Source organism: Gavia stellata, chromosome 8 (assembly GCF_030936135.1).
Source record: "Gavia stellata isolate bGavSte3 chromosome 8, bGavSte3.hap2, whole genome shotgun sequence".
Classification (NCBI taxonomy): Eukaryota; Metazoa; Chordata; class Aves; order Gaviiformes; family Gaviidae; genus Gavia; species Gavia stellata.
The window spans coordinates 28,113,994-28,342,591 of NC_082601.1; the positions used below are offsets into that span (position 1 = coordinate 28,113,994).

General features: G+C 37.4%; 1 protein-coding gene across 2 annotated transcripts; it reads right to left on the reverse strand.

The window, feature by feature from the left end:
• Positions 1 to 1,737: 1,737 nt before the first annotated feature.
• PDE1A (phosphodiesterase 1A) lies at positions 1,738 to 165,425 on the reverse strand. Of its 2 annotated transcripts, XM_059820139.1 has the most exons (19): positions 123,246 to 123,465; positions 115,968 to 115,981; positions 113,595 to 113,625; positions 109,219 to 109,280; positions 108,405 to 108,418; positions 61,219 to 61,332; positions 47,456 to 47,638; positions 46,929 to 46,995; positions 45,875 to 45,991; positions 44,383 to 44,523; positions 39,558 to 39,658; positions 36,235 to 36,360; positions 28,189 to 28,290; positions 27,950 to 28,070; positions 24,035 to 24,116; positions 22,328 to 22,448; positions 19,959 to 20,143; positions 8,883 to 9,158; positions 1,738 to 1,814 (listed from the first exon to the last, which is right to left on the reverse strand). In XM_059820139.1, exons 1-19 carry the CDS (start codon positions 123,463 to 123,465, stop codon positions 1,738 to 1,740), a joined length of 2,154 nt encoding a protein of 717 aa, XP_059676122.1. The 2 variants fall into 2 exon arrangements, with proteins under 2 accessions (XP_059676122.1, XP_059676121.1); XM_059820138.1 differs by lacking the exons at positions 108,405 to 108,418; positions 109,219 to 109,280; positions 113,595 to 113,625; positions 115,968 to 115,981; positions 123,246 to 123,465 and adding an exon at positions 165,312 to 165,425.
• Between the last annotated feature and the right edge of the window lie 63,173 nt (positions 165,426 to 228,598).

Below are 228,598 nucleotides of genomic sequence, written 5' to 3' on the forward strand. Positions count from 1 at the left end.
TGGTTAGATCCCTGAAGCAGCACATGAATAGCACACAGGTCTCAAAAATCTATCGGCCTCTGCATAGAGGGGAGTGCCACCACCCCCACGAGTCCTCTTCAGAGCGGACCATGGCTGATTGTAAAGACTTTTTGGTCAGTGAGGTAATAACCACAGGGTCCGAAAAGGAGAACTGGGAGTGCAGTGACCCAAGCCACCCGAGCGCCTACAACGCGGAGGGGAGCGTGGAAGTTTCCTGGCAGGTTCCAGCAGAGGGAAATGAGGTTGGCTGCAGCTGCGTGGGATGCCTGGGCAAGCCAGGAGGGGTCACGTGCAGCTCAAGGGAAGCGGAGATGAAAATGGAATCTCTTTCTGGGCACAGTTTGGGCTGGAGGGCTCATTTTGAGGCTTCTTGCAGAGGTAACTGCCTGCGTGCTCTGTTTTCACTGCCTCTCAGAGAAAGATGGTCTGGTGTTTTCTTTTAATGAAACAAACACTAGCAAGGATTTGCTGGATCCATGTTGTCACCTTTGCATTTGAGACAAACCGCGATATAAGGCCTCAGTGTCACCTTCCAGTGCTGTCTGAGAGGCAACACACTATTTTGCTGGAGTGAAGCAATTTTCATGTATTCCTGCAGCTGTCTCTTCCACCCTGCAAAACAATAAGCGCCAGCTTCATGGTAGTGCTGACACCATTGTTGATGTCTTCCAAAATACTATAGGACTGAGAATGTTTCAATCTTTAATACTGGATGCTATTTAATTAATTTTAAAGAGATATTTCGAATACTGATTTGTTAAACACCAGTTCTCTCCATACGGCAGCCACCGCAGTGGGGAAGAATCATCATCCACGCAGGCTGGTCAGTGTAACTCTACAACTTCCCTGTACAGTCTACATAATTTTATTTCCAGATATTTTAAGGAAGCTAACAAGTAGGACTTTAATGTTGCATGCAGCATGGTTGCATGAACAAGTATCTATAACAACATTTCATTTGACTTTCCATTTCCATTGGATGGCAGCAGCAGTGACACGTTAACAGCAATCCTGGGCAGATGACAAATGCTGTGTTTTCACATGTCTCATGGTTAACTGGAAAAGTCTGGTGTCAGTGATGCAATAAAGCGAGGTCCAACTTTGGCTGAAAAAAGTATTTTGGCTAGTTTAAGAAAGCGGAATAGAAGAGGAAATAGCAACAACAAATACAACTGAAATCTTGTGAGTTGTTAAGTGCCTTGAGTTACCAGCTCAGGGTTTTACGTTTTACACTTTTGATCATTTTGTCCAATCACTCTCCACGGAAAAAGGATGATCCAAGAACAAGTTGACAGGTAACAGCCTCTGAGAGCACTGGGTAGGAACAGCTAGAGTTCTTCTATTCTCCTGCAACAGAGGCCAAATGAAAACTCATAAGCAATAGATTTTTAATACTATTACTTCCAGTATTTAATACACATGAATTGAGGATATTTTATTGCATGGCCATTTAGTCTGACATTAAGGATTCAGAGATGTAAAAGTATTGGTTTTCCCTTCTTTATATTGAATGGCTTTTAAGGAGACGTAGGAAGTGGGGTGCACCGTGTCCCCACTTCAAAATTTTGTAATAAACCCACAACTGGAATAGAACAAAGAAGATAATAATAGCAATAAGTGAGTCTTTATGGTATAAAACTCTCCCCGTTATAAGAAAGAAATGAAAAAATTACCTGTCCTGCCTGAAATGTCAGAAGCCTTTAAGAAATAGCAAATCTAGTTCTGTATCAGTGCTTCTTTCTGCTCAGTGGCTTTTACTATATCTTCTGACTTCTTACAGTGTTTAGGCTCACCTGGAAGATAAACAAGTGTGATTGGGAACCTGAGTGATGAAGTTACCCAAGTGAAGAGCAGCACTAGACGGAGAGGAACTTTTTTCCCCTGACTTTATAAGGTTAAAATGAGGTTTCAGTCATTGCTTTCTCACCAGAATAAGCATAGGATTGAATTGACTAATCATTATGGTTTATCCATAAAGCAAAAGATAGAATGAAAGCAACAGATCACAGCATGAAACAAAAGTAGGAAGACATTTACATGAGTAAGTGTTAATAAAGTGGGTTTGGTTTTGGTTTATTTTGTCTTCCAACTACTGAAAGTCAAAATTCACCCTCTGCAGAGAAGCACTGTTTAAATCCTCTTTAATGTAGGCTCTCAAATTGGGAGTAAGCTTCTCTCAGATAGATAATGAAAGATGCCACTGTCAAGTTCTAAGAATTCAATTAATTCGATCACACAGGAGAAATGACACCAAGTGACACAAGTAGCTTTCAAACTAAGTAATACAACATGAATTTCAAACCTCCAATCATAACATTAAGCTGTTGCTTAAACTATTCCTTCAGTAACTTTGTATGAGTACAGCTGAGGAAATTATCAACTGAGACAGCAGGCATGGGGAGAATGTAGAAAACTTACAGTGTTATTTAGTAACCATATAGTAACTTTTCAGATTTAACCAGTTGAGTGATCCCACCAGTGTTTAATAATCCTGAACTGAAAATATGAAAAAGGAAAAGCACAGAAGTCTCAAAGGCAGAGAAGATGAGCTGGGAGAAGCATAAAAGTTATAAAAATAAAAATACAGGCAGGGGAAGATTTTTCAAAGACAGAAAACAAAGGTACAAGCAGCTGAAAGGGAAAGTGGATGATGTGTGATCTGAAAGGAAAACTGAAAGACAGCGAGTTGAAGAAGAGGCTCTCAGTTTAGAAAAGAGAAGGGGAGAGGAAAGGGAGCTCATGAGAATGAGAATGAGGAAAGAAGAAAATTAATACCTATTAATTCACCATGGCATCACTGTAAACAAGTGAGAATTGCTACTGATGTTACCCTTGTTTCATTGCCATGAATGGTGGCAGAGTGGGTGCTGCCCACTCGGTGATGCGGCCACCAGCAGATGGGCCATATTCCCCCAAGCAGCACTCTTCCCTGTCCCCCTTATTTTACATAAATTTAGTGTGGGTGGAATATAGACAACCAGTTATCCAAAGGTTTTTAAAGTCTTGAAATTGGACTAACATGAATTAGAAAAAGAATTTCTCCAAATCTTTCAGCCTGCAGTTGGTTTTGGAGGGATTTAGCAAAACATTTACTGTGATCCATAAAAACAAAAAAGGGCGTGGGGAGGGGTATAGAAGTAAAATCTGTTGATGTAAATATTTAAATTTTACACTTGACTTAGAGTGGCTAGCAGGGTTTTAGGAGTGGCTTGTGAAGGCCTTGTAAAACAAAAACTTTGTATGTTTAATTTTCATAAAAACTAAACATTGACTTCTAAACAATACATAACTTTCTTCCTGCCTGCATCATTTTTTGTATGTGATAAACTCTGCCCTCTGAATGGTTGCTAATGGCTGTTTTCTTGTAATCCCTATCCTTTTTGTAAACACATCGTTTGCTCTTTTAATGTAACCTTCCCTCCATCCTCATCCCATGCACGAACACAGATGCCTACCCTTAGTACCAGGATCCTGATTTACTGTTGCTCTGTCTAGCCACACAGCGTGCACAAGGAACGCTAACGAACCAGGCACCACAGCGATCTGCGCCCGCTTTGTGTGGATGCAAAGGGTTCCATACTCGGCTGAGCACCACAGGGCCACGGCGGCACTGAATATTCACTAGCATTTGCACGGCACGGATGATTCTTTGATGCCCCTTGCATTACCATAAATCAAACTGGCATGCTGTTGATGTGGATCTGTCCACTGCTATTTAACCTGGTTATCCTCCAGAGACTTTCAGTTACTGACTGCTGATAACATTGAATGCTTCGTATAACTCGATGTGACTGGGTAGTCCTCTACTGTCATATAAAGTGAAGTTACTGATAATCTGTTTTATCACAGATTTATTATCTCCTTTACATTTTGATATTAAGGATTAATGTGGCTATCATAAGTGAAAAGTTAAAAGTGTGCCAATTAGCATTTATAAATCATTGAAACATAGAGTTGTTTAATTAAATGTAAGCAGTTTTTAAAATTAATGTTCTAATTAATAAATCACTCAGGAGAAAAGGAAAATCATCACTTAAAAAAAATTCACCTTATAATAGTTCCATTTAATCTTGTAACATTCAATTAAATGAAAGTGAGATGATGGAAAGGTCAAAGGCATTGTGGAGAAAAACGACATTCAGTCACAACTGGAGTTCTTGTAATAGTGACCCTCCGGTTCTCCCTCTGCACTGACCAGGACACAGGGCAGAGGTACTCCTGTTAATAAAACACGATAGTCTACAAGAGCTACACCTAGAAAGAGATGTGATACAAGGAGAGGAAAACAGTCCCTTTTTTCTTTTTTTAATGGGGAACCCCCTCACCATAGTACATCCAAACATTCAGTGACAGTTCCCAAGAATGCAGATAGATCATCCTCCCCTGTGTTCCCCATCTCTTTTACAATTCAATTGCATACTCACAGAAAACCGAACTGAGTTTTCTGCATTTTATAAAGACAGAACAATGACAGCTAACATAAGAAATTTCAATCTGAATAACTACGTTGCATTTCTTCTTACTTTCTATCTCATTCTCCCAGCCCCAGCGCCCGCAGGTGCTTACTTCTCTGCCCCAGGAGTCAGCAAGCACTCTGGACATTGCTTTAGCCTTCTAACCTCCATCCTCAATATGGAAAGTACAGAGGTAGAAAAATCTAGCATGGAGAGTGCTAATAATGTCCTGAGAGATGTATAGTGCTTCTTAGAATACTCAAATAACTCTGATTTGGGAAGCAGGGAAAAAATGTAACGTCATGTGTACACTACCTTCCGCTTGCTTGAAGTGACATTCCTTTGAAAATATCTGACCTTGGTTAACAGAGTCCTGTCTGGATCTGCTGGCCATCAACAGAGGTGCAAAAGTGAAAAGTGGGGATGCTACCCATGCTATATCTCCCTCTGTGCCAAGTGCTACTGCATCATACACAACACAGTCACTCTTGACCATCTCAAACATTGCTTATACAGAGAAAAAGGAGGGGGGAGTGAGAAGAGAAAACAGAGACTGCTGTGCTATTTGTAGTTATGAGACTTCTACACACTGCAGCAGTGAAAACTCTTGCAAAAACACTAGTATTAAGTATCTACATTTGGAGAACAACAATGACAGTTTAATGCAATTCCCTCCATTTAGAATGATATTAAATCATTTCACCACTGTGAAAGAGAAATGTGAAACACTGTAGTCAGAGTTTTCCCTTTGGTATTGAATATTGCAGACTATTCCAGTACTAAATGACTGCATTGCCTTTCTTTTCAGTTATCATCTCTAACATGGTGGCATGATCTCTGCAGAGGTACTTCAAGCTGCTGCTGAAACCCAACATTAATTCATTTTGCCTCAAAGAGCCAGGACCTGAGTCTCACCATGTGTTTGTAGAAAGTCTGCTGCCCTGGCCCCTGTGCATTACAGTGATGTAAATATCTGCAGTATACTTTTTTCATTGGCAGGCACAGAAAAAGCCCACCATATATGTAATTTATTTATATCATCTATGACATAGTTAAGAAATTAATATTAGGTCTCCTCTGCAGTTTATTAGAAGCATAAAGTTCTGTGAAAGGGTCAGTGCTGACTTAAAAGATTATAGTATTTAAATAATATACAGACAGATTTCTCACTATATAGTAACATTTTCTTAGGAAAGAAAGTTTTATGAATATAATGGCATAGTCCCTCTGTAAATCAGTCCAAAAGACCATAAAATATTGAAAATACTTTTCTATGATATTGAAATATTGGGAAAATGGGGAGAATGCAAGAATGAAATGTTATTAAAGTATAAATCAAACTATTTAATGACATAAAATCAGAATGTAAATGATATCATGACTGACCAATAAACCCCTACAAAGGAAGAAGGCTCAATGGAGATGGGCAAGGGGGATGTGTCCATCAAGGTCAGGAGATAATGCAAGGGCTGATTGACTGGAGCTGTTGCAAAAAAAGCTGACAACCTCAAGACAAAGGGGAGCGGAGGGTGGCCTTTGGTTTAGATAAGCACTTATGTCAGTTGAGTGGATCCACTGACAGTTGAGGGGATCAATTAGTGGTGTAGATGTTTCTCCCTGAGTTCATTAGAAGAGCGTGACTGTCTCCCTGAATTAGCCAGGCCAGCATGGATGGAGCGAATATGTGGCTCAGCCCAATATAGAGTATAAAAACTAAACAGCTAGCAAGAGAATTTTGAAGACAGCAACAGGCTTGAGCTGGCTTCAACCCGTGTATGCCTTACTGGTGACTGGGGACACCCAGCATCGTGACGGTGAGCATATTGTAGAGACTGGTAATGGGACTCACATCGGCATTGTCATTGAGCTGCTTATTGCAATTGCTCTATTTTGCTAAGTGTAACTTACATTTGTAATGTGCTTTCAGTATATTTTTTATCACTCTGCTAAATCAGAAATTCCACATAGCATCAACTATCTTCAAATAGGTAAATTTTATATTAAACATTACATCCTTCACATGTGGAATATCTAAAAGAACCTGGTCAGAGAGTATTGGACTCTTACATTAATATGCTACAGAAACCAGGCTCTCCTTTCAGCCAGAATCAAGCTCTCCATTTACCTGGGTATTTATCTATGCTGGAAAATGAACACAAATAATCACTGAAGGAGATGGATGAGAGTAAATTCAACATACCACAGTGAACAGAAGTGTCACATAAAATGAAAAGTAAAAATGGCTTTAAATATCAGATGCTTTTAAAAATAACACCTAACGAATATCCTTATTCTATGCATAGTAGCACTCTACTAAAAATTTGTGATAGTGTAAATCAGAAATCCAGATTCATCTTGTGGTTTTCCGACTTGAGGGACTATGAATTACTTATAAGGGGATCCACGAAAGGTTCATGAGACTAATCACTTGATGCAGTTAAGTCTTCTGCTATATCTCCCCTTTTTCCATGACTTGTTATTAGGCCATGGTTTAAGTACAACTGCCTCTTTAGTGATGCAAGAGCTGAGCAATGGCCTCATATGAGCTCTGGCTTTTAGTTCAGGACCTTACCAATACTATTTATTTCCACAAAGTAATTAAATCAAACTCTTATTTCTATTTCATTATTTACCTGAACTCTTTTTTGAATATTGCCACCTCTAGTGAAGGAAAATCCTTGGACTGGTGGAATTCATGTTATTAAACCTTTTTTACCATCTTCAAGAAAAAAATAGCTTCCAGATCATGTTTGCCTTTGGAAATACACTATTCCAAACTCAACCACTTCTCACCCTGTTCATAAATTTTGCAGTTTGAAGTGTTGAAATACAAGGCATTCTGTAGAAAATTCCCCGCCTTAGAAAATGAATGAGATTAGCTTTTCCTAAAATCAGAAATCTCTGTTCTCATAGGAAAGGTGGAATGTAAAGATTGACAAGGCAACAGAGTGCACTCACTGCATGCTGAGTTGTATCTGACCTCTCAAACAGCATTTTTGTTGGTCAGCTATCTAAAGACCCCCAAGGACAGCTACACCACAACTGCTTTCTGCAGAGTTTGAAAGATAAAAGATACAGCTTTTCATACTGTGTTCCTCATCCAGGAGAAGGGAAACTTTTCTGAAGCACTTAAATTTCAAGCAGGGCTTTAATACAAAAATTGGTACAGAAAATACAATTCAAAAGACAAAAATGTCAATTATTAGACAACTTCAAATGCTGTGAAGTTAATTTTAGTGTAAATATTTTGATTTAGGACCCTAAACTAACCATCTGTTATTTCTGATGAAAAAAAACCTCTCAACAACAAAAGCATGGAGTGCTGGAATGCGGAACTCTGGAATAAGTGGGAGTTCTCCATAAAAAGCATTTTTGAGAAATATGCCAAGTCATATACTTATGTCTAAGCTAAGCTTTATAAACACTTCAATGTTGCGGCTCAAACAATGCCATAATTCTGGCACAATATTGCAAGGGTCACTGTCATAAAAGCATTAATGAGTTTAGCATTTCAATTAGAAATGAGGAAAAGAAGTGTCATTATGTGCCTTGATTATTCTTATTACCCTAATACCACAAAGCTTATTCTAACAATAAGCAAATTCAGAAAATAAAATGAAAATGCAGAGTGTCTTTCTCTTACTTTGATAACATCCATTCCTATTGTTTGGGCATCTTGCCCTTGATACTGTCTTACAATCATCAGATACTAAATCATAGTCAGCTTGTGAAAAAATACTTATATTCTAAAAAAATATTCTGACATTATAGGGATTTTCTGGCTGCTCCGCTTGACCTGCAAACTACAGTCAGGAGACTGGTGTTTCTGATTAAGAGAATGACACAGTCCCATGCCAACTATACTTAGTGAATTCCATCTACTTAAGCTAACTCTAAAATTCACATTACATTTAATACAAGGGATGTGGTTTACAAAATAATAATCATATTAGGTGCCTAAACTAAGGGGGGTGCATTTTAATAGCATAAGAATAATTACCTTTTTGAAAAGAAAATGTTAGATAGTTCTGTTTTGAAAGTTTACCTCATTCTCCAAGAACAAACTATTTAATTGCAAATATGCATATTTAAATTAGTTTAAAATCATTCTTCCAGTTCAACTAAAGGTCTTGGTATTTTATGTAAAAAAATTTCTACTAGATACCAAATAGTTAATATCAAGAAGATGATATTTGTGTATCTCAAACAGCCTTTATTTGATGTTTTTAGGACACTACTATTTCTACACATGCCTGAAGAAACTGTCTTACGCTGGTGGTTTCTGCAACACCTTATTTTGGTATTTTACATTACTGTCGATGTTTGACAGGGAGATACCAGATACTGCTGCAGCTTCGCCCTGGACAGCTTCATTAGATTGACTGGTGCTCTGTGATGAAGCATTACCATTCAGTGGGTCTGTATTCTGTGTTTCTTGCTGGGCATCGGTGAGATCTTTCTGGTTCGGATCAGACTTAGTGCATTTTTCTGAGCTGGATTCATCACTCAGAGGAGTGTCGAAAGAGACTACTTGTAGGACGATGGATCTGGGAGGACAGGTTGTACCACTGCTCCCCTGACTACTCTCATTTTGTATCCTTGTTGTCTCTTCCTGTAACTGTGCATCTGTGGAATTTCTGCTTTGGTCTTTTTCCTGTTCACCAACATTTTTCACAAGTTCTTCTACAAAGAGGGAACAAAATATGTGAATTAGATAAGAAGGATATGCCACAATTGTTTTGACTTCAGAGTAGTGACTGATAGAGTTGCACATGGGAACATTGTGAACATCAACTTTCTGCATGAGCACATGTGCACTGGTGTGTTTAATATGGGTCAGATTCTGCTCCTGATTACGCTATTGCAACTGAACTGTAGTGATCCACTTTCTCATTTGATCTCTAAATTGTACCTCTTTTTTTGGGCCATAGTACAGAGCAAGGAGCATCATCAGACACACTGTGAGCTGAAGGATGGGAGCAGGAGCACCCCATGCTGCAGGCACATCCCCCAGCAGTGGTGTTTACCACCACAGGACTAGGAAGAGAGAGCTCATCAGTTCTGCAAAGAGAAAGGGCATGGAGGGAAGCACCTTGCTGGGGATGGAGGAGGCATCAGAACTGAAGGGAAGCCCTGAAGGAAGTTGGCCTATCAGCCTGGAAAAGTCCAAAATGTCAGCTAATACAGAGCTTCAGCTGGAACAAGTTATGGAGGGTTACACACATGCAATCCAGTACTGCTGTCATTACGGCTTGTGGCACATCCAGGATGGGAAGGAAGAAATAAGGAGGAAATTGTGTTTCAGGGGACAGCAGCTACAGAAGAAAACAATGTTTGTGGAAGGCTCTATTCCTTGCTCTATTGCAGAGACTTGGACAACAGTACAAACGAAATGGCCCAGAGTAAGAGAAGACAGCACAGAGAGATTGTACCAGGAGGAACTAGAAGATGAAGAAAACAGAGAATGTGAAACTGTGATGGAGGGTGAAAAGTCTGATAAAAAACTGTACCATTTTCATGGAGGGCCTATTAGAATCTCTGTTTCATAAATTCAGATTTTAGAATCTGTGTACTACTATAGAAGATACAAACCACTATCAATTTAAGACGTGAAAGCATTGCAGTTTGAACAACACCTCCATAAAAAAGCTGAGTGATATTGCATAAAATTTCTAACTTGGCTGTGCACAGTGTATTAAGGAAGGAAACCAAGCACTGAGACATTTATTGAGTTCAACTGGCAGCTCCCAGAAACTCTGGTTGTGAGTGACCAGTCCAAATCCAGACCAAAAGTAATTGTATATGACAACTGAAAGACAGCCCAGTCTGTAATCACATTTCTACCACAGTCAGCATTTGGCATCTTCATCACCTCACTTTTCTGAGTCCAAAGAAAGTTCCTCCTGAAGTACAATTTGGCCTGTGAAATGGGATGGAAAGGAACAATCCAAACCTGAACTGATGTGCAGAAGCATGGAATAGTTAAATAATTTCCTTCTTTTCTCAGTTCTTATACTTCCTGTGATACTTTTAAAAAAATCAAGAACTTTCAAATTTGAGCAATTTCTAAATCGTTAAGCCTGGTTTTTTACAAACTTTAGAAACCTGCTTGGTTTGGACTCCAAATCTTCTGAAACTTCGACAGGTACTCTTTTTCTACAGACTTCAATGCAGCTCTTACAAAGAAGTGGTTGGGCTAAAGACATTAAGAAATACGTATATGCAACTTGAAGCAAATCTAATGTTCAATCCAGATATGTTAGTTAAAGCATCTGTCACTCATGGTATAATCTACCTACCTAAGACTTTTGTCCCAAGAAACTGATTTATGTGCCATATGTGCCTCCATATGGCAGAGCTACAAGCATTTTTCCTTAACTTTATAAAAACGCCAAGGAAATTCCAAGATAAAATATTTCAGATGCTGTTCAGATCCATCCGTAAGTTGAGGAAAGCAAAGCTGAACTATAATCGCACATAACACTGTAATATTAACTTAGCTCACACTACAAAAGGTGGCTTTTTTAACCTGAAAGCTGGTAAGAACAGACAGTATTTTTCTCACAGAATGGTGTTTTAGGACAATGCTAACCAGAACTCAGATTTGTCTTGGCGTAACTGGGTGGCTGACCACTTTATTGTCATATTAGAAGTGTTAGAATATTCATATAGGCAAAACCAACTATTACTTTTCAGTTCATAAAGCTGAATATCTAAACTTAAAATTGCTTTCCTTCACTCCCCACCAGACTTAAACTGGCAAATGAAGACTAACAGTTTAATCAGAACAATGCTGATGGCCTGTTCTTAACTTCTGTCATGCTGATCTCTTATTTCTATGGCTGCCCTTGAGATGATCTCAAGCATGTCTTTTTAAGGATATCTAAACCACAGCCAAACTCTGACTCAGGTCTGATGGATACAGCTTTGAAATGGAGTATCTCTGCCCCAAGTTGCACCTGATAACATACTAGTTAAATGTCGTACCTATTGCATTTAAGCTGGTGCAATACTATTTATTCCAGAAGTCAGTAGAAAAGAATATGTGAGAAAAATAGGTTCTTTTCTAAGTATGAAAAATACTGTGCAATTTAAAAATCTGTGGAGTTAAAACTATTGCTAAACATTAGTCTTTTCATGCTGATAATCATAGCTGTGATTACTATTCCACGGTGATAAAATTTCAAAGCCACTCTCAGTTAAATAAGCTTGAAGAAAAGTATCTTGTCCACTTGGGAGAAATGTGTTCAGGGCAACCAGGAGGACTGGCTGGTAGTTGTGACTGAGACTGAGAAGCCTCAAGTACAAAATCCTCTATGATGATATCACGACTTTCATTAAGACCCCCAATCCTTTCTCTTGGCATTAAGTCTCTCATCTGCTGGACATCTGAGTCTATGTTCTGACATGCTTTGCTCCACTCAGCTTCAATCCCTATGAAATCCACTGCCAAAAAGATGAAAAATACTGGATTCTTATGGTACGTCAGCCACTTGTGGAATATACTATATGTGCTGGACAAATACAGATTTCTCCTTCCCATAACAGCTAATAATTTTACTCTGTATTATATAAGACCTTTATATTGTATATCGTAACTGGCATTTTCTATCATTTCTGCTGTCCTATCACTCTGATGAAACAGAAATATCTAGCAGTCTTTAAAAAAGTCTGAGGCTGGGACAGAATAACTAAAATTCAAGCAAGGCACTGCTAAGTTAATACCACTAGTGTCAGAGAAGCAGAGCTAGCATGATGTTTGATTCCCAGTGCCGGACAGTAAAAATTGTAATAAATACTGCAGCAGAGCCACTGCCTCCATCCAGCCACGAACTGCCAGGACCCTCCGAGAACAGCAGGCAAGGCTGCTGCCCCTCACCCTGCACTGGGCTGCTGGGAAGAGCAAGTTCCTCCTCCCCTGTGGGCACACATTGCCATGGCCAGATGGAGATGGGAATGGGGTATGTTAAACAAAAAATGTAACTTGGCATTTGCAACATTGACAACATTTAATACAAGTAAATAGATGAATAAGAGTAATAAGATTAAACAACCTTCTTGGCCCTTTAGAAACCTCCCCTCTTTTTTTTGGGCAGGTCAGTTAGGCACTGAACACTTTAAGGCTTATCATATCCATTCAGATAAAGGCAGACAGAAGTGTGTTGTGCGGTGCAGGGAACTCAGGGTATGTGTTATTGTTGCTACTGGTTTTGCTCTCTCTGTTTTAACTTGGTAAAAGTGCCTGGAGCCAGGCCTGTTTACATATTTTCTACTGTTTGGTATTGTTTTCTTTACAAGAACCCAACTGTTATTCAGCAAAATTTGTGGAAGTTCATCTGTAAAACAAATGGCTTCTCCTAACCGGTCTGTTAGGAGTGACTCAATCTTATCCCTTACTTCTGTGCCATTTCCGAACTCATGCCTTAAATCACTGTCCTTCATGAGAAGCAACAATGGCATTTGATACATAAACACAGTAGAAGTGGTGTCTTTCTTCCCTTGTGTTTAGGCTGGGCTGTTTGCAAAATAATTGTAATGCATTGTTTTGTTTGGAAAACTGGCAGGACTCCTAAGGCAACAGCCAAATTTCAGAGTAGTTGAGAAATTCTGGTACTTAGTAATTTTGCATCTACAGAAAACATGTTAATTAGTGAAGGTGACTTCCTTTCTCTCCCTTTTCACCAGCTAATACTCTTCTTTCATTGTCACCTTTTTTTTTTTGGCTTAATAAGTCTCTGAAAATTGAAGTGCGTTCTTTAAGTTCTTTTTTTTTATTGTTTGCTGGAGTGAATGGGAGCACTGAATTCCTGTCAGCCCAACAAAGGACTAAACTGTCCATGAAACACTAAAACTGCCCCATGGCTCAATCTCTAGCACCGTGCTGTAGGATTCTGTGATCTCCAAAGTATTGCTGCTCTGCTGCTGCAGAAGCTCTGGTGAGTCTGCATTACCAACTACAACATTGATTTCCACCAGCTCAGCTACGTTACTGCCTATGTATGCAGCAACACTTTCAGGACATGGTCTACTAAGTGGTAAGAAAGCTTTTCTACATTTTGGTACTTTCTCTTCTGTATATGTCCATCTACTTTCTTTTCCTGGCCTTTCTGTAATAAGAAACAGAGCATTGAACTACTGTAATCTGTACAGTACAGGGCTTATAAGATACCGTTCTGTCTCCAGCAACTGCACCACTTGAGCATGTACTGACTGAACAAGAGTGGAGAGGAAAAACACCAAAGCCATGTGTAAGCAGAACATCTCGAATAGCTAATGGCAGTGACTGCCACAGCACTAAACCCCACTAAAGTAAACGTCTGCTGAATCACATGGCTATTTTCATTGGTTGTGTTGAAAATAAGCTACAATAACTTACCCTTACAGAAAGACATAATGTCATTGAAGTATTAAGAATTAGCAAACTACTGAATTAGAGAGGAAAGCTGTTCATCTTCACTAAGAATTAAATTATTTGAGGAATCTGTAATGAACAATGCTGCTGGATGTGATGGTCTCTCTGTGTGTATTACCACAAACTTTGATTTCTAGGCTTGTCTGCCTTCTTTTTTACTGAAAACGGAATTCCACAAATCAGTGGCAAAGACTAAAACCAGGACAACATGGGAAGGAACTGCACCTTTCTAATAGACATGTTCTCACATCAGCCATTTTAAATAGAAGAGGAAGAGACCAGCAATAAGCATCAAAACTGTGCAGAAAAAGAGGACTGAATCTGGTGCCTCTGGGACTCCCGAGTAAGTTTAAAGACATATCCAAGAATTCTCTAACAACCACGATTTTTCCCAACCAACCTGCCATTTTTAAACCCAAGAATATATTGCAGTAACCCACAGAGCTATTAAGACACTGACTCCTTCCACTTTCAACTCCTCACAAAAATTTCATCACAGATATAGGAGTACATAAAACCACTGCAAACCATGTAACCCAGTGGCACTTGATGTCACAGCATTACGTCATATAGAGAAAGTAGCAAAGGCTTAATTAGCTATCAAAACTTTTTACTAAAACATTTGTTTAAAAATAATTTGTGAGTTTATGGTTTCCTGGGGTGGCTACCTCCACCTTTTACTTCTCTTTTGCTGTTTAGCTGTAAGCACAGGGGCTTGAATGCTGGGACTTTTGGGATCCGGGGAAGGCAAGGACATGCTGCTCTGAGCCTACTAGAGGGAAAAGGTGTTTGTTATGTTCGTCATGTGCAGAGGCAGGCCAGCTCTCTGGTGTATATTCCAGGGGGATATATAACAGGTTCTACTATCAGGTTCAGTTATCATTATTTAGTCTGTCATTTACCAGGTACTGCCAATACAAAACGTTTCTTACTACTCTTAGCTCGACCCATTCATTGCGCTTCCTCAGACCACGGTGAAAAATTCTCCTTTTCTTACTGCTCTTAACACTGTTCCAGATTAGCTCAAAAACTGCTTATGACCTAAATGCTTCAGCACTGCAATTAAAATCACTGTCACTGGTCCTAGATGGGACTCCTTTAGCCCCCTGAATTTATTTTTCTCCAGCAGATTAAAACAGTCCATTAGGGTAGATTTCATGTGCCAAACTGTCAGTCGGTTTCCGTGACTGTCACACACGTCCTCCCACCGCCTGCCCTTCCTAGCGGCTGCTAAATTACATTAACATGCTATCAGATCATCACTCTCAGATTTTCGCATTTCAGCAGCTGTTACTCTCTTCTTATTAGTGAGTCTGCAGAGAAAATCTTTCAGACAAAATGGAACCAAACCCTCTGCTTATTGTGACTGGAAGTATGCAGGGCTGAAAGTGCCCGAGGGGGGCCTGCAGGTACCATGCAGAGGTCTTTCAGAAGAGACATTTGTTATTCAAAGTTGCTGCCCACGGGGGGGGGGGGGGGGGGGGGGGGGGGAAGCTGATCTCTACTCCAAAGATGCAATAGTCGTAATTTTTACTATCAAAATTAAGCATAGGACAGTGCGAGAGTCTCGTTCAGCCTCACATATTTTTCATCCCATCCCAATGTGGTCAGTCATCCCAGACATACACCTTCGAGCCGTGCAGCACAGTGCACTGCCAAAAGGTGTTGAGGACAAGGTTTGTCACTGATCACTTTCCATACGAATAATGCAACCTTTGGTCAGGTCCTGTAACAGTTAATTCTTCAGAAGAGTTACATAAGCATAAAATGGGAACAACAAGTAACACTGCTGTTGTATTATCCTGCAGATGAACAACATTAGCATGCTTCAGTGATGGGCCCATTGGACTGGCAGCTGGACCCTTGGTTTGTATGCTGCATTCCCTCATGTTATTATATGATGTGAGGGGAGTGTCCTAAGCTGCCTATACCTCTTTTTGCTCAACTGTAAAGTGAAAATAATGATACTTATTTATCCCTGTAACTTTATTTACAATGACATCTACTGAACAGATGGTAAGCATAGTCCATACCCTTTTACTCTGTTAAGAGTACCTGAGCTTGCCAACCACTGACCAACTTGATTAGTAAATCTTTAGAACATTTTTATAGAACAAAATAAGCATGAAGGAATAAACGTTGTAGGCATAAGGAATAAACATTGTATTTTTAAAATATTAAATCACTGTGTTACAATTTCTCTGTGTTCTAAGAAGAACTGCATCATGAAGGATCTTACATGATATTTAAATCTTTCACAACTTGTGTGTTTCTTACAGCTTTCTCAGTAGGTCAATAACTTCCAGACCTTAAAATTCATTTAGCAAACATTTTCTCTAATGAAACAACCTCTCAGACTCATCTGAGCATCTTTACTGTCTATTTGCTACAACTACCGCAATTGCAAATAGCAGCAGCCATCACCTAAATGTGTTGAAGAAAGCACAGGATGGAATGGTGTCTTTATCACTGTGTTGAGTTGAACAAAGACAGATTATCTAGTGATTAGGGGTTTGGAATATTAATTAAACATCAAGGCTTTCAAATTAGCATCCCAGATGTTTGATCATTATGGTAATTCCCTGTTAACAGCATTCCCTGAAAGGCCTGAGAAACATTCCTCTAATTCTCCAGTGGCGAAAGGTTGAGGACCCTTAGGCTATTGAGCACTGAGCTCCTCTGCATCAATTATACAAGACATGGCCTTTTTAGCAAAATGGAGCCATCTTATTTAGTGAGCCTTCCATTAAGGAAGCTCTCAAACAGCTGCCTAGGTAGACAAACGCTTTCCTTACTAACACAGGCCTTTCCAAAACAAAGCACTCTGTTCCTTGCTGAATCAAGTCTCAGCAGCAACTACCTTTTCAGGGAGGGGTAGCACCAGCAGCTGGACCTGCTACATCTCCAGGGAAGCTGCCCTGTCAACCGCACTGTCAGCGTGTCTTCCTCTCCTGCCCTGGCCTGTCTAGGCATAGGAGTCAGACCATCTTCCTCAGCCCTTGCTCACCTCTGGTTGAACTGCCTTCCAACCAGTGCTACCTGTGTAGCCTTATCCTGAAAAGGTGAGAAGCTGGAACAAGTTCAAGTCATGCTCAGGAAATTATATGGATTGTCACTAGTTTCCTCTCTATATTACTTGTGCATCTGTATTACTACATTTTACAGAAACAACTTCTCCTGAGCCTGTGAGCTAATCTGGGAACAATGTCTAGTGTTTGCAGAGCACACTGACAAGAATGCAGATGGTTCTTTTAACAGCACAAGTACTGTTTGTCATAGTCAGCTCAGGAAGTGTGTTTGGAGAGCTATGCTAACAGCCAACCTGCTTACTACGATGGCATACTGCCCTCATACATGTGACCTTCTCAGTGCACTCAGGTCTTTGCGGTTTGTCATAAATTACCCAGCCAGGAATAATGGTAGCAATAACAAAACTCCTTTCACCTGGCAGTGATTTACCCCTGGTATTTCTTCCCTCAGTTCATGCTCCTGCTAACATATGAATAAAACACAACTTCATACATATGCCCAGAGCAACCTAAAGACTTTTCATCAAGCAATAGAGTCAGAGAAGGTAACAGGAGATCCAGACAGGATAGAACAAATTACCTGAGGTTCAAGGTCTCAGGTTATTCTCTTACAAGCTTAGTCAAACTTGAGTGCAATCTGAAAGGAATTTCAAGTGGAAAGGGGATGTACTTCAGTATTTTTCATTCTTTATTAGATCTTAATTCTGCACAGTCTGATTAAGGATTTTCAGCCTTTGCCGGGTGCAGCTTCAGAGTAGATATACTGCTGATCTGGACCAGTTGGGGTAGATTCCTTCTCCCGTTACGTGACAAGGAACTTATGTGCTATCTCAGATAGTGCTCTATAGAGGGCTACATTCACTTAGGGAAAACCTCTTTTCCAGCAGCCCTTAGTGCCCAAATACAAAGTAAGTGCCCACACATTGCTTGCAAAAAATGAATGGAAAATACCTTAACGTTCACAAAACCTATATAATCCTGCTACAGCTTTTATTAAAAAACTTACTATCTGTGTACTAACAAAATATAAATCTGTACTCAAAAGTATTTCCACTATTCACAACGTTCCTCTGGATTCTAACCAGGCACCCTGAAGGTCTCCATGCTGTGTTCCAGTCAACTGCAGATGTTGCTGCAAGTAGTCTATTTATTGGTGAAGTTTTCTATAAATCTCTTCCTTGCTCTCACAGAGGTTTTGCAAAACAGATTCAACCACAATCACACAGAGCAGGTATTGTTCATCAAGCTCTGGCCTCAACACTAGCTATTTCCACTTACCCGTCAGTTTTCCTAATGCACATTCTACTGTAATTCCATAACCCTGTTCAGGAAATACTTAGACATACTTTATTGGTCAAGTTTATGGAAGAAAAGAAGGGCATCCTAGAATATGGGCAACTACAGTCTCAAAAAGTCCACAGAGTCTTGAACATTAACAAACAGCTCTGTTTTTCACAGTAAAAAGCATGCCTAGAGTTTCCTGGATCTTGCTGGGCCTCACATTTATATTGACTGTATAGAGAAACAATTCTTAAATCTCTTGATGTGAGCAGCTTTGTGTTTTCAATGGCTGTCAACAGTCCATTAAAACTGGGCTAAATCTATCAGTAATTTATAGAGTGCTACAAAGCACTGGAAATTAAGGGGAAATTATCTTTTTCATAGCACTGTACACCTCCAAAACAATATACCACCAAGCTGATGTACCAAAATCAAACTGTTTAGTTAAATGTAACTGGAAATGGCAAATTTCCAGATAGCACGTTCTCCATTCTTCTACATTAAAGGACCTTGCATGTAGGGCTGCTTGATTTCTGCAGGCTGTAGCTAAGTGGTCTTGGGCACCCTGACGGTCTGCTATTACTACTGATCATTGAAATTAGCAGCTTTGTCCTTTTGACCAGTCAGTATTAGTTGGACAATACCAAAAGAGGCAATTGATCACATGAAGCTGCTCATGAAGAAGAGACAATATTAGTTAAATCTCCTCCTCAGCTGCCCCTTCTACCTCACTCTCAAGTCATTGTCACAATAGATTATGGAAGCTTAATGAGAATATTCATTCACAATTTAGCACTAAATGAGATTTTAGCACTAAATGAGATTTTAGCACTGCCTAGCAGTATTTTTCTTTCTTGTCTGACACCTATTTGAAAAAAAAGATGCTGCTTTGGATGGTGGGATGAAAGACAAGGTTGGCACTGGGTTCCAGGATACCATTCACTGCAGTCAGTATCAGGTCATGTACAGCAAGACCAGTCCCAGCAGTGAAACGCTATACTGAAATATTCCAAGTGCTTACTCAGAAACAACACAGACTGTGGTCAAAATATTCCCAAATGTCATTCACTTAACCTGGACCAAAGTTATAAACTGTGTTCAACAATTATCAGATATCATTTCACTCAGACAATTGTAACCCCAGACAATTTTCAGGTATGGCTTATGAACTAAGATGCTTGATGCAGGTTTGGCTTTATTAATTATCAACTGGCAAATGAAGAGTCACTTTTTGCCTTGTTTAGGTCTAATGCATGCTGTGATTGCCCAAATCTTTAGATCCACTGAGTCATTTAAATAATTGCCTCCGGCATAGTCCCAAGAAGCCTGCAATACAGAATTTTGTTCCATACAGTGGGGAACAAATAGCATTTCTATCAGCAAAGTACAACTTTTACATTAAGAAATGTCTCAGCACATACTACTTTGAATTGTTGATTTTGACATTTAAAGCAGATGTCAGTATCAGTTATGATTAAATGTGCAAGAACGCACATTTCTAAACCAGACCTCTAAAGATAACCTGAGCAGCACAGAGCCTTATTGTACAGGCTATAAGGTTTCCTCTCATCCCCTGACCACCTACATCTCTTTATACCTCCTGGGAGAGCAAAACAGGACCATCTAAACAAACATTAAGACATAAAATATATGAATACAAGACAACTACGTATTTTTATAGGTTGAAGGAAATTAAAAAACTAAAGTAGGGGAGATCTTGGGGAGTAACCTATAAAAACATTCCACCTTAGTATGTCATACCTTCTACTGCTAATTCTTTCCATCTTTCTTTGTTTGCTTGAATGATCTTCATCAAGTTGTCCTTAAAGCTCGTTAGGTCTACAGTTGCTAGAGAATTTTCTGTGTGAGTCCCTCCATCACTTGTACTTTTAAAACTGGGCCGTCTTTGTGCTTCAGCATTGCTTACTGCTCCCAAACTATTTTGGCTGCAGAAGGGAAAAACCCCTAAATTATGAACACATTCAGGCAATTTTAATAATACACAAGCTGTTAATTTGAATCAAATTCCTTAGGACCTACATGCAATCACTAACTCGAAACAATAGTTTTCACCAAGGAGTGCCTAAGATACAAGACATTTCTTCAACTAATGAAGCTGTAACCTGGGACCAATTCTTACCGACCTTTTTCCAGGGAATTCTTGAAAAAAAGGTGACAACTGAAAATATATTACTTGTAAGTTGTTTCTTGAAAGAATGTTTATGTAGCCATTTCGGAGCAGCTTATTAACTGTGTTTTTGAACAGTGAAGGGTATCTTTGGGGCTCACAGGAAAGATGTCTGATTGTTATTTGTCGGCCCATTTGAAAAACGCAAGACACAAAAGTATATGCCAGGTAAGTAAGTCCAGCTTCAGCTGAAAATTCTCTTCAAGGTACATGTGTTCAAGTGTAGTCAAAGCAGGATTTAGCACAGTGCCTTTAAAATCCACTTAAGAGCCACTGTAGCTACCTTACACGTAAGGTAAGGTAGAAGTCAAATTGATTATTTGTATGTGAATATGCAGATACATGTAAAGGTGGGAAAAAAAAGAATGAACTATCTTTTTTTCTTAGCATTAAAAAAATCAGACCTATTTCTGGCCTTGTACAGGTAATCATGTCATACCAAGTTTTATTTACTCAATTATGCTGTATAGTTTGTCTCATTGGAACCAAAGATATATGTTAATATGCATACGAATTGATTGCCATTAATCAGAAAATATAGTTGCAGTGAACGTAAAAGCGAGAACTGTGCAAGAAGAGTTAACTGTAATTTCCGTGTGCTCCAGAGATGTTGAATGGGATAGAATGGAAAGAGTAAGCTATAATTCTAATGTTTTCCAGGCACACAGTGAATGTCACACCATATACTCATGGCATCCGCCCAGTAGTGTTTGTGCAACTCTGCTGGCTCAGGTATTTCCGTATCATGCTATAGGCTCTCCACTCTCTTCGTAAGTGTAGCTCTTGATTCCTTACCAAGAAAAATTCCCTTTATCCTCCACCTTACACGAGGAAACTTTGCTGATCATAAGCCTTTGTTCATCTACCACTCAGTCATGAACATCAACCGAAAATGAAACCTGGAGCTACTAATCATTTGCAGCTGCTAATCACTCATTTGTGAAGAAATGAGTAGGTAAACAAGTTTGTTATCAATAATGCCTTAGTTCAGCACTGTTTCCCAAAACACTAAGAACACTGCCATGAATACCTACTGCTAGTAACTTCTACTTGATTCTAGTAACTGAAGTACCTGTAGAGTAAACTCATGATCAGAGAACAGCTAGGTTCATAATTTTGTTATTACAATCTAACTAATGGACAGCAAATGAAGAATTGCCCTGCAGTTATCATATTAGTAGCCTCAATGAAAGCTCAAATTACAGTTTTAAAATGAAAAAAATGTGGTAACAGAGGCAACATTTGTAAAAGCAGCATCTGGTTATTGAACGATGCTTTCAGCGTGGAGTCACTCAGGTAACATTGTCTGTCATAGCCAGTTTGTTTTGTAGACAACTTCTGTCATGATGCAAAAATCAGGAGCTTGATGGGCAAACCCCCCTGCATCTCACTTATGCTGTATTTAGATCTCTCAAGTGGAATATAAGTGGAATCAGTTGTGTCTCAAGTGTATATATCAAATAATACTAAAATGGAAAGGTGAAGAAGGAAAAGTGACCTACAGTGTAATAAAAACCAGAAAAAAACCTGAAACCACCTTCACCACCTCCACTTCCAACTGTGTCCCAGAAAGCAAAGAATGACTTTTGGTACTGCCTATTAAAATTATACTGAAAATGGCTCACGATAAGACAACTAGGAACTTCAATAATCTATTGCAAAGATTATAGTCAAAGGAAAAAAATTGTTGTTAGATATGCTGTAGAAAATCAACTTCATATTTTGTACGTGTGTATTCTGCTTGTTATTGTGTTTTTGTGTTTTTATATGCACGACCGTCCACAGTAATAGCATATTGCAATACAACATAGCACCACATGGTGGCAATACTGTACAGCTCTTTATGTTACTTTTCCAACTGTTAAAATAATTGTGCTAATTCTGAGAACGACATTATTATGTTAGTTTATGTTAGTTCAATAACTAAGCAGTGCATTCATACCTGGGTGTCCCAAATGCAGGACTTTCAGATTTTGACGCTTCCTCTATAAGAGGCATAACAATTTTCTCCATTGAGTCCGTAAGAAGAGAAAATGTTGGTTCTACTATGAAATCAATGAAACCTAAAGAAGAAAAAGAGAGAAAATCAGATTTTATGTTTTCACAGCTCTCAAATCTAAAAAGAAATACTTTATATCAGGCTGATTTTCTGACTGTAGTCCCGATTCAACATACTACATACCACTAGTATAATCTTGAGGAAAAAAGCACAACTAAAACCAGAAACACCTGAAGCTGTACAGATATAACTAGATATTAATAATTATAGCTTTTCATTCCTTTGTCTTGTAAATTTTATGCACTGCAGAACACACAACCTTTTGAAATAAATATTAATTATTGAATGAAGGGAAGCTACAGTTAAGCCAAGGGGCTAGAAGTCATATTGTCTCTTTTACCATTCAGATCTTCTTGCCAAGAAGTTAGTATTTCAAACTGCTGTTTATTATTCTGTGGAGGTAAAGTGTTATTTCACAGTGTGTAGGAGTGTTCTGTCAAATCAGTGAAGAGAACAAGTAATATCCTTAGGAGACAGCATTCATCCCACAGTTCTGAGATGTCAGCTCTGAACAATGTCTTTTACATTTTAAAGTGCTCATCAAGGTATGTAATGACACAGTGAGAGAATGAAGCATTATTCTCTGCTGAGCACTTAACAGGGAAAAAAAAAAAAAGCTAAAACATGAGCTAGCAATGGATTTCCACATGTCTTCATACTCTAACCGTGCAACGCAGCACAGTGCTTCAGCCTAAGATACAGCTTCCCTCCTGCAGTAGGTATGATGCTCAAGTACGTTGCCTTTCAAGTCCCAGTGAAATGGAATGAAAGGTCATTTTGAGGGACAACGTCAGACAGGATGACATGCTTCAGTTCAAGGATAAGACACTGTCACCTACAGAATCTCGCCCTGGCTACTGTGTTCACTCACATAAAAGGTACAGCTGTTGGTAGGACATACTGCTTTACTCAGTATGCTTCTAGGGTATCTCCTTGTAACTAGCCCCAGTGAGCTTTACCAATGTTTATCTCCTTATTATTGCTGATGGAAACAGGGATAAAGAGAGCTAAGACCTGCATTTCTGAAAATAGGAAGCTGAAGTTTGGCCACTGTTGACCAAAATGCAATTAGGATTGATGGGAACAGAATGCAGTGGTCCTTGTGAACCCAAGGAGGTTTGACCCTTTGTAGTTTGACCCTGCCACACTGACAGTCTTAACTGCAGTCCAGAGATCTGATGTATGAATTAGCTTTAAGTTGAGATGCATCTACAAAATGGTACCAGGCTTTCAGATTGTAGTAGAGACAGACCTGTGAGCTCTTGAGCAAGGGTCATTCTGTCTGAGGACATGATCTACCAAACTCTAAAGCATGTACAGTAAAAGTTGGGCTCATGTCCAGTACTTTGGTTAATCCCTCTCCTAACCCTCCGTGGCATCACATGTGCTGAAATAACTTCATGTTGTTTTGAGACCAGCGCATTTCTGCTGTAAGAGCATATGAGTTTGGTGAACAGATAGGTGCAAAGAAATACCTTCTATATGATAGCATTTGGAACATTTAAAATTCAAAATGCATATAAGAAATGTTCACATGATTTTACATGCTCCTAAACATACAAGAAAAAGAAAAACACAACTTGCCATTACCTATTTGGGACTGAGCTACCAAAGTAGACTTGCGGTCACAGAGTGGGGAAAACTGAAGACCTAAAGCAGCCTCCTTGTCTCCCTGCCAACAACAACGTTTCATATTATAAGCACATATTTGATAGAAGGACACAGAGACAAAGGAATCTGAACATTTTTAGTATTTATTCAACAGATTACTTTGTTCACTTATAAAAAAAAACAAGCCACAGGCAAAAAACCCCTCATTATTTATCTTTAAGTTTTCAGGAACAGTAAAAGTCAAAATTCTAACTTACATTTGACAATTTTTATATAAAGGAACTTATTGCAAGCAAGTTCTCCTCAAGAGCAAGGCATCTGCCAATGAGATTTAATATATATGAAGTCCTTCAATATTCAGTTTACTCCTGATGATCCCAGATGTAATGGATTGGAGATATTTAGACTTGTTTGTAATAGTATGCCAAACGCCAAGTGTTTCCTTCTATTACATTGGTTTATTCAACATGTAAAATTTCTTCAATGGATTTACACAGGTCAAGGGCATAATCTGACTAGAACTCATTGTCACTAGCAGGCATGTCTCTCTGCTGCTGAAGCCATAAAAAAGCACAAGCTCAATTTCATTACTGAGATGACTTGTACAAACCTAGTTCTGAAAATATTTCAACACCTAACACATTAAAAGAGTTTTTTTGTCATAACAGTCTTAACAGACATGGGGGTGTCATCTCCATGTTCAGCATGGTAGACCAACTGACTTGCAAAAGCTCAAAAAGAAAGTCTAGTGGTGCCAAAAAAAACCCTGAAGAGACATCTTTCAAAGGAAGCTATAATTTGTGTTGCTGGACAAATTTGTGTTGCTGGCCCTCAGAAGCACTGACATTGTACATATAGGAAAACTTAGTCTTTCGAGGAAAATGCTTCTACATATTACATTAGCCATGGAGAGTGCTGTTTCATGATCATCAGTGGGGAGCAGTACATAAATGTTTTCCCAAAAATCTCATCAGAAGCTGATGGATGAGGGGGGCAGTATCAACCTTGCTTAGTCTTTTTATCATACATCATTGAACTAGGTTTGGGAAAAGTTTAGAACTATAATACCAATAAAACCACTTCAGCCACAGGAACAGATGTAGCTCACAGATTGTGTTTCATGTGGAAGTGGAGAGTTTTATCACTATGGCCTTTAAATTTTATGCCCAAGTGTTCATAATTTGACTTCAGAGTGCAGAAGAATACATGAACGCTTACTACTAGGAACAGTGCTAGTGGTGTCTCCCTGTAAATGCAGGAGCCAGATTGTGATATAATATAAACTGGAGTGGTTCTAACAATTTCAGCCATCGCTGAATACCGGATTTCTAAAGCAATATTAGTTTTGTAATCTTCCCTTAACTGGGTATTAAAAAAGAGAAAATTCCACACTAGCAAAGAATCAGTTTGAATTTTTTAATGTGTTCAAGTAGCTCTTTATCCTAATTATGAATTAATTTGCAATTAATATAATACATAATTAATAAATGTCATACAAGTCTAAGTCTATTGTAAATTGTAATAATGGAGACAACATTGATATTTAAATTGATCATTAGAATTTCGTGAGATTTAAAAGAAAAAAATAAAAAACCTCACTGGACAAATTATCTTTTTGTGCTTTTGGATCTATTCAGACTGAGAGCCAAATGCTATAGAAGCTGTGATACTTCTTTGAGTGACTTGAACTATGTATTTCTTTATTTTTAAAGTTTTGTAATGGGTGGGTGTACTTCTATTTTAAACAAGTAGCTCAGATTTTCCTTGGCATTATGACACACTTTCTGTAGTTGTTGCTTTTAAACTTAAAGCGCTGTTTGGCTTTTTCCCTGAAGTTAACAGTGGCACGTATTTTAACTGTTAGCTGCAGTTAACAAAGTTTTTGTCTACTTGAATGTTCATTTTTTGCTGGTGCTTACTACTTTGAAAGCTGACTGTTAAAGCATTGGTTTTGCATCAGCAGTTTCAGGCTCTGCTGCTTTTTCCTGTAAGGCAGTAGAGTAGTTGAATTACTATTTTTAAAGAAAAGAAGAGGAGGAATTAGTGGGTTTTGTACACATTTGGCCTACTTCACCTTGGCTGACAGAGATTTGGAAATTGCAGCAATTTCCATCACACACACTCAGATCAACAGACCAGAGGATGCACAACCAAGCCAGTGCATCTAGGAAGCAGGAAACCTACTGTGTCTGCACTGCTCAGTGCACTTATTTATGTACAGTTACTTCATCACACGTTAAATGTGTTGGAACTACTCCACATATGCTGTTCTTAGTAGTATGTATAAAGAGGGATTCAGTTCCTTGCACACTCCTCTACAGCCTGACAGACTTTCACAATTCATACTGCTCAGTTGCAGAAATACATATATGGTGATTTGATTCTATTGCTAAATGCCTTCTCAAGTCTTTGAGGAGCTTATTTGGGGTCCAGTTACTTCTTCTAATGAAAGGCTAAAGGAATAACTAAAACATTAGCTGATCCTATGCACTCAACGACCAGTGTGGTACTGTTTATTGCTAATGCTACATTCACTTGACTGGACACATTGCCTCACTGTCCCATGGGCTCTGTCTAGTCTGCCTCTCCGTGTCTAAGATGTTTTTACAGTTGGTCATTTCTGACCTTTTCAAGTAATATATATCAGGGGTAATCTGTTCCTCCTTTTTCCTCTCAAGTTCAAAATCCTCATCATTTCCATTTACAGAAGCAGACACAAACTCATGACTCTACTCAGTATTTCCACAAAACTTAGTCTGTTCATTATTTAGATTAAGGCACCAACTCTCCAATCTGTCTCCCCAGTGCAAAGCCCAAAGTCAAGGATGTCCCAATGCTCCCTCTGGAGAATTTGTATAAAGAACCTCTAGGAATGGAGCAAGAACCTTCTAGGGCAGATGGGCCTAACCACCTCATGGTTTATCATAATGACTTTTTTATTCTCTGATCCCTTTTTCCAGTGTGACCCATCTGATTTGAAAATGTCAGCGTATAGCAAAATAACAACAATCAAGATAAGCAAGACATACATTGTTCTGTTATCTGTATTAACCATTTTTAAAACCTGTGTGTAACTGTAGAAACTGTGTAATACCTAAGCTGTATTTTGGTTATCAATTGTACTTCAGTAACTGTTATGTTTAAAATGTGCATGGTCACAAATATTCATTACAGGGACAGTATTCCCTGATTGGAGAAATGTTTTTTTTCACCTGCTGTGAGTAAAAAAATGGCAGCAGTGACATCAACAACTACTGGGCTTTCTCTTTGAATTCAGTATCTCATAGAAATGAAAAGACTTTCATAAAGGTATGTCTTCATTTTTGTGTTAGGATATATGCCCACAGCGTTAACAGGATGGTACTGTCTAAACCTCTGGCTTTGGATCAGGCTGTTATGAAAGCAAAACCTTCAGATCTATGTGGCATATGCATGGCAAGCACTGGCACAGAAAAGAAATGGGAAGGCTATCTGAAATGTGAAATGGAGAAAACTTTTTGCCTTCTTTGCTGAACATGAATTCTGCCTATTTTCAAGTCCCTCATCCTACCCTGCTGGTGCTTCGTTTTAAACTCAAAGCATATATAAATCTCTGTCTACAGAATGAAAACAGCTTGACAAGTTATATTATTATTGAAAGAAAAAAAATGCTGCAACACTCAGAATCCTGGTATCAGCTGAAATAGATATAGAGCTATAACAATTTCGTCTTATTCACGCACAGATAAGTTGAATTAATGTCAGTGGTATGTATGAAGAGTAAGGAATATATACTACTGACTATGCTTGTCAATCACAACCAACACCATCCTTGCTGGCAGACTTATGAAAAGATTTAATTGTGTAACCATTGCTTCTTGAACTAGATTTATTAAAAGATTTTAAAAATGGCACCTGTCGAAAAAATTCTTCCATCAGGGCCATGGTCCACCGGTAGTGCAGTTCCCAGGATTTTGCTGGATGGCTTATGTCTGCTGCATGTAGAATCAAAGACATGGCTTTGGCTTTGTCTACCCTGTCAATTCAAGGACATGCTCCAATTATCTCAAAACAAAAGCAACTATTTAAATTCTTTCTTGTACATGAGCTCATTGAAAGACTATAGATAATGAACAGAATGGAAAATAACTTACCCCTCTGTCTGCTGTAGAGTATGTCGCATCGTTTTAATTTGTTGAAAATGACCTGACATATCTGTAGACAAGACCATCTCAATGACCAAGCTACGCAACTCCCTAAGAATAATTAAAAGTAAAATGACTGATTACAATTCATTTATTCTATGTATGGTACATTTGTTTAAGCAGTACTTGTTAATTTATAACTTTCTAACCAACATCACGGGTTTTATTATGGTTTAAAAAACATTTAAATAAATTATTAACAACCTGAACGTTGTATCCTAAAGGGATTCTGTGAAAGCAATGTACTTCAGAAAATGCACTCTGCAATCTTTATTTCAGAGTCACACTGTTTTGTAATTCCTCTTTTCTAGTGTATAAACTAAAATTACATGCAGTTCTGTTACCCATTATAAGTCTTTCCTTATTTTTCCAACCGTAGAGTATTCAAAAAACCAGTTGGTCTCTGGGCTTACCACCACACAACAGGGTACATATATATATATGTGTCTTTTATTACTGTCCTCATATTAGTGCAGAGCAGGCGTAACACTAAACCTAGGAAGAAGGCTGTGGAAACACCCAGAAGAGCAAGAGGTATTACATGTGAAACACTATCAACATTATACCAATATATGAACATAATGACAAACTACCCTTCATCTCAAAAATACCTTAATGCCTATTTCATGAATCAGAACAAGTTCAGGATTTATAGTTTAACGATCTCCTGGTATTATGGTCAGAGATGTTGGCTTGTTCATCAGCTTTCTATGAAACGGATATGAAAATAGTAAAACATAATTCATGTAAGAAAGTGTATTAATTATCATTGTATATGAAAATACATTAATTTTGTCAAAAATAATTAGTGATTTGGAAAATTCTGTTTCCTCAATGTAGAAGGAGTGTATATAGACCATGTAGGAGTCTACTGGGTCTTTATTTACATGCTTTTTAAATGGCCGAGGAGGATTTATGTGCAAGAGTGTTGCTTAGATGTATATCGAGGACAGTTCACCACATTAAATCTTTGATTATGTAGCATACATCTTCATGAGCACACTCCGAATCTTCAGGATGTCCAAGTATCAATTACAACAGTAGAATCCTACTTTAGTCATTCTCACTGATCTTTCATATTGTATTCATATCTTTGATTTATTTAACAATGCATTTTTTTCAAAGGACTATGTTTTAAAGAGGTAAATTGCAGTTTTCTTTAGGGCTGCTAGAATAGTTTGTTATAAAAACTATCAAGACTACTTTTGAGCCAAACTAATTGCATATTTAAGCTGACACTCCTCATTGATTTTTGTGTATTTATTCCTGATTTGCTTTGATGTAACTGGATACAGACTCAGTCCTCTCACTTCCTCTCAATAATATGTGACATAGCTACTTGTGTTTAGAAAATGTCTTACCTTATCTGACCTCATAATAAGATATTAATTAATTTGCATCCCAACTGTTCCTCCTCCACATTGCTTTGAAACTGTACCCTTCAAACACAGCCAAACCATTAAAAAAAAAAAAAAGGGAAGAAAAAAAAGAACAGCTAACACTGCATGAAAACTGAGGGCTCTGCATTGTTCAACCCTGTTGTTTGTAAGACTGAAATAGTTATCACTTCCCCTTTCTATGGGAGATTTTCCTAGGAACTTTCCGTGTCTGAACTTTTAAGAGTAATCAGAAATAAGCCCACCCTTACTACACAAGACAGACAGAAAGCAAAACACTGCTTCCAGTAGATTCACACAGCGATGGCAGGAGACAAACCCTAATTCTTACCTCCACCACCTGAGTAAGGATCAAACAATGTAGCACTGTCCTCCTCACACATTTGTGAAGATTTCAGGCCACTAAAAAGCTGCTTAACAGCAAAGGAGAGGCTCTCCACCTACAGCCTGTGGTTGTTTCTTGCCTGCGCTGCCATCCATCATCAACAGAGAGATGGAAAATTCAGAAGTGACAGGGAAACGTTAAATAAAGCTTTACGAGAGCTATGAATGCTACTACCATTGCACAGAAGATTACTCTTGGACTTAAACCATTCCCAAAACATTTCCCAGAGAAAAAAGACCCTCTCAACTTCCATACTGAAGGAAACGTCAGCTGGTCTCATAGGTAACTCCTAGACAGAAATCTCTGCCCACTTCATCAGGCAGTCCACAGCTACAGGCTTTGGCATAATACAGTTAGCGTTGCTCATGCTACCAAGGCAAAAAGATATGCAGGTGTTGCCATCTTCAGTTCTATGATGGGAAGTGATAACCATATTCACGTACAGCACATAGCGGTTTTTTGGGGCTCACAATTCGAAGATTACTGGGTTGGAGTATACAATCTCCACCTTTCTTAAGTAAACTGTCATGTCCTGTGCTGCCATCCTTTCTTAACCCTCCTATATCCATATGTCCTATGGATAGGATACTGTAAAAAAAATAGATGCAAGATGATGTGAAAAAATTACATGAATAATGCTGTAATAAACAAGAGCCAAGGTGTGGCACATGAATTTCTTGGAAAAGTAGTTAACCAATAAACAGAAACCAGCTTTACCTAGCTTTGTCCATGACAAAGACATTTAGTCAGCAGGAAACTAATGAGAAAATGCAGGAATAGGCTAAGATGAGCAAAAGCAAATTGGGAACTGAAGACATAAGGTTCATGTTGCAAGTTACAGCAATCCTGCTTTCCTCAGACAGAAGATTCCCAAGGGAAGTTGTGAAAGAAAAGCTGTTCATTACACATTGTATATAATGCATATTGGTTTTTAGTCTTTTTTATATAATCAGGCAATATATCAACATATGCCTTATGACAGGAATGGTTTGAGACATTAATACCACCTGACCACCTATAACTGTTGACATAAAACATGGGGTGCTAGAACACCAGAAGCCTGGTAAATCAAAGGAGAAAGGGGACAAAAAGAGATCCTTCTTTAGTTATTTAGGGGTGCTAAGTGAGAGAAACAAGACAGTATGGAAGCCTGGAATGTATTTTCAGAGTTGAGAAAAGGGTGAGAAAAGACTATGAATCCATAGACTATTATCCACAAAGGACATCCTCATCAGAATGCTGGCAGTGTTTCCCTGCTCAGACCCAAACCCTATATTTTAAACTTAATTGAAAGTGACAGTTTATTAGTGCATTTATCATCTTAATGTTAACGTGCAGAAAAGAAACTGTATTACTATAAAGTCATTCTCAGTCATTTTACTTCATCTTGCTGAAATAATTAGCGGAACCACAGTTTAAATAGGCAGGGGTATTAAATTTTTAAAAAATGAAATTGCTGCAACTCAAGAAAACAGATCTGACAGTAGTCAAGAAATTAATCAGGGCCAGGAAGTATATTAAAAAGTTGAACAAATTATAATTTCAATTTGCTGCCAATTGGATTCAGTGCAAACTTCAAAACTGTTAGTCTAGCAGCATGAATTTCAGTATAGAACCAAGAAGTTCACTCTAGTAATAATTAGAAAATTGAAGAGCTTCTTTTAAGTGGCTAACAGATCTATCATTGCACCAATGAACAACTGTATCTGATGACAGGGTAACAGGTATTTTTGGATATTAGAAATGAATACCAGGAAACCATAATTTCCATGACTGACCCTCTAAATTAAGTATCAGACTTCAACAGATTGTGCAGGTTCTCAGACTGGCACTTTGGAAGTTAGCAGTTTGTTTGAAAGTACAGACTGTAATTGCCTAGCTAAGTGACATAACATGGAAGTGAGTGTCCTCGTTTAGTTGCTTGAGCTAATTAGTCAGTTCACACATCTCTTCTAAGTTGTACTGAATAGCCCCAACAAGAGACCACGAATTCTACTTTCTCTGATTGCCAAATATCACCAACTTCAAACTGGCTGCATATAATAGTGGACTGGATCGTGCAGGCACTGTATACAAACAAAATTCGCAAAACCAAAATAAAATCCTCCAGGAAATCCAAACTGGGTTACAGTGAGAGCAGATTGAAAAGCAAGTGCAAACACACCTAGTCTGTGATTGAGCAGCTTCTGAAGGAACGTGGTAGTTTATCACAGGTTCAAAAACCACGGAGAAATGAAATGCAACAGAAGTTAGAGAAAAGGGTCCATAATACAAAGAAAAAGAACTGTGGGAAGACCAGACCAAGCAATCTATACAGAGAAGATTGTGCTTCAGAAATGTGAAGACTATCACCTTCCTCCCTCTCACAGAATCACAGAATCACTAAGGTTGGAAAAGACCTGTAAGATCATCGAGTCCAACCATCAACCCAACACCACCATGCCCATTAAACCATGTCCCGCAATGCCACGTCCACATGTTCCTTGAACACCTCCAGCGATGGTGACTTCACCACCTCCCCGGGCAGCCTGTTCCAATGTTTCACCACTCTCTCAGTAAAGAAATTTTTCCTAATATCCAGCCTAAACCTCCCCTGGCACAACTTGAGGCCATTCCTCTTGTCCTGTTGCTAGTCATTTGGGAGAAGAGACCAACACCCACCTCTCTGCAACTCCCTTTCACGTAGTTGTAGAGAGCGATGAGGTCTCCCCTCAGCCTCCTCTTCTGCAGACTGAACAACCCCAGTTCCCTCAGCTGCTCCTCATAAGACTGGAGCTCCAGACCCCTCACCAGCTTCATCGCCCTTCTCTGGACACGCTCCAGCACCTCAGTGTCCTTCTTGTAGGGAGGGGCCCAAAACTGAACACAGTAGTCGAGGTGCAGCCTCACCAGCACCGAGTACAAAGGGACAATCACTTCCCTACTCCTGCTGGCCACACTATTTCTGATACAGGCCAGGATGCTGTTGGCCTTCTTGGCCACCTGAGCACACTGCTGGCTCATATTCAGCTGGCTGTTAACCAGTACCCCCAGGTCCTTTTCCGTGGGGGAGCTTTCCAGCCACTTGTCCCCAGGCCTGTAGTGATGCATGGGGTTGTTGTGACCCAAGTGCAGGACCCGGCACTTGGCCTTGTTGAACCTCATACAGTTGGCCTTGGCCCATCGATCCAGCCTGTCCAGATCCCTCTGAAGAGCCTTCCCACCCTCCAGCAGATCAACACTCCCACCCAACTTGGTGTCATCTGCAAACTTGCTGAGGGAGCACTCTATCCCCTCATCCAGATCCTCAATAAAGATATTAAACAAGACCAGTCCCAAAACTGAGCCCTGGGGGACTCCGCTTGTGACCGGCCGCCAACTGGATTTCACTCCATTCACCACGACTCTCTGCGCTCGGCTGTCCAGCCAGTTTTTTACTCAGCAAAGAGTGCACCTGTCTAAGCCATGAGCCACCAGTTTCTCCAGAAGAATACTGTGGGAGACAGTGTCAAAGGCTTTACTAAAGTCCAGGTAGACAAAATCCACAGCCTTTCCCTCATCCACTAGAGGGGTCACCTGGTCATAGAAGGAGATCAGGTTGGTCATAGAAGGAGATCAGGTTGGTCAAGCAGGACCTGCCTTTCATGAACCTGTGCTGGCTAGGCCTGATCCCTTGGTTGTCCTGCACATGCCCTGTGAGCGCCCTCAAGATGAACCTCTCCATAATCTTCCCCGACACCAAGGTCAGGCTGACAGGCCTGTAGTTCCCTGGATCTTCCTTCTGGCCCTTCTTGTAGATGGGCGTCATGTTGGCAAGCCTCCAGTTGTCCAGGACCTCCCCTGTTAACCAGGACTGTTGATAAATGATGGAGAGCGGCTTGGCAAGCTCCTCCGCCAGCTCCCTCAGCACCCTTGGGTGGATGTCATCAGGCCCCATAGACTTGTGAGTGTCCAGGTGGCATAGCAGGTCATTAACCGCTTCCTCCTGGATCACGGGGATTTTATTTTGCTCTCCATCCTTGTCTTCCAGCTCCTTCTTGAATAACATCCAGCCTTCCTGGACCCCTTTGCCCTTCAGGACCGTCTCCCAAGGGACCCTCTCAACTAGTGTCCTGAACAGGCCGAAGTCTGCCCTGCGGAAGTCCATCATAGTGGTTTTGCTGAACCCCCTCCTTACCTGCCCAAGAACTGAGAATCCTATCATTTCATGGTCACTAAGCCCAAGACGGCCTCCGACCATCACTTCTCCAACCAGTCCCTCTCTGTTCATAAACAGCAGGTCAAGCAGGGCACCTCCCCTTTTTTCTGTTGCAGTTCACTGGAGCAATATGTATAAACATCACACACCTGGAAACCATACGCTCCTCTTTCCTTTGGGAAATACTTTCTTTCACAGGAGTTTCTATCCTATCACTCTTTTCCCCAGTGGCATAACAAAAGGGGACAACTGTGATGCATTGTACTAGCTGGATGCCAGATTTCTGTCAGCTGGAGCAACTGCATGTTGCTGCAGGGATTCCCAAACTATATTCATTTATGGTGGTCTCCAGTGATACAGGAGCCAGGACTGGGGAAGCACTTAAGTGTCTTCAAGCCATCCTTAGTCCAGCCCTGAGCTGAAATTCAACTGAAGAAGATTTGCCCCTTTCTACCTGGAAGCATTCTCTGGTAGGACACAACATGAAACAACACCACTTCAAAAAAAATATACTCAAGGCAACATGTCTGAAGATTTGAAAATCATTACCTCTCTACACTGGTGGTTTTAAAAGACAGAATACCAGCCTCTGACGGCTGTCTACTGGCATAATCATGTTCTCCATACTCAATAGCTAGGACAAACAAAAATAGGGTCACGGAGACCTATCAGCCCCAAAACTACCAGGCCCAAAATAGTTCCAAGCAGAGCCAGGCTGACTCATGTTGGCAATGAAAATCTAGGTGTATATGACAATTATTGCTGAAGTTTACAATTTACTTCCAGAGATCCTTCTCCAGAACTAAATTTACAACACAAACTTTATAATAACTAAATCCAAATGAGTCGCCTCTGAGAAGAAATCTTTTATGAGAATGAAAAAGTGTACCCTTCCTCTCTCACTTTCTATTAAATAAAAAATTAATAATAATTTAATATGAAGTGGTTTGGAATAGCTACAGAAAAATAATGAGGTGAAAACCAAAAGGGTCAGCTGCCTTATATTCAACAAATGCTTTATTTAGGGGTGTTCTGATCATGTAGATAAGTAAAACCATGTAAATCTACCATGTAAAACAGTCCTTCATCTATAAATATACACCACACCAAAATTTGATCTGACATTCACATATCCCTTCATAAATGTACAGTTTTGTGAAAATATAAATAAAGCAGAGTATAGCTTTGTTATTCATGGCGGCACCATTCACAGTGGGAGAATTTCCTGAAAGCAGAACATCTCTCTGACTTCACAGTCCACCTGTTTAAAACTTATTTTTAGGATCTCTGAATAATACCTGTGTTTACAGAAACATACTGAAGACTCATATTTTAAGTGCTAAATGTAGCAATCAAAGATATACAGAGGTAACATGTCCTTTATAATAATGGAGAAAGTCTTATCTCTAACACTTGTTCATTTTGGTCTTACAGGTCTTCGTATTTGTGACATATCAATTATGATCCTGGTGCTTGCAGCTGGTCAAATTTTCTTCAGGAATTACAGTAAATTTAAGAAGAAAAAAAAGAGATTTCTGTAGTGCTTCTAGACCTTTACTTTATATTTTTGGATTCTCCAGATGATTAATTTTTTAATGCTTAACCAAGATGTGACAATGCTGTGCTATGTTACACAGCAGAAATCCCAGAGGCAGTAGTGCTCAAGCTGGCAGCAGAGTGTAACTCTGCACTGAGGTTTTAACACACTGTTAGACAAAGGTAACCTAGCTCAAGAGGGGCAGCACTGTGGTTTTCCTGAAGAGCTGTCTCACCTGAGACATGGTCCACACAGTCCAACACTGTGCCTCATAAATGCACAACCTCACTTGGAAAATTATATGGAGTCTCCCAAACAGTACTTCTTTACACCACAGCAAGCTTTCCTAAGCTCTAAATATCCATTACTCCTTCCAGTGCAAAAGTTTCTTCCTGCAATTTGAACTCCTAAAATAGATTCCACAGGGAAGGCCTGGTGATTTTTATTATTTTTAAATACTGGAATTAAGTTTGAATGTCACTGTCACTGTAGGTCTTACCTCCAGTCATCTTTGGTTAAATTTGCCAGGATGTTCATCTCTTCTTCTTGCATGAGTCTATAAGCAGCACTTACATGATGATTTTCAAGAACAGAACGATCATTGTACAATATTGCAACATCTGACCTAGTGTTAAAAAAAAAAAAAAAGGCAGAATTTGCAATAGCATTCCGGTGATAGCACTGGGGAAGGTAGGACTGTGCATTCTTTATGAGAACTATTGACTAGGTATATATCAAACTATGCTTATTTGTTCCTAATGTATCAAATACTAATAAAGTTTCCATCCTAAATGCATAAAATATTATTATTACACCATTGTATATACTGTTTGTGGGAAGTCATACTTTTAAACATGTAATGTTTTATTTATATAACTGTAACAAAAATTTGTGAGATCTTTGAGCTTCTTCACTGTAGATAGGATCGTAGAGCAACATAAATGCTCTAATTAGGCTACTCAAGAGTACTTTTTGGTGACAGAACCTTTTAAAATGCATTGCATTCACCAACAGAGGGGGCTCCACACACAGCATGGCTATTAAGAAGTTACTACGCCTGTTCTGAGAGGGATGTGCTTTGGCCCATGTCACTCATAATCAGAAGGAGCTGTAAATAATAAAATATTTAAAAAGTTCAATTTCATATGTTTTAAACGGCTGTCATCTTTTGTAAGAAAAACAGCCAAACCATGAGACTTATAACAAAGGAATGGAAGAGATGCTAAGCTGAAATGTAACTGCACTCAAGTGCTTCCTAAAGCCAGATGCTTACCACAATGTTAGCACCCTCGACAGTATCTTTTCCCTCTTAATTAAAGACTAACCTACGATACCAAAATTACATACAGATTTTCACAAATTTTGATGTGGTATGGATTTATCATACTGATACCAAAGACTTAAACAATTTAGTTAGCATACAAAGAAAAGACCCCTTTGTGCAAACTTTGTACAGATAAGAAGATACTGCATCAGATGAACTGGGCTGGCTGTGGTGACTGGTTGTTTTGGGTTATGTTGATGTTGTTTACCTTGAGATAAACAGTATACTGAGATATAGCACCCTGGAGGAGTTTCTAGGTCTCCTGATAACAGCTGATATACAACCTTGAGACTTGGTATTGTCTACATACCTAACAACAAAGTCAGTGAAATGCCCCAAATGGGTGTCCTAAGGCTGACCTACCTCATTATAATGTTAGAAACCACACCTCCGAGCTAGAAAAGCCCCCAACTCAAATATGCCACCTACTGTCTGGGCATGTGTAGTGAATTAAAAGAGAACTGTATCTTTAAGATGAAGTAAGAAAGGTACTAACCAATAGTTAGTTAAGGGGTGGGACCAGTAGGCCTAACTAACTTCATTAACTGTTTAAATACTTGTCATGATTTCAACCAGGTGTGCATGCTAGGAAGAAAAATCCCCCATGCCCCCAGTGCTGCAATAAACCAATGTCAGCTTTCTAAACTATCATTTGGTTTGGAGAATTTTCTTGGTTACAATTTTTGGTAACAATACTTAGCTTCAAACTTCATTAATTCTTGGGGAATTTGTTTTCCCAAGACCTGATCTGACCAAGCAACCTTAGATCTCCCCTCTCTGCTACACTTCTGTTCTGATAAAACTATTCCTGAGTATTTCAATTTGGTCAACTGAGAAGTCTGTACTAGAAGGAAGGTGTGATGATTTAGCAGCGCAGCTTACTATAATATTAATAAGGTATACTCAACCTCTTGTTCTGTTGAGCAATAGTATATATTCAGTGTAACCACCCACGTGTATGGTATGGTACCAAAGAATCTAAAAAATTAAAATATGATTGGAAACTCTATTTAGAGGGAATAAACCATAATCTACCTTAATAATTAATATGTTTACATCTATAATCCTACTAAAATCATGGGAAAATCTGTGATTTGCCAATCACATATGTTTATGAAGCACAATTTGACCCACATAGCTACTTATGGCTAGTTTTAAACAGTGCTAAGATTTGCTATGACAGCCATTTCATCAGCTTTTCTCAGGCAAAAGAAGCCTGGAATCATGGCCCTGGGATGCCACACCAGGGCCAAGTTCCACTAGGAGGGAACAATAAGCTTCATCACAAAACAAATACCTGTTTGCAAGTACGCCCAAGTAAAATTCAAAGGCTAACAACTTAATTAATTTTCCACTTTTGCAATACTTCAGAGCAAAATATTAAGGACAAAAATAGAAAAGTAATATAAACTTGGAATAAAAAAAAAAAAGTTTATTTTTAGCCAGACTATGTTGAGGGAGAAAAGAATTATGTCTTTATTTCAGCTCTAGATCTGGAATTTGTTCATTATTGAAGGGCACATCTCAGGGCACAAGTATGTTATGGATTTCATTTAAACGTAACCATGGGGCACTTTACCTGTATAGGTGAGTCCAAGGATGCTTCTGTTCAAAGTAGCAGCATTTTTAACACAGAGCTGTTTTGTTAGAATATGCCAGAGCTTTGTTGGATTTTTTTTTTAAAGAGCAGGTAAAGCAGACTCCTCAGCTGAGGATACTAAAAACGAAGTATAGCCTAGTGTGAGAGAACAATAAGATGCTTTGTACTAGGCTAAGTATCAGGTGTACCATTTATCACCCAATAATTGATTGGTCAGTGATTTTCCTTTGATAAGCAGAAAATATTTTAAGGGAGAGAGGTATATGCTGTTGTTGTGGACCAAAGGCTAGGATGACATGCTGCGCCTGCATGAGAATACAGCTAGCCTGACTTTCAAACTGGATTTCTTTCTAGACTTGTTTTGCGTAACTACCGCAGATGCTGTCAAAACATACTAGGAGAGGACTCGTGGTAAGTATTTCTAAAGCTGTGCTTGAAGGTTTCTCCCTCTGTACTAGGACCCTGTAAGTTTAATACACAATTTGAAACAACATGTAGCAACTGAAGCAAGTGCAGACACATTGCTGGAAGTGAAGTGGTATTTTTCTGGGGACACTGTGGAAGAATTTTTTGCGTTGAAAGTATCAGAATTTAAGTGAGCAAATAGAGGGGTGAGGGGTTTTCAAGTCCGTGTTCTGAATCTTTTTGAAATCTCTCTTGACATATCAACTCCAAAATATAATGATTTCAAACACTATGGAACTAACTCCTTACTTTTCCGCGCTGTCTTTGTTCACGTGAGCAGTCCCATTAACTGTACGGAGGTCAAGGAAGCAACTTGTAAAATCAGGAATGACCTGGCTACTTCTTGGCTTTATCAGTAAGAGGTATGAAACAGTTCAGACCAATGAACAGCAAACTCCAGATATCACACTTCTTACGAGACCACTTCGCTTACCTTGTCTGAATATGAAAATTGTTTGTGGTCCCAGTATGTTCATAATCATGGACGGCAGCTGCAAAGATCATTGCTAGAATTTCCAGTTCTGTGAGCCAGTGCTGGTAAAAGAAAAACAAATCTTAGCCATATCTTCTATAATAGCCTAATTCAGATTAAACACTACAGTACTGGAAATGTTTTGCATTACCTTCAACTTAAGTAAACTTTATTCTTGTCTTATTCCAGGTAACTATATATCCGTAACACATCAGTATTATACAGTAAAAGAACTCTTTGTACTTATTATGATTACTCTAAGACCAAGTTAATGTCCTTATGGTCACTAGCAAAGTAAATATTGGCAGCCAAAAATATAAGAAGATATTAAGATAATTACATGGTATACTTTGTAGGTGTTTTGAGTAGGAAGTATCTAATCTGCTAGCCCATACATGGCACTTGCCAAATTATGGTACATTCATCTAAAAACTTTATATGAAGTTAAGGTTATAATTTGTCTCTTAGTGAACAATATATAGAGTTCATAATAAATTCTAGGTACAACATCAGCATTAACTGTATTTTACCAGTATACATAGCACTAAAATTAGGCCCATGGGAGATTTTTCTGTTCTAAATTTTATCATACTTTGTACTAATGCATAAAAAGGGTGTATAAGGCCAGTATACAGTTACACAGAACAAAAGGTAATACAGGTCATGTATACAAAATAATGCAGACCCTAGAATTTTGTGTACTTTTATACCTCTTGCTAACTGAGGCCGTTCTGTATTGCTCGGTTTGTAAAATAACCGCTGTTATTTTATCTTTCAAGTTCTATTTCTTGAATGATAGATCATACTTGAGGAGAAAATTTACTCCATCTAAAAATGGGGGCAGAAAAATCATAAGATAATTAACCCCCGCAGTCATAGGACTGATTAAGTCAAATGCCAGTCAAGCATCTCCACACATATTTCAGATTTTTTTAGTGTAGAAGTAAGCTTCTGTATTAAAGGATCGAAGATTTATCTCATCCTTATGCACCCATATATGCACATACATGTGTATGAATGGGTATAAAATGTCTAAGCTGCCAGAAGTAGTATAAGCTGCCAATACTAGTACTTCTTTCAAAGAAGAAAGGAAACAGTCCAGATTCATAAGTAATGCGAGAATAATGAAATAGGTCACGCAGCAGCAAAATAAGACTGCTGAGGAACAACAAGTACCGACTGTTGGTGAAGCAGTATAGATTAAAAAAGGTCACAACAGAGGAATGAGAATGTACTGTAAGCAGTTCTAAAAATGGAAACCATGACCTTCATAGTACTGTGTGTCACAAGAAACCAGGCCATGACCAGTCCTGACTTTCACAATGTTTTCAACATACCAAATAGAATAGAAACCCAGAAATTATTAGTAACTAAAACTAAACATAAACCTTTTCTTTGAGATGCCTTTTCAAAGATCAGGGTTTTTAGTAACCAAAATAGTGGCTAGACAATGCATTTATAAGTAGGAAAGCATTCCTTACAAACAATATCTATGTGTTAAACAGAAACTTCATATGGTAGTATATGAAAGCAAGTATTCTAGAGACTGTAGCTGTACAGTCAAAATTCAGATCAGTATTGAAATCAGGGAATCAAAGAACTACTTTACCTAAAGGATTTCTAAGGAAGCAGGAGAAAGCTCTTAGACAGTTAACAAGGGTTTTTCTCAAATGGAGAGGGAAAAGCAGGTATCTGGAGGTCTGCAAGACTGCAAAGAGCTGGAATGTGCTTCCCTCCTGGAAGATACTATACCATGCAAGGTGTAACACCTATTGGGTAGGATCTCTTCTATTGAGAGTTTTCCAGAACTACAAATTGCTTATAAGTATACATATACATTCCAACTTTTCATGAGCTCTGGTTCAAACTATTTTCTTAAACAATGATGGATTACAAAATGAGTAAGAAAGGGAGTCTCACAACGCACTTATTGGCAGTAAAGACATTTTTTCCTTTAGTTTGAGCAATACAGGTACGTGGGAGGAGAAAAGGGATAGTGGGAAGATGATCGATGACTCAAAAGTTCTTTACAAAATGTATTCCCTGGGACTTGGATTCTTAAATCTTTATAAAGATGAACACTTTATAAATGCAAGCCTGAGTTATATATTTCAGTCGTATCATCTGGGATTTAATCTCTTGGGAAAGTTGTGTGCCATCTGTGATACCTAACTTTCTAGCACATCGATCTGAGGTGGCTGGATCTTGTTTCTTAAGATAGACAGTAACTTTTGGAAAATAGAACGATCATTTTATTTCTTTAAATGTGACTCTGAATATGTGTTATTCTTCACTGGAATCTCTCTAAAGGCTTGTGGAGAAGCATAAACTCTGACCAGTCAAATTTTTTTGGCAAATGCTGAAATATGGCTGTTTTCCAGGTGCTTATCAAAGATACCAAATATATGACCTTAGCAACAGGAATCATGAAAAGGATTTTCTAAACCCCAGCTTTTTGAAGCATTTGCTTCAGTATGTCTTTCAGAAGTGAACAGGGAAGACAGCAATTCTTTGCAAGATTTGGCAGTCAGTATCAGTTCCTTAAGATACAATGAAAGCACAAGAACTTCAAATCGCATGCCAATCTGCGAAAAACACACAGGAATTTGATACAGAATTGCATCAAATTGACTCCAATCCAGGTATTTGTTAGAAGAGACAGCAGAGTTAAAAGAGGCATTACAATGGACATACTCTTGAAAACTATTCGCTTGAGAAGCAAACTTGAAATTATTATTGAGTAAGGTTCTGTAGGGTTAACCGGGCAACAGGAAAAAAACACAACAAGTTAAATAGAACATTTACATGATACTGATGCATTCTCAAACTGCAAATGACATTTGGGACAGAAATACTTTGCAAGCTGCAGAATCACTAGGCTTTCTTTCAAACACTGATTTTATAAACGTTCCTTCTGCCTGGCAAGCTACATCTGTTTGAAGGCACTCTTGACTAAGTGTTGTCCTAGTTAGACATCTTTCCAAGAACCTTCCAATATCATCATTCAACAACTCAAATGTGAATATTTAAAACCTGGCCTAATTTTATAGGAATATTTTGTAGCAGCATTGCAACATTAATGAGGTTTTACAGCAAAGTAACAGAAATAAAGTCTAAGCTTTTCTGAAAATAGTTGTCCAAATCACATCAAAGTGCAGTTACAAGGTTAAGATGCTAATAATGTAAAAGGTGAGTTGGAGAGGCCTTTCTCATTCTCATGTGCACCCGGTGGAATAGCAGATATTCAAATACGAAACAGGTTCCTTCATTCAGTGTTCAGAGATATCCGAAGTGCGTTGCAAAGTTGTTTAGTCAACAGCTAAACATCCCAAATTGACTAGGATAGCTCTGGAAGTTGGAACTTTGTCCTGGTATCCCAAAGAAAATATGGATGCTACTGTCTTTTTTTGAAGGGTGGAGGGGCACAGTTACAACAGGCCTGTTGTTACAGGGATGTTTATAATGTTTAATACAACAGAGGGATTTTCCTCCCTGTTAAGTTGCTGATCCAGTTGTATACTTGCAACAAAGACATGTCTCAGATCATTTGATGCGAGCAGTTGATCTTACAGTAGAAGACAAGGCTAGGACAGGAACCATGATCTAATCTCTCCAAGCTTTTTCTTTTATTAAAATATTCTTTGGGTAGGTGAACATCTTATACAACAACTTTGGTTTGGAGTGATCTTGGTAAAAGCTGTCTAGCCTATTCTTCAGTCTATTATGGAAGTCCTTTCTCAAGAAAACATCTCAATGAGAAAAGGAATCTTGGCTGCTGAAGAATGCAGGCTTCACTCTGCAAGTAGTTCTTGTGTTAAAATGTAGCTTTAAAAACTTGATGCTTAGAAGCTAAACACTTCTTTCAAACAGAAGAATTAAACCCTGCAATGCCTAGGTACTTGTTCTTTCCTCACCTGACGCCAAAAGGGAGAAAGCCTCCCAGTAAGAAAAAACTTAACATAAGTCAACGACTGTCATTTAGTACGTATATAGTGGAGCACAAACATTTAGAGTCAGCCCTGAAACCAGAAATCAGACACTATCAGACACTATTTTTTTTTTAAAGAAGTGCATTCATAGTGAAGACAAATCATCAAAAGGCCATTGACAGAAATGTCCATTTTCTTTCAGTCAGTATTTACTTTTGCCTAGCAAACTGATTGTGAGGAAATTCCTAGTATTACATCAAAGGTAAGTGTTTAGAGTAAAAATGCTTGCACAGACTCACTTCAGTTCCCAAAGCAAATATTAGAAACTATTGGGATACTGCAATAATGCAAGGCAAATGCAATCTCCTGCCTACTATAGGCACATACAGTATGCAAGAGGAATCCTAAATACGGTTATAAACTAAAAGACAAAGCAGCTGCAGCGTATTTGAGTAAGCCTGCACTGATTCAGTATATCTTTCAATGGCCAGGACCTCAGCAGATACTAAAGCTTCCTTGCCTGATCACACCTCCCAGGCTCTGATGTGGAAGCAAAAAATTCTCACCTACCCACTCCTGGCAGCAGGAGTATGATATATAACGCCCAAGCCCAGGCAATGAAAAGCAAAAAGGATTTAAGGAGGATTTTTTTCTATTTTTTCCTCCACATCAGGAGAGTTCTAGCCTGGAAGAACTGTTAAAATGACAGAAAGTTCACAGCCTGAATGGTAGTTTTGAATTTATCGCTGCACAATTTTCAGGGGAGCTTTTTCCTTAAAAACAGACAAACACACACATGTATACAAAACAGCAGAGGCTGAGAAAAGAAGTAAATTTAACTTTGCAGTATTTCTTACCATGATACCAGTGTGAATCATTATGTAATGCACAGTTTGAGTAACATCAGCTGCATGGATCAAATTGTGATACGGATTTTTGTATTTGCTGTAACCAACCTCAAGAGCTTCAGCAAATGAAATAAGATTGGGAACAGGGATCTGGGGGGAAGCAAAAATCAAAATAAATGTTTTTTTCCTGCAAAAGCTGCAAAGTTAATCCCACAATAAAAAAACCACAAATAAATATACCATAGACTTTAGTTAACAAACAACAAAAGTAAAATTTAAAATGTAAAGATCTAATATCTTACATGCATCAGGAAGTCTTCACCCAATTCTTGTAGATGTTATATCCCTCTACATACACCACGCACAGCATGTGGTTAGTGTACAAGAGACTCCAGAGCTATCAACCAAGTAGTTTTCAAGACATGTCTGTCTGTCTGTACCAGGAATGCATAGATTGCTCATATAATAAAGGCATGACAGATAGGAGTCTAACAACAGGATTCTCTCTTTTTCTTCACCGGTTTTACCTTGCCTGAGACAAGGTTTCCTTGAATCTGATGGTCTGGCTTCCCTTCCTTCTCTTCCTTCAGGCAATGTGTGAAGTACAGGTAGTATCTAGACCCATTTTTTTCCCTTAAGATTTCCCTTAAGATTTTTTTCTTCATTTAAAAGTTCTGCAAGGTAAACAGTGGGACTGAGAATGGGCTTAAGCCCACTGAGCTAGTAACATTGTGTTGCTAATGGTAGCCCTGGTGTGGTTCTGACTTTAAGCACCCAGAGCTTGAAGGGAAAAGCTGGATGGGAAAAGCTGAGTCTGGGTTATCAGTTAAAATAAAAATACTCAAACCAACTTCAGGGTGAGGCAGCCTCTTCAAATGGAGCATGTTGTTTTGCAGTGGAGAGATTTTGAAACTGTAATGAAACTTTCATTCAGTACTATTATAATGATGAATTTGGCACTTTGATCCATTTCTTTATCTAGGCCTTTCAAAGTTGGTTATAAGTACTCCATATTGTATTGCAACACCCTGCAAACACCATGGAAAAGTAGCCTTCTCTTTATATACCCCCCAAGTTGGTTAGGAGAGGAAGGTTCAGCTGAAACACCTGCACAGTGTTAGGCAACAAACTATGATCTAGACCATGAAAAAGTACTTAGGACTACCTAAGTTTTGTGCCTTATTAGGAATTTTTGTTCCATGAAGCTGGGACACTGATTCAGTACTGCTGAGTAAATAGGCTGTATACATAATCTGTCTGTTTATTGCTTACAGCATTTAGCCTCTCACTAGCAACACCCCATCCCAAACTAACATGACATGGGTGTACATAGCTTTCCATTTTTTGGGTTGCAGAAAAATTTGCGTGCTCTGGGTGAAGTTCCATTTGGTAGAACCACTGGCATATTACAATGTTCAATTTGCCATCTTCTTTGAAATTCTGCACGGCATTGTATAATAAAATTTTACATACATATTTTTATTTGTGGCTAGTTTCTGACCTTGAAACGGCTCAATAGGTCATATCGGGTAAACAGCTCATACATCATGAATTTCAGACTGTGTTCTCCACTTGCTTCATTTAGGGCAAATACATCAAAAGACCATTTATCAACATCCTGTAGATGAGGGGAAAAGAAAAAGAACATAAAGTTTCCATCTGTTTAAGTATGTTTCCAGTTAATCACTGGAAAAGATATTTTGGGTTTTTATGGAGGGAAGGGGAGAGTTTGGTGTTTTTTTCCTACTGTAGATAACACATTAATGACTATTTCAACATTAATGATGAAAATAGTTGTGCCAGTTATGAATAAAATACTTGTAACATGACCTATGCAGCTTTGCATGCTTTGAATCAAAGGCCTTAATCTTTCAAATTTAACTTTCTGCTTACAAATTGTCAATAGAACCCATGGAGCTAATGTGAATACTCATCCTTTAAATAGGCTATTAGGCAATGTCATTAACACTATAGCCATATATCAGTTTGAGAATAATATAACAGTGTGTGATTTTCAGGGGAAAAGGTGAGGCACTACATTCTCAAGAAATACCATTTTTTAATTGCATACATAGCCATAGGAACTTTGCCACCATAAAAGATTGCCTTTTGGGTGAACAACAGTAATGCCTTAAGTTCACAGCGAATACTGTACTTGTTCCATAAGCTGCAGCTTCTTTTGTTAGCTCTATCCCAATACTACTTCTCCTTTTTCTTTCCTAAAAAGGAAACAAATTCTGCTGTCTGAGACACTGATTAACATACCACTGGGAGCTGGTAAAACCATGTCTCACATTTCTATAAAAATTTCTATACTAATTTCATCCTATTGCTCTAACAACATCTAAATGAAATCACAACTAATCAGTGAAAGAATAAACAGAATCTTACGCTATTTGTGAATTTTTATCTGTTAACTGTTCTGTGTTCTCAGTTCCGCAGTACTAAATAGGGCTAGGGTATGTTCAGTAGAAAAATATATTCCTTTCACTCTAAAAGTCACTAAACATAAGTACAAATACATTCGAATTCCACAACGATTAAACTTATTTCACCTTAAATGTTACTATCACTTCTGCTGGGTAAGCCAAACCAACCATGCTAGAAGTTCTTCGGTACATCCTAAAAGAACAAATAAAATATTAAGTAATAGTATTCCTTTAAAAAGTGATGGAACAAGTTATCTTTTTTTAATTCATCTTTCACAGTTTGTGAAATAATACTAAGCTATTCAAGGGTCTGATCCCAAAGATGACATACGACTTTTTATGAACTTATGAGAAAAGCTCCCTGCTGGTATATCAGCCTCTTATGTTAATGCAGTCTTTGGTATATTGTCGTGTAGAAGTTTCCAAGCTATAAAGTTCATTCCCAGAATTTTCCAAAGTCCAGAAAATTTCAATATAAATTTAGAGGTTTCATCGGGATTTCTGTAAGGAAAAATACAGCAATTGCAGAAATTGAAACCTAAATCCTGGCTCAAAGATTTGCTTCAGGTTCATCGCACCACTTAAGGGATCTTCAACAACAGATGCTGTGGCTAAATGCAGTACTTGCTATAATAAGAAAACAAAGCTCTCACCTTTCTACAAAAATCCCAGCCTGTACAGCGTGCACAATGCTTCGGAATTTGGGCTTTTCTTCAGGTCTCCTCTTCACTATTCCCATTTCCCTCGTGAATGTAGAAGCTAACCAGTCCCGCACTTCCAGCGGGACCGAATCTGACTGGATGTCAGAGAGCTCATCCTCAGTATCCAAAAGCTTCCTACAAAAAAATTAATAACAGGTAACTGAGAAGATGCCAGACTGATGCAAAAGGAGTATGGGCAGGTGAAAAGCTAACATAACTTCATTTAACAGGAGCAGAGGTTGTCTGTGGAATTGACTCAGCACATCACTAAATGTCTTCTCTGTTTCTCTCCTTCAACATTTTCAAAACCTTGCCTAATACAGGTCTTCTCTGGCATATAAAGGAATGGAGCCGCAACATGAATGATGAAGAAAAGCCTGAATACAGTATAGTTCAAAGGAATCCCCCATAAATCTAATACTATCTGAGGGATTATAGGACGATGCCTAGTAGGAAGCATGATGCCAGAAGTGTCATATAAATTACTTGTGAGCAGTGAGCGTAGTATATTTGTGCTCATCTGCCCTGTTCTCAGTTTCAGCAGCTCATATGGCTGGCAGCTTATTTTGTGAGAATTTTCAACTGGGGTTTAAAAAAAAAGTCCATAAAATGCCCCCAACAACAACACTGTTTACTGAAAGAACAGCAGGAATATTCTTGGGTTTTAGGGACATAGAATTATCAGACTAGGAAGGCTCTTCAAGACAGAGTGCAAGAGGAGCAGAATGGACAAGAATGATGAGATTTTCTGACAGTGGACATAAGCCTAAAGTCAGTAATTTATTTTGGAGGAGTAGGACTTATGCAGAGGAAAGGATTTGGGCAAATTATCTTGCAAAACTGAACCAAGGCTGACACTGGCCATAGGTCAAAGGCTATAAATTGATTTAATTCCCTAAATTAAAAACTATGTTATAGTCCACTTAAACCCCTACTAGTCTAACACTGTAATTAAATATCCCTGGAGAGATCAGGGGACTATGTCTCCTGCAGTATTCTCCTGGAGAAACTGGTGGCTTGTGGCTTAGACAGGTGCACTCTTTGCTGGGTAAAAAACTGGCTGGACGGCCGAGCCCAGAGAGTCGTGGTGAATGGAGTGAAATCCAGTTGGCGGCCGGTCACAAGCGGAGTCCCCCAGGGCTCAGTTTTGGGACTGGTCTTGTTTAATATCTTTATTGAGGATCTGGATGAGGGGATAGAGTGCTCCCTCAGCAAGTTTGCAGATGACACCAAGTTGGGCGGGAGTGTTGATCTGCTGGAGGGTGGGAAGGCTCTTCAGAGGGATCTGGACAGGCTGGATCGATGGGCCGAGGCCAATTGGATGAGGTTCAACAAGACCAAGTGCTGAGTCCTGCACTTGGGTCACAACAACCCCATGCAACTCTGCAGGCTTGGGGAAGAGTGGCTGGAAAGCTGCCCCGCAGAAAAGGACCTGGGAGTGTTGATTGACAGCAGTGTGCCCAGGTGGCCAAGACGGCCAATGGCATCCTGGCCTGTATCAGAAATAGTGTGGCCAGCAGGAGTAGGGAGGTGATCACGCCTCTGTACTCGGCGGTGGTGAGGCTGCACCTCACATACTGCATTCAGTTTTGGGCCCCTCACTCCAAGAAGGACATTGAGGTGCTGGAACGTGTCCAGAGAAGGGCGATGAAGCTGGTGAGGGGTCTGGAGCACAAGTCTGATGAGGAGTGGCTGAGGGAACTGGGGTTGTTCAGTCTGCAGAAGAGGAGGCTGAGGGGAGACCTTATTGCTCTCTACAATTACCTGAAAGGGGGTTGCAGAGAGGTGGGTGTTGGTCTCTTCTCCCAAATGACTAGCAACAGGACAAGAGGAAATGGCCTCAAATTGCGCCAGGGGAGGTTTAGGCTGGATATTAGGAAAAATTTCTTTACTGAGAGAGTGGTGAGACACTGGAATAAACTGCCCAGGGAGGTGGTGGAGGCACCATCGCTGGAGGTGTTCAAGGAGCGTGTGAACGTGGCATTGCGGGACATGGTTTAGTGGGCATGGTGGTGTTGGGTTGATGGTTGGACTTGATGATCTTACAGGTCTTTTCCAACCGTAGTGATTCTGTGATCAGTACATTTATATTTCTGAGGAATACTTGACATTTGATGTATTTGCAGTATAACCAGGAATAAACCTTATAATCCCTAAACCATATTTTTGTAACTATTCCAACTGTTACTCAAATGAGATTAAATGATTCCAGTGTTAAAAGGACCGTAGGCATTAGGCTGCCTCAGAGTATGCAGCAGGGATATTCCACATCACCTGTGCAGCATGAAGCAGGGCTCTACATCAGTTTGCTATAGTCTGATGCAGATCTGAATTTGAGATCAAGTCCCAAGCTCTGAAGATATGAGCTGCTGGAATATAAATTAATGCTAGCAAGACACACTGCAGTTTCTCTAATCTTTTTAACCATTCATGTGTAAAATAGGATGACTATTCAGTCTGTAAATGATAGTAATAGGAGTAACTTTATGAAGACATTACAGAAAAAACAGTATTTGGAAAAAGTGTTTATTTAACCAGTAATTTTCATGAGACCACTGCTCTCTGATGAGAGGTGACTGAACAACAGTGCTATGGGAGAGAGAGCATTTCAGTGTCTCTGGTTCCTACTTAAATAACTAGGAAAGCAACTGCAACATAGAATTACATTGTAAGCACAATCCTTTGTAAGTACGAGCTCTTACAGATACCTCAACACATAACCTTTGTAACTTCCCAAAAAGAATTAGCTTCTTTCAGAAGCCTAACTGAAACAACATTTAATAAGAGGAAACAATGGCTAGTCATTCTTCTCATAACTGTCTATTTTCTACACTTCCCTGACCTTTTGAAGAATAAGATTTATATTGGGGAAAATTACTCATGGCATATGCATTGCTAGAAATGGCCTTTGAGTAAATTCACTAATGACTGCCATTCTTCTGTAATTACAGGGACAGGGCTCATATATGGGTATACACATCTGAATAAATGGATGGTTAGATGGATATATAATTTGATGGTAATTTTATTTAGGAAGGGAAATAAATTAGGCTATATATTGCACTGTACAAACTATGCTCAGTTATCACAAATTCTTAGAATCCAATATTCAACTCATTTCATAGTTTGTAACTTTTGTCAACTTTTATTCATCTATACCTTGATTATAAAATATAGTATTCCCATTATATTTCCATGAGTGTGCATATATATGTATACATGCACAATATTGTGGATTCTGCAAAACACATCTAATTGTTCACCTTTTACTCACTGACTGTGAAAACACTTCTTTAAAATAACCCAAATAAAGCAAATTTATACATTGAGACATAGAAACATAAAATTGTTTTTATCAGCAATTTTACTTACTATTTACAAAACGCACATATATGTATATAAATTTTACTAAACATAACAAAAAGAATCTTCAGCAGAAGTATCATAACTTGTACACATTAACCAGAAGTACTAACAATACTTCAGGACTTACTTACATTACAATAATAGCTGAAATTTTCTTTTTCACCCAGTGAGAACCAGTTTTTGATTGGCCACCACTATATTTTTTTATATGGATCCTCTTCTTTTTATGTTGAATCATTTTGCAGCTTGTTTGCTGGCCCCTGGTCTACTGATGTGCATCACTGCAGTGAATGCATCAAGTAAATTACAGAGCCCCTACGTGCCTGTCCTTATTGCTGTTACTACTTCTGTTGCTCAGAACTTGACTGCAACAAAGTTTGACTCTCTGAGCAGATGCATTATAATGTCACTCTGATGTAATCACTGAGCATTACGACATCGTAATTTCTTTGAATGAATTCTACAATACAACATTGTTTATAATTACTGGGAAAAACATAACAGTCCAAACTGTATAGTCAGAACATTTTTATTCCTGAGTGTTTATATTACTGCTATTTTAATTTGTATCTACTTAGAACTGACAACTTTCAAAAGCTTCAGTAAAATCAGTGAATCAATAGAAAGTTATTAGTCTTTGGTTTTTGCCTAATGAAAGTTATTATTGCCCAGATAAATGGAAAATACATTTATAAATTCTGCATTCTCTAATTCTACTGTTAGTAGACTTGTTGCTCTAACTTGCTGCTTTATGAATCACAGGTGAATAGCTAAATTATTATTATTATAGGTGATTCAGGATGCCTTTAAATTTAAAAAAAAAAGAGGGGGAAAGGTGAAATAGTATCAGAAGACACGGTCAAAACAAAGACAAACATAGTTAAACCACTGAACTTCTTGCCAAATATTACAGGGATTTTTGCAAGATAATTTGCAATTGTAATTGTAAAATGTATTTTGTAAATTGCAATATAATTTTGCAACATTTTGCAATAGGTAAACTTTCACATAGGTTCAAAAATGCCATTGGATAAAAGAATGAGCAAAATAAAAAGTGACCATAGCTGTCAAACACAAGGCTAGAACCTCTGGCTTAGAAAATATTTGTAGTAGAGTGACTGCAAGATCCATAGCCTCATCCTCCAAATCAACCACACTGGCAGGCATTTACTTTAAAGCTACGTAGCTGCTCCACAAAGTCAGCCTTAAAGTAAAACTCTACTGAGATCAATCATATTCAACTGGGAGGCATGAGCTCCAATATCCTAGTTGAATTAAATAAATGTTAATATACCAAGGCACACACTTTGATTTTTTCTTCCCTAAAGCTAAGCAACACCTAAAAATGCTAATAAACAAAACAAAAAAGCTCTAACACAGTGTGCCACAGAAAGCACTTTTTCTTAACACAAAGTCAGAATTTCAGGGTTATGTACACTTATTTTGCTCATATATCTTTAGCCTATTAAGTAGATGCAATACGAGGAAGAGCTATGCATGGGAAGGAGAGGGGGAGGCTTGGGTTACTTGGGTTACTTAATTCTATTTGTTCCATGAGTGGAACTCCCATTGACAGTTGTGGGAATAAGTAAGATATGGCCCATGGCATTTCAGCTTAGCAATCAATTAATATTGCAGTCATAGTAACTAATAACCTGATCATCTTGTCACAGTACTGTGTTTTTCACCAAGAATGATTTTTCAAAACTCAAGCAGTGATAATTTCTAGCTCTCTTTTCATTTAACCAGAATTTAAAATATAGTAATGGACTAGTCAGAAGTGTATTTCTTTTCCCTTAGGAATATATCAGATGTACTACGGAGAAGAAAGAAAAGAAAATGAAAAAAAAAAAAATTAGATAATGGAAAAAAAAATCCATCAGTCATGCTGCCTAACAGAGATGGTGAAAGATTTCCAGAGGAAGGATTGGGAAGGATTGAGAAGGAGGTATTAGCTCTTTACTGTTTAGTGAATTAATCAAGCTAATGATCAACCCCTTAAGAATGAATTGATCAAAGTCCTCTTCTAGGTCTAGAATGCAGAAGGCAAAGAATTTATAGTCTAAATAGTCAATTCACATTTTTATCAATTTTTTGTGTTCTAGTGTCTTTCTATCTTCCTGAATGAGCATGAATCAATATGTTCAATCAGTATTTACATCCTCTATAGTCCACTACAATTTCCACTAACATCCACTACAAGATTCTCCTGACTCCCACTGAGGATAAACAAATTGCAAAAATGATTGAGGTGCATTTTTAGTACATAAAGGTCTCTCTAAAGGAAATTATGAACTTACCAACACGTTGTACTCTTAAAATTTAGCACATTCTCAGAAGAATTTTCCTCATATTAAGAACTACCAATTAATTACAATAAATGGCAAAGACTCTGGATTAAATACAGTTATTACAACAGCAGATAAGTAACAGAGAAAGGACTATTGTTACTAGAAACACTCACTTGTTGATATGTACTGCCTATTCAGAAATACAGACGCACATACCAAACAGTCTTAAGATTCAGGTCAGGATATTCATGATTAAAAAATATCATTTTTCAGGAGTACAGCTATGAGGTAATGTATTTTCCTTTTTTAAATTAAATTGCTTTAATGTGGTATTCTGGAAGCTTTATAGGGCAGGGACTATCTCAGAGCATGACTCATAAATTAACAGCAATAACTTTGAGATAGAAAAATTCAATAACTTCAGAAAAGGGATGCAGGCCATTTATTAAATATCCTAACTGAACTAAAGAGTTTTAGTCAGAACCTAACAGATCTTCAGTGATTTTAAGTGTATTTTTTTATATAACTTTGATGCTGTTGCAAACTTTCCTCTCAGAAAAAACCTTTGGCTCAGTACAAAATATTTTAAAGTCTTATTTTAAGCTTTTATAAGGTAGGAATATACTGAATTAATCTCAACACATTAAGCTTTTTCTCAATAGCAGCTTTTACAGAAGTATCATCTGTAGATTCCCTTAATAGATGAACTGAATTATTTTCTTCAAATGGTACATTTGTTGCTGACACAGCAACTTCAGGCAAAGTACATTTAACCATGGGTTGGCTATGGAAAACAGCAATACAGAGTCGTAGCAAACTTGACTGAATATACAAGATTATGATTTAACTTCATGCTTAAATAATCGCCACTTACAATCTCTCCTCAACTAAGTCAGCTCAGAGAGGAATCATATAGACCACATTTTTCATCTGGCAAATAATTACCAAATAGGGCATCCCATTCCACTTGTTTTATCCTTGTATCATTAGGTGGATTATTTTCTTTAATATTCCCAGATTTTTTCAAAAAAGCTAAATTTTGAGGAGAAATATTGTCTAGCTCCTTCAAAATACATCACATCATTGACCGAATGCTTCACTGTGAATGAATGAATGAATGTGTGAATGAAACACTTAATTACCTTCATGTATAAATGAACAAATTAATCTGTCTTTTCAGGTAGAGAGATTGGGAATATATGATTTTAAAAATTTTAACAAATATCTACATCTCTTTGATGTAAGAGAATTTAACTTTCTCAACCCTTGCACCTGCAAAGAGATTTGCTGGTGTGACCATCTCTGCTGGTTCCCCTGAAGGGACAACAATGTCTGAATTAGCAAAATTTCTTCCATAACCAGAGCCTTAACAATCAGTGAAACTATGTGATGCACAAAGTCAGCTAGATGTTGTATGCTACGTGCTGGGTGGGAATGGAATGCAAATGGTCCTGTAATGTCAAGCGACAGAATCCTGCTGTGAGATTCTCAGCAGCAGCTGATGTAGTGCTAGCTTAGAGCCTTGCAACACTGATACTAAAATACGGCTTGTGAAAATGAAATAATAAAAGATGGAGCCTTCACTGACTTTTGTTCTCATTTAAAATACAGAGAAGACGCTAAACCTGTATTGATGGCTAGAAGTGAGTGACAGAAAGCACAGGGGTATCAAATAAGTATCCCAGTTCATTATTTTTTAAGATATTAATTACTAGCCTAAGATGGAGCAGCTGCCATGGTCTCAGGTCCTGTTGCAATACTGTAAAACTTGAAAACACCAGGGAACAGTCTTCTCCAGCTTGCAAACATAACCAAAACTGTGTACTGAAAGCTGCCCAAGAACAGGCTACGCTGACCATTCCTCACCTTAGGATCTCCTGGAAATGGGAGAATTTAATTTAGTTGTCAGGCTGTTGCTAAGCTCCATTCACACTTCCAGAACACACAGCTCTGTGAGCACCAGCATCTAGTCAAGCGTTTGCTCCTTTCTTCTTAGACTCCACGAGACAAAGATATACACATGCATGTTCCTATCACAAATACTTCTGTGGCACACTTTAAGGGTCACGCAGATGTTTGGTGAGATGAAATGATGAAACTCTTTCTCTTGCAAGTGACACGATTGCAGTTTAATCTATATCCTTTCTGTCCACAATTTGAACTTATGTTTGTCCCTGCTTTAAGTCCAGAAACCACAGAAATATTTGGTGCATTACTGGAGTAGTGCACTGGAAATTCAGTATGGTCCAAGGTGTTTATTACAATAGCAGTCACAAAGTTTTGGTTTAATGACCTCCTTTTTAGCTAACATTATACATATCAGAATGTGTACTTTTTTTTAAATAATAGCTTTTTCTCAAGAAGGACTGTGTTTACCATTATAATATCATTGAAATACCTTCACTATTTCCAGAGCTTTCATGCAAACATGTACTGTTATAAAGCCACTTACCCTTAATGAGATTTCCTTTTGCTTCATGAATGTAGCAATAACTGTATTTGTTATTTTGTCTTGTTGAATCAAAGATGCTCAAAGCAATTGCCAGCTATATACAATGGATCTACTTCATACATTACTGAAACACGGTCTCTTCTAAGTCAAAAGTTCTCAAGAGAGCATTTCTTTTAAAAGTGCAGTTCTTTTGAAAGGGCATTACACAACCTAAAACAAACTAAAAACCATGTATGGCATTGAAACTGCACAGATATATATCCTCCTGAAATTTTCTAAAATATTAAGGAGTTTAAAAAATGTAATAAGACCATAATTGGAATAAAATATTCTGATTTTATCCAGAACAACTTTAAAATGTTCTCCACAAGAAGTTTAAATTTTTTGGTTTATTTGGCTTTGGAATACATACATATACTTTTTTGATCTTGTAATTTCCATCTAGATTTTATTTGACTTGTTTTCTTCTCAGTTAGCATGAATAAAGAGCTGTGTTTACAAGGAATGAAACAGCTGTCATGACTGAATTATCAGGCTGTATTTATTTCCTGTTTTACTCTAAATATCCTTCTTCCACTACGTTGAGCCAAGTGGCAGGTACTAATGAAGAAAATTCTGCAAGATTTGTCAGAATTATTTATAACACCTATTGAGTAAGTTTGAACCTCTTCCACAGAAGAGATCTGCTGAGGGGCTGGAACTGTGAGAGTTTCACTGATTCTTTTGAGCTGACAGTGAACCTCCGCTTCAGCTACCAAAGCACTAGATCTCTTCAAGGAATTGTTTAGTGCAGCTTCTAATTATTCATCACTGAGAGATGCAGCAGTCCTAAAAAGGGCTTGTTAAACAAGCTTATTAATTGACATGGGGCCACAGATAATTAAGCTCATAGGAAAGCAGCACTTACATATATCTGATTGCTCTGTGCTTTCCAGCTTTCCATCAGCTCAGAACCTTATATATGGGATATTGACAGTCATTGCCCCAAAACAGTTTTTCATAATTGTGGAATGTTATCCCTACTGCCTATCCCTGTTTCTAAGGAGTCTACTCTCAGAACTCTATAAATAAAACCTGTTGTGTTATTTCTCTGCCTTTTCCCCAATCCAACTGCATATAGTTTTAGAAAGAGCATGTATGATTATGAGTATGTGTACATAGTTCAAAAAAATGCTACCTTATTCTCAGATAAAAGGCTATAGTGTCGAGCGACAGAGGAGCGACAAAAGGAAAGTAAGAGGACCTGAGAAAAATACTTCATACTCTGCTAAAGGGTTTGAATTCTACCACCCATTTCCAGCTGACTGATGCACTATAAATAAAGATTCAAGGTGCTGTCAGCTTACACATTTGCATGTACTTCTACGTGCACACACAACTTTATAGAATGATACAGACTTTCCAAACAACTCAAATGAAGTAACAATACACAGGAAAAAAATGGGATTCTCCTACTATAAGAAATTGGAACTGATCACTGAAAAAGCTCGGGTTTATAAAGAGAAAAGTGGTTCTGCTAGACTAATGCCTGAGACTTAATTTTTAAGTAGCATAAATGGTTCCCCAGAGCTGTGGAACAGGCCAGGCTCTTCCTTGATCCTTGGCTACATTATTGAACATGCTCTGTGAGATACCTCATACTTGGATCTCTTTTTGATTTTTCTTTTTGCTTTTTTCATCTCTGTGCCTGTGAAGAATTGCAGAAGGTCCTTCTGCAATAGGTGTGGGACCATTGACAGGGCCATTTTATTATGCTGTTTAATAGGATGTACATCTTAATGGAAAGATGAGTTAGAAGGATGCTCCTAACCCACTCTCTGTTAGTTGCTATTCCTTATCTGACTGTAGAGATATTTAAGAGGGCTTTCTCTCAGCTGATGTTGAAGTCTGTCTCCCAGAAAGGTGGGGAAGAAGAGAACACCACAGACAGGATTCAGTTTTAGGTGGCTGGTTGAAGCTGAGGTCTTCCTCTGCTTGGATATGTAAGCAATGGGTCAGTAAATTCATCAGGACGACATCCAGGGCTCAAGCATGGGCTTAAAATAGAAAGCATGGGTATTTCCATTTGAGTTGCAGAAACTCTGTACTGAACCTTTGGTCCTAAGCCTGCAATACTTTGTAACTTGTAGAACCAGGCATCATTAAATTTTCTATCTTATTAGCCAAATCTCAGGAACTTTTGTATCCTGTAAAGCATGCAACTTTCTTCTGGGACTTTGTTAATAAAAGTACTCTGTACTCAGATGGTTTTCTCACTGCTTTACTTGGTGTATTAATTGTTATTGCTCTATACTGTAGCAATTACTTTTATCCATACAGCAATTCAAATGACTTCAGTAGGTTTTAGATATGAACTTTGTGATTTATAGAAGTGAATGTTCAGGCTCAGCAGGAATGGGCCATTCTGCTTATGATCTAAACTATTATTTCTAATCTACTAATGAGTTCAGTCAACTCAGTTCCAGACTCCCGACAGCAGTAGCTCTGTGCAGGGACAGAGAACCTGTATTCTTTGCTGGGAACAAGGACAAATGCAACCACACAAGCTAATTCCAGCCTTCATTGTCACTTGACTCAATGATACACTGCTTCTGTTCCTTAAGAATTAGCTTCCCAGAAGCTGGAGAGATCTTCTTTGTGTGTTAAATGTTTTAGTGCAGATTTAGACTATGAAAGTACCGGTGGAGACTACAGTTTCTCTCTGCCACACAATAAATATCTTAATTTACAGATTGTTTTTAATGGGGAAGTGTCAAAATTTAAAATAGCACTATACAAAATATTTTCCGACTAAGAAGCGGAGGGTCAGCCTATATTCTTAGCATAAATTTAACACAAAGATCATCAGGTTGAAAAAATGCATCACACTGAGTCTGAATTTCATGGAGACTGTATTAGTCAAAGGAAGAGAAATTAAAAACAAAATAAAATACTATAAACCAAAATGAAGAATGTGGGGTATAAAATGCAAAACACTAGAAATAAGAGAATAAAAGTTGGGAAGTAGGTTTCATTAAAGTAATTTCATTTTTAACTATTACTTATAGGTAAGTAACATGGGCAAGAAAATTTGTTTTATGTATCTACAAACATATACTTCAGAAATATAGCTATAGGTACGGAAAGATATACATAAACCACATGCTTAATGCATATTTATACAAACTCACTTTGAGGTTGCATTGGATAATAGAAGTATTGAATAAATTAAAACAAAGCAAGATACCTGTCTCACGTTTGTTTGATTTCCTTTCTGACTTAGCACAGTGAAAAATAAGATTGTCCTGCAAAATAGTGGATGTAATAAATAAAGAAGATTAAACATTGTTGTGCATCAAGGTAGGGAAGAGGAAAAACTGTATCCATATACTGAAGTAGAATTTTTGAAAATAAACAGTCACCGTTATGAGGTCATAATGCCCCTAGGATTAAGAAAATAGCCCAAGGACTATGAAAATCCTCCAAAAGCCTATAAAATTATATATGTTTATTTTCATTTAGGCAGTTAATAACCCTGCTGTTAAGTTCTATTAGGGCAACTCACTTATATAAATATTTGCTTACAGTAAAAATAATGTACCTGTTGCTGCCAAAGCCATGTGTTTTCAGGTGTACCGGTTTTCTCTGCGTATGAAATGTCTGTTACTTGTCTCAATGCTCCCACGCAGAGCCAGAAAGACTGGATTCCTCATTGTAATGATATTATTCATTTCCACTGAGGCCTCAGTTTAGAAACTAAGTAAATCTCACATTATTTTCATAGTCCCAGTGCTACTACTGAGAAAGAGCTATGAATACTATACCCATTTAACCACAGTGTTTGAGAGATGTATGGAAGGAATAGTCAGTGGTTTACGTTCGTTGTCCCCTGTGCAGCTTTGACACAGCTCCCATGGTTATTACTACAAAATAGGTGCTTAAGCTCTGACCACTGCTGGTGATACAATATCCCGTAACACAGGGGAGAGAGGACCATAATCTTCCAAAGCTTCCTGAGCATGTGAGATGTGCCAACAAGATTTACATTTAGAACAATTGCTGAAAAATGAAATTTTATGCCTCTATTGTGGTAATATGAGTCCAAAGAGAAGTTTGTTGATCATTTCTTTTATCCGTCTCCCTAAGGATCTGTATCAATTTAACTACAAATATGACCATAAACTAATGTAAATCCAAAAATCAACCCTTGATTCAATGTAAAAGAAGCTTCATTAACTTAAGTCAGTCAGCAAAACTGATATAAATACATCCACAGTGGTATATTAACTACCAGTATTTTAAAATACTTAATTTAAATTCATTCCGTTTTCTCACAAAGCCCAGGTCTCTTGGAAGTCACACAAGATGGTTTGCCCAAGTCTGCTCAGTTAAGCTTAATTTAACTCAATCTGTCAACATCTTCATGACTGAGATCCCTAATGCTTTTCAAGTTGTGTATTTAATTTGGGATCACTAGCAACACTTTTGAAAGTGTCCTTAAGAACTGTATGGTGGCTGAGAGGCTGTTCAGGTCATCTTTTTACAGAATTGGACATGCATGCACTCTAAGAGAAGGACACCAGTATAAGTGATCCTGCCAACCTAGTCTGTAGTATAAGCTCTGAAAAATGGACCATTGGTACCAGCTTTATTTGCTATTGTTTTCATTCTTCTGTTTTCAAACGGGTAGGTTTTCTGTTGCGCAATAGTAGAAGCTCCACACTCCTGACTGGCAAGGTTTGGTGTGTGAATCACACGCATCAAAGGAAAAGAAAGAGGAAAAAGATAGAGCAGTACTTTAAGCTCCATATCAAATATACAGATTTGCAAGGGGGAGGGCGGGGAGACAGAAAGAGAGAGAGAGTTAGGTCCATGAAATAATCAGTACAATGACAGTCTTAAATGTAATATGGAACCAAGACATACACTGCATCCTCCAGCAGTATTGCAGAAGTTTTGGCAGACGTCTTTACAAGACCATTCTGCTTAGAAAAAACTTCAAGAGACCAGCACAATGAAATAAAAACTGTAAGTTATCTAATTAAATTCGATATAGCACATATCTTAAAATTCTTTCAAGAAGCCAAATACTTAGAACTTCCAATTTAACTGGAGTCAACCCACATTAAAGATGATTGCCAGTAATACTGCCAGTAACAATAATAATAAACAAAGCATCAAACATTATGAAATAAATTACAGCTTTTCATGAATTTATGTATTTACAAGCCAGATTATAATATTCTGACTCATTTCCGTGAGCATTTAATTCCAAAACAGCTCATTTTTTTCAGTGATACAGTCCTCAGCATGATTATTGGTATGTGGCCTGTGGGGGAAAGAAAATCCACCCTTCAGAAAATTCTTATGACTTTATACTGTGGACATTTGACAAGTGAGGGAGACAAGAACTAGGCAAACTCTCCAGACAATGGTTACATCTGACATTTGGAATCCTACTTGCTTTAACATTGTCACTAAAAGACCTAAGAGCCACATACGATTCTTCTGATGTGTAGAGACCTTCAGCTCACGTCATGTTCAGTTACAATTGCATGCAAAGACCAAATTTCTAAAATGTGATTCCCAACATCCTTTCCTCTTTTCTTTTTTCCCCTCAGACTTACCTGGTTTCATCAATATAAACTGCCTCCAGCACAGATGCTGCATATTCAATATTCTTTTTTAAATCCACCACATTAATGTCACCCTTCTCCAGCTGCTTTACCAAGCATCTTAATCTGTGAAAAAGAAAATAAAAATATCAGTGCATTGCTTATATCAAATTTTAGTGACTGCATTTTCTATTTGAAATATTGGAACGAATGCAATAGGCAAGGTAGAGGCAAGAAACTGTCACTGCATCTCTTGTCTTTTTTTAGAAAAAATCAGGGTTTAGAACACATATAGCAATGACCAGCTGTATGTTTTTACAGTTGCTAAATTTGTAAGATCTATTAAGAAAAGGCATAAACATTCCAATAACTCAGAGAGGACTCAGTAAGTACCACCAGAGCAATTTTATATTAATTCGTGACATTGCTATTATGCCTGAGTCTCTAATTTTGTTTAAATAATAAACAAAACTTTGCAAGTGGTCTTACTATAATTTTTCTAAGCTTAGAAGGTTGATTGTAATTTTTAATATCCCCTATATACTGATTTTGCTTCATTCAAATGTCTTTAATTTTTATTTAGGCTTCCAGTATGTTTTTGTTGCAGAATTTGTATTTCTTATTAGTGTGAGCTAATGTGGAGCTCCATTGTTTCAGAGTTTACAGAAAATTCATCGTTATACCAAACAAAAGGTGGTGCATATGGCATTAGAAAAATCCAAGTGTGCTTTTACTTTTAGTTTTGAGAACATCCTTTTACAGTATAAACATGGATACGCCCAAAGGGGACTTTGTAATGCATCAACTCATGCCTCTGTAGCAATACACTTATACAGATAAACTCCTTGAATACCAGATTTTTCCTAAACTCTCTGATGAGAAGAACACTTCTGACACTGCTCAACTTAACCATACAGAGTAGTCACAGCACTGGAGTGAAATGAAAACCTTACCAATAACTGTGTAGAGCTGTGACTAAATGAATGCATAAAGAAGTATGGGTATTTTCCTTCTTTCTGTGCTATATCTCTGAGTTGAAATAATCTACAGTTTTGTATCATATAAGATAAAGATTTCTGTAATTAAAGATACATCATTATTTTACTGTAACTTTCATGAAATAATGTTTTTTAGGTGTATGAAATGTGAAAAAATTGTGAAACAAGCATTGAGTTTAAAAGTGGATTGGAATTGAACCAGCACTAAGCTCGCTACTTTCAGAAAAAAATCATATTTATGGCGTGAAAGAGCATATATAAAAATGCACAATATGTTATATAATTATGTTATATATACTATACATTATTTTTATTGGGCATATACAATATTTGATTGTACCTAATTAAAATGCATGAATTTTTAAAGTTGTAGTGATATTCAAAACAGATCTCTCATAAACTTGGCAAGTACTGTTCCATCATAAAACCACTTTCATGTTTTTCTTTATATTTATTTGGCCTTGGTATAATTATGTCCAAGCCTGCAAGGATAATTTTAGCAAATGGAGTTTTAAGATGAGCCTCCTCAGTTCTCCAAAGTCTTAATTCAATTCAAATTAGCATAGAACATAATACAAACAAGGCTCTTAGCAACCATATTTACTTGGTATTTTACACAGTGCATTGCATACCAATGGAATGGAAAATTTAGTGTTAAAAATTTTTCTCAGAGAAGTGAAATGGGTGGAAGAAATACTGTGGGAGTGCATCTCCTACACAGAAATAACCTTAAGCATGGGGAAGCAGTTCCAGTACATAACTCCTTCCACTTCAGAGGTACCTATAGACTGAAGAAGCTATTTCATAGACACTCACCTTGCAGTACGCAACACGTGCACTGTAACTCTCCTGGGATGTCTGCTCCTCAGTAATGCACACAAACACATATACAACCCCTCCTAAGCACGAATGCCAAAATGCCCAGGCGAGTCCGGCAGCAGCATTGCCACTACTTGCAAATAGCCGTAGGGCAGTTCTACCACTTGCACTGTTCCATCCATGTTTGACTGAGCGTGCCTCCAAATTGCATTTTCCAAAGTGGAAGCATAGATGAATTTAAAAATGCAACATTTCGCAGCAGGGGCCAGGTTATGGTAGAACAGTATCAGCTCAAAATGGCTTCAAATCCTGCAATTTGCAGTGGTTCTACGTTTTCTCAGGGCATAGACCAGATGACAGATATGTGGAATCAGTTTTACTGTTGCAGGAGAAAAGGAGTCCCTGGGGGAGCCTTTAAGCCATAATGACCTTGCAGTATCTTGCTGCATAGGTGGCAGGCAACTAATGTAACTTGCCCTGTAATTATAGTTCATATTCTAGGAGGAATGCAGAATACAATAACAGACCAGGCAATTTGGAAAAGCTGCTCAGGCAAAGTTAAAGTGATTCTGAAGAGGTTACAGAATCACAAAAGGACAAAATCCGTATAATTCAATGATGACCAGTGACCTTGTCATCTCATGCATCCACGCTTTGTGGAGATGTCCTCAAGAGTGTCTGTAGCTGACCCAATGCAGATCTATCATAGAACCATGGAATAATTTTGGTTGGAAGGGACCTCCACCTGATCCAAGCTCTTGCCCAAAGCTGGGACAACCTCAAAGTTAGGTATAACTTCAAAATTAGGTCAAATTTCTCAGGGACATTTCCACTTGAGTTTTGAACGCATGGAGATTTCAAACTATCTAGGCAACCAGTTTCAATGTTTAACCAGTCTCACAGTGGATTATTTTCCCCAATATCTAATTCAAATGTCCTCTGTGGCAACTTGTGCCCAGTGGCCCTCAACCTCTGCTGTGCACTTCCAAGAAAAATGTGGCTCTATCTAGGGTACAATTTCCCACTAGGAAGCTGGACACAGCAATAAAATCCCTCCATAGTGTTGCTGATCAGACACTTGTCAGATGATAATCACGAGGTCTAACCCAGAAGTTAGAAAAATGGACTTCCAATGCAGCAAAATTAAATAGGTTATAACAGCATATTAATGGTCTGTATGTACTCAACATATTACGCATTAAAGTGAAATAGCCACAGAGTTTAAGAGCTGACATTTCAGTAATGAAACTAACATTTTAGTAAAGAATTAGTATGTCAATTTATAAGACAAACCAACAAGTGTTAAAATACTCATAGCCCAGCATTCTGCAAGACAAAGAAAACTGTAAAAAGGACAAGGAAAAGTAACAAAAAAAAATTATTACTCCATCTGTATTGGGCAGGATTTTTATTTATTTGTTTGTTTGTTTTCTTTTCATTAAGTATGATAAATTGAAAACAAACATGAGAAAAACCATCAGAAAACCTGAAATGCTACTTAAAATTGGAGCTAGTTGTATTACCCTGCCTGTGAACTGTGCTACTAAGAAATAATAGACAGCAACAAGAAAAAACTGGAGGGGCTATTTTGTGAAATAGAAAAATGGACTGTTTGAACTGTTTTAAGGGGCAAAGAAAATTGTATGCAGAGTTAATATGACACAACATGATAGAAAGAGATTTATAGAGGAAAAGAAACAGATTCTTTCTCTCAGGACAACCGAAAACCATGTTTTAAAACTAGCAGCCCTGCTTTGTAAGGGAGAAAGAGACATCTGCAGTTAATTAAGGGAGTGGGTGGAGAACCATCTTCTGTCATATTGGGTAAACACCATGAACAGCACTGTGGTATTAAATGCTTTTACGGACAATCCAAACACGCTCTGCTCTTACCTATTTTAACAGTGCCTCTGTGAGGTTACCAGGACCGGTGTTACCCTCACCTCCCTGTGCAGCTGATACCTATGTCCAACCGTGGGCAATAAGCTTTGAGGCCCACCCAGCAACACAGGCAAACCAGGAGAAAATGAGGATTTTACTAGGAGCCCAAGCAGTATGTTCTTGATTAACAATATCAAAATCACAACTCAATTATTCCCTCCTTCCTCGTTAAAATTCTCTACTTATCCAATATTTGAATTAAAGTTTTGATAAATCTACTGTAACTTTCCGGGGTTATACCAAATTAACTGAGGCTAGATTTTAGGTTATTTGAGAAGGCTTCCTACAACAGTTTCAGTAACTACAAGAAGGAGAAGGAAGATTAGGAATCAGTGATTAAAAAAGACTTTTTGCAGTATCATAATGAGAAAATATTTTCTTCTATGGAATCAAGCAAAGTTCAACAAGAGAAATATGTCTGGAAATACTGAATAAGTGTCCTAAACACAGATTAAAAAGATAACAGAGAAAGGTGCCAGGGGTGGGATTACTTCAGAAGGGAGATTGTAAGGTAGAGAGGCAGATGAGTTGGACAATTTCAATTCCAGTTTTTAAAGACTGCCTTTTCCTTTTCCAAGGTAAAATTACCAGTGATCACTGAGAATAAATGAGAGTTAAAGGTTCAGCTTAACAGTCTTCAAGAAACAGAAGAGGAAAATTCAGCCTGAAGTTAACTTCTGAACCGGAGAAAAACACCCTGTGTCTGCTTTCCCAAAGACCACCTTTATCTGCCATCTGAGTCTCCCCACCATCAAGCATTGCAAAGAAAGAGCTTTCTAACTTACGCATCTGGATTTCACTTAAAACTGCTTTGGAAACTTTGTACAAAAAAAGCTGGCTTTTGCCACAGAACCTATTAAAGGGGAAGTGAAAGAAACTGTAAACTAGCCCTGCTTCCTATTATATTTTGAAATTAAAGGAAGTCACTGTAGAAGGATGGGCAATGAACACATGGATAATTCTTTGAAAATAATAAACACATGCTAATGCTAATGACAGGAAGTGGTTATTCAAATTAATATTCAATAATCACAATGCCAGTTTAAAAATTATCTGTGTTGGTTAAGTCAACTCCAATTACAAGTTGTAAATCATTATGTTCCCATGAACAAGTTGAGAAAACCCTAGCTGTCTGCCAGATATATTCATGCCTTGAAAAGGTTATAAGCAAATAATGACGTGTTAAAAAGTTTAAGGACAGAACAAATTATTTTCTGTAAACAATTGTTTCATGTTTTGTTTGGACTATTTAATATTGAATAAGAAAATTAAGTGGATAATTGTAATCTTTATTATACAAGTAATTTGACCCTCTAAATGAACATTAGAAACTAAAAATAGGCTGATACGCAATGTGAAATTAAAAGTAAGGAGGAGGAGAGTAACCATAATCTGACAATATGGTTAGTCACAGTTTAAACACCACTAGTTTTTTAAAACTTTCGGGAAGTGGGAAATTTTCCTCCAAAACCATTCAGAATTAAAACTGAAAGCGTTTTGCTACCTGTAGTGATTCTTGCAATAATCAGTTGAATAATTTTCACAACCTGTAGAAAGCATTGCTTATCCAGTAGTTCCTCAGCTTTCAAAGGCAGAAGTTACATCCCCACTCAACCACGAACACTCTGAAAAAGGCCCAATATCCAGGAATTCCAAATCATTAACAATGAGAAGTTCAGCTCATCTATTTAAAAAAGCCCAATCCCAAAATCCAAGTTGTTTTACATATCTACACATTTAAGAGTCAGAAAAATATTTTAATTAGGAGAAATCCAAAATGGCAATAGCAAAACTTCACCTTGGAAAAGTCACAACAAATAAAACATATCACTATTTCACTTGAATTCTAAAATTCCCTACATTAATTGCTCAAATTCCAATTATTTTTATTGAAATGGTATCATAATTGAATTTTACACTTTTCTATTAAGAACATGCATGTATAAAAGAAATCTTTATCTAAAAACACCAGTCCCCCAATAAATACTTTAAAATAATGTAGATCAGAAATAAAAAACAAACTGTAATAATAACAATCAACCATGCACAAAGTCCATGCTCTTACTTTTTCAAGTAAAAATTATAATATACAGATTACTAGAAGTCTTTTATTATGACAAAGAATGTAATTCCTTTTTCTTGTTTTCTGCAAGATGGAAGATAAATACTGGCTATGAAAAAGGAAAATCCCAGATACAGTTGTAATATTTGTAATACATGGCTATAAAAGAATAAACCTGATCATGTAAATGGATGAGAGATACTGCAGAGATTCAGGAATGATCCCTTTGGGTAGCCACTCCTGTTCCCTTGCTCCTACCTGCAGTTACAAAGTGGCCAACTAACACGGCTTCAAAATGGCTAACCTTTACTTCAAGTTTTTTTACATTATGGTAGGGAAAAACATGTTGATACAGGGACATTTTCCCATTCAAGCCAACGCCAGCACATCAATGCAGAGTAAGGTTTAGAACTGACAGCTCTTGACTCAGACCTTGATGTGCATTTCACTTCCCTGAAATCATAAAAAATACAGTTTTAAATGCAGTTACCTAATATTTCTTCTAATTAGAGGTGCTGTATCTCAATAAATTCTGATACCGAGAAATGCAAGAAATATATATCACATTTTCATTGCTGCAAATGTGTGCTATGAAATTACTTCTCAGTCACCACTGTGTCTGAGCATATGCACAGAAAGCCTCATCGTTGCTAAGGGTTTCACAAACCACATTCATTTCATGATTATTTTAAGCTCTATGAGTGGTACACACTGATCTGTAATTATGATTCAGTCATTAGAAAATAAATATTGAATAGGCTGGTAATTCAACCAACATTTTGATATACCAAAACTTCGATCCCATATTGAAGAATTAAAATAGTTCTGCAGCTATATAACACACACTGAAATTTACACTTTTTTAAATTATTAAACTGCATTTTCATGGTGATAGAATTGCCTTGGCTGTTCAGATATTGATCATGTTTATGCAAGATGAAGTGGTTTTCCTTCAGGCATGCATTCTCTGTTAGGCTTCAATTCATTTTATCTTACTCATCCTATAAATATTCATATTATTTAGCACTCTAATACTGTACAAATAATATCCTTTGGGTCTCATTTAGTAACAGGTTCAAGTGCTTTTAAAGCCTTAATCAAAATTTAGTCAAAATTCCTAAGTTTTCTTTAGCAACTAGCTGAAATCACAGAAAGCCATGGAGTCTTACAAATTTTCCACCTGAAACCATAAACTGATCCAAGCTCTCTAAAGCATTTTTTAATTTTTGCATAATTCTCAACAAACCTGATCAATCAAATTGCAAGTGCCTGAGAAGCCTTAGTGTCTTAACCTCAGTAACAGTAGAGGTCTGCTATTTGCTGCTACATAACCTTTCACCATCATCTCCAGCATCACCATCTGCTGCTCTGGAGAGACACCCCAGAGGAGGAGGCTCATCTGGGTTCCTGTTGCTGCTGCTCTTCCCTGCTGTCTCTCTCACCTCCCCTGGTTACTCATCCCTCCCCAAAAGTAACTTTCACCATTAGAGTCAATGTATGTCATCAGCACAAATTCTCCCACGTTAATTTCTCTTACCTTCCTTTGTGCACACCCAAGATACAGAATGAAACCTCTTTCAGCCAAGCTTTAAGTGTCTTTCAAACTTTTCTCTCGCTTCTGCTAATGAACTGTCACCAATGCTAATTTGGTTCATCTGTTCAATTGCTTTCCAGGTGGAAGCTTAATGAAAAAATCCTCAAACTTCAAGTTACTTATTATGTACATACAATCAGGTGTTTTATCTGTCTTCTACTAGATCCAACAAGTAACCAACTAGTCGTTCCTTACCCTAAACTCTATGACTGTTTCTATTTCCCCAATGCTCATTTCCATTATCTGATATACATAATTCACAACCAATCCATGATATCAAAGACAAATAATGCACGATCTATAGGACTGATTTGTAAACTGCAAATTATCCTTCTAATGGCTTTTGCTGAATATTTATTTTTGTCTGAAGATTAACGTTTGATCTGTAAGGTTCCCCTGAATTGTATATACATTACATAGAGTGGTAGCTAAAGCTATTTCAGCTTGAAGTTGCCAAATACTTGAACAGTCTGTATGTCTCAAAGTCACCATAACCTAGCTAAATTCACTATCAACAACGAGCTGGGAAATCAAATGTAAACTCATCACCTGCCAAAAATCATGCTTGAAGATGATGGAAGACTTTCAGTACGTCTTACTTTCTGGAGCTAAAGCGATAAACACACAGAAAAGGCACACAGCCCTTGCTCCCCACGGCCATTTAAAAAGCTTTATTTTTCCTGCAGAGAGCAGCTTTGAGCACAGTGATTGAAGAAGCTGCTAAAAGGCAGAAATTAAGCCTCTAAATCTTCCAAAGCAGTCCCCTCCATTATTTAAAAAAAAAATCTACAGCAGAAGAAGGATATTTCTAAATTGATCGCCTCACACTCACGTTTGAGTGTTGGCTCTACATTCCAGCAAGAATCGTGTATCCAAACCTCTGTACCACTGGAAATTATCAAAGGAGCGCAGGTCTGGCACATCTCACTGTCTGTGCTTCAGAGGAACTCTCTTAGCCAAATGACATTAAATACTATATATTCTGTATACAATTAACATTTTGATTTCTCCAAGATAGAAACTAGGACCAGAACAGGATTTCCTTGCTGCATACAACAGGTCAACAAATATAAATGCGGCCAAACTGCTACAGCTAACACTTCTGGCAACTTTTAAATTTGTTTCATTAATAGATACAGATTTTTTGAGACATCAAGCTGTAGAATCTGGGTCCTGGTAAGGAATCTGGGTCCTCTGTGCTTATTTACAAATGACTTTATATTTATTTCTGACCTGTTGATTTCCATGGGCAGAGCATGAAATATAGTACCATTTGATTGCTTAGTATGCCATTTTCCATTCCATTTCTCTCAACATACATACAACTTATCACTGATTAAGTCAACAGAGGCTACAGGAGGACCTATATTAAAATACATTAGAGAAGAAAAGTTTTTTGAAATGGCAGTCCCTCGTATTCAGTCTAAGAACATGGTCAGACGTGGTGCCCCAGCTATCTCTCCATGCCCCATTCCATCCCCTTTTTTCTAGAAATTATTGCCCCCCCATATCTGACAGCACAAGTGCATGTGTAACAATATATCTTCAACCTGATACTGCCAAAACAATCTGATTCACCTTCAAGGTATTATACAGCAGGTGAATTCTTTCCATAGAACAAGATTAGGGGTCATGTGTATGTGCAGTTATGCTATCAATCAAATGAATCAGGGTAGTTGGTTCAGCTGACCTAACAGGTCAACATAACAACCAACATAACAACCAACATAATCCTGCTTCAATCCAAGTTCTAACTTGTCATTTGGTTTAGAAGTCCTACTTTCCTACTTATAATTAAACTTAAGCACTTGAAGTACCAGAATATAAGTGTTATACTTTTAATATATAATCACACCTTTCAGATGGAATGACAGAGCCAATTTATCTTGAATTCTGTTTTTAAACTATATCATGGGTTCTGAGGAACAAAGTACAGAACTCTATTTGTTGGGATAAAATTGTGAAATGTAAAAAATACAAATATTTTCATTATGAACTATTACAGATTATTTAATAAAATATTAAAATAATTCAAGAGTTACCTTAGTCTGCCTAAAGCATTGTAGAAAAAATACCACCACCTTAATTCAGATGTCTTTTTTACTGAATAATTAACAGCTTCAACAAATCTATTTTCACTAAAAGAATTTTTCATTCAAAAGACAGAGCAAGACATAAATGCTTTAGCACAACAGCTGTAGTAATTACAGTACAATTTTGCTGTAAAATCATTACCATCTCAGTGGTTCTGAAGAAAGGATATAGTACATGTAATGTATATGACAATGTAAAAATATGAATAGGGCTTTTATTTAAAATTGCAATACTGCAGTTAAAATGAACAAAAAAGAAAAAATTAGGAGATGCTAGAATCCAGCACTCTATGTTATGTGCAAAACTAACTTCTGGCATTTGGAATTGTTAAAAGTAAGTGTTCTGCTGAAGAATTGCCAAATCAAAATACTTCAGAATAGGTCTTGGTAATGAGGAGTAGAACATTAGAAAAGCTTAAACACACTTGAGAGCTGTATAAATGTTTAAAAGAGGAAAGAATGAAGCGGTGAACTTTTCCCCTATATTCTTTAAGAATGATCATAAATAGGATGAAATGTAATATGACCATTCTTATTTACACATGTGAGCTTTATCTAGGATTTTTCTACATGATAAACGAAATTTGAATTATGTTCAGGTAAGAAACTGAAATTAATTATCTGTCCTTGAATAGCTCCATCTTTGAATACTTCAGGATGAGTACAGCTAAACAGAAACAAGTCCCTGGAGCTCATCAGGAAGAATATTTCCAAAAAAGTTATTCTTGAACAATATCATGTTAAACCCATTGTCTAGCATATAGTATATATGGGCTATATGCTGTTGTGTTTGGTTCTGGAAACAGTCGTGACAGTAACTGTAGCAAACCGAATAAAAAATCATTTGTAGTCAATGCATGGTATACAGCTGCCATTTCCCTCAGTCTGCGAAGTGCCTGGCACCTCAATATACAGGGCTCAGGCTTTGTAGGTCTGGGAAGGTAAACTGGATTAGAGGCCACTCCTTAGCTGCTGGTGTTTCCTCTGCCTTAATTCATGCTACCCCTAAGAGTTTCCCCTATTCCTTCCACATTTAATAAAAACAGCCTAATAGACTGTGAAAGCATTATGCAGAAAGTAGCAGACTGCAGCCTTGCTCTAATCTAGAGGACACCATGATGGGACAGGCCACTATCCTAGAATTGCCTAGGTTTCTTTTTTTTTTTTTTTCCTAGAATATCCTACAGAATTGCCTAGGTTTTTCTCTACCGCACTCGGGACTTTGATGAGTTTGGGTCTTTCTTCTCACATATCCCATAGAGTGTTTTAGCTCATCTGTCCCAATAAGATGTACTAACCCCAATTGCTGTTCATATTGTCTTGCCTGATTCAAAAAAATGCTATTAAATGTACCTGATTATCAGCCTATTCACTAAAAAGTGACAATATTTTCATAGCTTCCAATTTGTTGATGTTCCAGGTTTGAAGTGAAGCATCCCTCAGAAGGTGTAGTCCAGAATCTATCACCAAAAGTGTTACTTTCATCTTGTTTTGTTTAAACTGAGAAAATTTAGCAAACATAGACTGTAATTCACCTCCAAGATATTATTTTAATCTTTTGTTCCTCATCATATATGTAGCTGACTGTAATTTGCTTGTTTATATACACTTTACACATATTATAAGTAGACTAGACTGAAAACTCAGAACTTAGTGATCAAACTGATGATGACAATAATCAGAGAATATTCATCATCAGAATAACATGGAAATTACACTCGTTCATCAAGAATTTTGCAGCAGACAACATTTTAGTTAACATCTCTGTATCTCCAGGTGAAAGAAAACATAACACAAAAGACACCTCTCAGCCCAAATGGATTACAGCAGAATTTTTCAGAACGTGTCATGCTTCGTACAGAAGAGACATGTTTCCTCCTTTATTTTAGAAAGAATATTCTTTAATTAATTATCACTCAGTTGTAAGGAGCTACACCATTGTACAGCTGGCCCTGCTAACTACAGCATCAGATCCAGCATCCTTTCCTAAGGCAAAGTACATGGACTGTGCCTTATAAAGCACCTCTTGTGCTCTCATGGCAAAAAAACACTAAACATAATTCTCAGGCTTTCTGTCCAACACAATGACTATCTTTCTTAGTTGCTAAAGGATAAACTGCTCCATTACTTTCTAAAAAAAGTCCTACACTGATTTCAAAATGAACCACACAACTAAATTTATCCATCTGTATTTAATTACTTATGAAATTGCTTAGAAATGTTCTGTTTGTTATCTACAGAAATACTATATCACAAAGATCTTTCACATGGAAAATTACTGGGCTTCTAGGCAAGCAGTGGTTTCTAAGAAAATTTCAAAAACAGCTTTTAATAACACAAAATTCTGTCCTTAATATCTGTGCCTTTCTAGGACTCAAAAATTAAAATCTGAATTCTTCAAGGTGACGACAGTACAACATCCCTAAGTGTACTCCTCTAGGGACATGGAATCTAAGCTAAAAAGCTCAGCTCTCTTATGGTCATGACTAACATAATTGCTAAATTGTGCTTAATTTTTCATAGCTTTACTGAATGAATCACTATCCTTCAGTCTCTCTGAAAAGCCTTGACATTCATTTCAAGTAAGAACCTGGCTACATTTTAATTTCAAAATAGAAAACCAGTAAATTCTTGATTCAATGTTATAAGATAATATTTGTTTACACAGTTACTAAGGATTTAGGAAAAGCCTGTCTGTATAAAAAGTCAAAATAGGCAGTAAAACAGTTTGTTAGAAAGTGTAACTACATACTATGATTTGCCTGTCATATTCTCAAACAATGCATTGTTTTGTTTTCCATTGCTTTTCAGATTCTCCCATTGCAGCATATTTTTATTGGAATCCTCAGTTTTGAAATAAAATTATTCACTTTAATCTAAAATAACCTTACTCAGAGAAGTAAGCCAGTAGTTTTCCCAAGAAAAACAAGTCAGCTTTAATACAGTAGCAATCAATCCAGGCGTTGGTCATGAGGGAGTGCTTACCTGAATAAAGTCCACAGAGAAACACTAGAGCAAAGTATACAGGAGTTAAATTTCATAAAATTAAAGCAAGTGAGAAAGCGCCTTGTTCATTGGCCTCCTATCAACATATTGCTTTCACCTGCATACATCTACATAATGTCTTCAGTATACAATGCAAGACGTTCTCGAATGGATAATAGTGAAAAGAAAACTAAGTACAATGCTAATTAACAGTTCAGTTGTGGTGAGTGTGGTTTTGCATGTGTGCCTTGATCAAGCAACCCACAACAATAAGAGCTCAGGGTTAATGAGAGTATTTACAGCCTGTTTGATTGTGATCATTGGGATGAAAAGTCTCTAAGATTTTATTGCCATTACAGATTGAGAATAGTCATGTGAGAGTGCAATTTCACTCTGGAAAGATAATGTGAAAATGACAGCAAATCAGATGGCTATCACCTTTTTGGGGGGGCCACCACCCTTTCCTAGGTCAGCAAATGACAGTAACTGCTAAAGCCTATGTGCTTATATGGCTTGAATACCAGGGTCAGGACCCTGGTTGGCTATCTGCTATGCAATGTTCAATAACACTATATTTGACCATACTAGGAAGACAGTCTTCTAGGCCATTTTATATCTATCTCAGCTCATTATTTCTGTGGGTTTTGGGGTTTTCTTAATGCCATATTTCATAATTCTTGATGACTAGAAATTCAATTGTAAGGAACGTTAAAGGAATTGTGGACTCTAAGTGATTTTTAAGTTGATTCAAGGATTCAAGGATGTAATTCTGAAAGATGTGAGAGAGATTCCAGTGTCAGCGTTGGCCAGAGATTTCCATTCTGTGCAGCGATACACACACAAAGAAAGAGAGAGAAAAAACCAACAACATTTCTTACCATAGTGAGGGTACACCTCAAAAAAAAGTTATGGAAAAGCAAAAAGACTGCAAAACACTCAACTGGAAGGTAAATACATAGCTGGAAACTTTGCTCCAGCTTATTAAAAACTTTGTAGTGCCAAAGTTATTAGAGGTATTCTCATATATAAATAAATTAAATACACATTGAAGTAGAAAAGGTGCACTCGCTATGACGCTGGGGGATCAAACCAAGCAATGAAGGGATCTAAATCTAGCTTTTTAACATTTAAGGCAAATGCAACAGTTGTTAAAAGATGAATTTGCTTCCTTTTTAAGAAACCTGTGTTGAAATGCCTGGTTGACTAACTGAGAGTATGCAAGAAAGTCAGGTTAAAGCCGTCCTCTACCATAGTCAGCCAAGGAATATGAATGAAATGTGAACAAGCCAGAGTAGAGACACTGACATTTCATACAGTAACCAAACTAGGAAAAATGTTTATGTATTTTTATGAAGAAACTTGCCCAAGGTTCAATAATGTGAAATTGAAGTGAGATATGCAGGAACAACTAACAGTTATGAAAAAGCAGGTATATGTGCACCCAAAAGAAAAAGATATGATCCATGGCATGACTGTTGGGAGAATAACAGACTATAAGTATTTTGTATCATTTTCCTATTGATCTTCAGTTTTTATTATCTTTGAAATTTGCCATCTGACAAATGTGATTCTAACTTTGCATAGATCAGCATATATCTTAAAATACTGCTAATATTCTACTGTATTTTACATGTATTTTAATGTATTTTACATGAAGAATAAATGTAAGTAAAATCAATGTAATAATTTTCCTCCTGAAGATCCTAGATCAGGTATTAAAGAAAGGCATTTGTATTACAGTGGATCGGATTTAATGTGAAGTTAATCCAGGGAGTAATTTAAAGTATGGTTTGCCATAAAATAACTGTTTTCTACTCTTGTTTTCAAAACGTACTAGTATGTAAATACTTGTTTAAGCTTTTCATTCACTATGATTATTATTCTGAGGTCACGCCAGCTGCATTTAGTTTAAATTTTAATCCAGAATACTTATTCTCAGACTCTTTTCTGGAATACTCTTACTAAAGTTCAAACAGGAGCACCATTAAATGAACAAACACAAAACAGCGGAATAAAATATTCTTACAGTACGAAGAAATAAACCTTTTCAAAATTATTCTCACAAAATGACAGCAATAACTCTCAAAGAGGATTAATCAAAAGAGGAGATAATTATTTTGTGCTAATACCGTTGGAGGCACTTACTCAACCACAGCTATTCTGCTAGATCCTGATATATTGAAAAAAGAGATCTTGGCACCTCAACCACAAACATGATTACAGAAATGACATAAAAATTTACTAAACTTTCACGACCTCATTTATACTATCTAGTTGTCTGACATGGATTTCAATTATTTTTTCAGTAGGAGGAATTAATTAATTCCACTCAGAGGCAGAATAGCTTGACATGCAGATACATATTTGATAACAGGTTGATGTGAGCCCCCAAATCTGACAACATATAATTTAATCATGGGAGTAATTCTTTTCTGAGGCAGATTTCTGAGTTTTACCCCTGTGGCTTATCACCTCTGATTAGAACCAGACTGTCCTAACTTTTTAAGGCTTAAAATACAGGCTGCAGTTCTTTTTCATTAATTACATTAACCTCACAAGTTTAACTGCATTGTGCACCTACAGACCAGTTTCTTTCAGAAGCCTAGGAAAGCTGCTGCGTAAAGCAATTCAGATTTTTTTAAACACCAGCACTCATCCTTCAATTTAGCCCACAGGTACATAAATCTAAGTGCAAAGATTACAGCAATAAAACCTGTATCTTTTCCTCTGCTTTACCATTCATCTTTCCATTCATTCCAGTTTGCCTCCACCTCTGACCAAACACAGGCACTTCCCTGCTCTCTCCATGCATTCCTGCCAGGGCTCATGGATACCCGCTGTCCACTTTCACGTTCTAGTCGAGATCCTTAACCTGTTTAGCATTCCCTCGGATCTTGGGGCCAGGTATGTGAAAGACAAACTTTGATCCTATAGGCCTTCCTTCACTTAGGTCTTTTGACACTTTTGTTCTAAAATGAGCCTGGTCCTTTCCTGGTTTTTTCCTGCCATTAAACTCCCTGCACTCAAAACAGACATGCCAAAGAGGTAAACTGAGGAGTATTGGCATTAAAAGGGCATTTTCCCTCACCTTACCTTTCATCTACAAAATACACTACATAGCTGTATAGCTCAGGTAGTGAGGAATTTTATTAATACACAGCTACAGTTTAAGTTTAGATGTATGATTTGATCAAATCTTTTCAAATGTTTATCTGCAACGATATGAAAGTAACACACTTGCAAGTATGTAACAGTCGAGTCACTAGGCAAGGCAGCTTCCTACAGATTATTCTTGTGAGTCCTGTTCTAAGGATGATACAGGTATTTGTTTTCAATATTTAATTGATGCAAAGCAAGTAAATATGAAACATCGTATGTTCTCTAAGACTGAAGGCAACTGTTTCCTAGATCTTCATCACTCTGCAATATAATGCTGGTGTCAGTAACAGTGTTAGACATCACAGGTCAGAATTTTAGTTGGCATGAATCTCACAGAACACAGTGGACTTACACCAGTTCACATGAACACATGTGTTTTCCGATGCAGTTTGGTGTAATGACATGAAGAAACAAAATCGGTGTTTTCTAGGTGAAGACTATCTGCACTGAATTTTTTTTAGTTCAGCATATATTCGAAGTTTCATTACAAAGCCATTGAACAACTTCAAATACGAAGACAGATAAGAAGAGTTGTTTAGAAATACATTAATACCTCACACATATAACAAAGATTATGGATTAGCAGTTCATGAATGATATTTTACTGCTGTCACCAATGAAGCACAGTTTGTGCTTCAAATGCACTTAATTCATTTGCAATGCTCTCCAACAATGTTTCAGTCCTGAAAATACATAAAACCATAAATTTCATCAGTTTGAGATAGCAAATCCTGCAGTGTATCTTCTTTTCACTACAAGCCTAGCTGACAAAGAGTTCAAGGTGGACTCCTTTGCAAATCCCCAGCACGAGCAGAGCTACACTGGTGTCCCAAAGAGCCAAAGAAGCAGGCAGAGAGACTGGTGTCAACAAGGTGGGACTCTGGGACTCGAGAGACAGAACAGCTCTCCCACACATAGAAGGATTTATTATGTAAGTATTTCTCCAACACAAATACCAAGCTGTCTTTTACGATATCCACATCTACGTATCCAGATACTGGAAATTGTGACTTAGCACTAAACTTCATTGAGAGCAACCTTTCCTTTCCTCACTGCTATTCCTGTTACATACCAAGAATCAATTTGATCAGGATAGCTGGTTTCTGTGGCAATGCTGGGGTTTTTTTCATCAATGTGGCATCTTCCAAGCTCCAAATTATAAATTGGGTACATGGCAGAATAATTTTGAAATGGCATAAAATATTCTAAGAGGGAAACACATCATCTTTAACAAAACAATTATTTGAGTTTGCAGTCCTTCTATGCACACTCCATTTAACTCCACCAGATTTCTACTAGCGGAAGGCTTAAAAAATTTGTCTTAAACTACCAGTTTTAGGTGTCTTATAAAGCAATCCAAATTTTCCTTTATTTGATGGTGGTGGAAAAAACGCTACCTTAAGCATCACTGTGTTTTTCAGAGCATCCCTTATAACACTGTAAATTTAATACATGTAAGGCCTAGGTCTGCTTTGGAAATTATAATTACCTTTTCTTCAGATTTGCTCCAATGTTTTCTTGTGACGAATAAGGCAGTTTCTGAGTTGCCTTTCTGAATCTTGTCAGCACTTCCCAATCCCACGTTTGTAAAACTGTGGCACTTTTCCAAAACATATTGTCTCATAAATCTTATTTAAACAGAAAAATCTTTAAACAGTATTTTGCAGACCTACAGCAGTGAATGAACATGGACACTTCTCTTTTATAAATAGGATTATAGGAACCCCACAAAAGTCAGTTAAGAGGTTTTTCAGACCTTTTAGAGTTTTTGAGTTTTAAAAAGAAACTAAGATAAATATATCATGATAATCCTATTTACAACGCTTACAGAATCTCTATTTATGAGACCTGTCATTGCATTTAACTAGCTGCTCGTAATTATTAAAAATTTAAACACTGTTGTAAGACAGTTTCATGGTGGTGCATTCTCTCTATTAATAAAAAAATGTCCCTAAAGGTCCAGTAGTGTTGGATTAGATGGTATAATTATCTGATCTGACAGATCGTTTACCAGCATCCTCCTATAGAACTGGACTGTTTTTATTTAGCTGCTAAATTTAGCTATCATTCTGAAATTTAAAATGAGAATGTCTAATTTTGCAGTAATCACAGTAAACCAATATGTTACAGTGGTTCTCCTAAAGTCACGTGTTCTATTCCACATTCAGATTTGACATAATCTCAGTATTTGACATTTATGGTTACATTTAATACTACAGACAATCATATCACTTAACACAGTAAACAAGCACAAGAACTTCCTCAGACCTTTCAATATATCCCAGAAAGAAAACAAAAAAGCTATTTCCAAATAATGTAGAGTTTATCAAGAAGGCTATGAGTATGGATCTTTTTCTCAACCAAAATTTCACTGAAAATTATACAGTATCAGAAAAGCTTTGGGGTTTGAATAATTAGCATTTTCTTATGAAAAGCAAGCCTGTATTTTGTCAAAACGCTCTTATCAGTAGAGCATAGAACAGTGGAAGCATTTTGCAGTCACTTTGCTTTTTTCTGAACATTTCCAGTGGTATATGACAGAACAGCTTTATGTCTTTGGCAGTTGATTCTCACATGCATCAGCCTCTGGGCCATCTGATAAGGATTGTTCTGCTCCTCTAAATCAGTAAGTACATTAGAACTCTGCTTAGCTGACGTAAGTATATATCAGCCAATTCCTGAATGTCTGTTTTATCACGGGAACTCTCAGCAGCCCAACAAAAAACAACAGTCTGGTCCTAGTTCCTAGTCATGATGATTTTATAATCCGGTTCGCTCATGGCCGCTCAGACTAGGACACCAGGGTGGAATAAGAACCAGGATGTCCAGCTATGAAAATAAGCTTATTAATTTATGATTCTGTAGTTTCTTCGTGTGCATACTTAAGACAATTGACTCATCTTTTCAGAGAGGAGCAGGTAGTAATGCATCGACAGAGAAGGAGGAACAAAAAACATATATGTAAAAATTCATAAGGAAAATAATAAATGAACCTATTATGCTCCCATTCATGTTCATTTTAACAAAATTAAATTTCCTCCTATAGCTAATCAATAAATCATTATCGACATTATTTTAAACCACTGTGGACATGTTTTCAGCTCCAACAAAGGGTGACAAATTCTGTATTTTAAGCTTAGACCACCTAGTAAGAGCTATTTGCACACAAGTATAACTATAATACCTAAGCTAGCTCCACTTCCAACAGAACAGGAATAATTATCCATTTATATCAACAGATTCAAAATTTAGTCTAGTGATCCAACTGACTCTATGGAGCCAACTAGAGTGGACACATAATTGTCATCTCTCTAGAACAGGAGAGATGTCTTCTGCAGGAGACTTTTGTCTTGTGCAAAAATACCTGAACTAAAGATCTGTTCACGCCAACAGACTTGGATTTCTGCATTCTATACCTTTTGCTAGGAACTGCAATAAATATTAATTACAATATTTAGCAGGTTTTGATCCCATACTAGCAATGTATGTTTAGAAGACAATTTTTCTAGACTGGATAATGTTCTGGAGAACTGAAGCCTATTGTATCTACTATACAGAAATTTTAAAAGTTCCTGAAGGCAGAATGTAGATTTTTGTTCCTGTTTCATTCAGTCATTTTTGACAGAATGATAGAAAATTTCAGCTTCAGTTCTTTGTCTCTAGAGAGACACACATCAACTGAAAGTATTTACAAATGTCAGAAAGAAACACTACGTTAAATTGCTTGAAGAATTGTAACTAGCATAAAGCAAAAAGATCCCTTGAACTTTAATGTGCCTATCAATACAGACAGCTGGCCATCAGTTTCAGCTGGAGAAGTCACGTAGCTGAAAATGTCTGGGACCCGTCCAAGCAAAAAAAATGAAGGAAAACTATTGTCACATTAAATGCATAATTTTCTTTCCATCTCTTTTCTTTGAGATGCATTTCTACATATCACTTGTAAAGGAAGCACTTCCAAAGAATTGCATATACCTGATGTACTGGAGGAATTGGCTTCCTCCCATGACCCAACAAACAGTGCCAGAAGTCACTTTGCTGCCTGCATGCTTTCTCAAGCTAGGTCAAATGAAAGGAGACAATCTACAGAGCAATCCAGTCTGTCTTCAGGTTTGAGGTTTGGCATAAGTTTCAGCTCTGATATCATGTTAAAATTGCAATTCTTAAGAAAACCTTAAATCAGACTTGAAAAAGTATTAACAAAATGGGTAATCAAACTTAGATATGGAAAAGGAAAAAAAAAATCAGCATTCATAATAAAACTATAATATACCACAACTGCTACCAATACCATCTCAAGCAAGGAAATGTTTAAGTAGTAACAGAAAGGACCCTCTTATACTGATTTTGCTCTAAATCCTCAGCATTTAAAGCTGTGCAGCCAGTTCAGTATGCAACATATGTATGTTTGAACAGCATCTCACTGGGAATGCTTTATGCCTGTTTTTCTGTCTTGTTCTCTGAAATAGAATGAAAAGCAATATAGGCACGTAACTATAGAGAGGATTAAAAGCCAATTAAATGTACACAGAATACACTAAAAGAAACAGATTTTCCATTTCCATCAGCCAAAAAAACATATCAACCTCTTTAAAAAGCCAGTGTATATAAATAATGTAGCTGCTTAGGTCATCTGCAAAGCTTTCTATATAGTAGAGAATTGAATTATGGTTTCCTGTTCCGTTATTTGTTGTCTTTGGTCAGTACCCAGGTGCATGGAAAAGTTTTCAAAGTAATGTTTATCACTGAAAAAAGAAAATTCTTGAGATTTACAAACTGGCTAGCTTCTTTAGCAGGAAGAAGAGGATTAGCTTAATGTTGTTCTGGCACACAAAACATAAATCTGGTCTCAGAGAGAGATGCTATATAATCTAGTCTTCTGCTTCTTTCACAAACTGTACTCTGCCGGAATTGACAGAAGATTTTACAAGCCCTGAAGTGCAAAGCCTTCTGTGTAAATATACATGTTCATTTTTAGTTATTAGCTCTACAAGTTGTGTGGCTTTGCTCCTTTAATATTGTGAACAAGACAAATTTTGAATGGTCTGTCATTTATCAAAGTTCCCATCAAGAACAGCTGCTGCATAGCCAGAACTGGAGACTGGAGAGCTCAGTCATGTACATTTTACCCACAACAGTAGCAATTATGTGTATAAGCAGTTCCATTAGCATCAAGAGGGAGACGACGCAATTATAGATTTGTACAACTTGGCCTCAGAACAAAATAAAAACAAAACCAGGAACTTAATTTCTGATCAGTCATCTTATACATTAAATACACATTATGCCCAGAAACAGGAGGCTCAAATCAGTTATCTAATACAGGTATCTTGCGCCATTGGAGATGCCCTGGAGTATCTCACCTGGTCCCCAGCTGCTGCTCCAGAAGAGCACAGGTGTCCTGCAGGTCCTGTGTCATATCTGCCAGCCCTGGGTGGATGTCTCGCGCACCCTTAGGTGTCTCAAATGGCACTAGATGCCTGTATTTGAGCGACTGACTGAAGCCTAGGCTGTCATTTCTTTACGTGTTAAGCAGGTATACTCTCCTTCAGACAGAAGATATTCGGTTCAGAAATCATTGAAATCTACTTGAAGATAAACGGGAGAAGGGTTACATTTCTTCAGAGACAGAGAGTGTGTGGGATGGTGCTACTGCTGCAGTATGACATAAAAAGCCTGGTCTCATACATGTGTTGTGAGCAGAACAGAAAAAAAGAGAGAGAAAGCCAGAGAGATGGAGACAGAGAAAGTGCATATATACTGCAGTCTTCTGAGATGTCGGGAGCACAATTATCCCTTGTTTTGCATGATTTTTCACCTTTTGTGATTCATTATAACCTGGTTTAACAAAGGAGGCCTTGTCATTTACTACTGTGCCCAGGTTTTACCTTGCTTCTCTGTCAAGCATGACACCTGAGTAACATGCATAGGAAAGCAACATACATTCTTAACACCATAACCTTTTTATATCACCAGCATGGTATTAAAGGAGCACAGATTAAATCCACCTCCACTGCTGGGGGAATAAGGTACTGGCCATAATGTAAATGGGAAGCAAACCCATCAGATAAAATGTATGGCAATTTTTTTGTTGTTCTCTTTTGAGATCAACTCTGTAGTCCTTGCTTGGACTCTATGCTCCTAATCCAATTTATTAGTTACTAGGTCTGACTACCCGGTTACCCAGGGAACATGCGAGTGCTCCAGTGTAAGGATCTCCCTCCTCCCCTTTCCTGTCTCCCAGTATTAAATCTTCCCAGTCACTCGCCTCGCCCCTCAGAACTGGGGGCACATGCTGTGGTTCCCCAGGGAGACAGCTCAGTGAGATGGTACCTGCCCCCAAGGAACAGGACTGACATCACTGCTCATGATGAATGAAGCTGGAATCCAGACTCTCACCTGTTCTTCTCATGGCATCTGCTCAAATGACCTTAAAATCCCTCCAAATCACATCCAGATATTTTAATGTGAGGATGGGAAAGGAACTAAAGGACAAACTTGTTTAAAATTGATGGTTATCTTAAAGACAATTTTCAGAAATGAGCCAATAATAAAAGGCTACATAAAATGATAGTCTCTTTAAAAAGAGATTATCACTTTATCCTACTTTTAAAAAAAACCACAATAATTTAAAAATTCAGTTTATCATGTTCAATCACACTTTTTAGGCTATATGATTGCATGTGAGGTCCAAACCTCTTATTTAATTTACAAAACAAGAATCTTTTTAGAGAGTTCAAATTGCGTAAGTAAGATGGACACTAAGCTAACAATTATAGTTGAAGAAAAGGAATCAGCGGCTGACAAGAAGCACCTGAATTATTGTCTAAATGAATAACTACCAGAATGTCCTGGCTGGATTTATTGAATCTGTATCTTATGCATTCCCACTCTAACTAGGACCACAGGGAGTTCAAAAATTTTATGTGGCAGGAGGTACATGTCTTATCTCTCCTTAGCTCCACTGTTTCATTTATACAAAATTATGGACGGACTATAATTTATGCACAATACTTTATACCACAGGCCAATAAGAGGAATTTATTAAATCAATCAAAGTAACTTTTCCAGGCTATTTCTGTCTGTAGAATTTACAGGGATCTCAACAGTCTCTCTTATACTTGCAATGATCATGGTACAAATATCATCCTTAAAGGCATGATCAATAATACTTATGACCTTCCCATTTCATGAGGTTTTGAAAATCATTAGAAACATATCATACAATCATGAAGGTGTGAATGGATTCATGGCCACTGTACGCAATATCCTTATACATACACTTTTGGTATCTTTTTCTTTTCTTAAAGAAAACAACATTTGTTAATACAATGCCATTTTATCTATTACAGACTAGAAAATTAATGTGTTCAGACAGCGGAAAACATCTATGGTATGAATGCAAGTAATTAACTTAGTAGCTTTCTATGTTCAAATTGAGACATTGTTCTGGTTTTGAGATTCTTACTGAAGAAGACAGCAGTTCTGTTCTTTTACCACTATTTGCTCAACACTGTAAAAAGTGGGAGGCAACCATCTTATGCTGCTGTAGAGAGCTTCCAGCTACTAGAAGTTATTTGACTTTGCTTCTGGCCTATGGCACTACTATTGCTATATAGAAGAAGTTTTGTCCTAAAAAGTCGTTATAGAAGTAATATAAATAAACACAACCTTCTATCTTGATGCACAATCTATTCCACTAAAATCGGACTGATTGCTTTATTTTTTAGGAAACCATCAAAACATATAAAGGGTCTATAAGAGCAAAATACTGGCCTGGCAATAATTCAGACACCTGTTTCAGGTCTTTGAAGATCCCAGTGACCCTCTCATACTTCTATCCCTCTTAAAGACGTCAGAAATGCCACCGGCCCCACGCAGCACAGCTTCTGTGATAGCTGCATAGTAGAGACCTGAACACGGCTGTCCCAACGGTGAGGCAGAATTAAGTTTAGCCTGCACTTCTGAGAACACTTGAATTGGCTCTGCTGCAAATCTATAATTGTAATATTTACAGTTTTCCAAAGGAAAGAAGTACTATTTGTTAAATCAGAAAGCCTCATTTCTGAACAGTGGAAAATACTACTAAACTGTACTTTTCAAATAGTGCCAGCTATTTTGCTGCAGAATTGCACAGCATACCATATCACGTCACTGGAGACTAAAATAAAACCTTCCCAGAAACCCAAGTGCCCTATAATACTAATTTTAAGAGATTCCACAGTTATTCCAAGCAAATGGGTTTATCTAAATTTGGCTATTAGTTCCTATAGTCAAACAGATTTTGAAAGAGACTGTATGTTTTGGGTAAACATAAGAAACAACACAGAATGATATGTTTTCTCTGTGCACCACATGAGCTGTCTTACTGAATGTCAGCTGAAAAGTACAGCTAAAGGTCAAGTGCATATTCTTTTCTTCATTTGTGATTCTGCCTTGTCACCAAACTCTCAATAATTATACAAAGGCTTCTTAGTCACTCTGTGACCTCTGAAGAAGATTCTCCATAGCAATATGTCTCTGAATGTGTTTCTAGAGGTCAGAAAGTCATTTGAGAGCTGTAAGACCATACCTGCAGTTGTACAAAATACTTCAGAGCTCTCTTTGGTCAAAAAGCCCCAAATAAGATCAAACGGTTGCACTCTTCTTATGTCAGGCCCCATCCACCAGTCTGGCATATTCATTTTATTAAAGTTTTGCTTATGTATTTGATGCTACAGGCATTACTGAAATTCCGTCATAGTAACAGGTACCAAAGGAAAATAGAAGCAAAAGATAGAAAAAAACCTGGTACACCAGCAGAGGAGTATAATAGCAGCAAAACTGTTTGGAAGTTCCCAGCTCCCTGACCTTTCCTGACTATTTTCTATGGAAAACCTAGAAAGATCACAGTCTCATCCTGCTTTTTCCTGAGACAGGAGTTTAATTAAACTGCCACTGTTTAATTAATAGTTAACTGCCCTGCCACTTTTTAAATACTTTCTGCTGAGAGATGCATTTATTCATCTACTGTGATTGAGCCTGTTGGATTGCCTAGGAAACAGTTCAATTCAGCGTATGCTGGGACAGGGCAGCTGCAAAGGCCTGAAAGTGCTGAAGTCTCATGAGTCCTGACAGAGGAATTCCCTTCAAGGTCAGGGACACTCATGCCCTGCACATTCCCCAGCCAGAAGAATTTCTTCACAGGAAGGTAAAATACAAAAAATCATGTTGGGAACAAGAGAAAAAAAACTACTGTTCATATCTTGTAGTAACTAAGCAAGGACATTCAGCGCAAGGGAAATTTTTCTCCTCATCTTCACATCGTGTAATATTTATATAACATACTTACTCCTCTTTTAAATCAGGAGATACATTATGTCCAGATGCTGATAGTTTAAATTATGTCTTAATCTGAACTTTAAAGTGTAAAATAAAACCTCATCCTGTAATTTTTATTCGTTTCAACAAGGACGGGTCATGCCATTAAAACTATGAATCTGACCCAGTGATTTTGAAATAAAAAGTTATAAACCTGCTTTGTGCTTGGTTTTAACTTTAGAAAGTATTTATGTGACTGTGAAAAACAGAGAATAAACAAAAACATTTGTTTTGATAAAAATATGGTGATTTTAGGTTACTTAGCACTTTTAGAAACAGTCTAGAATTTTATGGAGAATATCAAGTCTGATTTTTGAATTTTCCAAAATAAAAAATAAGTTCTGACTTAAAAGATGGTTTTAAAAAAAAAAAAAAGCGCACATGCTCACATAGAAAACATATGCTGTGTGAAAGTAACCATTTTGTGGAAATCTTTCAAAAAAATAGAAATCTAATAATCATTATATGGCTTGAAAGAAATACTTTCAGAGGAAATATGCAGTCAGTTTGTCACATTTGATCATGTAGAATTACAAGTAAAAGGCCCTACAGAATCAGCAATGAGCTATTGGACCTTCTTTTATAACCTGCATATTCTGCTCTGCCATCACCCTAACTATGCCACCTTGGAAAATGTTGCTCTGTTGTCAATAAAATCTAAAAAACTGTTTCAAATTAGTCACATCTCAATTAAAAGTTTACTAAAAATTCTACAGAATCCTACCAACTTCTTATTCCTGGTTAAAGAGGTTTTGTTAACTTCTTGAAATTTAAATGTTGCATATTTGTTTGGCTTCTACATTCAGTCTTGAGCAAAAAGCAGCAATTCATATAAACGTAGTTATGAGTGGTTCTTCACATTTTATAATGAATACATGATTAAGAGTTTCAATGCTGTATAGATATAACTAGTAGGTTATCTAAATTTCCTAATCTATTTTCTGTTTAATTGTTGGAAATTAAAAAAAAATAAAATCTCTTAAAAGTATTTGAATCCCAAGGCATCTTCTTTGGACACTAACCTAGGAAGAAATTATATACAAACTTGTTTGCCAAAGAGCTGTATGAATTTCTACAATTATGACAGTGTACTTAATTTATTTCCTTTGAGTTAGTCCCTTCCAACCCCTATCATTCTGTGATTCCGTGAACTTCTCCATTTTTTTCAAGACAGTTTATTTGCATAGAAATTAGTTGTGCTGAAATGTTAAGATACAGAGTGGAAGAGACTGGTAGTGTGGGGTTGTATTTGGTAGAATAGATTATATTTCCATACCACTTTCTAACCAGGGATATTGTGACATTTTATAAACAAGTTGAGACTTACACATGAAATTTTATCTCTGTTCTACAAACAGGGATACTGAGGAACATGAGAAGGTAGGTGCCAGGGGTCATGGGAAATAGGACACAACTCTCTTGGCTCACAGGCTTATTCTTGCCACTCTGTGCCCTGTGTTTTTCCCATATGCTGAAAAACCAGCAGGGAGTTAGCTACATTGCCCAAAACTACAGCCTCAAGACACCGCAGTGACTGACTACTAAAAACTACCTGCCTGGCCAAACTTAACTTTTAAAGGAAGATCAAAATGTTTCCTATAAACTCCAGTCCTGATGTTTGCATTGCAGTCTTTAAATCACCTTTCTGCCATACTCTGATAAGTTATCTCTATTTTGCTTAACATGGTCATACTAATCTCTAGCTTAAAAAAAAGAATAAAATAATGGTTTCAGAGGAGTTGATTGCGCCAAACCTGTCAGACGGTTAAATATGAATTAAGAGCTAACTTAAAATGCCACATTTCATTGCAAAATTCAGTCACATAATTTACTTATTTTCTTTCCTTACTGAATAGGACGGGCAAATGACAAAAAACAGATTATATTGTAACTGCTACAATACAGTAGATCCATAATATTTTCAGGTAACTGACCTATTCGCTGAAGAAAGTACAATACTAATACTAATTATGAAAAATTGAGAAAAAAGGTTGAAATTTTGAGTAAGGTACTTGATTATAATAAAAATTTCCCTCCAAAGGGAGTTATTTAATGCAGATGTATTGTAATTAAATCCAGGATCAATTAATATAGAAAGTGCATCAACTTTCAAAAAAAAAATTGTCATTTTTTTCTTTGACTTTGCTCTTTAGTGTTCTGCCTTTTCTTTAAAATGCAGTAGCTCAAGCAGTCCAAGAAAGACAAATTTATTACTCAATGCAAAGGAGGATTGAGGATTGAGGGTGTTGAAGGATATCAAATGTACATGGCAATAATCCTATTGGAAACTATGGTATATTTTCATTCCATATATTTATAATATTGAAAAATATAATAGGTAAGCTACATATAACCATCGACCTGTCATAAATCTGTGAAGTCAATCTTTTCACTATTAGAAAATTACTCTTATTATTTTTCCTAATTCTTAAATTAAAGACAGATGATTCTAGTGTGCCAGAAACCATAATCAGTCTGACAAAAAAGTACTGTTTTTCAGCTGCATCATGTTCAAAATGATCATGATGTGGTACTTCAGTTCTCAACAAATTCATGGAACTAATGAGAACTCTCCAATATTATAAAATATAAATTACACTCATGAAAACTGGGGTCATTTGACTATATGCACACATACAGAGCTAGTGACTGGAGACCATCCTTGTTTCCAGGTGACATTTAGCTATGTAACTCAGTGCTTCTATTTGTTACCAAAGTGACTTTTTTGCTAGTAAAATAAGCAACCACAACAGGATTTTTTTTCATCTACAAATCGTTTTATAAGTGGTATGCTCAAAAACACAATAATGCTTAATATTTCACTTTTTCTCAAACCACGTGAGAATAATTGTCTGATGTTTTCAAAGTTCTTGCACAGGATGAGATAAATACTTCAGTATCAGTAAATGACACATATCCTAATTTTGTTTAATCTCCCTTTCTAAATTTGTCTCTGTTACACAATGATTGAATTCCCATCGCCAGTTCTACTGCTTCTTAGCAAACAGCAACACTAGGGCACAGTTACTGCCTTCTATTTATTATTTGAACAGGTTGCCATATTTTGGGTTAGATGATCAGAGATGTATCAATGGCAAGATTTGCTTTCATAACATAAAAAGCAATTTTGTTATGCAGAAATAAAATTGCTTTGAAAGCCACTGCAAGAGAGGCCACATGTAATATTGCAAAACTTCTGAGAAAGAGCGAGCCTGTTTGCTGTCAAACAGGACAAAGAGCTCTACAGCAGAGAATGAATGGATGGTGTTTCCCATGTGCAATATTTACAGTATTTACCATTATTTACTACTAACCTCAGGGGCATTCTCAAGACATACTGTTAAAAACATTTACTTTTCTTTTAGTGTTTACATGCCAATGATAGGAACCCCACTGAAAGGTACTGTTGAAGAAACTGATTATTTAGCTACATTTTTCTTTTGAAAAGTCTCCACAATTTATTGCTCTCAAATCTTGTCCCCATCTATAAATAAACTCCACAGAACCAAACTGAAATATGTATCTTACTTCACTATGATCTTGCAAAGTTTTTGTACCTAAAATATGATATTTTTCAGCTCAGTTAAGAACTCCTGTGATGACTGCTTGTCCAAAATCCTCATCTGCCATGCAGGTGGGGGAAACTCCACCCGCAAGCAATGGTAAAGGCATATGAAGCCACTAGTGGAAGTAGTTTCCTGAAGCTATGCGAAGTTCCCCACATGCCTGAGGAATAGATGAAGTACTTACAAGCAGATGCCTCTTGCCTTATTTTCTCTAATTCAGTCTGCCCAGATGCTAAAGACATTTTTCCTGCTATGTCAGAGGTGCATATTGCTTGACAGAGAAGTTCAAGTGTTTGATTACCAAATGTACAACTTAAATTCATAACTGTTTTTTCTGATGTGTAAATTGGATCAGTTATCAGCAGTCAAAAGACAGAGTTAGTCCTTCAATCAGCAGGCTATTAAGCACGTGTGTAACTCTAAGGTCATGACCAGCCCATTTAAGTCAACAGCCCACTTCCACATTTAACCTTCACAAATTTGAGTGTCAGAACAGATAGCTGAGCTCACCTATTCTGACGACTTGCATAAAATTTTGCAGCTGCTCTTGCTCAAGCTAAACAATGATCACCAACTCTTTCCAGTCTGCTTCCTCCCCCCGCAATATTTTTCAAGCAAGATATCATGTGGATTTTCTTGGTTACTTTCTGCAGACCCCTGGGAGGCGGAGCCCAGAACCTTGCCAGCTACGGACCACAGGCTGCAACTCACGCGCTGGCACACGGACGCAGCTGATGGCATGTCAGGACATCTTTACGGAAAAACTTGTCTGCTTGCCAATTCAATTGCATATTAGAAGCGTACCTCAGTGCCCTCTCAGTATATCCCCAAAAAAAAGGATATACATAACCAAGTAGCTTGACACAAGGGCCTTAATTTTGAGAGTTACTGAACAAAAAGCAATGGTGATTGTTATTTTAAATCTCTTTCTGAACTTTAAAAATATCGTGCTGTAACCACACAACATTAGAATGTATTATTCAGAATTTGATAGGGGAACTACATGTGGATTGTGAGCTTTTAATTCTTCCAGTCTTTTTGTACAACTTAAAGTTTTGGAGGATTTATTTCAAAAACTTCAAAACTGCAGTGTTTAAACTATATTGATTTATGCTTTATGGTGCAATGGCATTTGCCTAATTGTGTTTATTCATTGCTACACAAGAAATAGCCAAGCTTGTTACATTAGTTTCCGGAAAGAGAACTACTGTACTTCCTCCTGATGTTCATGCCCCAGAATTCAGTAAGCATGATGTATTCTCTTTGATAAGCATGTTTCACAGCAACATATCAGCTAAACTATGTGTATTATTCATCATGAAACAGGTGATAAAGCCAGAGTTCTTTATTATGATTAATAATGTTACATTAATTAAGTTAATGATACATTTTTTAAAAAGAACAACACTAAATTACATTATTGTCTCCATCCTTTGACTCCAAGGATGGACCCTCTTCTTCCGAAGTCAGCTTAACACTACCCTGCAAAAACCTGATCAAAGTGGGCCCTGCTTTAAGGATGGGTGTAGAGAAGAACTCCAGAGGTCCCTTCCAACCTGAATTATTCTACAGTTCTATGATCTGCAACCCAGTAAAGGCCATTAAAAAACTCTTTCTTCATGACTATCAGATCAGTTGCTAAATTTTCCCTTCTCACACTGTAAAGTTACCTTTACTGAGGGACAATCATTACACTAAGCTATAATAACTAGAATAAGCTTGGGATCTTGAAAAAGAAGATAATGGAACAGCTGCTTATCTACTTAATTGAATGAAGTTAAAGTAAGCTTTGCTACTGATAACTGAAAGTATGAGTTAATTTTGAGTCATTAAACACAGTGGACCTCCTTTAATCACCCTGTGGTTCTTACTGGCTTCTCCAGACTTTAAAAAAAGGAATTAATTTTGCCCACCTGATTATGCTGCTGGTTAAATGCCTTGGGTCTTTAATAGTTCTAGATGTTAAATCAAACATATCTTCCTAACTCAAGCAACATTGGTCTCTTCCCTTTCTTTTTTTCCGTTCTTCAGCCTTCCTAGTGAAATCTTATTAGTTTATGAGCTTTTCAGCAAAAACTGACATTATATGCTTTTATTTTTGTTCTTGGTAACATAAGCACATCTACACTGGGTCACAATAAAAGTCCATCTAGCTCTGCACGCAGTGTTGAAAATGGCCAAAAGCAGATGTCCAGGGAAGACAAAAAGAGCTTAAGTAGTATACAGTGATATTGGATACACTTCTAGCCTCCAGCCATGTGGGGATCAAGGACTCCCTGACACAGAGATGGTTTCTATATATCTAGAAATATATTACACTTCTATGAAGTCCTTCAGTCTCCTTCTGCACCCACATAAACTTCTGCCACTCACAATGTCCTTTGGCAAGCAATCCCTCAGTATAATGTTACGTTGTGTAAAGAACCATTTATCATTTATTTATAAAATGTCATGATGATCTCTTTTTTGATTCTTGCTCATTTTGTTTCTTGCTCCTAGCCATTCTTAACATATTTATAATTCACAATTTTAAACCCTGTTAGCACTATATGCAGCAGCAAAATACTTGTCCTTTTTAACCCACACTCACCTATGCAAGTTATCAAAGGGTTTTATCTATAGACTACAGAACTGTGTGCAATACATTTAAGACATTCCTTTGCTTCAACACTTAGCTTTCAGGGAAGGGTATAAAGCTCACTATACTATCCTGCAAACTGTATTCCCACCAGAAAATTGCATGTTCCTTTCCATTATAAGAAGTGAGTTAGGATACCCTTAAAAAACGAGGCTTTTGTCTTTGTCTGTCTTGCATGTTTCAGGAACACCTCTTCCATAAAGACCTAGCTGCTTCTATAAGTCTGCCTTTCATTTACCTACTTCCTTTATTCCCAAAACAGTTCCCTGATATTTACTTTCAGCTGCCATCTTCTCAAAGAAACTACTTTGCTGTCCATACAGGCACTATGGTGACTGCTATGGACAGTCCCCTGCTGAGGGAATCACTCAGTGCCATGTACTTTCATCAGTTAAGAATTAAGAATCTAGTCAGAGGGTACTTCTGCCTCCAAGGAAGTATTGACTGAGGAGTGACATAAAGGTATGCATGTCTAATAAGAACTGTTCAAATACTTCAGATAGAGATTTGCATAAAACCCCTAGTTTGTTTACATAAGCTCAGTAGGTCCAAGAACTATGGAGACAACGAATCCCACAGCACAGCTGCTTGAATTACGCCGGTACTGGGATAATTAACTCCTCTGTGTGCTCTGAAGGTAAGATTTACAAAGTTTCTTCTAGGCATTGTGGTTATCTAAATATAGCTGTTAAAAGTATGGTGTCAAATTAGCTGATTACTATTAATCTGCCAGGATACATACAAATAGATGCATCCAAATAGTCCCTTAAGTCCACCACTACTTTTAAATGGTGCTGATGATTGAAGTCACTGTCATATAAGCAGGGCCTTCAGATTTTCTTTCTCGTTAAACACAATAATCATCATGAACAGATTTACATAGGAAAGAATTTCGTAGGTATCAATGACCGCTCCAAATATGCCTGTCTAGAAGGAATTAGTAAAAAAACCAAAACCCCCAAAAGCTTGCCAGTATACTGACAAGATACGTATCTAATACTGGAGACCTATGAAAAGTAAATGTTAGAACCGAAGGAAGTAAATTGTGATGCTGGTGGCTATCAACAAGTCATTTGAATTTTTAGCTCCCTAGTAATTCAGAACATACATTAAGAGAATAGCATACTGATTAGCTGGGGAATTATGGAATTGTGAGCAATTTAGCATTTCGGTTTTTATAAGGACTAAACCAAGTAATCTGAAGCGCCTTCTTGATGGAGCAGTAAAACAAGTAGATAAATTAAGTACAGTAGAAATTGTATCACTGGATTTCCAGAAAGATTTGGACACTGGAATACCTGGAAATGTAATTCAAGTTGGCTCACAAAGGAAGGTAGTTTTGAGAACTGAAAATTGACAAGAAAATCATAAACAGAGTAACATCAAGATGAGATGCTGTATCTTTGCTAATATCCAGGACTAAAACTATTTTTTTTAACTTATTATATAACAATGGAAAACATTAATGAACTTTTCAGATTTCAAGCCAGGTGAAAACAAAGAGGATTCAAAATGTATTGCAAATGCACAGAAAACAATATTATGAAAATAATTTCACAGCATTGGAGGCTAAGCAAAATGTGAGAGAACATATTTCAATATGCATTTCAAGGGGAGAGAGAGATGAAAATGAGCACTACTGAGATAGACTTCAGGGTCCAAACACTCATGCTAGCATGTCACTAAGAAGAATCCTGTAATTTGGAGACGTTTAACTACATCTTGGAAAAGAAAGAGAGCGTTACTTCTCATATGACTTTGGTATAAGAAAAAATGGAATTAAGTTTTCCTATAACCAAGCAAATCCATGGAAAGTAGAAATTGCTCAAAGAGAGCATTAACTAGGAGCTTGAAAGGCTCAATTAAAGAGGAAAGTGAAAAATAATTAAGTATAGATTTGTTCACATTTGACTAGACTGACAGCATCTACAAATATTTTGAGATCATAAACAAAAAGTGGAATAGTTATTCAGTATATGACTCTCGTATTAATAGCCTGAAATTAAACATGGAAAAATTGAGGCTGAATATCAGGAAAGCTTCCTGGCAGTGAAACAAACTGGGCTCCCAAGGGAAACAATGGAATCTACATAGCTTTAAACTTTTAAAACTAGACTAGACAATAACACTCAGCGTAGTTTGGGGAATATTTTTGCATTGGCAAAAGATATGGCTGCATGACTTGATACTGGTAGGTCATTGCCATCTGTGCTTTCCATAATTCTGTGAAGAAATACATAGAACCCCCAGCTGCACAGTCAAGAAAGTTATCTATCTCTATTTTCAAAAACATTAGCAAAAATTGGAGACAGTCACAGTTCCCAAAAAAAGACCTGTCTTTAAAAGAAAAGGTTTTAGTTATTCAAACGAAATTCACTTAAATTATTCAATACCTTCAATACGAAACATGAGTTCATGTTTGTTGTGTGCTATGGTTTGCTCATGTATTATGATAGAATAAAAATATATTAATTTAGGTGAAGGATAGCCTACATTCTGCTGATTTGATCTATTAGCTTGTAAGTTAACTATGCCGTCAAGTAATTCTGTTATGTGTTTTGTGCATTTAAGTTGTTGTCATGGTGACTACAGTTGGTCTATAGGTGTCTTTTTCTCATTTAAAATCTGAAGAGATATTTTTAATAAAGCCAATGGGAAAATATTTTTAGTTTAAAGTTTAACCATCCTGTTAAATATTTCCTCTTAATAATATGCCAAAACTTTTTAAACCCTCTTGATACTCATTCCTTTCTGCACACATTGTTTTCTTTACAAACAGAACATTTTATCTTTACTGCCAATTACTGGTCTTGCTTAACTTCCATATAAACCCGACTGACGTCAGCGAGAATGCACAGGTGTAACTGTCAACAGAGCAGCAACTAGAAGTTAGCTGTAGTGAATTAAGCAGTACACTATGTACTAATATGCCATTAAACATCGTGATTATCCCAATTCAGAATGTTTTCACAAGTTGCACAGTTTATTGATACACCTTTGCAGATACTTACTTTCCTGATTTAAGTCTTTGAGTTAACTGCTAAGAAACAAACTTATCTTGTGTGCCCTAAATGAGGAAAAAAAAAAAGTAAAACTGCCTGGAGCAAAGTTGTTCCGCCTGTTATGTATGTCACAAAGAAACAAAAGTTAACATTCATTTACTGGCTAATCTTTGTAACATGGAAACATTTTGCTTTCCAAAATTAGGTGGTTGATTCAGGGTTAGTTATAAAAACCTCCTGTTTGTTTGAGAAACAAATCCGAACTGGCAAAATACTTGAAGCAGTGTTCAGTAACTATCATGAAACCTGATTACAGAGAAAACAAATCATGTAACAGGAATATTTATTCCTTAAATAAAAAAGAGATATTTAATAAAAAAGAGCTTTTCATTCTGATGACAATTAGAAGGCAGAGCATTGTTGCAATACAGTAATTTTGTACCTTTTAAAACTGTTGCAATTAATTCTGACATACTAAGTAGTATTACTGATGGAAAAAGTAACAGTGAGAAAGTGCTAACAAATCCAAGGAAAACATGATACTTATTTGTGAAACAGAAGGTTTGATGGCAGTGTAGTTAAGGACGCCTTGTGGCTTTTAGAGCTCTGTTTATATTTCCAATACACTATGCAAACTTTCTTCAGCTAAAAAAACATGCAGTAATGGAACCAGGGGGGAATAGGCTATACTGTGAACAACTATTCTGTGATACTGCCATTACAGGGTCATGTCCCCTGAACTGCTATGAAATGTGCAGTCCACCTTCTGGATTTCTTTTGCTGTACAAGGGACATGCATGTCCCTGCAGAAGGCAACTAAACTTAGACTGTCCTTTAGGGGTGAAAGTAGAATTTAAATGGTAATAGGTCTACTACCTGCCCTAATTTCACTGCAAATTGGCATTATATTCAGAGATGTCAGCATAATTAAATACACAAGGGGAATTAAATTAGCAATGCAGAAATGCTAAATTCATAAACCAACAAATGGGGATAACAGTGATCGATATCCAGTGCAGTGATCATAATCTATTCTCCCCTGTCACCCACATGCACCTTCCAGTTCCTCCAGAAGGGTCCTGGTAGGGTGGTCACAAGGTGAGTCAGTTCAGCAATCTGAGCTGAAGAAAATGAAAGCACTCTCTGCAACCCAGGTAAACAAACAAGGGAATGGGGCGTCCCCTGGCTCACCTGCCTAAACTGACTCACCTCTTGGCTACTGCTGCATCCTGCTGTGACAGGGAGGGGAAGGAAACAAGCAGCGAAGAGGACCTCAGTGTAGTGTAGGTGTAGTGTGAAACTTCACTCCTAATAACACTGCAGAGAGTTCCAATCTCAGTGGAACATCAAATAGGCTGTTTCTTACCAAAGCTATCCCTGTAACAGCATACAGATAGGCTATGTTTTTCTGAGCATCACATAAGGTCAGTTATATCGCAGTTAAGAAGCTCACTTGGCATCCTAGGAGTTACCTAGGAGTTACCGCGTGTGTGTACAATGAAGGTCCCATGGTTGTTGGGACCAAATAATTGTTTTCTTTTGGGGAATTATGTTCCTTTTAAATTCATATGGCAGTACAAACTGACACACTAAGAAGCTGGGAGGTGTTTCTGGCTTATGGGCCAACCAGTTTGATACCTGTAATCGTCTTCACCTTTGTCCATCACAGCAACCTTGTATATACCCTCATAAATCTGTTTACTTCCAGCAACAGGTCCAAATTACTCTTGTTTTTTGCTCAGTTCTTCTTTACACAAAGACTCAGAGTGAAGACCCCAACAAGTTTAGATGCAGTAAGAAACCATATCTTGAAAGAAAATAGACTCTTTGAAAAGGCCTATTGCACAAAGTCATACCTAACATCAGAATGAGAAAACACTGCATTAGCTGAGTAATCTTTGTGATCTCAGCAGAGGAGAACCTTGCTAGTGAATGCTTTCAATGCTAGTCTTGACGTATTTCTTTTCCGCACCTATATTTGTAGAAAGATTGTTTAACTAAACGTTAGAGCCTTGAGATGTGTTCACATGCAAGACGGTCTTTGTGTGTGCTGTAGCTTAGATTAGCTATTAAGCCACTTCTGTCTGGAAAAAAGGTAACACTGAGAAATACTGTAGATAGATAGACAAAGTTGTGGCAAAAGAGAAGATGGTAAATAGCTAAACTATAAGGAAGAAACTCAATATTAACAGAGTGTACAAAACTTTAATTAAGCAGAGCAACAAGGAATTAAAAGATAAACAGAAAGCTGATTACAATCAATGAGATCAAAGGGACACTTTCAGCAAAGAAGTTAATATGAATTACGGAAGAAACAGCAGAAGCAGCTTGTAGTATTGATTTTCCCATAAGAAGTCTATTTTAGTATATGCAGTATCCTAACCAAGTGGCATGAGTACCGGGTGTTTTGAAGTGTTAGTAAATCTACAAGTAAATCTGCTTTTTTATCCATTTTGTACCTTTCTCCTCTATCCTGGGAAAACTTCAAAACTGCTGACAGGCCCAGCATGGAAAATCATTACTTAGTACAGTTTCCCATGCAACTGTTTTCTTACCTGTGCATGCACTAATGATCAAAGTTCTCGCCCACATTTCTTTGAAGAGGGTTGCATAGCACTACAGGCAACTTGGTAATGTTATATGAACTATTTGCAATCTTTCACCCTTCCATGAGCAAATATTAGTTTAAACCTAAAAACAACAAAGGTAGAAGAATGCCACTCTTCAGAAAATATTTTAAGATACGAAATATTTTAATGACTACTTTTTACTTGTTTATTATCATTTTGTTCATAAAGTAGTGTATGATAGTCCTTATATTATTTCTAAAAGCAAATCTGGGGACACGATCAACACTTGCAGGGAATACCTCAATAATAAACTGACCACTGAATATGAACATCCATGTTTAACACAGAATAAGAAGAAAAGAATAGAGTTTCAGGCACTTTTTCAGGATATTCAATTTTTAGGTCACAACCTTAACCCAGACAGATACAACTTAGAGATAGTGGACAGCTCACACTCCACAACTGTTCATTGACTATTTTACAAGTATTCCTTGAAGGGGACCTGAGCAATCAGCAGCTTTAAATGAAATTATAATTCTACTAAAGTGCTATTTTGAATCCACAAAATTAATGTTTTGCCCTCCTTTTTCAGAATACATTAGAATCCTAAAATACCCCGGGCACACTCATATCTGAATAATAAACACAGTATAAAGGTGGTGAGGAACAGCCCAGGCTTCAAAAGCTTTGTAATTTCTCTTTAAAATACACAGTTTCAAAGAATAAGATACATCAGTCTATCAAACCCTTTTTACAGAATGTAGTTTAAGATTACTTTATTGGGAGGAAGGAAAATAAAATAACTTTTTTTAAAAATCAAAAAAGTAACATGATCTAAACAAACTGTAGGCTAATTACCAGTCTGTGTCAGACAGAAATGAATTCCCAGATGCCAGGGCTAAAATGTCTTAAGTTCATATCCCTTTTCTATTATTAGATTTTTAAAAAGAAATCCAAGTTCCCTTTTTTCATCAGTCAGAAATTGTACTGAAGTATTTTATGAATAATTTTACTCTACTTTTACATCAAGACAGCAACTAAGTAATTAACAGTTGTACTACGGCAGACATATTCTACACAGATGAGAATAGAGAACTAACAGTCAAGAAAAATAACAGAGAGAATGTTACAAAAGGAATTTTCCCATGAGCTTTTTGCTCCCTACATGCTATAAACCTTCTCATCTGAGAAAACTCAGATGGTCACATCATAGCAAAAATTACCAAGTGAAGTGGGGGTAGGATAGTAAGTGACTTTGCCAAGCAATGACACTGTTTATGCACTCTTGTTCCCTTGATGATGGTACTGCATTCTCATAGTAAAACAGATTTTAGAAGTTTTCTTTGCAGTAACTATCAAGAGAGAGAACAAAAGAGTTTTATGAACTAGTGCAGAGAGAAGCATAACTAAAGCAAATACTAAAAGAAGAATCAAGTATGTCACTGTATTTTTCTGATTCATAAACTCCCTCAGAATGCATATTTTCATGGTTTAGTAGAAGTTCCTAGATAAATTTAATGTTTTTATTTTGTTACTCTTTAAAAGCAAATTTTGTAATACCTGTTTTGGCATGACCAGAACAGACGTGGAAACGTTTAATAGCACTGGTTTATGTTTCACTTTGTTCTATTTCTACAAAGGTTTTAAAAAAGAAGATAAAAAAGGAGAGGTTTGCTTCTGCAGCAATAGTAACTAGGTAACGACTGTTTTATGAAAGTTGTGCATGACAGGACTGCAGTTGTAGGGTATCAAAAAAGAAAAATCTGGCCCAAAAATGGGCCAGCTTTTCAACTTTCTGCTTTCTGGACTAACTGCACTATATTGTACATGGAGCGACCGGGAAGAAAGCAACCTGAATACATGCTGAAATTGTGCTGGCATCAAAATAAAGATGTTTTTCTCTTTATTTTTTTCACAGGAATGTAAATAAAACCCAGGATGTGTGAGGGCTTTTGATTTGCTTTACTGAGCAGATTCTTAGTCAAGTCTATGTAGCAGTTGTAGCTTTAATCATTTTGACAACCTTGAATTTTTGCCCTGAGCTTCAGGCCTGCAGGAACCAGGAATCTCATAGCAAAATTGCTAACAAAAGTACTCTGGAGAACAATATGACTATCTTGGAAAGTCCCCTAGCATAGCTGCTTTGTAATTTCAAACCCAACCCGGTTTGCACAGAGGAGCTGTGAAGACAGAGTCTCTCTCTGAGTTGGACAGAATCCCCTGGGGACTGTGCTTAACAACCTCAGCAAGCTAAACCCTAGTCTATTAAAACTCAAATTTAGTTCAAGGTTATTACTATCAGTTTGAGATAAAACTTCATGAAGTCAGTAAAAGGTACAATGCAGATGACAAAATGACCTCTCTGCCACATTTCAAGTGCCAGGGAACCCAAGAACCACTCTAAGGTAGGGTTTTGTTCAAATGGAAAACAACATTTTTTGCCTAGCTTCAGAAATGGCTATACTGTTTTGGCTAAAACCTTCAAATGAGGTTAAAAAAAAACAAAAAAAAACCCAAAAAACCAAAACAACCCAGCCTGGGAAAGACACCTAGCATGGAAAATGTCAGTGTAGGTTTGACAAGGTTATAAATGAAGGAAACAGGTCTTTATAATCCAAGTGTTAGGCAACTTCAGCCCAACTGCATTTTGCATTTTCCATTCCTTCTACTACATTTGTATCTTTATTGTCTTTATTTACCACTCAAATTGTATTACGGCCTGGAGGCCTGTCTGCATGTAAAAGTTTATTCTGCTTCTGACATGCTCACTCTCCTCCATCTCCTCCTGCAGCTACCTACTACAGCACATGCTAAAAATACTGCATTAGCACTGAACAGAGCACAGCCATAGTATTTGGCTCCTATTAGGACTGCAGATGGTGCATCATTGTCTTAGCAGACTATGACCTCCCATTCAAGAAATGGCATTCAAAGGACATAAATTTATTTAAAGTTAAGATATTTTTCATTTCCCTTTAAACATCATTTCCTCACAACTTGTTTTCCTGTGCTATTCCAGCACATATTCACATTAACAGTTTGTTTCTGGAAATGCTCTCCAGCCTGTAAAATTTTTATTGTGAAATATTTTGACTAGGAGACAGAGCGCTCATGTCTAAAGCAGAATAGAGACAGCAGCCTGTATACCCCTTAAATGAGCCAAGGTTTTCCTGTCCACTTCAATCACAGTTTATTACAGCCAGAAATCACTGTATTTTGCATAACGTTCTATGAATAGTGAAAAGAAAATCAACTTAATTATATCTATGGAGTACTTAAAACTCATGGATAAGAAACCATCAAGGAAAAGATAAACAGATAATACTTTAAATACTAGAAACTATTTTTTATACATTTCTTTACTTATTCACTTACCCCATCAAGAAACACTTTGCCCAAGGTCACATATTGTCAAAGATTTCCATATCGTGACTCCAGCTTAAATAAGAGAAATGTTTTGAGATGTCCTTCCCAAGAAGGGCAATAAAAAGGGAGGGTACTTCTTTGTGTTGAGAGGTATTCAAAAGAAAAAAAAAATCTCTGAAAAGAAAAACTACACATGTTCCTAACCAACTCTATATGTAACTCCAGAGTGAAATTACTTATTTTAAGTATGATTTGACAGGTTTTAAATTAAAATACAGTGATAAAAATAATCTATTATTCTCAATAATACATTTATGTATATAAAGTTCAACTTCTGAAGATGTTCTAAGGCCTCTACAGTTTCTTAGTAAAGCTGCTTTACCACTGTTATTTACTGCCAGGGACACAAAGTTTTATAGGAGTTGCTGAGAGATAGTCAGTAGAGGCTTATTTTGGAAGGAAACGTGAAATAAATTTAATAGTCAGATGTACTCACAGAAATCTCCTGTCAGCTTCCTCTGCTATTCTAAGACTATGACTCTAACTGAGGTAATCCTAGAGGTCTCAGAGATTAAATGAAGGCTGAGCAAGTAACTCCTTTATATGAACATATTTACCGCTCCACATTTAATTTTCTGTAGTTTCTTTCTCTTCACTCATGGTCAACAGGGCATCACTCCCATACCTTGTTCATGTTCTACCATATGGCTATCCAGATATTTATAATCAAATATCCACAAACAATGCCACGCCTGTGAACATTTCTTCAATTGCCTCCAGGAGATGTCTCAAGACAAAAGATAAATTTTAAAAATTCAGAGTTCCTATGCCTCCCAGGTTTTCAGTCCAAAAGCCTGTTGGTTGTCTTGCATCTGCTTCCTCACATCTTGTATCTTGTATCTGACGCCAGTATTAGATCCTGAAACATTTTTCAGCATCTTAAAATTCATTGTTCTACAAACAATTTTAAGGAAACATTTTCAAGGATCCTTAAGGAACATTTTTCCTTTGTACCTTTGAAAATCCTATACTAATCCTCCTCACAGCTCAGTAGAAACATTGGGACCAAACATCTGAAATAAGCCAAATATTCTCAAAGCAGAAAATGGAAAGAACTGCTAAAAGTTAGTAAGTGCATTTTACGCAAAATGAAGTGCACATTTCTAAGCCTGATTTATCGATTTCTAACAATAGCTTTTAACTTTTAGTCTTGCAGATTTATACCTTTTTTTATCCTAAAAGACAACTTTATATTCCTCATCTATAATTTTGTTGGTTTCTGATCGAACTAGGAACACTTTTAACTGGAAGGCTTAAATATCAAAACTTCATTGACAGATTTTAAATTACATAAATGGGACCTTTGCGTTCAGATTCCAAGGAGGCAAAATTCTTGTTGCTGAAACTGCAAGCCGGTAGTCATGTTTAATGATCACTTTAGAGAAAAGAACGACTGTCACAATTTTGCCTAGCCTTAATTTACATCCCGAACATTGAAAAACTTAAAAAACCCCAGACAAACAAATAAACCCACAAATCACTCTTTCTACATTTGACAGCATGCGGAAGGACTCCTTTACCTAGTTAGAGCTACAAAAAATTAAATCTAGATTTGTGAAGCTGCAACAACCTATTTCATACTGTGAGACAGAGGTTTGGGACCAAAGAGAGTTCTACTTACTACAAAACATTGTTTGCATATTTTCAAAAAAGTATGTCAAACAAAATATGTCTCTGTTTGGATCTGATGTTGCACACATGGTTTTTCTTGATGCAATTTGGATCTGCCTGGTCAAAGTCCAGGTTTGGTAATATTGGAACATTCTGGATTTTCATAATATTGTTGTGTAATTAATGGTCCTTGTAAGAGCTGTTTATCACTTTGCCAGAAGCATTTCATATGGAACTGTATCATTGATATAGTTAATATCTGGTAACTGACATAATGGAACATAGTCCATAGGAACTGGTACTTAAGTAACTAAGCTGAGTAGGTGCTTGAAACTTTCACACTAATGGAATAAGTGTGCTCCGTGAGTCCAGCAAAGGGCCACAAAGATGATTAAGGGTCTGAAGCATCTCTCACACAAGGACAGATGCAGAGCCTACCTAAGATATTTCTGACATCATGTTCCCAACTGCCTCTTGATGATGGAAATCTGCCTTCTGATATCCTTACCTTTACACTGGAATCTTTAAGGCAAATTGTAAAGCTTCATAATTTTTTTCAGTAAAAACTGCAATCCTCGAAAAACTGTCTCAAATGCCAAAGAACGCCTGACACTTGTTGCAATGGATGTGAGAATCCACTGAATCAGCACAAAGTGCCTTCAGTGACGTTCTGTTTACAAGCTGAGCATCATTAATAAAGGACTTAAAACTCCCTCAGACCCTAATTAAATTAGTCTGTAAAGGGGGTCTGGGAATCCTGTGTTGGAGTTTATAGAACAATTATAGTTGGACTTCTACATATGGAAGAGATTAAAACTACTGCTGTTCAGACTTTTTGCTCACTGCTTCTACCACCAGAAAGTCCAGCAGAGGACAAGCGAAGAACTGCTCACACGAAGGCCTACACTAATGACAATCTGCTCTCCTGGAGATTGGTGGTAAAGAACCTGTTGCTTGCCAAAGGAATTTCGCCATGTCCAACAATTCTTTACTGATGGGTAAAGCTATCCATCTAGGCACAGCTGTGTGCAATATATCCAACACTGTAAGGATTTTCCTGGACTGCTTCCACATAGATGTCAAGCAACTTTTCTCATAAGATTTTGGAAGGATTTGTAATCATCTGGGATAAAAGAGTATGATTAAAGGATGGCTGGCTCAGCTGGTGCTGACAAATATACTGGCATCTGCTATTCCTCCTCCTGAAAATTCTTTTCCAAGGGAACGAGATCAGTAACAGACTGAGCAAAAGGAGGAATAAATACATCTTTCATGGTCTTTGTGGTGAAACCTTATGGAGTTTTGAGATACCCCATGGTGACCAAAAAGAGGTAACATTTGAGCTGCTGAGGCCCCGACAGAAGGATCCCTGTAAGCAGGAAATTAAGAATGTCTGGTGCAGAGAACTGCAGAGAGACAGGATCCATGTGGTTTGGAGTGGAAAGTCTCTCTGTTGCCTTGCAAATCTGAAGAGGAAGGTGAATACTTCTTTTAAGCATGGTACGGTATTGCAATAAAACCTAGATCCTTTGGAGGTGTATTGGGTTTGCATGGCAAGGTTTTGGTAGCGCGGGGGCTACAGGGGTGGCTTCTGTGAGAAGCTGCTAGAAGCTTCCCCTATGTCCAACAGAGCCAATGCCAGACGGCTCCAACACAGACCCACCGCTGGCCAAGGCCGAGCCAATCAGTGATGGTGGTAGCGCCTCTGGGATAACATATTTAAAAAAGGGAGAAAACAACTGCAACCCATGGAGGACCCCACACCAGAGCAGGTGGATGCCCGAAGGAGGCTGTGACCCTGTGGGAAGCTCATGCTGGAGCAGGCTCCTGGCAGGACCTGCGGACAGAGAGGAGCCCACGCTGCAGGAGGTTTGCTGGCAGGACTTCTGACCCCGTGGGGGACCCACGCTGGAGCAGTCTGTTCCTGAAGGACTGCACACCGTGGAAAGGACCCACGCTGGAGCAGTTCGTGAAGCACTGTAGCCTGTGGGAAGTTCATGGAGAACTGCCTCGCGTGGGCAGGACCCCACACTGGTGCAGGGGAGGAGTGTGAGGAGGAAGGAGCAGCAGAAACAACATGTGATTAACTGACTGCAACCCCCATTCCCCATCCCCCTGTGCCACTGCGGACGAGGAGGTAGAGAAAATCCAGAGTGAAGTGGAAGAAGGGAGGGGTGGGGGGAAGGTGTTTTTAAGATTTGTTTTTATTGCTCATTATCCTATTCTGACTAGTAATAAATTAAACTAATTTCCCCAAGTCGAGTCTGTTTTGCCCGTGATGGTAATTGATGAGGGATCTGCCTGTCCTTATCTCGACCCATGAGCCTTTCGTTATATTTTCTCTCCCCTGTCCAGCTGAGGAAGGGGAGTGATAGAGCGGCTTTGGTGGGCACCTGGTGTCCAGCCAGGGTCAACCCACCACAGGAGAGTACCAAGGTAGACACCAAGAAACTACATAAGGGAATCCAATAACACTCTGTGTAACAAATCTCTGTCACCTAGTGTTAGAAGGCTGGATAATAAATTTAATTGGAATTATTGATTGATAAGCATGTATTTGCTTTTAACTAATAAATTTTAATTGTTATTTTAATTACTAAATTCCAATTAAAATATTCACATAATTGAAATTATAGAAGATTTCATTAAGTACTTAGAACAGTCAAGGCAGTTTAATCCACACCTGATCAATACGGTTTGCAATTGTTCAAATCTACTCTCTGTCTGATTTATGGAAGGGCTCTCTGATACCTTATGGAAGTGTCCTAATTGTCATGCTATATGACAATCACAAAGTAGATCTTCAGTCAATCCTTTGCTGAGTACTGAAATAGTCACTGCGCTAAGTTTGACAATAGTTATTTAACTCACTGATTGAGACATTAGCACAGGAGCCATAAACTGGAATTGGTTTCTATCCTAGTGGATATTTAATTTAAGTGGTAAAATATAAAAGGGAGACACTATGAGGCCAAGCCCAGAATACCCTCTGATACAGTGTTTAGGTATTTTTATATCAGGTCAGATAATTTGAACTAAGTCATATTTGTTTCATTTTGTTTGAGTGAATAAAAGTTATAAATCTAAATTTTTTGTTGAGCTCTTAAATTAACAGATAAAGGTACATATACACATGTAGCCTTGCATAGGTATCATGAGCGATAACCAGCCAAACATGAGTTATCTGAATATGGTACCTAAAAGGAGTAAATTACAGTTTTGGACTAGGACAAGGGTATCTTTTTTGGACAAGTGAATCTTAGTAGATGTAGAAGTGATATACCTCTGTGTTTGGCACTGGTGAGATCCGCATTGGAACACTGCAGTCCGATCAGGTGTTCATAATTCAATGAAGATTTTGAAAACTGGATAGAAAACTGGAGAGAAAATCCGTGAAACTAATGGAATGAATGCCTCACAGTAAAACTTCCAGAGTTTAATCTATATAGAAATAGAGCCAATTTAAAGAGTTCCTAGCACGTGGTCCACAATGTCTAAGTAAGGGACAAAAACTTAAAAAGAGAAGTATTTCAATCTAGCAAGATTATAGAAGTGGATCGAATGAAGTTTAAATTAGAGAAAATAACACTAGAGTTGTCTTAACAATGAAAGTAATTAAGCCTTAAAATAATTTACAAGAAGTATGGTAGAATGTCTATCACTGATCATTTAACCTTTTTTTGTTCCCTGAAAGATATGATTTATCTAATAAATGTTACTGGATTTGAAGCAGAGATCTATTGTGAATAACTATATGTACTCTATTAAGCATGAAGTACACTCAGGTAAATACAGTAATCCCTTCTTGTTTGTAAAATCCATTAATGCATAAATTAAAACAAACCAGTATTTATTTAGAAATAATAAAGAAATAAATATACGATCATTAAACCATTCCTAATTGTCATTTGCCTGCTTTGTTCAGTTGCAAATTTCTATAAAAGAGGATCTGAAATAATTGATTCTTGCTCTTGGAGCACTGAACAATATTTTTAAGTCAATATCCGCATGTAAAATGCAATTTGTTCTAGTATTTAAATTTTTTTTAAATATTTTTCCAGTATTTAAATTTCCTGCATACTTTGAAATTGTAATATTCAGTTTCCTTCTGCAATATATCATCTGATATTACATATCTGCACCATGTAAATGATAAAGATAACTTTAACAACAGTGTACAGACTATTTCTCAATTGGTCTTCACACTGAGCACCATCAGTCTTGAGAGATATGTAGCACCTGTCTCAGCAGTTGGACTAAAGCTTCTGTAAAATTACATGATAGACCTTTAAAATTAAAACATTGGCATTAAAGAAATATTATCTTGAGTACTGAATCAACAACAGTTTTGTATACCACACTTACTCAAACTTTTGACTACATTCCCATAAAGAGAAAAATTTACAAGTTTTGTCCAGGTTGCTTTACATTCTAAATTCTTACAAGTATGATCCTTTTATGTAAATGTAATTTGATCATCACTCCATGTACTGCAGAAGTCTTAATGTTTTACTTTTAATTAGCAGAAGAATGGAATTAAAAATAACTCTGTGTTCAATCCAAATCAGTGTTGGACAGATTGCTTAGCTTCTACAGACCAATACCGTGAAACCCTAACTGTCAAGTACAGTGTTTTCTTATGTGCAGTTTCATTGATTTCATTATAGTGACTACTCATGGACACAATTATTTGCAGGACTACATCTTTACTTACTAAAGAAACACCATCAAAGGATAATCAGGAAAAAATATGGATATAATGAAATCAATCCCTTTTACCAAACCAGTTTGCAAGTTTCTATAAATGCATATTTGGCAATCTCAGAAGAACGCTTTACATGGAAGTTTCAAACATCTGTGCTGCAGCCAAAAAAATACCACATTAATGGATCTGCTCAGGATCTATACATCATCTTGGGACAGTGATGATAGCAATCCAATTCATCCAGCCACTCTTTGTTCTATGAATATTTACTATACAAAATAAGGAGAGTTTATTGCATGAAACACACCCCCCTCCCCTTATTTTAAATGAACACTTGTAGAACAGCAGGTGTGCTTTTAAACATTTAAACATGAAGAATCTGTAATGTATGTAATCCATGCTGTTTGTTTACTGGTTTGGATTTCACTTAATTTCATAAGAGAAACTAAACTGGACACTGCTCTAGAGAATCTTCAGCATGGTTAATTCATTTTGCATTCATCCCTGAATTTGTTCACGGCTTATTTACCAGCACAACAGATACGAATTCATATTTGGTGTGTTAGCCCATGCTAAGCTGAGTTGGAGTCACATTCCACATTTAAATGAGAGGTGGTAACTCATGGCTCTATTGCCCATGTGAGCAGTTCTTCCAGTGCCAAGTCAAACAGATTAACTTCAACCTCCTTTGGCAATTATTTAAACTAATTTCTTTGACCGCACTAGAATGAAGGAGAAGTTGCTGCTACTGGGCTTCCTCTGGGAGCCTATTCCTAACAGCTAAGACACAGTAATAACCATGCAGTCTTCCCAGTCTTTTGACTAGAGCCCTGGTTCTCCATTTTTGCTTATACTCAGTTCTCCAGCCCTGATCTAGTTTCTCCACCTGTTAGGCAAGCTTTAACACATACTAGTTTGTAATGTGTGCTATAACGTATGGTAAGGCGTTACTATGGTCTTGATGTTACACTAATCTGGCTGTGCAGAAGTACTCTAACGAAGCTGGGAGACAAACTGAATTTGCCTGCTAAATTCACCTATTGATAATGCTCACACAGGCCTTTCCATCACTATTTCAGATGCTACAGAGAAGAATCAGAGTGGGTGGAAAGCAAAACTATGTCAGCACCAATATCTCCTCTTCAGTCTGCATCTGGTAAACCTTGGCCCACAAAATGATCTTGACACTGGGAACATCCACCTTGGTGCTAATAACCAGACTCTGTATTCCTACCAAAGAAAGCTGGGCAGAAGCAACACGTAGTCTGAGAGATGTCTGCCAGGGAAGTCCCTCCATAGTTCAGGAGAGCAGCAGGAGGGCGCAGTCTGAGCGTGAAACTTCCTGGAACAAAGGACTTAATCAACAAAATGAACACAGACATGTGCAGGATTGAGGAAATTAGCTAACTAGTGAAGGCTGCAGTTACATCAGCAGCTGCATGAGACTGGCCACTGGCTACTCACATGTCAGACAGTGTTCCACCTGCAGTATAAGTCCTCCATCCACCAAGATCCCAAATCTCCTATTAAGAGAAGTGATTCCTGCTGGTGCGAGAATTCACACCTCACTTCTGCTAGGAGGAGTCAGTGCAAGATAGTGGTCAAAAACCGTTCTGCTGCCTGAGGCACGTGATCAGTTCTCTGCTTGCTGCTGCTCGCCCGTGATCACTGATGGCACTGCCAGACACAATCCTCAGAGCAGTCAAGCAATCAGTGGCACAGCAAGCATTCTAACTCTTACTTCCAGCTGAAGCTAAAGGCCCAAAAGAGATAAATAAATATCAGAAATAAATATGTAGACAAATGTTGTCAAGTAAAAAGGCTGGAAAGATATAGGGTCTTTGGGAAGAAGTAGCTTTATTAAATGACTACCACAGGGATCAAATAATGAAGCCAATTTACAGAAAATTACCAAGATAAGGAAGAATAGAAATTGCCAAAAGCACATAAAGATAATGAGACAAGAGCTCTGAGGTTTTTTTCGTAAAATAATATGTCAGAGAGCACAAAGTATATAGGAAGGAGGTGGAGGCAACTAATTGTTCAAGAAGCAGAGATATTTACAAGAGAGGAATAATGGGCCATTACTTCAGTTTCATGCACAATAATAGAAATACGCTTTGATAGGAAAGCGCAACAGATTTCACTTAAAATGATGAAATCTTTGGAGTTCACACTTACAGGAAAAGGAAGGAAAAAGGAAGGAACAGAAGAAATACAGTATGAATGGGAATGAAATCAGAAAGGCTGAGGCATAAAATGAATTAAACTACCACGATTCACATAGGCAAAGCCCGATGAAATTCACTGTTACATTCTTAAGGAACTAGCTGAATCTTGCTCTCAGTCATTAGTTATAGCTTCACAAACTAAGAGGGAGAGGGTATTAGAGGGCTGAGGAAAGGCACATAGTACCTATCTTTGGGGAGGTAAAGAAGAACCTCGGAAATATATCCATCCATTTAACTGAGATTCACAGAAAGAAACAAATCTCATCGTTAATAAATCCATTTATAAGAGCATGCATGTTAAAAAAATAATAAAATACAGCCAAAAGTAATTTGCTCAAAGCAAATCACGACAAATCTCTTTAATTTTCTTCTTTGCTAGACTAACTCGTCTAGTGTATAAGGAGGAAGTGCTTATGTAATATATTGCATATTCTCTTGGATGAAGAAATAAAGCTCAGTGATAGGAGCTTGTGAAAGTCAACAGAATGGGTAAAGTTGCAAGTACCTAGGAGGCTGGGTAAATATTTAATTTAATATAGACAATTGAAAAATGTTATAGAAAGGAGATGGAGACAATTGATGAGGCAGCAGCAATGCAGAAAATTATCTGGAAACTATACTGAGACTGATAACATGAGTAAGAATGGAATATAACATAAAAAAGCAAGTCTTGGTGAGGTGATATAAGACAGAGTTGTGTGTACAATAAGGCAAACCATTTTTCCATCAACTAAGCCCTAAACAACTTGTTGCTGGAATAATCTGTCCATTTGGAGGAATCACAGTTTGAAGAAAGCTGTAGACATACCACAGTCTGAAAGGAAAACAATAATAAACCCCAGAAATTTAGGCAACACCACCTGAAGGGAAATATTGAAGAACTGGATTAGTTTTCTCAAGCAAAGGTGTGACTGAAAGCCAGAGAGGTACACATGGAAAAACTTATTAAGAAGTTGATGCCAAACTATTCCTCCATACACTCAGGAAACAAACTTTTCAAACTGGGCAAATTTTACAGCATATCTCATTGTAGTGCACAGATATTGAGAGAATATGCGAAGAAGCTAAGTCAGATCATGGAAGCAGTCAGTAGCAGAATGGAGCTCAGCCTGGGCTAAGACATAGACTTCAGGATTCCTAAGAAAATCTTTACGTAGTCTGGCTTTACATTAGTTAATAGAGTCATTAAAGCTGATTTTTGCATTCCAAGAGGATGGAATGTAAAAGGGAAGACCTGGTAGCACAACAGTACAGTTTAATTGAGGCCCTGAAGGGGTAATCATTCTGGCTAGATCAGTCTTGCTGAAAATTGTTTAAAATCTACATGCATTTCTACAGGGACTCGGTAATTTGTTTTTGTTCAAAACAACAAGAAAATACTGTTAATTATTTAGAAAAAACATCCCAGTTATTCAGGTATAATATTAATTTAATTTTAATTTTTATGAAGCATGTTACAGCACTGAAATACTTTCCCCTAGCATTAAGGATGCTATTAATTTGGTTCACAACAATGTTTGAACAATTCCTTGTAATTGTCCATTATCAACAGAGGTTACTGCAATATATTAGTTTTACACCAATGCATTTTACCTGTTTTACATAAAAGAAAAGTTCCAGTCCGTGTCTATCCAAAGCTGCAAAAACCCACATGATTAGTTTTCAAATGAGACCTTAAGAGGACCTGTTATTCTGGTGCTGAAAACTGGGTTTTCTAAAGTTAGGGGATTAATAATTTAAGAAAGATCAGCTCAGCACAAAATGCTTCTCAGTTGATGTCACCAGGAGGCCAAACTAATTTCCTCAAAAAGTACAAACATTTACCCATCAAGTCTATAACAACCACCACGACATGGCAAAAGCAGCATTTTTTAAGGTGTGAACATGGACTGAAAACCTTTGAGCTCCAACAATTGGAATGGCAGTACAGAACAATAAAGCAGACTTAATTTCTCTGTGTCAAGCTATGTTTCAAATATTATACGCAGGCCTGGAGGAAAACTGTATGTCAACATTTCTGGTGATCAGGAAATTGTTTTACTTAATTTTTGCAAACTGAAAAAAACACCCAAACACCAGGATCTGCTTCCTAAGTGGATTTTTCAGATCCCTTAAAGTACCTTGAGGAGCCAGACATTTTTAACAATGAGAAACAATACAAAGCTCACTCATGCCAGTTGGAAAATTACTCAACAACTGATCTTGTAATGTCTCTTGAATTCATCATTAACCCTGGAAAAGTTTGCCTGGGAATAGTGCAAAACAGCACACCAGCAGTGTCTCAAACAGACCATCAGGCCAACATTAAATATTTAATGTATTTCACCAGTGTCGCCATCTGTAGCCTACCTGCAGATAACATGGAGTAATTAACACAATTTATGTTTCAGTGTATTAAGGGATGAGCAAGCACGTAAAACTGCAAATGACCACATTCTCATTAATTTCTTTGTCAGCTCACCACCTGCTTATCTTTACATTTCCACATTACTAATTATATTGTTACTCATTCTCTTCCTCTTTTAATTTTGCTTTTTTATTACACTTCTTTCTTTTTTTTTTTTTTTTGCTTCACATCATCTCTGTAAAGTTTCTCATCATCCTCCCTTTCTCAATTCCACAAACTCCTATCCATCTTCTCAGTGTTCCTCTGTCACTAAAGCCACTGTGTTTTGCATTGGTTTATACATTTACATATTCATCCCAAACATCATCAAGTTCAATTTTGGTGCTGACATCCTATATTTAAAATCCTGACTTTTCATTTGAATCTGTGGGGGTGTCTGCAGGGTCCGTCTACAGCAAAAGGGCCAGATAACATCAGCTGTTAAAATAGGAGCATGAGTGTAAATAGTGTGTGTGGATGGGATACACGAAACTCTCTGAAAGGGTGCTTTCCCAAAACTGTTTATGTTAAAGAGGAAGATGATCATCAGCCACATTAAACATTAACCAGGGAATTACGAAGAGACTTCTGAAACAAAGGAGTCAGCTTGAAAAAAAGTATAGAGGAAGCATAGAAATTTGGAGCAACAGGGAGAGACCTTGGAGTGGAAACAGCAACACTCAAAACCTGGTCTGACACTGCCAGAAGTCACCGTGCAGTCATTGCAAGACCTGTATCAGCACAAGCTTATGGGGCACCTCAGCAGCTCCTGGAGCAACAATGGGCACACACAATGCTGGAGAAACCCCGTCTCCATTGCAAGGTGTGTGGAGGTAAGGAATGAGACTTTTCAGACTTAATTTACAATGTGAACATAGCTTCACTTTCTTACACCATGCCCGATCCTCACACTTGTCTCCTTTCCTAAGTCCTTTCCCACTCAACAATCACCAGCTCTTTCTTCAACCCTTCCCAAAACCCAGGTCTCTTCCCCTCCCACTACCAGTATGCAGTGATCTTCTCTATTTAAAAACAGCAAGGCTTGACGACTCCTCCACTCTTACTATGAACTAATCTCCACCTCCAGCATCAATGACATGCCTGGCTTTCCCTTTCCTTAACTCACTGAACATCCATCCACAGCCATCCCCATGAGTTATCCTCTGCTTTTGATGAGATTTCTAATATTCTTAACTTTTTGTGAATCTATCATCAAAATGCATTGACAGTCTCTATCAGTACACCACTTAGAATAAAAGGCTCTCAATCTGGACTGAGCCTACTAAACGGTAACATAGTACAAAAAATAGTAATAGACAATGCTGGATTTATTCTTATTATGGTAGAGCACAATCTTCAAGATTAATAAATTGAGGGCAGGCTTTTTCATAATAGTACAATGATCTATAAATATCCATGCTCAGAAAGCACCTATTATATATCCATCGTGAAAAATCAGGAGTGAAAATATAATACATTCTGGGGTGGAATTAACTTATTCTGGAGGCAGACCAAAGAAGTAAATTATATGTGCAACTATTTGGGGTCCTGGCATTGTGAAACATTGTGTTAGAAATATTTTCACAATGGATATAATTTTTATAAATATTTGATCAATAAATCATATTTCCATGATTTGCAATTTCTTTGCTTGCTCTTTTTGTAATCATCCAATGTTCCTGACTTATGTCTCCTAGTATTATAGTAATAATTTCAAAACTTAAAGATGAAGTAATGGAAAATATTTCTTTTTCTACATTTCCATGCACACTTGTTGTTAAAAATAAAAATTTTGTTATGTCTCCACAACACGACATAATGCCTTGCAGAGACATACAGGGAAGCTGAAAATTAGTTATGCTTGATATCAGAAGAAAATCTACATTTTTCTGTTTTGTTTTACATTGGGCAGGCTAATCTTACACTGAGATTACAATATATAAATGAAGACACAGAGTTTTATTTAAGGCTATGTACAAGTTTTTGTATACGAGTTAAGATATTAATTAACTGAACTGCTTATATTAGTCATTAGTATTTCTAGATGATCCTGTATTATGCATGAAGCTTTCCAGTCCTTTGTATTTTCCCCTCTTTCCTGCTGAATTTCTGGTTTCCAAACTCTGAATAAAACCAGATTGCCAGAAAAGAACATTAAAGCAAGTGGTATCATTTTAAATGTAGTGTTGCAATGACTGACTGAGTTCTTATCAGAGAACATACCAATAAGTCCTTTTTTCCACACCAGCAGCTGAGCTCAGAAAACCACAGGTTTATGCCAATGCAGCCTATGCAGTTGTCTATGAAGGTCATCAAAATTCACATTTTTAAAACAACTTTGAAATCATTCTTGAGAGCAGAATTCAGAAAATGCTTTGGGATAACATCTCCAAAGCTTTACACAAACTGTTCCCCAGTCCCTCTTTTGGCTTTGCTAATTTTCTTCATGACTTTGTCATTATTGCCTCACAGGCATCATAACCATGTAAAAAAGTTAGAAATATTTAAAATATAAACTTTTTTTAATGGGTTGTCAAATCCTGTTTTCACCTTCAGATTCATTTAAAAAGTAAATCAATATAGTTATAATTCCTAGGTGGGTAGGCAGTTTCTGTAATTTTTTCTATTATCTGTCTTTTTATGTACATAAAAGGAGAAATTTTGAAGAATTAAAATAAATGCTTGCAAGTGTAAGCTTGTTTAACGGAAAATTAAACATTCCAGAAGTCAAGATTCCGGTAATATCCAGTAATAAACAGAATATTGGCTTGGATTGTTCTTCACTGTTCTCTTCTGGTTTGGAAATCAATTTTTAATGACATAATCTGATAGGTCCTTAAGGGCAAGCCAAAATTTAAACACAGAATACACTGAAATATTAAGTCTATGACAGGAAAAAAATTAAAAATATTTTAAATGTCATGCCTTCCTGAGATACCTTGTTCTCATTCTCCTATTTAGTGAAGATAATTTCCAAGCAGATTAATGAACAAATGCTAATGAGCATCTCAACACTGTGACCAACCCCAACATACATGGTTCCGCTACATGGGTGAATCAGGATTTCTTTTGCTTCGAGTGCATTTATGTGCACACAGGCAAATTAGAAACCCAGAAAGTCATCCTAGCCTGGTTTTTAAACCAATGGTCATGAGATCCCTGTGACCTAGCCAGGATCATGCTGGAGGATATTCAGCCTGGTTTGATAGAAACAGCTGTTTAAAAACTGTATAAAGGAAGTTCACTTCCCCTCTTTGCTGCTGCTTCTAGCGGGAGTCAAACTCCTCTCCCTCCTCCACTAATTTCCACCCCCAGATATGGAGGCAAGAGACCTACCTTCATCCCAGTCTCTGACCCCAGCTGGGTGCTAAGCCATGCTCCAATACTTCCTTCTCACCACTGCAGAGACAAATTAAAAACTCTGCATTTACAACATGTAAAACCTGCCTATTACTTAAACATGCATGACGGGGCATATTTCCTTTGCTAACTCCTTAAGTTTTCTTGATGGAGCCGCTGCACTGGACAAGCTACAGTTTTCATCATGGGCTTTCTTACATGGATATGAAGCACGCTAACCTGAGACACGACAGGTGCCATGTATTCCATGGGTACTGCAGGAACTAATACTTTGGGAAAGCAGAAAGGAGTGTTCTTACCAGGTTATTTAAACCTGTAACTTTCCAGAAAAGGATAGTGCAAGGGAGGAGTAAAAATAAATCTTTCCCACCAAACTGAAGGCTGCAAGGTCTGTGAAATAAGAGTGACTCTTACCTTTTGCTACAGCTCCTTGTCCTACCAGTTTGAAAATATAAATCACTGTTAATCTGTGTGGAGGGCCAGTGCTTTTCACCACATCCATTTACAGTGTTTCTTCTTCACTCATTGGCCTTGTCTCAAAAAAGTGAAGAACGCAGCATAACAGGGTTTTTTTATGGCTATTAGGTCTGATGAAACATACTTCCAACACAATGTTTCACAATGCCAGGACCCCAAATACTTGCACATATAATTTACTTCTTCGGTCTGCCTCCAGAATAAGTTAATTCCACCCCAGAATGAACTATATTTTCATTCCTGATTTTTCACAGAAAAATAGGACAAAAAAAATTTTCCCCACCAGGGAAAAAATTAATTCAGTCTCAGATCTGAACAGAATTCAATTTCTTTGCTGCCTATTGTCTTCTCTGTTTTCTAGGATGTGCAAAAAATTCACAGTCTTCTTTTGAACTTTCTCTTGTACCTTCTTCATTGCTTTCTCCTCTTGAAGGAGTACTGCCACAAAGCCAGGTGGCAGCTGTACAGTCACTGCTCATCACTCATATTTCTTCAGGGATAATAGGAAAAGTTCCACTCTTCCCTTCTTAACTCCCCTGAAAAGCAACTAACTATGTGTCATCTCCTGCTGATCTATGGCTACTATCTGAAAAATTGCCTCCTTTTGATCCTGGTTGAGGCATAACCTGACTTGCCTGAGAATGTCCTTCCAAACCATGCAAATGACACTTTAATTCCAACTAAAAGTAATCCTTAGAGTTGAAAAAGTTAATCACTGAATGCACATCAATTCTCACTTAACATTTCACCTTCAGAAGTCCACAATCAAAGTTAGTGTTAAATCAGTTCTGGCTTAAGTAGGAACAAAGTAAAGGGAAAGTTTTAACAAAAAGCTTGAGATACGTAGGCAATATTGTTTTTCATATGGTATATTCCCTAGAGGGGAAGAATTCTTCTCAGGGCAGAATAAAACTGGATATACAACAATATAAAACAAAATGCTTTTCACTTAAATAAATAAGCATGCCCTCATTAATGAACTGTCTTAAGTTAGGAAGTTTAGTAGACTAAAATACAAATAATGCGATAGTTCTTACCCATCAAAAGCTTTTGTTTTCAGCTGTTGAAAGTACCAGAACAAATGGTCCTTTTCACAAGTCTGTTCTTAAAACCAGTAAGGATTTCCCCCATCGCTTCAATAGCAATGTAGACTACCATTACTGGGATGGCGATAAACATTTTTCTAATTTCCTATCTCAATCTGGTTATGGCCAAGCTACCTATATTATAGAACATGCTATGCTATAACATATTACCAATTCATTTAATTTCAATCAATTTTTTTTCTTGCTGAAATTTCTAAAATGTATTTATTCACCTTCTTCTAGTATGATTAAGGGGTTGAATACTAACATTTGGACAGCTGTTTAAATGTATCTGAACAGCTTTAACCTACATAAGTGAATGTAAGACATTTGCTCCTTTTCTTTTGCATTTCTAACGTATGTGGTTCTGCCTCCTTTCAATCTACTTATTGAATAACTGTGTCTGAAAACTGGATTCTCCATGCTTTCCCCCTACTTAATCTACCGTTCTGTCTCTCCTGCTTTCTTAATTTACAAAATGCCACCTACTGTCCAAATTTTTTGATATACTGCTTTACATTTTATCTTCCTTTCCACCACCTTCTGGAAGTGCATTGTTCTCAAAAACAGTGTAATTTATTAGCCTGAATTTCTAAGAACTTCTTACACCCTTCATAATGGTCTGGATACTGCTCAAAAATGTCTTCACTTATTGCTTCAATCAAATTCTTTTTTCATAGCTTCTTATCATGCTAGGAGCAGACACTCCTGTCTTCTCAATCCTCCTCCCAAAGCCCAATTTTTTTATTACTACTTTTTTACACCAACCTCTTTCTCATTCCAATTTGTAATTTAGCTCTTCCAAGGTACTGCCATTTTAAAAAAAACTATCGATGGTTTAAATCAATACACAACTATATAACATCTTCAGGTATTTACCCATCAGTGTAGGCATTAAAGCCACACAGGAAGAGGTAGAAGCAAGCAGGTAGGCAGAAAATACCTTTAGCAACACCACCAACAGGATGGCCATGGCTATGAACTACATGTAGTTTTGCAGAAGTTGCAGCAAACTTTGCCATTAGGGCAAGGGGCAACCAAGAAACAGACTGTGAGATCAGGGTCTTCTTGTGGAGCTGTGTTTTTACATTCCAGCCTTTCCTTAGAGCAAGAAGCAAAGGATGACTGCATCTGCTCCTCCCTGCCCACCTTCCTCCTACACCACAGGAATAAATTGTCACTCATTAAATTAATATGCTACATTAATTTTCAGTTAAGCTATCACTAGCAATAAAGATATATAATGTACATTCATCATAACTGCAGTTCACAATTCAACATAAACCTGGCAAAGTTTCCTATACATCTGCTTATTCCCTACACACAGTATAAAGAGAATAATAATTTGGACCCATCTGAAGACCACTACAAATAAAGGGAAAAAACATCCTTTTTTTTACGAGCTTCTAAGCAGCTAAAATATACTACTTTCTAGACTGCCCACAGGTACTTTTTTTTTTCTTGTTTACTGAGCTCTTCATATGTTGTTCTGATTTGGTACCTTTTTTACAGATACTAATTGAAAAGGTGCAAACACTGGTTATACCCATGCAAAACACAAATATACTATATTGAAGCCACAGGATAAAGAGAGTAAGATAGCACTCACAAATAGGAAAAAAAATAATGCATTAGCATAGTAGGAGGACGTATTTGCTTGTACTTCGTAGAACTACTGAATATTTTGAGCATTTGAGCAGGGGAGAAAAAAAAAAAAGAAAAAAAAAGAAAGAAAAGAGAAGCCGTGTAAGGGCATTACACTGATGGTTAGTTTTTGCTAGAAAATACTTGTTAGTATATTTTTTCAAGAGGAAAGAGTCTCTGCCAAAAACTTATAATATCCAGAAGTCACAGAACATGCTGTTTCTATATGTCATTACACTGCATGTAAGTGAAAAAAAATCCAGAAGTTGTTGATATGGATTATTCTTATTCCACAAATTACAGCAGTATAAACATTTTCTGGAAACCGGGTCTTTGTAAACATTTACAATATACTGTACAGTATATACAGTACGTAATTACCTATGTGCCCTGTAGTGGTGTAAAAATCATGTTGGAATAGTTTCTGCCAGTGGATTACAGTGAAGATCAACATCCAACTTTTGGAGCTGATTTTAGTATACAATAAAATAATGAAACAGCCATATATATTTTAAGGGACTAGAAGTAAGAGACCAAAGGACTGGACTGGGTCATTTTCTTAGTAAAGGAGAATTCAAAGTTAGAGAGAGATCCGGTCTAGTTAATTGCAGTTAATACAACATTCATATATATAATGAACAAAGATGCTGGAACAACAGCAACAGTACAAGAGCTTCTCTCATATGCAGACACCATAGAGAAGATAATAATAGAGCTTCCTGAAGAGCTGGAAAACAAGTGTTTTTCACCCTTGTTCTTTCTCTTGCTTTCAGCACTGTAAGCCCTATTTTCCTATCCCTACTGCTCTAAGGGAAAACCCTTGATCCAAAATTGCATGAGACCACAGAAAATGTGCAGAACATAAAAGAGAGGTATTTTGCAGCTAACACATGAGTATTTTTAAAACACATTAAGAGCCCTAAATCAAAGATGTTACACAGCAAGGACAAATTCTTTATTATTATCCAACTGCCATTGATCTGGAAATCTCAAAAGACCCTCGGTTTCTTGAAATAATTCCAGGCTTTCTTGGATCCTGCCAAGGCAGAGACACCAGAAGAACAACTTTGCTTGTGATACTCTTAATGCTTTTGCTTCCATTCACAGTCAAGACCAGGAAGACCAAAGTCATACAACCCACCCCCCCTGAAGACTGAAGCAGAGTGCAGAAAAATGTTAGCTTCAGTATAAGCTTTGACTAATAACTGTCTAGATTCTTATGTTAATAGCAATCATAGAAATTTGAGAACTAAAACACTTATTATGTCAACTAATCTATGCAGTTGGCAGGGAAGGTTTTGTTCCCTAAAGCGTATTTTATATTGCTTCATTCAGTCCAATTTTAAATGTCAGAGCTATGAAGCTCCCACTGCTTTCGTTGAGAAAGCTGATTTGTTTATTGTTTGAATTAACTTCACCGTCTCCAGTTATAGCAAACATGCTCAAGATGCTGTTCTTAATAAAAATATGGAATGTCCTCCGTAATTTATGTTAGCATTAAAATAGCCAGTGAATATCTAAGCTACAAGTTCTGTTGAAATATATCTTTGCATATAGCAGACTGTTCTTTTGTTATTAAGGAATATAGGAATCTCTAAGTATTTGGCATTCAGTTTCTGATGCAATTACAAAATTTTATCCAAATTGATATGCTTTAGTAATCAGTTCAACGTGATTCATAAGCTTGGCTTTTTCACACAGTTATATTTCTGAATTATTTTTTTAGTTATTTCCAAGCACTACTAGGTAGCAAATACTGAAAGTTACACTTTGTTCCCAGTATTTTAATATGTTTACTTCTTCATGGATTCAGGACTTACAAAAATTTGAAAATGAGTCAGAAATGTCTTTTTATTATTGAGTTTCCCATCTTGAAACATGATACCTATCCCATTCTTATGTAGAATATTGGTGGTATTGAAGCGATTATTTCGAATAGATTCTCAACCTGTTTTTTACATTACTGGGAAGGCAGCTCAAGTAAAAGTACAGATCCACTGTAAAGGTAACTTTGCTAAGTAGGCAGATATTCATATGTACTTACTAAGTTCTGACATAGCTCCCAAGAAAGACATGATTTTTAAGAGTAACTATGATTAGTGTTGGCCATAGGTGAAACATGGATAAACATAAATATAAAATTTAGGTAATTTGATATTTTCTTCTCTGTTCTTTTCTTTTCTTTTTGAGAGAAAAACTGACTAGCCTGCTGATTCAGTTACCTCAATGTAAGGCCAGTGCCCAGTAAAACCATTTCACCTTCTGGAGAGAAAATTACAGGATTAAAAGGACTGAGGCTAAATCTTCACAATTCTTGTACAAAACAACTTTTTCACTGGAGAAATATGTTCCAAAGTCATGAGGAAAATGAACACACATTAAAAAAACCAGCTCTTTAATGTACTATGATAGCATCTGTATTTACTGTACATGATATGATCTTTATGGCATATGGAGGTTGTCTTTCTGTTTGAGCTGACTAAAATATTATGCTGGTCTTGACCTTGGAAACGTTTCTTAAGCATTTACTGTAGTATTACAGAGATCCTTTGCCAGAAGAGTCACTGCAGAGCCATGGGCTCATAGGGGGCTTTCCATATTAGGGGTTTTCTTGCTCTGGATTAAGCATGCCAACAGTAGTTAGTTGCCGTTCTGTATTTAGAACTGATTTGCAGGAATGGATTTTGGTAAGAAGTGTTGAAACTTCTTGTATTTCATTGAGTTAAGTTCACTCCCACAAGACAATTTAGGGAAACATCAGTTAAGAAAGCTCTTGCGAACTATCCAGTACTACACTAGCTACAGCAGATTTCTACAGCAGATTCCTAAACACATCAGGATATACGCACTTATTCACCCGCAATTCTAATGGCCCCAAAAGTCTGTGAAGAATGTGTATTTAAAGGAATTTTTTTAAAAGTTATAGTTTATGGGATAATTATCATAGATCCTTAAAATCAATTATTGATGTTTAAACAGAAATATATTCAACTAAACTATTAGCTTAAATAAAAAGATACCACTTCAGGAAAATATCAAATGTCTCTTAATCATCAGTCAAAAGCTTTCTGTGAAATAACTTAACTCCACTTTATTACAGCAAAGTGCAAAGTGTTTGATTTAATTTACGATATATATTGCATAGCAAAGCCATACAGGACATTCAAATTTAAGGTTAACGGTTAAGTCATTTCACTCCTGTAGTAACCTTTAATGTCCAAATTCTCTTTCTGCACCATTACTGTAACACTACTGAAAGACTACCTGTCTGAACTTACTCTGGAGCTGCAACACCAACTGTTACTGTATTCTGATAATATATGAGATCAGTAGTGGCCATGCAATAAATTAAAATCCTCTATTTGCTCTGGGACCATCTATAATTTTATATTTATTTGTCATATCAACACTGTGGTTACAATATCCTTCCTACCGATGTCACCCAGTAAGAACTGGAGTTTTGTTGAAGATGTCACCAGCCACAATCTGAAGTGTGAACTATTGCAGGTTTATTTAATCTTACAACCACTGCATCCTTATTCATAGTAGTTTGAGAAACATTATTTCCCACTCAAGGTCACTTGGTCTGAAGCTAGAACTGGCCAAAGGAAAGAAAGGGGTTTCCCGAGGTAAAAAGCACAAATAAACTAGATCTAATCCTGATCTGTAAAAATAATTTTATAATGGACTTTAAAATATAAAATAATCAGAAATCAGAAAGACGTTTCATAGATCAAACTAACATATGTAGGAAGCAGTGAAGAACCACCTCATATAAACTCCAACTCATTACTCTTTAGACTTGAACCTTTCCAAGCAGAAGAGTCAGGATTAGTTATACTTTAAGCACTTGTCTGCACATCCCAGTAAGCAAGCTACTTTACTCTGAAAGGTGTATAATTTCAAGTATTAAAATTCTGCCATCCAGACATAATCAGCTAAATCAACCAAGAACCATGTCCCACATTTAAACAGTTTTATAATTCCAGAATACACTGAGGGACTGCAGAGCTGCAGGAAAACAAAACACAAAAAAAGTTTTCAAGAGCTGTGCTGCTCCTCTTTCATAATAAAGACAATCCCACACAAAACTTTCGAGAATGCAGATGACAGAGAGGAGAAGAAAAAGAACTTCTACAAAGTCTGAGTACAAATGAAAAAAATACATTTTGAGCACCAAAATCATCTAATATGTTACTAGGCTACGCAATATTAAACTCTCTTGAACAATTTTTTGCGTGTTTGTATATGAACTTAGTTAACAAATAGGTTGTAGAGAGCAAAGTTCATAACATTTTCAGTTCAAAGTAATAACAGCATCACTTACCTAAAGATTGGTCTTTGGAGATGCTTTTTCTTGATTGTAACACAATCATCCATTTAAAGTGGGGAAAAAGACTTCTTGCAGCAAATAACTCCAAAAAGACCAGGGAGTAATCGGGAAACTTGTTCTTAGCTACTGTGCTGCAGAGACTACACAGAATGATATTTTGGTGCTGGGGGAAGCCTCCCTCCCTCTTTCTGACAGTGGAGCAGAAAAGGGCCATAGAGGCCACATAAGCCAGGCACGGCTGTGCACTACCAAACTGGGCAGGCTGTGCAAAATTGGAGTCAAGTTGATCGAAGCACAGAATGGTACTGGATTCCTTTCAACTGTGCAAGAAAAAAGGGAAGCTTTGCCAAGTGCTAGCCAGGTAAAAATTTGTTAGATTATTCCAGCCATGAGAGCACTTCTTATGCATGCTGGTCAAAGTCTTAAATGCAGAGTCACTCTCTCTCTCTCTCTCTCTTTAAAACACACTGTTCCGAGGCTCAACTTTTTTTTCTTCAAAATAAAAGTTGTGCAGCTGTTTCACCATTCCCATGCGAGTACCTTCAGAAAGTTTGTTCTGGTAAAAGAACTGTATACAAATTAATGAAGATGGATGGATCTGGTCTGTGAAGCTGGCTCTACTTCAAGAGATTGTAATTATTTTACAATCTGGCTTTTATTCACTCTGGATGATGTGTGGATATAACTATGCAAATTAAAGCACTGCTCATAATTTTTAGCATTCATAACCTAATAACCTAGAGTTGGCTGAAACAGAATATGGTGTTTGCAGCTGGTAGGACCATAACTACATAAAACAAACCGACGCTACATGAGTGAGGAAGACAAAAATGACCAAGTTCAGATAGTGACAGTAGCAAACTTTTACTGTTTGCAAGATAAGATTTCAACAGAAATCCAAACTGGAAAGCTTGCTTTGACATCACGCTGACATAAATCAGGAAGAATTCAACCGCAGCGAACACAGGCTGCAAAGAAAGCTATAAAGCAGAAGCAGCTGACTGTGGTTCTCAGCGAACTGAAGTCATGAGTGGTTCAGGTGAGATGCCATTTCCCGGGCACGTCAAAGGGCCCATAACAAAGCTGTGCTGGCACAGGGCTTGACGGGAAACATGGAACCCGTCCAGAGGACCAGTAAACCAGCAGCAAGCTATCACCATGTGTGTAGCTGTACACTCTGGCTGCACGGTACCCTGGAACCGTGTGCCCCCTTCCTGCCGAGGAAGCAAAGGACCTGCCTGCCACAGTGGCTTCTTCCCTATGAGCCAGCACTGGAGCTCCCTTGTGGCTTAACTCTTGAAAAGCACTCAGTGTGTGCTAGGTGAAGTTACTGATATGCGACAAGTAGGATCAGGAAGGTCGGGCATCTTTTGAATTGCATTATTAGTTGGAGGGAGAGCAGAAGAGTGGCATTATCAAATTAAGTTTGAGGGACACTGTAAATCCGCAGAAAAGGCAAGGTAAGTAACACTGAGATGTGTCTCAGGCTGTGTACGACCAAGAAAGTTCATATTACATTTTACACAAATTGTTATTAAATTATTTCACGGAAATTTTATAACAAACAGATAACAAACATTCCAATAATATGCATTTTCACAAAGGAAGTGGCAGTTTAGTGGATTTTACTCAAACGGGTAAAATCTCTTCCTAGAGCTAATATGTATTTCTTATGCAACAGAGTGACAGTGTCAAGTTTGGTTAAGCTGAAAGGACCCAGAAACTGACCCCCACACTATATAAAACTATTTTCTTGACACAGCCATGGAGTAATTGTCTAAAGGAAAAATTATCAGACAGCCATCACCAGTTATTTTGTGTCAATTCAGTTTCACCTTGCCCCACTCTTCGTTTCTACTCCTTTAAGAAATAGAAATACATCTTCATCAGGAAAACAATTATCTTTACCAGATCACAGATTAGTTTTTGCCAAGATCTTAATGGATCTGAAGACCTTTCTTCAACGATATGCAGTGTTCAGACTGTTGTCATATTTTTAAAGATTGTCATGTAGTCATAATCTTACTTATTCTTGCCTGCCAAAATTCACATTTTTCTTCATGTAGTTTTCCTGCTCCAGGTTTCAGCATTTCAAAATAATTTGCTGCCTTCTGAAGTGTGTTCACTCAATGTCTATACAGAAAGCTGAATATCACAAAGAAATCTCCCTTTCTTTCTGTTTTACATTATGTGCATAGGACTGCTACACTTCTGTTATTCTGAGGGATTATCTGTAGCTCAGGGTAAAAATCCTGATATCTTCTGAGAGTTTCAAGAAAGAAAAAAAAACTCCAAACTCTCAGTGAGAGCTATACTAAATATGTTTTTCCACTGAACTCCCCAACCTTTCATGTAAGTTTTATCAGTCCTGAAACTAGTATGCATCTTAAAAGTAAATTTTTCTGGGCCTAGACCAATGCACATTGTTGTTCATGGGGCTTCCATTCAAGCATGGCACTGTGAAAAGTACTATTTGGGGGAGCTGAAATTCCTGCAGTGTAATTACTTTGGCTACAAGGAATTTTGAGCTGTTAAAAAAATAGACAGGGAAAGAAAATATTAATAGAAAATGGTAACAGAACTTCACTTTAATTGCATTGTTTTTCATCTTCCAAAGAGCCTTTTTTGACCATTTTTTCATTCAACACAGCAACAACCTACTGACCTTTTCCTTACAATATTCAGAAATCATGTCTACATGTTGAGTAAGTATTCACACAAATTCTTCAAGAAAGGGCATTTCAGAAAGATACGATAGATTAACTAGACTGCCTGAAGCCTGAGTCCCAGTCAGATTATTCCTGTATTGTTCAGTGGAAAAATCACATGTATAAAATTCACCAGCATGTAATTTTTTGCAGATTACAGTATTAGAGCATATTGGAGTAATATTAGTCAATTGTAGGATATACCCGGACTTGATACACAGAATGCACTGAAGAGGTGCATTTTTATTAGAATGAGGAAGTCTTTTGCTTGAAAGCATTATTGCAATTTTTAAAAGTCCTCTATAGATAATCTTCATCATATTTCTGACTTCAGACGAATCCTTTCAGCAGAAATTAGAATGGTAAAAATCTATTTAGATGATGCCATAGAGATATCTTATTTAATTTGCCAACACTGGATGAAACTCAAGCAGAAAACTCCTGAATTGTTTGTTTTTCAATTTATTTTCCAGTTATTGTTGTTACTGTTTGCCCAAACACAACCAATGACCACTGCTCTTTCTATGTGATGCAAGCTATTTTTATTTCATCTCCCACGCTTATGTTCATGTGAAAGCAGACTTTTTGGACCAAAAGCATGTAATACTTTACCACTCACAAAACCTGAGATTCCCTAACCTCAAGATCTATAGCAATAGTTAAGTAATTTGGTATCTAGTACTATGTCTCAAGGCAAAAGACTACATGTGAACTAGAACCCAAAGTATTTTATTCTGCTTGTTTTAATGCCACATATTTCTTATTGAACTGTAGCTCTTTGCCAGAAGTCTAGAAATGTACTTATTTTTCCTACTTTAATTTCAAAGCCATGGGCAATTAAAATGGTAAATTTAAGAACCAGTAATATGTATGTGTCAGACAGTTGATTCTTTCTACTTTCTAGCTAAAATATCTACTGGTTAATGAAGATATGTGTAGGCATTGCTGGTCGGGGTTAAGGGCTCGTCTACCCCTGCAGAAAGATAGATAGGTGGGAGGTCCAACAGAAAGTGAAGACAAAGAAATTACAAATCATGATCAACCACATATGGGAAAAAAGAAATTATCTTTATGAAACTGCTGGAATATATGTGAGAAAAATAACTGGTAAACTGTACTAAAAGAGTAGTAATTCTGTCAAAGTAGAAAGATAATTTATCTAAAAAGCTTGCTGTCCCATGGCCAGCACTAATCAATGTTTTCTTCAATGGTTTGGATGGAGATAGGTGATATACTCAGTCCAGCACTGACAATATTAAGCTAGTAAGCTCTTCTGAATGTCCTTGACAAACTGTAGAAATGTTCAGAAAAAAGAGGATATAAAAAATACCAAACTCTGCATACATATAGGAATAATCTGCTGGACAAAGGGCCATTGGCTAGGGCAGCACTTCTTCAGAAAATGCATGGGAAGTAGCAGTGAATCATAAACTAAACATACTACCACAGTTCTTATGAAAGAACAAGCATTGCCCTGGGACATATAAAAAGAGAGTATCGTCCAGAAGAGCAACCTCCCATTCTCTCTGTATTCCTAAAGCTCACCTGAAGCATTGTTTCTTGCTTTGGGGCAACAGAATTCAGAAGAGACATACTGGATTAAACCTTGAGAAAACAGAAATCTAGAAAACATCTCATATGAGGAAAGGCAGAAAGTCACACATAATGTAGCCTAAAGAAAAGAAAAGTAAAAGCAAATATAATTAAAAATCTTCCAGATTATAAACGTAGCCATGTAAGTTTATGGAAATGGACTATTTTCCTTATCCTTGTGGTCAAGAAATAATGGGCTGCAAAATAGCTCATAGGGCCATAAGTTGTGGTAATAAAAATTCAATGGTGAAAAGAATAATTTTCAATGGATAATAATAAGGGTAGGTTATTAAAAGGCTATATAAACACCTTTCAGAAATTACTAGCCTTGCCTTGGAGAAGAAAATAGAGTAAATGATCTCTGAATACACCATCCAACCTTATTGTTTGGTAACCAACTGCTATTATCAGCTTCTAACTGAACCTGCTGTTTAGTTTGGGATTTTTGTATGCATGAAACCATTTACCAACCAACTGTACCATTTGGGCTTTTGACTTTTTCATCTATTTGCCACTTCACCCAAATTTTGAACTTTGGTCCTTAATTCTGGCAACAAAGTACGACACTTAAAGCTTTAATCCATTAAATGCCATCATCCCTGTTCTGCTTCCATAAGAATGCAAGGGGTCAGAGGCTTTCCCCTATTGTTCACGAGCGACAAGAGAACAAGTGGAGAGCTAAGTTTCATGCATACATTTATTTTCTGGACTAACTGAAGTAGGAACATACATCTACATTCTTTTCTTCTTACTTGTTTGAAATATAAAAATCTAAAGCAGGACTTATGACGAGAATGCTATTTTACTTTTCAGTGCAGTACCTTGCACCAGTTCACTGTTTAGGAAATTTGTAATGTAATTAAATCACTAACTAAAGCATGAAGAGAAAATCAGTGTATTTTGTGCAACTCCTAACAAGATCTTTATTTAGGTATTTATATGATTGGTGGATTAAATTCACTCCATAAAGGCTGCATACAGGCTAAGCAATTAAACTTGATGCATAAGAAACTGGAGGGGATGATGTGAAATCCATCTATGCCATCATTGTCACTTAAACAAGGAAGAGGGTCTTCCAAGGCTTTCTACAAGACAGAATAGCTGTCACAGCCTTTTCACGATAATGAGAGAGATATGCCTCTGGGTGTCTGATGTCTCATATTGTCCCCAGACACAGGTTAAATGCTGTAGCAGATGCTGTGATTGCCTGCCATACAAAAGGTAATCTTTTTCACAAGCATGTCATACTTAATATGGAATACTACCTACTAGATCTGTGTTTGTATAATGGTTTAAGAGCTAAATTATAGCTACCCACATTCTCCATATAGGTACCCATTCCTCAGAACAGTTCATCCTATCATTGATCAAGCTGAAAGCTTTTTCACCCAACTGCTCTACCAGGTTTGCATTAAGCTTATTGCACTCTACATACATAAATGCGTAGGACAGTCTCAATCTATTACTTCGTGTTGACATCAGCAAAACCCACTCTAAAACTTAACCTAATGACTTCTCCAAGCTTGAAAAACTAGCCAGTACTGAAGATAATTGTGACTTATTCAGAATGCAGATAGAAATGTTGGCAAATGTTACTGGATCTGTTGTAGTACATATGGTAAAGCTCTGTGCAAACAGTTGTGCAGGTCTTTAAGTTCTGGCTTCCCTTTTTACCTGTCATAAGTAAGACTATTTATAAAATTGTTTTATTCTCTCTTGCTTTCCCTGTTTACATGCACACACAAACTGAGCAGAGACTTACGTCAGTGCCGTCACACAGGAGATTAATATCCCTGCTAAGACTTTCCTGCTCAGACTGGAGCACAGGAACTTGGCTTAAGAAGCTTCCTAGTCCTTTACTTTTGCTGTTATATTTTACTACATCTTAAGGGTTCTAGAGAAGCTCAAAACAAATAAGCAGAAATACCAAAAAATACAAATACCAATGTCTCATGGGGATATTAATTTTCCTGATTAATAAAACTCTTGTGAAGAACATGACCAGCATCACAGCTGTATTTTGTTTGATTCTACCTGATATTATTTGGATTTTGCACTCTGCATCCCCACTGAAGGGGAAGAGGGAGATGAGAAGGAGAGGAAGGGAGGGGAAACGAGGAGGAGAAAAAAATTCCTTTGGGATGTATGATGCTAAATTAGCACTGAGACACACAAGTCAAAACATGGCATTCTTTGGTTTTGAGCCAGCGTAATATTATTATTGGCCACAGTGGATGGAATTTCAGTCTCTATTGGAAAACACTGTAATTGATGTGCCATGAGTCTTCTAAAGGTATACGTATAATTGCAACTATATACCGAAAAATAGAGCAACTACTGACTAAGCATATTGTTGTTCTTTAAGGGGGAAAAGAGCAATAAAATGCCCAGGACTTAGTACAGATGGGCTACAGAATATCAAGCAAAAAATAATGGCTAAACTCTTTAAAGATAATGATTAAAATGTATGTCAGTATAAATATTTGTTACAATAATTAGAGATAGCAAAAAATAGTTTAGAAATTCACAATTATCCAGAAAGGAAGACATGAGTAACTGTGGCATATGTTAAGAACGGCTATTGGACAACAGCAAGATCATGACCAAAAGAATTTCTCTGCTAAACTGCAGTTCCCCATGGAAAATATATGGGCATTTAATAGGACAGAGACTATGCTAAAAGGAATCAGAAGAGGCATGGCAGGCTGTATCAGTTTTCTCTATATGCAATAGAAGTTCTCATCTGAAAGACTGGAATAAATAGGCAAGAATCTATCATAACTACCTCTCCACTACATAGGTTTTTCTTCTTAACTCATGTTCAAATCCAGTTTTAAATTTCTGTGTAGGCAGAGTATGAACTTGAAACAAAATGTAAACAACCATCAGCCATACATAATAGCAAAACCATTGCAAGACAACGAGAAGAACTGTAGGCCTGTTCTGATTAATGGTATATGACAAATAAATATTATAAGTTTTTTTTCAGGCAATTCTGCATCAGATACAACAAGACTGTTTTTTCATTTTAGATTTTGAAAGTACTTTGCACTGCCTTTCATCATGGTCTCCAAGTTCAGCTATTTCTTAGTTTTCTGAAACTTACTTCATTTTCATTGGTTAAAATACTCTGGTCTATGCACAGTTATTGACATTTTCTGGTTTTCATCCCTAGATTTCTGGCATCCAGTTTGAAAGACATGGAAACTATCTGGAAGTATACACACATGCATTTCCCTAGGGGATCAGCAGTATCTGGGCGTTGTTGCAGTGTATTTTCTATCAACTATTTGTTCTTTGGTCACGTTGCCATTATCTATTGGTTAGATACAAAAGAAGCTGCAACAGCAAAAACTCTACAGGTGATTATATATCATCTTACAAAACTGTTTCTTTGAAATAGCAACACTAGTAATACCAGAGCTTTGCTTTCTGATTGTGAAAATTGCTTTTAAATAACAGTTTCCGCATAGATATCTCGAAATCTGACACACATCATTTCAAAGTCTTACAAATAGTGATAAACGAAATTCTGAGTTCAGCTCTATCCTCAGATATGTAACATGGCCATAGACAAAAAATGTCTTGTGCATGACTCAGAAATCTATTATTCTAACACAGTAACATTTTGATCATTCTTATCTTTCTATTACAAAGATATTCACAAAACGTAATGCATACAGTAATGATCTGAATTTTTTTTTCTATCTAGATTCTATTGTGGCCTTTGCAATACACAGTACTGGTTTTCAAAGATAAGAAGACTTCACAGAGTTATATCTTTTATTCTACATATAAATTACCTACAGTATTTTCCTCCTTATACCAGCTCACCATCTCCCCAACGCCACACACACTTCTTCCTAAGTCTCTATTTACTGTGATACTGTGATAACAGTGTGCCAAGTTTATGTATACTCGTGACAGAAGACTAGTGGGAAGTTTATGTCTTCTAGCAAAACTTTAAGGAGACCCAGAAGAAAACTCTCCCTGTTTTTTTGGCAATAGCATTTCCAGTGAAGTAAAACAACAAGCAAAGGAAAAATGTAGACTTTTTATATATCAAATATTTCTCTCTCTCCCCCCAGTAAATTCTTAGTATGACTAAACTATGTAAACCAAGGCTCTCCTGCTAATTGTAGTCTAGATATGAGACAACTCTGAAACATATTTCAAATGCATCATCTCATTTGATTTAAAAAGTATGTGTGCAAAACCAACAATTAGTCCTTTAGCCTCTTGCTAGACAAAGTGAGTGCAATTATGTAAGTGTGGGAAATACAGTATATTTCCCACTGAAATCACTGGTAATGATCCTGAAGAAGGGTTCACTAGTGTGTTTGTGTTCAGGACTTGTTACTCCTTTGGATAAATCTGGACAGTCAGTTAATCTACAGTGAGCTTGTCAGAATATCACTTACTTAGTCAACAATTTTTTTAAATAAAAATGGTGCTTAAAAGTAGTTCAGTGCTCACACTTTTTATCAAGGGTCAAAAGTTTGCCAGCAATATAAAATAAAAAGGATCTGACTAGAGAATATGAAACACATCAAACATTATAGTTTATAAACAAGAAATGAATCATGGTTTCCTGCAAGGTCTCTGCCTAGATTTTTTTCTCTTCCCCTTCTTCATGGAAATATAACTTTCTTCATTCATACATTTAAAATCTCATTTTAGAAAAATTAATTTTAAAACTGTAGTAGAACCACGAACTGCAAAAAAACTGAATATGCATTCATTTTATACCATAATGTGCCTGAAATCAAGGCTGAGGCAGACTAATTTTGCTAGTTAAATTCTCTGAGGTGTTTGAATGTGGGTACAATATAATTGGCTTTATTACTCATGCAATTATTTTACATATGAATTTAGCATACATGCAAAGGGCTATGCTCCCAGCTGCACAGAATGCACTGTTTTGCTTATCCACTCAAAAGACAAAGCACACATTAAGGCATTGTTAAATTTGTCACTTATGGTCTGTAGGTGTACCTGGACCTAAGAATGAGTTGATATTTTTCATACTAAAGTCTTAAAATTGAGCTAAAAGCAACAAAGGACAGAATTTTTAACAAAATCTGTGTACTGATGTCTTTCATGGAACTATTAAACTTCTCATGAGTCACTACTGAATGATAAATTAAAACACAATATTCAGTAAGAAAAAGGTTTTCCAGTATCTAAAACCATCTTGACAACAGCTGGAAAATAGTTTTAATAAGATATAGGTTTAAACTGTCTGCTGTATAATATTTTATGTTATTTGAACTGAAGGCTGGGTGCATTTTCCCTCCTCCCAAAAGGTGTCAATTCTGTAGCTCTTATTAGAATTTTACCACTCAGTTCCACTCATCCCCTAATGGAAGGATGAACAGTTTTGCTTCACACTCATTCCATCTCACCTTTTTCTCTGGAACCTGTCAAAAAACACACCAAGTTGTGTTATTTATTATGATTCTGGACTATGTTATGTGGGTACCTTCTGACTAGAATCAGAATCGGCAATGTTGAACTAAACTGCTGAAACACAATTCAGATGAGAATCACTAATGCAAAGATGGCAAGTTTCTTCTGTTGAATCCCAGGAGCTTCATGGTTCCCCTTAGTCAGCACATGGAAATATTGTGCACTTTCATCATCTATTTTTTACAAATTCTCATGACAAAAGCAAAAGTTGCCATTGCATTGTGCAATACAGTGGTCATTTTGACATCAATTTCTTCTTTGACAAGTATATTTCAGACCAGTACTTGTTTTCTTGCTCCTACATACTAAATGTTTGACACAAGCAACTAATTTCTAATCTCATTTTTATAAGTAACAAAATCAGCTCTCCGCTAATGTTTAATATACATTTTTCTCTTTAATATAAAATGCATATTCTCAACAGCTTTTAAATACAACTGCCATGAGCACATTAACTCTCTTTTGCTATACAGATTATTGTCAAGCAGTAAAGCATAATGAGACTAATTTGAAATTAATGATATAAATAGCCAAGTAGCAGATTTTTAATTATCTTATTGCAGAATTTGTAATTAAGCAGGGAGATCTGTACATTCATTAATGCTACTCTGCTACTATCCTGACAAGACAAGCTAGAACTGGAATTAATATGTCCAAGATAACAATATCCAATCCAGTCAAACAATGAGTAACAGATACCACCATGTGTATCACAAACCGATGTTTTTGCTGAAGCCTAGTAGGTGTGCCATGGGGAATGTCAAGGCTCTGCTATTATCAGGTTTTTATTTTGTCTACTACTCTATGCTTTTGAATATTCAGACCAGACCGCTTGGTACAAGAATTACATTCATGCATACAGAAAAAAGAAATACAAGACGTACGTGGTCATGTAACTAGTCCCAACCAGCTGACATACATGCAGCTGAGCACACTTAACACCAATTCATTACAATTACTTTGCACAGTTAAACAAAATTCTGTGAATTCAGTGTTTCCCACCACAAGTTGTAGTAGTCTCATCTTGGACTTTTTGAGAAACAGAGCACCTCTCATTCACATCAGGGAGAAGTTTTTATAACATCAGTCCCACTGATGTCAGTAGCATTCATTACATGATCAAACTCATTGTCAGCATGGTCCTCAAAAAGCAATGGAGCAATATTCATTAAATACACTGTATGTGGTAAATCATACTCCCAACAAAAAGACCTATCCAGTTAGGATAGGTCCTAGCTAATCAGGTCATCTGCAGTGGAAAATAAAAAATGCAATTTGAGACAGCTTTAGGAAGGAACTATTTCTGTTCCTTTAGAGAAACAGGTTTTATTTGATCTAAGGGAAAACACACTCTCCACTGAATTTTAACCTTCTTCCCCCACAAGAGCCCTGAACTTGGGTAATACCTGTCAGATGAGCTTCCAGAAATATTAGTGAAGCTCACAGCCATTTTTCAAGAGAGGAATTACACCCTTTTACATAAGAACAACATGAGCCATGAAGATGTTAAACATCCCTCCACATAGCCTGTTAGCAGCACTAGTATAGCTCAGAAACAGGAATGTTAAAGAGAACAGCCTCTAGTACTACCACTCAGCCCTGAGCAGCACACTTAGCATGGTAACTTCTCCAAGCCTTAGACTGAGATAACCAGGCACAGGTCAAATCAACCTTTTAGTAGCCCTGTGCCTCACTGCAGACTACGCAGACTGAGCTTGCACCCTTTTCTCTAGTACTGCTGTTCAGTTTCTCAAGGCTCATTGCTTGAGCTTCTCATTTTCAGGTAAGTCTTGGGTTCAGATTGAGACAGCTGCTCCTATTCTTCAGTTTTATTTGAAGTAACCCACAATATCTATTGCAAGGCCACTATAGTAAGTTAAAGACTTTAAATTCAACGACATAGAATGATTCTGGTTTGGTGCAGTGAATGACTTCACTCTACAGATACATAAAATCAAGAAAGTATTTAACAATGGTGAGCATTTAAATAGCATGTAAAATGAAATGAGCATGTTATAATTAATGACTACATGACAGGTGCTAAAATACAATTGTTCATTTAACAGCCTTTCATACAGAGCGTTTGAGACATTTATGAACCTGGCTTTCACCCTGACTCTATACAAGCAAGCATCTGTGCCCACATGACTTCTGTCAGTAAAATGTCAATTACAACTAAGACTTTTTCTCACTTGGATCAATGCAATGCTATTTAATTATCCCTTTATCCAGATTAGTTATATGAATTCTTCCATTATATTCTTTGATCCTTAGGAAATTATTCTTTTAGTGATATTGTAAGGACCAGCTCAAAAACCATGATTAAGAAAAACATTTCACAAAAACATATAGCCTAAGGAAAACATTATGGGCTACTCAGGTCAACTCTGCTAAGGCTGTTTTGGCGTGATCATTTTTAGAAAAGAAACACAGGGAAGACCATGGAAATGCCAGGAATATGTCAATATAAAAACAAGTTGGTTTCTATTTCTGAAAACATCTGTCTTTCATATACCTGTGTAAATCACTGATTTGGGTTTCTCTGGTTTGGGGAACCATATCTTCACAGAGGGGTTCAGGGGGAGTTCAAACAGTGACTGTGCTGTGCAGAAGCTCATGTTACAAATCCATGGGGGATAATGATCAGGGATAATGATGAATTAGACTTCCAAGTGGCTCAGGGTATCAAAAGCAAGAAACATAACTGCAAGAAGGGAGCCATTAAAAGCTCTCAGAGAGCTGAGGCTTTTTGGAAACACAAGGAATAATTGCAGATTTAAATAGTGCTTCATTGGTCTCTTCCAGCAACGGCTGCCAGCAGTGAGAAAATAAGCCAGAAAGTAGGTTTAGTTCTTAGAATAACTGGTTCCAACACTCTTCACATCTCAGTATTCTCCTGTTAGATCAGGCAAGGACACTATGAAACTGTATTGCAGATGCTGAAGAAAATTGCATTCCACCTAACCTGAAAATTTTAAAACTGCAAATGCATATCCTTGAAAAGAATGAAAAGTGGGACACCTAATCATTCATCAACACAAACATGCAGTCTGAATCTCTGAAAACAAAAACAAAACCAAACAAATTATGATGGTGATCTGGGACAAATATCTCAGAATAATATTACTGAAAGACTGTATTTGCTCTTTACCAGTTAGATTTGCAAATAAAGAACATTTTGCACTTCAGGTTGACATTGTGAACATTAAAAAGAATACAAAACCTCTCAAGAATAACACTGTGATGGGCATGTGGAGCTCAAAATCAGATACATAAATAGTATTTTGCAACCAACAGAAACAATACAAGCCAAGACAATGACCAGTGTTTAGAAAGAGATGCATGAACTGCAGAAGTTAGATCACTGTGACAGTGTTCACAAGTGCTAGCAGAGATTATATCTCCCAGCATGATATTTTACCTGTTTCGTAACAGCAGGACACTGTTGACTTTTGTTCAAGTTTGCCATTACCTCCTGGATCCTTTTCTGTGGTATTGCAAAGCAGCTAGTTTTTCCCCATCCTGTGTTTGTACAGCTGATTACTGTTGCCTAAATGTGGCAAAAGTCTTGCAATTGCACTGTATTTTTGGACCATAAGTATCATTTTGTATTCTAATTTTGCTCTCACTGTATTTGCAGCTCTTGCTGTAAGTTAATAATACTCCAAACTATAGAACAAAAATGTACCTGTGTCAGAGCGCTTCAGTACCAGTGGATACACCTTTCTATTCTGACAACAAACCTTTGATAACTCTTTGCCAAATATATTTTCCAGTCAGTGTATGATTCGTAGAAAGCTCCTCTGAGCCCTAAAAGCAATTATATGGATGTTTCTCAAGGAAACATAGAACAAAAGAGGTGATGAAGCAGGTCACTGTGTTCATTCACAGTGACAACGGCAGAGGAAAAAACAAGTCTAAAAGGCAAAGCCACCACACAGCAAACAGATCGAACTCGTACTCTAATTTCAGCCAACTAGTATCAAAAGCGTACCTTCAAATTTGCAGGAAAATATCCTTCTGTTGGTAACTGTTGTAAGCAATGACCTTTCCTTGGACTCTGTATAAAGTGATGTTTACAAGTAAAATGTAAATATATATTGGATAAAAAACAATTACACCAACTGTACAAAACCACCCTGGAAACAACATGCATCATGAGTGATAATTACATTATCCTCACAGTTTTTCTTTGATTAATCTAAAATTATGATGTTGAAGTGACATCTGAATGCATAGGAGACAGCTTCGATTCTAACTTACAGATATTTAGTTTGTTATTGCTAATACTGCACAAAGCCTTGTATGCTTATGCCATATTGATAGTGGAAGTTGATCACTTCACAGAATGTCCTTCGTTAAGTGAAGTGAGTGGCATTTAGAATAGATTAATTGCAAAAATAACCTGGTTATTTTTCCTTCTTGTACAAATGTAAACAGTGTGGACTGATAGATAAGACTCTGGGCTGGGACCTAAGAACCCTGAGCTTTTGATTAGTCAGTCCATTGACTGATCTTGGACAGGTCACTTTCAACTTAGACTGCCTAAGTTTCAACATTGGGAGCTGATGAAATTTCTTCCCTTCAAAAGGTGCTTTGATTTTTATGGACTAAAATTCTTTGTAAGAACTAAGTATTAATTCTTTGTTTCTTCTCCTGTATGAAGCAAATTTTCATTTCAGTGACTTTGTAGCAATAGTTTCTTTTGAAATCCCTTTCCTATGCAGTAATATCTAACAACATCTTTTTCATCCTTCTTATGTATCAGGTGCGCTAGTCTCATACAGATCGTGTCATTTTGTGGATATGTAACTCACTATTTCTTACTAGCACTTGCCAAAAATTCAGTATGTCCTTTGGTGTAAGCTTTAAGGAACTGCTTTAAAGTGACAAAAAGCAAATATCAACTTGTTCTCAAGGTTTCTGCTTTCTTCTGAAAACACATTCACTATTTGGAATACTGCAGCAATTTCCTGCTGGTACTTTGATCCAAGAACATCATGAGCTCTGCAGGTGGTTTCTGTCACACCGTCATTCATATTTTTGACAGATTTTGAGTCTGCATAATATTCCATGATAAATTTCTTAATGTGATCTGTGCCAGGAAAGGAAAACTTACGTTCTGCCAGCTTGCTGACAAACCCTGTCTATGATATCAGACTTCTCCTCTGTCAGTAATGCAAATAAAACTTCAAATCACAGTGAGAAATACTGAAGAACCTTGTAGGAGAAGGCCACTACACTTGACCAGGCTGACTCACTAAATCACAGGGTTATGTGTAATTTGTTGCATAATCATAATCTTGGTTTTAACTAAAAAAATACCTTTAGTCGAGTCTGGAGTACAGCAAACCTACCTACCCTCTCCCATCAGTATAATGCAATCTTTCAAGTTAAGCAACATTACAATGCAAGAACAGTGTCTGTCAATAACTCCCCTTAAGTTGAAGATACAAAACCAAGGAGGGTTATCCTGTTTCAGCTTCTTAAAGGACTCTTCACTAACATTTTTGACTTGAGGAGTATTGAGGAACAGTACTGAAATTTCACAAGTCAGCTTCATACAGGTCACCTGGAGAAGAGGTCAAAGACATAACTGTTCTGGACTCTAAAAAACATACAGAAACATAGGAGGTGTTCAGCACCCTTCCCAGCTATCTAATTACTGTAATGGAGAGTGAAATGAAATCTACTTTAATCTCTAGCACTTTTTCATACTATGAAATTTAAAAAGGCAAATCCATATAAGATTCTAAATTGAATATCACAATGCACAAAATACCCATTTATTTTCCTGATGTAAAAGTACTGAAATGTTTATACTTTGACACAGTCCTCTTAGACAGACAATATATTCACTCATTCTAAAGCTGAAACCTACTTTGAAATGCTTTTTTGTCCTACCATAATTAATCAGCAGCTGGGCATAGTGATTGAAGGAGTTTAGAGGATAATGTGGGTTACGGCCATTCCCACACACATCACTTCTGGGGAGTTTTAGGTCTTTTCCCTCCCTTACTACTTCCATTGAAGTCATTCCCCCCTCTCCTTCTGCCATTCTTAAAACTTCTTTTGTTACACACCTTTTGATTCCTCCATTTTTAGAAGTATTCCAGCATGAGACATGCTTTGGGAAGGTTTTGATTCTAACGTACAACAATATAAGGTCACAGGAGAGATCTTCAGCTGGAGTTGAATGCCACAGGATCAGGGAAATAAAGGCAGCTCTTTGTGCCTAACGTCCCTGTGTACGAACAGAGCTCAGGTGACATGTAAAACTAAATGCTGAAATAACTAAATAATAGCATTTACTTGTTAGGTAAAGATTCTTCACTAACATAGTAGTCATTCATAACAACTTGGAAAAATTTTCAGGCACTGTAAGATTTTTAAACAATGTATTTTAAACACTTGTTTGCTGTGATAGTACCCAAAATTCGCAGTGGTAGATGAAGACATCATTGTACCAGTTGCTATACAAACAGAACCGAAAGCTGATTGCTACCCCAAAGATCTCACAACATAAGTTACCCGAGAAATGAGATATGTTACCCAGTCTGAATTTTGTTTTAAACTTTCAACAATGACTGGTGAGAATGAATCTGCATCCCACAGTAGTTTACTTATAGGCAGAATCAAGTATGCTTTGAGTCATTTTTATAAGGTTCAAAATACAGAGAAATCACAACTATACCTTGTTAAAATAAAATTCCTTGTTTGCTTATAGATAATTGCCAGGGAGCATCTATAGGAGTGAAGCTACAAGTGATTTGCTTAAAACAGGATAAATAAATACACAAACTGAATACTAAATATAACTACTGGATCTCCAATATCCCAGTTTAGACAGTCAATAGACACCCAGCTAAGAGGTGGAACTGGTTTCACATTTCAGCAGTCAGCTTCCAACAATGACAAACACAATAGCTAAACCAGCTGAAATACTTGCTTTTGTATAGCCACTACCCTAACCTCAGCATATACCATTTTTACACAGATGTGACACATTTCTTGCAGGTCATTCTAAGGAAAGCAGCTCTTGAGAGTCCTGGAAATCATTGTTTCCTGTTTAAAGCACACACCTGTGCTGCTCTAATTTTTTTCAGTTGATTCAGTTGAAACAATAACTTTCTGAACTTACAGTAATATTTAAGACATCTTTAAAGGGTGCAAATAGATAATGAATGGTGATTGCATTGATAATTACACTTGCCAGGAAGTGATGAATAATTTTTTCTCTCTTGATGGTTTTATTTTAAAACTAAGAACTTGGCATTCACCCTTTTTTTATTTTGGGATATGTCCAAAAAGCTGCAGCATATTTTTCTAGACCAAGGGTTAAAACAGACACACAGAAAAATGCAACAAGAAAACAACTGCTCAAAGAAGAGAAAAAGACAGGAAGACAAGCCAATGACAACAGAAGTCCAAGAGTTTCTAGAGATTTGGTCTGAGGCTCTACTTAAACTGTCAGAATATTAAGCTTTCCACACTGGTATGTGAAAGAAACATGGAATAAAGCTCTGGAAAAAATGCTGAACAAGAACTAAGAGGAGTTTTAAGCTATGGGATATGATGAAAGAGCTGCAGAAACCCAGTTACATGTAAATGGATCTAAGAAGAGGAGAATGGCTAAGAAAACAGAGAGTTGAGTTTGTTTCTTGTGATACGTTGATACTTCTGTGAAATAATTACTGCTGTGTGCATTATCTGAGCAGAATTTTGTAATGGTGGAATTTATCAACATCACAGATTGAGGCAAGACTATCAAAAGTGCCTTAAAGTCCTCTGCTTAGTTTCCATCAAAAGTTAAAGGCTGGGCACTTAATCACCCTAATTACTTCCTAGAAGTCCAGCTTTCATTTCTCCATTTTATCTGAGATCTTATTAAAAACTAAGACAAAAGTTAGTCACTCCTGAGCATAGTTTCTTATGTCCTGCACACAGCTATGCTCTTCACAGAGGTAAACTAAGAAAACAATGTTTAGAAACTTTGATTTAGAATAGTTAAACTGAAGCAAGGGAGCATTTTCTGGTTTATTCAATTATGGCATTAATGGACAAGTAGAATCAGCAGTATCTTTTAAAGAGGAATAAGAAATAAGAAATACTTTCCTCTTCATGCTTTTTCTCAAAGCCTTTGAGCACTGAGGATTACATGAACACTGAGAGATGCCTGGCGAACATTTGGTTTGAACATTTTCACTCTCATGTTCTCCAACAGCCACTGAAAAAGAAGGTCTCTGAAAGGCTTAAAAGTACCAGGCAGCATTGTTTGATTTTTCCATGCACTGATCTGACAAGAAGAGATTAGAAAGTTCAAGCATCTGCTCCTGACCCTGACACAAAAAGAAACAAAACTACAACAAAGATGTTTTTATAAAAATGTCTGCTTGGAGTAGCAGTAAATGTTAAATAAAATGAGTACTGGCAGCCTACAAGTTCACATATGAATTGCCCCAAACCTTTGTTGCATTTAAATTCTGTTTTTTTTCTGATTATCAGTATTCTGCATTTCGTATTATTTGTCAGACTTTGACTCTCAGGAAGAAGCACCACTAACAGTGCAGCCTAACAGCTATGCCAGCAGCCTGGAACATAAGCAGCCCAGAGAATAATGCCCAGAAACCTCTAAAATCTTTTTAGCTCCTGTACTGTAATAACAAGTGCTTATAAGGATAAAACTTGTACAAGAGCTTAACAGTCTTGTTTGGTTTGGGGGTTTTTTTTCACAGAATCACTACGGTTGGAAAAGACCTGTAGAATCATCAAGTCCAACCATCAACTAACACCACCATGCCCACTAAACCATGTCCCACAATGCCACGTCCACACGTTCCTTGAACACCTCCAGGGATGGTGACTCCACCACCTCCCTGGGCAGCCTGTTCCAGTGTTTCACCACTCTCTCAGTAAAGAAATTTTTCCTAATATCCAGCCTGAACCTTCCCTGGTGCAACTTGAGGCCATTTCCTCTTGTCCTGTCACTTGTCACTTGGGAGAAGAGACCAACACCCACCTCTCTGCAACCCCCTTTCAGGTAATTGTAGAGAGCGATAAGGTCTCCCCTCAGCCTCCTCCAGACTGAACAACCCCAGTTCCCTCAGCCACTTATTAATATAAATAGTACGTTTAAAATTTATTACAACTTTCAAAAACTGTGGATGAGTCTGCCTGTCTCCAGCCCCTCAGATACATTTTTGGCGATGGTATGCAGTGCTGCTATCTCTGAAGATTATTCTTACATTTTGTTAAGTAAAAGAAAGTATCCAATTCATTTCTTTCTCCACAGTTTCTGAGGGCCAGTTGGTGTTGGTGACTTGAATTGATATTTGTGTGTTTAACCTCACATACCTAAGTGCTCTAAAGCATTCAAGTTCACCTAAGTATCAACATGTGAAAAATTATCTGTCAGATTTGACAGGGATTTTGAAGGAAAAAATATCACTATTAGTAAGAGGAATTTTCACCCATATATAGATATGTTTAACACAGCTGACTATGAAAAAAATTAAGTATTTATTCTATTTTATCAGCCAAAATTATGGTTATATAAGAATCGGCACAAAGGAGATAATAACTTTCTGTGATACATGAAGGCAGCATGCTTATCATGACATTTACGCCTACTCAGATGTTCAACTGGGAAAGTCATATTGACAGCTTAGTACTTGAAGCCATCATTGTTCACAGACACATACAATTAATAGCTAGACAGTAATGAGATGTAAGTCTACATGAGTATGCAGAGGGTGGAAGGTTGTGGTGCACCCACATATATCCACTATAAAACCTCCCTACTGCAAAGACTGTCTTTATTAGCAAACCAGGATAAATCAAACTAAAATACCATTTTTGTGAACCCTGTGTAGAGCTACTTTCCAAGTCTGGCCACTGTCCAAAATCTTTTGTTTGTAGGTTGGGAGGAAGAGGGTGCGAAAAGGTTTGAGAACTTGTTTTCCCTGTGTGTTGTCATCTTAAACTACATACCTCTCCCACATCTTTGCAAGGGGGACTTGGGCAAGTCCCGTCACAATAAATCACCTGAACAAATCAATAATCATAAACTCTTACTGAGTTCCCAGATGAGCTGATTGCATAAAATATCAGAAAAGTAAAAGATGCCTGAACTTCCCAACCTTGTAATAGTTTACAATCCAGTAAAAAGCCTATAGAACTTAACATTTCTTTTAACTTTTAATCAGTTTTACCAGTGACTCTGGATTTCAGAGGCCTCAGAATTCAGTCCAGAGAGATGAAGTCTCATGCAGGCATATATCAGGGGAAATACTGAATAATCAAAAACCACAGAGGCAAGCAGGAGTAGAGATGAGGAGAATTCAATATAAATTTCTAGCCAAGTGATTTGGTTAGCTGGTTTTGCTACCTTTGAGATGAAAAGAAAAAAAAAAAAAAGGGAAAAATAAAAGCTGGAAGTCCCCTTAAAATGAAAACCCAGCACAGAAATCAACACTGACATTGCAGATACTGGAATTATCTAGAGCGTATAGCCCTCAGCTATAGCCCTCACTACATGTCAGCTTTGACTCACAGTCTGTACATGTGATAAGGTACACCCAGGATCAACAGTAGTCACAGAGACATGTCTCATGGTGGTAACATGAACATGTGTAACACTTTCTTTCCTGTTTTTCTTTCTTTCTTATCTAAAGCAAAAAACAATATTAGGCATATTAATAAATCCTGATAATTTGCATTAAGATAGATATTTCATGTTTCCAAAATATATTTTCCTTTCTCCATTTTTTGCCTTAAATATTCCTTTTAAATACCTTTTTAATACTTTTGTACTTGCAAAGAAACAGAAATAACCCATCCACCCAAAAAGGGCACATTTCTCAAAGCCCCATTAACATATGTTTATCTTAAATGTATTAGGTTTACTTACCAGATTTTACGGTTGAAGAAGTCCCTCAGCACCACCAGTCATTCATATTACTTCAGCCTCTTTCTCTGAGAGGTGAAGTGTTAAAAGAAACTCTATTGCTAGCAAACCACAGTGACATGACCAAAACAGAATCAATTGAAACTAAAAATTAAGCCTTTATTCTAGGTCAGGTACGAGCTCACTCTCTTTCACTCAGAACAACAGGTATTTGCTTAATAGTCCCAGATACATTAAAGTTTTTGTGCTACTGGAGCTCAAAGAACTACTTGAAATGTTTGAGTAGTTCTTTGATTGCCATGTATATAGACAGTATAAGCAATACGGTCATAATGAACTACAGCAGATGGGAAACACGACATTAACAAGAATGTGGAACAATGACCTAATTTATACTAAGCAACTGCAACTATATGAGTTTAGGACTTCGCAACCTAATCATTCTGTAATGAGTCTGACAAAAATATTGATCAGCGTTTTTAAGTGGAGGGGAATCTGAGCCTATTATTTGACTGTATTGTTCAGAAGCTAGCTGATAAAAAATTACTGTTGGGGAGGGGGGAGAGTGAAATGCTAGCCTTTGGGTTTAGCTTGAGTGAGAAGTACCTTAATCATCAGGAGAAGTCTTTGTTGTCACATTACTTCTTAATGCTAATGAATGAATGTTGAGAGAGAATTTATTGGTATCTTTTGGTCTGTTTTGCTAGAACAAGCCCATTTAGTAAGGAGTCAAAAGAACTTGCAGTCATGTCAGGATTTCATGTTGTATTGAAGTGACTAAACACCAAAGGAATGTAGCATGCATCTTTCAGCAAAAAAGGAGGGGGATGACAACCCGCTCCATAAATATTGCTGTCATCTACCTTTAAGACTATTTTTTCAAACATTAATAGGAAGAGAATCAAATAACACATTTAGAAACAAAAACAAGTGCATAACCTTGAAAGGAAGTGAGTGGTTTTGTGAAAGGAAAAAAACCACTCTTTTTCTCTGCTGCCTTCTCTTTGTGAGTCACACTCTGGGAGTGGTACCAGAACATCTTGTTGTCCTATTTCCATGGAAAAAATCCTTGAGCAAGTTCATTCTTGATGAAGTTAGCATGGTGCCAAGCAAATGTAAAACACTGAATCTTTGATTCAGTGTTTTCTATTGTTCCAATTGCACTGGGCGAGGGGTGGGGAGGCAACCTCATGGTTTTGTTAACAGTGCTTCAGCACTGGCATTGCTGTGAATGGCACTGGGGTAATATTTCCTTGTGTTTGTCAGCTTCAGTGAAGGAAAATCTTTTTGATACAATTTAGGGATTTCGTTTCTCAATACACCAGTTTCAGCAGTGAATTAATACTCGCACCCCAGCTCTGGCAGTTCATTCCCACTCCATGCCATGTCCATGATCCCTTTAACTGTGCCAATAAACCAGATCCTTGAAATTATCTTGATTCCTACAAACGATCTGGATTAAAGGTAACTCTCCTTTTCAAAAAAAGGGTGGGGAAGTAAGAGAGAAGAAACTAGCTTGACTACTGAAGCAAGTACATGTCATTGTATTCAAAGCTGTGAATTGAAGCTGACACAGATAAATTGGATAACTTCTGGTGTTAATAATTTTTCCCACTGTATAAATGCTTTTCATGCTTACTAAATGTTAGGAAAATTTTAATGTGAACAGAAAAAAGCTACCTTCCATTGAAGTACAAGTGCCTGAAGTGTTATAATTGTATAATCATATCACTATAATTGGTAATACATTGCTGCTCTGATAACGCCTTTGTTCATTTTCACTTTCGTAATTCATTTACACAGATAAGGCAATCTGGGTAGCTGCAATCACATATGTAGGCATTGGTGCTGTGTGGATAATGAAATTAAAATTTAAAAATGGTAGCCTACATTTGCTCATTAGCTGTCTACTTTTGGTACAGAGATAGTTTACTGAGTAAAACATCTCTTTTACATGTGTAACTGCTGAGCTTAATTCTTTACGCATGAAGGAATGGCAGCTTCTAGACTCACAATGTTAGGAATGGCTTTCAGTGTTAATTAGGAAGAGAAGCATAGGGAAACTGAAACATTTGTGATGGGAAGAGACATTTTGTAACAGGGTAATAATGCGAAAGAAAAGAGTTCTTTCAATGGGGAAGGCTGGATTTAATCATGAAGTGAAGCAACAAAGGCTTTTGTGCTTCTGACACTTTCCTCTGAGGCAACTCAGCAGGGAAAAAACAAAACTTCTAACTTTTATTTGTTATACACTTTTAGCAGTGCTAAGTATACAGTGAGAAGCCTTCAGCTACCTATAAAAATGAGAGTACAACATTTAAGACTTCATCACTTAATGTGGTATATACTTCTACTATTATACCAAATACTGTACAATATTGTGCGTATCATGCTAGCTGCATGGTCCATTAGAAAGGTATGCAATGTAATTATTTGGTTTAAGTGAGGGTGGCATTAGATAAAACAGTCCCTTCCCACTGATATCTCCCTTCCTCCCTGTTCCCATTCCCCAAATTACTACAGAAGAACTGCTAAAATAAAATTTTAGATGATGCTATGCAACTGTTTTTTCTTTCAGTGTCTAACTCCCCTCATCTGCACAGTCAAAGCTTCACAGTTGCATTAAACATGGTGAGATCTATTTGTGACGATCATAATACAAATTACAATCTGCTGATTTTATTGTTAAAAATAAATTTAATGACAAACCGGGATACAATCGAGTGCATGTGAGCTGAGGAGCCCCTCCTTAGTTTGTCTATCTGCAAAAACATAGCTCATTAGCGAGAGTGGCAAAACTCCAAAATCATAGCAATAAATAGCAAATTTGTTGCAATCTGTTTCTGTGTTACTACTACAGCTGTAGCCAAGTGATAGACAAAGGGAGGTAAACATGTTTCCTTCCTTCAAGAGAAGGGAAAAAAAACCTGAAAGAAAAAAAAGAGAAGCTTCAGGGAATCATTCTTGTCCTATCAGGTGACTTACTTAGCAATTGCTCACTTAGCAATTAAGAAAAGAAGAATCACGTCCAGTAACAACTAACTCTGAAAAATTATAACATACCTGACATAGCCCACTGTTCATAAATAGAAGTGACCAATAAACCTTAGCCAAATTCTACTGCAACCATGAAATACCGTGCTCTTTTGTCACAATAAAGTAAATCTGTTTTGAGGTCTCATTTATTGTGTTGTAATTCAATAGCCTCCAATTATACTGGTGTGAGACCAGAACCAGGCTGATTTTATTTCATTATGGACTTGATGGAGAAATCACAGGGTGAAGTTCTATGGTCTATGCTCTATGGGCATGACATCAACTGTATTATTTCAATTATGCCACAAAAACTATTACATACCTTTTTTTACTCATTCAAAAGCCCCAAACTTCCTTTTCTGTCCATTTCAGAAAAATCTGTAGTCCAACACTACATTTTACCTGAAGGAATTAATTGAATGTTGCATTTTGACATTTTCTTACATCTCTGAACCGCAGTCTCGCAAAGCTACAAGATTTTCAAATCTTTCAGAGTGAATCACAAAGTCCCAGTACAGCCAGGAACTGGAGTGCCTTTAAATATTATTATATCCTAATGGATTGGATAAAAGCAGATGACTGAGCAAGTAGAATCCATAGCTGGGCCATGAAGTACTTTTTGCTGAGATACAGAATTTCATTATGCAGCAGCCCTTTTGTGAAAATCATCAACTAATTTTCAGATGTGAAGCATCATATGGAGATTTTTGCTCTCATGCCCATGTATAAAGCTGGAATTGGTCCCATGCATGTGGTAGTCTGCCAACTTTAGTAAGGCATGGGTGCCAGCTGAAGATGGATTTAATATAGCTTGTACAATGTAGAAAAATTTCAGTTCCATGCCAAGAGGATCATCATCATGTTAATCATTGTCAAATGATAAGAATGCATTTTAGTGTGAGAAATCACATCTGTTGTCACTTTATAGTCATTATAGAGCTTTACACAGTATCTTTCTGAGTCTATTTCAATGCAGAGTCACCATATGTAAAGCTGCAATACTGTTCTTCGTTACTGGGAATGAAAAGAATACAGTTAATCTCCAAAACTTCTATGAATTCTACCTTTTCCTCGAGATCCTTCCCCTTGAAATCTTCCTCTGCTGAAGCTGATGACTTGAAGTATAAAGTTTCATTCTATTCCCCTGCTCATGCAAACTAAGCATGTATTTGAGATTACATTTAACATATAAAGGATGAAAAATATTTAAAAATCAAGTTCTATTAATAACCGTGTTTCCCCAAATAGTAACATGATTCAAGGGCTCTGCAGCTTCTGAGTCTTCCTCTCCCAAACTGACGAGATGATTTTAGCATTGAACTGATGATGAAAATGTTCTGAACTTTCAGACTAAAATGTCTTAAGTAAAACTCGTAGGAAATGATATATTTTCATTAACTTATTATCCACTCTTTGCATTTTGCTTTCATCTTGTATGTGAACACAAGGATATTTTTAAACTACGTACAACGGCATTCTGGATACAGCCCTTTGTCATAAAGAAAAGAAAATCAGCACAGTGCTAGAAGGCTAAATATGACCTCATGTTAAGAGAATGAATCTGGTAAAAGCTGAGTGTAAGTCAAGGGAAAAATAGGTGACAGAGATGGCTCCATATGGCTTATGCCCACCTGAGCCACCTAATTTTTCCACGAAGTGATAGTATTAACATACCATGGCATGTTTCTTAGCGTTGAATTTAATTAGCCTGTAGCAGAGCTGGCATGTGATGTTAATAGATATGCAAGATTCTAATGAAAAAGCAGAAATACAATTAGAGGACCAAATCAAAGCTAGGATTTTCTGTACAAATTCTAATACCATGTCTATTTTAAACATCAGGACATGCATTGTCATAGTTGTATTAAATCTATCACAATTTAGTCTTTTAAAAGGCTCTAAGTGTTTGCACACAAACTGGTTTAGGCTGTAACAGTGATAGGAGCAACTCAGAAAGTTTGGATTGAGCTATAAACTGTCATAACCTTCTGGGATGCTCATATCCTGTGTTTACCTCATATCCAGCTCTAAAACAGACTTGCAGCTGTTGTACATTCACTTTTAAACCTTATTGACCCTATCTGCTATGTAGGCAAACCCTTTTTCTCTTAGCTAATGTTCAGCTTCACACAGCATATGAACCACATTCGAGCTACAACAGGGGTATATGTGTGTGTTCTTGGAATACTGAAGAATAAAACAATACATTACTGGTACTGGAAAGGGGAACATTTTGATATATTAAACCAGAATTAGGAATCATAAGGCCTAGGCATAAGTGTTCATGAGTCGTCTGGTTATTCTTGGAAATTCAATTTCTGTTTCACAGGATGGAAATATATTACCAATCTTCCATTTCTTACCAAAAAGATCATCAGACATAACCCACTTAGCAGCAGAAAGCTACTAAGTATGCATCATACTTTTTTAACTACAAAGCCAGGAAACTGATTAATTATATAGGTTCAGAAGTGTGTTGAACCAAAATGTTTTAATACTTTCATGCCTAGTTACTTCTACACCTTATAAATTTAAACACTTCTGGAACAGTAGGGATGTTCTAGCAATCAAGTGGAGAGGGAATCCCTTTTTGATGTGTAGCTCACACAAGGCAGACAATGGCTAACTGAACTACTCAAGAGAACAACTAAAAATAGAATTAAATATTTCTCTCTTGGAGGCAAAGCTCCCTCACAGTTATCACTAAACTATTTACATGTGTTTGTTATTAAAATATTTTACATGTCTTTGACAAATATTTTTTAATATTTCTAGAGAAATAAGCAATATTAAATCAATCTGCTTAGAAAGGAACTTTGAAGTCAAAAAGCCCAAATAAGCCGAAGTTTTTATCTATGGAATTTTAAGTTAAGAACATAATACTTCTGACAAAATTTACATAAACCAGAAAGTATCTAGTACAGATAAACTTATTTTGAAGAGTATAATTTTTTTTCACCTCTTTTACATATACACTCACTACTCTTCCTATCACCTAATGATTTCAGTTTTCCTTCCAGAGGTAAGTGTACTATTTCATTCAATAAATCAAAACAGTTACAGAGTTTTGAGGAGTCTTCAAGGTGGGAATAGGAAGGAAAGGCTCAACAATTTCCAGCGCAATATAAAAATGCACCACTGTTAAAAGCATCAAATACATGCACTACACGGAGAGACTGAGACATAAATTTCTTCTCATTATTAACTTGGGCTTGTAACCAAGCTAAGCTTTACAGAAAAAAGAAGAAAAGAAAAAAGAAACCCGACGTATTTGTCTGTAAAACACACTTAAAGAACTGTTAAGTACACTCACACACATAATAGTCACAGTTAAATTAATTTGAAGTCTCATTTTTGTTCCAATGATTTAGAATTAAGACCAACAATGTCTGTTCGAGAGAGATATAACATTAAAATAGGGTCTCCTTGTCACAGCAGTATATGGGAGGGAAAAGGCTATTACATGTCCATCTTACTACCATTGACTGTTACAGGATTATCCCATAAACCTGGTTTGTAAACTTCAACTGATGTTACAGCTGGTGAAGGTGTCTTAGTAGCCATTGAAACATACATTCCAAATTACCAAAGAATGAATATATGATCAGATAAAACCTTCTGTGATACTTTAGCAGTTTTCTGTGAAAGAGAAACATCTGATTTCCAATTACCCATAAAATCCAAGGTCTTTCTAGTTAAGTTGAAAAGAATTAAATCAGAGTTGGTCAGTAATTTTCCAATTGAACTTTTTCTCCGATGGAAAATTTCAGATTTTGTGCACAGCTTACTTTGCTCATAAAATTATATCTATCTCAGAGATTTCCAGACTACAGGTAACTATTCCACTGGGTTGCTCAGAGCTGTGCTCCCGGGTCATCTTTGGCAGCACAGGGATTAGAACCACTGGTTTTCAAATAACCAGTTTACTGCCCCCTCAGTTTATGGTCTTGGAGGTAGAAAAAGTCCGAAAGAGATGTTGACTCAAATTTTTTTAAAAGACATTTCAGAATACTCATTCTTCTGAGGATTCAATTTTGGTGGCCTTTTTCAAGATTTTTTTATACATTTAATTTTTTTCAGAGCAGGAATTCTGCATTCCAGCCCACCCTAATGGAAATCAATGCCAATGATGTAATGCTTTTTGCAGCACAGTTGCCTGTGCATCAGAAAATTACACACTGATGATAAAAAGGAACTGTCAAAAGGGACAACCATTTGCAGCTTCAGCTGAGACTGGCATGTTTGGCATCTCTGCCAAACAGGTGTCTCAGTTATCTTAACTGAAAGTATTTGGAGTTAGGAAATACAATGATATTAATAAAAATCCTCAGTTTGGAGGAAAAAATTTCAAACCTTCATCAAGCCTTTAATAAAAAGGGAAAAGAAAGCTACTGAATATCACTAAAGGGATGTCAGAGTTATTACAAAAAAAAAAAAAAGGAAAGAAACTATTCAAAGCAAACAGCAAATAAAAATACAAAACATATAACTGCAGGTAAGCATGATGTTAGATGCTGATTCTCCAATAAATTCTGCAGACAACACAGCAGAAAAAACCCAACAATAGTATTTCATTTCAATTTTCCCAGGCAGAAAACCAGCTCTGTATTGTAGACGAACAAAAGAAAGCAGTAAATACTACCCAGTAGTCTGTTCCTTAGTGTCTTTCTGGCATAAATTACACTAACAGTGAACCACTCAAACGTAACTGCCTCCAAACACTATTTATCAAAGAAATTCACAACAATTAAATGTCTGCATAATATTTATGGAGGCTACTTGTTTTCCTGGGGGCGCCAAAAGTCTGGAGAAGGGTTGGGTCAAACAAACTGCAGCCAATGTCAAACAATAGATAAAGGAGCATAAACACTTGCATAGACAAACATCTTCCTTTAGATCGCTCCCTGTTAAATAACACTGCATCAAACAATATCTGCATTACGCTTGGAAGGTTGCACTGCTGTAATTCAACAGTCTCTAAAGCTGAAAAACTCATTAAATAAATAGCAACAAAAACAGGCAAAAATGCTGAATGACTATGATCACAAACATTTAGGTATGCCATCATGCAGCAGCCATAAGATCAGTGAGGAAGACTTGAGAAAAAACACTTTTTTTTTTTTTTTTTTTTTTTTAAACTTTGGAGAGATATTTGTAGAACTACTAGTTCTGGAAAAAGTAAAGCTTTAATGTACGTCTCACATTTTTGTGTTCTCCAGCAGATGACACCCCAAGGTATACTGGCTCCTCTGGAAGGTCTAAAATCAGATGTATTTGCCTAAATTGTCAGAGAAGCAACTTAGAAATACTTTTTTTTCGTCATTTTATGACACTGACTCAGATGAGCATTACTTTTCTTACTCATTCTAAAGAACCCATACTAAACCTCATGACTGTCCAGCTTTATTGTACAGACCATAAACAGTACAATGGCAGCTAATGAGTACTCATTCTCAGGGCATTCAGGTCAAGAAAAATCAAAATTTTAATATAGCAGTTTTCACCTTTTTTTGATTTGCAGACACCTGAAATATTGCCAGTGGTGGCAAAGAGCTTTATACAGGAAACGCAAACAATAGGCCTAGGGGGGTTTAGATTACAGTTCTGTAACTGCTAGTTACAGATTACCTAGCAGTACTTAACTGATTCAGTTGAGGTGCAAATATGTGATTACAATTGTCTTGAATTAGCCAAAGTACACAACACAGATGTTTATACTGGCCTTCTTTCAGGCCAGCTTTCTGTTGACTACAGGAGCACCAATGTTATCTGATGCATCATAAAGCTGGAGTGACGTGGGCAGTACTTGACCTTCATAAAATCTGCTAGTTCTAAGTTAACCTTTCAAAAATACTGGAACAAAATTGAACCCTCAGGACAAGTTCATATTGGATCAACACTTTCTGTCGTGTTTTGATCTAATACGTACCCTAGAGTAGGACTTACGGTATCACAGAATCAAGGACTTAAAACATGAGCGATTTAAGACTATGGCTGTTTTGTTGGAGAGCTGCTCAAGCAGGACCATCTCCTTTCACTTTAACTTCAGATATTCCCACCGTCAGACAACTTCCTCCATTGTAAGGCTGCAACTAGGCATGGAAACACAGGAGTCCAACCTAGGAACTAATTCAAGTTCAAATTTAGTAGGGGTAAAAAAAAGTTATTACAGGTTATTTGTAACACACAAGAATTCCATGCATGGCATCAAAACCAGCCATATTAGAACAGCTAAGAAAGATAGCATGGAAGCAGCAATGAAAGTTGGAAGGCAGGAATGAATCATGGGAGAGAACTTAATCCATGATGGCTGCTGAAGAAGGTCATCTTTTAGGGACCATGGAGCCGACAAACTCCCTCAGCTCACAAAAGGCCAGTTTGGAAATCAATTTTCTAGCAGAATCCACAGGAATAAACGCAACAAGTCATGTTAACAGTATTTGACTTACACTTACAAAATAACATATGCTGGCAAACAGTCAGAATCACAAAAACTTTCAGGAGTAAGTCACGTACTCCTTTCAGACCACTATTCCATGCACACATGTATTCAGAGAGTGCATGTCTATGGTCTGAGCCACAGACTACTCTGCAGCCAGCTGCAGCCTTTAACAGATATTGAATGCCTTTAGTAGTTCTTTACAAGTCTAAGCAGTTTTCTAAACGAAAAGGTTTAAAAGAGGTTGGGGAGAAGTCTAGCTTGTTCAGTCTGCAACACTGCCTGGCTAATTGTAAAGCTTTATGGACCGAGAAAACTGAGTCACTTCATTGTCAGCTGTAACTTTATAACTGATGTACTCAATTTCTCCTCAGTTTCCCTTAACCACAGCAGAGTGCAATTTTCTCTCTTATTTTAGTCACAACTGATCCGTTTTTTCTATATCCCTAGTAAAATTAAAAGATTGACTTAATATTAAGTTCTGACTGCCACTATAGCTCCTCTCTATGAGGCCTTATTTTAAAAGTTCCATAAATTGTATTGGTGACCTCAAGTACTTCATGAAATTGTATCGGAAGGCAGAAAAGGAAAAACAGAAAATCTCCCAAATATCTGCTGTCACCAGAGGATGAGTAAAGTACTTAATCACTCTGCCGTTTGTGGATGAAGCTTAGCCCATTTGGTTGTTGGTTGGTTGGTTGGTTGATTTTGCTTCCTTTTGGGAGGCTTTGGATGTTTTGTTTGTTTATTTGACAAAAAGAAAACACGAATGTTAGATACAACAATACAGTAGCACAGGAAGACTTGCTACCATACAGTAGATCTTAAACTTTTTTTGCAGTCTTATTTTTCTAAAGACTCCAGTAAATGGCAGCAGAAATAATTGCAACTATTTTGCTCTAGCTCTCCTCCAGAGATGGTATCAGGAGTAAACCAGATCGGATGGCAAATGCAAACAAAATGGAACAGTGCTAAATGCTTAGTTCACTCCTAAATGATTATTTTGACATCTTACAGGAAAACTTCTGTCAGACACAATTTTGATAAACCCGAGGTTATGTTTCTCTTTTGGATGTATGAAGTCAATGCCTATTTTTATTATAACTTCCACTGGTAACTATGTAATTTCAGTATTTAGGCATTTGCATTTTTCCAACTCTATATAATTAGCAAGACAAAAGGCGCTTTTATTTTTTTTTTTTGCCTATCCAGATATTTTTACTTCATTCTGTTCTGGAGGTGGACCAGAAACTGAGAGTTACATGTGGGAAGGCAGTATGAACTCTAAGTTTTTGACCAATAGCTCTGAGAAACTGCTAAACATTTTGTGGCAGGCTTCAATGTGTACCAGCTAAATTGGGGAATGAGGTTTTCGAAAAAAACATTTACAATAATTGGTTGGTCTGCAGGGCAAACAAGGGCCCGTGCACAAGCAGCTGGCAGGAGTTCAAAATAGGAGGAAAGTAATTATTTCTGTAGTGGATTATATGCAATCTCTTTCTAGGCAGAGATCTGAATTGAACATTTGTAAGTTAAATAGTCACAGAAAGCATCTTTTAGGAAATATTAGAAGTGTTTGATGTCAGCTTCATGAAATGTTACCTTTAATTTCCTTTGCAGTGTTCTTAGATAAAATACTTAATTTTAATTGGAAGCATACATGGAAGACTATATGTACATGTACATTTAAAGGTCTAGAAATGTGGGATTTCAATATCATATTATATTATTTAGGGACTGTGAGACCTGTAAAGACACACTGCTGATGTTCTTAGTGGTATCAGATAAATTATGGCTTGTGCACCACTCCTTCAATTTGCAATCATTTCTAGCAGATCATGGAGCGGATCCTCCTGGAAACACTGCTAAGGCACACAGAAAACAAGGAGGTGATTGGTGACAGCCAACATGGCTTCACTAAGGGCAAATCATGCCTGACAAATTTGGCAGCCTTCTACGATGGGGTTACAGGGTTGGTGGATATAGGAAGAGCAACGGACATCATCTACCTGGACTTGTGCAAAGCATTTGACACTGTCCCGCACAACATCCTTGTCTCTAAATTGGAGAAACATGGATTTGATGGCTGGACCACTCGATGGATAAGAAATTGGCTAGATGGTCACACTCAAAGACTTGTGATCCGCAGCTCGATGTCCAAGTGGTGACCAGTGATGAGCGGCATTCCTCAGGGGTCGGTATTGTGTTACCGACGCTGTTTAACATCTTTGTCAGTGACATGGACAGTGGGATTGAGTGCACCCTCAGCAAGTTTGCTGACAACACCAAGCTGTGTGGTGTGGTCAACATGCTGGAGGGAAGGGATGCCATCCAGAGGGACTTTGACAGACTCGAGAGGTGGGCCCGTGTGAACGTCATGAGGTTCAACAAGGCCAAATGCAAGGTCCTGCATGTGGGTTGGGGCAACCCCAAGCACAAATACAGCCTGGGCGGAGAATGGATTTAGAGCAGCCTGTCGTGGTTTAACCCCAGCCAGCAACTAAGCACCACACTACGCATCCAGGCGTACTGAATATCCCTCCATGTGAAAGCAAATTGTGGCCTGCGCTCTGCTGCCAGAGGGATTGAGAAAAACGTGTTGGCGGTATCTATTGTTGCATACCATTTGGCAGCCTTTGACTCCAGTTCATATTGGAGTTCTAGCATGTGTGCTATGGCAGCACTCAGCGGCAGTGTGACTTCGTTCAGGTCTCGATAGTCCACTGTTAGCCTCCACTCTGTTAGATTTTTGCACTGGCCATATGGGACTATTAAAGGGTGAATGAGTCTTACTGATCACTCCTTGACTCTCCAGTTGACGGATCAACTTATGGATGGGAACCAGAGAGTCTCGACTGATGCGATATTGCTGCCAGTGCACTGTCATGGTAGCAACTGGCACCTGCTGTTCTTTAACCCACAGCAATCCCACCATAGATGGATCCTCTGAGAGACCAGGCAAGCTAGACAGCTGTTTAATCTTCTGTGTACTCAAAGCAGCTATACCAAAAGCCCACCAGTACCCTTTTTGGTCTTTGAAGTACCCTCTTCCTGAGGGTCTATGCCAAGGATACATGGAGCCTCCAGACCAGTCACAATAGGGTGCTTTTGCCACTCATTCCCAGTTAGGCTTACTTCAGCCTCCAACACAGACAGTTCTTGGGATCTCCCCATCACTCCAGAAATACAGATGGATTCTGCCCCCTTGTAATCTGATGGAATTAGAGTACATTATGCACCAGTGTCCCCTAGAGCTTTATACTCCGTGGGGCTGATGCGCCAGGCCATCGAATGCACACAGTCCAGTAAACCCGGTTGACCCTTTCTTCTGCCTGACCAAAGACAGGGGCCCTCTGTTCCTGGTCTGAGTCTTCATTACTTGATTTTTGTAACTGCAAAACAGAAGTCCCTTCATCAGGGTCAAAAGTACAGTCAGCCTTTCTACTCTGCCCAACAGACAGTGGAGCAGTAATTTTCCTGAATGGATGCCTTTTGGCTGTTGTTTTTCCTTGCAGTTCCTGTACCCGAGCTTTTAGTCTCCAGTTAGGTTCACCAACGCACTTCCTCATGTCCTCCCCCTGGTCACGCAGGAAGAACCACAGGGTTGCACGTGGTGTGCGCCACTGGTACTCTTTCCCTTGAACAGAAAAAGGCTGGCTCTTAATAGCTGAGGCCTTGGTTGAATTGCACGAGGAAAACCTACCCTTCTTGGCTTGCTCAAACATTTTTTGGGTCAGTCTGTGTCTGTTCACAGCCGAGACACGGGCACACATGGAGGGAGCAAGATTATCTTTGGATTCTTGGAGTCGTCTGGCCAATTCATCTACAGTTGGTGCCTCAGTGTCTGTCCAGCTCATTATCGCCAGGGTGTGGGTGTATAACATCAGTGCATTACGTACAAACTTTTGCCCCATGGACCATGTGCACCGGATTTCATCCAGGCCTTTGGATGCCTGGTTATTATAGATTACCTCCAACACGGCTAATTCCCTCAGATACTGTGTGCCTCCTTCAATGTTGGTCCATTTGCTTCAGGAATTTGCAAGTTCTTCCTTGAAGGGATACTTGTCCTTCACACCTCCAAAGACTGAGGACTCCTGCCTTTTTTCCAAGCTCTTTGTCAATCCCTTGCTATCCTTAGCAAGGCATCCCAGCTGCTGGGCTTCCTTACCCTCTAATTCCTGACTACTGGCCCCAATATCCCAGCATTGAAGTAACCAGCTGAGAATTAGCTCACCTGGTTGATGGCTAAAATCTTTTCGCATATCTCACAGCTTACTTAGGGATAGGGAGCGGGTAGTTTCTGTCTCATTTATGATTTCAGTCTCTTCCTCCTCCTGTTCTTGTGACTGCTCTGCTGTAGAACAGGCTGCCTCTTCTGATTCTTTCTCCTGCTCCCTTTTAGGAGAAGCTTCTTCATCCCTTACTAAACGAGTTGACTTACACTTCCATTGTTTCTTTTTAGTTATAGGGGCAACTGATACAGTGCCTGGTTTAGCCACAGTGTCTGTTGGTTTGTTTTCCCTCTCTTTGCCCTGAGGGTGCTCATAATACGGAGCAGTGTTTGGTAGGTACTGGCCAGGGCCCAGCACAGTGCGGTCAGTTGTGCCTCTTTGGAGTAGCCATGGTGGCTTTTTTTCAAACATTCTATCACTTCATCAGGATCCTGTAATTGTTTGGGAGTGAAGTTCCAGACCATTGGAGATGAGAAATTCTCTAGATAGCTGCCCATATTCTCCCACATGCCATGCCACCCATGGCCATCCTCTCGCGGAGCCTGGGTCATATTCCTAAATTGCTTGTTAACCTTGGATAAAACCAAAGCAATAATTCTAAGAAATACCAATAGTAGTATTTTAACTATCCAAGGATGTTCAAGATACTAGGAAGTTATTGTAATGAGGGAGACAACATCACAGAAGAAGGTAGCAAGGGTGTCGTTCTGTATTTCCTCCACAACAAACCTCTCAGAGGAAGAAGTATAATTGTTAATTGTTTCCATGAGATAGTACCCGAAGTACAGTAATGGCTTCAGTACAGAGACCAAATACCAGATTAAGCTCAAGGTCAGTGTTTTAATAACGACTCTCCCAGGCAAAACATCACTAATCACTACAGAACAGAGCAAACTGCAAAGGCAACACCAATCTTTAACAGGTACAGCAAAAAAAAGAGTATGGTGCAGATCAGATAAACTAAAGTAGAGAACAGGTGAATTAATATTGTGACCCACAACTGTTAATAGATATAAATCCCTTCTAATATGCTCTGTTCAATCTGTTATTATCTCAAACCCTTCGAGCCCCACGTTGGGCACCAAAAACGACTGTCGTGGTTTAACTCCAGCTGGCACCTAAGCACCACGCAGCCGCTCGCTCACTCCCCCCCCTGCCCCAGTGGGATAGGGGAGACAATCAGAAAAATAGAAGTCAGAAAGCTCATGGGTTGAGATAAGAACAGTTTAATAAATGAAATATAATAATAATATAATGTACTGAAAAGGGGGAAAAAAAAAAAGAAAGAGAAATAAAACCCAAGAAAGACAAGTGATTCAAATGAAAACAATTGCTCACCACCCTCCGACCAATGCCCAGCCTGTCCCCGAGCAGCGGTCTCCCAGTCAGCTTCCCCCCTAGTTTATATAGTGAGCCTGACATCACATGATATGGAATATCCCTTTGGTCAGTTGGGGTCAGCTGTCCCCCAGACTGTGCACCCCCAGACTCACTGGTGCGGTGGGGTGAGAAGCAAAAAAGGCCTTACTCCGTGTAAGCACTGCTGAGCAATAACAAAAACATCCCTTTATTATCAACACTGTTTCCAGCACAAATCCAAAACACAGCCTCACACTAGCTACTATGAAGAAAATTAACTCAAGCGTGCACTTGCAGCCCAGAAAGCCAACTGTATCCTGGGCTGCATCAAAAGAAGCATGACCAGCAGGTTGAGGGAGGTGATTCTCCCTCTGTACTCTCGCGAGACCCCACCTGGAGTACTGCGTCCAGCTCTGGGGCCCCCAACATAAGAAGGACATAGACCTGTTGGAGCAAGTCCAGAGGAGGGCCACGAAGATGATCAGAGGCCTGGAGCACCTCTTCTATGAGGACAGGCTGAGAGAGTTGGGGTTGTTCAGCCTGGAGAAGAGAAGGCTCTGGGGAGACCTTATAGCAGCCTGCCCGTACCTGAAGGGGGGCCTACAAGAAAGCAGGAGAGGGACTTTTCACAAGGGCATCTAGTGATAGGACAAGGGGTAATGGCTTTAAGCTGAAAGAGGGTCAATTTAGATTAGATATTCGGATTAAATTCTTCACCATAAGGGTGGTGAGGCACTGGAACAGGTTGCCCAGAGAAGTTGTGGATGCCCCAACCCTGGAAGTGTTCAAGGCCAGGCTGGACGGGGCTTTGAGCAACCTGGTCTAGTGGAAGGTGTCCCTGCCCATGGCAGGGGGTTGGAACTAGATCATCTTTAAGATCCCTTCCAACCTAAACCATTCTATGATTCTAGCAGAGCTTTCTATAAGCACAGCAATTCACCTACCCACAGTAAATTGGAGGATTAGCATTTACTCTAATCCATCAAAAGCACTGATATGTGCCAGAAATTGCAGCAAAAAATTAGTATGAACCAGAAAATTAATTCTGTGCCTCCTGTACATGATAATAATGGAAATACCTTTCTAAGAGCAAAATAATACCATTATTCTAATATGACTGGATTAAAGCATCCTCTAAATTGCTAATGCTAAGTATCTGAATATCGCTAAAATATCTATAGCTATTGAAAATTCTAACATTATCATATTATAAATATAATTACAATACATATTTTTAGGTTACAAAGTTATCATTATAAATTGTTTACCTTGACTACTCAGGTGCAGAAACAGACTTTGGTTTGAAAATCAAAAGAAGCCATTCACAATTTATGATGGAACAATTCTTCCTGTAATTATAGCACTAATGGGTTACATATCAATCAACAGGTAAATCATTATATAATTTTTTCAATTTTCTGTTCAGAGCATTTCTGAAATCATATTTGACAAATAACAGCTTTAATTTTACTTAAATTCCCTTTAGAAATACCTGTCATTTGAATTTTTTCAAGAGCTTAAGATTTTCCTTTAAAGAAAAGTTTTCACATTAGGAAAAAGTAAAAATAGGCGTTACAAGTAAAAACTACTTGAACTGTATATCCATTTGTTGCTAATGTAGTTAGCAGTGACTGACAATTTCTGTCTCGCTATTTTTTATCATAGTTATCCACCTGTAGTTCTAGCTCTTCTCCTCTCTTCGATTGTTCAGTACTCACAAATTTATAAACCTTTATATCAGAAAATGTTAAGTTTTGATAATGATAACCTCTTCAGTTAACCTTTACTGAACTTTCATAGTTTACGCAAATTGAGCATACAAAAAAGGCCAATAGTAAAGACAAACACCAAATACAGTATAAAATAAAATGTGAACAAGGAACTTAAAAAAACAAAGGACAGACTTCTTTGTCGTATATGGTTCTGGAAACTGTTATAGAACAGCTCTTCCACCAGTATCCAAAAATCTGGTGAAGGAATGACTGGGTGAGGTTCCTTAACTAAAGTTACACATTCTGGTCACTTTTAGACCTAACAGGCTGCTAATCTGGATTCTATTTGATGCTTTTTACAGCATTCTCTCTTCTGATAATTCAGCAGGTGTGGAGGAAGCCATTTCTCCACTTTCCTTGACATCAAGCCAAGTTTCCTCAAATCAGTGACTAGGGCCCCTTTTTGCCTCTACAAAATGTGTACCCATGCAATGATAGGCATTTGTCACTGCAGCGTTGCAGGATCAACAAACTGGGTCTACGAGTCAGTCCCTTTTAGTGTCTAAAACAGCTTAGACTCTCCTTTCTGCAGAAATGCTGCAGAAATTGGAATCTATTATGTTTGATGTGGAGGAAAAGAAAGGGAAGAAGGTAAGGAAAGAAGCTTATGCTTTTCCTCAAATCCTTTTTGCCATTCAAGTTAGCACAAATTAGTTTTAGGACAGTGATGGCAATAACATATAGTCTCTTTCAAATCAGTAACAATTACGTAAAGTAGGCTATTCCAACCGCATGTGAACGCTAACCCCCCAAACTCTTGTGACCTTGGATTTTAACTTTTTCCATTCAGAGATTTTCTGGCCTCTTAGAGACAATTCTAGCAAATACGTATATCCATGGAAAGCAAGTTATTTTCTCACTAATGAATTCAAAGCTCAGAAATGGAACGCACTCCTAATAAAAGGTTCAACAGTGGTGGGGATACAGGAAGCTACCTGCAAAGATGCCTACGAGATAAGGTGAAGGGGGTCTGACTGTTCTGTGGGTGACATTGAGTGAAGTGGCAGACAGCCAACGTATACCATAAACAGACAGCATACCATTTCACAGAATAATGAAGAACACAGAGTTAAGTCAAGTCTATCTGCAGATTAAGGAGAACACTAAACACTATAAGGCCAGTAAGCATACAGAGCTCTGCTTTAAAATCTGTTTATCCGTGTTCGGAATCAAAAGGCTTTAAAGAAGCTGCTTCTCTTTCAGAGCTTGCTGCCATGCTCCATCAGCATCTGAAGAGAAACTTTCCTAGGTAGCAAACCTTCTGGTCCTATTGACACCAGAATACATTTAAGCTGGAGACTTAGTTACTGTCTAAAGTAAGATTCCATCTGATAGAGAATGAAAGGCTAAGGGAGAAAAAGTGTAATCAGTGACATTGAACGGTCTGAGAAGGAGCAACCTGGCCAGGCTGTGATGAGATGAGATGCCTTCTGAAGCAGAAGGTGTACAACACTCCCCTTCAGTCAGGAAGCTGGAATTCCAGCAGTGGCTTGAATGGCTTTTGCTTTTACTCCTCTGTACAACAAAGAATCATAAAAGCCCCACTATTATACGAGTCATTTAGTTGTCACTTACTTGGTTTTGCTTTCTCCCTGAAGTAAAAAACATTAGAAGCTCGCAGTCTGCATATTGAAAATGTCTTAATTCAAAGATCAGAAGCTCAAATCAAGACAGAAATGTACATGACTCATTTTCACAAGTCCCGTTTCAGTGAGCTTGTGTTTTATGCACTCAGACATCAATAAACTCAGCACTAATGCTGATGAAGTTATTAATTACAAATTAATCTCTTCTCTGCCAGAGAATCTCCTTTTTTTTGCAGCACTGCTGCAATTGCAATGTAAAGAAAATTGAGTTAGATTTTGACTTGCCATGCAGAGCTTGGTTGTAGGGCCACATGGACCCAGTGAAAGTTACATATGGTTCCATTTTGTTCAAAACATCCAAGCTTTTATCGCAGCGCTTAAGGAGAGCATTAGGTTAGGGAGGTCTGTGCAAGCCTATAGAGTAGAAAACCCATAGAAAAGCCCTTTCATTCAAGCTTCCACAATACCCAGCTTTTCTCATTGGGCATTAAAATAAGGATTTTCATTTATCCTTAAGCATATTCAACTCAACTATCTTATAGAACAGCATGCATTTACAAAAATAAAAAAAACAGCCCAACAAACCAACAACAAAAACACCCCAAGACATATGAGTTTAAATGTATATGGAATTCTGCAGCCAATCCATAATTAAATGCCTGTTATCTGAAAAGCTGAAATGCTAAAAGAAAATAAAAGCTTAACACTATTCAGATAGTTACCTAAATGAAATCCAATGTTCTTTCAGACATAATGACCTGCTTGCAAGAAGATAATCAGCACTTTCAACTGGCAAAATACAGTAAAACTGTGTCGAAGTCACACATATACATTGGTGAAAACTCTGTAGGCCTGTGGACTCTATCAGCAAGAATAGATTCAGCTTCATAACTCACACCATGTCTTGACTTCAATGTAGATATACCACTCCTTTAAAAACTCAGTAATTTGCTTCACACGTACTAGTTTTATTAACAGTTCCCCTCTCTAAGACGAAACAATTCTCCTGACCGACAATTTATAAAAGAATTCTTCCCAAGTCAGATTATCCGTGGTAGTCCCACTTATCTGTCCCTCTCCCCTACCACATACAAACATACTTCTACTTTGATATTTGTGCATCAGCAAAATGAATCCTTTTCCTTAATGACTGATGCTTATACTACAAACTGAGCACAGAGATCTGCTCTGAAAAATTCAACTCTTTGAAATTTCCCCATACAATATTCAAAAATTTCCCCATACAATATTCAAAATATTGACTAGTCAGTGGTTTCTAATTGACTAGTGAATAATTAAAATTAAATAATCGGAAAGTCTAAAAAATAGTCAGCTGAGCACGTATCTAATAATATAGCCTGTTTCTTTTAAATATAAATATTTTAGCACTATTTTGTCCTGCAGCCACAACAGTCATGAGGTTGGCACCAACCTGCAAAAGATGCACAGTTTTCAAACACTTAAGCTCCATTTGATTTTGATACACCATAAATTCCAACTAATGTTTTAACTACTCCTAAAGAAGCATGAACCTTATTTCCTGGAGCTGTTGTACTGAGTGTCACTAATGTTTAGTTATTTACATTACTTTGTTTAATGGAACCATTCCAGAGGCAGCTGAAAGGAAATGTTTCAACCTAAGAGCCTAGCGGTAACAGAGAACTTACAGAACGAATAAAAGCAGCAGCTTAGACCCTACACAAATGGAAGTGTCTACAAATTGATGGAGGTCTCTAGCAGCACAAACTCAGAGGCAAGGTGTGTGGCATCAGGAAACGATCAAAATATTTGCTCTGTTACGTACACTTTGGAGTTTCTAGAGGCAAAATTGTTCCCAAAGTGCATGATCTTAAACAGAGGAGTGATAGGATTCAGAGCAAATACTCAAAAGCATATCACAAAGAAGTTCTTATAAATCCCTGGCCACAACTGAAAAGTGACTTTTCAATGAAGCAAACCAACTTTCTCTTGAAAGAAAACAGATGGTGGAAACTCCCTTTCTCACAGCCAGCTTGAATCTCTACCCAGTGCATGGGGGAAACAGGCAGTGCCATAGCCAATGCATCTAATCCTCGTAGTGCTGTGAGTAACCCATTTTCCTTCAACAGCTGAGGCACTATACAGCATCTGTGGAAACCCAGTATTTCAAATCTTTCCAGCAAAAATAACAGTGCCACTTCCTTGCTTCCAAAGCAACAAATGTAACATGTATTTATTTGTAATATCCTGACATCAGTTCTCAGAGCAAAAAAACAGACAAATACTTACAAGGAGGCATTGAAGATTAAGGGGTTTAGAACACACTAGTTTGATCGAGTTTTTCTCTGACAGGTTGCAGATGTTTATTTAGTGATCATTTGCACCAGAAGTCTACACTGAAAATTGCATTTGAAAGGAGTGAATTAGACCCAGCAGGTGCATAGTGGGACTTCAAATAGTCCTTCAATCAGTTTTTAGCGTTATTGAGCACCAAATAATTGACAAAAAAACAGAGACATAGCATTCTCTTAATAGCTAAGCACCTTCTAACACAGACTTCTTTACCTGCAGTCTCAAAAGGCAAAATATTGATACCTCCTGCAATAATATACTTACCTGTATATACTGACAGGAATGATGAAACAGGTCCAGCAATGCTGATTCTGAAGGTAACATTTACAAAATCATATCAGAGCTATGGAAGTGTTAACCTGAAAGGACTTACCTGCATTTCATTTTGGATAATAACTCCCACTAGTTACATATACATCTTTTAAATTAGGTGTTTGAACCTTATACAGAGTCTGGCATTAATCTAAGTACCATCATACATGAGAGCGATGTATTGTATTATGCGAGCAAATACTATTCACAGCTTAGAGATAACTCTCCCGTTTGCTAATTAGTCATTTTAACAAACAGATGAAAACGATCTTTCCCAGGGAACAGAACAAAAGCCAAGGAGAGAAGCTACTCACATTCCTTTGAGACGCTGCCACATTTTCTCTGCGTGTCCTCCTATTTGATACTTTATAGAGGTGCTTTCCAGTTCCCGAGTTGTTTCCGTCGCTCGAGCCCCCATTGTTATTGTCCTACAGCGATACAGTTACAGTCAGGCTCAGCAGCAAGTAAAAGCATTCTTTAGTCCACTACAAATGTCAGAAGATCCACGCATGTTAGACAGTAGCTGCTGTCATATCAAACACATCAGAATTACAACAGCTGAGGGACGATCCTGCCTGAATCGCTATTCACTTTGATAGACAAATCCACTCTTCCCCCCCACCTCCAAGCACAGAGCCAGTACACACAGCTCCTCTGACCTCACGAGTCTAATCCATACGGGTGAGACAGCTACTATACTACTGACTGCTCAAGCTCCTTTCTCATGCACTTTTTCTGCTGTAGGAATATGCACAGAAGCACAAAAGATTCCTTAAAATGGACTATAACTCATTGCCATGCAGGATAAATGTGAATGGCTTTAACAATCCAGAAGGAAAGAAAGGCTGGTTTCTGCTCTGCAGGTTGGAGAAACAGGCTGCAATAGGAAAGCAGATGGTAGAAGCCAGTATCAGCCACACCACCCTACAAAAATTGTGCATGTTCAAATGCCAGAGCTATCCTCTCCTTCGTTGATCCTGAATTGATTCTTAATGAATAAATATCTACCAGACTCTCAATAAAAATATGACTGTACAAATGCTAAGTCAGTAGTGAAGACATGTATAAATCCCTGCAGAAGAGAAATCAGAGAGCTCTACAGGTTGTTATTGAAGGAATATGCTGTAATGATGACTATTCACCTTCTCCTAGCAACTCCACACAGTAGGTAACTGTCAATTTAACAGGTGGAAAATGCAGCAGTTGCAAGACAGTCCGCTCAGCAAATCCTTCAGGACAGCAGCATGCGTGAGTCAAAGTCTGATGCTGAACTGTGTGTGTCTGCCAGCAAAAAACCAATTAAGTGCATGCAAACAGCAAAAAGGTTGAGGACTAAACAATATGCCAGCCATGCAGCAGATTGCCAGCTCTGCCTTTCAAGTGCAAACCTAAGCACCTAGTTGTACAGCCAAAGGTGGGTTTTGGAGAGGGCAAAGGAGAGGATTTCCTTGCTGCTTGCTCAGCCACAAACTTGGGTTTGCAGAGCAGCTCCTGTACTCTGTAAATAGCACCTGTCTTGTCTGGTGAGTCAGTAACAATCTTCATTTCTGAAGCAGCAGCCAAATAATTAAATATACCACAGACTTATCTCAGTGATCATGTTTGTTTCAATCAGAGAAAGAGCTGTGCAAGAAGCCAGGCAAGAGGGTTATGCCAAGTAGGAGTAAATATGTCTGACAATTGCCAGCTACTGGTGTCACTGCCAGCCGGGAAAAGGGGCTTTGGGTCCATGATGGAACGTCCTCAGATGCTGACTGGAAGGAGCCTAAGGGTAGTACATGCATATCTCAGTATGGGTTTAACTAGACAGCTTTATCTGTATTAATTTTACAAAAATGTGAGATGATGAAAGGTTCACATCCGATGCAATTGGCAGAAAGGGATATCATTCAGCACTCAAGATCTTACAGGAAAATAAAAAAGAGGCTCACTGATTTGAAATAATCCCAGCACTTCAGAATTTCCTAATCAATTTTCTTTCTCTAACATACTTTTTTATGCACATTTTAGATTTAAAATATCCCCTGTGAGAGTTACAAACCAATAAGAGATGCATCTTTTACACACTGATTTCAGGTGGATAATTAATAAGTGCATTTCATTTATTTCTATGGCTTTAATATATACACAATTTTAAACTGGTATTAATTTACTTTCACAGAATTATTCTTGACTCAGACATATAAGAGTCAGTCACATAAAATTCACCAGCAAGATCTGAAAAACAGTCACTGGATGAGCAACATCTCTTAGAATATTAAAACAGTGTCATAAGACAATAGTGAAGAGATACAAACAGCTTTTTTTTTTTCAAAAACTGCTAAGCATTTATTTGGTTAAAGGCGCCAGTAGTATCTTTGAAACTTCACTGATAAAAACTTCCAAACTTTCCACTCCTGTTATGCACGGAGTCCAACTAAAGTTTGTAAGAAAGAGTATAAATATCCTTCCATGGAATATCTAATGAGAACATCTCACACTAATCTGGGTTCTTCCCTGCCTTTTAACTGCCAGACATCTGAAGCAATGCAAAGAAATTAAGCATTTATAGAAACCACATAAACCTCCAGGGACAGAGGGGAATTTTAAGGGCCTATTTTTTCTCATAAAGTATTCCCGGCTCTTGTTGTCCAATTCTACAATGAAAAAATAGTGTTGTTTGTAAGCTGTTCTCTCTCCCTTACAAGGATATAAGTAGTTGAAAATATATTGCTTTGATTTACTGGAGAAAAGCATTATAAGCAGGTAATATCCTTCAGGAAGGCACAAAGGAAAAACTGCCCAAATAATATCCCTGCAAATGGAGATACACCTGCTAACTTCACCAGAACTCCACAAAGGAAAACTAAAAACTTTGCTCCCTGCAGGACCATGCCATTGCAACAACAGAAATTCGTACAACGGAAGTGCCTGGCGTGGCTTAAGCAAAGGACAAACAAAGCAGCCTCCTCCCCAAAGGTTTATCCTGAGGATTGATACAGCAAACCACCAGAGATGACACTGAAGGATGAAATTGTGTCTCTGAAAATGAAAGAAACATCAGGAAACAGACGAAAATGGATAGATAAGGCATTAGAAAATCAATGAAGTAGCCAGAGTGAGTGTCCTGTATGTCCCTAAGGAGGCAGAAACAAACCATTTAAAACAAACAAATGTTAGGTATGCTGTTATGTTGGAAACATGAGCAAAGAAATCCTCGTGGAGACATGGGGAAAGGAAGGACCTTTCCCCGCTTTAGCTTCTGTGAATAACGCTCAGAGAACGAAGCAGCAGAGTCTGCACCCTTCCTCCTGCTCAGAGGGAGGCAGGCACAGAGGCTGAGAATGACAAAGCCAAAGCAGTGCCAACACCCCTCTGGCTGCAAGAGGTGACGTGGGGCAGAAAGGACGGGAGTTTACCACTGGAACATAGGACAGCCATAAATCATAATCTGTATGTAACAATGAGGGGATCAGGAGGGAATTACGGACAGCTTGACTTGCTCAGAAATACACATCTGTGCCCTTGCAGTACAAACTGGTCCAAAGAAGATCCAGAATACCAAACAATGAGCAGCTGTTTTAAGAAGCCAAATCAACCAGAAAGGTAGCACCTGAAATGATAACTTATCTTAAATAGTTCTTCTCTTTTCACTTCCTGTTCTTGTTCTGGTTTTCTGTTCTTGCCCTACCTAACCTAGTATTTGTGCTACAGTCCCAGCAAGTTGTTGTTGCAGTCCATCTTCCTCCTATAAAAATATAATCTTTTTTGCCCTTTGCCCACAGCTCCTTCTTTTTTTAAAAAAAAACAGCTTAAAATTTCCATACTAAAGTGAACACTAAAGGAAAGCCTCTATTAGTCAATATAGAGATATATTAAAATAGAAATAATTAAATTTTTCACCCTTAATTATGGCAAAATAAAACTGTCCCAGTGCCACTTAATCCTCAGACAGGAAACTACACTTAATGATACTGTATCCTAAGCTCCTTTTCTTTCATCTAAAAATATTTCACTTCAGTAGAAACATAAATGCAAAAATTTTAAAATACACCCAACAGTAAAGAAATCGGGTTGGCTTTTCAATACTGAGTACTGAGAGACCTTTACAGTTATGCCAAAATCACACAGTTACAATGAAAACAACTTCAAAATTGCGAAAATCCTGCAGCTAGACCAGTTAAAGATTAGCTATAGAAACAGGAAAGGGATCGTGCAGGTTTTGGTGAGGAGAATTAGAGCTTTATTTGAAATAAATCCTCTGCTCCTGAAGGGAAATTAAATATTCTGCTTTGTTTGAAATTATCTTCAAAACATCTAACTCATGACAAATGGAGAATAAGGAAGTATCAAGAGGCCTGCAGGGTGACTTGTCAGACTAATACTCATCCCTCCAAATCTGACAACACAAACCTCCCTGTGGTGGAACTGCCGAAGAGCCATGAACCAATTAAGAAATTTGAAAACATAAGAAAAGAAAACAAAACCCCCAAACCAACAAGCCCTCAAAAAGATAAGATAAATTTATTGTAACTAGTGACAGCAGGTATTAGATCTATATGCTGACTGTCCTGGCGCTGATCTAGCAAGCACTAATACACATTTAATTTCAAGCAAGTAAAGCATTGCATTTATTTGCTGGGAAAGACAGAGTTCAACAGCATTGTAAATAACGGAGTGAAAACACTGAAGAACTGCCTGCCAGTGGACTTGAGTGTTACACAGTACTTTGTGAACAGAACTTAAGGTAGGACAGAGATCCCATCACTCAAATTCTGCCCTTGCAGAAAAAGAATGGCTTGCTAGACAGTGTTCTCCATGTCTCCTTCTACCCTCCCCGTTGTCTATTACATTCGCATTTGTGAAGTGATGTGCAATCGCCTTCTTCACAAGCAGAGTTTCCGGCTTGCTTGCAATGCCCAAATGTATTAATTATTAATCAATAAGAAGCGCAGCAGAGGAAAAAGGAATATTTGGTCTTATTAAAGTTCAGGGACTTTATTTAAATACATAGGTCTCCAGCAATCTGGCAATGGCAAAATATTGACGTTACAGTAATCTTGGATTTTCAGATTCTCCATAGAATATATTAATAAAATTAGTAGAGTTACATAATTGAGGAACAGCAACTTTAAAGATTTACATACACATATGGTCTACACAGTGCATTGGCATTGACTCAAGTAGGTAAAAGAGTTGGGACTGATACATTAACAGTGATTAGATGATCTAAATAAGGAGACCAAACACGGAACATTTTCCCTTTAATTTATTTTTTTATTATTTTAGTATTTTCTGCTATATCTGATTTACTGTATTTGAGGCTTCTTCATATAATCACTAAAGTATGTGTATTCATTCACGTGTCCTGCAAGTACCAAGCTTTAAGTATAGCAGGGAGAAAAAATATCTTCTATTTGTTTGCTGTGTGCATGGCCTATCAAAGTGGTAATGAATGTAGAATCAGATTTATTGAAGCTTTTAGGCAATTAAAAAAAAACCAAACAAATACCCATTAAAGCTTGCAAGCAAATTAACTGATAAACCTCAGGGCACAAATAGACATATATTTGCAAACCTACTTAGGACATTTTAAGACCTTGTCACATTTGATTGTTCAATATCGCCCCTTACTAGAGGTCACCAGAGGTCATGAATATCTGTGAGTGTTCACAGGCCAGTTCAGTGCCAAGTGAAATTGGGTTGGTCAAAGCAGATGTCTTAAATCTGCACTAATGTTGTCTAGGACGTCACTGCAGTCAATAGAAATTAGATGTCCAGGTGCTCTTAGGTGGGCACATCTGTTTTTAAGTTTACTTTGAATATGACCTTTCACTCAGTTTACTTTAAGGATTCATTCATTTATTTCAATGAACCAAACAATCTGAAAAATTCTGGGAGATGGAGATAGCAAAAAAATGAATAACTGCAGAGATGTGGAATGCATGACAGGTGTGCTACAGATAATCCTAAGAAAAAGAACTGCAGAGGAAAACTTGCTACTGCACCATCAGTAGCAAGATAGAAACAGGTAGAAAGATGATTTTTTTTGAGCAGCTGGACTTGGAAAGAGGCCTTGGAAGCAGAGTTTGAAAAGTGTTGGAAACAAAGACAGACAGCTGCCAATTAAGAAGAAATCAAATGTTCAGCAGAAAATGTATTGCATGTCAGTGAATGAAATTAAACAGGAGAGTCGGTCAAGGCAGGGTGATGAAAGGATCATCTTGACCTGCTTTGTAAGATAGATGCTCAGCTGGCAGTTGCATGCTGTATCTTTCTCCAGGTATGTGGTAATTTAAGCTGAAAGATAACTGTTTCATACACAGGGAACAAACTGGATGCTGAGTGAAGAAAAAATGGAGAGTACAGAATAGTTCTGAGGTTTTCTTTAGTCTTACTTCCCATTAAAAGTGACTCTGTTATAACTTTTCAGCACTTAATTGTAATACTTCAGAAAGAAAGTGAAAGGCTGTGGCTACCTTGTTCAAAACATGACTACAGAGAACCACTGAAAACCGGATTAAAGTGTCTGAAAACAGGAACTTTGGCAATTGCATGTAGCTTATACAGTGTCATGGGGCAATCAGCACAACCTAAGAAAAGAGAAGTTACACGTTTTTAAGGTTTGGTGGCTTTTAACTTCTTTACTTAGGATGAATTGGCAAACTGGTTTTGAAAAGCATCGTCTGAAGTTGAGGAGGAACATTCATGAAATAATAACTAACTTTTAGGAACTCCTTAGGAAGCAGCTTGGCTACAAAACTAATATGCTGATTTTTGCAAAGAGAGGAAACCAGTCTAGAACTGGCAGCAGTGTTGAAATAAGACGGATTGAAACTGCCACAGAGAATCACAAAGATAACTGGGTACTTCATAACAACATGAGGTTGTTACCTTTCAATGTCAAAAAGGGAAAGACTGCCCCCGTAGTGTAGAATAAACAGTTGTAGAATAAATATAAATGTTCCAGGTTAGTTGTGCTCCTTGTATCACAGGCTACTGCCTGTTTTATCACATTTCATATATTTGCAATCTCTTCTTTGGAAGTCTTTATGACGTCATTGTAATTTTGATAATCATGCACAGAAGAGGTAATGGTAAGGTAAAAGTTATTTGAACCACAAAAGCTGTGGTTGACTGTGAAAAACTGTAACTGCCAAGTTATTGGTATAAGCATATAACTAGAGAAATAGAGAGAGAATACAGAATATAAGGCAAGAGGAATTAGAAAATCTGGATTTGGCAAAGCATTTGCCAGTTTATCCCACTGAACTACACCAGGTGTAAGGAAAATAACTAGTCCATGGTGGCAAGATGTGTGTAGACAAAGACAGCATGCAGTAAAGTTGTTCCAGCTAATTATTGTCTAAAAGAGGTTATTTCAAGCATTCATTTTGAGCTACTCAACAAAGAAAACAAGAAAATCATTCCCTTTTGCTATATGTTACTCACACAAAGACCATAGCAACAAGAAAATGTTTCTAGATATTTATAAAAGACTATAACAGAACAGATGCCAGCAGAGAAAAAAATGTCTCTTCATCTCAAACTAAAGATGTAAATTAGGGAATCTACCCTTACCATAGCTGTTTTTACTGTAAACCAGTTTTCTGCTAGTAGTTGACCCCAAACAGGTGGAATCAATTCATTACACCCCACATAGCAGTCTCTTCCAAACCTGAACTACAAATCTGAGCTTTTGGGACAGAAGGGCAAAGGCACCCACTTTGAGACACAAGACCTTCTGCATTATAACCCCAAGCATCTCCTGTAAGTTTGATGCAGTTCTGGATGATATACAGTATTGCATGTGATACCCTGAAAGCAGATTATATCAAACAGTGCTTCCAAAAGTATCAAAGTCTTCATTCATGTATGCTTTTGCTTTAAAGACAAATAAGATGATCATGACCTCCTCAATCCAGGTTATAAAAATATTGAAGGAAAAATCTACTTAGTAATGGCAGCATATTGCATTTATGAAACAGCCGCTTGATCAAGAGAGGAAAAAAATAGAAATAACTAAACACATAACCTGATTATTTTCATTTGTAAACACCCTAAATGCACAGTTACTTTCTTGCAGATATTACCCGGACCCATCTTGGCTCCTACTTAAGGGGGGGAAAAAGAAAGTAAAAGAAATCTGATTCTTTGTATTTTTTTGCATGTGGAGACAGTCACAACTATTGCGTTGCTGTTTAAACTTATGTTTTCCAACGATCAGAAGAAAGCATGAAACAAAGATGAGGGGTTTTTCAAGCCTGTCTTCTCACACTCTGGGTCCCTGTATCAGTCCCAGAGAATCATCTAAAATTTGCATTTGAAAAATCAGAAAAATTCAGAAGGTGTGTACAGAAAGCTAAACCATGATTATCTAAACTGTAGCTGGAGGATTTGAGGTTTGGGTTATCAGAAAATGGCTTTCCCTCAAAAAATAAGCAGTTAATACTGAATACTATACTACCTTCTTTCCTACTTTACATATTCTGGGGAAAGACAAGCATCTGTAAGTAAAAGCATTCTGACCTGGACTGTCGGGTTTCACTTGGGACCCTTCCTACCAGTGAGAGAAGAAAGCCCCAATCCCACACCAAATCTCTTTCATCCTTAGAGAAAACATGAGAAAAAGGGTATTCAGTAGTGGTTGACTAGCAGGTAAAACAACCGCAAAAGCAGAGGATAAGAATCAACAAAACAAATAAATAGTTAACAGGAAAATTTGTATTTTTACTTCACAACATCACTGATAACTACTTTAAATTTATATAACTGTTAATGAGTAACAGAACAGAACTAAAATTCTCCAGAAAAGTAATTCTGCACCTATTGCAGATGTAGAACTTGACATCATGGAGCAATGGTGAAGGCCATTATTTCCAATTAAGACCAAAATTATTTCCAGAAGGACTACATAAGATCTTAACCACAAGTCCAACAATGTCTGTTAAACAAAATGGTTCACGTGAAACCTCCAGCTCAGGATGTGAACAAACTGTGGGATGTTACAAGGTTAAAAAGCATATTAGAGAAGGATCACTCTGTGTATCTATTCTTGGTTATATTCCTTTCATAAGTATTTTCTCCCCCCCATCACTGGGAACAGAATACTAAGTGATAAAAATACGGTCATTCTTACATCTTTATTCAACATAAAAGTGCTTCTCAAGACATAGAAAAATATTTTTGATTCATTTTAAAATAAAAAAATGGTATCTGCAAATGCAGTAGTTTTCCTCCTTAATTTATAAAGCAGTAGGCTCCCACAAAGCCTTTGCAAAATGCCTTCTGCTTCAGTAAACAAGATGGAGTCATTGGTACTGCATATGCATGGTAGAAAAGCAAATATATAGAGAGTCCCTAACAAAGAGCCAAGAATATGTTCCACATATACTTCAACCTGACCTGGATAATTTGCTAGATAGTGCAAAACCTACAGAAGACATTTAAGGAACCTGAGAAAAATCAGCAAATGCAAGCTTAATTTTCACAGCTTCTAATTTCAAAAAATTAAATCTGTACAAAATTAATATTGTCCAAAAATCAGTATGAAAGAGAATTGTATTAAATATTATTAAGTATATGATGTGACTGTGTTGGAGTATGCACAATATTACCTGATTCAGAACTAGTCTATTCAGAACCTTTGCGCTTAAGGGAATTGCTGTGTAACTTGAAATCTAAGTGCAGCTGAAATCAGAAGGGCCTTTTCTTAAAATGTTCTGCATTTTAACCTTAATTCCAGCATGATAGATTCCAGCTTTTGGCTTTTAAACATCTTAAAAGATGAGTGGAGTATTAAACTGATGGTAAAAACTGGCAGCACATTTAAAAATTAGTTCAACAGTCAAGCATGCAAAAAGATTAACGACAAGAGCAAAACTCTGCTGACAGTCAGATGTTTAGTATCACTTAAATGTGTTTAATATCATTGGAACATGCAAGTTCAACCAAAGTGTAAAGGTAAATTTAGGTAAGTTTTAAAGTTGTGCTGGCAAAATATCTCTCTGTCAAGTTTTTCATATCAACCCATGATTTGGGATAAATGTCTATGCATACATTTCCCAAACAAAAATTAGAAGAGGGAAATATGTGAATTCAAGTCAAAAAGCAACTAAAATGATGAGTTTTCAAATAAAATGTTTGTTTCTTTCTTAAATGTTAGGCTGCTTAGAATGACAGGTCCTAAAAGCATAATTTAATTAATCTATCTTATTAATTTGCACCTTATTGACCCTTGAGCAATTGAATGTTAAACATATGCTGAAAGACTGATTGTTAGTGGAGGCCAGCAAAACTACTTGCATTTACAGGTTGAAACCTGAGGCCAGAGAAGCAACTGAACTATTCCTAATGCCAAATGCATTACTGATGGAGCAGTACATTAGCAATAAGTTTACATCTTTTGTCAGGTATACAACCAAAAGAGCTTTTTCTACCTTAAGAATAGCTATAACTCCTCCATTACAAACTGTTGTCATTAAAACGTTTTTTTCCACCTGACATTATTCTAAGACCACTGATAGGACTGTTGGGTAGAGTGGGAACTGCAAAACACCATTACTCCATCTTTTATCTTATTCACTCTGTACAGTTACTAACACTGATGACTAAACTTTGATATGGCTAGTGAAGTTGCACTAGCGAGAAAAGTCTTACAGAAAAGGCCTGTAAAGGAAGAGCAAGCTCTACACAGCTCATCAGGATTCTTTTTTGGGCTATCTTATTTTTCTTCTGTTTGTTTTTCTAATTATCATTATAATGCTTCCTGGCTGAATTAATCTCCATCAACGTAATTTCTGACCATTTTTAGCATGTGTAAATAGTTGTAAACCTCCTATCAAAAGCAAAAAAAATGTCTGGAGATTAATTCAGATAGAACCTATGTCAAGCTCTGGGATATGGAGGAGTAAACTCACTCTACTGTGTTAAAAAATATAAAAATATTTAATAAAACAGTGAGGTGGTTTCCCTTGAAATATAACACAGACAGAGCATAAACCAAGCACAGATTTATCAGCTTACAGAAGTGAAAAGAGCTGAAGAATTTCTGCTTGATCTGACACAGCTACCTTACCAGATCAGGGCTCTCCCTGCTCATTATTAAGTCAACAAGGTAACCATGCTGCAAAAAAAGGCAAATTTCAGAATATAAGTAAGTAAACATAAAATACAGGAAGTGTTTAGGAGATCTCAGGTAAACTCTTCTGTCCAGTTTTAGGAAACAAGCTTTAATAGTTTGGGCAAATAAGAGTGAGTTCAGAGGTGAACAACAATAAAAATTAGCGTAAGTATAGATAAATATAAATAAAGACTAAAATTAGCATAAAGAAAGGATACAATAATTGTATTTACTAGTCTATAAAATAAAATAGTTTGATTAGATATGGTGCTTTTAATACATATATCAGATGCCAATACTAAAAAAGAAAAATCAGTGGTTGTCAATACATAGTTAGGGTAGCAGAAGAAGTAATCGGTTTAATTTGTAACAAACAAAGTTTAAACTTGAAATTAAGAAACATTCTCTAATTACAATGGTTAAACACTAAAGCTGGATACCCAGGGTGATAATGGAATCTTTTCCACTGAAGCTTAAGAACAGGAGAGACAAAAATGTATCAGAAATTTTGACAGTCCCTTGCATCTTTTCTATTTCCATTTTTTTAATCTTGATTTTGAAAATAGCTGTTTTAATTAGCTTGGGTTGAGATATTCAAATATATCCCATGAAAAAGAAGACAGCAGTGGGTCCCACAGAGAAGCAATGGGATAGCACATTACAAGCACAAGAACACTCAGCTACTCACAGGAGAATTCTCATGACTGGTAAAATCTGATTTTCATTTCCATTAGTAAAGTACAGTCATTTTCTTATAAAGAGAGAAAGTGTTCTTAAAAATATCCATGCTATCAATCCAACATTCTAGAAACACTTTAGCAACAAATAGCAGTTTGTATGTCACTCAAAATTAAAATATTTCTGACTCTCCAGAAAGTATCTACAGAAAGCAATGAGTATATGTGCATGTTCTATGATCTAAAAAGTGCATTGTTTCACCCAGTCAGGTGCATTGCTGAACACAGATTAGCACACTAGTTTGACCAGTTCCACATCACTTTCAAGAGCAATGGTATTGTTGAAGTTTATCTTTACAAAACACTATTTTTTTTTTATTTTACAGATTAGAGTAATAGGTGATAGTAAGAAAGAACCAAACTTGCTTCTAAATCGTTCCAGTGTTTAATTATTCTTTTTACTAAAAAATTTGCCCCTCATTTCCAACTGTTTTAGCTCCCACTTCCAATAATAGGATCTTTTTCCATTTTCATCTCTTGCCTTATAAACCCTCTCTGCAGTACATTGTTTCCTCTTGTCCATATCTACGGATCATATTCCAATCACCACATAATCTTGTTGACAAACTAAAAAAAAATCAGAGTTCTTAAAACTCCAACAAAAAGGTATATTTGTCACGCTTTTACAAGATCAAAGCAATTTTCAGTGTTCGTTAAAATAACTTCATTGTGAAATCAGCCTGAGTGTCCCAGTTGAGCTCTCAAACAGTTCCATTTCCTGTGCTGCCACAGCTGTTTTCTGTGAAGTGACTTAATTTGTCATCAGAAAGATTAAGTTCACTCAATTTTATTTTTTTTAATAACTAGTGGTTAGCAAAAGTATCATATGTTTGATAGATTCCAACACTGATTGGTTCATCAATCAGATTATTTATACGACTTTTAACAAAATGGCCTGGGTGAACGTGTGAGAAAAAAACCAGTAAAACAGGATAGAGGACTAGTGATTGATTGTTCAGAACTATTTAAGTATTTTTACACTGTTAACCACTTTTCAGGCCAGCATTTGATGCCTAAATGACAACCATTAGGAGAGATATTCGACTATGATTGCAGAAAAGAAGCTAGAAATGGAATTCAAACCTGACATTTTGTTTTTCCTCTGATAAAAGAATGATAGTATATCCTCTGAGAATTCCAAAATGCTAAGTTCAGGGAATATTTCAAGTCAAACACATAATTACCAATATAGAGAAAGAACTGCAGTGTTTGTATTCTAATATAACAGCTAGTTTTATCAAACACCACATGGCAATGCGGCTTTTGTTGTTGTTTTTTGTTGTTTTGTTTTAAAGACGACTGTACATTAGGCTATGAAAAGAATTTACTATATTGTGATGGAAAATGACTGGAGGAAAATATGATGTTTACTAAGTCATATTTTAACAACATCAACATTCATTATAGGTTGCAATAGATGAAAAAATTTTTGCAGTTCGCCTGTAATATTTTTAGTCTGATACAAGATCTTAAATAATGTAAGTTTTTATTTCAGGTTACAAAATTTTTCACTAAATGCAGCCCATCTGAGGATTAACAGGGTTTCCTCACAACTATATACCTTCCTCAAAAATTTGGAGGAAAGCCACCATTTGACAAAAAAAAAAAACCACACCCAAAAAAACCCCCAAACCTATTTTAAAACTCTTCTGGTACTCAAATGTAATTTAGTATACTTTGACTGTTCATAAAAGTGGTCCAAATAATTTATAACATTTAAATTATCTCAGTAAACTTAATGACATTAGCTCTATTTATACATGCAAAAAGCAGCTCATTTACCTTTCGTATAGAGCAGAACTTCAGAGAGTCCATACTTATTTTAATGAGTCTGTAAACTAAGGTGTTCTGCTTTGGGATTTTGCTTGAGAAAGTGGTAATATAACTCAGACCGTTCCAGTTTCCATAAGGCCTGATTCAGCTCTCACTGAGGTCTTCTGGCCTAGGGAACTTTTCTTTGTGAGGCTGCTGTGCATATCAACATTGACACAAAAACTGCAAAAAAAGAGAGGCCACACAATGACACAATCCTTTGCATTGGGTGGTCCTTCACAAATGGGTCTTAGGGTAGTAAGGCCCTTAGGGCTGCTGCACTATGAAGGATCTGGCCTCTGTGTCACAGGGCAGGAATTTTCCACAACAGGAAATATCTCCTGTGATCCTATTTTTAAGTAAAGGTATTAAATTTTGACAGATAAAACTGAAAGAATGTGTTCCAGTCATTAATCTTAAACTTTTAACATGGGCATGATTTGAGCTGTAACTCTGAAATTCTTGCAAACATTTACACTAAACGGTCATAGCTCAAGTTTAAACTGAAGCACCTGCCAGAATATTACTGAGACCACTAAAATGCTGGATATAGCCGGAATAATATCTTTCCTTTGTTCATTAAAACAGCCCTGTTTCTGGCATATGAGGGCTATAAAGACCTTTGATTTGATTATTGCACGCCAATATCCTGTCTGCAAAACCAGCCAACATTACATATCTAGAGAACAAATAAGTTAGGTAAGCATAAAATAAGCCTTCTCCAGCATCTTCCCAAACTTGGGACTTTTTGAGCCAGAGAGTACATTTGATAGCATGTCCCATGGCCCCTGCTTGATTTATTCCACGTGAATTTGGCTAAAGCTTTCTTGAAATCCCTTATTCATTATTCTCCACAACATCCTGGGGCAATTCATTCTACACTTCAATAACCCATTATGGAAAATACATTGTCATTTGTAGGTTTTAAGTGTAACACATGCTAATTGTATGTGATCTCCCTAAATTCTTGCATTAGAGGAACATTAGATAATTATTTCCTGTTCACATTCTCCATACCATTCACAGTTTCATGCTTTTCACATGTAAATGACATGGATTTACTGAGTGGCATAATATTTTGTGTTTTATTCTCAATTCTCCTCCTAAGAATTACAAACTTTTCATGTCTCTTTTCATAGTTGCTGAGCCCTGAGCTGGCATTTTAAGATAAGTATTAAAATGATATTGAAATCACTTTCTTGAGTAATAAAAATATTACAGAGGCCATTACTGTGTATGTATAGGGAGGGAAAAAACCCCATCCTGAACTATGTTAATGATTCTTCATTTATCCACAAATTATCTTAACATTCAGATTGTCTAGTATTTGTCAGAAATCATAACATTGTTTTCTTTGCTCATTTTTAGCAAGGAAAAGAAAAGTTATCAATTACTTCTAGCATGCTCTTCTAATTCAGCCTTTTCAGCATTCCATGATGTGTATTTTGTTTCATTTTGCATTCCAACAAACCTTCACAGAACATTAATTACATATTGTGTCTGGTCCTCAAATTAGGAAAACCTCAATTGGTCCCTGTAACATATCTCAAACCAATATCGGCTTATTATTGCAGTATTAGAATTTAGCTCTATTCCTGAATTCTGATCAGTTATTACAGAGTTTAAACTCTGTCTGAATCATTGATGCATTGTTCACAGAAGTTTAGAAATTATGCTTTTCTATAGTTATACAAGTAAGTTTTTAATGAAAGACTGTACTTCATAGAGAAACATAAATTTACTTTGCAAAAATACTAGATATATTAAAAAAAGTTTGAATTGTGTTCTCTGAAAATAGAAGGATAACAGTGAATGCAACTGAGGTTAAAAAATGCAGTTCTATGAAAAAATGCTGACTTGGGAGATTTTTACAGGAGGAAGCCTAAACCTCTTAAATTACAAAAACTTTTCCTTTTCTGTCAATGGTATTGGTATTTTAAAATTACACAGTTCAGGAGTGAGACTGTCCCTGGGATAACTGCAAGCAGTTTACCAGTCCTCATGACGTTTCAAAAGATAGGTACCCGAGGTGGCTCTGTTTGGTGACCCAGCACCCTAAGCAACCTGTTCAGCACATCCCACCTGGGTAAAGTGTTATTCCTTCTCTCATTTAACAGACAAGAAAAGCAGTTCTCCACAAACCCTGCTTCCCACTTACTATAGGGGAAGAGCTTACAGTCAGAGGTAAGAAGGTATACACTGCCACCTCACCCTCAGGAAAAATAGGCCACTCCTGGGGTCAAAATTTGAGCTGCAGCAGAGAATAAAGTAAAACAGGAAAAGAAGCATCCCCAGTGCAGATGTCCAACAGCAGGGAATTCCCACTTTAGGTGACCAAGCAGTGCTAAAATCTTGCTCAAGTGTTGTGCAAATTGTGTGGTCAGAGTAAAATCTCCTCACTGTGAACTTAACCATGCTATGGCATCTTTGCAAATCAGTTAGAACTTGACTGAATTATTTGAGTAATGAGTTCTGAAGAGGAAAGAGCTTTGGTGGCTAGAGAGGCTGATTGTTCAAGAGTGTTGCTAAAATTAGCAAAGGTTTTCACAATTCTTATATATCACATGAACTTTTTTTTTAATATAACTTGCCCTGTCTCTTGAAAAACTTAATAAAGAAGACTAGAGAAATTAAGGGGTAGTAGATAACACAATTTCTAATACAGTTTTAAGATATACTCACCTTGCATAAAAAAGCAGCTGTTCTGTACAAAAAGGCAGCTAGAAGTTTTACAAGAACTTTCTTTGTACCTGGCTTTCTGAATTTCATAAATAACTTGTGTTGGTGTTGGGAAATTATATTAAACTATGAGGAAAACAGAAGGAAAACAGACAAACAAGCAGAAATATAACTTATCCAAGTGGTATGATAAGTATACAACACAAAAAGTAGGAGCACAAATATAACAACAGAATGTGATAGAAAGATTTCATCTTACACTTGTTTTCAGAAGTCAGACCAACATTGTTTCTACTTTTCTAAGAGAGTGAAACTGTATTCATGTTCCACTTCAGAGATCAAAGAGATTAATCACATTAGGAAACCTAACGTACATTTTCTAGCATTAGCAACCTACTGCTTGATATTTTTTGCACCAGAAAGTAACATTCTGTTGAAATTTTTAAAAAAGTACTAGGTCAGATCACATAAAGACCTTTGTATAAGCCAAAGTCCAGAAACAGAAGAATACAACAGTAAGATAAAGGTTACCTTAGTACCTCCTTATTTCAGCATTATGCATCAGTGAATCCTCACGTGTTAATAACCCACAGAAATAATAAACACTAACGCTACATAGGTGCCTTCTCTGATTAGTCTCAGCCAAGAAATTCTCACAATACTGAGATAGTAGCATTGGTGAAACAGAGGTGCACGCATAGGTAAAGATACAATCTGGAAAAGGGGAAAAGAAGGGATGCTAAAGAAGATTCCCAAGTATCTTCTTCGGAAGGTATTAAAAAAGAATAGAAAAGAGCATTTTATTTTTCCCTTGAAAGGCTTGTCCTGAAGCTTCCCAAGTCCCTAAGCCTCCTAACAGACACTGTGGAAGTGAAGAAGTACTTCTTGCAGAGAGAGAAAGGGAAAGGATCACTTAACCAACTTGGACATACGCAAGTCCATGCGACCAGATAGGAGGCATCCAAAGGTGCTGAAGGAGCCGGACAAGGTCCTTGTGAGGCTGCTCTCTTAGCATCTATGAAAGATCAAGGGAATTGGGGAGCCCAGAGAAGAGAAAGCTCAGGGAAGACCTAACTGCTCTTTTCAGCTACCTGGTCAAAGGATACAGGGGAGATGGAGCTAGACGCTTCTCAGAGGTGCATGTTTATAGGACAAGAGGCAACAGACAAGTAGAAGCATGAGAAATTCTGGTATTTGGGGGGAAAATTACCATGAAAATTTCCAATATTTTGAAAATATTTTCCTCCATGAGGGTGGTTAAGTACTGGAAGAGGTTGCGCAGAGGGGCTGTGGAACTGCCATCCTAGGGGGTGTTCAAGGCTCAGCTGGACAAGTCCCTGAGTACCTTGATCATGTTTGACTACATGACTTCCAGAGGTCCCTTCCAACTAAAACTTGAGCTCTATGATTCTAACATACAGCAAAGTACTGCCACCAGGGATAAAGCTGTGTTAGCAAATCTGTGCATTGCACTGCAGTTAAGTTGGGACTTTTCATTTCCAATTACTTGAAAGTCCTTTTAAAGAAGTATTTGAAATCTGCACACTTCACATTGTCTCCAGTAACAGGATATAGATGATACAATTTACCTGCAGAATTCATTGCTGCAGGATGCAATTGATTTAATTATGTTATTAAGATTTTTAGCAGATTAAGTATAAATAATAATGACAACTGTTATTAATGTAACATCGGATACAAATAAAAAGGCTAGCAATTTTCAGGCTTTAGTCAGATCATAAGCATATCACCAGATGGAACAAAAACAAAATTATCTTGTTACAATAATACAAAATCCTGGCCGGGTATATCTAATACACAATACTATTGGAGACAGAAAATTGAATTATTTAACTATTTCCTACATGTTATATACTGTTTTCACTATTAAGTATTTGAAGAGCTATTTTGTGTATTTGATTTTTGAGGATAAGTAACAGACAATACTGCACATCAGTAATTATTCCTCTGCCTTTTCCTTTACTCATTCCTCCAAAATATAAAAGAAAATTATGACAGTAAGCAAAAGACAGGTAAAATACTGAATTTTTTACTACTTAAAAATTATTGTTGAACCATATGCATCCATTAAATCCACGTTTTTGCATGCAAAGGTACTACAAAATAGATTTTAAATTTAATATTCAATAACCCAAAGTATAGTGGTTCATTCAGCCCAAACAAAGGCTAAAAACATTAAAAGGTGAAAGTCTGGAAGAACTATATGTTTTGTTTTAAAAACACACTTAAAATGAAGAGACTTTAGCAAATTTAATCTGCTATAGCTGACATCATTCCTGGGCATCGATTCAAATTCCCAATTTAATTTCAGTGCAGCTTTAGTAAAAGCAATGCCTTCTGCAGATTCAGACCCATCAGACTGACATTATCTACTGATGACAATAAAAAGTAACTTAACCAAATATGGTTGTTGTAAACAGTTCTTAAAATTAAGGATAGATGAAATACATGTTAAACTGGCTTGGGACAATATTCTATTGGATATTGCTTACTGTTAGTACGGTTTATGCCCTTCCAAGTAAGTATCAGCACAGACTTTAGAGTTCTTTTGAATGCATTTTTTCTTTTAGCTAGACACAGGCTTTGTGTCATAATTTGATGACTTCTAATATATCAATATGGTGAAAATGTACTTACTCCTAAACAGAGATGTATGGCATGGTGAGCAAAGCACAGAATAGAGAAAAGGAAAATCAAAGCTAGGGAAAACCTCTGCCATGGGCCTACCTCCATGACATTTAGCAAGATTTTAAATTTGTAACAATGGTAAAAGGAAGATTAAAAGTAATTTTATTTATTTTATTTTTTTTATGGTAGATATCAAAGTGCACTTAGCTCATTCCTGTTACTGACTTTGCAAAATGGGCAGGAAATTGCATGAGTTGAAGCTTTCTTGGGAAATTCTTAGATTCCAACTTTGCTCAGAAAAATTATCTGAAAGTACACTTGTCAGAGCTTTCTATAATCTCACAAAAGACCACAATGGAATTTGCTGGGGATTGACAGAGCTCCAAGCACATATATTTGCATATGCCAAACACATTACTTGCACAAAAAAAATTGCATTTGTTCATACAGACTGATATTTAGCCAAATCAATTTAATACTAACTTACATAACAGCTCATTAATCCTCATTAGTGTGCATTTGTATAGTTCCTAGGATTTCTATTTGTAAGTATCTGAAAGGGTAAATACTTTTCAGTTGCAATAAAACATACACATACTCTATTCTACTTATTTTTTTTTTAAATTACAGCATTTAAAACCAAGCCCATAAAGGTGCCAAGCACATAATATTAAAACCCCTCTCCATTTCCTTCTCAGTTCCCCAACTCCTTCCCTCATAGGAGCAAGCGTTAAAGAAATAAGTATACCCCAAAGTAAAACTTAGATAAAGATAAAATCCATATCCAGGAGCTTTTTCAGAAATGCTTTGCTACCCCTTAGTCTAGAAGGCTAGAGAACATGCAAAAAAAAAAAACTCTGCTAACTCACTCAGAACATCAGGTTATTCAAAATGTCCATGGCCTTGCCTTCGGGCTGATCACTGAAAAAACAAAGTGCTCATCAGTGAAAAATCTACTTAGTTTTCCTTAGTTTTACATTCCTAATTAATAAATATCTTTAAATTAAATTTCTGTTTGTAAGAATACCACACCTGACTATACACTACAAAATGGTATTTTAGAAAAAATCTGAATGACACAATAATAGATACATTCCCTTTGTGGACTATGAATATGGCCAAAAACCTCTGTGTTAACGAAGTTGTTGAACTTAGTTAAAGTGAGTAATGAGAAGGCAAACACAATTCTTGCTTGTTTTAACAGAATAAATGTCGTCTCTCAACACTGCCCCACACAATTACTAGCAGATAAAAACAATTCTTCCCACATTGCAACCACTTCCTAAACAAGGTGGAGCTTCTATTTTGATAATTTTTTTATTCCCCATTACCTTTCTTCAGTCTCCATTGGTTACTTCCTAATAAAGAAAGGGGAGAAATTTTCTTCAGCTGTGACCTCTGCCAACAGCAGTAATAATTTGGGTGGGGTTTCTTGTTTGTCTGGTTTTTTGTGGGTTTGGGTTTTTTTTTGGTGGGGGGTATTTTTTTTGAAGAAGGAGGAGGAGGAGAAAAAGAAGATAAAACATACATGGTTTTAGATTTCCTCAGGAACTGGTGAAAGTTAGGAAGATCCTGATGATAGTTGAGATTGAGTTTCAAAAGCAAGCCTGATCTGTTTGGTCAGAATTATTTAAATTGGGTTATAGTCTTGCTGAAGGCAAATGAACCCCAGAAAGTCTTCCAAATTATTTTTTCAGCCCAACCATGTCAGACATGAAACAACTGATTTCCTTTAAAACTCGTGGATTTAGAGTTGTAAGGATTTTAAAAGACGATAGTACCCACCTTTTTAAAATTTGCCAAATATGGATTTCTTGGCAGCTGGAGGCTTGCGGAGCAGCGTTTTCTTGCAGAAGGAAAGGCAGGGGCAGTGCCAAGGGGACACAATGGTAGGCCATAAATAGAGAAGTTAACCAAGGCCATTATGGATAACTTCACCCCATCTGTAATTTACTGGTTGTTTGTGCATCTGTACGACACAGGAGTTAGTATAAGTACATCCTTTTAAACCCTTTTCTAACGCGTTTTCATAAAGCTCAGGCAACTGTAAGAGATTATAGAATGTGATAAAAGGGCTGTATCTCTAGCACAAAGCAATGCAGAAAAGAAACGATGGCCAGCTTTCACTGTATAGCCCTACACAGTAAACTAACACCAGGCCAAGGCACCAAGGGCTGCACAAACAAAATTACGCTTGGTACTGGTGTTAAGTCTCAAACAAATGTGGCCTTTTCAACTAACAACTATTTTGTTCTGTGGAATCATTTTAGTCCAGAATTTCTGATTCTTCTTATTCTCCACATACTTTTAATAGCAAGTATCTGGTGGATTAAACAGAATACTTTTGCTAGAAATTTAAAAAATATAGAGTATCTCAAATTTCTCATAATCTCTCCATATTTTCCAAAGCAGCTCTTTGTTTCATTTTGTGTACAATGTTTCAGCCATTTGGATGAAGACAGCAGCTTAGAAAGATCTTTTGTAATGCACCAAAAACAATAGGGAAAAAACTCTGTAAGGTTTATGTTCAACATTCTTGCTGCAAATTCAATGTAAATAAAAATAGACCTAATCCAAAATTAGTGTAAGCCCACAGCATCCCAAAGGATGCCACAAAATATTTACAGACACGCTGGAAAGCTCAAATTGAAAAGAAACAGAGGAAAAATAAACTGACAATGGCAAAGAAAACAAACAACAGGAGACAAAACCAAAATACTCATCACTCAGATCACACTAACACAGAGATATTTTTTTACCTATAATCTGTTCACTGTCAGCCAGTTCATAACTGTCTTCAAAATCCCAGAAATAACATGGAGTTTAAGTCTAAAAAGAATTCCCTGATGAAGAATTTATGCTCTCTAAATGAAGAGTTTCTAATCAGACTTGTCATTTTTTTAAAAGCTAAGAACAGAATCAAGAATAACAATGAACTTATAAGACTACCACTTGAAAGAAATTAAATCTTTGCATTTTATCCTCCTATTCCTTTCATTTTTGTCCTTCTCATATAGGTAGATTTAGGACTCAATTATACAGAAAACACAGTTATTTGGTCCCAAGCCAAGAATCCATTTGCTGAACAAAAAGTGTAAACAGGAGAATACATTTGAAAAACTATTTTGGATTTTTATTTAACTGATAAACAAAACATCTTGGAAACTTGCATAAATTACACACTGAATTTTAGAAAAGCAAATAAAAACTGGAACTATGGTCCTACTTCAAAATACTTAAGACAGCATAATTTGGAATACGTTAATATCCATTTGAAGATGCTTATGCAGACAAGTGTCTGCTTATAGTTTGAATTGCAAATCTGCTAACCCAGCAAGGCAGCTTTGCCTACAGTGGGCGTTTCAGGGCAGTTATTAAGCAAGCTATGAGCAGGCTGGTGCGGATATTGATAGCCATTAGCTACTACTGCATGGACAGTGCACAATGATGGGTAAGTGGGGTTGCACACATCAACCTGATGCTATATGCTGAAGGCATCCAGTATTTCTGCTGTTTTTTCTGAAGCTATGAAGTATCTTTATGCTCTGCCTCAACCTACAATGCAATCAGAGTCACTTGGCAGGGGGTGCAGCTGCTGGCCTCTACAGATATAAAAAAAGGAAATAAGAAAAATAACTAATCATCCCAGTAGCATTTTAGTGATTGTTCATTGTAACATCATTGTAACAATATTACTGGTATTATTACCAATCATCTAATTAATATGTTGTAAAATTAGAAAGTAGAAATTCTTTAGAGTTAGCTGATTTGGTTTTGGATTTGTCCTTTAAATCTGAAGGAGCTATATTTTCATAGGACTAGTCAACCCCTTCATGTGCCACTTTATGAACCTGTTTCTCCTTGATCAATAATCCCTCAAGGACAGTTGCAAGGATTTCACAGAAATACTAGCATGGGTGCATAATTATATAGTGCACTTGCTTGAGGCTGGGTTCCCTGTGACAGACATCGTACATGGGAGTGAACCTGAAGCTGACTTAGGAGTCTCTTCAGTTAGTATAGAACAAAAAACAAAACAAAACAAGATTTTATTTCGTTAAACAGAATATGTAGCATCTACATTTTGCTTTTTTAAATTTCTATTTTCTTAGAAAACATTTCAAAATATTATGTTAATTCAAGCCATAGCAATCTGGGTGCTTAGCTAAACCTTTGATCATGGGAATTACTGATTAAATCCCACTGATTTTAGCTATCACTTGAAGATGCTTTATACTTCTCAAAACCATTAAAACTGGGCCCTATACTTCTGCTTTTTCATTCTTCTATATAAAAAAAATTAGAACATCCTGTTGTTGTCACAGAGAGTTTAAAACTGGGAAGGAATAGAGACATGAGAAGAATCCTCAAAACTAAATTACAGAATCACAGAATGATAGGGGTTGGAAAGGACCTCTGGAGATCATCTAGTCCAACCCCCCCACCAGAGCAGGTTCACCTAGAGCAGATCGCACAGGAATGTGTCCAGGCGAGTTTTGAATACCTCCAGAGAAGGAGACTCCACAACCTCTCTGGGCAGCTTGTTCCAGTGCTCTGCCACCCTCAAAGTAAAGAAGTTCCTCCTCAAGTTTAGATGGAACTTCCTATGACCAAGTTTGTGCCTGTTATCTCTCGTCCTGTCACTGGGCACCACTGCAAAAAGACTGGCCCCATCCGCCTGGCACCCACCCCTCAAGTATTTATAAGCATCAATAAGATCCCCCCCTCAGTCTTCTCTTCTTCAGACTAAAAAGACCCAAGTCCCTCAGCCTTTCCTCATAAGATGTTCCAGTCCCCTAATCATCTTCGTAGCCCTTTGCTGTACCCTCTCCAGCGGTTTCCTGTCCTTCTTGAACCGGGGAACCCAGAACCGGACACAGTACTCCAGATGCGGCCTCACCAGGGCAGAGTAGAGGGGGAGGATAACCTCCCTCAACCTGCTAGCCACACTCTTCTTGATGCACCCCAGGATGCCATTGGCCTTCTTGGCCACAAGGGCACATTGCTGGCTCATGGTCATCCTGTTGTCCACCAGGACTCCCAGGTCCCTTCCCACAGAGCTGCTCTCCAGCCCCTAACCTGTACTGATGCATGCGGTTATTCTGCCCCAGGTGCAGTACCCTACACTTGCCTTTGTTGAATTTCATAAGGTTCCTCTCTGCCCAACTCTCCAGCCTGTCCAGGTCATGCTGAATGGCAGCGCAGCCTCCTGGTGTGTCCGCCACTCCTCCCAGTTTTGTGTAATAAGCAAACTTGCTGAGGGCACAGTCTATCCCTTTTTGATGAATATATTGAACAGGAGTGGACCCAATACTGACCCCTGGGGAACACCACTTGTTACAGACCTCCAACTAGACTCTGTGCCACTAATCACAACCCTCTGAGCTCTATCTATCAGCCAGTTTTCAATCCATCCCAAATGGATTTTACAGTAAAACATGGAATATATTCAATGTAACTTTATCCTAAAGATGACCTTTAGGAGTCAAAGGCATTAAATGAAACACATTCTAGCATAGCAATGGGACATTGATATTCAAGTTTATTTTAACTGCACAGTTGTCAGTCTTTCCATCTTCCTCACCTGCAGTCTCATTTACATGAATCAATACAGTCTCCATGTTTTCCAAGTACTAATACTGCAATACAAAAGTTCCATAACCTTGGCCTTTTCAACAGCAAATGCATCCTATTCAAAATGTTCTTAGATGTAAGTTCTCCCTTATTCAGTCTTCAGTGAAGACCACAGATGGAGATAACATTTGCTCACACTTTATTAAAGAGCAGACTATTTAATAATCAACATGTTGGAGCACTGTTCATTTCGCCTTAAAATAAGTAGCTTTTAAAAGAAATAAGTTCCAGTGATTAAAACTAAAAGAAGTTTCTTTTTCCTTTAAATGCATCATGGAAGTTCAATGAATATGCAGACCAAAATCCTAGAAGACGTTACAGCAGTTGCAACTGAATTTATACATGTAATCATCTGTATGAGCACCCTAAAGTTGTGTTAACTAGTCAGAATTACATTACAAATACACTGTTGAGGTTTAACGAGAGTAGAAATTTAATACTTATTTGACAATTGAAAAGTGAACAAACTGCTGCATCTACCAAGTGATTAAACAATTCTGTAAGAAATGACAGACAGGGAAGGGAAATCAACCATGTGCTATTTTCTTTGTATATAGTACACAGAAATGCGACTTGAACTGACACTTACCCTGTCCCTGCTATAACAATAAAACTGCAAGGCAAAGCTAAAATTAATCTCTCTTCCAAACAAACCATTAGAATTTTTTTTTTTCTAGCAAAAGTACTTTGGCAACATTTTAATACTATGCAAGAAAATCAATCTGACAAAGGAAAATAAATTCTCAAATCATAAACAGCTGCACACAGCAAAACTTGACTAAGCAAGGTAGCACAAATAATAAAATATGTCCTAGATTAAAAAGTCATTTGTATACTCCACATTCTCTTTCTCAGCTACCTGCAGAAAACTCCCTGTATTAAAAATAAAGACTGAAATGGCTAATGTTGCATTTTAAAGGACATTCACATAACAGGGCACTAGTGTTTTGAGGTTTGATTATACATTGTTTTCTGTATGATCACCTGTTTATTTGAGTTGGTGCAAGATGCAGCCTTCTGTAAATACAAACCCAAAGCCACTGTTACAAATTGCTTGCACTCAATCAGGTCATCCCAACAAAGCCTACTTGTAATCAGCAAAAATTTCATTTTCATGTTTTTGTTATACTGCACACAAGGCATGTTCTACTTAAGTCCATTCTTTTTAAGGACTTTTTTTTTTATTGTGATGCATAGTATAGAATTATAATATTTATTAAGTTCAGTTGGTTTATTTTATCACATACACATTCAAGCCTCTCTTACACTTCACAAAGAATTCATTCTGGTACACAGAAACATGGGTGTGAGGATGTTAAGCCTGTGAGGAAAATTTTAAAAAAATACATGGGATACTTTCTGTATCCACTCATACTTGAGAGAACATGAGAGAGTCTTCCTCTTTATTTTTAATATTTTTTTGTAATATTAAGGTCAAATGATTTTGTAAGTAAACTGTGATTTTGTAACCGCACTGTTTGTGCCTCCGCAGACACTAACCATTCAAATAAAATTCCAAGTTTAACAATTCTTTACTCTTATATTTTTATATTCCTGTATCTTTCTTCCATTGATGAAAACATGCTTTTCGAAGGAACTGCAGTGTTCTCCTTTCCAAATCACAGCTCAAATTTACTAACTTAACAGATTTATTACTGACATTTAAATAAAACATATCACATAATATAGTTTATTCTGGATTATGTGAATACAAAAGTAAATATACTCAAGGTTCAAATGAAGGGGAGTTTTCTTTCCGCTTAGAGCAACACTATGAATAAGAGCTAACAAGAGCAAGCTGCTTTTTTTTTTTAAAAAGTGTGCCTTTCTTGAAGTATGGCTTTTGCAGATGAAGATTCAGTATCTTTTACCAGCATCACACTACATGTACCTTTATAAACTAATCTAATTCATATATATATACATACACACACTGAGGAGCTTTTGAAATAATTTAATAGACGTGATATCCTAAGAATATGTTCTGATCATTTTTTATAAAATTTCCTTTATACTCACTGATACAGAGACCTGAACTGGAAACTTTGAATTGCTGTGATCCTTTTTTTTAAAGGAATGGGGTAATTTATTTAAATTATCCTGCAGCAAATTTGTCATATCTGCTACATTTAAAATAAAGTACTATTTTATTTGGTGTTGTTTTCACTTATACACTGAGGATGTAACTCTTCCTAGAACCTAAGTAATATTCTGATCTCTGGCCAAACTTTGTTATAGAAACACCATTAATTTAGCAGAAGCCTTTTTAAGAGTCTCCTCAAATACTTAATCATTTTAATTTTTACATGTTATCAGTGATGCCATCTTCTCAATGAAATTAGCTTAATAATGGGCACACTGGAAAAAAAGTGTTGCTGTAAGTGTACCAGCCTGAGGATCTGGAAAGGGAGGGTTTATTTTTGTCACAGGTTGCCTGTATGACCTTGCCTAACTTGCTTAGTCTCCCCATGCCTCAGACTCTCCTTTAGTAAGCAAAAGCGAAACACGTGTCCCCCATCACAGGTTTGCTGGTGCAGTATCTACCATTTTCACCCATTCCTTGACATGTTTCTTAAAAAGGGAGAGAGGAAATCAGGATGCCAAAACAAAAAAAAAAAAAAAAAAACCAAAAAAAAAAAAAAAACAAAACCAAAAAAGGGCATTTTTGCAGCTATCTGGTATGTATCACATTTGGGTTGGGCTTTTTTGTTGTTCTGTTTTTGGGGGTTTGAGGGTCTTATTTGGGCATTGAGGTTTGCTTGGTGGTTGCTTTTTGGGGTTTTTGTGTTGGCGTTTTGTTTTTAATTCTCAGTGCTAGAAATCTAAAGAGTCTCTGTTAGGATTGTTCACCAAGTTTTTCCAAGTTCCTGTCTCACACATTGGAGTTCAATCTGTGTCCCTCCAAAAGAATCCCACTGCAAAACCAATCCAATGTTGTCTGGAACATCCAGACACATTTGCAGACATTTGATTTTCTAAACTGCACACACGGTATAGCTTACAAGGATGATCTGGAAACACTCCTGTAAGCTCTTATCGTATCTGGAAGTATATGGAAACAAAACAAAACAAAAAAATCAGTCTTTCTCACAGAAAGACTCTGCTGTACCATCCACCAAGGAGCACTTTGCTGCTTATGGCTAGATAAAATACAGTGAAGTCCTTCACAAACACTTTTGCAAATGATGTTATGTCACTTTGTACTGCCTCTACATGAGTGTTTTCCAAACTCAGCTGCCCATAAATTCTAGAATAATATTTAACTGCTAAAATATGACATGTAGTGAAAAGATATAAATTCAGCTAGAACTATTGCAATATGCTTGTTGGATTCCTCACTGAGCTCAGTTTCTTTTCAAGAAAATAAACATTCATATCAATGCCATAACAGCAGTTTTAAAATATCTGAAGTTTTATGCCTTACATGGGCTTTAAAAAAGTATTAAAACATTCAAAGGCTCAGGCATGTATATTTTGGCAATTAATGTTTCAATTATATTGCATTATATCTTAAATATATCATGCATCTTAAATCTGTCTCGAGACATATCTTAAATATTTATTTTTGTCTGCCTGTTCATTTATTTTAGTTTTCTGTGTTACATCACATTTTCTTTTTCTTCCTTCTTTCTATCTACTTTTTATTCCCTGCTAACTGATCCACTGCTGTTACAAGCAGGTCTAGGTCAGGTCAAATTAAGGACCCCAAACCTCTAAATACACATTCAGATTCTGGTTACAAGACAGACACAAGTAAAAGCTCCAAAAGTTGACTCTCACTAGGAGTATTTTACTTCTAGAAGTTTCTTTTCCCCTAGAACACAGAGTACAGGCAAGAAGTATGAGTTTTAAATGAAAATCGAACTTTGCAATCAATCTAAATGGGTCACAGTTGCAAAAGAGCTCCTGCAGCCCCCTCTCCTGCCACCCCTCTCCTGCCATCAGCAAAGGCTGGTTTCACAAGGAGCACGGGGAGCTCTGCTGCCACACAGCTCTTGCACCTCATTTCAACTTGCATCATACTCAAAAGCCTTTACTGGCCCCTGAGGAACAGTATTTCACTGAAAAAAAAATTGGAAAAAACTCTGTTCCCTTCTGCTCCTGCTACAAAGTATTATCCACTGTGCTTCTGGCTCCCTCCTACCACAGCCTGAATAAACTTTTCTCCTTTTAAACACTTCATGTCACCCAAGGCCACACAATGTACGTTCTGTAAAGCTCCATTCTTTTGCCTTTAACCAAAATCTTTAGAAATTACTGTTGACACAGGATTTCAGATCTGTGTCCTGCTTAATGCTGACCAACACAGGATACACTAGATAGGCTTTTGTTTATTCTTCCAATTTAAGCCTTTCCTTTAAGCAAATCAGCAGGCAAGCCCTTTGGCCTAACTCCACGTTGGAAACAGTTTACAATAAGAGGACCTGGATTACAAAATACGTTATAGTAATATATTACTAACAAAATTGAATATTCTCTTCTGACATTTTCTTCATTCACAATAATTCGTTAAAGAATATGCTTAATAAAACAGTGAAGATCATGAAATATAAAATCCACTTGCTCCCTCAGCTCCTTCCTTTTTTCTAAGGTAAAATGCCCTGTTCAGAGCTTTACTCCTGGGAGAGCTGGGTTTTTACTCCAGTCTACTCACAGCTCAGTTTATTATCTTGATAGTAGATTGCAATAGGATTAAGTCTATAGAGCTGAAGGCATGATGTCTTCTCTACGTGTGTGTCAGGGGAATTTACTCCAGAGAAGCTCTATGTAGTCCCTTGGATCAACCACCACTTTGTGGCTAGAAAGCACTATGTGTGTTCCTGGAGCAAATCTTATTTACCTTCATCCAAATGAAATCTACTTCATGGTTTCCAAGACAAATTTGTAATATGAATGGAAGTGTGATATTTAAAAGATGTGTGGATGAGGCGCTTAAGGACTTGGTTTAGTGGTGGACTTGGCAGCGTTAGGTTTATGGTTGGACTTGATGATCTTAAAGGTCTTTTCCAATCTAAACGATTCTATGATGACTATGTTAACTATGGGCGGGTACGATGATCTGCGTGATGGTAGGAAGGCTCTACAGAGGGATCTGGACAGGCTGGATTGATGGGCCGAGGCCAATTGTATGAGGTTCAACAAGGCCAAGTGCCGGGTCCTGCACTTGGGTCACAATAACCCCATGCAACGCTACAGGCTTGGGGAAGAGTGGCTGGAAAGCTGCCAGAAGGAAAAGGACCTGGGGAGGTGCTGGTTGACAGCCAGCTGAATATGAGCCAGCAGTGTGCCCAGGTGGCCAAGAAGGCCAACAGCATCCTGGCCTGTATCAGAAACAGTGTGGCCAGCAGGAGCAGGGAAGTGATCGTCCCCCTGTACTCAGCGCTGGTGAGGCCGCACTTCAAATACTGTGTTCAGTTTTGGGCCCCTCCCTACAAGAAGGACATTGAGGTGCTGGAGCGTGTCCAGAGAGGGGCAACAAAGCTGGTGAGGGGTCTGGAGCACAAGTCTTATGAGGAGCGGCTGAGGGAGCTGGGGTTGTTCAGTTTGGAGAAGAGGAGGCTCAGGAGAGACCTTATCGCTCTCTACAACTACCCGAAAGGGGGTTGCAGAGAGGTGGGTGTTGGTCTCTTCTCACAAGTGACTAGTGATAGAACAAGACGAAATGGCCTCAAGTTGCACCAGGCGAGGTTCAGGCTGGATATTAGGAAAAAGTTCTTTACTGAGAGAGTGGTGAGACGCTGGAATAAGCTGCCCAGGGAGGTGGTGGAGTCACCATCCCTGGAGATGTTCAAGGAACGTGTGGACGTGGCATTGTGGGACATGGTTTAGTGGGCATGGTGGTGTTAGTTGATGGTTGGACTTGATGATCTTATAGGTCTTTTCCAACCTTAATGATTCTGTGATTCTGTGAACTGAGGAAAATTGTGACCCTGTGTGTCCATCAACAATATCAGAGAAGGTGAGTAAACTCAGTCACCTATTTTCATTTGTCATAAAAAGAATGCAGACATTTCCTGTGTTTCCCATGACAATGGCACATGACAACAGATGCTTTGAGCAAATCAAACAATAACCTATAGGAGTCAATAAGCTGAGGGAAAACCACATCTTTAAGGATAGAATTTTTAATGCCAGGAGCCTTCCTAAAACTGTTGTTTGTTGGCCAACACTTTTTAGCCACAAAAATAAAATGGGAAAGAAAGAGAGAATAATACATATATCCTTCCTTAACTCTACAGCAAGAAGCCAGGCAGAAGACACAGTTCCACACATAGGCTCTTCAAGAGAGCAAAGCAGTGGCAAATATGGTGCAAATATTGTTTATTATTCTCATGTAGCAATTTTAATTTCTTTTAGAATGAATCTAGGGACAATTCATTAATAATAAATATGATTTAAATCCTGTACTGGGACATCTCCTTAATTAGGATATGGCAATTCACAAAAGCAGCAGGGGAAAAAAAAACCAAACAGATGCAATGATTTGCACAAATATAATTTGCTAAAACAATTTTTGATTGGAATGCAGTTAAAATGTTAGGGTTCTACATGCCAAACATTGCTACATTGCTTTTTACACCTGCAATGCCCTGAGTTCTGCTCTGAAGACATGTGCTATGATTTTTAAGACCACCTAACCATTTTCCTTGAACATTCCTCAGACGCAAAAGCTATCTTCCACAGATTTCCAGTTTCCATAGATACGGGGTTTTTTTATTAATCAGAATGATAGCCTGCAAATTGCTAAGCAAACACATCATCAGCAAGCAGTTAATATTCCAAGCTGTGTCTGTTTAAACAGGGTCCCACTCTGATCACATTTAATTTTGGACAGTTAAGGCAGAACAGGATGGGACAATGTGATACTTTCTAAACGGAGATTTTGACACCGTGGTTCAAGACAGAAACCTAGGTAGTTATCAGTTAATACCACAGCTGTGGAGCATACTGAGAAAAGCAATTAGTTGCTGCTCAGGGGAGGAAAAATCCCTGTCAGGGAGATCAAATTAAAGCATTACTTCATCCAAGTATTTGTCTAAATTGAATTTTAATCCAGGAAACCTAAAAAGACAGACAGAATAGCAGAGGGGAAAGGGTTCTCTCAATCTATTGCGTTAAATGGAACAACTCCGGAAACACACACCCAAAGTAAAGGCTCCAGCATCGCTTGCAGAGACAGTGATTTGGATTTATTTCTGTCTGTCTGAATACAACAGTGAAGCAAAACAGATGGGCTAATAATTATTACTGAACTAAAGTTGCTACATTAGCTTTCCAGGGCAGAAAAACCTCAACCCTACAACTTCAGCATATACATTAAAGTCTCTGAAAGACTCTGAAGAACTGGGAAGACACAGAAGTATTCAGAGCTCAGAGGTATTTTAAAATAAAAAAAAAAAAGATAAATTAAAATCATATCCACAAACATTCTCTCTCTCTCCTTTATCTTCTCCAAATAACTGAACTGCTTAAAAAGTAGAATGAGATTATCTCAAGAATATTTGCAGCAAGTGGAAGAAATACGATAAAGCATGGTTCCATACCAAAAAGAGGGAAAAGGAAGTGTGTTGCAGAAACAGAGTATTAAAACCGGTCCTCTCTGAGTAGTGCTCATGAGCCAAGTATTTGATACACATGCGAAGTGCCCAATATTGAAATATTCCACAGTATAAAGCGCAAATTTAAGGTGCAAATCCAGTCAACTCTAACCAACAGGAGACAGTGGTGTCATGGATAAAAAGTAAGTCTGTGGACTCATCTGTGCCCATCTCATATATTTATATAGTTATATTTATCAAATAAAGCAGCAGAATGTTGGACCTCTCAAAACAGACATATAACTAGGGATGATCCTAAGTGAATTAAGCTTCATTTACGTTTGTGACAGAAATAATTTCCAGTTTCTTGATGTTGCTGTGGCTAGTGTATCTGTCATGATGTTAGTCTGACAGTTGTTTTTATTTAAATTTCTCAAGCAAGTCCACCACCAGTAGGCAGATATTACTATGGCAACTCAGCACAATTGGAGAAACTGTTCTGAAGTTGTTAGGCAACACAATGCCATCAGTTGCTGATGTTGCTTAAACTTAGTGCAGTTCATGCTGTCTGGAGTCATCTAATTAAGTACACCAAAAAAAGAGCACTCAACTGGGAAAGCGATGTGGAAACAAACTGTCTTTGTGATAAAAAATAAAGAATGACAATACAGACTGAAAAAAGAGTAAAACAGAAAGTTGGCTCATTTTTTTCTTTTGCAAAACTCAATATAAAACAGAAAATGGGTTTAGTATGTTTCTAAGATGCAGGTATGTAATTCTTAATAAAATTTATATAATTAGGTGGAAAATCATATTGCAGAATTTTTTTAAAATTCTGCAAAAATATTTTTTTTTCAAAAATTATGTTCACTTTAGAACACTGTTTCAGTTTATATCCCTGCAATCATTTTAATTTGGTCTGCATTGGTCTATATAAAACAGACCTTAGTAGCTTTCCTGAGGAAGAAAATTCTTAACACAGTTTAAGGAGTGCAAATCATCAGTAAAGCTGCCCTTAACTTTGGCTATCTAAACATTAAGAATTGATGGCTACAAAGATAAGTGCTTTATCTCACACAGGTGAAGTACATTGCCAGAGCAACAGTGGACACGTTAATGCTGTTGCTGCTGCCTGCCATGTGCTTGCTACGTGGAGGAAAAAAAAACCCTTCATCCTTTCTTTTTGGCATGATGGAGCAATAAATTCAAAAACAACTTTTAAAACAAGGACTAATCAGTGAACCCAGTGACTTACTGTTCCATCTGTCTTCTGCATAGTGAGCTGAGTATATGCTTATAGGTTTGGAAGGAAGGCGGCAATAATACCTTGGAGAAGTGTTCCTCTACATGCAAAAGGAAATCGCTACTGACAATATCGTTTATTGCTAATTGTCAAAGGAAATGGAGAACAGCTAATGTCACAAAGATGACTGCAAAAAATTACTTGAAATGTGCAAGCACAAAGGACTGAATTAAACTGAATTAAGACAGTTTGAGGTTTTGTTGGGTTTTTTTTAAAGTACAGTTCCAGACCTGCAAGTAATTTTAAAATGCTGTAAGACACACCAGGTCAAAGTATCACACAGAAACTTGTTTTGACACTTCTAATTAAATGTGGAGGGATTTCTTTGGGTCTAATACAGCTAAAAAAATACTGAGTGGTTTATACCCTGAAGCATCCTAGAACTACCGTTCTGCAGAGGTAAGCGCAGAAGTACCAAGTGAAAACAACTGCAGATGCACCTGCTTAACTCTTCAAAGCAAAAATTAGATCAGTTACAATAGTTTTAAGAATTATCTCCTAGACTAGATATAACTCTTACATACCAGAAGCCTTCTGCCCTCAACACCTTGAGGACTTTGATCGACATCCAGCTGAATATGATCCAGCAGTGTGCCCAGGTGGCCAAGAAGGCCAACAGCATCCTGGCCTGTATCAGAAACAGTGTGGCCAGCAGGAGTAGGGAAGTGATTGTGCCCCTGTACTCAGCGCTGGTGAGGCCACACCTTGACTACTGTGTTCAGTTTTGGGCCGCTCACTACAAGAACAACATTGAGGTGCTGGAGTGTGTCCAGAGAAGAGGAACGAAGCTGGTGAAGGGTCTGGAGCACAAGTCTTATGAGGAGCGGCTGAGGGAGCTGGGGTTGTTCAGTCTGGAGAAGAGGAGGCTGAGGGGAGACCTTATTGCTCTCTACAATTACCTGAAAGGGGGTTGCAGAGAGGTGGGTGTTGGTCTCTTCTCCCAAGTGACGAGTGACAGGACAAGAGGAAATGGCCTCAAGTTGCACCAGGGGAGGTTTAGGCTGAATATTAGGAAAGATTTCTTCACTGAAAGGGTTGTCAGACACTGGGACAGGCTGCCCAGGGAGGTGGTTGAGTCACCATCGCTGGAGGTATTTAAAAGAGGTGTGGATGAAGTGCTTAGGGACATGGTTTAGGGGTGGACTTAGAAGGGTTAGGTTTACGGTTGGACTTGATGATCTTACAGGTCTTTTCCAACCTAAATGATTCTATGATTCTATGACTGCAGCTCTCCAATGCTATTAGTTACTCACATTACTCTTGCAACAATACTTGTGGTAACTCATGTGACTTCACACAGAATACCCATGCAAAGCTCAGATGTCTCTGCCTGAACAGCTGGAGCTCTCTAAAACTAATATCTTGCCTAATAAACCTCCAGATTTCTTTGAGGAAATTGACAATTTACTGGAGATTTTCTGTTGTACTATTTGAAACACAGTAGCAAGACACACACTATGGGAAAAACTAATCATGAACTCAAAAATAAGTGTTATCTAAGGTAAAAATTATTTCAGGTTATCGATCCTGGATAGCATTCATCAAACTCTAGCTCAGTCCCACTTCACCTCTTCGTTTCACATCCACTATCCGTTGGAGAATTATCTACTGACATTTAAGTTTATATCCATCTCTCCACTCCTCCTTGCTAGGAAATACTGACCTACCTAGTCATTAGTAATCACAATTTAATTACTTCTTTCCCAGAACCCTAGCTGGGTTCAGTAAAAACATGGACTTGCAAACTTGGGGAGGTATGGAAGGAGAACTTCAGCTACCTTTCCCTTTAAGCAGAAAAATAACTTTAAAAAAAGTCTCAGAAAATTCTTTTGAGCTAGAAAATGATCCAGACTATAAATACCAATTAACTTCTAAAGTCAGACTTCAACAAACCATAAGAAACCATGTGGGAAGTTTCTTAATACACTGGAGAGGCTGAGGGTCAATATAAGAATTGTAAAATAGCTAATAAACCAGTGACAGGAGAGAAAGGTTTCAACAGATCACAGAATCACTAAGGTTGGAAAAGACCTGTAAGATCATCAAGTCCAACCATCAACTAACACCACCATGCCCACTAAACCATGTCCCACAATGCCACGTCCACACGTTCCTTGAACATCTCCAGGGATGGTGACTCCACCACCTCCCTGGGCAGCTTATTCCAGCGTCTCACCACTCTCTCAGTAAAGAACTTTTTCCTAATATCCAGCCTGAACCTCGCCTGGTGCAACTTGAGGCCATTTCCTCTTGTCCTGTCACTTGTCACTTGTGAGAAGAGACCAACACCCACCTCTCTGCAACCTCCTTTCAGGTAATTGTAGAGAGCAAGTTTTAATGCAAGTGGGACTGTCAGGCTGCAAAGGTGCCCAGGATGTTAATATTTCAGTAACTACTTCACAGTTCATTAGTGATACTAGTTATGATATGGGGCACGTAAATCTATGCACGTTTCATTGATGACAAAATAATTTGGTTATCAACCTGCTAAAATGCAAAAAGAGTTTTGGCCCCATTTCTTTATTGCATCATTTCTTCCACCAAAACAAATGGAAGAAATTCATGTAATAAATCTTTTCAAACTAAACCAACACTAAGTCTAAACATCTATTACATTTTGTTTAGAGTTCAAAAAGAATCCAGGAGGATCCATTGCCATAGCCTGTTGCTGGACACTCTCCAAATATTTATTTTACATATGTATTTTTACTTAGAAGCTTGTGCTATTGAAAATAAAAGTCATGAGTAAAGAATAATATGCAGTGCATGTGATGAAATTAACTGTTTTCTCCTACCTTTTCTTCTAATTCAAGTAAAACGGCAATGACATAGTTCAGAGATCTTTTTCTCAGTTGCTTCTATTTGCAGATCACTTAATAAGAGAAGATAGCTATTCTTGGTCATTTCTGCATACCAGATTTTCCATAGGCATCTACAAAACACTAGACACCAATAAGGATATACTTGGGTCCCTTCCCGATTCCATTAAAGTCAGTAATGAAATGTAGTTCTGTTTAGTGGTAGATAAATCAAAGTACTTAGTTGGAAAACTACAGTTTAGAGAACTGCATCTTCTTCAAGCTATAAAATCTGCAACCAGTAGCATTATCTCCAGTGATGCAAAACCCACCTCTAGAGTCACTAATGTTATTGAGTGACAGTCATGGAAGCATGCAATCCATATACATTGTTTAGCATGCAGAATTGAAAAGTTATAGTTTGCATACTTCTTTTTGCTCTGACAAGCAAGGCTTCAGTGTGCTGAAGCATGTAAAGATTAACCAGCCCCTTGTTCAACAGCATTGAACCCATCTTTGGGTACCCATCTTTGCTGGAATGACCTCAGCAAATATGCTCCTAGGAACATGTTTGCTTTTTTCAAGGTTACACGTCTTCTTGTGCCTCATAGTCAACTAACAGTCTTTATCTTGTCCACTTCCAACTGATGGGCCTCCAGTCTCTAATAGAAATATTAATCCATAGAAGCATAACCTTACCTTTCCCATTATTAAATTTCCTATTGCTATTATTTTGTTTCACAAGGTCATGCAATTGCTTGTACGCAATACGTTTATTATTACCCTCACTATTTTGTACCTCCTGACTTTGTGGCATGAATAAACAGAAATCAGTACATTCCTATTTTTTATGCTATAGCTGTTAGTAAGACCAAAGTCCAAGACCAGGCTGATGTTTGGGAGTATTACCGAGTAATCTTACTCCATCCTGACTGTTTTTTCTTCTGCCTTGGCCCATTTTTGTCTCTCTTTTCCATAACTGTTTGTCCTCAGATATGAATGTTTAATTATTCTGTCCTTCAAAAATGTGTTTAAGAGAATTTTTTTTTAATTATTATTTTGATAACAAAGGGTCTGCAGTTTGTCTGTTTCACTCCCTTTCTTCAAATTCAGTTATTTTAAACATCATTCTCCAGTCTTCTGGTGTCAACTGAATTAAATAAATCACATTCCATGGCTATCAGATGTCTGGAGAGGAAATAACTTGATCCCTTTCAGGTAATCATATTAAAATGTTTTGGTTTTCCTTCCAGATGTAGGAATCCTCATTTTCACGCACTTATTTCTGTTAACTATCCTTTTTTTGCCTCTACATTCTATATTACCAACCTTACTAAAAACTGAAGCGAAGCATTCATTTAAGTTTGGGGCCAATATCCACATTATCCTTAATCTCCAATTAGAAAATAACTGCTAACAGAGAATAAAGTCAAGCAGAAAATGACATTACTATGAGGCATTTAATTTCAGATATAGATTGTGAAGCAAATGCTATTTCTGGTGGTGAATCCTTAAACAATCACAGAGCCATCAGGAATGAATGCTATTTAGATGTGATTTTAGTAATTAGTGAGGACATAAAATAAGAAATTGCTTTAGGGACAAAAGAATGAGCTGAGGAGAAACAGCTATTTAGTTCTAATTAAATGGAAAGATAAGCAAAAGGAGATATAGTCCAAAGATTCAGTTTTAAGTGTACAAACCTTGACTATTAATGGAATGATTTGGAAATTTAAAAGCCTTGAGATTCAAATATGGAAGAAACTTGAAATTTCTTTCCATTAGTGGTTCTCAGACTCCTCTTCCCGTGAACTGTCACGCAGCAGTAAAGCGTGGAACAGGGTCTCTCTTACATAAGGGGCACATCTATAGCACTGGCCATACGGTTGGGAAAACAGTAAGAGACATGAGCTGCTATTTGCATCTCATGGATGTGCTATCTGCATTTTTCTCTATGGGAAGTGTACATTTACATACATTTTTAGCTGCAGTATGTCAAGAAAGCACGTATATACACATGAAGATAAGTCCACCAAAAGTTCTCTGCCAGCCCTTTGCCTCCTCTTTATCACTTACAGACTTTACTAGCAACTTTATTACTGAAGCTCTCTGCACAAATGCAGACCATTGCTGCATACTAGCAGATCAGTTTGCCCAATTGTTATTATTACAAATGTGGCAGTCCTAACGATTTTCCAGAGGCCTATCGCTGATCAACAGCCTGCCAGTGACTGTCAGGAGCCTGTCAGCAACGTGGCACCCGCCTTTTCCCACTGTTTCTTGCATTAGAGTACAGCTAACTGTGACAAGGACCTATATTGAACTTGCACTCCAAACACAGAGCCAACATACAAAGATCTGCCTAGAATTAAGACAGAACTACTACAAAAGCCCAGGCCAACTCTCTCTATTCATTATACACAAGAGAAGGAATAACAAACTTGTGACCCTAATTGTTCCCACTGAATGTACTCCATCTGAAGGCAAGCCTGTACCCATGCTGCTGAGGCACTGGATTAGACAGCCGTGAGCATGATCATCTGTTGGCATTGGTGGACATGGCCACCAGAAAGCGCAGGTCCTGTCCCTGTATCAGCATGCCCTGCAGAAGCATTGTGTGTGCCACAAGCACCTCCAGGAGGTCCAGTACCTGGGCTTTACATACACTCTCTAATTCACTACAATGCGTGAGGCTGACCTCCACTGCACTACGTGACAGTACTACAGGCAAAGTTAAAAGTCATACTTAAATTAGAAACGGCTCACTAAAGCAGTGATTTCACCAATCCTGAGTTTCAGATAAAAGGATTCTGCTCTATTCTTCTCTTCTGCTCCCACAGTATGGGACAGATGAGATGAGAGCAGTAGAGGTGAAGTGCTCTCCAACAGCAGGAGTCCCTGAAAACATTCTATCTGACTCATTAGGAATTACTCTTATGCTAAGCGGAGAAAGTTGAGTCATAAATGACTCATCCATGTACCAGATGGGAGGAAAGCATATATGAAATTTGGGACTGCCACTTGGTGAACATCATGAGCCACTACTGCTTGAACTGTGAGTCAGCTTCACTGCCTGCCACAAAACAGCATATACAGTGATGGATGCAGAAGCAATACACACCTTCACCTTCTGGCTAGTACCCTTATTGAAGAGTATCACAAAGGAAAGGTGTTTAGAATATGACTTCCATCTCCATTTAGCTACCGAGCAAGCACAGATGTTAACTGGCCTTACCCAAATCAGGCTCATGTCTTAAATTTACACAGCTATAACAGGTAGTCAATAAAAATTCAGAAGATGAAAAAGATTTTGTCATGTCTGCTCTGTTGCAGGTAGCTTCTTAGCCATTAAACATAAATAGATATTTTGCTACTAAAGCAAAAGTGCTCATTAAAGGTTGATGACCAATGCCAGAAATCTGTAATGCTGCACATCACAACTGTTTCAAAAAAAGTGGAAAATAAGGCAGAGAGAAGGCAACAGCTACTCATCTTCAGCGGCACTTGCCAAATTTCAGGATTATGCCCTTTGTCTTTTAGAATCAGAAATCTCAGATAGCAGAAAGTAACTTCAGAGTGTGGATTTACATCAATCCCTTAATTTGACCTCCCATTTTCTGTACTGAAAGCCTCTTTGAGCTGCCTGTGTACATGCTGGAAAGCCCGTAACATCAAATCCACTCCTTGAAGCCCAAAGCAGTTTGCTCTGAGACTAGAAATCTACTATAAATCAGCTTCAAGCTGACATCTAAAAATACAAAGCACATAGCCACCCATCGTTTTTCTAGCCTGACATCTGACAGTTCAAGGTTAGTCAAAGGCCCACCAGCCCTGTCCTACTTATTTACTTACTAATGTCATAAGCAGCTTAGACACAGATGTAAGTTTTTTGTCTTTAGTCTTACAGTCCAAACACTCCAGATTTCCACCTGAGTGACTGCAGCAGCCTCCCTGGCAATGCATTATTCTGCAGTTTTAGCAGAACAATATTCACTTGACATATACTTGCATCAGGAGCTGAAGATGTAGCTGCTATGGGAATGAAAAGTATTTGGAAACCAGGGTCTGCTAGGTGCCACTCTAGACTAGAATTTAAACCTCAGCTCACTGCGATCACTGTATAGATGGGTATGTCCTTCCAGTCATGGTATAGTTACCCTACTGTAAATTTGATACAGATTTTCATAATTCCACAGTCAAAATCTCCACACTGTTACTTGCCACAGCCACAGAAATCAGCTTAACAGGTGTTCCAGTATGACCTAATGTACCACAAAGTTCACGAGCTATTTGCAGGAATACCTTATGCAGTTCCTGATAAAAGTATCATGATCCAAGTAAGCATAAGCATTTAAATAAGTCCAGCTACAGAAGATGATTTCACAGTACCTAAGACAAATTCAGATTAGAGTTTCTGCTGGACCATAACACTAAATAGCACTGCATATATTCTGACAAATCCAAACTACTTCCCAAGGAACGTCAGCATTGTTAAATGCCATTTTTATCTTCTTCCTTTGGAACATATGTAGAAAACTGGTATTTATATGTATTAGTTCCTTCGACGGTATAATATCATGGCCACGAGGCAGTGGGTTTTCTTATGTGAGAACAACCCCCTGACGGTACCAGGCTGTCATCACCAATATCTAACAGGCAATTTGTGTATGAGAATTTAAAATAAGAGATTAAATATTGCCAACCATAAAATTCTTCTGCTTGGAAAAGACTTTTTATCAACATTTGAAGTACAAGTATTGCTTCTACTTTACATTTAATAAATAATGATTGATGCCTAAAAAATACATTAGTATTATTATCAGAGATCCAGCCATGTTCCTAAGCCTTCTCTTGCCTTTCTTCCATGGGAACAAATCCAAACTAGCGATTTCCATGCTAAATATTAGAAATATTTGAGTAAAGTTCAATTCAAGTCAACTCTCCATTTTTTTTCATGTATGTATTCATCATGTGTGGCAAAAAAAAAAAAAAAACAAAAAAACCCAGATATTTTAATCCAGAACAGCAATTCTGTTAAGAAAAACATAATCCTGGCTGAATTATTCACTTTCATTCTTGAAAGAAGAGCCCTTAGTACTAACTAGAGTCTCCATCCACTTATTTGGAAGACGGGATTTCTCTGTAGCTACAATTGCAAATCTGAAGCTTAAATTGTAATGAAGTAGTCCCTCATTTCCTTGTGGAGTCTAATTTCAAAAATGCAATATGCAAGGTCTGATGGGAAGAAACATCTATAGTTATGGTACTCAAACACAGCAACCCTGATGAGAAAATTCCAGGTAATTTTTCAGTTTTCAGCTATTAAGTTCTTTTCAGTCTTTCATTCCAAGACCTTCTGGCCTGGGACCCACAAAGGGACATAGAAATGTGATCTTCATGAGTCACACTTGAAAAAAGTTTATTTAACCATGAGGCTAACAGGGACAGGTGGCCCCAAGCACTCATTCAGTGCTTTTCTTTAAAGATGTTGCATTTTTTTGCATAAAAGAATGAGAAACAGAATGTGCACAAGAACAGCCTAACTTTATTGCCAAGTAGCTGGCTAATGTCCTAAGAGACAGACACCTGCATTATCACCTGTGTTCCAATGCTTGCTTCTGGTGTTTTGTAATAAAACAATACAACAAAATACAACATGTTGAAATATTATAAAGTGGAAGAGATTTCAGGGAGACTTTGTGTAGCCTCCAAAGGACACTGGAAGTTCCTGCTGACCACCTGAAATGTGACTTTCCAGTCATTACCATTGTGTCAGCACTATTGTCTCACCTTGTGTTAAACAAACATGTAACTTTTTACCTTAAAAGATTTGGGAATGAACCTGACAGATGTGAACCATTAAAGCTGTTTATTCAGACCTGGTTTCAAGCAATAAGGTCTCCTGAATTTGAGTTTGCTTAGCAGACTACTGCTAAATTATCCAGAAGTATGGCGTCTGATTAAAGCACAATCCTGGGGGTCAAAAGATCTGGAAGGTATTGCTTTTGTAGTCTCCCATTTAGCCTTACATTCAAATAAATTATAATGTTTGTGCTTTGGCTTCTTTATCTGTGAAAGACTGAACTGTAAAGCAATTCAAACCTGTATTCAAGAATTTCAAAATCCCTATGTAACTCTTGGGAATGGAATACAAGGAGAAATAGGTAACATCGCTTTTGAACTGCATGTTTTAAAATGTTAGAAATAATTAGAGATTTACAGAAACTGTATAATAACAATTAATTTCTCTTTGACTGCTAAATATGTCAGCCTAGTTAAAATCTTTAAAGATTCATTGAAAGACATAATTTACATCACAAAAATGACCTCTCATCAGAAACTCGCAAAAGAACTGAAGGCTGGCTTCCTGAGTTAGCCTGTTCCTCTCTCTTGTCCCAAAGACAAGCCAGTAATTACTGAATTTTCCTCACTTTTACTTTACGATACCAGAAACTGAGGGATTGCAAAATGAACTGGAGTTTCTTTAAAGAGTGGAGTAGGTTTTACTAGAAAACAGGTACTACAAAACCGGCCAGTGGGAGCCAAGTCGTCTCCTATGGCTAGCTGGAATGAACATGTGCTGCTCAGATTAAACGCAGTCCTTGATATGACCACAGAAGATCTGTAAAGCTACAGAGGATCTAAGGTCTCCTACTGCTGATAATGACTCATATCCTGTATTTTTCACATAAGACAGCAAGTTCCAGCTATTTATGGTACAGACCATTAAAAATTTCTTTTCATGAAGAAAAAAAGCTGTCAGTTGCCATTCAGGAGTTGATATAGGAGGCCAGCCAGCATGTTACAGAAATTATCAGAGAAAAATACTATAATCACAAAAGAGCCAAATGTTTCTTCTTGAGCCCTTTAAGATAGCAGATGCATAGTCATAAGCAGAATCTTTTGTCTCTGAAGATTTTGTTCATACACAGATCATCCTAGAAAAAAAGAAGGGTGGAAAAATATGGTACGAATTATTTCAGTCCACTCAGTTCTATGCGGTGTATCTTACGGTCATATCAACTCCTCCCCCCATTCTGCCCCAAAATGCAGGATGTGAACATACCTACACCATTGTGGAACTGGATGGGGAAAGAGCAGAGCGCGTGCGTGTGCCTGCTGCTGACTCACGTTATACACAACATCTTGCAGGCAAAAGGGAGAATACTACTTAAATGCAAAGTTACAATTTACATTAGTTTAATTAAAGCCTTAACAGTCTAATCAAATAATTATTTGTCCAGCTAAAATGTGATACTAACATTTATAGTTCAAATGTTACTGAGTCAAAACTGATATACACGAGCTTTCTACTACCTACCCATTTCTCTGGTGTTATGCTCAACCTTTCACTGCCCCTTTGGGTCCTAAGGTCAGTCACTTCAGCCTACAGAAACGCTCAGTGTCCCAAATCTTCACTGGGAGGAGCATGATCGTGGTGAGGTGATGTTGATGGGGGGAAGGAAAGGGAGAGTCCCCCTGTTTGCAAGGAGTTTGATAGTACATTGATGGTTTCTTCCTCCTCACCCTATGGACCACTTAGGGCTATTTTTAAACATTTTCTAACATGTTTTTACACCTTGTTCTTTCACCAGGTGTTTCTACCTGGTGGTTATCTCCTATAGATATTTTATACAATGGGGGGAAAAAAGCAACGACATTTGTAGAATTTTGTAGAATTACTATGCTACTACTAATTTTGTAGAATTACTATGCTATAGGAACTTAAAATAAAACCCACACTTATTGCTGTCGAATTTCAGTTGTGAATGGACTCAGCAGTCTAATAAAAAGATGAAAAGACATTTCTAGGTAAAAGTGCTGACTTTTCCCCATGAAAGTGGAATAAATTTTAACAGATGCCTTGTTTTTTCAGTTGTAATTTTTGATTGATTCATTGTGCCCAGATGCTAAACACTGTTCATATTTCGCTACACATACAACAAGAGTTCCCAGTTGCGCAATGTAATTCATTTTGAAGTAGTCCATGATTGCTGAGGGATGGTTTATAAAATCAAAATGGCCCTTTAAAAATATCACCAGGCAGTAAATTTTACAAGTGCTGAGTTTCACCCTTGTAGGCAATTAGGTGTTAGGAGACTTGAGTAGTGATATTTATTGATCCCTCCGGAGTCATATTCTGTCATCATTCCCCTTGGAATCCACAGGAATTTTGAATGAAAATCAATAGCAGGATATTATGCTGTGATTAAATGCCTTAGGGATGATGTATATGGTGAAAAAAATGTTGAGATCATTCAAGACAAGTTTATTGACAGTATAAACACAATCCAATACAGGAACTACAGTTCTCCTATTGCAAGGAAACTTTCACAGAATCACAGAATGGCTGAGGTTGGATGGGGCCTGTCGAGATCATTCGGTCCAACGCCCTTGCTCAAGCAGGGTCACCTACAGCAGATTGCCCAAGACCATGTCTAGTCAGGATTTGAGTATCTGCGTGGATGGCAACTCTGTAACCTCTCTGGGCAACCGGTGCCAGTGTTTGACCACCACTTTCATGATGGAAGTGCTCACTAAACTGCCTATCCCTATTAAGAATTGATCATATAAGTAATGCCAAAGCAAGAACAGACGAAGGTATTTTTCAAGTAATATAAACTACACATGCCTGCGCTGTCAGATCTTTTCCCATGTAGTTTCAAAGGGGAAATTTTGATTCTTCATCGTGAAGTAGTCAAGGCCAGTTCATGCTGGTCTTTGGAGACATAAAGGGAGCATCTGCAATCTATATGTACAACCTCTGACCAAAACACTTATACCTAGAAGGGATGAAGATGGACAGGAGATGTCACTACCTGGTTATAGGTCCCAAGGGATGGTTACTTTACAAGCATAAAACATATGCATTGCTTTTATCTAAAAAGATACACAGACCCTAACTGCAAATGACAGGACAATGTAGAAAATGCCAGTGGGTAACACAGGGTCCACTTTTCTGACTGTGATTCTGAACTGATTATCCATGTCAAAAGCTGCAATGAAAAACCAAAGGAAAAGGCAATTGCACTATTCAGTGGAACAAATATTTCCATTGTCAAAGGGGGTAGAAATCAGTTCTGAGGTCCACCTATGCAGCCACTCCAGTTTCTGGCACTCTGCAAGATTCTTGACTGTGGAATGGTTGCAAAGTGAAGGATTTCCTAAACCTGAATTCCCGCAGTCCCATTCTGGGGAAGAATAGATCAACAATAAAGCCAAAAAAAAGAAAAAAGAAAAAAAAAAAAGTTGGGATACATACACTTTCCAATTAGACTCAGAATAATTCAGGTCAAAAGGGGCTTGAGGAGGCCTCTAAGTCCCAGTTCCTGCTCAAAGCAGGGTCAGCTATGAGGTCAGATTGCTCAAGGCTTTATCCAGTTTAATTTTTTCAAAATTAAATTTGCAAATTACTCCTCTGAGGTACATAGATATCAGCAGAGTAACTGGCAAACTGCCAGAATATAGCTGATTTGCAATCTACTGCTTAACCTCAAAAAAATATGTTGAAAATGCCAGCACCGAGGTCAACAGACAACTCAGGATTCAAGACGCTTCTGAACTACTAAGAAACTTTGTGGATCATTGTTACAGCATATAAACATGAGACAATGAATCCCAATTAATTTGTGCACAATGCTGGACTCTGTGGGACATATTTGAAATATCAGTTCTCTGCTTTAGAGAACTCCATCTTCTGTCATAATAAGAAAATTTATTGTAGCGATAAAGCAATTTATATGGCTTAGACTTTAAGGCTCAGACTAAGGTTTCTTGCTGCAAACAGATGTAAAGTCTGGACCACAGGGACTCTTAACCTGATATTCTTCTGCCACACTGATACCAATCAGAGTAATGTCTTTAGTAAAGTAAACTTTTTCTGAATCATGTGTTTGGCCAAAACACATCCAGCACAAGAGGAACACAAGGCAAAAAGCAGGAATGGGACAGAGATGTTCTGCCCAGGGCCAGAAGTGCTTCTGCTTTTGGCCAGATTTTTCTGCAGATGTAAAACAAAATTATTGCATAACATCTGGGAATCCTAACACATACCTATATCGTACCAAAGACTAATCACAACACTTTCACATTTGGAAAAAATCAAGTGAGCAGAAACAGTAACTATTCAAGAAGCATTTAGCAAAAATCCTCCAGAAACTTCCAAAGCTTACAATAGCCCCAGTATGAAAAAAATCAGGTAGCATCTGAATGTTTGCAAAATCGGTAAGACAGGAAAATAAAACTGTTTCAACAAAAAAACGAAAACAAAACAAAGCAAAACAAAAAAAAACCACCCCAAAAAAAAACAACAAAAAGGAAAAACAAACAAAAAAAAACCCCAAAAAACCACCCCACAACCCACACCACTCACAGGTCACATCTTTCCAGATGCTGGTTCTTGTAACTAGATTTACCTGAAGGATTTACAGTTCGAATGTTAAAAACTGGAAAATAGTGATGAGTGGATAATTTGATTAAACTTTTTTTATTGATTTATTTCATTTGTTCTTCATTCCATGTTCTTCACTCCATTCTTCATAGAGGCCCTTATCAGTAGCTTAGGTATTATGATGCGAAATTTCTTCTAAGAAGCCTGTGCTCATGTGCTCGCAAGGGAACATGCAAATGCAAACTTGACTCCTCAGAGCATACAGCCAAAGAAAACTGTGCAGCATGAAAAATTGTGTCTGTCCTACACTAAGTGCTTTTGTTAATCCTCTGCCTATTCAATTAATTTCTTAATCATCTCAAAGAATGAGACTATATTAGTAGTTCCTACATTTACTTTCATTAAACTGATTACAAAAATAAGGATCAAACAAATGGCCAAAGAAAGGAGAATAACCCATGAGTGCATTTCAGTTCATTTGACCTCAAAATACCACCCATCAAAAGACTCTTTGTATTTTTTTTTTTTAGTATCATCAGACACACACACTCTAAAACTTATATAAAAAAATAATAATTAAAAAAAAATCACTAAATTGTTCCTTGGAAATGTGCCTAAGTTTATCTCTTCAAAGGTATAAACAAGCAGGAAGGATACATTTTTAGCAGCACTTTGAAATCCATGTTTCAGAGAATGGTTTGTGAAGTCTGAGAGCATGCCATGCAAATGAACTTTTCTTTCTTCCAAGTAATAAAGATATAAAAGACCCTTAAACTGTATTAGTTTTGGCAGTGACTGTCTCTCAAGCACCTGGATTTAATCATCAACAAGATGCCTCTCACATTCTCTTTGGTTGTACTCTCATTTCATTGTTTGCTGTTCCTATTACAGAAATTCTGCAATTCTAATGAGAAAATGCCAAACTTATTCTTCTAAAATGTCCTTCTTCCTTCCCCTTCCCCTTAAAAACATCCAATGCTCACATTAACCCCAAGACTGGAAAAGATGATAATATCTAAAGGTTGGAGAGATCATAAAGGAAGAAAATAGGAGAAAAGCATCCTGACATGAATCACAGAATCTAAGATTCACTGCCAAGCAAGTTCAGAATGTCTGCATTTCATCACGCATCTTTTCATTTCATTGTGTCTAACCTTTCATATGTTTAAAAAATGAGAATAATAGAAACATCATCTAGCAATAGCTGTATTCATGGATTACGTGTATTTCACATAGACTGGCAATGAATTACATAGTTTGTAAAAATGTTATTGCATATATGGGATTAAGGTTTCTTACTTGAAAGAATTATCAAAAGTTACATAGAGTACTGCATTAAAAATACTTCCTGAAAACAAGCATATCAAAGGCTGCTTTGTATTGCTCCTATGTTTAAGTTGAGGCCCTACTATTCTAGTTACCAAAACATAACCATGAGTCTTTCTCACCCTCGAAAAAAGGAATAATTTATATCCCTGAGCAAGCTCATGTTGTAAGAATAAAAATATAAATCAAATGAACTATAGATTTGGCAAAGAATCAGGAAGTCTTAGAGGATTTGCAAACAATAATAAATTGCTGGTTAAAAAAAGTCACATACTTGTATCACATCATGTTTTAACAGAACAAAGACAGTAAATATTTCCTTTTTTGTAGGCTTTGCTTCTTTTCTACCTGTTCTTAACTTGGAATTCAGTTCTCCCCACATTCAGTCATGTAGGGTTGAAGACCTCCATAAAACATTCTAACTTTTGCACATTAAATAAAACAACAAAACAAGCCACAATTAAGCTCAAAACCCCAAATGTTAACTTGGCAACTTCTTACTTGAATATACACTGAGAACAGAAACAGCCATTGACTTCACTGACATTAAAATATACCTTTCAGCTTCTTTTGCTTCTCCTAGGAAATCAGCAGTCCAAGCAAGGAGTAAGCAACTCTGCCTGGCATTGCACCTGCCAAAGGTAAGCATCTGCAAGTAGATGATATCATAGTCCAGCAGGACCATGGTAATAACTCATTGCTACAGAAGGCAGCAGCTCTTCACTCCCAGACCTGCTCCATTCCATCACACATCTGGCCACAAGTTAGCCAGATTAGATATGGCACTTCTCCATAAAGAGATGTTCAGGAGAGTGAAGGGTATCAGTTTGAGTGCTGGGACTGGCTAATGAACAAGTCTGTTTTAAAAAATAAGGAGGCTCCACCTCTAGATCTTGCTTGGACCTATATTTGGCACCCTTAAAGGCTTCTGCTATGTCAACACAAAATTAAAATCCCACAAAGAAAATCAGGAAGTTGGAATAAAATGCTTCTGAACAAAGGAGCAGAGGCAGCAAGAATCTCTACCTGCAGATGGACTGAGAGCCCTGACTCAAATGTGCAACTTAGACCATGGAAGATAATTTGCATGCCTAACACACAGATATTAAATTATCTCCTTTAAGAGCTGGATACTTTTAGAAGAGAAGCTTACTCAGGATGGCAAGGAGCAAGAATTAAACAGACAGGAAAAATATCTAATACAGGAAATCATCTGGGTAACAGCAACCAATGATTTAACTACTGATATAAACAAAAAATAGTATCTACAACAACACTACAAACACTAACATTGTTAACAGCAGTGCTTACCTCTCCTGGAAGCCAGCTTGCTTTCTTTCTCTCACTTAAAGCTCGAACAGCATCACTCTATTAGTGGCTAACTGTTGCTGCAGACATAGGGCAAAATGCCTGTGCACACAAGACCACTCTTTCCCTCACACAGCAACAACAGCAGACCTTTACTTTTAGGAAAGGAAGGAGCTTTCAATTGCCGTGCTTCGCCATACGTCAACCATACGGTCCTGTTATAATGGACCCCATGGGGAAAGCAGAGCAATGAAACTAGAAAAGGTGAGAGACACTTCCAACCCTTTGAAGGACCCTAGACATAAGTGATAACAGTCACATGAGTGCAATCACTTCAGTTTGTTTAATTTTTTTAATGCCAGACAACAAAGAATGTGCTTCAATGGACCTCATGAATCTGATCTAATACCACACTGCTACCTAAAGGGGCAAGCTCCTTACCCTAAGTAGTGTATTACTCCTGCTTCCTTTGTGTTAGTGCGGCCACATGGTGAGCTTATCAGAAAACTGATTTGGCTGGAACTAAGCCAGCAAAAAAACCATAAAAACTGATTCATTTTCAATCAGTATGGTTCCTTGCTCCAGCATACCGTGTGCTCCCTTGGCAACAGCCCAAAGGACAGGGCAAAACACATGGCTGGGGATGAAAGGGAGGGCAGGATCTCTCTTTTCAGTAGAAGACTGGCTTAAAAACACCGACGTCAGAGACGTGGTATTAGTTAAACAATCTGAATGGAAATTCTAGCCATGGACTGTACATCTTCTATCTTCAGTTAAGATGTACTGAAAAAAGCCTGACATTTCCTTAGTAAATAAAATCAGAGATACTTGGTTCAGTAACACATCTTTGAATATAGAGGAGTGCTTATGATTTTCTTTAAGCATGTAAGTTTACTGAAGTGAAAAGTAACACTGTTCTTGTCATTCCAGAGGTGAAACTTGGTACAAATGGTGCACACTTCATAAAACCGAGAGCCTGCTCTGGAGACCAAAATAGTAGCTCTGCAGTCAGTGCTCCAAAACGTGAAAGCAACAGCTGGGTATGCTATTGAATGAATCATATGTGGGGAGTGAATTAATCAATGTAAAAACCTCAGTGCATAAAGTAGAGAAACTAAAGGATCTGCGGTTTGAATTGTTAATTTCATTGTCTTTTCAATATATTTCCATGGTACAGCCAATCTTTCATCTCTCTCTGAGGCATTACCATTGCTCAGGGTTCTTCAGGGAAACTAACCACATCTGAACTGCTTTAGTTTCACGTAACTTGGATGTATCTGCAACTGAAGCTTTTCAATTTCATTATTGACCAAAAAGCATAATCTAATTTCTTCAATTCTATTTCTTCTGTAGTCACGTTTTTATGTGTATTCAAGACCAATATGATAATTTATCAAGCAGAAGTGGTTATGCAAAACTGTGTCTATTTCTACCATAAGGGTGGGGGTGAGGGAACTTACGCCTTTCAACAAGAAACTTTAATGTGGAAAACCACAGTTTATTTTAAAATGTCATTCCTATGACATTTTTGCCTTTTTTGGAGACGCGTGACTTGTTTAAAAGATACGAGCACTTCGGAGCCCACAATTCCCCAAGGAAATGGAAATGTGAGTCCAATTTCATGCAATTGCCTAAAAGCACAAAACCCTCAAGCATTAAATCTTAACTTTTTATTTGATTATTGCTGAATGACAACTTTAGGATCTTTACTCCTTAAACAACTTCCTTTCCTAAAACATCCTACCAACTAGGTTTCCCATGAAATAAAACCCATCTTTTACTAATGGACTTGCAAAAGCCACAACAAAGAAGTATTCTCAAATCTTGTAGCCGATTTAGATTGTTAACAAAAATCCTTTATCAAATGTCACAAAACTTGTGATTAACAAACTCTGTTTGTAGATCCTTGATTGCAACTGAAATGAAATTCAGGAGGTGTTCAACTGTGCATAAGGATTTAATTAAATCCTTCCAATACTTGACATTACAGATACTCATAACACTGAATTTTGATCCCAGAATTTCTTAGATTTCAGCTCTCTGTGTCTTGAATGGAAGTTCAGCTACATATTCAGTATTAGACATGAAAGAAAACCATTAGAATTACTAGTATAAACATATGGCTATATAATATCCTGCCTTTGATAAGGATGCAAAAGACATATACAGACATTATTGAGCTCTACAACATTTACTGGTGCAGGACTGCTGCAATGCCACTACTTGTATAATGAAAGATATTATCTTTAAGAAAATGCATGCATTTGAAACTATTAGATAGCTATGTCCCTATTTCCTCCCATTCTCTAACTGCCTATGGCATTTACTTGCAACTGGAAGTTTCTCCCCTAGAAAGTGGCATCTCCAACATCACAGCATCCCCCCAGCACTCAGTAGTCCAAAAGAATTGGCAGCTAAAGGCATTACACCAATCTACATATTCTTCCCAGATTATAAAACTCCATTGGCATTTTGTTCTTTAGTGCAAAAAGGGCATGGTTTTCTGCCTTCTCCCACCAGTCTACACACAAATTTTCTCCACGTCTTTGCCCGACTCATTCTGATTCACGAGCTAATAACAGAAGAATGGCCTTGGTTTCTCCCACAGCTTTAATCTGACCAGTCCAGCACAAAAGCATTTCTAACCCTAGGAAGTTCCCCTTTTCAATAAATGCAAGTTTCTAGCAGTCTCACTATAGAACACACACGAGATACAACATTATAGTTACTCAACTCAGACCACAGGGCGCCTAAGAATGCTTTGCAAAACTATGTATAACCTATATATTAACCAAAAAGGGCAATTGTTAGTGGAATGTTTTTGTGATACCTATTGCCTTTTTGTCTTCTGAGTTACAACACTGTGTATGGTATACAAAATTGAACTTCTTAAGAGGCAGAAACAGATTGATCTTATCATATTAAGAATGAAATGGCAAGATGTTAATGCCCATAAATTCAGGCTAGAAAAATAGCTGCATTTCACAGGTAAAAAATATTTTTAAAATTCTAAAATGATAGAGCAGCCTTTATCATTGCAGCATGTAACTAAAAGAAGCAAATTAAACACATATATATGATTCCTGTCAACTGAAATACCTAATGCAGCACGCCTCTCTCCTAACTTAAGCGCTCCTCTCCTGTTCTCTGCTGCTCTACTATGTTAACATTAACTTCCGTGTGATTTCTGTATCTACAGAAACACCCACTCACGTTGCTGTGGTTACTCTTGTTAAACAAACGTGCACACCATAAAGTCACAGTTCTGTAAAGGGTGTTGCAATGCCTATTATCATTAACTAGTATTTAGGGAAAAATATCTGTTTAAAAAGATACGACAAGGTATACTATAGTTAAGAAACAGGATCTCTTTTGAAAAAAGTATCAATGATTCAAGAAAAAGCAGAGTACACAGAAAATTCTGTTGTCCACTATACATATACTTATATACACGTACATATATGTATATATATGTATTGCTAAATATTACAATTTTTTATATCCAGTTCAATTGGGATTCTCTAATATATTACACAGATGAATAAAAGGATAAAGATTCCTTGCATTCAGCATTTTTAATAGATTAATCAAATTTTTAGAATGACAAAAACAAGGCAAAGAGATCAATTCAAGAATAAGTTATCCATAGTTTGAGGCTGGACTTATTGTGTACATCACATTAATCTATGCTTGCTAGACAATGCTGTAACCTCTAAAGAAAGTACTTTCTCTATTTCTGCATGTGCATTAATCTCATTTGCAACATATTTGAATGATCAGCCTTTATCTTTAATGGTTGCTTTTTGAAAAATAGAACAATGATCTCAATAGCAACTTACCCATGCCGCAAGTGACACATTCTGTCTGTCCTTTCTGAAAAATACATAATGCATTTAATCAAGTAACCCTAGACCACACTGTTAATCAGCACTGGAATACAGTTCATCAGTACCCATTTCCAGTTTCATTTGCAAAAATAATTAATTAGCTTATGGAATTACAATTATATAAAGAAGAAACTATGTCATTATCTGTCAAAAGTAATGCTAGACATAGCTCTTACTCATCTTTGGATATGCAAGATTCTGAAAAAATTTCTAAAATCAGACTTACATGTAACATGACCTTTTCTAAAGTGAACAACTGACGTTCAAATCGGGCAAAAAGATGTATTTTTTGAAGACTTTGAGACAATCAATCAGAATTTTTACAGTGCTCCCCAAGTATGTGCTAGAAAATAAACAGCTACATAAAATGCACATGGCAAACAAAGATTTGGAAAAAATTCTGATATTTTGATAGCATAAGTAGCAATAGAATATTTCCTACAAATGACAACAGAGAATTTATCTACCAGCACTAGTACTGGGGACACAAGATGAACGATATAAAATATAACACATTACAGAATGTTAAGGTTTAGCATATTTTGAAAGTTTGTGGTCAAATCCTGTAAATAGGAGACTTGCTTTAGTGGAATCAATATTCCACAGGAGGAAATAAAAATCAATAATCACTTTGAACTCCTTAGTCATACTGATCTTCACAGAGAATCAGCTTATTTGCCAGTAATACTACCTAAGTTTACCTGTACTGTTACACAGTAGGCAGTACCTCATGCTTACAGAAAGCTAAAGTTGCCTTTAAAAAGGGTTCTCTAACATATTCCTCACAACATGAGGCATGAAAAGTCATTAGAACAATGGAAGCTGTTCACCATTTAGCAGGATTAGGCCTGTATTTCTTAAATAGGAAAGTGAATATTTTAAGTAACGAAAACACAATCTAATTTTCAAGACAGACACAGAAACTGTTAAGTAGAATATGAGGTAGAACAGCAGGGAATTCAGAAGATAAAACTGCCGGATGACTTTTGAAGTGGATAATGTACCATGTTACAAGAATGAGGCAAACAAAAACAATCAAAATGTGCTCTAACAATCACCATAAATTCCTGTCCGGATTCAAAATGCTGCAAGTCATCCCAACCCTAAAATTGAAGAGATTTAATATCAAAAGAAGAAACAACAATTTCGTATTTTCTGATTAAGTACGTCATCTCCCTCTTCCACATTCAACTGTCACTGTTTCAGAGGAAGGGGAGAACCATAGAAGCCAATTCCTTATATTGGGGCTGGAGAAAGGGGAGAAGAGAGAGGAAACTCTCTGGATCACCAAATAATACGGTGCAAACCAGCAAGATCAACACCGGTCAAGACAAGACTCTTGTCAGTACTCCTCGGGCTCCTAATTTGTTAGTATCACAGAGGACACCCTTCAAAACTTACTTTTGCAAGTTCCTAACTTCATGATCACCTCAACCTTGTGATACCTCTCTTGCACAGATTCATCACCCTCTAGCTTAAGGTAACTTAAGTTCTAATGATGGCATTCCTTTTTATTCAGCTTAGACTAGAGAGTTATGTCTTTATAGAGTAAGAAATTAATTACTGTTCAGTAAAACATAGTCTACAAAAAGCATCTGCCTAAAGATAATGAAGCCCGCAACTGGTTAAGTATTCAAGAGGAAAGGAAAGTACAATTACCTTATAAAATCTGTAGGATGAAGAAAATGAGTAATTCACATCTAAATCATAAGTATTTGATTTCTTCTTTCTCACAAAACAAAAAGTAAACCTCAAATGAGTCATATTTCATTGAAATTTACTTTGCGTACCTCTCAAGTATAATATTTACTTTGTCATATATCTTCATGATTATACTGACATCAGTAACAAGAACAATAGAGTCTCACAACAATAATGCTTCAAAAGGGATAATAAACTATCAGTGTAAAGTAAATAATTAGTTAAAATAAGTATATTATTCCGGAAGCAATCTTTGATTATAGACATACAGTGAAAACATCAATCGATATTCACACAGCCTTTGAAATGCAGTCCTGGACATTTTATTTTAGAAACATGTGTCCCCATCACTTGGATTAAACAAACTCCTTCAGCAAATTTTGTATCTAGTTTGTGAATCAGCTAGAATAAGACAGGCACTGGAGCAAGGCTCATCATCTGTTTACCTGATATTGCATGCGTGCTGGCCAGCATGTTGCTCTTCTTTAAACAGAGCTCATTCTCGAGAAGTTGGTGTTTACTCACAGCAGTAAAAAACCAAAAACCCTCATCAGAGTCCAGCCAAATAAATTCAAGACCATATAAGCTTTCTAGTTACTACATGGGGCAGTACAGGGCACAGGACATGCTATTACCACAACACAGGTTTCTGTAGCTATGCTTAAATACAGATTTCCATTAGTGTATTATTTCTCTTTCCACACCTTCAGGTCAAGATAACTGATTGTAATAATACAAGGTTTACCAAGAGATCTCTTATTGCAGCTGCAGCTCCACCCTTTCACATATTTCACACAGCAATGAGAGGGAATGTAAACAAAATATCGCTCAGAGTAATTGTAAATGCATAAGAAATGTCGTATTAAGAGCTTTCTTCTTTACATAAGAATAGACTGGAAAGTACATGGAACAAGTAGGCAGGTAATTGGGACTTTCCCCCCAACCCCTTTGTGACAAGTGGAAAAACCCTGTTATGGTTTACTTCTGCAAGTTAACAATCACGTTTATTAAAAAAAGTAAGACAATTTTGTTTGAAGGACACTTCAAGATTTTTATCTTCAAATACAATTGTATACATAACTGAAAGCAGATTCACCAATTAATTTTCAGCAATTTTCTTTCAAGCTTGTTATTCATGTAAACAATTACAGAAAGCTAGAATTATTTTCTAAATGCATCAGTATGATGCAGGACTAGCATATACTTATCTTTGCTTTGTCTAATGGAAAGAGCTTTTAGGCTGTGTAAAATGCTAGTGATGGAATTGTCAATCATTCAAACAAGTAAATAGCTTTTTTCCTCCAAATTATGCTTTCAGAAGATTTTCATATCTACTCAACCTCAGTCCCTCACTACTTTTGAGTTGTTACTTCTGTTAAAGGTTCCTTCTCTCACTCATGCCCAGAAATCTTTCTCTCCAGCCACTGGGGAAGTTCTGAGATCCACAGGTCTGCGTATTTCTCCAGACTCTCTGAACTTGAACTTCAGACACTGAAATCTGGCAAGTACAGACTTCCACCAACACCTGAATACTGTTGAATACATCAATCACAGCCAGGTCAACTGTCATCTGAAGAACGCTTATAAGCCTGCTGGCTGTAATTCAGGAAGCTCTTTTCTCCATGCAACACAAGAACCTGCCTCCACAGCCAGTCTTTTAGAGAGAGACACTCTCCCCATTCGAGCTTGTTATACTCCACATCTAACAGAAAGAGCTACTTGAACAGTACTATCAGGTGCCTTTTAGAGCCAAATCCCCCAAGACAGTAGGTAAGCGAAGACTGAGAAGGCTGGGCAGGGAACTGACAAAAACGAAGTGGGATTCACATACCTTTGTGGTGCAAACTAACGCATTGTTTTGTAAATAGAAAAGGCTAGGAAGTGGCAGGTAGTTACCAAAGACTTCCTAACGTGGCAGTTTGTTAGGCTTCAAGTAACCAGCTAACTTGCGACTATATTCTCTTCTTTGTGTCACTGTATCAGCTGAAGAGTTTAATAAGTCATTCTGTCTCTAGCTGCTTATTGTTGTCCTTCTTGAAACAGGGTGTCACACCTTCCAAATCCGCTGCCTGTTTGCTTATATGATAACATACCCTGGCCCATTTTAGCAAGAAAGAAAAGTTGTGTCATTCCTACTGTTTCAACTAACTCGGCTTATTTTCACTCTAATGGGTAAGAAATTGCTTATGTCATGGACCTTCAGGAAAACAGGAGTGCTGGTAACCTCTATCAGTATAGGTGGAACTAGAACAAGACATGCATCTAGACTTAATGTTCAGTTTCAGAAGGCTACGTAGTTTTGGCTTTTTCTTTTCCTTGAAGGTGCACATAAAGTTACTTGTTACTCCAGTATTAATCTGAGTATCATATTGCCAGTTTTAAAATGGGAATAGAAATATCCCTTTGCTTCAGAGGAACGTTGTGAAAAATCAGCTGGTTGATATTTGCAAACCTTTTGTACATCCATGCTAAGCACCACAAAGGCCTGTAAAATCAACAGTTCTGTGTTCATTCTGTGCTAAGAACAGAGGGCAGAAAAAGCACTGACTACTCTTCTAAAAAAAAAATAGCTTTGCACTAAATGTATACAAACTTTTAATTAATATATTTTGATATATTAAAACACATACACAAACAACCATAACAGCTACTACTTTAAAAAAATTGCGCAAGCAGCTGCGATTTCTTACTTTTAGGAGTAATTTCCTATTAATCTTAGCAAAGCTACTTCATTCAAGTTCTTTGTGATTAGAAGACACCTTGGACTAAACCACAATAGTCTGGACTAAACAATCTGGACTAAACCACAAGTATAGTGCATGGTGACAATTGGTATATACACTGAGGAAAGACATTTGGATTAGCATTTTCTGAATATTCTAAGTTTATGGAGCATTCTAAGAGCACAGTGTAACAGATGGATGGAGAGAGTCTGTCCTGATAAATTACATACATCTCTGTTCCTATTTGAATTGTAAATACCATCTTGATACAAGTTACCCTGTGCATAAGTTTCAGTACACACATAATCTTCTGCTAATGTCAAGTGTTGAAAAAAATGCTTGCTGTTAGCTAGAAGCATGACAGAGTGATTCTAATGCAAGTAAAAAGCAGTTAATACTGAGTACTGTCTTTGTAAACAGATTTTGATGGATTTAGCTCCATCGTTTATAAACCAAGAGGCTAAACATAAAGTGCAATTAGGATACTGAATGTCTTCAGTACCAAATCCCTTGCAAATTGCTACATGAAATATGGAAGTTGTCAGTCAGAATTAATAAATATTGCATTTTAGTATTTTATTTAAAAAACCAGGTTTTTTCCCCACTATTCTCTATTAATACAAATTTTGGAGCCATTCCACCTCCCAGTTCCTTGAAATGAAGGTATCCAGCATAGTGAATATAAGGCTGGGCAGTTGAAACAAGTCTGCTTTTAACTTTTGATCCAGACTTTCACTCTCACTTTGGGTGAGTCCAGCTGCATCCAGACTGAAACTGGGAATGCTTCCTATCTTATGTACTTGAGTGTGCAACTTGACTACCTAAAAGGAGGAAACTGGGTGGGCACTATCACCTGGAAGTATCATGGGCAGGAAACCCAGTCACAGGATGGAAACAACGTCATGCAGGGCAGGTGCAGCCTTAAACAATCTGTCTTGGACAAAAAACTTGCTAAATTCTAAAGCCTCTTTATTTAGTGAGGAAAAAATGCAATCAACGTGTTAAGGACTAAAATTAAATAATCACTATAGCCATGAACCATTAGCTGCTGTAACATTATGCAAGGTATATTGTCCAGTGTCCACTGACACACAGTGAGCTAGTTAGAAATCATTAAAATTAGTTAAAAAAGTTAGGTTAAAAATTAGGTTAAAAAAGTTATTACGCCATGACCCATATTTTATGTGCCCACTGACATGTGGCAGGAAGTTATATGCAATATTCAGGCTTTCACAAACAAATGTTAAATCCTGCTTTCTGACCTTCTCCTCAAAAATCTCATGTTTCCACACTGCCTGCACAAGTAGAATGCCTAAAAATGCGCATACTCAAACCTTTCCTCTGCGTTACTGCACTCACAGGGACTTGAGAGTTCTTTAAAAGAGAAAGGTCATAAATTGCCTTTTATTATGTAAGCACAAGATTGAAAATTCCTCTGTTGTACACCTTCCATAGTATTAAAAAAACCCAGATAATGGAAAGGTAGAATTGACTTTATGAATTGAGAAATTTCTGAAGATGTTTGCAAATGAGTGTCCTACAGTACTGTGATATTTTCTTTTGTATCTCAGAGCTAGAAGAGATTTTACTTTAAATTACTCATTAATAGAAATAGTTTTATTATCTTTGTAAAGCCATTTCTCTCAGTGCAGAAAACTGTGAGATGGGCTCCCTCTAGAGTCTCATCTCTGACACAAACTTTGAATTATATAAGATTGCATAGGTCATTTATATGTGCCAACAACATCCTACTTAGTTCCCTTCCAAAAAAAAGTTCTGAGATACCACTAGTGAAAAAAACCTTCACATTCCCAGTCAAATAGGTTTATGTATTTGTACAGATCAATTAAATTCTTAACGCAGTGCAGTAAATTTTGCTCTTCCATATATCTATCACAAGATCCAAATAAATTTTGAGATATTTCAAAAACCTGAACTAAGCTTAGAAGTGGAATCCTCTATCTGTATTAAAAAAATATATATATCTTTAAATATATGCATTATGTGTATGTAAAAACATCCCTTTTCCCTTGAACACCTCTTAAAGTTGTTTCAGTAATTCGAAAAGAACTCACAGCAATCTGGAGTTTGATCTTGTTTGATTCAGGTCAGCAGATGCTTTCCCACTGATATGAGCATGAGAACATGCAAGCAGATTATTAGCTCCACAGTAACTAAAGAAGGGCATAAAAAATGTGAGTAGACAACTTTTGCCATCAACTAGTGAAAACTGTATTATAACCCATACTCATGGAAGACATATTCTTGTCTACCACCCAGAAGACTGTGAGTGTGGAGGGGAGATGGTGAGTAACAGAGTGGGACTGGGCTGTGTCTTCTTTCCCCCACGAAGTACTCCAGGGAAGCAGAACTGAAGCAGCATACATGGCGGAGTAGGCTGAACAAGACTGGCATCATTAGTTTTTCTTCCCTAGGCAAAGGGAAATCATATTGTGAATCTCAGGATATAGTCCCTGACAGAATTCCAGGAGCAGCTCCATGCAAATATATAGTACCTCTTTCTCCACCTAATACAAGCAGCAGTGATGAATCCGAGGGACAAGGAATACAACAATTTTACAACAATAAGCTGTTTCATTTCATTTTCTATAAACTGGTAAAACAAAAGAAACAAACAACTGAAAAAAACCCCTTTTGAATGTATAAAACCCCAGTGTAAACCTAGCACCTTCCCAGCCTTTCCTTTTGTTTCCCACTCATTGGGAAAGAAAAGACAAGACTGCCTTCAGAAGAATATATTATATTGTAGATGTGACAGCCTCTTCTAGAATGAAGAGATTATTACTGCCTCATAAATCTGACAATTACAATTCTGTAATTAACACAGCTGCACATATATAAATTACAACCAAAAATAAACATGTAGATTAAAATCTGTCATTGACAGAGATGCAACAAATCATAAATGCTTCCCTCACTTCCTAATGCTAGGATTCATGCTCTTGTTTTGCTCTACAGTTCTAGATCTAAATCTCATATTATACTTTAAAAAACCAAACAAACAAACCAACTAGAACATCACTAGATTAAGATGGCTATTAAATTTTCTTCAGAACAGTTAAGAATAGCTTTCAGATTTTTTTTTCCCCCCACTGCAGATTATCAGTTGACTTACATTTTCCCTTTGCAATGTACAAGGTGCATTGCTAGGGCTGATATCACAGTCATCCTCTGCAGAGTCTGGCAAGGAAAAGATATAACAAGTAAAGAGTCTGACGCCTTGACTATCTCAGTCTTCCTTAAATTCTTAGGCTGAGCACAGAAAACTGTCCGTACAATCTCTTAAAAAACAGTGGCACTGCTTAAAAGAATATGTTGAATGGCATCATGCAGTCCCTTAGGCTTTTGATATGTATTTGCAAGAGTTCAGTCCAGTTAATAGTACTATAGGCTTAGAGAGCAACAATATTCTAGAAAAGTTTCTGATTTTTTAAAATCACCTTATATTAGTGAGAAAGCACGAAGACAAATAGAAATAAATGCATTATGTCATATTTTCCTTTCTTTATGCTTCAGTGCAAAATTACATGTGTAATTAGATCACACAAATTTTCGTTATTAATTCAGTTAGGACTTCCTTCTAGTTTTACCTATTAATAAAAGAAGCTAGCATCTGTTATTATGGGTTGGAAAGGATTGTCAAATATTACACACAACATCACATAAGTTTTCAAACACAAAATTAATTCCGAACCTTCTATAAAGCTCACTCTGCCTTGAATTCATATTAGCTTCCTTTCTTCTTTCACAGGTCCTACAGCTCCCCACAAGCTGGGTAAAAGATGTCTTCTAGGTTTTTTTTAGCATGCTTGGAAGGTAAGTTTTTGAAAAATAATCAAAGGAATTAATCACTATCAACATAAATTTCTTCAGGGAGAACCCCTTTTGGTAGCTCCATGTTTTATTTAAAAGGGTTTCAGTCAACGTGCATCCCAAAACCTGAATATGCTGCATCCCACAATACACCATCAGAAAGCATAGTAACATTTAGTCTGTGATTAAAATAATTTTATGACAACATCCTACAAAAAATATGTTCAAACATGACTAAATTAAGTAGCTACTCTAAACCACTTGTCTATTGATTTCCTTAGGAAATCAGCAGCCACAGCAGGCAACCCACTACCCTGCCTCCAGCAGGGTAACTTTGCAGCTCCAAGCTCCTACTGCAGCTAGTCCAGCGGGCTGTTTGGCCTGGGACTGAGCTGAGGCTAGGCATTTGATATTCCTAACCCAAAACCAAGGCAGCACACATCTGGGAGCTCTGATTTGTAAGGTAGACAGGATGGAGTCAAAGCAGAGGGTTCTGAACACTAAATTGCTGCATCCTAGCTGAGATGGGCACCATGTTTTCTCCATTCCTAGGAAGCAACAGTTAAAAACATCCCTTTCAGCTGAGCCTGGTACCTTCTGATCCAGCACTCTTCGTAACACTACTACTGCTAATCTATCCCACTGCTGAGATCAACACAATTGCATGAGCATAGCTCCTCTGTGCTGCAGTCCATTTCAGACAAAGTGCCTGCAGTCAAACGTCCTTGACTTTACCAGTGGCAGCCCAGACCGTAGCAGGGAAGTAGGTCCAGGTGGGAGCTGGGCCTAGGTGGGACCCAGCCCCTCCAGGTCCCACCTCAAGGCCACACACACTGGCAATACCCTTCTCCAACAAAACTGGGATCTGCCCACATCTTGGCTCTGCCATTGTTCTGGGGCAGGACCGAGCTGCTTGAGTGCAGGCCCACAGCTGCCCACATCTGCCATCCCCCAGCACAGCCACATGGCTCAGCTTCAACTACGGCAGTGGTTGAATACTGATATTAAAATTGTTTACTCTAAAAGCAACTACAAAGCTTTTAGTAAATACCGTGGTTTTGAACAAATGCCAAGCAATTAAAAATTGCTTACATATTTACAATAAATATCAATGACAGTCAGGGATGAAGCATGTTGATTTGCAATCTATGTATGAATGCGAGTTTACATAACAAAAATGAATCACAGTAACTTTGGCTTCCACCATATTCTGATAAATTCTTGGATCATGTTAATACATTATGGCATTTCTACAGCTGTTAAATCTATTACCTCGATTGTACAGACTTAAGTTCTGCAAACATTCACATCCTCTTTTTTTTTTTTTTTTTTGTAATATAAAGTACTTCAGTGCAGTCATGGGTCTTTTTTTTTTTAAACAAATGCACATGAATGCAAAGTGCCTACAGAACTGAGACCATGTGTGCTAAACAGTTTCCTCGTACTTTAAAAAGTATTTACTTTGTAATAGCCCTACTAATATCCTTGTAATTTGCTTATAAGGAATCACATATTATTACAACCTTTCACCTTAAACATAAATTGAGGACAGAGTTAAAATCAAACATAAGCTTTTTTTTTTTTTTTCTTAATTCAAATACCACTTAGTAAAGAATTTGAAGTAAGCTGAGATTTCCAGAGTTGTGAAGAGGACACTGTAACAATTCCCAGTGAGTTCAATAAAACTGCTCCAGTTCACACCACAGGGAAGGCAGTTTTCTGTTCAGGATCCAGCCCAGCAAACAGACTGGGCATTTAAAACATTCTGTGTTTTGACTTTAGCACATACGTTTATTGCAAGATTCTCAAGTGCAAACTGACTGAATCGATAGGTGCTTTAAAAAGCTAGTGTTTATCAAAAATCTTCACTTTATTACAATTTCAGCATAGAAGTTAAAACTATATGATGATTCAGAGCACAATTTAGGAATCTATTTATGGATCATGAATTTTAACGTGAGCACAGGGAGCAATTTTAAAGGAATGTAGATAAAAATAATGCCATTAACATCAGTTTTAAATTAATGAGCCAAGTTTAGTTGGTTATCATTCTTCAGTCTCATTAAGGATATCTGAATGTGAATCACAAGAAATTTAAAATAATATATTGGGTTTATCCATCAGGCTTTTTAAACATTTTCTTTTCATCAGAAATTATACAGTAAATAAATGGACAATGCA

Coding starts and splice junctions, on each gene's coding strand:
- PDE1A (XM_059820139.1), bottom strand. CDS start 123,465: ATGGCCCTTTTCTGCTCCACTGTCAGAAAGAGGGAGGGAGGCTTCCCC. Junction 46,996..47,455: donor GCTGGGATTTTTGTAGAAAG/GTGAGAGCTTTG, acceptor TTGTTCTTTTAG/GATGTACCGAAGAACTTCTA. Junction 1,815..8,882: donor GAATACAGACCCACTGAATG/GTAATGCTTCAT, acceptor TTTATCTTCCAG/GTGAGCCTAAACACTGTAAG.